This window comes from Silurus meridionalis, chromosome 22 (assembly GCF_014805685.1).
Source record: "Silurus meridionalis isolate SWU-2019-XX chromosome 22, ASM1480568v1, whole genome shotgun sequence".
NCBI classification, from domain to species: Eukaryota; Metazoa; Chordata; class Actinopteri; order Siluriformes; family Siluridae; genus Silurus; species Silurus meridionalis.
This window is the reverse complement of record NC_060905.1, coordinates 15,273,846-15,562,203: the sequence shown is the minus strand read 5'-3', so window position 1 is coordinate 15,562,203 and position 288,358 is coordinate 15,273,846. Positions and strand designations below refer to the sequence as shown.

The 288,358-nt window shown below is 37.1% G+C and overlaps 7 protein-coding genes, 1 long non-coding RNA gene and 1 other non-coding gene across 14 annotated transcripts in view; 5 read left to right on the top strand and 4 right to left on the bottom strand.

Moving 5' to 3' along the window:
- The window catches only part of vps50 (VPS50 EARP/GARPII complex subunit), a 189,661-nt gene extending 104,173 nt beyond the window's left edge, over positions 1 to 85,488 (top strand). For 2 of the 3 annotated variants that reach the window (XM_046834965.1, XM_046834967.1), the window contains exons 17-29: positions 306 to 396; positions 3,763 to 3,939; positions 9,751 to 9,869; positions 17,664 to 17,770; positions 20,309 to 20,430; positions 23,219 to 23,284; positions 25,090 to 25,170; positions 52,756 to 52,904; positions 60,150 to 60,246; positions 66,104 to 66,262; positions 71,271 to 71,392; positions 79,419 to 79,608; positions 84,569 to 85,488. In XM_046834965.1, the coding sequence (XP_046690921.1) occupies positions 306 to 396; positions 3,763 to 3,939; positions 9,751 to 9,869; positions 17,664 to 17,770; positions 20,309 to 20,430; positions 23,219 to 23,284; positions 25,090 to 25,170; positions 52,756 to 52,904; positions 60,150 to 60,246; positions 66,104 to 66,262; positions 71,271 to 71,392; positions 79,419 to 79,608; positions 84,569 to 84,688 (1,600 nt within the window). In that variant the 3' untranslated portion in view covers positions 84,689 to 85,488. The remainder of the gene's footprint in view (positions 1 to 305; positions 397 to 3,762; positions 3,940 to 9,750; positions 9,870 to 17,663; positions 17,771 to 20,308; positions 20,431 to 23,218; positions 23,285 to 25,089; positions 25,171 to 52,755; positions 52,905 to 60,149; positions 60,247 to 66,103; positions 66,263 to 71,270; positions 71,393 to 79,418; positions 79,609 to 84,568) is intronic. The other variant, XM_046834968.1, reaches the window with a different exon arrangement.
- Positions 85,489 to 110,508: 25,020 nt separating this feature from the next.
- Positions 110,509 to 174,376, bottom strand: calcr (calcitonin receptor). The gene is made up of 16 exons (XM_046835326.1): positions 174,250 to 174,376; positions 144,625 to 144,688; positions 141,910 to 142,072; positions 140,644 to 140,751; positions 139,080 to 139,183; positions 138,763 to 138,925; positions 138,557 to 138,667; positions 138,263 to 138,375; positions 137,918 to 138,009; positions 131,802 to 131,928; positions 127,891 to 128,044; positions 119,484 to 119,544; positions 119,296 to 119,362; positions 118,878 to 119,096; positions 118,734 to 118,775; positions 110,509 to 113,162 (listed from the first exon to the last, which is right to left on the bottom strand). The coding sequence occupies exons 2-16, from the start codon at positions 144,667 to 144,669 to the stop codon at positions 112,974 to 112,976; spliced, it is 1,758 nt and encodes a 585-aa protein (XP_046691282.1). The 5' UTR covers positions 144,670 to 144,688; positions 174,250 to 174,376; the 3' UTR covers positions 110,509 to 112,973.
- Positions 164,993 to 165,065, bottom strand: trnae-uuc. The gene has a single exon. It is a non-coding gene; the product is annotated as a tRNA-Glu (tRNA).
- A 10,754-nt stretch (positions 174,377 to 185,130) lies between the features above and the next one.
- On the bottom strand, positions 185,131 to 189,086 carry tfpi2 (tissue factor pathway inhibitor 2). 2 transcript variants are annotated; one of them, XM_046834286.1, is made up of 6 exons: positions 188,511 to 189,086; positions 188,223 to 188,393; positions 186,956 to 187,135; positions 186,227 to 186,400; positions 186,035 to 186,122; positions 185,143 to 185,597 (listed from the first exon to the last, which is right to left on the bottom strand). In XM_046834286.1, the coding sequence occupies exons 1-5, from the start codon at positions 188,587 to 188,589 to the stop codon at positions 186,073 to 186,075; spliced, it is 654 nt and encodes a 217-aa protein (XP_046690242.1). In that variant the 5' UTR covers positions 188,590 to 189,086; the 3' UTR covers positions 185,143 to 185,597; positions 186,035 to 186,072. The 2 variants fall into 2 exon arrangements, with proteins under 2 accessions (XP_046690241.1, XP_046690242.1); XM_046834285.1 differs by having other exon boundaries at positions 185,131 to 186,122.
- A 2,598-nt stretch (positions 189,087 to 191,684) lies between these two features.
- gngt1 (guanine nucleotide binding protein (G protein), gamma transducing activity polypeptide 1) lies at positions 191,685 to 192,635 on the top strand. Its single transcript, XM_046834833.1, has 3 exons — positions 191,685 to 191,746; positions 191,874 to 191,972; positions 192,279 to 192,635. The coding sequence occupies exons 2-3, from the start codon at positions 191,877 to 191,879 to the stop codon at positions 192,402 to 192,404; spliced, it is 222 nt and encodes a 73-aa protein (XP_046690789.1). The 5' UTR covers positions 191,685 to 191,746; positions 191,874 to 191,876; the 3' UTR covers positions 192,405 to 192,635.
- Positions 192,636 to 193,837: 1,202 nt separating this feature from the next.
- Positions 193,838 to 210,533, top strand: zgc:85777 (uncharacterized protein LOC405871 homolog). The gene is made up of 9 exons (XM_046834830.1): positions 193,838 to 194,113; positions 200,954 to 201,074; positions 205,389 to 205,518; positions 205,918 to 206,024; positions 206,211 to 206,378; positions 206,533 to 206,706; positions 207,146 to 207,307; positions 208,818 to 208,968; positions 209,648 to 210,533. The coding sequence occupies exons 1-9, from the start codon at positions 193,925 to 193,927 to the stop codon at positions 209,736 to 209,738; spliced, it is 1,293 nt and encodes a 430-aa protein (XP_046690786.1). The 5' UTR covers positions 193,838 to 193,924; the 3' UTR covers positions 209,739 to 210,533.
- bet1 (Bet1 golgi vesicular membrane trafficking protein) lies at positions 210,249 to 215,183 on the bottom strand. 2 transcript variants are annotated; one of them, XM_046834832.1, is made up of 4 exons: positions 214,980 to 215,183; positions 212,605 to 212,714; positions 212,457 to 212,513; positions 210,249 to 211,191 (listed from the first exon to the last, which is right to left on the bottom strand). In XM_046834832.1, exons 1-4 carry the CDS (start codon positions 214,996 to 214,998, stop codon positions 211,036 to 211,038), a joined length of 342 nt encoding a protein of 113 aa, XP_046690788.1. In that variant the 5' UTR covers positions 214,999 to 215,183; the 3' UTR covers positions 210,249 to 211,035. The 2 variants fall into 2 exon arrangements, with proteins under 2 accessions (XP_046690788.1, XP_046690787.1); XM_046834831.1 differs by lacking the exon at positions 214,980 to 215,183 and adding an exon at positions 213,676 to 213,834.
- Positions 215,184 to 220,414: 5,231 nt separating this feature from the next.
- On the top strand, positions 220,415 to 249,658 carry LOC124375990. The gene is made up of 3 exons (XR_006923755.1): positions 220,415 to 220,539; positions 247,664 to 247,743; positions 248,554 to 249,658. It is a non-coding gene; the product is annotated as an uncharacterized LOC124375990 (long non-coding RNA).
- A 17,240-nt stretch (positions 249,659 to 266,898) lies between these two features.
- On the top strand, positions 266,899 to 283,460 carry col1a2 (collagen, type I, alpha 2). Of its 2 annotated transcripts, XM_046834510.1 has the most exons (51): positions 266,899 to 267,102; positions 268,763 to 268,764; positions 269,577 to 269,588; positions 269,887 to 269,922; positions 270,280 to 270,363; positions 270,714 to 270,770; positions 270,894 to 270,938; positions 271,034 to 271,087; positions 271,181 to 271,234; positions 271,335 to 271,388; positions 271,650 to 271,703; positions 271,827 to 271,880; positions 272,242 to 272,286; positions 272,401 to 272,499; positions 272,592 to 272,645; positions 272,822 to 272,920; positions 273,004 to 273,048; positions 273,783 to 273,881; positions 273,979 to 274,032; positions 274,142 to 274,249; positions 274,358 to 274,411; positions 274,620 to 274,718; positions 275,165 to 275,218; positions 275,326 to 275,424; positions 275,513 to 275,566; positions 275,671 to 275,724; positions 275,855 to 275,908; positions 276,193 to 276,246; positions 276,468 to 276,512; positions 276,621 to 276,719; positions 276,907 to 277,014; positions 277,219 to 277,272; positions 277,400 to 277,453; positions 278,068 to 278,121; positions 278,271 to 278,324; positions 278,419 to 278,526; positions 278,922 to 278,975; positions 279,070 to 279,123; positions 279,261 to 279,422; positions 279,541 to 279,648; positions 279,797 to 279,904; positions 280,712 to 280,765; positions 280,894 to 281,001; positions 281,187 to 281,240; positions 281,340 to 281,447; positions 281,560 to 281,613; positions 281,703 to 281,810; positions 281,898 to 282,144; positions 282,261 to 282,445; positions 282,540 to 282,782; positions 283,032 to 283,460. In XM_046834510.1, the coding sequence occupies exons 1-51, from the start codon at positions 267,033 to 267,035 to the stop codon at positions 283,176 to 283,178; spliced, it is 4,071 nt and encodes a 1,356-aa protein (XP_046690466.1). In that variant the 5' UTR covers positions 266,899 to 267,032; the 3' UTR covers positions 283,179 to 283,460. The 2 variants fall into 2 exon arrangements, with proteins under 2 accessions (XP_046690466.1, XP_046690467.1); XM_046834511.1 differs by lacking the exon at positions 269,577 to 269,588.
- Positions 283,461 to 288,358: the final 4,898 nt, after the last annotated feature.

Here is a 288,358-nt window from a genome sequence, read left to right as displayed (position 1 = left end):
TGATGATGATGATGATGATGATGTGGTGGAGCTCCAAAGCCTTCTTTTCCTCTGGCTGTGATCTTCCATGCTTTGCGTTATTAACACTGATGTCTACTTTTTTGCTGCCATCATTCTGAGCCTTGCTGCTGAATATACAGGGAGGAAACATTGTGGTGGTGGTTTGAACAAAACCAAGGTGTTTTTCTTCCTCAGAAGCAATCATTGCATCGTTCACCAATTTCATCAGGTTTCTTGAAGTAAACTCCATCTCTGTGTCTCTCTCTCTCTCTCTCTCTCTCTCTCTCTCTCTCTCTTTTTGTTAGAACCCGCCTGGAGGAGTTGCGCATGTTCCTGGAGAATGAAACGTGGGAGTTGTGTCCTGTGAAGTCCAACTTTAGTATCACTCAACTTCACGTAAGTCTCAGCACTTCACCTGAGGCGGCTGTTTTGATCAGAAACAACAAAACCTCACATCGAGGTTCTTCAGTTCATCCTAAAACTGTCGGTTACTATATGTACATACATTGCTCTCCAAAAATATTGGCACCTTTGTTAAATATGAGCAATCTGTGATGAATGTCTAAAATTTGGCTTGTGGGTTACCTTATTTTTAGGCCCTTGTGAAGCAGGAAGTCATAGTTAAACACTTCATTTCCTAATCTCCCATGTGTAAAAAAAAAAAATCAATAGGAATAGACTTCAAATACATTTTATGCGTATGAATTTATAGTAACCAATAACTGTGGCGCATATATTTCAATAAAACGTGGACCATGTACACAAAGCATGTACTTGAGTTAATGTAGAGATACAGTAGCTAAAATATTACTTCAGTAAAAGTAAAAGTGCCCCTTTAAACTTTCACTTGAGTAAAAGGCCTTCGAATGTACTTAAGTATCCAAAGTACTATGGTTTATTATGGCCGTAATGTTCCTATTATCATATTTAACACAAGACTCTTTGCTTAATCAACTCAGTTTATGTGTAACGACTCTGTTACACTTAACACACCGATCTATTAATAGAATGATATTAGTGATAGAAGGGTATCTGCAAGAGTAAAAAAGAAGGTTTATAGAAATGTGGTGAGACCTGCGATGTTGTATGGTTTAGAGACAGTGGCATTGAGTAAAAGACAGGAGGTGGAGCTGGAGGTAGCAGAGCTGAAGATGTTGAGGTTTTCGTTGGGTGTGACGAGAATGGACAGAATTAGAAACAAGTTTATTAGAGGGACAGCGCATGTAGGACGTTTTGGAGACAAGGTGAGGGAGGTGAGATTGAGATGGTTTGAATATGTGCAGAGGAGGGACATGGGGTGTATCAGTAGGAGAATGCTGAGGATGGAGCCACCAGGAAGGAGGGAAAGAGGAAGACCAAGGAGGAGGTTCATGGATGTGGTGAAGGAAGACATGCAGGTAGTTGGTGTAACAGAGGCAGATGTAGAGGACAGGGGGGTGTGGAGACGGATGGTCCGCTGTGGCGACCCCTGATGGGAGAAGCCGAAAAAAGAAGAAGAATGAGTCAAAAACCTGGTTAATTTCTATTAAAATTATGAGGCAAAAACCTTCTTTAAAAAAAATTAAATCGCTTAAATAAGGTCACTGGTGTTGTGGCAAGTTTTAGTCCGCCATTTCCTCCATCATTTATTGCTTCCAAAATGCTTGGTGTTGAACTGACGCTGAACTGTATGTTGGTGATGAAGTAGATACATCAAACGGCAATCAAAACAAGTCCGAGCCAAATTTTGACCAGTTAAGTTTTTATCCGCTTATAAATTGAAAAAGAACGACTGATTTCGCAAAATGTAGTTGAGTAAAAAGTTAAATATTTGACTTTAAATTGTAGTAAAGTTAAAGTTTCTCCAAATAAAAATACTTAAAATAAATACTTCAGTGAAGTACAGATACCCAAAAAAGCGACTTAAATACAGTAACAAATTACATTTACTTCCTTACTGCAATTTTCACATGAGAGCAAAGTATTTTTGTGATTTCTTTCAAATAAAAAAAAGATCATCATCTTCGCTTCAGTTCATCAAGGGTGCCAGTATTATTGAAATGGCGCTGAACTTGCTGAGCATACTCGGTTATTATTTCCTGTTAGAAATTAGTTTTGTGTGGATTTTGGGGAAGTTTTTAGTCAGGACTTTAGAGAAAAAACTGCATTAGGACTATGGGATCGTAGCCAGACGCTGAATCCTGGCGTGGATTATCGCCTTCTCTCAGCTGTATCGAGAAACAGGAAAGACGTGCGTGTCAAATGTATTTGAACACGAGCCTTTGTGAGCCTCCCAGGGTCGCTATGATGTCAATCTGTGGGAAAAAAAACCCCACATTTGTTTTTCACTTTGTGCCGAGACACGCCGCAGCGAAATCACATTCTACAGAGAGAATCTTATGAATAAATCTACAAACATTTCTATTGCAAGCGGGTACAAAAATCTTTTCCGTCATTGATTTGGAGCATACAGTGGGGTTTAAGGTGGCCATTTTGATTTGTAAAATCGGGTTACGATGAGACGGAATGTATTAGCCCGAATCACATCTCATCATCACAAATCGATGAACAATTTGTTGTTTGAGGTCATTTTTTTGAGGTATAACATTAATTTTAAATCTTTTTGCTGTCTATTGCCTGTTCCACCTGCATTCATTTTACATTCTTTGTAATAAATTATTGCAGGACGTCAGTTGTTTTTAATTGACACTGCAATTGTATTCCTCAGGTTCACCATAAAAACCACTGAATGGGTATTTGATTAAAGTGATCGTTGCACAGATGAAACCAGGGTTTGTTCATGTCTAATGTATATAAAGCAGTGATTTGTATTACATACTAAACCTTCTATAAGTAGAATTGTACAGTAGTATGCAGAATGTGAACAGCACAAATAACATTTAGTGTAAGGTGCATTTTGTTTGGTGGTTTTATTGTTGGTATGTGTATGATGAGAGATCAGACCTTTTCTTATGTTCAATATTAATCGAATGTTTCAATAAAAAAAATAGTTTCCCCCCCCCCCAATGTAGACAGAAGATAATGGAAAATGAAGCAAAAAAAATGTAGAAATAAATCCAGATTTTGCTAGAAAATTAGGTGTCCCAATAATTTTGGAATGTGGATTTTTTTTCCACATATACATTAATTAATATAAAACCACATTTGAGACTTTCATCAGAAAACGTGTCCATATTTTTATGGTACTAACAAATGAATAGACTCACTAAACATACACTCTGCGAACAAATGTTTTGGGACACCTGATTTTTCCAGCTATATGAGGTTCTTTCCCAAACTGTTACCACAAAACATCTTGGATCTTCACTTGAACAAGGAGACACGAACCTTTTCCAGCATGATAATGGCTCTGTGCACAAAGCCAACTCTATGAAGTTCTGGTGTTCAAGGGCTGGAGTGGAAAATGTTAAGTGGTCTGCTATAGAGTTATAGATATCAACCCTTATTGGATTGCAATTAGAATTGGAACGCTGACTGCATCCCAGGCCTCGTCACCTCATCTACATCAGAACCTGACTTAACACCTTTGTGGCTGAATGAGCACAAATCTCCACAGGAACACATTATTATAAAAGTGGAAGCTTAACGTGGAATCGGATGTTTAAAAAGCACATACGACTCTTATAGTCAGGTGTCCACAAATGTTTGTCTATTGGATTGATATTTTATGGTTTTTTACTTTAAACTGTGTGACTGAACAAATGTGCAACCATTAAACCTGATGATTTCTGCAGTAATTGTTTGAACACCGTTGTGCTGCAGGAGTTTAAGTTCATGGGCCAGTGTCGCTCGCCGTCTGCGTCTCCAAGCAGACAGCCAACCTCCAGAGACCCTGACCAGCTGTTTCTCTTCGAGCAGTACATACAGGAAGGAAACCCTTTTGAGATGCAGATCGACAATAAGGAAGAGGAGAGTGAGGACGTTCTGGCATCCAATGGGGTAGGCTTATTATTATTATTATTACTCATTATTTAGTTATTACATGTTCGTTACCACCTTATTTTAGGTGTATTACAGCTTATTACTACTATTTCTTTAGAAAACACGTTATTTTTCCAGTTCATAGGTTTATATAGAAGTTATTACCGTATTTTCTGGACTATAAGTCGCTACTTTTTTTCCACTTTTTGAACCTCGCGGCTTAAACAACGAAGCAGCTAATTTATTAATTTTTCCTAGTTTTTTTCCGGTTTTACAAACTTTAAGCCAGAAAACTGAACCCCATAACATTAGACCAATGAAATTTCTGAACGGAAACGAAAAACACGCACCTCACCTGTGTTCTGAGCTGCACGACATCGGGAGAAAAAACTTCCGTCGGGTGATTTTTAAACGCACGACGATGCCAAAAGATAAACTCCCGAGAGAAATATTTGTGAAAGGAAGGAGGAAGACAGTGAACAATGACTTTCTTGGTCGGCTACTGTTTAGATACAAGCCGTTGTAACGCGTTGAGTCTGGGTGAAGGGAGAGCTCGCTAACTCCAGTTGCAACAGAAATCATATAAGCACAGACAGGTTTCCAAAACTCGTGCTTTTTTATTTTTCTTGGCAACAGCGTTACGGGTTAGTCAAAGAAACTTAGAAATGAGCATCAGAAAATAATAAGGACATATTCCTCGTCTTGCACACACGCAGTAATACCGGAAAAAAATGCAGTGGAAGGCTATTCCCAAAATACCGCTTTGCTCCTAAAGGAAGCGCAACATATTTCACCCGTTACACCGCGTGTAACGTGCCTTTCGTCAAAGCCTGTGTAAAGTTAATTAGTTTCAATGTAGGTGTGGCTTATTTATGTTAAAAATAAAAATATTTGTAAAATTCAGTGGGTGCGGCTTATATATGGGTGCCCTTTATAGTCAGGAAATGACGGTAATAGTAATAATAATAGTAAAGGATGTGTAAACAAGCTGATTTATTTATTTATTTTTTTGCTCCTAAATTCATAGATTTTTTATAATGGAATGGAATAGAATCACATCTTTAACTTTGATGCCGATGCGAATCACTGAATCATACCATTCATAATATACACGATATTGTGATAGAAAATGACAGAATACATGTTTTTGTTTTTTTGGGTTTTTTTTTATCCCCTCCAGAGTAGTTGTGTGCAGCAGATTGTTTGTGACCACTTTCTCTCAGGCCCGAGTGAACTTGAGTTCTCTCCCTTCATTTATTCTCGATAACATGACCGAACCCACAATGAGCTGTTGAAACAAATGGACATAATTAACTGTGTTAAGTGGTTTATCGTCTCTTTCTCTACCTGCCATGTTAGATCAGCTTTATGGGAGGGTGTAGTGTCTGCGTGGAGTTCTCTTCACTCCAAACCCACTTGACATTTCAAAACACGCAAGAAGGTTTTATTCTGTCGATGGCGTAGGCTGTGGAAAAAAGTGTTTTTACCTTGAGAATGCATAGAGTTAAATAAATAATCATTACAAAAACCAGACAGTTTTGATTACTGTCGTCTGGGGCTCACATGTTTATTTTCATGTATTATAAGAGCCTGTTGTTGATCCGGCAGCATGTGTTAACATATTTCACAAACCCCATGCAGTGCTCAGGATCTGGAGGGTCTCTCACATGGTGTGTTCAAAACAATATAGCACAGAAGGTTATTATCATGATCATCTCCCCGTGTAGCATGTCCTCAGTTCTTCTTTTTTTTTCATTCAGAGCTGATTTCATTTATGAATTAATTGAGTTGTATGAAAGTAAAAATGAACATGAAGGCCTGTTTATGCCTTTTTTTTTTCTTCTTTTTTTTTTGCACACACGAGCAACATCGGACCGAGAAGACATTTTTTTATTTTTTATTTTTTTGTTGTTGTTTTTACACTGCATCTGGAAAGTTTTCACAGCGCTTCACTTTTTTTCCCCCATATTTAATGTTAAAGCCTCATTCCAAAATGGATTCAATTCATTATTTTTCTCAGTTCTTCTGGTGTTGGGTCTGTGATGATCACAATTTTGAGCTTTTTTATGAGTTGCTCAGTAGCTCCTAGTTTTATAACCACAAACAAAAGACTGTAGAAAGAACATTTCTCATAATCTTACATTCCAGTGCTCATGTTAGTTCTCACTCTCCAGTGTTCTGTATAGTTTTAAGATTTATAATCACACTCTTGATGTCACCCAAATGAGGATGGGTTCCTCTCAAGGTTTTTTCCTCATAACATCTGAGGGAGTTTTTCCCTGCCACAGTCACCATGGCTGCTCATCAGGGATAAATACACACAGTTAAATTCTGTAATAAAAAAACTAATAGTCCGGAAATTACAGTATATACATGATTTTTTAAGTTTTTTATTAGTAATAAATTTGCACAGATTTCAAACAAACTTCTTTCATGTTGTCATTATGTGGTATTGTTTGTAAAATATTAAGGAAATTAATGAATTTAATCAATTTTGGAATAAGGCTGTAACATAAGATGTGGAGAAAGTGAAGCACTGTGAATACTTTCTGGATGCACTGTACATTTGTATCTTAATTTATTTTTCATTAAATATTTGATCAAAAAGAGATCCTTACCAATTGCCAAGCAGACAAAAACATGAACATGATGAATAGGAGGTGTGTCTTTGCATTGTTACATGACGTACAGCTGGTATTACTGAGGGTGTACTCACTTTTGTTGCCATTTATTTAGACAATAATGGCTGTATGTTGAGTTATTTTAAAAGATAGTAAATCTGTACTGCTATACATACTGCACATTGACTAAAATATACCCTAGTTTCATTTTACAGTAATGTCCCTTGAGAATATATATATATATATATATATATATATATATATATATATATATATATATATATATATATAATATACATCTGACCTCAACCTTATTGAATGAATGTGGATGTTGACTGCACCCCAGGCCTCCTTACCTTGATTACATCATTACATGACGTTACTGACACCCTTGTGGCTGAATGAGCACAAATCCCCACAAGCACATTTTTGGGGGCAAAATGATGAATACAAACCTTATGGTAGCTTAGTGTAACTGCAAATTGATTTATACCAAAAAAAATTTGGAACATATAGATTTTTATTTACATGGAATCTGACATCTTTAGTGTAAATCTCCCAGAATGATGGTCTTGTAGAAAACTGTTATTAGTCTCTGATATTGCACACAGAGAGTGTTGCTCCTTTGACGACATAATGACAGCACCCTGAGGTGAATTCGGCTTAGATAGATTCCTCAGGTCGCTTATGTTCTCCCTGAGATGAAATCCATCCCAAAAGGAAGGCTCTTTATTTGGAAGAAATTTGAACCAGAATCGCCTCTGCCCTTCTCAGGTTTTTGTGAAGGTTGCAATTTTTGCAAATAATATTGTGATAATATCGAAAAAGCCTGAAAGGTCATAGATTTCTCGTGACGGGAAAGTGTAATGTACACATACACACTGGCACACACAAACCCACCTGAGCAGCCACTGAGCTTTGTGTTGAGGTGGATTATAAGCAGTGTGTGAGTGGGGGGTGCAGTACTAAAAACGAGTTTCTAACTTTTGGTGTTTTTCAGGGATAAAGCAACACTTTCAGCACTGCAAATTCTCATCCAATTCTCACTGAGAAACCTGCAGTGGCTGATCTATGAATAGGTGTAGCTGCCTTATTTTATGTCCCAGAACTACAACTACATTTGGGTATTTTATTATTATTATTTTTTGGACACTTTGTTGCATCAAGTTGGATGTAAATGGGTCATAATTCCACAAGGAATGTATTCAATCATTTTCACACATACCACAGATACCACATATATAAATATCTTTCAAGTTTTTGCTCTTAAATGCATTACATGGATCAGATAGATGAGACTCTATGGGATTTTTGGAATAATTTATCAGTAAAATAAGTAATTTATATTTCATGTATTCTTCAAAAACATTTTGATGTAAGTCTCAGTAATATTGGTTCTTGGTCCTAGGTTCTGGACCTGTGGTGGACAAAGTACAGAAACCATGTAGCAAACTATTACTCCATTAAATGTGAAAGTGCTTCCTTTTAACCTTCACTTGTTAAAATGTACAACATTTATTTGCCTTCGAATGTACTTAAGTATCCAAGGAACTCATTTTGTCAAAAGGCTCTTTTTGCTTAATCAATTCAGAGTATGTAAAAAAGACTCTCAGCACACCAATCTATTAATAGAATGATAATAATGAGTCAAACACTGATTGATATCTATTCAAATTATCATTAAGCCAGAACCTTCTAATAAATCCACGGCTGTTGTGGCAGTTTAGAGTCAGGAGTTTCTTTCATTATTTATTCCTCTCGAAACGTTCTGCTTGCTGAACTGTATGTTCATGCTAAGTACCATATTTTTCGGACTATAAGCCGCTACTTTTCCCCACGCTTTGAACCCCTTAAACAATGAAGTGGCTAATTTATGGATTTTTCCTGGGTTTTTCCCGGTTTTACAAACTTCATGCCACCAAAAAAACTGAGCCCCGTAACATTAGACCAATGAAATTGCCGAACGGGTTCAGGTGAACCAATGAAATTCTTTATATTAAATCAGATGCGCTCCCACTGAATCGGGCCGCACCATATCATAAATATGGATGATGTTCCTCTGATGTTTGACCTGCCGCTCACTCGGACTGTCTACAGGAAATGCGAATCATTCGTCACGCTGAAAACAACCGGGCATAAAAAAACGCACTTCACCTGTGTTCTGAGCTGCACGGCATCCGGAGAAAAGCTTCACCGATGGTGATTTTTAAACGCACGACGATGCCAAAAGATAAACTCTCGAGAGAAATAGTTGTGAAAGGAAGGAGGAAAACAGTGAACTATGACTTTCTTGTTAGGCTACTGTTTAGATACAAGCCGTGTAACAGACACTGACTTTCATTAAAACCTGTGTAAAGTTCATTAGTTTTAATGTAGGAACCTGCGGCTTATTTATGTTCAAAATAAAAATCTTTGTAAAATTGAGTGGGTGCGGCTTATATTTAAATGCGCTTAATAGTCCAGAAATTACGGTAGATATCATCGCTTTTAAGTTTTATCCACTCAAATAAAAAGGAGCAAAATGTAGTTGAGTAAATAAGATCTTTGACTTTGAAATGTAGTGAAATTTAAGTCTCCCCAAATAATTCAGTGATATACAGATACATGAAAAAGCTACAGTATGCACTAAATACAGTAACATATATTACTTTTATAATATATTTACTTTGTTGCTGTTCACCACTGCTGAAAACATCTCTGTAAACATACACCTGCATAACATAAACCTGCTGTAGACTATGGGTCTTGACTGAACCCAGTTTTGTCTTCTGCTGTTGAAACCTATCCACCTCAAAGATTGGCTTGTTGTGCATTGTGAGATGCATTTCTGCTCCACATGGCTCTACCGAATGCTTATTTGAATTATTATGGTCTTTCAGGCAGCTTGAAACAGCCCTGAATTCTCACATCGAAATGCATGCAGAAGATTTTTTTCTTTTTCGCACCACTCTAGAGACTCTACTGAGTATTATATATAAGAAAATCCCAAGAGATCAGTAGGTTGTTTATGGGAAACAAATATATATGATTAAGAAATCTGCATTGTAGATGAAGGATAAAAAATAAACAGTTCAGTCCAGTTGATTTAAAAAAAAATTGTTTCATGCATTCTAGAGTTTACCAGCCCACTGCACAGTCTTGACATCCTGTTAGCCTTCCTGACCCCTCTCACTGCACTTTCCTCCTCTTTTCCCTCTTTCCATGTCAGTACGAGTCTGAAGAACTGGAAAAGAGCGTGTATCAGGACTATGACAGCGACAGTGATGTGGCCGATGAATTGAAGCAGGACTTTGTGGATGAGCAGACTGGAGACATACCCAACAAGAGGTCAGTATATTATTGGGTTTGAACTAATTACTGGGTATTTCAGCTAAGTTTATTAAAAGGTTTTTAGCACATGATTTATGAAGATTGAATGCTGCTGTAAATAATATGGTTTAATTATATATATATTTGTAAATCCATTACTGTATATATTTGGCTAAATAACATATGGAGTTCGAATCCTTAATTTTTGGCTAATATGCACAATTTAACAAGCTTTTTATAATAAATACATTTTGCGTATTGCACAGGTCGTGTCGCTTTTTTGTTTTATAAGCCATTGATACTGACTTGGCAGCTGGAAAACTTTATGGTACAGATTGGGGCAGCACTCTTGCTACCTGATCTGTGTCCTCTGCCTAAATTGCACTGCCTGAAGACACTGCACGCATGTTGCAAGTTTCTGCAGTTGTGTAAATAAAATTCTAACAGTGCTAAACGCAGTGCTCGAGCACTTGCACACGGATCGTGTCATCCTGCCACAACCAACACACACAAAAAAAAAAAAAAACGCTGTTAATTGTCCCGAGGCCTTCAGGGTGCGCGCTCACTTTCAGAGAAAACGCTCTGGCGAATATCAAATAAGCTGTTAGAGCCGAGCTAACTGGCGATTGCGCGAATAATTAAAAGATCGCCACGGACTTTTTAGACCCCGCAATTAGCGATCGCGCTAATGCCTCCTCATTTCCTTATTCGATTGCGTAAGCCTGAGAAGCAACAGCATAATCTAATTTGTGAACTCTGCAATCTGGCCCTCTAAGCAGGAATTAAATCTCACGCTGTGTGCTGCGAGCGCCTGTGAGCAAACATGCTATCGTTAGTCTCTTAGCACGGAAAAATAGGATTAATTATCTTATTTCAAACCTATTCAGCTGTGTTTTGAGGCGTTATCTTCATGAAACAGTTGGGAAATGATTCGCTGTGAATGGTAACAGACTACAGATATGATAGCTTGTTTGACTGATTCGAAAAACTAAACAGATTGCTTAAATATTTTAGTATGTTTGATGTTAAATAACTACACTGGATGTTAAAAGTCTCGACGTATCATATAATAAATATTGGAACACTTGATTGTGCATGCTGTTGTAAAAGATTTCTGTGCAACAGCGAACAAATCTAAGGGTGCCAATACTTTAACCACCAGGGCAAATAGACAAGCTGTTGGGTGCAAAGATTGCCAGAAGATTAGTTTAATTTAATTATGAACGAAATCACATTTTTCTGTGGCATTGTATCGTATCGCATAGTGCGCTAGGTAGAAGCCACTACTAGGTAAAACATTTATAACAAGTAATTCACAATTTTTGTTGAGTTTACACTACAGTACATGTACAATCTCCATCAAAAGAAGAGTCAAAACCTCGCCTTTTTTTTTTATTACATGCGAGGGGTCATAGAACGTAACACGTAACCCGAGTATCGAGGCTGCACTGTATATTCTAATTCTCACTTTATATACACAATCACTAGTATAATTAAAGGAGTCAGTGAGCGTTCAGTCTGCCGTTCTCCCACTGTGGAGACTGGCACTTCCTTTTCCAGCACATTCACACTTGACTTGTCACACTATGGGCTATTATACATGGGTTATTATATAACCCACATGGGCAATAACACTTGGGTTATTATATACGACTGACAGCTGCAGCGGCATTAGAATTTTAACCCTTGGTACGCTTGCAGCTCATTTATTTTCTCATATATACATATAAAATCTATGAATGATAGGGTACGATTTTTACGTAGATAAATCATGTTGACAGACGTCGGGTTGTCGATACAGGAAGGTAGGAAGGATAGATTTTGATCATCTGCCTCTCTGCTATCTCACCATCTTAAAATCGCTTGTCGATAATTTTTAATACATTATATTGGACAAAACTATGTGGACACCTGACCATAAAATTCTAATAACCTCCAGTCTTCTGGGAGGAAGTTCTGCTAGATTTGTGAGATTTGTGGAGATGTATACAGCTACTGTATTTATACATGGTCATGCTGGAACAGGTTAGTTCAAATGAAGGAAAATGTAATAGTTCTGCATCCAAAAGCATCTCATACAACTGTGTGCTTCCAAATTTGGGTTTGGGGAAGAACCACATATGGCTGGGAAAAGTCAAGTGTCCAAATACTTTTCTCTCTATAGTGTAGCACATTATTTCTGAGAAGACATTTTTTATTTATAGCAGCACTTCAGCATTCACTCAAGCATCAAAAGCTTTACACTGTATGACTTCCATTACTTTTTAGTGTAAACACGCCGTGTTTTTATAAAGTATTTGTATACCGTATGTCTGGTTATTGCAGACTAGACCCCCACTTAGCATCTTTTAGCCACTGACGCAAAGCCTCAAGAACAATTTCCTGTTCGAAAGTCTAGCCCGAATAGCACACTTTTGCGTTCGAACTCTCTGATTATGAGTGGGTAACATTTTTATCAAATGTCTGTGTGATTCCTAAATATAAATAGTTTAATTTTTAATTGAGATAAATGAGAAACTGGAGAGAAGAGTGTGAGTTTTTGGGTTAAACACCTTTTTTTCCCCTGCCTTTATTTTGACTTCTCTTTGCACAGCTTTTTTGACTTGTTTTTGTGGTTCACATCTGCATTTTATTGAATGCGCCACACAACCTGGAAGCAGTATGGTGAGTAAAACTCAATTAAACACGTAGCTGAACGCCAGGCATTTCATTTTAACGTCTTTTCAGAAAACATTCAAACATACAGAGGTGAAAAAAAAAAGATCGGAGTCGATGCCTGTGATGGTTTTCCCCCCACATTGTTTTGTCTATTAATGAATTCAAGTTTTATTTGTCGTATGTTCAGATGTCAGTGGCAGTTTGTACAATGAAATTCTTTAATAAGGCTTCCGGAAAACTAGAGCTATATTAAATAATATACATTAAACAGAATTAAAACAAAAATGAAAGAAGAAAAAGGAAAGAAAAGTAACAATGAGGCATATGAGTTTTTTTTATTAAATTTTTTTTCTACAAGTGTGTGCTGAAGTTTATATATATATATATATATATATATATATATATATATATATATATATATATATATATATATATATATATATATACACACACACACACACACACACACACACACACACACATACACTCACTGGCCACTTTATTAGGTACACCTTACTAGTACCGGGTTGGACCCCTTTTGCCTTCAGAACTGCCTTAATCCTTCCGTGGCATAGATTCAACAAGGTACTGTTAACATTCCTTAGAGATTTTGGTCCATATTGACATGATAGCATCACGCAGTTGCTGCAGATTCGTCGGCTGCACATCCAGGATGCGAATCTCCACCACATCCCAAAGGTGCTCTATTGGATTGAGATCTGGTGACTGTGGAGGCCATTTGATTACAGTGAACTCATTGTCATGTTCAAGAAACCACTCTGAGATGATTCATGCTTTATGACATGGCGCGTTATCCTGCTGGAAGTAGCCATCAGAAGATGGGTACACTGTGGTCATAAAGGGATGGACATGGTCAGCAACAATATTTACGTAGGTTGTGGTGTTCACACGATGCTCAATTGGTACTAATGGGCCCAAAGTGTGCCAAGAACATATCCCCCACACCATTACACCACCACCACTAGCCTGAACCGTTGATACAAGGCAGGATGGATCCATGCTTTCTTGTTGTTGATGCCAAATTCTGACCCTACCATCTGAATGTCGCAGCAGAAATCGAGACTCATAAGACCAGGCAACGCTTTTCCATCTTCTATTGTCCAAGTTTGGTGAGCCTGTGCGAATTGTAGCCTTAGTTTCCTGTTTTTAGCTGTCAGGAGTGGCACCCGGTGTGGTCTTCTGCTGCTGTAGCCCATCCGGCTCAAGGTTCGACGTGTTGTGTGTTCAGAGATGCTCTCGGTTGTAACGAGTGGTTATTTGAGTTACTGTTGCCTCTCTATCAGCTCGAACCAGTCTGGCCATTCTCCTCTGACCTCTGGCATCAACAAGGGATTTGCGCCCACAGAACTGCCGCTCACTGGATATTTTCTCTTTTTCAGACCATTCTCTGTAAACCCTAGAGATGGTTGTGCGTGAAAATCCCAGTAGATCAGCAGTTTCTGAAAGACCAGCCCGTCTGGCACCAACAACCATGCCACGTTCAAAGTCACTTAAATCACCTTTCTTAGTATTTACGTATATGCCATATTAGCATGAGGTATTCTTAAAAAAATAAAGGAAGACGGAGGATAACAAGGAGAATTTATATGTTTGATGTGCAAAAAATATGAAAAGATACGTAGTGTGCAACTGAGGTGCAATAGTACAGAGTCCAATTTTATTTAGAGTTCTGAGAATTAAGAATTGTGCCGTCCCAGTATGTTAAACTGATGCAACAGTGCAAATATGTATGAAATGTAACGAAGTCAGTTGGCAGTTGTGGTTTGCAGTGAGACTGTATTACAGTTCGTTGACGATTCTGATAGCCTTCAGGTAAAAACTATTCTTCAGCCTGTTGTTTCTGGAATGAACCAAACAGGCCTCAACAATGATGGAACTGTAATGAATGGACATTCGATGGTGACTCATGCCATCTCAGGGAGTTTTTATCTTCCCAGTCTCGCCACTGGCTAATTTATTTGGGATAAACTTACTTATTGTAGGTGCTAAAGTTGTGCATTCTTTTATAACCTCTTTATCTCTGTAAAGTTGCTCTGAGACAATTTCCATTGTTAAAAGCGCTCTACAAAAAGAAATGGTTTGTCATGATCAAACGTTAATGCAGCTACTACAAACAAAAGTCATGCAATGAAATGAAGATACTTGAGTGCACGTTAATACATGGAGCTGGGAGATTTTGGAACTAGGAGTTGGTGAATCTGGGATGTCTGTAGTTCTTTCGAACCTCTTGCCATTAGATATAATGGAGCAGTGGAGTGGTGCACAACAAACGTTTGCTGTAAAACCTTTTTTAAGAATTGTGATGATGTGAATGCTACACAAAGGGAATTTTGCAGTCATTACCAGTTGGGACATCCTTAACTACTGAATTGCATTTAAAAAAATCTACAAAATTGAATAAAGAAATGCACCTTGTGGACATGTGCAATACATCCAAAATTAACTTACTGATAAAATATAAATCTGTTAAACATCCAAATCAATCTGCAACAAATCTTTTTTTTTTTTGTGAAAAGCACACCACATTTACCTTTATGTTTACATTCACAGTGTAAACAAGCACTGCTCAGGATTGTAATACTGTTCATGCTGTTTCTCTTGACTGAAATCATCTGCTCTTTCCTACTGAGTAGCAAGAAATCAGATCCGTGCTGTGCGTCTGAACGACAAGAATGTTGTCAAAATGAAGCCTTATTGATAAAAGCTAAACTGTTTTTCCACTTCTTCATAACCGGATTCTGCATATTTATAAATGCTGCAGCTAGTATTTTCATCTGTTTGTTGAGGAACATTATTCTGAAATTGATGCACAATTTGTAGACACGGTCTTTCACACATTGATGAAGGCTTGCCAATCATAACTTCTGAGAGCCTTTTTAAGATACACCATTTATACTCAATCATCCTACTGACCAATTGACTATGTTATTTATAGACAGACAGACAGACAGACAGACAGATAGATAGATAGATCTGTAACATGCCCCTGTAACAATCAAAATATATTTAGAACACATACTGGTTGTGATTGGCCTACATGTCGTGTTTCTGCAATTGAAACCATAAGAGTTTGTTTTTTTGCAAGCGCTCAGCATGCACAGAGACGTTAGCAAGCATCCCAAACAACACGTAAAAAGCCCCATTCATTTTTATAATTGTTAATGAAGCAGCCGACACAGTGGGTATCGTTACGTCTCACAGCGTTCAGGGTTCTCGGTTCTGCCTGCATGAGCTCGGCTTACTGTCTTCTCCACATCTTCTCTATGCATCCATTTGGGTTTCATACGTGTTATTTTGTTTTCCTTCCATTGCTGATAGTGTAAATTGCCCCTCGGTGTGAACGTGTGCGATGGATCAGCATCTCATCTAGGAACCAGGATAAAGCTCTTTCTACAGATGAGTGAATCAGTGAATAATGAGAAAGCAGTTCTTGTTCAGTTCGAACTTTTCCATGATTAAATTGTTTCCTATATTTATAATAGGCTTGGAGGAGCCTGATTCGACTACAAATCTCGCAGTCGGATCTTCGCAGAGGTGCTATAAAATTAGGATTGTGCTATTTTGGTTAGATGGGGGTGCCCAAAGTCTGATTTCACATAGAATTACCGTTTTTCTTTCAAGAAGTTCATATGCAGCCCATTATAATAATTTTTTTATTCAAATGTGAAAAGGAAGCTTTTAATAAATATTTTGAACTTCAAAAAATCCACCCCCCCCCCACCACACACACACACACACACACACACACACACACACACACACACACACACACACACCCCTCCAAATACGTTTCCTTTTCCATGATCCATGACCGACACAGGAGCATCTTGGCGGCAGGGGTTTAAATATTTAGCAATGTCTGCGAGAGTCTAAACTTCATTCAGATTTCATTTCCGTTTGTTTTTCAGTGTTGCGCTGTACTTGGAGCCCGTTTGCACACGCAATGCATTTGATTTGCCAAAAAGCAAATCCTGTTTACAGTTGGCCTTTCTGCAGTTATAAATTTTTTTTTGTTTTATCTCAGTTTATCAATCCAAAGTTTTTATGTACACTTTTTTCTGTAATGTTTTGTACATCCTGGCTTTAAAATGTTATCAGGAATCGTTTTACGATTGTTTATGCACATTGCCTTTCATTTCAAATGAAATGAAATGAAAGTTGTCTTTCCCACCTGGTTACCTAGTGTTGCCATCCCTTTTACACACACATGATTCGACTATGTGAAAGACTTGATTCTAATTCGATGTAAATTGTATTGTATGTATTGTATCATATTTTTTCGACTATAAGCCGCTATTTTTTTCCCACGTTTTAAACCCTGCGGCTTAAACAACAAATTGGCTAATTTATGGATTTTTTCTGGGTTTTTCCCGGTTTCACAAACTTCAAGCCAAAAAACTGAACCCATAACATTAGACCAATGAACTTTCCGAACGGAAACGAAAAAACGCACCTCACCTGTGTTCTGAGCTGCATCGGCACGGCAATTTTTAAACGCACAACGATGCCAAAAGATAAACTCCTGAGAGAAATAGTTGTGAAAGGAAGGAGGAAGACAGTAAACAATGACTTTCTTGGTAGTCACTGTTTAGATACATGCCGTTGTAACCCGTTGAGTCTGGGTGAAGGGAGAGCTCGCTAACTCCAGTTGCAACAGAAATCATATAAGCACAGACAAGTTTCCAAAACTTGTGCTTTTTTATTTTTCTTGGCAACAGCGTTACAGGTTAGTCAAAGAAACTTAGAAATGAGCATTAGAAAATAATAAGGACATATTCCTCGGTCTTGCACACATGCAGTAATACCGGAAAAATGCGGCGACAGGCTATTCCCAAAATGCCGCTCTGCTCTTAAAGGAGCCACAACATATTTTACCCGTTACACCATGTAACAGACACTGTCTTTCGTTAAAGCGTGTGTAAAGTACATTAGTTTCGGTGTAGACACCTGCGGCTTATTTATGTTCAAAATAGTCTGTAATTTGTAAGTCTGGAAATTACAGTAAGTAAAACATTTTTTCTTATTTACAAAACTGTGGCCCAATACTCCCTAATTCTTCACATATAATTGTATATTGTATTTATTCCACATAGTAGTTAAGCTAGGTTTTTCTCTTTGTTCCTATGTGTTTAGCATGTCCAGAGAGACGCTACGAAGCAGAAAGAGATCTGACTACAACCTGAACAAAGTCAACGCCCCCATCCTGACCAACACCACACTTAACGTGATCCGTCTGGTGGGTAAGTGGTTGCCCTTTAACGTTTCCTTCATTCGAACGACACGGAACGGAACAGCGACCCCCGTGCGAGCGACCTCGATTTGCCAATCAATTAATAAGCTAATTGCAGAGGTGTGTTCATCGACTCCGCTCCATGTCATTAGATCCATTTTGCATTCGCCTCCTCGTCCCTTTCAGGTTATTCGAGGCATCAATAATTGGTTTAATGCATCAGCTGACGTGGCAGCTCAGACGTCTTTAGGTTTTAGCTCGGAATGGATTGAACTTATGACAAAAATGACTTTTTATTCTTTGTTGCGATGTGAGCTCATATTTTTTTTTTCTCCTCGAGGCTTTTCTTTTAGACTTGCGCTTTGTCGCACATTTTTGTAACCCTGAAATAAACTCGGAGAAAACAGTAATCAATTTCTGTAAAAAAAATAAAAATTAAAAAAAAGTTTCTGTAATCTGATGTAGTTTTCTCAGGTAATGTGAATTTTTTTTTCCCCCACTAATCCTTGTAAATTACATTTCAAATAATAAACAGGTTTTGCGCCAGATGCAAAATGCAGTGTACGGAAAAAATATCCGTGACATTTACCTCTTAACAATTGTCATATTTTGTTCTGCTGTTTACCAGATGAAAAAAGAAAAAAAATCTTTCCTCCACAAAAACATCAAGCGATTCTTTTTCGCTTCATCCGCCCTTATTCAATCCTAACCACATTACTATCTTGCATTTCGTATTTATGCGTTATTTCTTTTTTATTTCCCTTCTAAATGCAATTGCTGTGCCTCAGGGTGCATGGAAATATCAATGTCCAACCAGTAATAATTAATCCACCGTAAAACATTAGATCTCATTAAAACTGACTTGTGCAGATTTCTTGGATTAAAAAAATGTGAGCTTGATTGATGTTGGAGTGTATTTATAACCTGATAAAACTTGCATTTCTGATTTCCTATGGAATGGGCAGTTTTCACATCTGGAAAGGCACCATCAGTGCTGAGAGGTACAGTATGTACAGGTTATAGAGCAACACATGCTTCCATCCAGATGATGCATATTTCAGAAGGGCAAATACTAAACCACATCTATTACGACAGCATGGCATCATAGTGAGCTTTCACCACATTTGGTGCATGATGAAACAAAAAATACGACAAAGAAGACCCAGGACTGTTGAGTGGATAGAATCTTGTATCAAACACAAATAGAACAACATTTTTCTCCCAAAACTCCAGCAACTAGTTTCCTCATTTCCCAGATATATAAAATGAAATATGTAATATATGGACTGCTGTTTAAAATAAATAAATAAAAAGGTTACATAGAGGTCAACATGGCCCTGTACCAACTTTTTTAAGGCCATCTGATTTAAATTAACTTTATTTCTTCTCTTACAAAAATAATAAAAACTTCCATGATTTTAGCAGTTTTTAGTCCATGAATCAGACTTGTTTGTTCAAGACATCCCACATCTGCTTGTTCGGATTGACCTCTGGGGAATTTGGACGACGTTTTGAGCTCTTTGTCATGTTTCTTCAAACAATTCCTAAAAAATGTTTGCAGTGTGGCTTTGAGCAGTATCCTGATGAAAGAGAACACTGTGATTAGGAAATACTCTTTGTGTTGCTGGTCTGCTAGGTACTGTGGTTAGTACATTTCAAAGTGGCATCTAATTAAATGCCAGGACCCAAGGTTACCCCATAAGATTGTCTAGAGCTGCTTCTACCAGTCTGCCCTATTCCCATAGTGCATCCTTGGGCGATCTATACAGGCCCATACACATCGTGCTGTGTTTGTTGAGCTGGTATTTAATTTTTTCAGCAATCTATGCTACTTCAGCTCTTCTAGAATTGGACCAGATGGGTTTGCCTTTGCTCCCCAGTAAGCCTTGGCCTCTTATGGTCTTGTCACATTTAGATATTAACCACTGCACACTGAAATCACCTTACAAGATTGTCTTTTTTGGAGATTCTCCTATCCTATTCCACATTTAGTCACCCCCTCTTGCCGTTATAATCACCTCCAATATTCTGGGAAGATGTTCCACTAGATTTTGGAGTGTGCTTGTACAGATTTTTGCTCATTCAGCCACAAGGGTCATTAGTACTGATGTAGGTGGGGTGAGGCAGCCTGGGGTGCAGTCAGCAGTTATAATTGATTCCAAAGTGTTCAACAAGGTTGAATTTAGAGCTCTGTAGCATCACATTTTCCACTCCAACCCATGTAAAGTACATCTTCATGGAGCTTACTTTGTTGAACCGGGGCTTTTTTTATTTTTTTATTTTTTGATGTTGAAGCAGGTTTGAGTCTCTTAGTTCAAGTGAATGGAACATTTCATGTTTCTGCATCCAAAAGACACAAGTATACAATTAATATTATTATGTCAGGTGTCCCAATACTTTTGTCTCAGTTGTGTAGCTGTATGTTAAAGCACTTAATCATTTATTGAACTGGTTACTATTATTGTAGATAATTGATGAATTATTATTACAGTTTCCACCTTTCTTTAACAGACTCTGGCACTGAAAGTTGTCTTGTTGTCTTTGGCAGGCAAATACATGCAGATGATGAACATTTTAAAACCCATCGCCTTCGACGTCATCCACTGCGTGTCACAGCTGTTCGACTACTATCTGTACGCGGTGTACACCTTCTTCGGGCGGAACGACATGGTATGACCAGTTAAACCTACTCTATGCTAAGTATCATTGTTCTGCTCTGATTATTATTCAGTGTTTATGTTAAAGGCAAACTCCTTTTTTTTTTCTTCCATCCTATTCCACAGAACTGAAACTGCGCGTTTATGAATCTGTCACACCAGTAGACACGTTCCCGTGGGTGCATTCCCGAACATAATTAACTCTTATGCTCTATTATTATCAGAGCGAGCTACGCGTCATGTGCCATAGTAGGAAGATTGGAGGTGCGAGTGTCTGGACATGTGGGAAATGTTTCCCTTATATTCATTCATTTTGACATTACTGTTCAAAGAGATTCATTTCTACATGATTCCTGCTCACAAATTTCACTATTTATTTAGTATAATTCATAGAAAAATGGCGGGTTTTTTTTTACTTATTTAAATGACAGACTTTTCTGAGGAGCTCCATTTTCTTTGTCCAAAATGGTTAAATAAATTGGCATTAAAGAAAAAAAAACATCCTGAACTGCAGGAAATGTTTATATTAAAATGTTTGTGATAGTATATTTACTAATCTAAAGAAGTCCTAAGATGCCACCCATTATAATATTTATTTCCTATTGATTTTTCTCGTGATCTCGACATGACAAAAGTTTTCTCGTTATCACGGCATAATTTTGTCATGATCTCGGCATTAAACTCACCGCCCCGAATGGTTCTGGTTACTATCCATGATGCCGCCTCTAGAACGTGCCCTTATGCCGAATGCACAGAAAAATTAAGTCGAGAAACAAGAAAGTTAGGATTTCTGTACTCATCTCTTATTAAGGGCTGTTTTGTTGTTAGCAGGTTTGTGACCGGCGTTACGGAGGGCATTGCAAGCGCCGTTAAATAGTCAATTGATTTCAAATTTTATTTGTTTTCCTAGGACTGTTTCATGACTTTCAGTTAAAAGAGTAATAATGTAAATAGAGATGGTCCCCGAGTTACGATGGTCAACTTACGATTTTTCGATCTTACGATGACGATATGACAAAATTGTCAAATGCATTTTACGTATCTGGCAAAAGAAGCAGCATATGCTCCGCCTTCCACTTGAGAACCGGTGCTCGTCCGTGCGCCCGCTGCCACATGCATTTATACTGTATAGTTTATACAGTACGCTACTTTAAATTCGTCTGTTTTAGTCAATTATGTACTGTCATTTGTTCAGTTATTAACATTACAGTATACTACCCCATAGTGATCACCATTCTTTAATGCTCCTTGGTATGTATATATATTTTTTAAGTTATGATCGTGTCATCAGAACGCATCTCCATCGTAAGTCACAGTAGAATAAAATTTGAATAAAGGAATACAAAAGGATTTAGTATAAAGTAAAATACAATTTTCAAAATTTGAGATAAAAATCTTGGGCATGTACATACAGTATATCACAAACATGAGTACACCCCTCACGTTTCTGCCACTATTGTAGTATATCTTCACAGTGACAATACTATAGAAATGAAACTTGGATATATTTTATAGTAGTAAATGTGCAACTTGTATAGTAGTACTGATTTAAAGTGAGGACACCTTAAGTGAAAACAGCTGTACATCATGTAACCAGGCAAAGCCACACGTTTTATACATCCTGTTCATGATTTTGTCTTGTTTGATTGGACTATATAGATTTGTGTATCTTGTATTAGAGCAGTTCAAATTTGGCATAAACCGTAAGCATGCCGTGGTGCTAAACACCAATGTTTGAGATCTACAAGATTAAACAATCATTTTAAATGCTGATTGTTTAATCTGTATAAAGCAGATTGTATGGCTGAGGAGGTTAGACATTAAAGGATTAAAGCCCCGCTGCATCAGTTGCATCAATGACCTCCCATTGGCACCAGGTAGAACAGAAGTGTTTGTTGTGTAACCATCAGCACATAGTGGGAAGAAATTCATTTGCCAGTGAGGAGCATGACTGCAGCATATTTAACATGCATCTGAGACTGATCTCTCACACACACACTCCTGCTGTGACGCATAACTGATTTTAAACACAAAGAACTTTCCGAGAGTGAGCTTTTGTAATACTCGTACAACCCCACAACACCGGCTGCGCCGCACAACAACGCATCGAGCTCAGCACTGAGGAGTGCATGTTTAAAGTTAATAACTTGCCCCTAAGGCACTGAGTGGAAGGAACAGAGAAGAGAAAGATATGGAGGAACACTGACACGCTGGAGAAAATGAATCACCTCTGGGGCAATGAAGGGTCTTGCAGTCAGGCAGAATGCCAGGCTGAGCGTAGTCGGTCCAAAACTACTGCTAAAGCAGCTGTCTCGTTAATGAATAGCTCTTTTTCAGATTTGTTTAAACGTTAAGAAAAGGCTGTGCTTTAATTGACCACTAGAACATGGCGCTCTCCGTGCAGCACGCAGTGAAAAACAAACAGCACGTGGCGTCAGTGATTCGCCTCTAGAGGCCGCTCTCGTAATGACCGGAAACCTTCTCAGCCCGTCCAGCAGCGGACGAGAGCCGGAAAAACTATCGGTATGGATTTTTTGCCGATACAATAGTTCCAGCAATCAACTATTGGTGACGATTATTCGGCAAAACCGATAAATTTGTCGACCTCTTTAAATTTTCATGAAAATTTTCATGACAATACCCCTGTGCACAAAGCAGTGGAAGTAGAAGATCTCCTGCTATAGAGCTCTGACCTCAACACCTTCTGGATGAACCTTTATGGCTCAACATTGCTTTCAAATTGCTTTTGGTTTTTGAAATTTTTCAATCTTTTTTTATTCAATCTTTTTTTTTCCTTTAAGCACTCTCCATCTCCATCCACACCCAGCTCAGGCAGCCGTCTAGCCGCTCCAAGACAGGGCTGCTGGGTAAGAGTGCAGTGTGCCTCTCCTGTTAGTGTCTCCACCTTAAATCAAACACACTACCTGGTGTGGATATGTATGATTTCATTCTTCCCTTCTTTATTGGTTTGTCGAAATTTTTGTTATTATTTGAACCATTTATTTAATGTTTTATTTGTTTTATTCGTTACCGACTTGGTAAGACTGTATTTATTAATTGATTCATTTACATTTACGGTATTTGGCAAATGCCCTTATCCAGAGTGACTTACATTTATCTCATTCATACATACGGAGCCGCTATGGGGGTTAGGGCCTTGCTCAGGGGCCCAGCAGTGGCAGCTTGGTGTGGCTAGGATTTAAACTCAAGACCCTTGAGAGCCAAACTCCAATGCCTTAACCACAAAGCTAGCATCTCCCCACATTCTGCATTATTACTGTGTTTAGGTTTTGCCCTCACACACAAACCTTAATGATGAACTGGATCCAGGGATCTGCTGTTAAAAGCACTTTGTGTCATAATGCAGTTTTGTGGAAAAAAATCTAATAGCAATATACATTTTTAATCAATAGTTTTATCCCCAATGATGAAGCCAGAGGCAGCAGCTGATCATGAGTGATTTATTCATGGAACGTGAGCAGTCCTGGGATTCAGAGACTTCAGAAGTGATGTATACTAGCGAGGATGCCTTTGCACAGAGAAATCCTTACTAGCATATTTGTTTATTACATTTATTAATTAAATCCGCGTTTCCTATTTAATCCCACGTTTTTGCCGTTTATTTCAACTTGTTAAATGACAGCTATTACAGGCTTTAAGGCAGTCAGAGCCTCAGCGTTTGCTCAAGTGTTGCGCAGATGATCCGTCCGCTAGTATAAACGCGTGAGAAGCGAGAACGTTTTAGCAGCCAAAGATGATAGTTAAGTGAGATTTATGTCCCAATTTGTTTTGTCTGTCCTCTTTAAAGAGCGCTAATGTCTTCGGTCCGAGCAGTGAACACACAATTGAAAAGAATGGCTAGTCTGTAATGCAGAAACATTTCCATTTGGCAGGCAAGAGCAATAAATCGCCTTTTGATCCCGTCTGCGTGTTTTTTTTTTTTTTTTTTTTTTTTGTTCTCTGTGTTATGAAGATTTTTTTCTAACACCATGGTTTCGTGTGGCTCTCGTAAATTTCCAAATTTCCAGTTTTCCTCTTTCGATGTGCCTAATAATGGGCGTGATGTTTGCAATCAGGCTGTGGTCAGTTTTGGTTTGGCAGATCGTAACTTATACAGAAATACCAATAATAGTAATAATAATGCAAATGTTTATTTAGGATTAGAATCAATAAATATATAATACATGGTATTATTAGAATGGATAGATGGATGGATGGATAGATAAGGAAAATGGTAGCTCAGTGGATAATGTGTTGGACTACTGCTCTGGGGTTTGAATTCACAACCTTCCACGAAGAGTTGTGAATTCAAATCCCAGAGCCCACAAGCTACCAATTTATGGGCTCAGCTTTGAATATGAAAATCTGCCAAATGCTGTATGGATGGATGGATGGATGGATGGATGGATGGATGGATGATTTACACATCCATCCACACACACTGTCCATGAGCTGTTTGAAATGGTTTAAATGATTAGTCATGACAAAGATTTCATCAGATCTCCGTGTCCTTTTTTTGCCATGTGGGTGGGCCTCGGCGCTCTAATTGTCCTAATTGCGTTCGAAGGAAAGCGCGAAGGGCTTTCCACCGTGCGTGCGCGCTGTTGAAAAGTAACGAGTAAGCGTCCGCGTCTCTAACTGTGTGCGTGTTGTTCTTGTCTCTTTGCTGCAGTATGAATCATCCGGACTTGGGCTGATTAGCAGTAGACTGAGGACGACACTCAACCGCATCCAAGAGAGTCTCATAGACATGGTAAAAAAAGAAAAAAAGCACACAAATTCCTAAAAATAAGCCTCCGTTTTTCTGTCTATTCATTTCTCATTCAACCCTGGCATTCTACCTATTTGTGCCAGTAACCTGTCTGTTGTGATCCATCTTGTTTTTCCTCACTTCCATTTCTTTGTCTGAGTCTTGCCTTTCCTTCATCTCTGACTCGCTCTGCCTCGCTATCCATTTCATAAATACATATATAACGTCCCGGCTGTGAAACTGAGTGGAAATAGTAGTGTGCATTAAGCCCAGTCCTCCATAATCCATCATCATTCTCTATCATCTCATGACCCTTTAGCTGTCAGCCAGCAGCTCCAGGTGAGTTAATCACCCCTCATGCACACTTAAATAGACCTGCTCTTTTTTGTTTTTAATCAATGTCCTGTGCTTTCCATCGTGGCCCCCATTAGGGCTCTCTGGGAGCAATGACCTGTCACCTTTAATACAGCACACACACACACACACAGAGAAAGCTAACCTTCTCTACTGCTGCACAGCCAGTGTGTGTATAGGATTTGCCGTCATCTACCTCACACACACTCCACTCCTCACCCTGATTGGGGTTGAGTTCCATCGCAACACTGGGAATTTAAGGTGAACCTTCAGCTTGTTTCATGTTCTTTGAAGATGAAGCTCCGAGACTTGGGTTTTACAGTATTAGCCACTTTTTTTTTTCATCATTAGACTCGGTCATGTGGTGCTAAAAGATGGCGGCGATCACTATAGGTTTCAAACCATCACTTTAAAATAATCCTGAAATGAAAATGGATCAAAAATTTATCTTGGTAGCTCATAGCCCTTGTTTAATTTCATTCATAATAACTGAAAAACCACAAATAGTAATAAATATTAAATTGATGGTTATTGCTTTGAGAATGTTGATGGAGAAGTATAGAGAAGGTCAGAAGGAGATGCACTGTGTGTTTGTGGATTTAGAGAAAGCGTACGACAGGGTGGAGAGAGGAGTTGTGGTATTGTATGAGGAAGTCAGGTGTGTCAGAGAAGTATGTGAGGGTGGTGCAGGACATGTATGAGGACAGTGTGACTGCAGTGAAGTGTGCAGTAGGAACAACAGACTGGTTCAAGGTGAAGGTTGGACTGCATCAAGGATCGGCTCTGAGCCCTTTCCTGTATGCAGTGGTGATGGACAGATTGATGGACGAGGTCAGACAGGAGTCTCCGTGGACTATTATGTTTGCGGATGACATTGTTATTTGTGGTGAGAATAAGGAGCAGGTGGAGAAGAGCCTGGAAAGGTGGAGGTACACGCTGGAGAGAAGGGGAATGAAAGTCAGTAGGAGTAAGACAGAGTACATGTGTGTGAATGAGAGGGAGGGCAGTGGAGTGGTGTGGTTGCAGGGAGAAGAGGTGGAGAAGGTGGAGGAGTTCAGGTACCTGGGGTCAACAGTGCAAAGTAATGGAGAGTGTGTTAGAGAAGTGAAGAAAAGAGTGCAGGCAGGGTGGAGTGGGTGGAAAAGAGTGATAGCAGGAGTGATTTGTGATAGTAGAGTATCTGCAAGAGTGAAAGGAAAAGTTTATAGGACTGTGGTGAGACCTGCGATGTTGTATGGTTTAGAGACAGTGGCATTAAGTAAAAGACAGGAGGTGGAGCTGCAGGTAGCAGAGCTGAAGATGAAGAAAAGCAGCAAAAACTTTAACTAACACTTGCATTTGTTCTGGGATTAAAATGTTTTCATGGAAAAACCTTCTTTCCCTCTTTTCAGCTTGCAGGTTTGTCTAATGTGTGAGCTTTACAATACAGGCCAATCTCTGTGCATTAACAATAATTTTTTCCCTCATTTCAAATGCATCATTTTACAGAAGAAGAGTGTGTTAGTTTTCATTTTTGTGTCATGCCTCTTGAATGCCTTTTTAATTTGCACTGACTTTTGAGTACTAAAAAAGACATGCAATTTAATTTTGCTTTGCTTTTTCATTTTACGCTTTATTTTGTTTCAATTCGTTTGGTAAAAATCGATTATCATAGTTTTTTAAATGCATATTTTTTTGGGCGTTTTTTTTTTATGCAGTGAAAGAGCTCTTGTGCTCCCGCAGGCTTATTCCGGTTGTAAATAATGAATTGAATTTGAGAAGTGGGTGTAAGTTTAAGCACCACTAGTGAAATCGACACAAAGTGAGAAGTTTGCTGAAGTTTACAGCCTAGGAATCATCGAGGATCCATGACTAAGCCAGAAGCTTAAGGTGACCAGCTTGACATATTGGATTTGTTTCAGCAGAAGCGTTGAGAGTTGGAAGGCTTTCAACTGTAGGTTTTTATGGTTTCCACCTTATAAAACATGCTGCCACAGCAACTCGCCATAAACAGTGAAGTCATTCTTGCAGAGGGTTCTCCTCACCGCCTAGTCGTGTGTGGGAGTGTCTATGTTTATAGTGACTCGGATTGAGTTCCACTGCACTGCCCACACTGGTTTCCTTATTTCCACAAATGACCAGCCAGATAGCTTCTCATACTCTGCCTTTTTTTATAATGTTCTCTTGCGTTTAGACATTTGCATGGATTATACAGAATTGCTCCAATTCAAAGCTCGATACAGAAACATGTCTAACCTTAAAAAGCATGTTCAAAAGGCAAAGAAATGACATTTCTACTAATTAATGCAGTGTGGTAGACAGAATCCTCACTTTAATCCCTGTTCTGTGGTTACTGAAGACTAATAGATGAATAATGTAGCATGTTAGGCTTCAAGGATGCTTCTTTATTACCATAAGTTACCAAAGTGATACAAGTGTGTGTTGTGAGATTCAATGCATGATGGATATCAAAAATCAGTCTCCAAGTAAGAACATCCTCAAAAATGATGGAACAAAATGCACGAGCATTCGGTGCACCAACACAAGGGTTGGTTCTCTCAAGGTTTCTTTCAGTATACGGACAAACGTTTGCGGATACCCAACCATACAATTTTGACAATCAAGTTTCACATTTAGTTCCTGCTGTAATAACCTCCGCTCTTCTGAAAAGATGTTCCACAAGATTTTGGAGTGTGCTTGTATAGATTGGTGCTCATTCATCCACAAGGGTCACGCAAGATCTTCTACTGAAAATCATGTAAACCAAAGTTGGCTTTGTGCACAGGGGATGGAAGAGGATTGGGCCTCATAGTTCAAGTGAATGTATATTAGGGATGTGCATCTCCATAACTGAGGCCGATGTGATTCAAATCTCGATATATAGCCAACAATACAAGAAAGGTACATATAAATCAGCTACCAATGCGATACAATTCCGCCCCCTATTACGATGCAGTGGGATATGATTTCAAGCAACACAATGTGATTCAATGCAATACGATGCTATTCAATTCAGCATGGTACAAATAGTTAAATTTATTTCTTTGTTTCAGACAGACAGTAAATCATCAATTAACTTAAGTGCCTTCTTATTTCTAACACATGACCCTTTCACAATCAGGCCTTTGTAGTGCAAAAAAAAAGAGGGAAAAGATCAGGATCAGAATCAGGTTTATTGGCCAAGTGTGTTCACACACAAGGAATTTGGTTCCAGCTGTTAGTGACTCTAAAAAGTACAGACATAAATAACACTATACATTTAGCACGGATTATACGAGAGAAAACAGACTATATGAGACAATAAAGACAATATACAGTACGAGTATTAAATAGGAATACAAAGGACATGACAGATCAGTAATTTACATAAAGTGTGTGAGTGCATGGTAGTGCAAATAACAGTGTGCGTCAGGTACGATAAAGAGTTACTTTGGAACTTTGTACAATATTCAGCAGCAATAGTGTGAGTAACATATATGGATGATGTAATGACTGACAGTTCTGATAATGCAGTAGTTATAGATATGAAGCAGGCAATATAATTATGGTGAGTTTTAATGCCTGGAGAAAGAAACTGTTCCTGTGTCTGGCAGTTTTGGTAAACAGAGTTCTGTAGCACCTGCCAGAAGGTAGGAGGGAGCTAAAAAAGGGTTGTGTCCAGGGTGCAAAGGGTCAGTAGTGATTTTTCCTGCCCAGTTTCTGTTTCTTGTATGGTACAAGTCCTGGCGAGTGGGCAGAGGATCACCAGTGATTTTCTCTGCTGTTTTAACTGTGTGTTGCAGTCTGTTCCTGTTCTGTTTTGTTGCTGCTCCAAACCAGATTATTGATGGATGTGCACAGGACAGATTCATTGACTGCAGTGTGGAACTGCATCAACAGCTCCTGTGGCAGACCATACTTTTCTTTATTGGCGTAGAAATGGGCCTTTTTGAGAATGGAGTTTCTGTTGGACTACCATTTCAGGTCTTGGGAAATGGTAGTGCCCAGAAACTTGAAGGTCTCCACAGATGGCACAGGGCTGTTGGATATTATGAGGGGGATTATTGTTGAGGGGTATGTCCACTATCATCGCCACAGTTTTAGCTCTAGCCTGTAGCACCAGTCGCTTCACCTCCTGCCGATATGCAGACTCGTCGCCATCTTGGAGTCCGATGAGCGTAGTATCATTTGCAAATTTCAGGAGTTTAACAGTTGGGTCACTTTATGTGCAATCATTAGTGTTGAGGGAGAGTAGCAGTGGGGCGAGGACACATCCCTGAGGAGCGCCAGTGCTGACTGTCCGGAATACTGGAGGTAATACCTCCCAGTCTTACTTGTTGTTTCCTGTCTGTCAGGAAGCTGGTGACCCACTGACAGATAGCAGGGGGTATTGTGAGTTTTAGTAGTTTCGAGTGGAAAATTTATGGAATTATTGTATTAAAAGCTGAACTGAAGTCAACAAACAAAATCCGGGCATATGACCCTAGGCATTTAAGGTGTTGCAGAATGTAGTGAAGCCCAATGTTGACTGCATTATCCACCGATCTGTTTGCTCAGTAGGCAAACTGTAGGGGATCCAGCAGCTGTTCTGTTCGGATTTTAGGTGGGCCAATACCAGTTGCTCAAAGTTCTTTGTTACAACAGATGTCAGAGCGACAGGCCTGTAGTCATTCAGTCCAGTGATACTGGTTTTTTTTGAGGACTGGGATGATTGTGGATAGTTTAAAGCAGTAGGGGACCTCACACATCTCCAGTGATCTGTTGAAGATATGGGTGAAGATAGGAGCCAGTTGGTCAGCACGTGCTTCGAGAGATGAGGGGGAGACACCGTCTGGGCCAGGAGCTTCTTCTGTCTCTGAAAGAGACAATTCACCTCCTCTTCACAGATCGTGAGTGCTAGGAGGAGTTGTTGGAGGAGTTTGCAGAGGTGTGATGGGGCGGGCAGTGGGTTGGGTTGGATGAGAGGTGTAAAGATATTGTTCTTAAACCTGCAGTTGAGGGTGTTGAGGTCGTCAGCCAGGTCTGTTTGCTTCACAGGCCTTTCCACTGTTAATTACTTGTCATAAATGTTTTAAATATTGTAATTTCCAGACTATTAAGCGCACTCAGATATAAGCCGCACCCACTGAATTTTACAAAGATTTTTATTTTGAACATAAATAAGCCGCACCTGTCTACACTGAAACGAATGAACTTTACACAGGCTTTAATGAAAGAGAGTGTCTGTTACATGGTGTAACGGGTGAAATATTTTGTGGCTCCTTTAAGAGCAGAGCGGCATTTTGGGAATAGCCTGCCGCCTCATTTTTTCCGGTATTACTGCATGTGTGCAAGACCGAGGAATATGTCCTTATTATTTTCTGATGCTCATTTCTAAGTTTCTTTGACTAACCCGTAACGCTGTTGCCAAGAAAAATAAAAAACCCGAGTTTTGGAAACCTGTCTGTGCGTATATGATTTCTGTTGCAACTGGAGTTAGCGAGCTATCCCTTGACCCAGACTCAACGCGTTACAACGGCTTGTATCTAAACAGTGACTACCAAGAAAGTTATTGTTCACTGTCTTCCTCCTTCCTTTCACGACAATTATTCTCGAGAGTTTTTCTTTTGGCATCGTCGTGCGTTTAAAAATCACCATCGGTGAAGCTTTTCTCCCGATGCCGTGCAGCTCAGAACACAGGTGAAGTGTGTTTTTCCATGCCCGGTTGTTTTCAGCGTGACGAATGATTCGCATTTCCTGTTGACAGTCCGAGTGAGCGGCAGGTCAAACGTCAGAGGAACCTCCATCCATATGTATGAAGTGGTGCGGCCCGATTCAGTGGGAGCGCATTTGATATAATATAAAGAGTTTTAGTGGTTCACCTGAACCGGTTGGGAAATTTCATTGGTCTAATGTTTTGGTGCTCAGTTTTTTGGCTTGAAGTTTGTGAAACCGGGAAAAACCCAGGAAAAATCCATAAATAATCCGCTTCGTTGTTTAAGCCGCAGGGTTCGAAGCGTGGGGAAAAAAAGTAGCGGCTTATAGTCCAGAAAATACGGTACAACTTTAAATGAATAATACAATAATAAAATAGTTTTTCAAACATGTAATGTAATTTATTAGTACAAACTCTGTTTTGAAATGTTACTCCGAACCTTAAAGCCACTCATGGCTTCTCGCCAACTATTAGATTTTTTTGTGAGTTACTCTCAATCCGGTTCCAAATGAAAAGTCACGAACTTGCGAGGTCGCGGGTGTCAAAGTCGTGAGGATCAAGGTTTCACTGTATTGTAATACTGTGTTGTATATTGTGAATTTGTATTGGGATTTTTTTTCATTGAGTCTTTTCTCTAGCTTTCTCTATGCTGCTGTCCCAGTTTCTTATCTTAAACGATTTGACAAAAATACATGCCTCTTGCTTGAACAGCATCATTCATGAATAAATTCTTGACACTGACTCTCTTGGTGGAACATCAACATTGCACATAGATGAGTTTGAATGTGGATCCACCTCCAGGCTGATAAAGCAGCTGCTGAAGATGATTAAACGGTTTGTTGAGAGGTGAGCATTGATGGCGGGGCTCATTTGTTTCAAAACAGAAGCAAAAGAGCAACACGGCCTCATTTATTTTATGAGCAGCGCTCTTCGAGATCTGGTCCGGAAAGTTCCGATTCATCAAAAGTCAGGAGTGAGAATCAGAGCTGCAGTTGTTACCTTGAGCTTTGGTATGTGGGAATGTGACTTGAGGGCCATCACTCCATGATGAGAAAAGTAAAAAAAAAAGAACACAAGGGTTATAGGGTGATTTAGAATTTTTTGTTTGTTTGTTAATATGTGACAAACAGTAGGAATGTGATGAATTGAGATGCACTGCAACAAAGCCAAAAAAATATAGTAGTGACGGTAAGATTCAGCGATTCGCATTTGTGCGTCGACATAAAAGTTAATGTGATGTGATGCATCAATTTATCGTGCATTGGATACAAGTTGGGATTTGCATCATGATGCATTGTTTTTGACATAAAAAAACTGATTTATTTACATATCATTATTAGTAGATGCGCTATACTTTTATTAGTTAGAAAGTGACCAATTATTTGTGACCGATATTTGATATGTAGATCGATTTCTCGACGCTAAACCGTTTCTTGATCCCGTTCTCTCAGCGCCGCTGCTGTTACGTGAATGATGTATCACAACACTACAGAGACCGAGGCGTATCCTAAGAGTCACATAGAATACAGATTAACATGGCAGAGGTAGAGCTGTAACTTCCTGGAGACAGAACAGGAAAAGAACATCTGGCACATTGGTAGCTGCTTCATATGTATCTTTAATGTATTGCCTGCTATGCATGGAGATGCGAATAGCATCAACCTCGTTTATGGAGATGCACTTCCCTAATAGATACTGTGTTCATGATTTCCTTTCCCCCAAAAACTATTGATTAATCTGGGTGGAAAATACCAGAATGTAAAAGAAACCAGTTCATAATTGCTAACAGCTGGACACCACTTTGTATGGGGCCACATGGACAGCTAAAAACCTTTGATTACTGTGGATGCTACTGTACCACTTTTACTTCCACAATAACAGTGAAAGAACCACTGAAGAACTTTGTAGATCACTTTGGGCTGCAACTAATATAAACAGTTCTGCTACAATGGCTTAGGACTACCATTGCTACAAACAGTTTTGTATTTAAGATTCCATCAGTTGATAACCTTGACAATGAAGCTCTAATGAAGGAGTATTCTTTGTCACTTAGAGGAGGATGGGTTCTTATTTGAGTCTAGTTCCTCTCAAGTTTCCTCAGGGAATTTTCATCGTAGTGAGTTTATTATTCGATATTCTAAATGGCAGCATTTACCAACTGTAACAATTACATACTCCAGACATTGATGTAGAGCATTTTTCTGCAAGTTTGGACGTTTTTTTTTTTTTTTAAATGGTTACGTCTACATTAATCCGGATAAATTTGAAAAACTAAAAATGCTTAGTTTTAAATAGTTTCCCAAAAGTTCACACTAAATCTGCACCCATCCACACTAAAACGTTTAAAACTGCACATAAGTAAACTGTAGGATGCTTCGACCTGCATCAAAGGCACCAAGAGGTGACTAGAAAGGTGTCGTCATTTTCTAAAGCCTCCTTTTTTTTCCCCCCACAGTCCACACTGTGACATGAAAACGGTTTTCAAATGTATCTGAAGGCCAAAACGGAGAGAAAAAAATGCGTTTTCGAACGTATTAGTGTGGACATGGCCTATGTCTCTGAAGCAAAGGTCAAGTTTTTGTAAATTATGTTAAAACCTATCAGCTGAGTCAACTGTAGCAAGCCCAATGTGGCGGTATTGATATTTATGAAGCACATTCGAACCTCCTTGTGAGACTATGGTTTAACAAGCCTCAGGTCAGCTGTAGCAGGGCAGCTTTTGCAGCTCAGTTACAGCACGTCACCTTAAAAATAAATTCCCACTACACCTGCACTGTCTGCACACCCACAGCAGCATGCAATGCCAGACAGTATATCACCTTTAATTGTGTGGCGACGTTAAGATAAGAGCCGGCGAGCTTTTTTCCCATGCGAACACTCGTCCAAAACCACCGGGCCGCTACACTGGGCGTAATGATTGTAACTCGGTACTGGAGAACATACAGATCGGGTCTTTTACAGTCAAATGCGTTTTTAAAGCATTACTGCAATTACGACTGAACCTCCCAGTCGAACTCCTATGTGGTTTTCTAGACAATTCTGGAGCTTTTATTTGTAGTTTTTTTTTTTTTTTTTTTTCTTCCCTAGGACAGAGAGGGGAAAAATATTTCGGAGACGAAGCGTTTAGTCCTCCCCCACACACAGCTATTTCTGTTTAACTCCATAAATCATTCATCACCTAAGATAAAGTCTCCGTCCCTGGAATCTTTTCCCTTCACTCTTAATCATCCTGCTCCCCTCCGTCTGCATGTTTTTTATCTTAAGGAGATCATTGGGTTTAAATGACTAATCAAATCTGCAGAATTATTGGCACCCTTTGAACTACGATACCCTTATATACGTTATTCACAGTATGAATAGTCCAGTATTTTTCTGAAATATAATCCAGGTTATTAGCACTTTTTCTGTATATGTGGTGCAGAATCTTTACCTATTTACATGTCTTAGATTCTTCCTGAAAATGAAAGGTGGACAGGTGGTCTCTGAATTACGGAAGTTTGAGGTTTTTTTTTTTCTTCTTCTTTCTTTGATCTGACGATGTCGATACGACAAAATTGTAAAAAATATTTAAAGTTTATATACACCGATCAGGCATGACATTAGGATTTAATTTATTTTTATTTTTATTGTATTTTAACAATGGGCATTGTCTCAAATTAGCTGTACACAGATAATGTGTTAATAAAGAATGAATAAGATGTTCTTTAAAAGTGTAAGTTTGTCCCTAATGAGCGAGCCAGTGGTCACTGTGGGAAGGAAAAACTCCATGAGATGGCATAAGAAAGAAACCTTAAGGAGAACCCAGACTCAAGAGGGGACCACTGTTTTTTCCTTATACCACTTTTAATAAATACTGACCACTGCAGACCAGGAACACCCCACAAGAGCTGCAGTTTCGGAGATGCTCTGACCCAAACATCTAGCCGTCACAATTTGTAAAATCCTTACGCTCGCCCATTTTTCCTGCTTTTAACACCTTAAATTTGAGGAAAAAATGTTCACTTGCTACCTAATAAATAAATCCACCCGCTAACAGGAGCCATGACGAAGAGATAATCAGTGTCATTCACTTGTTAATGTTATAATGTTATGCCCGATCGGTGTATACATACCCCATATTGATCACTATTCTTTGAAACTCATGGATAGTTTATAGGCCATGTCTAGATATTTTCAAGTATTGATGGGATCATCAGAATACACCTCCATCTTAATTTTGAGACTACCTGTATAAAAAGGGATTTAAATAGATTTACTGAAATTTCCTGCCTTTTCATCAATTCACTAATGTATAAACACCTGCGCAATAAGAATAATCCATGTGGTGTGGGTATGTGTGTGTGTGTGTGAGTGAGAGACGCCTCATGCAACTTGTGATTTCAATCTGTTTAGGCTTAGGGAGCTCCTCTGGGGCGATGGCTGATTATTGATTAACTCGGTCGTGTTGCAGTGTAACATCTCAACCTGCTGTGCACTGAATCACTGTGCAAACAAGATGTCTGTGGTTTAGAGATGTGGATAATAAAACTCTACCACGCTCCGTGTGTGTTTGTAAGTTGATTAACGAGTCTTGTCGTCCTCAGTATTCGATAGCCAAAGGCTAAAACTCAGGAGGAAGATCCTTCACTCTGCAGTCAGTGAAAGCTGAGTGTTATTCAGGATACCCTTTTTTTTCTTTTCTTTTCTTTTTTTTTATTATTTTTTTTTACAAACCACTGCCTCATTTTTTTAAATACCGTCACAGATCGTTAGTGTTAGTACACAAATTTTTTAAGACTTATTATTTTAAGACGTAATAGTAATTCCTATAGAGTTTAAATGCAAACTTGGGCGAATACACAAAAATTTTGGGCGAATACACAAAAATTATATTTATACATTAAAATTGATAAGTCAAGCAGGAGTTTTAGTTGACTGGAAAATAAAATTAAATAAAAAAAATGGAAAAAATGAAATCATAAATAATACAGTGAAATCGATCAGTAAATAAACAACCTAAAATAAAAACAGAGCAAAATTAAATCAAATTAAATTAAAAAAAAATAAAAAATTTAAACCCAGCCAATACTGAGAGAACCCTTAAGAGAAATGGGCATCAGACGGACAATTTCTGTTCACATTTACTGCATGTGGAATTTTTTTTAAACATGTCTAAATTGATCCTTTTCCTATCTGTATTTATCTCGGTTTATCTTTACACAGTTGTTCGTATTTGTTTTTATTCTTAATTCAATGCCATGGTTACTATAGTGACCAGAATAGCGCAGGGAAGAAGTCCACACTGTGACTGCTAGATTGAGCTCCAAAAATGCCACAGCCATGCACAGTCAAGAGTCTCAGAGAGCAGGATGAACTCTAGGCATCTTGGTGAGCGAGATGGAGCAGAACTAGCCAATAACCCGAATCTATTTACTCTCGTACCTGCAAAGGGGCTCAGGTAGCTCTGTGATGGTGCAAGATTAGCAGTGGAAGAAGAGGAATCAGTGCTGTCTTCGGGTTTACCATGTGTAATTAGTCCATAGATAGAAATCTTGTATTGACTCATAATTAGGATTTTACAATATGCCCTGGATGTGAGCAGATATGCTGACAAATAGGGGCGTGAGAAAATATCGATACAAGTAAGCATCGCAATATCTGGATTGAATATTTTGTAACTGTATCGATTCAATAAAACACAATATATCGATATTTTGAATAAAAAGATTCATGCCAGTTGTTTCGACCGCATGACAAATAGCAGTCTTCTTATCTTTGAAGCTAAACAATGACAGGTCTTAGCATAAGGGTACGCTACTAATGTTAGCATTGATATCCACCTACACCCAAAGAGGCTTTGTGCAAACTCTAGGTTGCACTTGTAGTTCCAAAAGATTTTTTTTGAACATATGCACACATGGGATCGATGATGATTGTATTATATTATTGGTATTAGAGTTAGTATTAGGCTAATATTTGAAGCATGATCTGAGCTCTAACTAGTGTTTTACATCTAAAAGCTGCAATTGTAGGGGAAAAATAAAGAGTAAGAAAGTTATTAAAGTTATATAAAATGATTTATTCTACAAAGGTAGAGAATGCAGTCAGGCAAAGAAAGACTGTGTTCTGGTTATAGGATTTTTTATTTATTTATTTTTTTGCTAAGATTTGCACATGATGGCAACTTTCCTTAAATGATATCCTATTCCTAAATTGAGAAATATCTCAATATATATCGCTTTGCTCACAGTTTCGCAATGTATCGCGACATATCGTATGTATCGTGATGCGTATCATATCGCCAGATTCTTGCCGATATACTGCCCTGCTGGCAAAAAGGCAAACATAATAAAAACAATAGTAATTGTCAAATTTAGCTTTAATCGTGCTGAATTTCTTTTGGGACATTTGCAGAAATTTTTTGGATAAACATTAACATTAACATGGACTGTGGTGAAGCCACTGCATCTTTCCAAGTTCCATCGCAGGAAGCAAATGGAGCTTTTCGGTTTTCCTAGTAAACGCCTCCTGGAAGGGCAACTCGAACCGAAGCGCTCACACGTGGAACTCTAGCCGTCTCTGAGATCAGCTTACTGCTGATGGGAAAGCGCGGAGCACGGCTCCATCCAATCGCAGTTCACCGAGTCTGGTCTGAATCAAGCATCTTTCATTATTGGCCCTAAAGAGATTTATTCCCCCCCTCTCTCTAAAGTTACAGACTGGTTCTCCTTCGAGGAAGCGTAAACGTGAGCAGTGTTTGTTGAGATTGAAACCCGGGCTCCTTTGACATCTGGCTAAACGAATTCAAAGACTAACATCCAGGAAGCGGATGGAATTTCTAATTCGATTCGACACCCATTTAATAAAATAAAACACATTCCGACTAAAGGATAATGAAGCAAGTGGAGAATTTTACGCAGTGGTAATTGCCTGCTTTGGGTAAATCTCTAAAACGGCAAAATATAATAATAATAATAAGGTTAAAATTGCAATAAGAAGGACAGCAAGGAGAAGAGAAAAATGTCTATACTGTAATTTAAGATTAAATGTAGGCTTAAAGTTGTGCATAGAACAAGATTTAGTTTCTTTCAACTCGGCAGCAACTGACCCGGTCCTGGTCGTTCCGTGATCGTGAATCCAGCCGTGCCTGGAAGAGCTTCTCGGTGGGTGTAGGCGTTACAGGCATGTGCCGCCCTCCAGCTCTGCGCTGGATTGTCTGAGATCTCGGCAAAGGAATTTAGCAGGAGCCCCCCAAGCTCACAACAAATCAGCTGCTACTATTGACTTGAAAGCCAAAAGAAACAGTCATATTTCAGCAGCGCAGACCAGCACCGTCTGCCAAATGAATTCTGCATAACAGATGCTGTATTTTTCTTTTTTAAACATATGACACCATGATGAGGCTCAAGTCTACAAGCCTGGAGAAGTAGTTCTTTGTGGGCAATGTTTTTTCTTGGATGCCATCAAAGTAAAAATCCAACCTCCTCCTTAGGCTTTGGTATGATACAGAGCAGACTGTCTGTACAGTGTTCTAGAGATATAGGGATATTTTCTTGTAGGTTTAATTCCTAATACTGCTTAATAAGTATTTTTGGGAAGCAAAAGATTTGCTTCCCGAAAAGAAAAATCATAATATCTATTATTATTATTATTATTATCATTATTATTAATATTATCATCATTGATCTCACACACAAATAATTTCTTTGCATATACCAACAATGTAGGAAGCTGGGATCAAAGCAGAGGGTCAACAATGATAAAGTGCCCCTGGAGCACAGAGGGTTAAGGGCCTTGCTCAAGGGCCCTAAGAGTGCCAGCTTGTTGATACCTGAGCATGAACCCCTGAACTTCAAATCAGTTACCCAGAGCCTTAACCACTGAGTTTTCAATAAACTTAATTATATAATTAAGTTAAATAATTATAATTAATGCCATTGACGGCTGAACATTTCACACCTAGGCCTTCAGTGTGCGACAGATCCCGTTTGTGAGCTCTGACTATTGCGTTTTCAGATTATCCAATCAAAGGACATGAACATGACGAAGTTATCGTACGCCTGCTGGATGGCCCGGTGTCGCCAACCCGCAATCTGATCGGATAAAAACTGATTCGAGCAGCATGCGTTTTTAAGCTACAGGCACCCACACTGCTGATCCTGAGTTTGTAGTTTTATATATAGTATCTGATTATAGGATTACACAATTTACAACGTGAAATTAGAAATTTTTTCTAGGGACCTTTATGCATTTTCTTTCTTTTCTTATACAGTTACAATACTGCATTAAAAAAAAAGTCCACTCATATGAGGTATTTCTGTATTCCTTCATGTTTTATCAGCAGGATTGCTAAATGTTATATTATTGGTTTCTGAAAATGGCAAAATAAGCTCATGGAGCACAAAATAGGAAAGAAGAAAATGGAATTGAATAACTATATCATTCTGAGAAAATTCGAACGACCCTAACTCTAGCTATTTGCTTTTCTTATTTTCCAACTTTGCTATTACTTATAATAATATTAACAATAGTAATAGTAGCTAATGATTCCAATGACCTCTTTTTTTGTGCATTAGATAAATGTCAGAATGCAATTTGGTCCATTTTGTAAGCTTTTTTAGCCCTGCAATGGGTAATCTGGGAAGTTTTCCCAAAAACGAGATTATAAAAGCTAGTCATGCACACACCATCAGGATCGCCTCAGGCTTCCGGCTTCTCTTAGCTATAATATTTCTGTTGAATTTGAAGACCAAACCGCATTTGCAGTCATTAAGGGTCAGCAGATGATCCAAAAAGCCTTTGATGCAAATGCCTTGCTGCAACAAAGCACTAGAGTCTCTCTTGTTCCACTTTAGGAAATGGGAGTCTTTTTCTGGTGAAAATGAACTCACGTTTTTCTTCATCTCAGATCTCTTGTTTTTTTTTGTTTTCTGCGCCCGACAAAAAGACTTTTAACTTTATCCGACTTTATCATGTTTATAGAGTTTTTGAAAATCACTTTATCGTACTGCAAAACGGTTTTTGCTGATGCTACCGCTCACACACACAGCAGGAGGAACTTCAGCAGTTGAAGTAAGTAGCTTTGGAAGTAAGCATGGAACAAGAAGGACTTAAGGGTTTACTCAGGGGAATAAGGAGGAAGGCTGAAGAATAATTTGGACAGATTTAGAGGAACTGGATGGAGAGCGGACAAAGAAATTGGATTACGCTGCCGCTTTGACTCAAATATTGAAAGCGAATGTTTTCTAAAATTTTTGACTTTTGATTCTCACTGCTTAGTCCTTCAACTGGTTATATTAGAAATGCTGTTTTGCATTATAGTCTTCATTAATGCTTGTTGTTTTACAGTGCAGTGTGCTGTTATAGATAAATACTCAATGGCTGGATGTGTGATGTGGTCCGTTTGGCCACTTGGCCAAGGTTTAGTACTGAATTAATGAACAACATTGTGCACTTTTTTCCCCATTTTATTGGCATTTAATATTACGGATCGTCCACAATGTACAGGAAGATATCTCCTGTTATCATTTATGTTACTGCAGCTTTAAACAAGCATGAAGCTCCCCTTTTTATTTTCTCTTTTTTATGATTATTATAAGTTTTTTATTTGATTGAAAAAAACCTTAAAAAGTCCAAACTTTTTTGTCTTGAAGATGGTGAAAAAAAGTGCGGTTAGTGGAGGCTAGTGATCGGAAGATCGGATCATTTTGGTGACTTGGTTCTTTGAATCTCATTCATCAAAAGAGTCGTTTTTGATCATTTCGTTCCTCTGATCCGAAATAAAATAAAAATGGAACATCTCCAATAAGCAGGTCCACAAACACGTCTACATACCCAATCTTTGACTATATTTCCAATATATACTGTTATATATCTACCCCGATCAGGAATAACATCGACATAACATTGTGATCGGTGAAGTGAATGACACTGATTATCTCTTCATCATGGCACCTGTTAGTGGGTGGATATATTTATTAGGCAGCAAGTGAACATTTTGTCCTCAAAGTTGACGTGTTTGAAGCAGGAAAAATGGGCAAGTGTAAGGATTTGAGGGAGTGTAACAAGGGCCAAATTGTGACGTCTAGATGACTGGGTCAGAGCATCTTCAAAAGCTCTTGTGGGATGTTCCTGGTCTGCAGTGGTCAGTATCTATTGAAAGTAATCCAATGAACAGTGGTGAACCGGCAACAAAGTCATGGACGACCCATTGATGTACACGGGGCGTGAAGGCTGGTCCGTGTGGTCCGATCCAACAGATGAGCTCCTGTAGATCAAATTGTTAAAGAAGTTAATGCTGTTAATGTTCCATGGGTCAGGACTGTTTTGACAGCAAAAGGGTAATCAACACATTATTAGGCTTGTGGTTATAATGTTATGCCCGATCGGTGTACATAAGTACAGGATTTACAGGAGTCATGTGACAAAAGAATGAACGACTCGGACTAGAAGAGAGTAGAGAGGTAAACTACTCGATTCTGCTTCCTGTCCTCGTCCAGTACAAAATGAGCGAATTGCTCTATGAGACGACTCGTTCGAAATGACCGAATCGTTCATGATTGACTCATCACTATTGGAGACTGTCGGAACTCAGGCCTGTCTCTGAGCGGACACATTTGCAAGGTGGCGCTCACTCCTTTTTTTTGCATCTCAAATTGTACTATAAGTAGTAGAAACTTAATAGCAATTTAGTTTACTTAAAATTTTTATTATCTTTACTATTCCATTAATGCTATATAGTGGCCCATTACAATATAAAAATTCTGGGGGTTTTTTTGGTGCTGTTTTTAGCATTAGTCTTATATGGAACGTCTACTGTGAATGAAATGTTACCTCTAATAATAGTGTGTTACAGCCAAAATTTCTGTTCAGTCAAATCATCTGCTTTTTCTACATACTATTCCATATTTAGTCACTGTTTTAACAACCTCCAATCTTCTAGGAAGATATTCTACTAAAGGTTGTTGTGCTTGTGGAGATTCCTTTAGCCACAACGTTGTTAGTAAAGTCGGGTACCGATGTAGGTAAGATGTGGAGGCCTGTGGTGCAGTCAGCGTCCACATTCATCCCAAAGGGGTTCATTAAGGTTGAAGATCTATAGCAGGCCACTCAAGATCCTCCAAGGGGGGTCTCCTAGTTCAAGTGAAAGGAAAATATTCTCCAGCATCTAAATGCATCCTATACAGTACAATTGTGTGCCTCCAACTTTGTGGCTGAACAAATATGGTCTGGTGTCCCAATATTTTTATTCTTACCGTGTGCATGAAAATGGTTATTAGAGTATTTGGTGGACTGCATTGTTACATTTCTCCACAGGCCAATGAATTTCTGTTGATCAGTTATGAATTATTGCTCCGTAGAGTCGATTTTCTAATTAGTCAAACGATCCGCCTTCATTTTTAAAAGGTTAACGTTCTATCATCTAATGGTTCTATTAACTGCATCTGAGCTCTTTAAACTGTAATTATCCTCTTTGGTGACTGTAAGACTGTTTATTCTGATGCATGAGTTGAAACCAGATATTCTTGCAAAGTAATGAAAGACTCTTTACAATGCTGTTCTCTGATTACGGCCACTTGTTCTTAGACTCAAAAGCGAGCTATTCTGAGGTACTCCTAGGACTTTGCGTACTTATTTTTATTTATAGCTGAAAAATTAAAATTTTACGGTATAATACATTTAATCTAAAAAAAAAAATAGATCAGTAAAAGTAATGCTGATCATTCATTATTTCTTTCTTTCATCTTCAGAAAGCACTTTATCTTGGTTGATTGACTCCTAGGGTCAGTTGGTGGTAGGTCAGTGGTCACTGATTGGAAGGTCGGGGGTTCCAGCCCCGGTATCGCCAAGCTGCCGTTCTTAGGGCCCTTGAGCAAAGCCCCTAACCATTCACTCTGACCCCAGCTTCCTAACATCTCTGGGGTATGCGAAAGAAGAATTTCACTATGCTGTAATGTACATATGACAACTAAAAATCACCTTTCCCTTTTTCCTTTTTTGTCAGAAGCTAAATTGCCTGCTTGCATTTTTTTTTGGTAGGACACAGAAATCCTAATGTAAAATGTTCTCTCATATTAAGAGAGGCTTTTTTTGAACAAGATTCAACAGTAAATTCCATCAAGTTGGTATGTGATATATAGTATATCATTTCTAATGAAGACTGCTTTGCTTAAAACACATGACCACCATCAGCTTTCGCATTTAGCAGCCATTCTCTTTTGTAGCATATACAATAAGTATTAGAAGTGTAGTTATTTACTGTATGCTTATGGTCAATTTCTTACTAAGTGATATTTCAAATCAATTCATTTTTATTTGTGGAGCATTTTTAACAATGCACATTGTGTCCAAGCAGCTTTACAGAGATAAAGAAGTTATAAAGTTGTATAATTGTGTGAGTTTAGTGCCTGTGCTTGTTCTTTATAATTTTAAGTTTGTCCTTGATTAGCAAAGCAGTGGCAAGGAAAAACTCCCTGAATTTTTTTAAGAACCTTTGAGAGGAACCAGATATAAAATTTCAAATTTCATTTGTCCTCATTTAGACGCCACTTTCAGGTTTCATTTCGGATATTATTTTCTACATCTTTTTCCAATATATTTTATCACTTTTCTATACCCTGCATGTCTGGGTTTTTTTTTATTTTTTTTATTTTTTATTTTTTTTATTACTTTCCCTTTCCATCCATCCATCCAACCTGTTTGCAGATCTCTTCTTTATCATTTCATTTCCTAATTTTTCCTTTCCTTTCCTTTTCGTTACTTTCCTTTCTTATTTTTGTTCCTTTTATTTTATTTTCCCTTTCTTTTCTTTTCCTTTTATTTTCTTTCCCTTTTTTTTCTCTCTTCTCTTTCCCTTTTCTTCATTTGCTGAACCAGAAAATGAACCCCGTTTTCCTTCCAGACAGGAGCCATTTTTTACTATTATTAACTTTAACATCTCACAACGTTTGCTATATTTTCCGAAAGCCTACATTCGCTCATGTTACACTTCTTATAGCTTTTTTTCTGTTATAAAATGATAATTCTTTTTTCCGTTCGACCTTTTTGTGGTAATATGGTAAAAGAAGGGCACGTACACACTTGCTAAATAAAAGACAGAGGATTAGGTTATTCTGGCCTTTTCGCTGCAACTCTGCATGTCTTTTCCTCTGTGCATAATTTAATGATGAATGAAAAACAGCAAGGCGTCCTAACCTGGAATTTGAGTCTCTCTGAATGATGATTAAGGATGTGCTGAATATATTGACCTCGACTGATAAATCGGAGCTCGATGAACTTGGCAGATTTTCAGTAGACCTCAACACATTCATCTTAGCTCCTGTTTTTTTCATATATGAGATTTAACTGGGATTTTTACTTGCCTACAATATACAGTACTGATAGACAACACTTGTGTAATGTAATGTTACACATTATATTATATTGGTGTAGTATTTATTCTCTTTTCTTTTTTGTTCTTAATTTATTGATTATTTTATCTGCTTTGTGCAGTAGGGCATATACTGTATGAATTCAATGGTTTACTCTGGCAATCTGTGCACTCACGCTGCTTCTGTCTGCAGTAGTATTGTATCATTCAAAAGTAATCATTTTTCTTTGCATTTCTATCAGAGCTGATAATGAGATGGAGTGCAGGGGTTTTTTTTCACATTAAGGCTATTTGTGTAATAAATTTCACCCTCTGTAGTAAAGAAATTAATTCAGTCGGTATAAAAAATATATTTTGAAGATGAATAATCCACAATCGAGTAATTAGCCATTCCAAACAAATTCTAAATTTATGCTGCTTTTTGTCACTTAAAACAAGCTAAATGCTGGTATGTTTCAAAGACCACAATACAAAGCTCTTGGGGTTAAGCATGATTTAATCGTACTACAGATGGAAAAGGGAAAATAATGAGGGTCAGGGACACAAAGACTGCGCATATTGAATATTAATACATTTTTCTTTTCTGTTCGGCTTTGAGTTTATCGAGAAATAATTAAATGGCCATGTAGATCTTGAAAATAGATTAGAGCTGATCACAGAATTCCCTGGACCATCTTTTAATTGTTGGTGTTCCTTTCTATGATTATCCTATGGTTACAGTCAAGCTGCAATCATTTTCAGGCCTATTCTTTAGATCGGGCTTTTGAAGTTTGTATAACGTAGTTTACTACATTACTTATCAGTCCTCTGCTTTTATATTTTATATTGCAGGTTATTTTATATTTGAAGGGTTTTTCTACTTGTTTTTTGGTGCAGCATATAAAAGATACATGTACAGCTCCTCCATACGCAGGATGGGTCACCCCAAAAGTCTGCGTTGGGTTACTGTTTCTGAACGGCCACCATTCTCCTTGGAATTTGTACAACCACAGTATGGCCACCAGGCTTCTTCCTCACACGATAAATAGACTTCCCAAGCCTCTTCACTACATAACAGGGTCCCAACCAGGCACAGTTTAATTTAGGTGATGGGTCCTTCTGTATTTTTGGGCCTATAGACCTATACAAGCTCTCCCTCATTGAAATCACATCTCATGTAATGATGGTCATATGCTCGCTACTGGCAGAGGCCTGCCTGAAGTGCTTGAAAATAGGCAAACTCATGGACTAGTTGTAGCCGGTCCTGTAACTGGTGGGCAGACTCCAACCCAGAGGGTGCATCAGGTGCATCTGGAGGGTGAATCATTAACAAAGAAGTTCTCTGCCCAGCTTAAGAATTGCCGGTGTACATCCAGTTGTCTCCTGCACCACACTACAGGTAGCCATCAAAACCAGGGGTAGCTGCAGATCCCATTCATTTTGATCCTGGCTCACACACAGTGTCAGTTGGGTGGCAAGCATCTGATTATACCATTCCAACAATCCACCACTCTCAGGGTGCAGGGGAGTTGTCCTTGTCTTCCGGCTGCCCAGCTGTTGACAGAACTCAGAGAACAGTTGAGACTCAAAGTTCCTTCCTTGGTCGGTATGCACCTCGGTGCAGAACCTCCGCCACTCTCTTTGCTTCCTGATTTGGGACCCCATGGGCCTCCAGCCATTTTGTAAAATAATCCATTGCCACCACCACAAACCGATTTCCTCTGGGGGGGTTGTAGTAATAGTCTCAACACATTCACCACAACACGATTAATGGGTCTACTGACCAGCCGCTGTTGCAGTGGGGCATGGGACTGGCCCAGTGGCCCCTTTTTAGCAGTGCCGGCATCACATTGACGACGGTAGGACTCTATGTACCTACGACAGGTGTTCCAGTAGAGCTCCTGCCGCAGCCTTTTTAATATATTGTTCACACCAAAATGACCCCAGGTTACCTATGCATTGCCTCTAAGATTAAGTAATGACATGACTTGGGCACTACTGTTACTAAAGGTTGACCACAGAGGTAGAGCTTGAAATGGCAGACCAACTTAACCACAGCTAGCAGTTATCGTCGGGTTACACTGTAGTTGTGCTCTGCTCTGTTGAAGGCCCAACTGAAGGCCCCCTCCCAGGCCTACATTACTGGCATCTGTGTCCAGGATGAACGGCTGACTAGTGTATGGCAATGACTGGAATAAGACACAAGGCCTCCTTCAGACTGAAACCTAAGCTAACTTTTTGTTAGCTGATGAAATGGAGCAGCCACAGTGGTGAATCCACTTCATTGCGGCGGATTGTGAACCGCCGCAATCTTCTGATCATCAGTGTCCACTCCCTCTGCTCTCATATAGGGGCCCAGAAAGATCACTGCTTTCTGTTCTGCGACAGTTAGCATTTCTCCGGGTGCAGCCTCAGGCCAGCCTGAGCTGTCCTGACATGGACAAGGTCGAGGGCACTCAAGACTGACTCGAAATCTTTTCCATGCACCAAATTAGCATCTTAATAGACCAAGCATAACTTTTTTGGAATACCCTAAGCACCTGTTTTTTAGTCTTGCATCTGCTTGCATCTGCACTTAGGAGAACCTGCCAATAACCGCTTCATAGGTCTAGTGAGGAGAACCACTTGGAGCCAGCAATTTTATCCATTTAATGTTCCTCTTCTCTCCGGCCCAAACCAAACTTTTTTTTCTCCCCCTTCCCCACCCCTTTTTTCCCCCCACGTGCCCAGCCTTCAGACACGTTTGAACGTCTTTATGATGGAACACCTCAAACACTGCAATTAATCGCATTAAGTTCAACCTGAAGAAAGTGAGCAGCTGGTGACAGAGACTGTTTATATGTGATGACACAAGTGATAATAGAATCTGACTTTTCACAAATCACATAAAATGTAACTATAAATGGATAAGAAGTCACCCGTGTCGTTATACTACATCTCAAACTCGCACTTCTTCCTGCTCCTCAAGGTATTTCGGGGAACGCAGGCATTTTTCCGTGCTACATCATCAGCATTTACCTGCAAATCATTTATTATGTAATAACACAATCATAGATATGAGTCACCATTTCTCCTTATTGATTTGCTGAATTTCACTTTTTTTTTTATTCTCAGCCTCAACTGAGAATATTGTATACGATCTGTTATTCATTATTCTGCATCATTTCCAAATAAAATGTTTTCCTTTCCAGTTATAATGCTGCTAGCCCTGTTAATAAAACGCTGCAGAATTAGGTCTGGGAAAGAATAAAAAAGAAAAGAGGAAGTAACAGTATAAGGAGAAGATATTTGCTTTTATGTACAAGATAATCCCAGATATCAACTGATGATCATTTGAGCAATGTATTTTATTTTATTTTTGTTTTAGTTTTTCAGAAATATTTATAGTAGGATACAAGTCAAGCTGTTTTGAATATAATTTACAGGCTTAATTGTTGGATGGGGCTTTTAGGGTTTGTTAACTCTAGTTTATATTATTAATATTATTTATCAATTTTTATCAATTTATCAAGTTTTTTTTTATTCCTGCTTAATATAATTGTAATTAATTACAGTATTTTTTTACCACATTTTTTTATATTATTTATTTATTTATTTGTTTGTTTGTTTTTTATTATAATTTTTTTTTTTTACATCCATTTTACATCTTTGCATTTGCAAAATACTTTCTCTTGGATACTGACACAAAAAATAATTAGAAATTGTTATTCATAAAACTTTCATTTAAATAATTTATTACAAATTGTGAATGCACATAAATGTCATTATTTATTCCGCTTAGAGACATTCAGCATCTTTATGAGACTAATTATTGAGCAATGATTTAAGATTGTATTACAGAGAAAATGTTCGGCTTCACATACTAAATCGATGGAAGTTTGTGGACACATGATCATATGTGCTTTTTTGAATATTCCATTCCATATTTAGTCCCCATTTGCTGTTATAATAGCCTCCACTTTCTTGGGAAGATGTTCCACTAGATTTCTGCTTATTCCATGAGGAGGTCTGGGGTACAGTCAGTGTTTCAATTCATCTCAAAGGTGTTTAAATGGGTAGAGGTCAAAGCTCTATAGCAGGCCATTCAAGATCTTCAGCTTTATGAAGCTGGATATTGTCATGCTGGAACTGGTTTAGGTCTCCTTCCTCAAGTGAAACATCATATACAATTGTGTGCTTCCAAATTTGTGGCACCAGATTAGGGAAGAACCACATATGGCTGGAAAAGGCAGGTGTCTCAATAATTTGGTCCATGTAGTGTACCCTGTTCATAACCATTCCCTCGTTTATTAATTCAGTGGTCAGTGATTGTACTCTATTATATAGTAGATGCTATGGTGTTTTATGACATTTTGAGGCACAGTAGGAGATCTGATGGATTCTCTGGATGACCTCCTTAACACCAAATTCGCTTTGTGCTTACGAACCTCCCAAAGCAGGAAAGTCTAGAGTTGGTTACATTAGTTCTGAATCCATTTTCTTAATATATTGTGTGTCTCGCTCTTTACCTTCTATAAATTTATGCATTGTCTTCCATGGATCGAGTAGAAAAAAATGACCAAAGGTTTCTGACAAGTGATCCTATAATCCTTAACAGTATACTGCATCGCATGCAAGAACTACATCCCTGGATTTTTCAGTTCTTTCCCAATTTTGATGCAGACATGCAGTGAGACAAGAGCAAATTTTGTCCCCTACTGTTCAGCCTTGAATATATGAATATATTGTGATGTCACTTCAGTCGATGTTACTCTTTTCTATGATAAATGAATGGTATTGGCAGGAATACTCAAGTCTGCGTTCAAGACGTGTTTTGATTATGATTATTGTTGGAACATTTTCTAGCATAATTTATACCCTATAGCAAATCTGTACAAACAGTCTTTTCAGTTGTGCAATTCCATGTGCCACTTTTAACACACGAGTTTGGAAATTAGCCTAGTTTATTTATTTATTTATTTGTTTGTTTATTTTTTTATTCATGTACTTTGCTGCTGATGAAGTTAATGGTTTTCAGCTGCATGGCATGTCACTGTAATCTTTGTAACAAGGGGATTTCCTTGCAAGCCTATAGTCATTTGAAAATCAGTTCATTGGGTTTTCCTTACACACCACGCTAACACACACAGTGTCATCGAATGTGTGCTTTTGACTACAATTTCCAGACCTGTTTAAGCAGGGTCTAAATACACACGGTTACTGGTGCATTGTTGTGAGCGAAACTGCTGCCTCAAGAATGAACTATCCTTCAAAGTCACTTAGATCTTTCTCTTTCCACCTTGATACAAAATCGAGGTTTGCTGAGCTGAGATTTGAGGTATTTCCTTTATGGCATGGGAAGTGGTAAAGTGTTAATCGTGTTATCGCATCAGGCAGTGCACCTAGCCTGAAGCGTCTGCACTGTTTCCCCACTCGTTTATTCACTTTGTCATCCGTCAGTATATACAATAAAATCTTTGCCTTTTCCATTCCAAAAATACAACTGTAAAAATCGGGGTATATAATAATCACATGGTCAATTGCACATTGTTCATGCATATAAAATAGACATTGTGTGCAGTTGTAATGTCTCCATTTCTTTCTAAATTTTTCTTTTGTTTTGTTTGATAAGGCCCTGTTTTGTGTTGAAAATTACAAAAGGTTTGCACAGGCAATAATAGGGGTTCCGTGAAATTCCGGAGTAAGAACGGGAGCTTTAAGGATGGATTTGTACTGTAGTTAATGTCAACAGTCTGCTACACCGATTTAGGACTACAGTTGTTTCTGCGGGGGGAATCACTGCACCCCACAACATCATTTATCTCTAATAAATGGACATTCGGTGCAACCCAGATGAGGATAATTTCCCTCTTGAGTCTGGTTCATCTCAGGGTTTCTTCCTTATGCCGTCTTTGGGAATTTTTCCTCGCCGCAGTCGCCACCGGCTCGCTCATCAAGAACATCTTATTCATTTTAATCACCACATTATCTGTGTAAAGCTGCTTTGAGACAATGTTCGTTGTTAAAAGCGCTATACAAATAAAAATGAATTGAATTAATACTTCAACGAAACCTGTACGCATGAGGTGCAGGCAGTTTTGCTTTTTTTCTTGTTGTTTGAACTGCACAGTTCACTTGATTTTTGTTGTTCTTAATTAAATGCATCAGTCTTAAATTATAAATACCCTGTCCTTCAATTAGAGATGTATGATATATGTATATCGTGTACAATAACATCGTAATTGTTGTTTTAATGACATGCGATTTTATATTATTGAGTAAATCGCAAAACCCTAACAAAACACACCTACAGGGTGAGCGCATACATCACGTGATGAAGTCTAGACGGTTAGACTTGAGTGCATTCTTTCCCTGCATGATTGAGACTATGAAAACGCATTTAGAGTTAGAAATCAAGAAAATTCAAGAGATATGCCAGAAAATATGTATGATTTCCTATAGTTAATCAAAATCACATGCAAAGTGCAATTTGTTCTCTAAGAATCAGCACGATTACAAATGTGATATTGATTTTATTCAACAGTTCAATAAACAAGACATGAATGATTAAATGTAAGACTTTGTCTTCTCTGTCACTGCTGTGAACTGACCACCACCCAGAATATGAAAAATATAAAAAACAATGCGGAATCCACTGTTCACAGTAGTCCTTAATGTACCAGCATAATAACACACTCAAATATAGTTTAATTATTGTTATCGACAAAAAAAAAAATCAAATATCGAGAAGCAATTTTTTTTGTCAATTTTGCACAGCCTTACCTTCATTTTATTGTTTTAGTTAATCTCATTGACATTCTAAAGTAGTCATAAAATAATTTTTTTAACACATTTTCGAATCATGCAAAATTATCGGCAAAATTCCAGAAAATATCGACGTATGTATGTGTATATATATATATATATATATATATATATATATATATATATATATATATATATATATATATATATATATATATATATATATATATATATATATATATATATATATATATATATATATATATATATATATATATATATATATATATATATATATATATATATATATTTATTTATTTATTTATTTATTTATTTATCCCCTCCAATCTCGAATACCCCTAATGGAGACCATCTGAACTCTAGAATGTGTTTTTCCCAGATCACGCAGTCAGTCAAACATGACCACAGTTCACTTGGAAGAAAAGCCAGTTGAATGAAGGGGAAAGGACATGAGTTGTGTTAATCTTTTTTTTGTAAGCTTCCTGCTAGAATTTTTCTCTCAGCAGTGTTGGTACTCATGTATTTAATGATTTAACTCACTCAAAAAACTCAATTAAAGTTGCAGGTTTGTTTGAATGAAATAATAAAATTAAATGATTAATCTTTTCCATGAAACGATTTGCCCTTGAACGCATGTACGATCATGAACTAAAAGCCGTCTGACTCGTCAGTTTCAGCTCAACCATATTTCTGAACTTTTTTCTTGCCATTTTTGCAGCTTTGAAATAGAGGAGAAGGGGGAAAGACAGTTTCAATAGTGGCTTTTAAACTGCGTCATTAAGCATAATGACGTCAATGCAGCGCCCCCTAAGTGTCAGTGAATACGAGTTCATTTTTACTGATCAAACCAGCGAGGGGAAAAAACCCATGATGATTTAAATACTCCTGTTTATTTTCCCTTGCTAATGTGTCGTAATGTGCGATTTGGATTAAAGCCATGGCAGTAACGATAATCCTGGGAATTATGTTCAATCATGTTCAATTTTCTTCGAGTTTTGCACACAGCTATAACGACTTGGTTAGAGTAAGTTCTTGCAGCATGTTGGTGCATAAAATTCAAATTTGGCAGAAAAGCACTTGATTAGTGCCAAGAAAACAATGATATGTGGCCTAGTTTTATCTATCTATCTATCTATCTATCTATCTATCTATCTATCTATCTGTCTGTCTGTCTGTCTGTCTGTCTGTCTGTCTGTCTGTCTGTCTGTCTGTCTGTCTGTCTGTCTGTCTGTCTGTCTGTCTGTCCATCCGTCCATCTATCAATCTATACATTTATTTATTTATTTGTTTGTTTATTTAAACAATTTCTTGTTCTGCATTCATGCATTTATTCACTGTCTGTCTGTCTGTCTGTCTGTGTCTGTACATTTATTTATTTGTTTGTTTGTTTGTTTATTTGCATGCATTGCATTGCGAGTTGCTGTTGAAGCCTTTAGGAAAGCAAAATTTTCGGACTTCTCTAAACTTTGCTCTTTTTGTGTGCATGTAGGAAGCAGGAGGAGAGAACGCAACTACCCACGGACCCTCAGAGGACCGAAAGGAGAAGGTGCCCAGCCCTCACCTCAGCCAGCTGGTGGTTCTGACTGCCAGTAGCACTCTGTATGGGTTAGCAGAGCGTGTCGTCGCAACAGAGTCACTGTAAGAGCACCACTTTGTTTTAAAAATCCAAACATTTACTAGGCCAGGGGTCATCGTCTGGCAGTCTGCAATCCAGATGCAAACCCAGCAAAAAAATTATTTACCAGACTGAATTGTGTAACTGTGAATATCTCGTAGCAAAGACAATGAGCACATGGGGAAATAAAACTAGCTGCAGTTTATTAGCTCGAAACTTGATCCAGCTCAGGCCAGCTGGACCAGATCTTCTGTTGCAGTGTATCCAGTCACAAACATTTATTTAGCTGAAGGCAGCTCACCAGGTCAGTGGTAAATCATCTGGACACCAAACTGAACTTTTGTTATGTTTCCACACGGCTGGATTTAATTGCCGGATGTGTGCATCATGGTGGATTTTGGTGGTTGATTTGAGACCTGATTTGAGACATCAGTAAACAATATTTTTTTTATCAAACAATACAATTTTATATATCCGAGTAAAGAAAGGATGTCGTGAATAAACGTGTGTTGCATTAAAGGGTTTAATTTCACCTCTTTTATATTTATTTATGTAAATTTTTACTAAAAATGGTCAAACCGAAATGCGCACCGCATTAATCGCGCGTTAATAAAATTAGTGCCGTTAAAATGAATTTGCGTTAACTCGTTCTTAACTCGTTCAATTTGACAGCCCTAATTTAAATGGTTGGAAGAAAATTCCAGACAACATTCAAAAGGAATTGCAAATTGTATTCGCAATTGCGTTTTCCATATGTGGACGCATAAACTGACATAATCCAAAAGCAATTGCAAATCTCAAATTTCTGTCTGCGTTTTCCACTTCCAATCTGTCATTTAAGTGTCAGGGTATATTATTAAAATATATAAAATACATATTACATTATATGTCATTGGGAGTATATTATTGGGCGTCTTGGTATTGGGAAGTGACATCACTTAGAGTCGACGGCTAACATTTCGCGGAATGTTTGGAACAATGGTGGTAATGCAGGACATTATGATGCTCACGTAGTAAGTTAATGAACGTTCATACTTTACAGATTTCCTTTTACCCAGAAGTCATTAAGTTTTGTGTGTGCAGGGTGTTATAGAGGGCTTAAGTTGGGGGAGATCTGATCTAGTTGTATCTGAGGCAGCTACAGGAAGCCAGCAAGAGAAATATAGCAATGGGGTGGTATGGGTACAGCTTTGTCTCTGTCTGTCAGTACTCTCATCACACGCAGTAGGATAAAAATCACATGCACGTGCTTTGAATGGTTTTTACTGTAATGAGAGTGACTGTGATTCCTGTGAGGTGCTGTTTATATTCAGTTTCTCTTCTAGTTTGTCTCTCTGCAAAAGGCTCAGTAGGCATAAAAATCTGTAGGACAGACAATGTCTATCTTCTAGTTGTTTCATGTCATGTTCTTATTCAGCGCCAGTGAACATCTCCATTTTGTAATGTCTTCTAATGTTAAAATGCTGAAGTTCATATCTCCTTTCATTTAGCCAGTGACTTGACTTTACACATCAGCTGAACGGCTACTGTTTAGCATCCGGTCATTTTTAGTACCTTTTCCCAGTTCACTAATTTACTCTACCCCAGTACCCTGTCTAGGTAACCTATTTTGGTTGCCTGCCTCAGTACCCTTTTTTAATACCTTGGTACACTGCTTTTAGTACTCTGCATCAGCCACTTATTATTACACAGTTTTAGTACCCTGTCTAAGTATGCTATTTTAGTAGCCTGCCTCGGTACACTATTTTAGGGTCATGCCTCATTACCATTCCCAGAACCCTGTCTCAGTACCCTATTTTAGTACCCTGCTTTAGTACCCTATAGTACATCAGAATCTTATCTTGGTACCCTGCTTTAGGACCCTTTTATTTTTTTATTTTTTTATTTTATCTATGCTATGGTACCCTATGGTACATCAGATCCCTGTCTTGGTACCCTGTCTTAGTATACTATTTTAGGACCCAACCTCATTAACTCTCCTGAAAACTCTGTATCAGTACCCTATTTAAGTACCCTGCTTCAGTACCCTATAGTACTTTTGAACCCTGTCTCAGTGCCCTACCTCAGGATCCTGCCTCAGTACGGTGCCTTGGTGGAGGATTTATTTTTACCAGTTAGTTATATGAGTGAAAAAGCGATTCATAGAGGCGGGCACTTTTGTCATTTGTCTTCTAGCAGTTAGAGAAAGAAATAGAGGCAGGTCCTCTGAGGCCGACCCCACTCACATAGGTAACTATGGTCATATGTTCCTTGAGCGAAATCCCAGATTACTCGCCAAATTGCTGCGCTCTGGGTTTTTTTTTTTTCTTTCCAGGATCAGTTTTATCCATTAAACGCTACAGTGTTGTGGATTCTGATGACTTGCCTGCATCTTCACTAAACCAAATGAGGGCCAACCTCTGGATGACTTCTGGACTGTTAAATCACCTTTTGCTTTGAAATTCTTTTCTTGACATTCAGCTTTATTTCAGTTTTTTTTCTTTTTTGCATTTTTTTTTTCTTTTCTCAACTCTTATCTTCTCTGTCTCACATGCTCTATTTCTCTCCCACTTCCTGTCACACAAAAAAAAATCCCTGGATCTGAGTGACTGAAGAGCTGAAGAGCTGCATGCCCTAATCCAGAGTTTAGAGATACAGCCATCTAGGATGCCAGATGGCATTTGGTACACGCCAGGCTTAAAGCCTACAATCATACATCTGGCAGTTGATGGGAAAACTGTGAAGGAACTTCATTGTGGATTTCCTTACATTTGTAACGGGCCTGTTCTCGATCGCTTGGCGCTGAGTGCTAGTTGATATTCCTGGTAGCCCTCCATTTGAAGCATGCACATGCTCTGAATGTACGCCATTTAATAGTTCCATTACCACAGGGCACATTTCAGAAGAGGTGAGCTCCAGTACCACACTCTCTCATGCTTAATGGAATACTCAATGAAGTCCAGAAAAACCTGTGCAGGGATCATGATAAGAGGTGACAAAGATAAGGGCAGGAAACAGAGCTGCTCATTAATGTCTAAGCTGCATAGTTATACCAGCATGACCTGAATAAGTTCAGACGACAGGTTTCTAATCTCCACCTCATATCTCAGCTAAATTGTTTTCTACTTCTCGTTTCATATTGTTTTTGAATACACCATCAATAATTCATGTAGGTTCATGTGAGAAGGTATTTACAGTCCACTGAATTGCATCAGAATTTAGTTTCTACATGTAGTAGCTTGTAATGGATTCTTTTATTGTAGTGTCGTTATCACTCGTTTTCTGTTTATGAATGATAAATAGCTCACTGATTACATACTCAATTTTTCTATTATTAGTTAAAAATGTTGAAACCAGATACATTGTAACAAACATTATCTAATAGGCTGCTATAATATTTATCTAAAACAACTGACACCACATTTATAAATTTGATGTTATAAATGTGGAGGTTTTATCGCACTTGCTTCAAAAGAATGTTTTCATATCTCCGTTTTATTATTATTATTTTTTTAACATGTTTTCTTTCTGCACTTTGGTCTGAGTTTCTTCACTTCTTGAATGATTCTTTACTTGAAAATGTTTTTTTTTTTTTTTTTTTTCCCAAAAAGGTAAAACCTGAGTGAAGAGTCAATATTATCTTGTGGTAGCTGCTTTCCAGAATTCAAATACCTCTTCAAGTATGGACTTTGGCTGGATCACTCAAGGACATTTACAGAGTTGTCCTATAGCCACTCCTTTGTTATCTTGACTGTGCTTAGGGTTGTTCTCTTGTTTGGAAGATAAACTGTCACCCCAGTCTGAGGTCCAGAGTGTTCTAAAGCAGGTTTTCATTAGGGATGTCTCTGTACATTGCTGCATTCATCTCTCCCTCGATCCTGACTCATCTCCCAGTTCCTGCTGCTGAAAAACATCCCAACAGCATGATGCTGCCACCAACATGCTTTACTCTAAGGATGGTATTGGCCAGTTGATAAGCGGTGCCTGGTTTCCTCCAGACATGACGCTTGGCATTCAGACCAAAAAGTTCAATCTTTGTTTCTCATGGTCTGGGAGTCCTTCAGGTGCCTTTTGGCAAACTCTGGACAGGCTTCCTTTATTTCCTTCAATCTTTGTTTCTCATGGTCTGAGGGTCCTTCATGTGCATTTTTCTGAGGAGTGGCTTCTGTCAAGCCACTCTACTATACAGGCCTGATTGGTGGAGTGCTGGAGAGATAGTTGTTCTTCTGGAAGGTTCTCTTTCCACAGAGAAATGCTGGAGCTCTTTAATAGTGACCATCGGGTTCTTGATCACCTCCCTGACTAAGGCCCTTCTCCCCGGATCTCTTAATTTGTGCCTCAATATAATCCAGTCTCGAAGGTCTACAGACAGTTTCTTGGACTTCATGGCTTGGTTTGTGCTCTGACATGCACTGTTAACTGTAGGACCTCATATAGACAGGTGTTGTCCAATCAACTGAATTTACCACAGGTGAAATTCAATCAAGTTGTAGAAACATCTAAAGGATGATTAGTGGATACTGGATGCACCTGAGCTCAATTCTGAGTATCATGGCAAAGTCTGTGAATACTTATGTGATTTCAAACACACATAATAAATGTGTTGAACGTATTTGTGTTTATGTAAACAAGGCAATAATTGCATTTAAAAGTAATTGCAATCCAATTGTCCTGAAAGTCACCAACACGCTATATAAAATCTCTTCGATTTATCATTTAGTTCTTTATTATGTAATGATACAGTTGACATTTGCATTAAGTTCCTTTTAATTGATTCTATAATAAGTAAAATCTTCACTGTATGACTATTAATAATGAATAATGCGATAATCGCTTTGTAAATATTATTTCTCGGGGAACATGTCAGTCATGACATTTGAGAAACATGAGCCTCAGTGTTACATTCGACGGGAATGTGACTGTTCTTATGTTAGTGCTGAAACAATCACTGATAGATGTGTGTTTCCATTTTTTTAATTAGCATGAAAAATTTACTTTCTGCTCCGCCATCTGAGCGTGACAGATAATTCGACTGCGGTTATTTTGACCAAATCTATCAGTCCAGTTCATCATCTTTGGTCTAAGCACGACATTCATTATTTTATAAAGAGCTAGCAAATGAAAACATCGTCTTTATCCTGGCAGACTGTTTTTACAGCCGTGTTTATTCCTTATATACCTCACAGGATTTTTCCAGACAAAAGGCGTGGACAAGGTTATAATGTAATACAAATAAATACATTTCTGTGCCATCTAAAATATATTACAGCCAGAAAAGAAAGACTCATTTTGGTCATAACCTTTTTTTTTTCCATCTCTTTCACCTGAATTCAGGCACAGCGACATCTGACAGGTTTTCCCAGACTGCCACACAAATACAACTGTCTAGATCTTGTTGTTTGTTGCAGCTCTGTTACTCTGGAAACTTGTTAGCACTCCACAGGTACATGGTCATGCACAGTGCATGTGCGAGCAAAGATAAAGCTGATTTGCGGATCGATGTGGACATTTCCAGGCACAGCATGGTCACATTGGCGGACTTCTGAGGTGCAGTCCTTATTCCAGCTTGTCCAAAATAGTCCTAATAGAATGACGACAGTTTCAATGGCATTCTCAGATGTATAACACTGTCTGATTTGGATTATGCAAAAGATGCGATGAGGGTATTAATGTGTGCGTGGGTGTGTGTCCTCTACATCGTCTCTACGTGTATCCTTTTAGCTTGACAGCAGTTCATTTATTGCTGTTCCCGATGACAAGTTCGGGGCGTGCTCTAAATTATTGCTGACCCTCAGCCAAACACATTAGTGTTTACTGACCTTACACCAGGCAGTAGGAAATGCAATGTGGTCGTATATGTGTCTTTTTTAAAGTGCAGGGCCACAGCTGAATGTGAATCCTTATACAAAAAAGGATCAATCTGCATCAATCAGCTGCTTTACCAAGTGTAAAAACTGTAGTTTTTTTTTTTTTTTTTTTTTAAGCGTTTCTTTCCAGTGCACTTGACCTTGTATTTAAGTGTGCTCCTTTAGAACTGCTAAGTTGTTTTCCCTTGAACATCAACAGAAAGTGTTTACCGGGCTGAAGGTAATGTTAAATAGGACTGTAAGTGGAAACTGTATACACACACACACACACACAGAGGTGTGAAAAATCAATGTTCAGTGGAAACACCTTTTGCCTGCAAAACAGCATCAATTTTTCTATGTACACTTGCACACAGTTTTTGGGAAAAAAACTTAGCAGATAAGTTGTTTCAGACATCTTGGAGAACTGATGATGATGATGGTGATGTTGAGATCGGGACTCTTTGGGGCTAATACTATTACTTTTAGGCCATTTTTTCTTCTCTACGTTAAATATAGTTTTCAATGACGTTGGCTGTGTATTTGGGGTTGTTGTCTTGCTGTAGAATTAATTTGGGGCCAATCAGACGCCTTTCTGATGGTATTGCATGATAGATAAGTACAGTATCTTTCTGTATTTCTGTATGGACTGTATTTTATCGTCGTCACTCCCAACGAAAACCTCAACATCTTCAGCTCTGCTACCTCCAGCTCCACCTCCTGTCTTTTACTCAATGCCACTGTCTCTAATCCATAAAACATCGCAGGTCTCACCACAGTCCTATAAACTTTCCCTTTCACTCTTGCAGATACTCTTCTATCACAAATCCCTCCTGCTATCACTCTTCTCCACCCACTCCACTCTGCCTGCACTCTTTTCTTCACTTCTCTAACACACTCTCCATTACTTTGCACTGTTGACCCCAGGTACCTGAACTCCTCCACCTTCTCCACCTCTTCCCCCTGCGACTGCACCACTCCACTGCCCTCCCTCTCATTTACACACATGTACTCTGTCTTACTCCTACTGACTCTCATTCCCCTTCTCTCCAGCACCTACCTTTTAACTACCACTTTATTATCATCCAATATATTTTCTCATATTTTCTATTATATATATATATATATATATATATATATATATATATATATATATATATATATATATATATATATATATATAAGATAAGATGAACTTTTATTTGTCCCACAGGGGGAAAATGTACGTTACAGCAGCAAAAAGAAAACGTGCAAATATGAAGTGGAAACACAGTACAAAATATATGCAGTACAGTATATAAATACAAATGGTATATAAAAACAGCACTACTAGGAGTAGTTACACTATCAAACAAACAAATTGCACTACAGTCAGTAATGTGTTCAGCTTCTTAGTGACATGTTAAAAAGTCACTAGTGAAGTAACCCTCGTTCTTTCTGCAGTGTGTTTCTGGCCGAGCAGTTTGAGCTTCTCCAGCCTCATCTGGACACCATGATGCCTCCAGCCAAGAAGCCTTTTCTGCAACAGTTCTACTCCCAGGTCAGCATGCTTCAATTCTATTTCTGGATTTGCCCTTTTGTGTCTTCTTCATCAGTTCATTCTCTCCCTCTCTCCCTCTCTCTCTCTCTCTCTCTCTCTCTCTCTCTCTGTGTCTGGGTGATACGGGGCAGTGGTGATGTCACGTTCACGCTTGTTATCAGAGCTTTAAATTGCTGCTACTATGTCTTGATCTCATTCGTCCTCTCTACAGGAAGGATAAATATAGCCACGATTTTCTGGACACAGTTTTAGTCCAGTCCTCAACTAAATGACCTTCATAACTTCTCCGTATCGCATCAATGCACAGACCTTTTGCTGGAATTCAGGATTTTTTTGTGCTTAGTTACTTGTGTGTGTGTTTGAGTGTGTTGCGGTTTGTTCTGTATAAATGAGGTGTTCCCATATCGTTGACTGCAAAAGATCTCTATCTCTATATTAGGAATTAATAATTTAAACAAAATGACTTTTCCAAATATGAAGGTGCGTTCAATTCAAACCGGGACTTTTGAGTTTATAAAATAAAAGAACAAAGAGTGGAAACTGCATTTATTTTTGACACACTCCCCTGCTACATTTAGAACATTTTTCTGATGTCTATGTAACATGTTACTATGTAATGATTCAGCATAGAAAGATTTGTCAGTATACCTGAACCATCCTAGGACAGTCTGCTTTACTTCATCATCAGGGAACCCCCACGACCGGGATCGTCACTGACGGCCATCTTTGAAATGTTTACACCGTTCAAATGTTGGCCATCTTGATTACGATCTATGGACTATCAGTAACAGGACACACCCACCACTTACTCCTGTGTGTGGTACCGCAACACTAGCATCCATTTTTATACCTGTAAAATGAATAGTCCCAGTTTGACTCAAACGCCCCTAGTGTAATTGATGGTAAACAAAGAGGCAATGATGAGAATTAAAGGTGGGAATACAAATTATTCAGGAATATTTTCTAAGGTGCCACTATTTATGGTTTAGCTATAACGTAGCGTGAACCTTTTTTGTTGCTACGGCAAGAACAAAAGAAGAAACACCTGAAAATGAGTTTATGCTCTGTTAGCTAAAGTAGTGCTCAGTGTACAGTGACTATAAAAAGTCTACACACCTTTATGTACACCTTTATGTAATTGTAGTTTTTTTAAATATCAAGACAGAAGTAGCAAAACATAAATGTCAAACTGTGTGACATCTTTAATGTGAACTTCCAAAAATACTAAAAAAAATTAATTAATATTTAATAATTGGGAACATTAAAAAAAAAAACACACACCCCTCCCAACTTATATTTTGTGGAAGCACATTTTGCCTTTTACGGCATCAAGAGTCTGTTATTTTCACACAGTTTTTTCAAATTACAAGGGGATCTCCTGTGTATGGATTGGAGACCTCTTTGCAGTTGAGGATGGTTGCACATAAAAACCTAAACATCCATGAAGTTACTAAGCAGCTCAAGGACTTTAAAGATAGACCAACAGTCTGATACAGTGGCTCAGGACCACAGGTTGCATGAACAGTTTTGCATTTCAGCCCCAATCACTGCACACCTCAACAAAGATGAACTGCAATGAATGGACAATCTGTGATGAGGATGAGTTCCCATTTGAGTCTGGTTCCTCTCAAGGTTTCTTCCTTGTGCCATCTAAGGGAGTTGTTCCTTGCCACTGTTGCCACCGGCTCGCTCATTAGGGACAAACTTACAGTTATAAGAAACTTATAGGCACTAAACTTATACATTCTTCTATTTCCACTTTATCTCTATAAAGCTGCTTTAAAACAATGCCCCTTGTTAAACGCGCTCTACAAATAAAAATGAATTGAACTGAATTTCAGGTCATTCAATAGGTTTTCAGTGGGGTTCGATATCTGGGCTCTTGCTGGACCATTACAGGATTTAGATTATTCTTTTCAAATGTAACAAGTCTGACATTTATGTTGTTATTTCTGTCTTTTTCGGCTTCTCCCATTAGGGGTCGCCACAGCGGATCATCCGTCTCCATGCCCCCCTGTCCTCTACATCTGCCTCTTTCAAACCAACTACCTGCATGTCTTCCTTCACCACATCCATTAACCTCCCCCTTGGTCTTCCACTTTTCCTCCTTCCTGGTGGCTCCATCCTCAGCATTCCTCTGCCCTTCCTCTTATTCACACACATGTACTCTGTCTTACTTCATTCCCCTTCTCTCCAGCACGTACCTCCACCTCTCCAGGCTCTTCTCAACCTGCTCCCTACTCTCACCACAAATAACAATATCATCTGCAAACATTATAGTCCACTTCTTTCTGACCTCATTCTTTAACCTGTCCATCACCACTGCAAACAGCAAAGGGCTCAGAACCGATCCTTGATGCAGTCCAACCTCCACCTTGAACCAGTCTGTCATTTCTACTGCACACTTCACTGCTGTCACACTGTCCTCATGCATGTCCTGCACCACCCTCACATACTTCTGACACACTTGCCATCCTCATACAATACGTACCCTTTCTCTAAATACACAAACGCACAATGCAACTCCTTCTGACCTTCTCTATACTTCTCCAGCAACATTCTCAAAGCAAATAATGCGTCTGTGGTGCTTTTCCTCGGCATGAAACCATACTGTTGCTCACAGACGGTCACCTCTTCTCTCAGCCTGGCTTCCACTACTCTTTTGCATTACTTCATTGTGTAACTGATCACCTTAATTCCCCTGTAGTTACTGCAGGTCTGCACATCTCCCTTATTCTTAAAGATTGGTACCAGCACACTCCTTCTCCAATCCTCAGGCATCTTCTCACCTTCCAAAATCCTGTTAAACAGTCTTGTTAAAAACTCCACTGCCATCTCTTCTAAACATCCCCCTGCTTCCTGTACAATCAAATAAAATTAGCCTCACACGTCAGCTGCAGTTTAAAAGGACTTTCATCCTTTCAGCTCAGTGCAAAGTATTTACGCTCATGTGAGTTCTGTCGTTCATCAAATCTTGGTTTTGTATTTTGATTTATACGTTGTTGTTTTTTTAAATCTCATTTTGGTTCCACACCTACATTCTTGTTTTCCCAGTTTGTTTACTGATTGCTTGATTCACATTAATTTTAGATATATATAGGTTTGGATTATAAATTGAATTTGTCCGCTTGTTTGTTTAATTGAAATCTACTTAATCTAAATTTGCATCCGTTCCCACTTCATTACATGAAGGGGGAAAGGATGCAGTTAAAAATGAAGGAAAAAGAGTGTAGTTATGATTACCACTGGTTTTATCTAGTTGAACTTTGAGCTGTAAAATTAGGCAATAAAAAAAAGAAAAAAATTAAAAAAAGATTGAGAACGAGAATATGATTGGTCTCAATCAAAGAGTTGTACAATGACATTTTATGTCTCTGCTTGCTAGGATGGTTTGGGTTTTGGTAGGTACCTCTGGATTTCCATCAAATTCAGAAATGAATTACTGATTACCCGATTACTGCCACACCTGTTCTCATTAAAGAAATCTCCTAATTAGGACCTGCCTGACAAATTGAATTAGAGCAAAAGATGCCGAGATCCACAGAAATTCAGAAACAAATGAGAAAGAGTAATTGAGATCAATTAGTCTGGAAAAGGTTATAAAGCCATTTATAAAGCTTTGGGACTCCAGCGAACCACAGTGCCATTATTTACAAATGTAAAAACGTGGATCAGTGGAGAATCTTCCCAGGAGTGGCCGGCTGAACAAAATTACCCCACAACAACATCCAAAGAACTGCAGGCCTCACTTGCCTCAGTTAATGTCAGTGTTCATGACTCTACTATAAGAAATAGACTGGGCAAAAATTGTCTACATGAGTTCCAAGATGCAGAGTTCCAAGATGAAAACCACTGCTGTGCAAAAAGAACATAAAGGCTCGTCTCAGTTTTGTCAGAAAACTGCTTTATTATCCCCAAGACTTTTGGAAAAATACTCTGTGGACTGACGAAAAAAAAGTTGAACTTTTGAGATGGTGTGTGTCCCATTACGTCTGGGTATAAGTAACACCGCATTTCAAAAAAAGAACATCATACCGACAGTAAAATATGGTGGTGGTATTGTGATGGTCTGGGGCCGTTTTGCTGCTTCAGGACCTGGAAGACATCTGTTCGTGACCTCAAGCTGAAGCGAACTTGGGTTCTGCAGCAGGACAATGATCCAAAACACACCAGCAAGTCCACCTCTGAATGTCCCTGAATGTCCACCCTCCAATGTTGCTGAATTAGAACAATTCTGCATAGATGAGTGGACCAAAATTCCTCCACAGCGCTGTAACAGACTCATTGCAAGTTATCGCAAACGCTAGATTGCAGTTGTTGCTGCTAAGGGTGGCCCAACCATTTATTAGGTTTAGGGGCAAACACTTTTTCACACAGGGCCATGTCGTTTTTGGATTTTCTTTTCCCTTAATAATAAAAACTTTTATTAAAAAACTGCATGTTGTGTTCACTTGTGTTATCTTTTACTAATATTTAAATTATTTTGATGATCTGAAATATTAAAGTGTGACAAACATGCAAAGAAATAAAAAAATCACACCACTATGTGTGTGTGTGTGTGTGTGTGTGTGTGTGTGTGTGTGTGTGTGTGTGTGTGTGTGTGTGTGTGTTATTACAACAAAATACAACACAGGAGTAATCCAAGGTTAAATTGTGTTACCTTAAAAAAAATGTCAGGTGTAAGTTTTACCTCCTGCAGGGTGACAGAGGAAACAGTTATGAGGCTTCAAAAAGAGTCACAACGAAGCAACAGCTCTCTGTTTTTTAAGACCATTACAACTGTGCCACCTACATCATTTGGAGCAGTTCAGAATAAATATTTGTTTAATAACTTGTACAACCTACTCACCAGAGATGCAGACTCGTAATGCATACTCACATAATTTGCATCGCTCCTCAGAGGCTGTAAGCCAATGGTACCACTCGTATTTACTGGTCTGGAAGTGGCGAACAAACCATTTCCCAGGCTGAGACAAGCTAGCTAGCTTTGGGGTTGTCATCACAATGTCTTGCTTTTCTGGAAAAGTCCGTCTTGAAAATGTTTTTTTTAACTATGTTCGAGACCAAATAAATTTTTATTTCTCCTTCAGCCATTGTGGGCATTAAAAAAGTCTTAACTCAGATGTATTAATGTGTGCAGAGCTACAGACGTGTTTTGACAGTTGAACTTGGCTGTAACAGTGACCAACCAATCAGAGGACGGAAAAATGCTGACGTTATTCTGGGCCAGCTAGCTGTGAGGCGAATTTGAAATCTGCCCAGACCCATTTCTAATAGTGACTAGGGTAAAAAGGACAGCACTACTGATTGTGAAGGCCCTGGGCAGATTAGATAGACATGGCAGCACATAGAGGCTGAAATCTGATCGGACAAAGAATCTAACATACACGTGCTACATATATAAATGTAATATGAAACGAAGAAGAGAGAAGGCTTTGCTGGCCCTGAACGCCCACCATTGGTATTTACAGAATGTTTTTTTTTTTACAAATGTCAACCTTGGACCTTTGCTTCCTTTTTATTGAAATATTCGCAAAAGGTGTCATTATTAAGCCTTCAAAACCCCCACGTGTAAATCACTAACCTCAACAGTCTGTAATCCAGAAGTACAGAATAATTAAGGAAAGTTAAAATGTCCAAGATTCTGTCAAGAACTGATTGATCACCACCCACTTTATAATTACACCATGCTTTGGACCTCTGAAATGAACAGTTCAGTTTGCACTTTCAACATAAAAGTCGCATAAAATTTCACATTCACAGCTGATTTTTCCAGGAAGAATTGTGCTGCTTCTGTCTTAGTATTTGTGCATGACTTATTTGGAAATGTAGTTCTAAATCCTGTGCTCTCTTGCAGACGGTGTCCACAGCCAGCGAGCTACGCAAGCCCACTTACTGGATAGTGGCAGCTAAAGCCATTGATTATGAGCAGATGCTGCTGCTGATGGCGGGAGTGAAATGGGACATTAAAGAGATAATGTCACAGCACAACGTCTATGTGGATGTCCTTTTAAAGGTAATGTGTTGTGTGGTGCTGAATGGGCTTTTATGTGAGCTGATGAGTACATTGTCTTACTTTCTCCCAGCCAGACTCCATGTCTCTATTTTCAGATATAAGCAGAAGGGTCATGGACAGGTTACAGCCGCTCGGTTAAAGGTTAGGTTTAACCCAGTAGAAACCCGATTTCCTGTAATTATTTGTGATACACTTACTATGAATTATCACAATCGTGTAATGACTGAAAGATCTTAAGATCTTTCTGTCTTAAGATCTTTCTGTCTTAAGTTTCAAGACTTCTTTCGGCTTCCCTCATGTCGCCACAGCAGATCATTCGTCTTCATACCCTCGTGTCCTCTACATCTGCCTCTTTCAAACCAACTACCTGCATGTCTACCTCATCACATCTAAAAACCTCCTCCTTTGTCTCGCTCTTTTCCTCTTTCCTGGTGGCTCAATCCTCAGCATTTTCCTACCAACAATGGTGCACACACAAAATATTGACAATTGGACACAGTTGTGACGTTTACTTGGCGGGTTCCTAAGTTTTGTTGCCGGTTATTTTGACAATAATGACTGTATGTTGATTTATTTTCAGAGGACAGTAAATCTGTTGCTCTTCAAACCTTAAAAGTAGAAGCCTCTGTTTTGGAGTTTGAGTCAAAGAAACAAATACATTTAGGGGTTATTTTTTGCTCAAAATTAACATTCAACTGTCACGTTCAGAATACAGTTAAAAACTCGTCAAGATTACGCCCCGTTATCATCTTTTCTGGTTGCAGAAAAATAGATTAATACTTTAGTTTGTTTTTACCCATCGTTTACTTTCATGTTTGCTTGTTGGGGTTTTAAAATCTACTTCTACTACAAATTGCAGGTTGTTCAAAATGCAGCTGCTAGGATTTTCACAAAGACCAGGTCTGGTGAGCGTTTTTCTGTCGGTTTGGAGTCTTTGCATTGACTCCTTGTTAGGTTTCCAATTGATTTTTTTTTTTTTTCTGATGAACTACAAGTTTCTACACGGTAAGGCTTCTCTTTACTTATCACAACTTTTAACTGTCTACACTATAAGGCGTGCTCTTTTCTCCTCTGATTCTGGTCTTTTTAGTTGTTCCTCCTATCCGTTTACATTCGATGGGTGGCCAGGCTTCTTCCTGCGCACCAAAACTTTGGAATTCTCTACCCAATGAGATTAGACAGGCTCTTTGAGTGTTTTTTATTTATTTATTAACACTGAACGCAAGAGGCTGGAAGGATTTAATTAAAGTAATTGTTCTTTTTAATAATTCGCAAATAGACCACAGACTATCTCTACTATATATATATTTTGCACACATACATACACCCTTATACAAACGTGAATAAAAACATGGGCCCAATCTACATCAGCAGGACTTCCATCTTAACATTGCACACTGTACACGTTACAAATGCACAAACGTCTGTTTCTTGCATTTGCACTATAGTATGTAATGTTTTTCCTCTTTATGTCTGTATAATTTATGTCAAAGGCTGCTGGCAGCATTCACAGAGAAAGAATTTCATTGTCTCTACATAAGACAGTAAACTCTATGATGCAGTAAAGCAGATGACTATAATAGAAACAGATTTCAAATTTGGAGCTGTTTATACTTAGGTTGTTATATGTTGAGTCTTGATTTTTGTTTTGTCTGCAAATGCATGTTGGATGTCTTTTGAATTCTGGCCCACACCCCTGAACAAATGTAAGTTTTCCTGTTACTAACGTGCTTTAAAGTCTCCACATAAAGAAAACACTTAAAAATAATATTTAAAGGTTTTTTTATTTTGGTTGGCCGTGACCTTTACTTGTCTCTCTTTCTACAAACATCAGTCATTAAGCCTATTTAATTCAGATTCTTCTTCTTCTTCTTTTGGTTTCTTCCATTAGGGGTCGGCACAGTGGATCATCTGTTTTCATATTCCATTGTCCTCTACATCTCCCTCTATCAAAACAACTACCTGCATGTCTTCCTTCACCACATCCATACACCTCCTCTTTGGTCTTCCTCTTTTCCTCCTTCCTGGTGTCTCCATCCTCAGCATTTTCCTACTGATATACCCCATGTCCCTCCTCTGCACATGTCCAAACCATCTCAATCACACCTCCCTCACCTTGTCTCCAAAACGTCCTACATGCGCTGTCCCTTCTATCACAAGTCATATATAATTCAGATAGTTTTATAATAATAATAATGCCAAAATTGTATCTATAATGCACCCGCTTTGTTATACAATACAGATGATCGAGGGCAAAGATTTAAATTGTTGTAAATGACCTCCTAAAGTATTTCGAAGACATTTTGTCAACAAAGACTGAACTAAATGATTTCATCACAGATTATTTTCCCAAAAATGTTAACATGAACAGAGATTAGGAAATCAGGAAACAACAATGAAGTCCCTGTGAGTGACTTTTACCTCAGGTGGAAAAGGAAAATATTTCAATAACAAAAAAAACAATCAGTGGTAGAAATTATTACAAATTCACCACATGACTGATGAAGTTCCAGTCTTTCACATGTATTTATCTATTAAATGAATATTGTTTGCATGTGCTTTTTTTAAAGTAGGATACTGACTGCTGAATACATCTTTCTACTTGTTTTACTGCACAAAAGATGTAGAAATCAAATATTTATGAATCCAAATGTCCACTGCAGTACATTTCAGCATAAATAGATTTGACCTAAAAGGACAAGTACAGCATCTGCTCAAATTGGACCCCCACATAAATCAACTTTATGAATTATATGAAAACTATTTGCTTGGCTAAAATAAATTGGAGCATCTGACTGATCTGTCCTCCTTTACCCTCTTTCTGTTTTTTTTTTTTTTTTAAAGGCACACCATGATCCATGTAGCACATCAAGTACTAATGGCGATCTTTAAGCTCTTCTTCCTGCTACTAACCTTTTTACAATGTTAGGAAGAGAGCATCGAGTAAATTTACTCATTACAATGAGTTCAAATGCGTAGAAATAAAAAAATCTAAAAGGAAATTGTATCTGAGGTGAAGATTCTGTCTGCAGTTTTTTTTAATTTTTTTTTATCGTTTTTCTTTCTGGCCACGATTTTCTGTGTCTCTGAAGTTCATCCAGATTTAAAGGTCATGGATATCAGTTATGTGACAGATGCTAAATAACTGAATTGGCAATAATTTGGAAGGATTTCAAAAAGGTAAATAGAAGCATCTCTATGGAATATATAGTATGTATAATAACTCATTCATCTGGATTCTTTTTTTTTCTTTCATCAGCATGCCAGAGATCATTTGCGTATTGGTTATAATGTATTATTGGAGAAATCTACATAAAACAGATGGAGTTTGATTAATGAATATAAAGCTTATTTGCGGGTTATGGCATCTAACTCCCCGACTTACTGTCTACTGTAATAGGAACACCTGTACATCTGCTTACTGACTGTTATCTAATCAGCCGGTAATGTGGCAACAACACAATACGTAGAATCATGCAGATAAAAGACATTTAATGGAGAAAGCGTGATATCAATGTTTCACTGTTGCTAGATGGGTTGGAACCACAGTTCTAAGTGGTGCAGGCTACAATGTTCGATGTCTCTAGTATAATTACTACTTAACTACCATATGTTCCTGCTGGGATGAGCTTTGTTTTATTAGGTTATGGAACTGGTTTTGTTGTGTTTTAACAATGGAGACAAAACTTGCGGAGCTCACCAAGCTAATAACAGCAAGTATTATATTGAAGTCTGTCTTCCATAATACTCTCTTATTTCCTGACTAGATTTCAGATCATAAAAGCTGGCAAGGCACCAGGGTTATTCAGCTTAATCACCGAGTTTGTTTCTTGTCTAACAATGGCAGTGCAAATACTTAACAATGTACACAACCTTGCTGGATTATTTTCTGAAAATTATAAGTTCAAAAAATAATGTTGTTGTTTTTGCTTCATTTTTCTGGAGATTCAATGCATCATCGTTTTCTGTTTCTATCAGCATTTACATTTTTTTTTTATTATCCTGTAGAACTGTACCAAAGATTGTAACTGAATAATGGGATGGAATCTATAATCATCATCATCATTATCATCATCATTTAGAAAGTACATTTGGGTCTACTGGAGAAAGACAAGATGTTTTACTTCCTGATATCCTTTAAGGCAGGGGCACTCAACTGTTTTGTGGGAAACAAAGCCATTGTTTTTGACTCGGAATTTTCGGAAAAATATGTCTGTCATTATAATTATTACAGACAGACAAACAGACAGACAGACTAACAAAGTAATAGAAAGGCAGATAAATTCTAAGTATTGGGACATTTGGATATTTCAGACGTGTGTGGTTAGTCCCTAAACTGGTACTGCAAAGTTGAGGCACACAACTGTATAGGAGGCACAAATCCAACTCCATGGTTTACATGGTTATAGTGGAAGATCTTCTACTACAGAGCTCTGACATCAACCCTATTTGAACACCTTTGGGATGAATGTGAACTGACTACACCTCAGGCCTCCTCACCTACATCAGTACCTGACTTTACTGACTTTACCAGCACCCGTGTAGCTGAATAGTCACAAATCTCCACGAGCACACTGATTGGTCACAGGCACCTTAGTTATGTTTTTACTTTTAAATTTATAGCTTTAAAACATCCATGATATTAGTTTATATAATAAGAAACAGTTTTTGAAATGAAACTGAAGCTGAATCAAATGAGTGATGGGTCTGCCCTAAAGCTTTACTGCGTTATAGAGGAAACTGCTTGCTTGGTATGGCTAAACCTTACAACTGAAATGAAGAGGACATGCTTTTACAGACTCGGAGGAGGATTTCATTTTGTGTAGGAAATAGCAAAGTCATCGAATTGGCTTCTTTTGCTGACTCGATATAACACATCAGTGCATCATCATTAAAAAACGAAAAGAAAAAATCAACAAGTTCCAAACCACACGAGCACAGATGGAAGTTGTTAAACTGTGGATAAATGTTGCAGCAGTCGTCTGAACATTCTGTTTCTATGTTATAGGAATTCGAGGAGTTCAACAAACGGCTGGGTGACGTTTCCAAACAAGTGCGGATCCCCCTTCCTGTTTCGAATGTCCTCTGGGAGCACTGTATCCGTCTGGCTAACCGAACACTAGTTGAAGGGTGAGTGGTCACATCTGCCCTGAGCATCTAGACCAATGATGCAATCACTGAGACTTTTATAGCATCGTAATAATGTTAGAGCTTTCATTTTGATTTGTCAGATCAGTTTTGTCAGTAGTTTTGGCTGTATGTCAATGCTCTCATTCTAACTGCTGAATTGTTGACTATAGTAACGCAAGACTTGTATGACGTATACTCAGTTTGTGTGAAGACATAAATGACTCTTAGAGGAAAGCGCCGTCTATCCTTCAACAGTAGCGGACAAAGTCAAAAGTAGAGATACACTCAAAAACAAAAGTGCTCTGTTTAAACTCCATTTTTTGCTTTTAAATGTCTAAAGTACTATGATTTATTATGGCTATAATGTTCCTATTATCATTTCTGTCAAAAGACTCTTTACTTATTCAACTCAGGTCAGGTAAAAAGAGTTTTTTACTCTCAGCACACTGATCTTTTAATAGAATGATATTAAAGTCAAACACAATTTAATATCTATTAAAATGATCATGATCCCAAAACCTTTGTTTTTCAACTACTTCAGTAGTTTCTATTATCATTTATTCCTCTGAAAATGTTCTGCCTGATGTTGAACTGATGCTTAACTGAATGTTGGTGATAAGTAGATACATGAAGCGCCAATCATAACCAGCTCAAAACAGAGCGCGCGCTCGACCCCGATTGGTGGCTCGCTGCGTGTTTGACCAGCTTTAATCCACTGAGTTTTTATCCTCTCTTAAATAGAAAGTAAAAAGTACGATATTTGACTTTGAAATGTAGTAAAGTTAAAGTCTCTCCAAATGGAAAAACTTCAGTAAAGTACAGATACATAAAAAAAAAAAAAAAAAAATTACATTGACTTCGTTGCTGTCCACCGCTGCCCTCCTATGCATACTTAAGTTTATAAATTGTGATTGGTAATGTATGTGTGATTGACTGGAGTGAGTGAGTGAGGGAGAAAGAGAGAGAGAGAGAGAGAGAGGAGAGAGAGAGAGAGAGAGAGAGAGGGGTAACACAACAGGCTAATATTTTTTTATATATTTCCCTCAAAAGATCGAACACAGAAAGGCTAGTGATAAAATGATTGGTTGTCTGGTTGGCTGTTTATGGTGTTTATGTATATTTGTATATGGGAAAATATCTCTATATAAAGAAGAGACTTTTCGGCTACAGTATGCCTAATTTGTAAATAAGTGGGTTTGAGGCAGCATTTACAATTTCCCCCAATAATATAAATATATTTCTAGAAAGCTGGCTTTGAGTGATGGAGGTTTTCACTGCTGCATCCATCAAGATTTCGATTCAGCTTTCTCTTATCTGGTGTCACTGTGTATCTAGGAGAAGGTATGAGGCTTATACTTTGGGCTTATTTTTTATTTTTTTTTTTGCCAGTGTTTGTTCAGGTGTTGTCTGCCTCCACTGAGTTGCAGTGACGAATAAAAAACAGCAATTCCCCTTTTCTCCCAGACAGCTACTTTTTTTTTTTAGCGATATCTTTGGACATTTTTGTCATCCAGTTGTTTAAACATCTGCTTGTCAAAAGTTCAAACTCCCTTTTTCCCCCCTAAGCCTAGGGAGTGGCTATGTGAGCAGGGTAATAGGAATCTACATACTCCTCAGTCCTGTCAGACTTCTTTACACTTCTATCCTTTCCTCCTCACTTCCTTGAGATGTCTGGTCCATATATCCACAGCCAGGTTTCTGAGCCTCAGAGTGCTCAGTACTGTAGGTTGCTGTTTAAAGATTTATGATCACACTCTTAATGTCACCCAAATGAGGATGGGTTCCCGTTTTGAGTCTGGTTCCTCTAAAGGTTTCTTCCTCGTAACATCTAAGGGAGTTTTTCCTTGCCACAGTCTCCATGGCTGCTCATCAGGGATAAATACACACCATTCACCTTAACTGTTACATTCTGTAAAGCTGCTTTGAGACAATGTCTGTTGTGAAAAGCGCTATAGAAATGAACTTGACTTGACTCAGTACAGAAAAGACCACTTCTATTCTGTAAGTTAAACATACAGCAGGTTGGGTCACAACGTTTCCATTAAAATCTAAATGTAAATTGCTCAGGATTGTAGGTTGTCAAGAAACTGAACAGAAAGAATAAGGATCAGAGTAATGCATTTTCCGCATCAATTACTTCCATGTTATTGATGTGTACCGAAAAGTCGGCTGCATTTGTCAAGCAGCATATGAACTGATTTATATGTAAATTTGTATAAGCGTTTACACAACATATTTGGTATTCATGAGAAAATCCATTTCTTTTTTTGGAGTCTGTATAAATGTAAGCATGCAGAAATCAAAGTAACATACACCCCGGATTAATTATATAGTCCTAAGTATATTTACGTTTTTCTCAGTTGCTTTGGAGTGTTTCTCAAACCATTCTTAATATTTGCAAACCAGTAAGTGCATTTCTCAAAACAATTTGTACAAACAGCACCACACATTGGAATTTTTGTATCTTTTTTTTATTTTAATTTCTATGCCGAAGCCTGTACTTTTTCTCAGAATCCTTTGTTTATCTGTCAAAAGTAAGTGTTTGTGTCAATGAACATCTTATTGCCATCAGAATGACACTGTTGTGTCATTGTTTACAAATGAGAAGGTCAAAATGTTTGACAGTGATGATGGCGCATGGTTTCGAATTGATTTCTCACCTACACATTCATACAGAGTATGACATATAGTGAAATGATTTTTACGACTGTCCAACTGTCCAAACATGAAAGAAATACAATATAAAGATAAAAAAAAGTGTTGTGTAATGAAAAAATAAATAAAATAGTATAAAATTATATTAAAATATAATCTAAATATAAGTATAACTATGAATAATATATATATATATATACTCTAGCAAAAACGTATATAGATGTATATACATAGATGAATTAGCAGAAGGGATGGATGGATATGTATGGCAGAAGTACAGAATAAAGTGACTCCAGTCCAGTCCAGAGTCCAGTCCAGTTAGAGTTCCACTAGGTCAAGCAATGCAAATAGAAGTGAATATTTATAATCAGTATTAATGTGAATAATAGTGTGCAGCAAGGGATTTCAGTATTTCCTAATGTAAACCTGGGTTTGGATTACAATTTAAAATGGACAGTTTTTCTGTATGGCGTCTATGATTTCAACAGCACAAATGTACGTATTACTGTATGTGGAATATTAAATGCAAGAGACCAGACAGGATTCACACTTTTACTGTGCTGTACATACCAAGTATAATATATTATGATCGACATGACATAAAACATTAGATAATGCAGAAAACGGCAGACAATTGTACACAATCAATTAAATGAAAGTACCAAAGCAGTCACACTAGACTAGACAACTAGAAATAGCTTTTCTGATGTGCACAAGTGACTACATGATGTGGGCGAATAGTTTTGAGAATTTTGAGGAATGCTCCAAGCAACTAAGAAGAACTGTAATAATACGTACTGGCATATGAAAGAAGGATGACATGTGCAGACGATAGATATCAACTGCACATAGCAAAATTGCTATTCATGGAAGTAGAGTTAGCACACGATGCCCAGTGGATATTAAGGGGATGGTATGATCTTCAGTTACATGTGTACACATATTTTACAGACTTACATTTATGCATTTTTACAAGTTGAGGGTTAAGGGCATTGCTCAAGGGCTCAACAGTAGCAGCTTAGTGGTGCTGGGAATTGAGCTCTTGACCTTTGCAATAAGAAGTCCAGCATCTTGACCAACGAGTTACCAGTTTCTTTTTCTTTGCCCTTTTCTTGTACCAGAAAAAGTGTCAATTCTCAAACCTTTTTCTATTAATGCTACATATATTGTGCTGGATAAATGACAGCAAATTCACCTGTCATTTCTCTATATTTTGATGGATACGTTTACTTTTGGAAATTTGTATCGAAAAAAGCTCTAGTACTTAATGAAATGTCTTTTATAGTTCATGGTTTCTATCCATTTTGGAAAAATATGGAATTTGATTTAAGTGATTTCCAGGTCTGGATTAGTATTGTACAAAGAACCCTGAGTATTAAAAAAAGTTTGTTTTTTTAAAACTATTGCCCCTTTTTTTTTTTAAATATTAAATGAAAAACTTCTAAAATATTTATACAGTGCAACCTCGATACTCGCGGGGGTTACGTTCCATGACCCCTCGCGAATAACAAAAAATGCGAGGTTTTGACTCTCCTTTTGATGGTTCTTTTTTCAAGGGGAATTGTACATGTTTAGTCTAATTTTTCCACTTTGGAGGGCATTTCCAAAAAGCTACATTTTCGTTGACTGAAAACGCACTTAGTGTGAATGGAAGGCCCAAGGTATATTAGTAAGGACATAGCCAAAAGGTGTTTTTTTCCATGGAGTCAAAAGCAGACTCTCAGCGCTGCCCAAAGATCTGCGCAGGACTGGATCTGTTACGTTGTGAAGCAGCAGTAGCCATGACAGTACAGCGCCCCCGATCGTGCGAATAAACACATGGAAAAATCAGAGATTCATCAGGGATTGTAACGTAACTCATGTTATAGTTGGAATTTAAAATCATTATTTCAGATGTTAAATATGGGCTTTAGGGATGTCTGCATATTTAAGTGTTAGGGAATTCTGCATACTTGAATCTGGAATTATGGAATTTTGAAATAAAAAATGTGTAGGAACCCTGATTGGTTTAAATCAGGGCATGACCAAGTTGTCTACACCAGGTGCCGACCTGGCCGCTCAAGACTTACACATGGGTTTCTCCTCCCTTATGTCTCTCATTTCAGGTACCTTTGATATTGTCATTTTTTCAATGCTATGTTTTATATAGTAATAAAGATTTTATGGATTTACGGCAAACTTAAACTAAATACCATTTACATTGGCGATATTCAACAGCCCTTATCACAAGTAAGTTGATATGCTGCTAAATAATAAGCGATTCTTACAGATGTAAGTCAAAATGACTTCAGCATCTGTCTCGGTTCAGCAGTGCCATACAGGCACTCTGTAATTTACAGGTGATCGAGGTGTATTTTACTCGAACAAAAGAAAACCAGTGTTTATAAAACCAGGACAGTTTTTCTGTTTTTGTTTGGTTGGACTCATGTAAACAACTTTTAGACATAACTTTTTTATAACTTTTTTCCCAAAAACTGATGATTGAGGTCCAATGAAAGAGCATGGAGAGGAGAGGGGAGGAACTGCATAGTTTCCTGAGGAAATGAAAAGCATAAAAATGCACATTGGAAGCCCAGTGTGTGTCTTCCTGTGGTTTGTTATGGAGGAATGCTCTGGCCAAACTTTGCTTCAAGCTTCTTGAACTCAAATCTGATTTGCGCAAGCATAATTGCATGGCTCTGGTTCTAAATTCATTTAGTTTCATCTAACACTTTGCACACAATGCATTTCACAAAAAAGTGCTTGGTTTCATTCAGTTCTTTTAGTTATTTGTCTTCAGTAAGTACATTATCCTTATTACAGGCAAAGTTATACCCCTGTAGATGTCCAATCCAAGAATTAGTTAGAGGTATATAGATAATGTGACACTTATATAGTTATGGAGAGTCAGGGCTGGGGGTAGCAGTGGGCAGGAGTGGGCTATTTGCTTCTTGCTCCCTAAATCAAAGTTTGATTAGATTTTTTTAGCCAAATGTAAAAATAGCATGATTTCTAACTTCTGATTGGGTGGGCTGCAGCCTACAGCTAATGAACATTGGTAAGCAATGACCAGTGCTACCTGAATAAAGGTCTCTAATAAAGTGTGCATGTGTCTCTAGCGATGATGTTCTAGCACATCAGAGGCTACAGTTTACTCAGTTTACTCTCCACAAGCCCTGCTCCCACTACTGCTACTACTACTGCTCATCTACAATATTAGCTAATTGCACAAAGCGTGTGATCGGTAATGATTGCCACTCGTTTCATCCTTCTCGGTGCCCCACACGACAGTGGCTGAAGTACTCTGTTCTGGGGGATGCATTCTTCTGTTTCCCATGTTGGAAATATGCGACTGCCAACAAGAACTTTTTTGTCTTTATCTTGTGTGGTTTTAAAAATGTTCAAAATGTTCTTGTTCTTGCTGTTGGTTATAAAGCAGTCCAGCGATGAAGAAAAAAAAAGATTTTATTGTTTTATAAAAAGTGGCAACAAAGAAAAATGGTTAAATACTGTAATGTTCTGGTACTGTTTTTGGTTAAATGATGAATTGAGAAAAAGAAATAAAAGGAAGAAATTCAGTTTTTATTTAATATTCAGATTTTGTACTGAAGTTTGAAAATAGGCTTGTTACGTTGATTTAGGCGGTTGTGAGTTCAAGTCCTGGCCGTACCGGACTGCCACTTTTGGGCCGTTAAGCAAGGACCTTAACTTTCCATGGGTGCTTAGTTGTGGGAATGGGGATTAAGTACTTTGCTATGCATGGTCCCAATTGAGATTAGCCATGTGTGTTTGCCTATTGTGTAAAGGCTTGTGTTTAACCATTTGTCATAAACTCCCTTCATGGAAATAGGGGCAGATTTTGTCCATAATTAATGCAAATGTATCCTCAAAGTCTTTCCACATTGCAAGGAACCAATCCCCCATATACAGTTATTGTTCACATCTTAACTGTTTATGGTTCATATAAACGTATATATTGTCGGGTGTCTTTTGATTTAGCAATTTCCTTTAGGTCCGTATTTTGGACATTATGATGATGGTCAACATTAGTATTCACAGCTGCTTTTTAAGCTCAGACACGAGTTATTAACTGCTCAGTGACAGGCTAAGATCAAGTGAGCTACCAGAGGGAAGTGGTAGCAGAGTGGATAAGATGTTGGACTTCTGAACGGAAGGTCATGGGTTCAACTCCCAGTACCACCAAGCTGCTACTGCTGGGCCCTTGAACAAGGCCCCTTAACCCTCAGCTGTATAACTAATTTAACTGTAAGTCACTCTGGATAAGGGCATCTGACAAATGCCGTAAATGTAAGTGAACATTCTGTCTTTTGAATAACAATCCGTGTATTACTGGTTAATGAGGCTTTCACTGCTCCTGAGAACATAAGTAAAACTGGCTCTTAAAATGGTCCTAACATTGTTGTGGGTCTAAAAATATGATATATAAAATCATTTGAAGTCAATGGGGTTTATGTTCAATATGATAGGATTGGCGGTACTACACACAGTAGTAAGTGGTTAGTGTGTCCTATTACTGATAGGGAGCGCACATGTCGAGTGCCAGTCCAGAGATCGTAAATCAAGATGGCAGACAACAGTGTTAGTGGGTGCATAGAACAGCATGTGGTAATGAAGTTTCTTGTGAACGTTGACATAAAACCCGCAGATATCTACAGAAGACTTGATGCACAGTGCGGTGAAGCTGCACTAAATTACTCAGCTGCAGTAAGACTTTCGAATGGCGTAAACGTTTCAAAGATGCGTCCGTCAGTGACGATCCCGATCATGGGGTTCCCCGGTGATAAGGTGAAGCAGGCTGACCTAAGATGGACTGACAAATCTTTCTATGCCAAATCTTTCCAGGCATTCCTAAACACTGGTGTATAAATGTAGCAGGGGATTATGTAAAAAAATGCCGTTTCCACTCTTGGAAATGTTATTTTATTTGATAAACACAAAAGTCCTGGTTTGACTTGAACACCCCTAGTGTGTATTTATGTATACACACACACACACATAGACCAATTTCTTTATTTATTTAACTCCTTCCTCACTTATATACTTATTTGTTTTATTATATTCCTAATAATAGTATAATGCAATAATAAAAACTGCTTAAGTATTGTTCAAGGGTTTTCCTCTTTCCAGCTAAATTATTATTTTTTGTTTTTAAATGTGAAGTGATATGATTTTAGTTTTTTTTTAATCAGTCACATCTTTTGTATTCAGAACATTAAAGAATAACAAATAGAACTTTATTTTTAGCATGTTCTCTCTCTCTCGCGTATGTGTGTGTGTGACATACTTTGGAGATTATGTAAAAAATGAAAGTGACTGGTCAAATCTGTACATACGTGTAGAGCTCACAGTTCTCTGCTCTTTCATCTGCCAGCTACGCTAATGTGAAGAAGTGCAGTAACGAAGGACGAGCGCTGATGCAGCTAGACTTCCAGCAGTTCCTCATGAAGCTAGAGAAGCTCACCGACCTCAGACCTATCCCCGATAAGGAGTTTGTTGAGACCTACATTAAAGCCTACTATCTGACTGAGAACGACATGGAGCAGTTTATTAAGAACCACCGGGTGAGTGCAAGTCCTTTCTTCTTCTTCTTGTTTTTTTTCAGACTTTGCAATAAACATAGCAGGACGGCAGTGTATGATGTATGTGTTTGCTTTTCAAAATGGCCAGTGTGGATTCTCATCAGCATTGATCGATCGGTTGTCAGTCTGACTGCGCTATGAAATCATGCCGTAATAACAAAACCCTTCAACTCTTCAAGGTGAAGTCAAGGATTGATTTAAAAAAAGTAAGAAAATAAGAAAATAAACAAAACAAGAAATTGCAGTGAATTTGACCTTTTAAAGCTTTCGAAACCAATAGGGAAGGGAGATATTTTCATACATCTAAATAGCTATCTGAAAGCCTGCACTGGGAAGAAAAAACATTCATGAAATACAGAAATCATTTCAATCCGTCCGTAACACTGCGATTGACAGAAGTGAAAATAATCAAAAGTCTACTGGTTTCATAACTACACTGTACACTGTATTGCCAAAAGTTTGCGGACACCTGACATTTCCTGCCATATGTTTTTTTTTGAAAATGTTACCACAAAGCTGGAGGCACACAATTGTACAGGACGTCTTTGGATGCGGTATATAAATAAGCATTAATATAAAATAATACAGTGGAACCCACTTATCTCGACCTCGGTTAACTCACCAACCCTATTAAGTCGAAGTTTTTGAAGTGGAACCGCCAAATTCTCGCTTTGTCTTAGCATTTTTTAATCGGTTATGTCGATTCTTTTATGTCGCCGAACCCTAATATCTCAAGCACAAGGGGGGGCAAATTTGCCACTTAACGTCGGTTATCTCGATCAGCGCTGTGCAGTCCCAGAAGAACTCGCGGTAGTGGCGGAAAAATCAAGCCTTACAGATGCTACAGGTGTAGGATATTTTTCAGAGCTGTGTGTCAGAGTGAAATGACTCGAGAATTTAATGTTGACACTGGTTAGCTTTTTGTAAAAACGAACTACACCCCGCATGTTTTTAGTGATTTTGTAAGCGATCTTTGTGTTTATAATGTTGGAGAATATAATAAAGGTTTGTATCGAGAATCGACGGTGGTTTGTATTGTATATTGGTAAATCTCTACTGTTAGTTGGTGCACATATGCCTTTTGTTGTTAATGTTATGCGATGAACGGGAGGCGAAAGCTGAAGTGAAAGCAAAACAGTTTATTGCAACACAGGGCAAAGCCAAACACAAACACTCGCCTTGAAAGTGAATGTTCCGGTGGTGCGCTCTGGGAGCGCGGTCCACTAAGTGCCAAACTGAAAAGAGGCAGTCTGTATATATAATCCACAGGTGCGCTTGGTAGAAGCGCGGCGCTGAACAGCACACGGGAGAACGTGGGATGAGCAGCAAAAGAATCTAATTAACAACGGCAGGATCGGGGGAATCCGGGATGCGCTTTGAGAAGAAAAGCGCAGCCGGTGAGAGAGTGCGGAGTCTGAGTGGGAAGGCACGTACCGGGATACGCATGCGCGATAACAACTACCGCCGTGAACCAACATATACGAACAATAACGGACGGTGATAGTGTGGAAGGGAGGGGTTTAAATAGGAGCTGGTGATGAGTGCTAAATGTGCGCAATTGAAGCCGGGAGCTTCAGAGAAAGTGGAGGTTTGACAGCCGCCGAAGGGGGCGTGGCAGGTGATTTCCTGACAGTTAACAAACATGTATGTACATTTTTATAGCATGACTCCATCAAACAAATCGCTGTTGTGTAAAAAAAGAAAAAAAACACGTGCATGTACATTCTCATTCAATAACGCACATCATGTACATAAACAAATTTCAAGCACGTTAATATATTGCCGCCATATTGGTTTTTGTTTATCTCGATCATCGGTTATCTCGGCGCTTTTTGGCGTCCCCTAGGCCATCGACATAACCGGGTTCCACTGTATAATTAAAATTAAATAACAGAATTTTGAATTCAAATCCTGTTCCAGCATGGCAATACCCCTGTGCACAAAGCAAGCTCCTTGAAGATCTGGTTTACATGGTTTGGAGAGGAAGATCTTGAGTGGTCTGCTATAGAGCTCTGATCTCATCCCTGAACACCTTTGAGATAAATGTGAACACTGACTGCACCCCAGGCCTCCTCACCTCACCTACATCAGTACCTGACTTTACCAACACCCTTGTGGCTTCTTCTTCTTCTTTCGGCTGCTCCCATTAGGGGTCGCCACAGCACTGTTGACCCCAGGTACCTGAACTCCTCCACCTTCTCCACCTCTTCTCCCTGCAACCGCACCACTCCACTGCCCTCCCTCTCATTCACACACGTACTCTGTCTTACTACTACTGACTTTCATTCCCCTTCTCTCCAGCGCATATCTCCACCTCTCCAGGCTCTTCTCAACCTGCTCACTACTCTCACCACAAATCACAATATCATCCGCAAACATCATAGTCCAGGGAGACTCCTGCCTGACCTCGTCCGTCAACCTGTCCATCACCACTGCAAACAGGAAAGGGCTCAGGGCCGATCCTTGATGTAGTCCAACCCGCACCCTGAACCAGTCTGTCGTTCCTACTGCACACTTCACTGCTGTCACACTGTCCTCATACATGTCCTGCACCACTCTCACATACTTCTCTGACACACCAGACTTCCTCATACAGTACCACAGCTCCTCTCTCGGCACCCTGTCGACGCTTTCTAAATCCACAAATACACAATGCAATTCCTTCTGTCCTTCTCTATACTTCTCCATCAACATCCTCAAAGCAAATAAGGCATCTGTGGTGCTCTTCCTCGGCATGAAACCATACTGTTGCTCACAGATGGTCACCTCTTCCCTCAGCCTGGCTTCAACTACTCTTTCCCATAACTTAATGGTGTGACTGATCAACATAATTCCCCTGTAGTTACTGCAGGTCTGCACATCTCCCTTATGCTTAAAGATCGGTACCAGAACACTCCTTCTCCATTCCTCAGGCATCTTCCCACCTTCCAGAATCTTGTTAAACAATCTGGTTAAAAACCCCACTGCCATCTCTCCTAAACATCTCCACGCTTCTACCGGTATGTCATCTGGTCCAACCGACTTTCCACTCTTCATCCTCTTAATCGCTGCTCTCACTTCCTCCTTACTAATCCTATCTACATCCTGCTTCACCAACTCCACATCATCCAACCTTCTCTCTCTGATTTTCCTCATTCATCAGCTGCTCAAAATACTCCCTCCACCTTCTCAACACACTCTCCTCACTAGTCAACACATTTCCTCTCCATCCTTTATTGCTCTAACTTGCAGTACATCCTTCCCAGCTCGGTCCCTCTGCCTGGCCAATATAAATCCTTTTCTCCTTCCTTAGTGTCCAACCTCTCATACAGCTCCTCATATGCCTTTTCCTTGGCTTTCGCCACATCCTCTTTACCTGCCGCCGCATCTCCTTGTACTCCTGCCTACTTTTCTCATCACTCTGTCTATCCCACTTCTGTTTTGCCAACCTCTTTCTCCTTATGCTCTCCTGCACTTCCTCATTCCACCACCACGTCTCCTTGTCTAGCTTTCTATTTCCAGATGTCACACCAAGTACTTTTCTAGCTGCCTCCTCATCACTCCTGCAGTAGTTGCCCAATCATCCAACACCTCTTCACCACCACCGAGCCTCTGTCTGACCTCTTCCTGAACCTCACCCTACAATCTTCCTCCTTCAGTTTCCACCATCTTATTCTTCTTCAGTCCTCACTCTCCTCCTCTTCTTCGCCTCCAAAACCATCCTACAGACCACCATCCGATGCTGTCTAGCTACACTGTCCCCTGCCAACACCTTACAGTCTCCAATCTCCTTCAGGTTGCATCTCCTGCATAGCACATAGTCCACCTGTGTGCACCTTCCTCCACTCTTATACGTCACCCTATGATCCTCCTTCTTCTTAAAATAAGTGTTCACCACTGCCATTTCCATCCTTTTAGCAAAATCTACCACCATCTGCCCTTCCACATTCCTCTCCTTAAAACCATACCTACCCATCACCTCCTCATCACCTCTGTTCCTTCACCTACATGCCCATTAAAGTCTGCCCCAATCACCAATCGTTCTTTCCTAGGTACACCATCTACCACTTCATCTAATTCACTCCAGAATCTTTCCTTCTCCTCCATCTCACAGCCAACTTGTGGAGCATAGGCACTGATGACATTAATCATCATCCCTTCAACTTCCACCTTCACGATTATCACCCTATCAGAAACTCTCTTCACCTCCACTACACTCTTACTGTACTCTTCCTTCAGAATCACCCCTACACCATTTCTCTTTCCATCCACACCATGATAGAACAGTTTAAACCCACCCCCAATGTTCCTGGCCTTACTCCCTTTCCACTTGGTTTCCTGAACACACAACATATCTACCTTTCTCCTCTCCATCATATCAGCTATCTCTTTTCCTGTCCCCGTCATAGTACCAACATTTAAAGTACCAACCCGAACCTCCACTCTCCTACACTGCTCCTTTCCCTGCTGTCTCTGTAGACGCCTTCCTCCTCTCCTTCTCCTCCTTCGGCCAACAGTAGCCCAATTTCCACCGGTACCATGTCGGCTAACGATACCTGTGGCGGTCGTTGTTAACCCGGGCCTCGACCGATCCGGTATGAAATTCTCATTTGTGATCCACATATTTAATTTGGCACATGTTTTACGCTGGATGCCCTTCCCAACGCAACCCTCCCCATTTACCCGGGCTTGGGACCGGCACTAAGAGTGCACTGGCTTGTGCATCCATAATGGCTGGGTTTACCAACACCCTTGTGGCTAAGGAACACAAATATCTAGTGGAACATCTTCCCAGAAGAGTGGAGGGAATTATAAAAGCAAATTGGGACTAAATATGGAATTTGAGGTGTCTGCAAACTTTTGCCAATATAGTGTATGTTTGCCTTCACATTTTCTTTTTCCCATTTAGCATTTATGGGTATTTTTTTGTTGTTGTTTTAAACTCTGTATTGCGTTTGAGCAGGAATACTCCATGAAGCAGCTGGCCAACTTGGTGAACGTGTGCCTTGGCTCCCACATCAACAAAAAGGCCAGACAGAAGCTCCTCGCAGCTATCGATGATATTGACCGACCCAAAAGATAAACGACAGCATGGCACCCAGAGCTGAAAAACAGCAGTGATAATCTGCTTTTCAGTTATCAGTTCACAGTATTCCATCCTGACATACTGTTCGCTGCCTTTATGCATTTTTGTTTTATTTGTGAATGTAAGTAATTCATGTTCACACTGCTTATGAGTGTGCTTCAGGATCGGTTTGGTGAATCGGTGTTAGATCGACGTAAAAATGAAAGGGATCCGTCAGGCAATTCTATCGCAAACGAATGACTTTGTGAAGCTGCAAATATGCTCGAAACTGAAACACACAATTTATAGAGGTAGGTCTATTTCAAATACGCTATGAGTAGATTTTAGAACTAGTAATGAAGCGTTTTCACCTGCTTAAGGTTGGTCTTAATATCTGTTTCTTTAACACTGTTACATGAGTTGTATGTTCTTCGCTTGTACCTTTAAAAAAAAAAATCCTGATTTTATTATTTATACTATAATTCTAGGGATACGGCTGATTAATAGAGTAGGACATTTTGAATTTTTGCTGCATTGTGTATGTTTTTTTTTTGGTGAAAAAAAAATCGAAAACACTCGGTTAAAGGACGTGCAATTCGTGACGTGTAGTTTATACTGTATACATGAGTAGCTCCATTGTATTTATTCCAGCTGCTGGATGTTTTGGCGTTCATAAAAACGAGAGTGTAAAAAAAAAGAAAAGAAAAAAAGAACGAATGTGTAGTTGTCCAAACCTCCATGATTCTGTATGCGTATTATTACTTTACTGTAACAAGATGAAATCCAAAGCCCCAAAATAAATACACTAACATTCTGAATAATGTGCTTGTGTATTTTTTTTTTTTTTTTTTTAGTTCGTATTCCAATTTTTTAAATATTTTTGTAGGTTTGTTAAAGTAATTAAAATGTCAAATGTTGCTTCACCTTTGCTCTAGTGTGTCCTAGTGAGCTGTTTTTAACTCGAATCCTTTACCATAATCTTTTCCTATATTCACACTTGCAGGTTGGCTAGAAGGGGGAATGTGAAGTGATCAGTTACACCTGTGTGTCACTGTGTACCAAATGCAGTCAGGAAACCCTCCTGGATTATAACGTGCTGATAAATCTCCAGAGTACTAACGTCTCCCTGAAGACCCTCAGTCCTCAGCGGTACGATACAGAGCTATGGCTGTACAGCAAGTTGACTGCCTTTTAAGTGATGCAATATTTAAAATGTAATAATTATATGTAGGTGCAGTCAGCCTTCTGCACCTTCTGGGGTTTGGGAAATTTACAGAAGCCTTTACACATTTCTCTTTGTTCCTCCGAGCACTCAGAAGTAGGAAACTTCAGTAATTAGAGATGAAAAGAGTAGCAGCATTCAATCACTAGAGAAAAGAAAACCGTGAGTACTGTGACTTGCATTTAGAAGCCTGAAATAATAATGACATAATTTTCTACACTTGTATCTCATCAGCTGGTGCTTAACCAAAAACCTTATTTGAGGATCCAATCATCAGCATATACTATCGAGTCTGGGCATCACCCATGGTTGGGGAAAAAAAAAAATCACAAATAGTGACCAAATTTTCCTTACAAGCTATGATGTTTATGTAATAATTATGTAATAATTTAGAAGAAAAAAAAATATTATTCTCCATTTATTATTGCAAACATTTGACAGATAATGTGTCAGGAATCAGTTATTAGCATTCCAAGTAACAGCTGACCATGATATTACATGGAAGTTTCAGATTAAGTGTTAAATGGCATAATGATTTTAATAATGAGTTTCAAACAAGGTGAACAAACCCAAGAAAGAACAACAGAACACGTTAAATCCTGTTGTTCCATCAGCTGTCATTTTGTGTACATTTAACTCTCATTGGACAGATTCACGTGTGCGTCACTTAGCAGACACACTAAGTTATCCAGATACAGTCAATCAGTAACATCAACACTGGTTCACTAAAATGGAGACTTAGGAAAAAACATGGTCTTAAAACTTTGTTGGGAAAAATGATAACACTTTTTTAAAATACATAAATACAACAATAAATTAAACAAGTGCTAGTTTAGTAAGTGTTTCAGGAAGAGGCGGGTCTTCACCCATCGTATGAAGATGGCCAAGAACTTAGCTGTTCAGAAATTTAGGGGAAGTTCATTCCACCACCTCTGCCAGAAGAAAAAATACTCTTGATATAGACCAACTTTACCTCTGACCCTGATCTGAGGGAGCGTGGTGCAGTGTGAGGAGTGATAACAGCTTTGAGGTAAGTGAGTGCTGGTCTATTTGTTAACGAAGTAAATGTAGTTACTCTACTTAAGTAGCTTTTTCACATAACTTTACTGAAGTGTTTCCTTTTCAGGAGACTTTAACTTCACTACATTTCAAAGTCAAATAACCTTTTACTCAACTACATTTAGTAAAATCAATAGTTCTTTTTTATTTATGAGTAAATAAAAACTTAACTGGTCAATCACGCAGCGAGCCTCCAATCAGTGTCGAGCATGCGTTCTGTTTTAAACTTGTTTTGATTGCCACTTGGTGTATCTACTTATCACCAACAAACAGTCCAGTATATTAGTAGGAGAATGCTGGGACAGGGGTGTATGGAGACAGATGATCCGCTGTGGGGATCCACTGTGGGGCCCCCTAATGGAAGCAGTCGAAAGAAGAAGCAGAAGTTACACAAAAGATTGTATCTACCTGCCCCTTTGTCACCGATTACATGCGTTACTTGAATCTACAGTCTGGACTAGAAAGAAATCAACCCCAGTATCACTTTTTCCTCCTTAATGGTGCTCTAGTGTTACTTTCCATTAAAGTCTAGAATAATTGTTTATAAAACATTTATTTATCATGGCCTGAAGTCCGAGGGAGCAAAATTGGGCATGCACGCTCTCTCTCTCTTCCTGTCAATCACAACATTACGAATCCAGTCATTGGATGTGTGTTATGCAACACGGCAAAAGGAGAGGTTTGAAAAGTTGCTGGCTTGACGTGTCTTGAAAGTAGGATGTTTTAGACTTCCGCCTCCAGAGTTGCTTACTGTTCTATCACAGGGCCAAATGAACTGGTGAATAGGAACTGGCCTTGAATGAATTCGAGAGCAAATGAGTGGAAGAAAAGAGCATTGAACAATCTAACAGCAATGCACTTAGGCTTTTTTTTTCTTCTAAGAAACACACATCCCTGGTAGCCCATTTCTATCAGGTGTCCCTGAAGGTACATTTATTCCAATGGTTTGAGACAGGCCTCAGTAGCAGCATGCATCACAACTTTGCCAAGAGACTGATAGTCGAAGATAATAATAATAAAATATAAAAATAATGTGAACTGGAATAGTGTAGAAAACAAAAGAAGAGATATTCTGTGACTATGCACAAAAAGTGTATGCCAATAAACTGGAGCATCTCTGTGTTCTCTACAGAATTTAATGCTGTAGCATATTAAAGAATATTCTGCCTTCAACTCGGCAAGATGACTGCAATCTATACAAGCGTTCAATTTGGCTAAGTGCATTTAAATGCAGCCATTTTTTCTGCTTAGACATTTTTAAGTAACTAGCTTAGTTAGATCATTGTTAACTCACATCTGCTGCTTCAGTTTATAATTGGACTCGTGGCACACGTGTTTAATTGGCAGGATGTAAAGCAACACTTTGAAATCCTTTGCAAACTCCTCATATTGTTTTTTGGTAGCTACAGTAACTTCCGAGATGCCACTAGCAGTTGATGTAATAGCTCCACTAATGGCTAACATTTATATAGGAAAAATCTTCCTCATGTTAATAAGTTGTCTTGTGTAATTTTAGGAGCCCAGTAACAAAACACCGATGTCTAATTAAACCCTCCTGAGATGTATTTCGCTCACAAAGTCTTTTATTCTTGAATCCTCACTGACTGTGCATTGAATTGCCACTTGCGACTATTAGATTTAGCCTCCGGGAAGAAAGTTACAAAATCGTCTTGCACTTAGAAACGCTCTGAATCTTTAAAGATTATAATGCCTTGTATTTAATTGCCTTTTCCTCTTCATGTAGACCCGGAATAGAGTTCGTGCAGAGTTTTTTGCGTACTACGTGTAAAAGAGAGCGACTGTATTGATTTGATAATGAGTCACCGACAGCAGGAAGCATTTTTATGGCTTTTTAATGATCGTGTGGAGAAGTTGTCGAAGTGTCTAAATGCAAGACTAAGTGTCCAGACCAACCTTCAGCTCGCAAACCCACTTGGAAAACATAAATAGTAATAAGAACAATAAAATGAAGATTATTACTGCACTAAATATGAATCATTTACGTTTATAGAATTTGGTGGATGCCCTTATCCAGAGCGACTTACATCCCGAGGCATCCTGAGGTTGCTCCAGCTCCAGTCACGTCCCACCTCATAAAGATTATGGACCTTTAAAGAAGCAGATGCCGACCCCACAAACATCCCGAACTATCTAGAGACGTACCAGCATCATTTGGATCCCACCTTATGTGGAGTTTGGAGATGAGACCTCTTTGAGTGTTTAAAGGCTCTGGCATGGAGAAGCTGGTGTTGGATCTGTGATGATCACAAATGTTGAGCTATTTTATGAGTTGCTCAGTAGCTCCTGGTTCCACAACCTCAAATAACTGTATAAGACTGTAGAATGAACATTACTCTTAATCTTACACTCCAGTGCTCATGTTAGTTCTCACTCTCCAGTGTTCTGTATTGTTTAAAGACTATAATCACACTGTTGATGTCACCCAAATGAGGATGGGTTCCGCTTTTGAGTCTGGTTCCTCTCAAGGTTTCTTCCTCATAACATCTAAGGGAGTTTTTCCTTGCCACAGTCGCCACGGCTGCTCATCAGGGATAAATACACACCATTCACCTTAACTGTTAAGTTTTGTAAAGCTGCCTTGAGACAATGTCCGCTGTGAAAAGCGCTATAGAAATAAACTTGACAAATTCTTTCATGTATACAACTACGGAGCTAATGGGTTAAGGGTCTTGCTCAAGGGCCCAGGAGTGGCAGCGTGGTGTGGCTGGGATTTAAACTTACAACCTTCAGATCTAAAATTCAATGTCTTAACCAGTAAGATTCCACTGTGTGTATCTGTAATCTTTTGTGTGTGCGCACTCTGAAAGCATGCAGCTGGCTGCCTTGTCTTCAGAGTAGTGTGTTGTGTTTCCTGCCATGGCTGCTATAAAGTCTTTCCCTGCCAGAGCCTTATCTCTCCCCCCACTCAGCTGGACGCTCGTGATCAAAGGGACACCTTTTTCAGCCCTGTGTGTTTTGGACTTTGGTGTTTTAACACTTCGTTTACTCCTGTCATTGTTTTCGCACCATCTGTTTCTGTGTCGACTGAAACGGATCATTTCATTTATCTCAACCGCATGAACCACATGCTCTTTTTGGAACGTTTTGGTTCGTCTGCCAACTCGTAAGCAGATAACAGTATGATGATCATTGTCTGCTTGAGGCAATTAAAATATATCATATTTACCAATTCCTCCTTTTTTATTTTACATTTTCAAATCTGTAATATAGATGCGTGAGTTAAACATACTGAAGATCGAGGGAAGATTTTGGACTGAAGTGTTAGCATGGCTGTAGCTGACTATGACGATTCTGAGGTCCAAAGCTAAGTACTTCTTTTGTCCATCCCATATAGCATTCTGTTAATATAACAAAATATGCGACACTATGCGATATTGTAGACTATTAATAATCAAACACAATTATATTACGCAAAAAACCTCAACAGTCTGTCTTAAGAAATTTATTTTAGAACGGATGTATAACCACACAACAGTACACAGTACAGATGCAGTACACATCTGGCACTGATACTAACAAATACTAAATATGAAAAATACTCCCATTAGTGCCATCTTCAGTACAGACCAACCTTCTAAGAAAATATGTTGTGGAAGAGCTGTATTCATGGAATATCTATTAGATTTACATTAAATATCCTGCTCTTATATGGATATAAGATATATATATATATTATAATGAATATAAAGTCCACACACTTGTTAAATCGGCAGGTGTTTGTAAGTAAAAAAAGAAATGAAGATAAATCAAATCAAAACATCTGCAATGACAAACTACAGCAATGCCCCTGAAACCAAATGCACACACATTTGAGAAAAAAAAGATAAAACTACAGAAACTACTTGCTTGTGAATCGAGGCCATTCCCTATTCATTGTCATGTTTAAGGATTAGTTTGACAAAGTATAGTCCTGACTTTTCTTTTCCTGAACAGTTGTACCCTTGGGCCTGGGTACAGAGGGTATGTTGTGGTTCACTTCTCGGTCTCGTGAATAATTTATTGAGCAGCAGACTGGACAGCTTGAGGACAACATTTCCTTCATTCAGCGTCTGTTTGATAAATGTTCGCTGGTTTAAGTTGACACTCTGACACAAGAGTCTGTCAATCACTTGATCACTCGTCCAGTCATTCTCCTAAAGGTTCTAATCCTATTAAGGCAGAATGTGTAAACAAAAATAAAAATAAAATACAATATCACTTTAAAAGACTTGGTTGAAATTGAATTACGAGCAAAATAATGCTGGTAAATTTTGAATTAACAAAGACTAAGTGGGAGACTGAAGCGAGCTGGCGCAAGGGTTATTCGGTCCATTTCTTTCGATTGATTCCTTGTTGCTTTTAATTGCACTTTCAATTTCAGAAGTACGCGTTCAATAAGAAGGAAAAACAAGACAAAATTTGAACTTTTAAAGCAAAACTTTGTTCATCTGTAGTCAATACGTGGCTGTAGAAAAGCAATGCATTTCAGTAAGGAATCCTAGTACCAAGCCTTTTCTCTTCTTTTTCTTTATGTATTTCAAATTACAGATCAATAAGCACAAAACCATTAGTGTATTAAAAAGGACAAGTGCAACTAAAAAAAAAAAAAAATTGAGCACACAACTATTTTTCCCCTGAACACTATTCAATCAGTGGTCCCCAACCCCCAGGCCGTGGACCGGCACCGGTCCGTGGGTCAATTGGTACCGGGCCTCACAGAAAGAATACATAACTTACATTATTTGCGTTTTATTTATTATCTGATTCTGAACGATGTTTTATTTTGGAAAATGACCAGATTCTTTCCGCCACATCTGTCTATGACTCACTCTTGATGCATGTCATGATGCCTCGGTCACGTCTTACCTCCATCCACTACCTTCTTAAAGGGGCTCCGGCCGCTAACACATAATACATTACCGCTAAATTCAAACCCCCAAGCGAGCAAAATAAACAAAAAACAACACAGTGGATTCACGTTTATTATTAAATTTAGAAAATTCCAGTTTTTATGGTTGTATCATTTTATTTTGTTGTATTTATTCACCACACCTTAAAGGCCGGTCCGTGAAAATATTGTCTGACATTAAACCGCATAAAAGGTTGGGGTCTGCTGCTCTAGATAAATGCAAACTTTATAGCAATTTGTCAGCAGCATAGAGCTTTTCAACAGATTGCACTTGCAGAGAATTATGTGCGTAAATCAAACATATTTTCCATTTTACACACAGTTAAGAAGTCGCTATTCTAGTGTAGCGTTTAATTTTGAATATTTTAGCACCGTTTCCTGCCCGTACCCCTGTGTATCTACAATAAGCACACGGGCTGAGTGATTGAATTTTATGAGTCTCAGGTAATCGTGGATTTATCTACCGCTATGCTAAAAGTAGAATGGAAAATGTGATCTGTCTTTTGGCTAGGAGCCAACGTGTTTATTCGTGATCTCGAAACCGTTTAGATATAACCGGTGTTTGGTTTTGTTTTTGGTGTGATTCATATCCTCTAGTGACAGACACTTGGCAGGCGCAAGGACGGCTAATGATGTCCTTTTTTTCCTCTTGAGCTGCTTTAGTTGAGAGCTCTCAGTAACCAGGACTGGTACGAGGCCTGCAAAATTACTCGTTGTTGTTTTTTTTAGCAGATAAAATACCCACTTCTTGCATACAAACACATTTTGACTGTCAGACATGAACCATGAGTGAGCTGGAAAGCCATCAGCATCATTTTATGGAAAAAAGGCTCATGTTTTAAATGCCATCAGAAGTCATGAAATGGTATTTATTGCTGTGTGTCAAACTCTGTTATACTGGGTTTTATTTGACCCAGATGGTATTGCAACACTTGTGGAACAGACGGACATTTGCGATGGCTAATACAAATAATAAAGATCAGTAAAGAGACTGTTCTTCCAGCACACAATCTTGTAGAGTTTTGTAAATAGTAAAATGAATTTAGATGTGGCACTGTCTTATTAATTCAGTCTGTAGCAATCACAATTCACAAGGGAAAATGCATTGTCTTTCCAGGGTAATGCCATACATTTCTGACACTGATGTTTCTGCCTTAAAATTAACCTTAAGATTACACAATGGAGGAGATTTATAGAACTGGAATTGATTTTTTGCCTTTTAAAATGTGTTTTATGCTTTTGCTGGATGTATTGAGAGCATTCATAAAATGAATTTACGTGTATGCCAGAACAATATAATGAAACAAGATATTTTTCAGATTTGAAATAATAAAAATGCTTTGATTTTCTTAAATGTTCAAAGAGAAAAGCCACTTTATGCATTGCATTATTATTTATTAATAATTACTATTATATGCATTATTAATTGCATTATGAATTAATTTCTAGTGTACACGTGAAACACATTCTACAGCAAAAAGTATCACTGAATCTAAACCATTCTTTCCTTGATCCATTTTTGCTGAGGTCAGTCCAAACCTCTTTACCATCATAAAATTTTCATGTAGGTTTTTAAGACCCCCATTTTTTGATGACCCCTCTCTCATATCTGTTCACTAAGCATGGCCCAGAGAGAACATTAAACTTCCTGTGATATAACCCTGAGATTCAGAAAATCTTTTTCACACAGGTTTTTTTTTTCCATAATAAAATACCAATCTGTTTATAAAAATAAAACTAATCCTAAAACTGAAACTAAGAATAAACTTCATATTTTAAATATTTATAGATTAGGGTTTAAGATTAGGGTTAGGGTTAGTTTTGATAAAGAAGCCTGCCCCATTCTCACTCTATACTAGAGCTATAACACAACGACACTGTATCTGTTTAATGTTACAACACTTGAATCTGTATTCGGATTTCCATCTGAAGAGGACATGGTCTGATTCAAAAGAGATTTTTCCCCCCTTTAACACTTTGGAAACATTGGGGGGAAACTCCAGATGTAGAACTCCAGATGTGGAAATTCCAGCAGTGTCAGCATGGTCTGTGAATTCTTGCTCTGACAGTTACTTAGCCTCAACTGCTAACCTTCAACTATTTCTAATTTGCATTTCTAACTAAATTCTAGTTCTATTTTTGATACTATTTCATAACTACAGTAGTAACCTCTTTTACTCCATTGTAGCCCTGACCGGGCAGTTACTAAGGATAAATGCACGATGTCGTAAATGGATTGTTGCAATGTTGTTTTTGTGTGTCACATACTGTACATGTTTGGCTGCTTGTGAAAACATGAATAAAAGTGTAAACCTTTTGCTTCATATGGGAGCCTGATACTGATGTAGATCTCTGGTCTCAACCAGATGTCCTGTGACCTTTTTTGTCAAGCTTCCTATGAAAATATCTATTATAATGTGTTCGTTGTATATACCATCTCGTTTTATGTAGAAACTTGCCATCTTGTGTTGTGCTATTTAGAAATTAGAAATCATACATACATTTATTTTACCTGTCGTTTCCCTGATAAAAAAAATTATTCAATTTCCGGTCCAATCTGTTTAATGTCAATATTTGGGATAAATGAAGTGTTTTGTGAACTGTCACATATTTACCTCATGTCAACCTAGCCTCGGATGTGTGCTGGCACTAGGAAATGTAGCACGTGTTAATGAATTGGACCCATGAGATGCAGGAGTGAGTGATGTTCCAGCACAAATGGTCTTAGGAAAAGGGGACTTGGCATTGTTCTAGGGTCACAGCTGAATCATTTGGCAGCTCAGAGCTCTTTTTGCAGCTTCAGAGATCTGTTTGCCTTTTGTTTTCTGCTTAGTTACACAACTTTTACATGTTCTCTCCATGTTGTATATAAAATAGCCATGACCCTGTCTGTTCCTCTAGAGAGGACGAAAAGGTGAAGTGGAGAGAAAATTGAGGTTTTGCTGTTGGAGCACCTCTCAAAGGAAAGATGGGACTACTATTGTGTGTGTGTGTGTGTGTGTGTGTGTGTGTGTGTGTGTGTGTGTGTGTGTTGGGGGTATGTATGCGTTTAAGTGACTTTAATGGCTTGTTTTTAAGGTTTAAAGGAATTGAATGTACAAAAGAGGCCTTAAAAGGAACTAATAAAACTATACTATAAGCTATACAAATAATAGAGAGAGAGAGGAAAAGAGAGTGTACTAGTACTCTATAATAGCATGGCACAAATTTTGAAGTAAGGAACAACACTTCTCCCACACAAGTCTTCATCTGAGCTTTCCAGCCTAAATTAATATTGTATTCCTCAGAAAAAAAAACAAGCTTCAGATGTTTGCCGATGTAGATTGAAAACCGAGATTGGTAAACATTTTCAACTGATGATACAAATGATGCCAATAAGGTATTGATAAAATAGCTTCAGCTAATTATACATTAATAAATACAGATAACCAGTTTGCACTTTTCAAGCATTTCGTAGCAATTACTGTATAGACAAAGATTATACCAGTGTACATTTTTTTTTTTGACACAATTCAAATCAGATTTAACAGTACATTTTTAGTCTTAAAATAGTTTGCATGCTGTTCAACCACAAATATTTAATATTTTAAAAATTGCTCTAAGTTTTACAGAAAACCTCTACACACAGCACACACTCTGCACAAACATTTCCTTGATTTTTGGATGTTATGATTAATTGATTGGATTAAAATAAAATAAAAATTACATCATAAAAAACACCTTTTTTTTCTTTACGTTTTACTATCATTTGAACAGTTAATCAAAGTACACCAGATATTATCAATGTACAATTGAGTACAACTAACCAAATCAAACAGAATTTTTTGTATTTTTTTTTTTATTTCCATATTTTCAGGTGTCGATTCATTTAGGGAATCTCCTCACCTGGAAACCCGTGTTAACCTAAGGTAAGTGTGTTCATAACTCTGCTGGTAGAAATTCATTCTTTTGAAAATGTGTGCAGGAAAAAAAACAATATGATACAAGCTTATTTGTAAAATCTCAAATAAAACCAAAATATGTACAGATAACAATACAGATGTGGAATTGGCAGAGAAATACGGCACCACTGAAATGCCTGTAATTTTATAAATAAAAAAAATAAAAAAATGTATTACATTTTTGTTAAAGTAAATTAAAGCAATAAACCATTTTTCAAATAAAAACCTCGGAAGCAAAAGATTTGCAGGTGAACTACGAGACAATAAAACAACACAATGATTCAGTTCAGTTTCTTTCCAAGACGATAAACACCGTTCAGTTGCTGTGCATTTTCAGGCAACGGGGCTGTCGAACATGTGGCTCCTAAATCTCTCATACAGTAGTTTTTTTAGTGTGGGTTAGGATCTGGTGACTGTGAAGGCCAATGCATAGCATCATTTACATTCTTATCAAACTATTCAGTGAGTGCTTGTGCCCTGTAGATGAGCGCACCCTGGGTGAGCACTTGCATCAGGATGGAAATGATCCATAAGGAGTACTCTTGACTTTAAAGGAACAAATTGACCCAAAACATAACAGAGCTGCCATTTCTCTTCACTGTAGGGTTCAAGCGTTCAGTCCTGCACTGTTCTATCAGTGTATTCCACACATACAATCTCACCCACTGCTTTAGAAAACGGTAATTGCTGACTCGTTGTACCATATCACTTTTTCTTCACTCCCAACTTTGTATGCTAGTGCTGATTTTCTTTTCACCACTGCAATCTAAAATAAGCGTTTATTTTTTGTAATGATCTGCTATGCACTGCAGCCTTACAACAATAGCTATCTCTCTCTCTCTCTCTCTCTCTAATACATGAACACCATGTCCTTGATTGTGTGCTTTCGACCACAGGTTCAGCATTTGCTGAATAATCTCTTCCTACAGATCCAAAGAGAGATGGAAATTTGCTTAGATTAGCACTTTATGTATGCAGGTCTGCTTATTTCTTAGTTAGTGTTGTCTGGTGTAACTTTGTGTTGTAGCACCTTGGTCCAGGAGAAACTTTGCTCCGTTTCACTGTATACGGCAGAAATGACACGGAAAAAAATAAAGCTATGGGATAATTCATAACAAATGCAATGTCCTTAATCATCCCAGCAGAACTAAAATCGATACATCTTGTAATGACCTTTTTATTGTATCTTTGTCATATAATAAAGCACGTTGAGTTGTTTCTGGTTGTACTGGGGGGAAAAAAAAAAATAAAATGCTGATTTCACATTTACTGGCTATTCAAGGAAGAATGCTTTCGCTTTTATTTCTGCTCATTAATTATGTCATTTCGGTTGTCAGACTGTTTCGTGATTAATCATAAACACCACAAAAATCTGACTGATTTAAACAGAGGACAGAGGCCAAAAAAACACAAAATCGCAGTAAATATGGATAAAAAGAATCAGTCCAAGGCAGTGCAAAACACTGCTCAAGCTGTCCCCAATGCGATACATTATACTATAGTCAGATTTCTTTTTTGTGCTGTAAAAGCCTTTTATCCCAACCTGATGTCCATTTCTACATTTCTGAATCAGTGAGTTTCCCCTTCAGACTTCATTTGCACTGACTGCTGTTGGTGAGGAGCCAAGGTTATGGCTTAGGACAGCCACAGATTTTCCTCTGTACTATTATCAAATCCCAGGATGTGATTAATAATTCCTCAAATACGGACTCGCTGTCAATATCTGCACTTTAATGGATTTCCCAGCCCCCAGATTTGCACACGTTCATTACCATGAAGAACATTACACGTGAAATATTATTGTAGCACCATGACGCTAGAATAGTAATTTATAGTTGGTGCGCGTCATAGATATGTACTTTTTAAGCTGAGAAGATAAGTTCCAAACATCCCAAATATCCCCTTAAGAGGCTGAAGGACATCAGTGACTTGATGAATCTTAACTATTTAACCTTTTGCTTTTGAATTCCATTAGCATTATAAATATATAAGATTTTTGCCAAGGCATGTTACTGAATGCTTTGTTAAGCTCTGCCAGAAAGTATCAAAGTATAATAAATTCCCCCTTTTTTTTTCAAAGGTGGAGAACAAATCTGTCCCTGACATTTTCATTATTGTTCACTGAGAGCAGTCATCCATGTGGAATACTATCACGAATGTCAGCTCACGGCAATATAGCTGAGCTGTTCGGCCAGGCTGTAGCTATCTCATGGCTTTAATATTATATTTTACAATAATAATAGCAATTATAATAATTATAGCAAATTACATGAATCTATAAATTATATGACTATATATTTTTTCCTTCTTCTTCCTCTTCTCTTGGCTGCTCCTGTTAGGGGGTCGCCACAGCGGATCATCTGTCTCCATACCCCCCTGTCCTCTACATCTGCCTCTTTCAAACCAACTACCTGCATGTCTTCCCTCACCACATCCATAAACCTCCTCCTTGGTCTTCCTCTTTTCCTCCTTCCTGGTGGCTCCATCCTCAGCATTCTCCTACTGATATACCCCATGTCCCTCCTCTGCACATGTCCAAACTATCTCGATTACGCCTCTCTTAAAATGTCCTACATGTGCTGTCCCTCTAATAAACTAATATCTGATCCTGTCCATCCTCCCTTCTGATGAAAATCACAGCATCTTCAACTCACCTCCTGTCTTTTTATCAATGCCTATAATTTACACACACACACACACACACACACACACACACACACACACACACACACACACACACAGTATATATATATATATATATATATATATATATATATCTCTTAAAAAACAGAGAGCTGTTGCTTCGTTGTGACTCTTTTTGAAGCCTCATAACTGTTTCCCCGGTCACCCTGCAGGAGGTAAAACTTACACCTGCCGTTTTTTTTTTAAGGTAACACAATTTAACCTTGGATTACTCCTGTGTTGTATTTTGTTGTAATAACATACCTGTACTGTTTCCCACAAATCTAAAAAACTATTTGGTTTGATACCCCAAAAAAAGATTTAGTTCTAAAAAGCTGATCAATTTGCGAAATATAATTGACATTTTCGGTAATAAATCTTCACTGTTCTACTTCGTAATTGTCTGGTTTCTCTCAGGGTTTCTTCCTTATGCCATCTCGGGTAGTTTTTCCTTGCCACAGTCGCCACCGGCTCACTCATCAGGGACAAACACACACTTATAAAAACATCATTATTCACTTTTATCACCACATTATCTGTGTAAAGCTGGTTTGAGACAATGTTCTTTGTTAAAAGTGCAATACAAATAAAAATGAATTGAATTGAATTACTTGTTCAATCAATCAAAGAGCAAATGACAATGCACCTCCAGGCCTGAAGTTCTAACCCTTGTGACTGCAATCATGAAAGGGAACTTAATCTGTGACCTTTGCATTTCAGCCTGCATAATTCTTTGTATTATTTGTGCTAATTTACAGCATCTGTGCCACATACCTAAAGTAATCATTCCTTTTATCGATCGAGCTTTTTAGCTGACATGTTTTAGAGATCTACCTTATCGATTGAATTCAATTACTGCTGCAACGCGGTGTCACAACAGATCTGCCACAGAGGAGTTGAGCTCCCCTGATCCTGGGCTTAATAAAACGGAGCTGAGTTCCAAAACTATAATTAGATGTAAATTTAAAACACAGCTTGTCATTATGCTGATGATAGTGATTATGTAATGTAGTTTAACACCGCTTTATTTAAAATGCTCCATTTTGAAATAGCTATTTTCGACGTGCATGCACAATTGCTCATTGTATTCATTTCACAATTTAAAATGTCTTCAAGTAGACTACGTGAGCCAGAAACAGGTGTTAACAGCACAGTCGGCACCTTGTGACATTGACCATGACCCCACTATTCCATGCACGTACTACTTCCTGCTTTAGATATGAAGCTTACCTTCAACCTCAACCTCAACCTACATCAAAAGAGATCCACAGAGATTCATATCAGCCTGTTCGACTAGCGAGCCCACTGTGCCTGTAATAGAGATACTAAAGAGCTAAAACACGCTGAAGACTAAGCTGGTTACACCTTCAATATAAATTAGTAAACCCTGCACACGATTCACAGCTTAAGGGAGACTGAAACTACTTTTGAATAATCACCTGGGAGAATTAATAAGCATAGACCAACACTATAGAATCAAGACGGCTATACAATATAACAATGCAAATAACAACTCTAGAACCAATTGAATTAATCACATAAAACACCAAAGTCAGAATCTTGCGTTAAATAATAAATTGAAGAGAAAGAGCTAAAGCACACGGTAAATGTTTCTGCTTAGGGGAACAGAAGTGGCAACTTGGTGTGGCTGGGATTTGAACTCACAACCTTCTGAGCCGAAGTCGAATGCCACTAAGCTACCACCTCCTGTGGGTAGTTGACCAGCTGTGCTAAGTGTAACATTCAGCTTTAGGTTCAATAAGGCAGTCTTGAAACCCGTCTTTAGCGCACTGGGCTGAAGTTTAGACACTTAGATGCAGTATATCCGAACCTGGTCTTTCTCCAGCGGTGGACAGAAGGAAAGTAAATGTAATTTGTTACTGTACTTTAGTAGCGTTTTCGCATACTGTATCTGTACTGAAGTATTTCCATTTGGGGAGATTTTGACTTTAACTTCACTACATTTCAAACTCAAATATTTTACTTTTTACTCAACTACATTTAGCAAAATCTTGTTTTTATGATTTATGATTGGATAAAAAGTAACTGGTCAAACACAAATCAGGGAAGCGCATATCTGCTATCTCCTGGACATACAGTTCAGCGTCAGTTCATCAGCAAGCAGAACAAGTAATAAATGATGTAACAAAACTCCTGACTCTAACTTGCCACAACATCTGGCGATTTTTTTGAAGAAGGTTTTGGTTCATGATAATTTTAATAGATATCAATCAGTGTTTGACTCAGTAATATCATTCTAGATTGGTGTGCAGAGAGTAACATTAGAGTATTTTCAAATAAACTGAGTTGATTAAAAAAAGAGCAACATTATAGCCATGATAAATCGTAGTACTTTGGATACGTAAGTACATTTGAAGGCAAATACTTTTGTACTGTTTACTCATGGGAGCACTTTTACTTTTACTGAGGTAATATTTTACAGCGTGTATCTCTACTTTAACTCAAGTACATGGTTGGTGTACTTCATCCACCGCTGTCTATCTCTCTACATGTATCTGTGCGAAGCTCCTCCAAAATCTATGTGTCATTGTGCTATTGAATTGACACTAATAAGCATTTGTTAAATGGGTTCTGCTTTGTCTAATGCCTCTTTATCGCATTGTTGTAAAGGCATGTGGGAGGTGGTAGCTCAGTGGTTAGTGGAAGTTTAAATCCCACCCCCAACAAGCTGCCACTGCGGGGCCCTTGAGCAAGGCCCTTAAACCTCCACTGCTCAGTTGTAAGTCGCTCTGGATAAGGCCATAAATGTAAATGCATCCACTACTTTTATTCCAAGGGGAAGAGCAGCCGAGATCTCAGACTATTTCTGATCCTGCTATAACACGGTCTTCAGTTATAACATTGATCCATACTGAAAAAATTGTTAACATTCAGCGGTATTTAAAAAAGGACTAAGCGTCACAGATCATTATTGACTTTATAGTTCAGCTATGGTTTGCAGTCTGTATGTGCTGTTCCTTAAAAATATGGGCATTGACCATTGTCCTTCATCCAACTCTACTGAGCAGAAGGTTACAAATTTGCTGCATATGCACATTAACATTAGGTCACAAGTCTGTCCTAAAGAGTCAAGTCTAGTAAGAAACACTAGAATTATTATTAAAGTCTGTGCAGACTCTTAAGGTCTTATGTTAGTAGGAATAAGTATCAGAGGAAAGTCTGGCATATCACAAACCAGCTTTTAATGGTCTTAAGAATAAATCATTAGGCAGGAAATTATCAAAGATTATATAAATATAATAAGTATAATAGATCATTATGAGATAGCTTTAAATTTGATTTGTCAAACCCTGTGGATAAACATATTGGCATCTTACAGAAATAAGAGTCAGTAAGGTTGATGAGTTGATGAGGAGTTTGTGTATGCAAACATGCTGAATTTTACATCGAACATTATAATTTTTTTGCATGAGTTTACCTTTGCATACAATAGGACTAAATAATTGAATTTGCCTCTGTCTAACTTTTTCTCAAACTCTTTACTGCAGCAAAAAAATAGCAAGCAAACTGAGGCGCAGGAGCTCTGAGTAGAGCATCGGTCCTTTTTCTCATTTCTTATGACTTTAAATTCATGTTCATTTGTCGTAATGCTATTAAAAGCTTAACACTTTGACATTTCGGACTTTTTTCGCCCAGGGGTGCACAAAACCAGTATAGACTTTCACCTTAATAAACCATCAATATGAATATTAAACAACTCAGTATTGATCTGAAGGCATAATTTATTGTCAATACTGTACTATTCAATAATATGCTCTCTCTCTCTCTCTCTCTTTCTCTCTCTCTCTCTCACTCTAACTCTCATCATAATTTTTCTCAGCATAATTTTCACACCTAGCAAAGCCACACTCACTACTGTTTTCTCCATACAAATCCCCTGAGAGCTTAAGGCAGAGCACAGGGTAACCTTTGTTCCTCACCTGGCCAAGCACTACTTAAATTTTGAAAGCCGGGAAAGTCTGTCAGTGAGGTAATTTATATTTGTTACGCTGTGTGGCACAGATTTGTTGTGTAAGCACGAACAGGAGAAATTGTGGCACTTTTCTCAGGCCAGAAATAATACATCAATTTTTGGAACAATGTTCAAACTTCCCAAGTCAACATTAAAACGAAAAAATTAAGCCATTGAACCTTTTTCATGTAAACGTTCAAATCAGTCAAAACTCTAAGACGTTATATGATATAAATTAAAAAAATGGCCATGCACATCAATGCAACACAAATGTGTACCTCTTCAACTGGAAAGCATGAAATATTGTTATTAGTTAGATTCAGATTTTGAGGGTACGTTCCATAGTTAGCTCGCTTGGAGCTAATATATTGTATTGCCACTACCATGTTTGATGTTTCTGGAGTTTGCACAGTGGAAACCGCATTTGCAGCAAAATGCACAAGCTCAAATATGTCATGCTGACAGAGGAAAAGAAATTAAATTGGTCACGATACACCTACAAGGACATTTACAGGACAGATTTTCAAGAAAAAGCTGGACATCATGTGGAAAAATCAGCCAAAACAGTTCAAAACAATTGAGCTTTTTCATGGACCATGGTTTTCTTTTTTTGGAAAGTTTGCACAAAAACTTAATTTGCCTTTATTTTAAATTCCCAGAAAAACATTTATGCACAGAATAAATACACAAAAATGCACAGAAAACCTATGAGGTAATATCAGTGCTTCTGCTATACACAACGTATTATTTATTTATTTTTTTGTAGTTTATTTTGATACACTTAAAGTGAAGGTATTTGGTATTTTATTTTAAAATATATTTTAATGTATTTTCGCCCAACCCAGGATGCAGCGCTCTGTTAAACTGGGAGTTTCTCTATAATACTGATGCTTTCTATAGCCGTGGTGTCATAACGGTGGTATTATGAGGTAAATTGATTCAGGTGGGACACCACTGAAGGCCCACCACTAGTTTTTGCATCACGCTGTGCCTACTGGTTGTTTTAGATGAGTGTCAAAGCAGCGGTCACACTCTGAAACTTTAATAAGAAATCTCTAACCCTGCCAGAACTTTGTTGTTGGCAGTCTATCGGTTCGATAATATTTAACTGACCATCAATGAGCACGTCATGTTAATAATGTTAATAACCTATCCATAACATTCTCAATTGAATGCACAGTCTTCAGAAAAAATCACTGCCATAATTGCTGTTTTAATTTTACATCATATGTCTTTTTTTAAACTGTTCCTTTACTACACAAAATCCCATACAGCTGTTCTCTACAGCACCTACAGTACCACATCATAATCAGTGTGTCCTGGAGACTGACAGAATTAGCTCAGCTAATCTGCTTTTCCAATCATCCTAAAGCTTCCTGTTGTTATGACTATGAATTATATTGTGCCCTTTGAATATAAATGTTATCCAGTTATCACCGCTTCACATCTGGGTTCAAGACTAAATGGTTTTACAGTCATGACACATGAGCAGATCCTTCTCTCTCTCTCTCTCTCTCTCCCACCATCCTGCTGTCTGCATTCTTATTAAACTTGTTTTATGCTAAATTATGCATAAATGTAGCCATATTGAGACCGCATATGAAAGGATGGAGAAGAGACTAGGAGTAATGACGTAAGAGAGGCTTAGGTGGGCTACTTTAGTGCATCTGCCATACATAAGGGGTTTCTGAGAGTCCTCTATCCTTGATGTTTAGTGAATTTCTAAATGCTTATTTGCCTTGTAAATTTCAGAACATACCATACCAGTGTGTGTGAATGTAGCCTTGATTATATCAGATGAAAAAGGGTCTATAGGTGGATTTATGTGTAAGCAAAGCAGTGAGCAAAGGTTTTCCGGACATTCATATGGTGTATTGTGCTTTTTAAACATCCTATTCCACATTAAGTCCATATCTGCTGTTATAATAACCTAATACCTCTGGGAAGATGTTCCTCTAGATATTTAAGAGGGGGCTGTGAAGATTTGTGCTCAATCATCCCCAAGTGTGTCGGTAAAGTCAACTGGGTTGCAGTCAGTGTTCCAATTCATTCATGTTCTACAGGCAGTGTTGTGCTCGTTACTAAAAAATAGTAACCAGTTACAGTTACTCGTTACTTTATTCAAAAAGTAACTTAGTTACTTTGTTGATTACTTACACCAAAAAGTAATGTGTTACTGTTAAAAGTAACTTTTTTGTTACTTTTTAAAAGAACGTTCTTTAATGTTCCCATTAATGCCCTTTTATGTGTTATGGTCTACAAACACAAAACTGACTTAAACACAAAGTAATTTTTAAACGCTATTTTATTTAAGTCAGAGCAGCACACACTGAATATATCACAAGGATTTCTGAAATAAATAACAAAACAAGCTGAATAATAAATTCACAATCAAACACTAAAGTGGCTTTTGCATCTAAAAGCTGTTGTGTTGAGCTCTTAAAAATGTTCCTTTCACAGCTGAAGTATGAAAACTATCAACAATGTAGAACAGAACACTGGGTTAGCTTCTAGCTTCTAGCTTCTAGCATGGATCCTGGAGGAGCTTCAACAGATTGGAGTTGCTGTTTATCGCAGTAGATACGAGCTTCGAACCAGAAAGACACCGCTTACATTTGCCTTAAAAGTTTTTGTCTTGATACTCAACTAAAGTGAAATAATGATCATATTTCCACTTTGTGAAACTCGTCTTGCTCTCGCCCGACTCGCCATTACTGCCGCACAGACCTGAATAAACGGAGACACGCCCACAGTGTGTCTTCTTCATGTGTACAGAGGGTAATCCGGTAATCCACAAATCCTACAATGCGTCCTGCTGTAAACAGGTCAGACTGTAGGCTACACTTCAGCCGAAATTCATTAATTTAAAAAAGTAACAGGTAACGCACCATACGGTAACGGTAGCGAAGTTACTTTATTTTTAAAAGTAAATTACGCGTTACAGTATTAGTTACTTTTAAAAGTAACGCGTAACGCGTTACTGCCCAACACTGTCTACAGGGTTAGGGTCAGAACTCTACAATAGGAGATCTTCCACTCCAACTGATGTAAACCATATCTTACATTTATCAGAGAGTATTATTACCAGTATTCCTATGATCAGATTAGGACATTAATAATATTTAAAGAGGATGGTAAAAACTGAGTTTGGTTTAAAACATATTATTCATTATTCATTGCACTATTGGTGATTATAGCACTATGTACAAATAGCAGTGGCGGGCGGTCAGGGTCAGTAAAGCCTTCTCTGCTGGCCTAAACTCTATCAGAAGCAATGATCATCATTTACAACCTAAATTCTAATATTTGTTCCATGAAATTGTATGAATTTATTCCCAACAGTTTATTCTCTTTATTTCTAAGCTGCACTGCTTCCAGTACGTGTATGTGGATGTTTTTTGTCCAATCAGATTTCAGCCTCTATGTGCTGCCATGTCAATCTAATCTGCCCAGAGCCTGTAAAGTCTGTTCTGCTGCCTCTTTGGCCATAGACAGAATTAGCAACAGGTCTGTTTCTTTAACTAATCAGATTTGATATTCTCCTCACAGGGCAGCTAGCTGGCCCAGAATAGCGTCAGCATTTTTCCCTCCTCTGATTTCGAGTTCAACTGGCAAAACACGTGTTAAGCGCTGCACACATTAATACATCTGAGTTCAACTTTTTTATGACTACAGAGGAAGAGAAACTTATCTGATCTTTGACATATTTAAAAATTCATTTTGAAGAAAAGTTAGACATCATGAGGAGGTTGGACAACCCCTAAGCTAGCTAGCGTGTCTCAGCCCGGGAAAGGGTTTGTTAACTACTTCCAGACCAGTGAATACGAGCGGTACCACTGGATTACAGCCTCTGAGGAGCGGTGCACATTATGAGAATGAATCTCTGGTGAGTATAGTATATTTTATTTAGATTTTTAATGTTTTTGTCATGTTATTAGACAAATATTGATTCTGAACTGCTCCAGATGATGTAGGTGCACAGTTGCGGTTGTAATGTAGCGGTTTGGAGTCTTAACCAGGTTTCTTGCTTTAGTAAAATAGTATTCACCCTCCATATGTGAAATGTCTCTCTCTCTCTTTAATGCCACGTGTTGTTATACTGGGTTTTTGTACAGTATTGATGGTTTCTATAATTGCGATGTGATAGTGGTGGAATTAAGAGGTGAATTAATTTAGGTAAGTCCTCAATGAAGGCCCAGGTACCAAATGCACGGCCCGCCACTGACAAATGGCAACTAGATTACATATCACTTTCATTATTTTATTGTTGAAAAAACTGCATAGCATAAAAGTATTTTTGAACAAACTAATAGTACATTAAACAATACATAAATAAAATCCCCTAAATCTTGATTGAGTGAAGAATTTTCCACATCTGGCTGTTGCTCTCAGGAAGCCGAGTCTGAAACAGCTGATTTCATTAAATAGATTCAGTTACTGGTTTTATAAGAAAACAGGCGTAAAACAATCCTAGTCTACTATAAGCACATTAGCAGTATCGCATGGACTACTGCTTTTGCGCTTATTGTCTCTCTGGGTGCACTCTGTTTTATGTCAGTATGCAGTTTGTTGTTTTACATTTCCACAAAATAATGAAAGTATATAAATCCCAGTGGGTTTTGTTTGCAAAACTGTGTGGTTTGATTGTATCATTATTAATATAGTACACTGAAGATTTATTGATGATTCATATGCTGCAATGCTGAGGTGCACTCAGACTCACTGTCACTCTGATTGGTTTTCCACACTTTTTTGGCCGACCTTTCCTTATGATGTCTAGCTTTTCTTAAAAAACTTTTTTGTGAGTGTATCTGCAACCAAATCAATTAATTTTCCTCTGTCAGCCTCTAAGAAATGAAAGAAAAAAACAGCCATTAAATCCACATAAATATATTTGAGCTTGTGCAGTTTGCTACAGATGCGGTTTGCGAGCTCTGACAAGTGCGCTCTCTGAACATCCAATCAAAAGACGGGAAAATGGCAATGATTGGTTAAAGCAACATGTATTTTATGCTACAGGTGCCCACACTGCTGATTCTGAAGGCCTCATGGTAGATTTTTTGGATGCTGGCAACATGTGTTGTGATCGCTGAAATCTGATAAGACAGAAGCTTTTTTAATATAATTTCATACATATTTATAGAAAAAATAATTAAACGTAAGGTAGTGATCAGGTAGCTTCACATGTAGCATTTCATCTTTTATGGTGAAAATTTAAGAAAATGTATGTAAAATATCTGAATATCTGAAACAAATGATCAAATATTAAGTAAATATTTCTTTATCAAATATCAAATATTTATCAATATTAAGTAAATATTTCTTTATCAAATATTTATCAATATTAAGTAAATATTTTAACATATAAATAGGAAATAATCTAAAAATGAAAGAAATATAAGAAAAATTTAATTCGAATATTAGAAATAATTTTCCTGTGAATTTTTTACATTTTTACAATTGATTATTTATGCCTTTTTACATGTAATTAAATTTGGGATTATTTTAGATCGTCTAAATATAAAGATTTATACATGTCTTGCATTTAAATCATTATCTTTAGCACATTGTTAAAAGATCATTTTGCTGGTTTGATCAAAAAAATCATAAAGTAGCACACAACAGCACATCGTTTCCATGAGTCTATTTATAAGAATTGCTTTACAAACCACTGGCAAAGAATAGATATTTATCTGATTAACAGCAAATGAAAGAGGGCACGAAGAGGAAACATTTTCACAGTGTAACAGCGATCACATACAAAATATTGATGTCAGCTGACAAAACGCCATTTGCAGAATTATTAAATCAGGAATGAACAAGCATGTTGTGAAATGACAAGATTTTTCAATTAAATAGAAAATAGAAACATAATATAAGACATGTAATGGGTTAAACTGATTGTCACTTAATTCATGTTTCTTTTTTAATCCTTTTCCCCCCTCGTTTATTTTTTACTTTTTTGAGATGAGGTATGTAAAATTCCTAGCGCTACAGTTTTTATTTCTCAGATTCACATATACTACTTATAAAAGAAAACACGTTAAAGAACCATTGGACTTTTTTTAAAGAAAAATTACATTTCTGCTGTTATGTAGCTGTGTATATACAACTGGTTGGAATAAAACGGAGATATTTTTGTATTTATAAGCTTTGCATGCAGTTTATGATGCTGGCTTTGTCGAGTATTCTGCTTATATAGTGTGTGTGTGAGACAAGCACCTTTCATTGCTCTTTGGTGTATCCAGATCTTTACAGTCTATTCATAAATTTACATATACTTCTGCAAAAATGTATACACATATTTCTGTTGTTTTTAAGAAAAATATTCCAAAAAATGCTTCGAGCAATATGTAAACCAAACTATTCCTTTATGCAATTTTTATCCTCATTTTTTTAAACAATGAAAGCAGTATTCTCGTCAGACTTTCCTTTTCCAATTTTTCCAATCCATTTTTTTTTTTTCAAATTTTTCCAATCCAATTAATTTAAAGTTTATGAGTTTTTGTAAATGATGTGATGCAGCAGGACAACTAGCAAAAGTCCAAACGCTCCTTGTATTTTTATTTGGTTTCCCAATACCTTAAAATATATACTGCAGTGTACAGTGTGACAATGCAGTTAAATTTGTCTTATCGCAAGCAACTTGCAGTTATCTCATTATCTCATTATCTTAAAACATCTCATAAACCTGGGTATCAGTTACCTATTAAGGGCCTTGGTCAGGAGCCCAGCAGTAGCTATTTGGCGGTGCTGAGATTTTAAACTCACATTCAGAAGCCCAAAGCAACCAGTGAGCTATCAATTACGCAAGTTATATTTTTTATACCAAAACCTCCGAACTAATACTGAGGTTTCAAATAGTGTGTGGTTCTCTTCCACTAAAAAACACCAGCACCAGCTGAATAAAAATACTCTAAAACCTAATCGATGGAAAGTGGCTTGACGGGTGATGTTCTCTGCAAGCTTGGAATGTTCATTGTAACATGCTGGCATCAACAAGTGCATTCTATTTGGGATTTAAAAATACATACCAGCACCATGCATTACTGCTATAGTCAGGAATTTCACAAGTACTAAGCAACTGTTGATTACAACTGCACTGTGTTGGTTGCTGTGTTGGAAGTAAGTGATCATAGAGACAGACAATAATAAAAAAAATAAATCCCATGGTACCAATTTGACAAACACAAAAGTGTACAGTTTATATAGATATATGCAATAGTGGGATTTTTCATGAAAGCTAAATTATCTGTTGTTCAGTATGTGTGGCATAATTAATACGCAATCTGGGGCCTTTCTACCAACAAGTACAATCAAATAGTGAAAAGTTCCAGACGAGTCCATATGACTGAAAACCTTTTCAGTTGATTTGGTGAATATTTAAATCGGAAATCAAATCATCTTTCTGAGAAAAAAAACCCATTGTATTTTATATTATATTATATTAAGGAATACTTTACACACATTTTCCCAATACTAAGAGGTAAGTAAAGACTTAGTCAAGACTTTTGTCTCTCTGATGGAAAAAAGATTGTGCTAATTTAATACATGCTCCGCAGTTTATCACGCAATCTTAGATTTAAAAGTGAAATTTTAGACTGTGATAAATCGCATTGTGAGAGCAAATAAATTCCATTGAAACTTTATTCATTTATTTGTATCATATTTGAAGAAGTTTTAGGCCGGCTTCACCTGCTTTAGTTTCCATTGATTTGTTAAGAATGTGTTTCTTGTTGATATCTGAACTCATTGTGTCCATTAAAATAGATTTAAGGAATATAACACTTAAAACTATGATCTTATATGCCTAATTGTGTTTATTTTTTATTTACTAATGATCTGGAGCTATTTAAATGGATCGTATATGCTTTAATGTATGTTAACCTCTTCGGCATAACAGAGATGGGGTAAAGTGTACCAAAAATTTGAATGAATATTAATCGAATGATTAATAAGACTTCACAATCTCTGTTAGTCTGAACGTTTGATAGTTAGAAAGCTGGTTCATTTACTCAAAAAAACTGCCAAAAGCAAGAAGTACGAGTTAAATATCTGAGAAAACGTTAGCTTTATAATAATGTGCTTTAAACAAGCATCATGTTTTGCTGGCAGAATGTACACCATGATACACCAACATCATGTTAAGCAATGAACATTTACATGGTAAATATCAAGTCCAGTATACTGACAGAATTCACAAAGAAAATTGACCCGTCAAGAGTGTTTCAAACTCTCCAAACACAAGAACACAATGCACATATTCTGTACAAGCAAATTTTCACTCAAAAAAAAAAAAAAGAAGTACACTTCCAAGTCAGATGAAATCAACAACATTCATTTGTGATAAACTAAGTTAAACAGATTGTAGCTGGACTTATTTATTTTCCAACAGCGCATGTTCTATGTGGATCTTTTTTGTGAAACATACAAATAACATACTGTTTGTTATTAACTGAGCTTCGTTTTCAAAGCAGATGGAGCTTTTGGAAAAAAATTCGACTTGATCGAACAGAGTACATCCTTAAACATGAAAAACTCAAATAGCTTTCTTTGACCACATACTCATTTAGACTTTCAGTGTTGTGTGTTTTTTTAGAATGCATTTGCACTCTGTACATATACATACCATGTACATATCAACTTCAAAACACTACTAAAAGTAATTTCTTCTTTTTTCTCTCTTGACAGCAAAAAGCACAGCTGCTACAAACAGGAAAGTCAGAGATCTCACAACACAGACGTAAGAGCTGCAAATAACCCCATCAGAAAAATAAAACTCCTTGTCACATACTTTGACACTTTATAATTCAACCTGTTGTGTTTGTATACAGGAATCCAGAACATAGGCACAAAGGAATCTTTCTGTATTTGCTAAAAAGTCAGTCACCGAATGGCCCGTATCCTCTGGAGAATCATCTTATTCGTTCAGTTTCTTTTCACATCCAGCAAACCAGCACACCCTTTGGTTTTAATGAAGCAATGTTTGTGTTTGTGAGTGAAGGCAAAAAGAAAGTTCTTAGAGGGATTAGCAGCTGAAAATCTGTCACATTCTTCAGAAATGCCACCTCAGTTTTTGCCTGTTTTAAGCAGCAGAACTGTAGAGAAATCATACACACACTGTACAGTACTATTCAAAAATTTGGAATTAATACTTTCAGTAATATAAAAATCATCTGCTCTATAGTTTAATAAGTTTCAATGAATTTGTAGAGAAAAAAAGACATATTGAAATGTAGACATGCTCTAAGACATTCATCCAAATGGCATTGACAATGTTATAACAAAAATCTGCAGAATACATAGTAAAATAATAGAATATCAAAAATGATGGACATTCAACCAAGAAATAGCTTAATATTTAGAAAATCTGTGATATAGAACGCTCAGGGAGGAATGATCATGTAAGGAATAATAGCTGATAGGGCATTTCATTATAGGAAAATATTCAATGATCAGTGGGGTGGGGTGAAGTGGTCTGACATTGGCCTGACAAGTGTAACCCTGAAGTTGATTGTTTCCCGATAACTTCATGTCTAGATGAGTTTTATTCCTCATATATCACAGCGATCTTCTAACCATTACAATTGTTTTGTTTTGTACAGAATGACATATTTGTGGATGGTTATATTTAATGTTGTTGAATGTGTTTCTGTCCAACTTTCTGTTACGACTTACATAATAGCAGCAATAAACGCTAATTCCCTGACCAGCCTTTCTTCCTCTTTCTTTAAATTAACAACAAAAAAACACAGCTTTTCATGCTACAAAGTTTTACGTGACGAATTCAGGAAATACTCTGTGATGAAGGATCGGATCTGCTATGGCAGAAAACATACTGACAATTAGTCAATACTGTGCTGACATCGGAGAGTCCTTCTGTAAATATTAAAATAATTCTCTTATTATAGAAACCTTTTCTTTGTTAAATAGCAAGTTAATAATTATGAAACTACATCTTGTGGATGAGTTGATATTATAGAAATGATAGCTTGTTTGAATGGGTGAATTCATGGAATCCTGTGATTTGAATTAAGGCTTGCACTAACGTCGGATCTGCTGTTATAGAAAATGCATCAAAACCTTTTGACAGAACCAGTTTTGAGAATTTAGTGTACAAATACTTCTGTATATGATGTATCATGTTATAACACTGTTCCCCCCCAAAATATTTATTATTTAAAACCTCTTAAAATATTTCTGTGTCTAATATATTTTTTAAGTAAATAAAATAATGCATGTAATATGTAACAGTTGATTCCAAACTTTTGAACAATAGTGTACACTTCGGGAAGCGTCTCAACAAGAGATGTGCTGCCAACACACATGGTTGTACTTTGTGTCATGATTTTCGCCCTGAGATGGGAGAATCTGCGAGGACTGTACATGTGATCTCCTAATCATAGAGTCTCCAGTTTCCTTGGTTTCCTTCTTTCTTATGGCATTCTTTGAAAAAAATGTTTCTTATATAATTTCTCTGATATTTTGTGCCTCAGGTGTAGGTGGTTGGACCATGTTCATACTGAGTCATCGATATGCCTGCCATTCAAGTGTTCACTGTTGTTATCGTAGTGGAACATGAAAGCAGGCACCTCCGTGATAGACGTGGTGGTGTAGGAAGTAGACCGCATGGACCAATGCTCACGGCGTCGCTGACCCCATTGCACTTTGTACTGCATCCACTGCCTCTTCAGTGTAGCCTGGACCTGCAGGAGGAGGTCAGATATCACATTCTGCTTAGTGTACATTGATCATGATTCTAAATCATTATTTTTTTTCATCATGTGTCTAATTCCAATAATAACAATTATGGTATTGTTTGATCTTTCTTCCAACAAAAAAGAAAATCTGGAGGTTTGTTGAAGTATTTCATGTACATTTTAAGTTGCTTTACACTTTCTAGTTTTGTAAACATGGCCTGTACTTGATTTTAATGCATGTTTAGGTTCATTATCTTGTGAAAGAACCATCCATGGCAGATGTCCCAAAGCATCAGGTCGCAACCCAATACCGTGTGAAAGAAAACTAGTACGACTGATTTGGTACTGGGTTGAAAAATGGCTCTGGAGAAAATCTATAAGTCTATAAGATACTGTATTACTATTTGCCACTATATAAGTGTATATATAGGTTCCCTGGTGGTCTAGTGGTTAGGATGCGGAGCTCTCACCACCCGGTCAGGGAACCAACCCCAGCCATTAGGGTTGCACAAGCCAGTGCACTCTTAGTGCCGGTCCCAAGCCCGGATAAATGGTGAGGGTTGCGTTAGGAAGGGCATCCAGTGTAAAAACGTGCCAAATCGAACATGCGGATCATGAATACGGATGATCTGCTGTGGTGACCCCTAATGGGAGAAGCCGAAAGAAAGTTTTTATATAAGTGTATATATAATATATGCACCAATCTTGCTAAAAAATGTTACATATTGGAAACCTCTGACCTTAGGTCTAATATTAACCACCTGGCAGAGGCAAACAGTATTAAAAATTGCATTTTATTATAGGAAAATAAGCAATAATCAGTGGGGTGGGGTGATGTGGTCTGACATTAACCTGACAGGTGTAACCCTGAAGTTGATCGTTTTCCGATAACAGCATGTCTTGTTGAGTTTTATTGCTATAGTTGTTCCAGTTGTTTCTTTATTAAAGTACGACATTTGTATATGGTTATATTTATTGTTGTTGAATGTGAAGCAAGTTTCTGTATGAATTACATTATAGTAGCTATAAACACTCATCATGTGACAATTCCAAGAATAACAATTATACCTGGGTTAAGTAAGTAAGAGTATTAAAAATTGCTCACCGGTATATAAAACTGATTTTTGAAAGGCAGGGTAAATGTGTTAAATCAATATTCAATTACCAAAAAATTCTTGCTAATAATTTAGAGCTGACTAGTCATGCCAATAAATCATTTTGGCATCCATACATAACAAACACAACCATTTTAAGAGCTACAGTGGCTTCTTTTGTTACCTACAGGCCTATTCTGTATATAGATTACTTTTAACTGCATTTTTTTTCTAATGTAATTCCATTTCTATACATACTGTACATACATATGCATGTATATACATATAAACACACACACACACACACACACACACACACACACACATATATATATATATATATATATATATATATATATATATGTAATATTTCACCCTACTGCACACATGTACAGTATATACAAGGGATGTACTAATAGTTTGCTTCAATGCTTTAAGTTTTGAACATGTAAAACAAAGAACAATAGAGAGTTTTACTTCAGATGCACTAAAAACACCATTATGATGACCTAAAAAGTTTATTTGTGGTTGTGTCAAGATAATGGACAGGGACTATGCTTCCTACAGATCATTGCATTTCAACACACAATGTCACATATGCACCTGACACATTTACAGTAATTAGCACATGTATACAGTATATACTCCCAGCTCACTGCATTCAACTGTTTGTTGTTGTCTTGCCATGATTGTTATCTTCCATGTTGATTTTCAGTTCACGCTCATGTTTAAATATTCTAAAAGAAGTAACTCCTGATGCTATAAATCCTGATCTCTATATTATAGAGCTGTAGAAATAACACATGGTTTTGCAGCGATTCTTGTGGTGACAGGGTTCACACAGTAGAAAGGCCGAGACAAACAATCATTGTCACAAAAGCTCCATTATTCTGTGTCAGTGCACCCTTTCTCCTCTTGAAAGGAGATCCATTTTAAGGACATGTCCAAATAGTTTACATGCCCTCACTGATGTTGATGAGTGTTGGCTGCTTATGCTTGAGCTAATAATTGACCCATTTTCCATACCCAGAAATAATTCACCCAGTACACTATGAAACATGACTTTGATGAGGGCTGCTAATTCACTGCATTCTTCTTGCTGCCAGTAAACACATGCTGAGCATTTGAATGTCACCTCCATGATCACCATGCGATTTACATTGTCCTCGTTTCTGTATGTACACACTTAGCTCAATTTCTTTTGACTGGTCAGACAGTAACTTTATGGATTCAGCGCTCTGATCCTTCGAACTGCCACTGCACTGAGAAAATAGAATGCGCCTGACATTAATGGAAAATGTCTGCCCAATGAGTTAATGCCTAGTGAAAGGAGGGAACATTTTATGATGTAATTCTAACTCTTGACAGCTACATGGACCAGCCTGGGACACATTCAGTAGCTCATTGTGCAAAAAGAAATAACCAGGGTACCAACTTTACAGCTAATAATTAAAAAATTCATATACGCCACACAATAAAAAAAAAATAAATAGAAAAACATTTAAAAATAAAAACTTTGTAAATGCACATTAATAATTGCTTACAAATGTAAATGACATGATACTACTCAAAATATATAACAGACACCAGCTAGTGAACAACTTATTAACTTTTTATTAACAACAGTGGTTACGTTCCAAAACCTTCCGCGATAAACGGACACCACCCCAAAAATGCTATTTTATGTATACAGTACTGTACTGTATTAACATTTTACTTATATGTATATTTATTCTTATAATTTACATTAATTATATTTTTAATAAATTTCATTATTTTACCATAAAATGAAGGCTTTAACAAAAGACAGTGATTGTTACACGACTTGTATCCTACCAAGAAAGTCATTGTCTTCCTCCTTCCTTTCACAACAATTTCTCTCGAGAGTTTATCTTTTGGCATCGTCGTGCGTTTAAAAATCACCATCGGTGAAGCTTCAGGTAAATCAGGTAAAGTGTGTTTTTCCATGCCCGGTTGTTTTCAGCGTGACGAATGATTCGCATTTCCTGTAGACAGTCCAAATGAGTGGCAGGTCAAACATCAGAGGAACATCATCCATATTTATGTGGTGCGGCTCAATTCAGTGGGAGCGCATCTGATTTAATATAAAGAGTCTCATTGGTTCACCTGAACCCGTTCAGCAATTTCATTGGTCTAATGTTATGGGGCTCAGTTTTTTGTCTTGAAGTTTGTGAAACCGGAAAAAACCCAGGAAAATTCCATAAATTAGCCACTTCGTTGTTCAAGCCGCGGGGTTCAAAGCGTGGGAAAAATATTCCGGAAAATATGGTATATTATATTTATACTTATAATTAACATTTAATTATATTTGTAGAAAGAAATTTCATTATTTCAACATAAAACAATTCCCTTTAAGTTTTTTGGTCTATAAAACATGCATCTAAATCAGCACAGAAATGACCCTGAATACATTACATACACTGTGTATCTCTGAGAATCCATGAGCTTATTAGACAGATTCAGACTAAGTGTTATTATTATCTTCGGTTATATTATTATTCATAGATGAATAATCATTCCGTCTTGTTAGATGCTTATTAAGGGAAATTCAATTGGTGTTAAAAATAACTATCAACAAACATATGTTGAAATAAATCTCGAGTGTGTATGTGGACCAAATGTGCCCACATCAAAAAAAGAACCACTTTTTACTGCAAACCCTAAAAGAGCCATAAAGACTAGATGTAAACATAATATTAATTGGCTGCATTAATAATTATTTCAATGAAGGGTCCTCATAGAGTTATTAAGACTAACTTGCCTGTGTGTGTGTGTGTGTGTGTATAGGTGTTCCTCATGAAGGGCCCCAGTGAAGTAAAAATAACATCGGCTTGTAATTCTTTAAAGTTTAGACATTTCCCAGCGGTGCTTGCTTCACCCAAAACATTCTTTAGCTTCAGGCACTACTAAAACTGACTAAAGTGGTTGCTCTTGTCATTCGTCATTCTGTCAGTACTATAGGAAAAAGTGACCTCAGGGAGGCATGAGCCAGTGTGTTTGCTAAAACAAGGGTAAACTGAGGAATTCACCCAGAAACTTAATAAATGCTCGATTATTTAAAGAAAAACTCCATCAGTGACTCAATGTGCCAATTCTTCTTACGGTCCTTGCGCAAATTAAACTGCACTTGCTACCTTATGGATATTGTATATTCATTTACTAATACTATATATACACAGTGGACTTTCGGGATACGAGCGTCCCAGAATACATACAATTCAGAATACGAATCGTCAATCGCCAAAACTTTTGTATAGGTTTACGCAAAAACATTCAGGATACAAATCATTCGAAACTCGTGGCCGAAATTTAGAGAAGTCGGTTCTTCTGTCACACAACCCGTGTGCTTTCCCGCCTCAGAAAGTTTAGTTAGCGTCTTGAATTCATTGTGATAGCACCGTCTTAGCGATGTTTATCGCTGTGTCTTTGTTTCGTTAATACTACAGTACAGTAGTCATAACTGAACAGTATTGTATATAATATTATATTGTAGTGGAGATTCTCTTTCCAAACAATAACTCTCCTCCGAACGTCATCTCCATCACGCCAGCATTCGCTCTTCTCAAAGGTAAAGTACCAAGTTAAGATACTGTTTTACTTTTTGAGATGTTAAGGCACCATTAGTAAATGCTAAATACTAAACAATATTATCAAATATCTTATATATTATCTAAGCAGGCATTTTATTTCAAATTGTTTTTAAACAGTAAACAGTTCAAATGTTGATTGAAAATGTTAATATTAATAATAAATTGCGTTAATAAAAAATGACAAGCAATTTTATGTTTTACATTTCTTCACTTCTAATCGCACAGAATTTTGCACCTCAGTGAAGATTAAATGCTCTTAATATAATGAATCCACTTCAGAAAGTTGAGGTTAAAGCTAAACCTGTGTCTTATATTTATAAAGTCTCGTCCTGTTTAATATTTCTGTGTCAAGATCCTGTGCTTGAATCAAATATTTTGTCATATGGATATACAATAGTTTTAAACTTAGATAAATGACTCATTTTAAAATAACAAAAATGTCAAAAGATTGTACAAATCTTACCTGTAGCAGTGCTGTGCATTTTTTTCCATAGTATTAATTATTATATTACATTATGTATAGCTCACTATTCGTTCATTCGTGTTCGTTTATTTATTCTATATACAGTAGGATACAAATTCGACCCATAAAGTAACCTGAGATCAAAACTAAACTGTATGTATTATCTATATTTATTTCTTATATATTTTTTTTTTAATGTTTTTTTTTTTATTTTTTTTTTTTATTGCTTATAAACGCCAGAGTAATTCTGTATATAAGAGGGGGAAAAAAACACATTTGCAAGTAGTTCTTAACAATCAGAACATTTTCATATAACCTTTTGTAAATAACCAGCAGCTTTCTATGCAAAACCTAGGAATCCATTTTTTCAAGAGATACAACCAGAGTGGGATGTTTCCCTAATGCTTACCTCTCCATTGAAGAAACAGAATATTGTTGCCACCAGCAAGCCCTTAAGATTGGAAAAAGAACAAAGGCAAACAATTCATTGTCTTTGTCATGATTTACTCAATGTACTCAACCAGATTTGGGCAAGCATATTTAGCTCATTTACCTGGTAATGAAGTAATATATGCATGATATAGTCATATACTTCTCCAGCCAAGCGGTTTTCTGGCCTCCATGGAAATATGACAAATTGGATTCCTAACAAGGGCACGAGAATGAGAGTGGCTCGTACTGCTTTCATATACATGTTGGACTCCGCGCGATGGGTATCCTTTAGCTTCAGCACCAAAACCCGCACAATGTTGAGCAGAAAGAACAGGTTCACCTACAGATGAAGCAAGTATTCATTTATAATAATAGAAATAGCTGTCAATGAACAAGTATCACCCAATATGAATGTAATATAAAATGGTGGAAACAATATAACTTGTAAGATATTAGGATGACATGTTTTAAAGCATAGATTCAATACTAGAAAAGTAAAATGCGTAAATGGTAACAATGAATTAAAGGTGAAGACTCACTAATAAAGCTGCCACAATGGGCCCATGAACCACATACAGCAGATGGGTCTCCACGCTTATCCAGCAACTGGGTGAAAAGACACAGTAAACCTTGCATCATATAAAACTTACAGTTTGGGTGACAATGAGCCCCGGACCTACTTAGTATTTATAGCACCAATGCAAAAAAAAAAAAACTCATTACTCACTTGTCATCAAAATACTTTTTTCTTGCCACTGCATGGATGGAGGCAGGCACCAGGGGAAAGCCTTTAAAATAGCACAGAGGATATAATGTCTACATGGTAAGGGTATCAAAAAGGGCCATTTTTCAAGAACACAAAAAGCTTTTAATAAGGCATTATTCCTCTATTCTTTAGACAGTACATGCTGAAGTTTTAGTCTTTGGATTAGGAACAATAGAAGAAAAAAATCAACTCATCTACCAATAACAGCTGAATAAAATGACCAATTATCAGAATCAGCTCAGAAACAGAATATTTAATTGATTACACAGGGAAATGGTTAGGTTGCAGTTGCTCACAGTACAGTTGAAGTTACAAGTTAAAAACAAAGTGCAAGAAATATATAGGAGAAAGTCTTTTATATAAAATGTACAAATTACAACATATATAAAGTATATATGCTGTACAATCAATTAATTTCCAATCAGACTACAATGGTACATTTATACACAAGGTATTGCACATGTAACACTTATTGCACTGAAATTATTGTACACAAATTGCCTGATATTTTAGCATTAAATATATATATATATATATATATATATATATATATATATATATATATATATATACTAGGGCTGTCAAAACTAACAAGTTAAAAATGCCTTAACGCAAATTCATTTTAACAGCACTGATTTTATTAATGCACGATTATTGCAGCGCTCATTTCTGACCATTTTGATTATGAATATAAATAAGTAAATATAAAAGAAGCGAAATTAAAACCTTCAATGCGACACATTTAATCATGATATTCACCATAATTACTTGAAAACATTACAGGTACATTTTAAACAGATAAAAATGTGCGATTAAGTTACGATTAATCACGAGTTATCTGATGACAATCATGCGTTTATTTGCAATTAAATATTTTAATAAATTGACAGCCATATATATATATATATATATATATATATATATATATATATATATATATATATATATATATATATATATATATATATATAAGTATTACTACATGCACTAAACTATATTGTTTGCATACACACTATCAGCACAAAATGTAATTATTTTACTTTAAATATTGATTACATTTATGTTAAATTTACCAGCACATAAAATGATAACTTTAAATTATTAATGTCTTTTTAGCTTATTCTGTTAAATATTAAATGTTAATTATTACCAGTATTGATATACCAGTATTAATTTACAATATATACAGTCTAAATATTCGATTTATAAAGCAAGTTTGAGACCTTTTTTTAAATCTCCAATGAAACTAAACTAAAATCTGTACCTACATCGGTAGTCAAATTTGCTTTAAACTACACTGTGTACAAAGGAAAATAAATGTCACAAACGTAAATGATTATAAAAATAATTAATAGAACGAGCTGTTAATATGTAACTAGTATCATTAGCAATGACTAGTCATATATGACTCAAAAGCTATACTAATGCTTGTATTCATGTGTTATGAAAGCTTTAGGTAATTATTAATATATTACTTATTTGTGACATGTTACCAATGTTAACGCCGACACAAAACCTATAAATCCTTGAGAGTCTCTGACAACAAATAATCCAGATCTCTCATCTATTTGTGATATACAGTACAGTTAAATGATTTTGCACCATCTTATTTGGTTCATTTTTGCATAATCTCACCTATATTGTCCACTTTATCTTTGCTGCCACACTCTTTTAGCTTTTTTAACATCCAGAGATGCTGAAATGCACTGTATCTAGTAAATGGTCACAGTAACAATGCAAGTAGCAGTGAATTGGGTGAGCCAGGATGAATTAAACTGGAGACAGCACATTTAAAACCACACAAGGATCTGAGTCTTGGCTGCAGATTAACTCATTTATAAAAAAAATAGCATAAAGCATTTTGGCTTAACACTGCAGCAAGACAAAATGTGAAAATGACGGAATGTGTTCTGAATGCTCTGTGCTTAAGTGGATGGTTTAAAACTTTTGTCTACGTGAATGATGTGAGTTTAATGCTGCAGCTCAGGGATTGCCAACTGGAGGACTGCAGTACAGATAAAGACAGAATATTATTTTAGCAGACTGAACAAAGTGCTCAAAAGATACTGAATGATAGTCAATAAACGTATAAAAAAAATACTTTTTTTCAATGAACCAGCTTGTCTACTGTAGCAGATTCTCTATTGAGTCTTATTTTATCTATTAACATGCATTTATATCAATTATTTTAGTGAATATTGTTCAATCCTTGAGTTAGATATGGTTTAATTTTTATTTATTCTCTATTAGTGATAACAGGCTTGTTAAAAAAATATTAATTAGTAAAATGAGGAATGAGACCCTGCGTCACAATGTTTTGGGAACGCCTCCGCGTTGCTCATGCGATGAATCACGTGTGAAATCCGGCCAATGGCAAGTCGTGACATCACCGGCAGGGCGACGTCACAAACCAAGAAGCTACAAAATGCGCAAGCAGTGAAGCGACGCTAGCTTCTGATAAAGAGAAGGTAAGCGCCGCAGGGATGCAGGGATTGTGGCATGTCGACGCAGCATCTCGTTCCCTTATGGAACTAGGGTTACATATGTAACCTAGAGACGTTCCCCTCAAGTTTGTTTTTCAATGCTTTGGGAACGATTGTCCAATTACGCCATACTGACCAGTCTGACTGCCCTGGGGGCTGGGTACAATAAGCTGCGATAGCGGACACATAAACCTTCAGGGTTGAAGGAGAGATACCGAGTGTTCTGTAGTGTTTAAAGATTTATAATCACACACTTGATGTCACCCAAATGAGGATGGGTTCCCCTTTTGAGTCTGGTTTCTCTCAAGGTTTCTTCCTTATAACATCTAAGGGAGTTTTTCCTTCACCATGTCGCCATGGCTTGCTCATCAGGGATAAAAGCACACCATTCACCTTAACTGTTAAACTCTGCTTTGAGACAATGCCTGTTGTAAAAAGCGCTATAGAAAAAAGCTTGACTTGACTTAACTTGAATTGACTTGACCTGTGGCAAACTGTTCTTGCAGAAACTCCAGAACTGAACCAACCAGGCAGTTAACTCTAATTGGGTCAAAATCAGCATACGACCTCCTTGTAGAGGGAGCTCTGGAATGGAGGATGGTCCCCACTACCTCAGTAGAGAGACCAGCTGCTAGAACTGTGTCCCCACCATAGCCTCCATAACTCTGGGTGGGGGTGAACCAGGGTTCCCCCTGCCTGAGAGAGGAGATCCCTCCTGGGAGCTATTTGCCAAGGAGGTCCCTCAAGGAGGGACACTAGGTACGTGAACTATGGTCTGCCCAGCCACCGAGGTGCCCTTCATGTCCTTCCTGGTGAACTCTCTTCAGAACTCCCGGGAGCAGCCCGATTGGGGAAAGGGGCACAGGTGCAGCCTTGGCCACGTCTGCACCATGGCATCCAGCCCCAGTGGGGCTGGGTGAGAGAGAGAGAACCAGAGGGGACAGTGCGAAGTCTCCTGAGTCACAAACAGATCCACCTGGGCTCTGTAAAATCTCTGCCATATCTGCTCCACCACCTCAAGATGGGGGACAGGGCCTTGAGACAGGAACGTAGGTTCTTTCCACATATCAAGGCTCGAAGTGCTTACTGCGAGACCTTGCTACAGAGTGAACAGCCCTTCCAGGAGAACCCTCTGTCTCTGAGCTACCATTGGAGGGGACTCATATGGAGTAGGCGCCATGAGACCCAGCAGCCTCTGGAACTGCTTTACAGTGAGTGACCGGGTGGGAGACAGTTGTGCCCGCATCACAGTTGAGTTCACACTACGCCCCAGCTCCTTCATGCAAGCAAGAATGACATCTCGATGCCGGACCGCCTGATGCTCTGATCAAGCTAATATCAACCAATCGTCGATATAGATCAGAATGCAGATGCCCTGAAACCTTAGTGGGGCTAGAGCCACATTCGTACACTTTGTGAAGTGCGGTGTGAGAGTGCTAAGCCGAGGACCTAGTATTGGTAAGCTTTGAAAGCAAAACTCAGGTACCTCCTATAAGCGGGAAGGATGGCTATTTGAAAGTAGATCTTAGATCTTAGATCTATCGTGACAAACCAGTCTAGGGACTTGATCTAAGACATGACCGCTTTGAGGGTGAACATCCTGAACCTGAGCCTCGCAATCCCCTATCCTTCTTCGTAACAACAAAATACTGGCTGTGGGGCCTGACTCTCTGACTAAGGAAGGAACCACCTTGATGGCCCCTTTTCCTTAGAAAAAGAGCGCGTGCACTTCCTGTTCCAGGACCAGAGCCTGCATGGGTCCCAACAGAGTGGAACACACTCTAAAACGGGGGGACCAGAACTGAATCGGGGAAGCCCTTACCTACCGTGTGCGGCAAGCAGGCTGCCAGAAAGTCTCTTACGGGAACCAGCCTCTGGTCTCTGACCCTTCCAGAGTGGCTGAAGCAATGTGTCTCCTCCATCAGCAATCTTTCGGGCGGAGGTGGAGGGAGACACCCACTGGAGGGAGGCTGTGCCCTGAAGCACATCTTGTGGCAGGGCTAACAGTCTGGCCTCCTGTGCCAGGAAGTCTGTTAGGGGGCCAGCCTCTCAAGGCTGGTTTCTTACCCTTCCAGAATGGCTGGAGCAATGCCCTGCAGCTGTAGATGCTTTCTGAGAAGCAGTGGGTCTCCTCCATCGGCAGCGATCTTTCGGGCGGAGGTGGAAGGCGACACCCGCTGAAGGGAGGCTGCGCCCTGAAGCGCATCTTGTGGGAAAGCTAACAGGTGTAATAAGGTGTACACCGCCCTCATCGTTATAGAGTGCTCTGATTGTCAGGGCCTTGCACCACGGCCCGTTTATTCGAGGATAGGACGACCCCCAGGTCAGCCAGCTCTTTCGTTTGGGGCCTAGAGCATCTTCGTGATGCCCTGTGCCCGCCTAGCAGCCCCCATGAGACTGAGCATGCTCCACTACCAAGCAAACTACGCATCGGTCATGTGTGTCTCCCCCTGTAATGAAACAGGGGCAAGGAGAACTTTGCATTTCAAAAATTAAGAAATATTTTTAAAGCTACACAATTATTTAAAATAACTTAAACTTTAAGGTAATATAAAAGACATTTTACGTCCCTATAAAGCATAAACCCTTCATGTACTATAAAAAAAAGTTTTGTTGTAGACAAATAGGAATGACTAATCGAAATGTAGATAGTGTCAAATTGAGACGTCAACACATAAATATTATTAGGTTAACATAATTTGTACAGGTCATACAAGTTAATACTCACCATACAATTGTATAAACTGTATTAAAGTTAATAGACATGTACGTCCATAAAATATCTTATTCAACCTATGAATACATTATATTAAATTGGACCCTATCCATCTGATTTGTTGCATGGTGCACAGCAACATAATAAACAGGATGAGTGTCTGCATATGTATATTAGGTCTGCATATTGTATAGAGCAGCTGAGTAACACAATCCCTGGTGATGCCTTATCAGGGTGGTCAGTGAAACTCAGTGAGGCAGATGGTGAGCCAAATGTACATTGTTAACTGGATGAATCCAACTGCAGAGTCAATTCACTATATTCATTATCCTTTAAAGGTAATCAAAATGCAAATAAAATCCTTTGACTGTTGGATAGTGAAGTCCTTTTTGTCCTCTCTACTGCAGTTTGCACGTCACTATCCAGGCCCGCTTGGGCCACCTTTGAGGGAGATTGTCAAGCCAGTGTAGTTTTGGGTTTTTCAGACTTGATTCTGGAAACTATTGAGGCCAGAGTTTAATAATGCATTTTACCTACTGGGTCTTTATCAGCTAAAAACATCACAGACATTTAGGTAGACATTGCATCATACATTTGAACAAGGATGGACATTGTGAAAATGGGACAACACTGTGCTGATGAACATTAGCTTGCGCATTGCAAAAAGGTCAACATGAGTGTGTGGTTTTAAAAACTTGTACCGTCTTGAACACTGTAATATGAGATAGATAATCTATCTATCTGCCTGCCTGCCTGCCTGCCTGCCTGCCTGCCTGCCTGCCTGCCTGCCTGCCTGCCTGCCTGCCTGCCTGCCTGCCTGCCTGCCTGCCCGCCCGCCCGCCCGCCCGCCTGCCCGCCCGCCTGCCCGCCCGCCCGCCCGCCCGCCCGCCCGCCCGCCTGCCCGCCCGCCTGCCTGCCCGCCCGCCCGCCCGCCTGCCCGCCCGCCCGCCCGCCCGCCTGCCCGCCCGCCTGCCCGCCCGCCCGCCCGCCCGCCCGCCCGCCCGCCTGCCTGCCCGCCCGCCCGCCCGCCTGCCCGCCCGCCCGCCTGCCCGCCTGCCCGCCTGCCTGCCTGCCTGCCCGCCTGCCCGCCCGCCCGCCTGCCTGCCTGCCCGCCCGCCCGCCCGCCTGCCCGCCCGCCCGCCCGCCTGCCCGCCCGCCCGCCCGCCCGCCCGCCCGCCCGCCCGCCCGCCCGCCTGCCCGCCTGCCCGCCCGCCTGCCTGCCCGCCTGCCCGCCTGCCTGCCCGCCTGCCCGCCTGCCCGCCTGCCCGCCCGCCTGCCCGCCCGCCCGCCTGCCCGCCCGCCTGCCCGCCCGCCTGCCCGCCTGCCCGCCCGCCCGCCCGCCTGCCCGCCCGCCCGCCTGCCTGCCTGCCTGCCCGCCTGCCCGCCCGCCCGCCTGCCCGCCTGCCTGCCTGCCTGCCCGCCCGCCTGCCCGCCTGCCTGCCCGCCTGCCTGCCCGCCCGCCCGCCTGCCCGCCCGCCCGCCTGCCCGCCCGCCCGCCCGCCTGCCCGCCCGCCTGCCTGCCCGCCCGCCCGCCCGCCTGCCTGCCCGCCCGCCCGCCTGCCTGCCTGCCCGCCCGCCTGCCCGCCTGCCTGCCCGCCTGCCTGCCCGCCTGCCCGCCCGCCTGCCCGCCTGCCCGCCCGCCCGCCCGCCTGCCCGCCCGCCCGCCCGCCTGCCTGCCCGCCCGCCCGCCCGCCCGCCTGCCCGCCTGCCCGCCTGCCCGCCTGCCCGCCCGCCCGCCCGCCTGCCTGCCCGCCTGCCTGCCCGCCTGCCTGCCTGCCCGCCCGCCCGCCCGCCTGCCTGCCTGCCCGCCTGCCCGCCTGCCTGCCTGCCCGCCCGCCCGCCTGCCTGCCCGCCCGCCTGCCCGCCCGCCCGCCCGCCCGCCTGCCCGCCTGCCTGCCCGCCTGCCCGCCCGCCCGCCCGCCCGCCTGCCTGCCCGCCTGCCTGCCCGCCCGCCTGCCTGCCCGCCCGCCTGCCTGCCCGCCTGCCTGCCCGCCTGCCCGCCCGCCTGCCCGCCCGCCCGCCCGCCCGCCCGCCTGCCCGCCTGCCCGCCCGCCTGCCCGCCCGCCCGCCCGCCCGCCCGCCTGCCCGCCCGCCCGCCCGCCCGCCTGCCCGCCCGCCCGCCTGCCCGCCTGCCTGCCCGCCTGCCTGCCCGCCTGCCTGCCTGCCCGCCCGCCTGCCCGCCCGCCTGCCCGCCTGCCTGCCTGCCCGCCTGCCCGCCCGCCCGCCCGCCTGCCCGCCCGCCTGCCTGCCCGCCCGCCTGCCCGCCCGCCCGCCTGCCCGCCCGCCCGCCCGCCCGCCTGCCTGCCTGCCCGCCCGCCCGCCCGCCTGCCCGCCCGCCCGCCTGCCTGCCTGCCCGCCTGCCCGCCCGCCTGCCCGCCTGCCTGCCCGCCTGCCCGCCTGCCTGCCTGCCTGCCCGCCCGCCCGCCCGCCTGCCCGCCCGCCCGCCCGCCCGCCCGCCCGCCTGCCTGCCTGCCTGCCTGCCCGCCCGCCCGCCTGCCCGCCCGCCCGCCCGCCTGCCCGCCTGCCTGCCTGCCTGCCTGCCTGCCTGCCCGCCCGCCTGCCTGCCTGCCTGCCTGCCTGCCTGCCTGCCTGCCTGCCTGCCTGCCTGCCTGCCTGCCTGCCTGCCTGCCTGCCTGCCTGCCTGCAATTCGCATGTCGATGCATAGCCAATGATATTATATATTAAAAATACATATGAAGCAGCTACTAATGCGATCCAGTTTAACACGATTCAACGCAATATGATGCAATGGAATAAATTAGGATGCTATGCAATTAACAGAAAAATGTAAAAACAACAAGAAAAACAATGAAAAAACTTTCTTTTCCTGTACTGTCTACAGGAAGATACAGCTCTACCTCTGACATGTAAATTTGTATTCTATGTGACTTTTAGTACACTCCTCTGCCTTCATAGCGAGGAGAAATCTTAATCTATAGAAAATATGTATATACAATATATAATATGCATAGAAATGGGCTATGGAAAATACAACTACTTTTATAAATTATTAGCAAACATCGCCAGTGCATACATATGCCTCATCTTTGTCGTCTCTTAATTTTCCCTAATCGTTCCCTAATTCCCTAATTAACGGGTTTCCAGGTTAATGACACTCAGATTAGCAAGAAAGCTGTTGCAGGAGCATGTTTGGATTTTGAAACTCACCCCATCCTAAGAGGTAATACCAGTGAAGGTGCTGCTCCTCAGCAAAAACGGCCACCACGATAAGAGTGTGCAGATAGATGCCCTCACACAGCATCCAAAAATAGTTACAGCCAAGTATGTACATGTGGAAAAATTGTAACACCTTACACCCAACCTACAGAACAGAGATGAAAAGGAAGAAAGTGTCTTTATATGTGCAGGAAAGTGCGGGGGTATTATCTTGAGAGAAGCTCTCTGATTGTACAAAACAACTACAAACATTTCAGTTGAATAGTCTTCACACAAGCACCGTTGCCAAACATCTGCCTTATCACCAATATACTTATGCAGTCTAATTTACACCCTTTTTATTTAATTCGGTTGTCTTCATTTAAAACGCTTTTGAAGGACTAAAGCATGAGGAGATAAAAAAGGGTACTGATGAGCGAAAGCAGAAAAACACTACACTAAGGGCTAGTCGGTATTTGCAGAATGCAGTAGAATTTAAACCTTAACCTGGGATTAGTTCTGATTGTTGAGTACAATGGATTTGCCCAGCTTGAAAAGAAAACCGCAAACAGAAAACATTTTTGTCTTCCTTTCCGTAGTCCATCTGAGATAAGATCCGTGGATCATGATTTGTGTACATTCACAAATTTATATAACAGCTTCCTTGAACAATACAGTAAATGGAAAAAAAATGATACACGGGAATAAACAAAGTACCAAAAAGTTTGTTATTTTCTTGTCTTCGCTGTGGTGTTAGAAGCAGTAATTCTGTATATTTGCACAAGTCCAGCAGTTTGACTTGCTTTTTTGGCAGATATAATCAGACCAAGCCGAATTTTTCAGCAGGGTGGAGAGGGAGTAAATCACTATAGTTGGACCAGTAAACAAGAATACTGTAAAGTAAAAATGGAATGGAATGAACTGAGCAGTTCAACTAAATAAAACCCTTCTCGAAGCTGCAATATTGTTGAGATAAACATGATGATGATCATGAACTTGCTCAAGGCTGGACTGCTCAATAAAAAACCTGTTTATTTCTTGTGAATTTACACCACTTCAGAATAACTTTGAACAGCTTCATGTGTTATAAATAACACATCAGACCAAAGAAGGGAGTGCATAGCTCCGAATCAGCTGAACGGCCTGATTGAAACTCGTGTTTTTGGATTGGAGCTGAGAACTGTCAGTCTCAATGGTCTGCAATCAATGAGCAAACCGAAATGAAAGCTGGCTGCAGCGTTTACCACATGGATCTAATGAGAGGTCTTTTCCTCTGAAAGAACACAACAGGGTATGTAGCAGCAGATGCAAGATTAAATCCAGATTGAGGTTATTACATTCTGACCTCACAACTGATTTCTGCTTCACTTTACACCACAATACACATATAACATCAAAATACACCATGATACATTACAGTACACTACAATACAGATTAACACACTATGACATATCGAAATACACCACAATATGTTACAATACACTATAGTAAAGCATAAAACACCACAATACACTACAATAGACTATAATACATCATAACACACTATCACATCAAAATACACTACAATACACTATAATACATCATAACACACTATGACACATCCATCGAAATACACCACGATACACTACAATAGACTATAATACATCATAACACACTATGACATCAAAATACACTACAATAGACTATAATACATCATAACAGACTATGACATCAAAATACACCACGATACACTACAATAGACTATAATACATCATAACACACTATTACACATCAAAATACATCAAAATACACTACAATAGACTATAATACATCAGAACAAACTCTAACCCAACAAAATAGACCACAATACTCTACGATAGACTATAATGCTTCATAACACACTATTACACATCAAAATACACCACAATATGCTACAATACACTATAGTAAAGCATAACACCACAATACGCTACAATACACTATAATACATCATAACAAACAAAAACTCATCAAAATATACCACAATACTCTACAATATACTATGATACATTATAACACACTATGACACATCAGAATACATCACAATATGCTACAGTATACTATAGTAAAGAATAACACCTCAATACCCTACAATAGACTATAATAAATAATAACAAACTATAACTCATCAAAATGCACCACAATACTCTACAATATACTATGATACATCATAACACCTTATAACAGGGTAAGAATACATCACAAAATCCAACGATTAACTAAAATACACCCTAGTACAACATAATACACTATAATACACCATATGTACATCATAACACACTATACCACATAAGAATAACCACAATATGCTACTATACACTATAATACTCCATAATACCAGAGGTGGTATAATACTTTGTTACTGTACTTAAGTGGATTTTTCTTGTATCAGTACTTTACTTCACTATTTATTGTTTTTGGCAACATTTTACTATTACTTATAAAATCTTTTTTACACATTTTTTTTAAATATCTGTACTTTCTCCTTTTTAAAACAGGCTTGTTGATTTAGTTTTAATCTATTTGGAGACATGATCAATATTTTTTCTTTTTATTGCTCGCCGTTTTTCAGCCCATCTGGGGTTAACGTGGGGTCTGGGGTAACGTGGATGAGTCAGTGATGTAAACATGACTGAGACCACAGACTTCCTGATCACATGATCATCATCATCTTTTCTCTGCTTGTGTTTTATATGGTGGATGTTCAGACTGGATACATTCATTAAATTTTCATTAGATTAAAAAATTTAAATTATTTTGTAATAATATATTAATATGCTGTGAGGTCCAGTAAAACAGATACCATTAATAGCTACTTTTTACTTAAGTACATCAGAGCCCAGACGTTTTTACTCTAACTTGAGTGAAAAAGTGTAGTCAGTACTTCAACTTGTACCAGAGTCTGTTAAAACACGAGTATCTGTAATTTAACTTGTCATCTCTGCATTATACATCACATCACGCTATAACACATCAGAACACATAGCAATACGTTACAATGCTCTACATAATAATACAATACACCATAACATACTACATCACTTTAGAATACACCACAGTAAGCTGCAATACATTACAATACACCATAATACATAATAACACATCAGAATACGCCACATCACAATACATAAGTCCTCCAACCTGCTACCTAATCTACATTCAACACTACATCTACATACACTTACACACATCCCTTCTTTTCTTTACTTTTCTCCACAATATATGCTATAAAAATTTATTTATTTATTTGTTTGTAATAAATGAATTTAGAGAACACCGTCTTTAAAATACATGGATTTACATGGATTCAGAGACAGTTTGCTTCTATTCGGACTATGCCAATGACCTGTGTGTACTTCATGCCTCTAGCAAATATTTCTTGAGAAATTATATACGCGCTTGCTAACGATGTTATGCTGTGATACCAAATGTATCGCAAGTTCCTTTTTTACTCCGTATTCCCCCTTCTTTTGTTCATGTCCACCTTTCCTTTTATCCTTCCTCCCTTCCTTCCTTTTTTCTTTCTTGAGCACACAGTCACACACATCGCTGTTTTGCTCTGCATCACATGAAGCATGAAGTAGCTCAATGTGTCGTTTTGTTAAAAGCCCATCATGTGTATAAATAGAACAGCTTCCTAAATGAACTCGGCTCTGTGTTTAATCACCAGATTAATTTTTTGGATCAGTAAGACTCCATAGACACACACACACACACACACACACACACACACACACACACACACACACACACACAGAGAAACACAGAAACACATTGTTCAAACAGCTGGAGCCTTGTTCTATAAACATTTAACACCTCTTGGGTAAACAGTGTGTAAAATACTCCATCCAGCCATTACAGGTCATGTGTAAAAGTGCTGAGATCTGTGCTACAGGGTTCTTACCGGGTTCCTCTGCACCACTTTAGGGTTGTTGACCACACATGTGAGGTTGATTAGAGTGAAGGCTGAGTTGAGCACATAAGAGCAGAAGAGATTCTTGTGCAAGGTGATCCTTTGGCAGCTCAGACTCCTAGCAACACAAATCCACAAAACAATAACAACATAAATTGAAATTGATCATTTATATTTAAAAGGCACAAAAATGGCAACATAAAAATCGCAAGTGCACATACTAAATACACATTCCTAACAAAAAGCTACACTATGTTTGTCTTTACTGTCAAGTAGTGAATATTAGAGTATTATTTACATTTAAAATGAAAATGAAAAAAAAAAACATTGATACACTATATGACAAAAGTATTGGGACACTATTCCAGCCATATGTTCTTCTTTCCCAAACTGTTATCACAAACTTGGAGGCACACCATTGCATAAGTAACAATTTCTTTTCACTTGAACTGGAAGAGCCAAACCTGTTCCAGCATGGCAGTACACAAAATGAGCTCCATAATACTTTTTAAATCAAATCAAGATTTTCTCGTCCTCCCTTAATAATATTAATGCCCTAATCTATTCATAGAAATGCTAAGAATATTGGTAGTAACAGTATCAGTATAATGCTATACCTTTATTATTAGTAATAATATTTAATTGACATAATAATACTCATAGTGAAGCTCTGCCAAAAGTAACCCAATGTATCACTTCTCAGCTAATTTTATCAGTAGATAGAGTACTAGCTTTTATTTATTATTACAAATACTAAAGTATTACATTATATATTACACTTTTACCAAAAAGTTGGAGACACACAATAGTATAGGATGTAATACAGTTATATTTTCCCTTCAACTGATTTAGAATAACCAAATCTAACAATGTCCATGTGCATGGGTTGGAGTGGAAGATCTTCCTAAACTTACCTACATCAGTACCTGACTTGGCTAAATGATCTCCACAAGAACCCACCAAAATCTAGAAACATCTTCCCAGAAGAATGGAGGTCATGTATTGGTTGTGTATTTGGAATACAATAGATTCTAGAAATGTTCACATTTCAGTTTCCAAATCCAATGTGAAATCTTTGAAGCAGTAAGCAGAACAATAAATCACAAAAACCCTGGCGAGAATTTCCTGGCTGCTATTAGCATAATGTGATTGTCAGATGCTACCTGCACTCTCTTTTATACAAAGTGACATTAAATCATAGGAACGCAAACTTAAACGGTCTCATGTGAGTTCTTCTAGGATAAAGCTTCAACTGAACACCACCCTAATGTCTTCAGTTGTATGAAATATCATACGGATTTTATACTAATGCTAACAAGCTTTAGTCACTACCAAGCTCACGACAAAAAAGATAGTTCAGTAAGCAAAGTCTTGAAAATCTTTGTATAAATTTTCACATGGTTTCAGAGATTGGTTTTACACCTGCATTAGTTTTCTGCTATTTAGATTATACAAATGGATTAGGTGTACTTCTGCATTTAGAAAATATTTAAATAATAAGATTTCTTTTTTAAATCATGCCTTTTTTAACCCAAAAATGCAATGTGTCCAGATTTAAGGTATAAAGCATTACTGTTAATACTCTCGAAAATATTTTTTGTTGATTAATAACCACATGTTAAATGCTACAGCGTCACATTTTAATTATTAATTTTTTGCTCTTTCCTTCCCATCTTCTCTTTGTGCTATTTTCACTCATAGGCTGGATCATAGAGAATTGTTGTGCCAATCAGTAATGCAGATGTCCCAATAAAGGCAGGGTTTTCAGTATTAATGTGCTGTCATGTATGCATGAGAGTAGGTTTGAAACATATTTTGTATGATATTGTCATGGTTGTCGTTGTCAATGTTGTGATCATGATTATGGTCATTGTCTTGTTTATAGTCCTAGTCATTGGCGTGTGCAAACCTGTCTACGTGAGACTTTTGTTAGTTTAAACAGTGGTGTAAAGTATTACAGTAAATGTTATTGTACTTCACAGTAAATCACAGTAAAAAAAAGGAAAAAGTATTACTGGGTCATTTCCTTTCAGACACCATCACAAATCTACTGCATGTTACTCCCCCTTTTTACCCCTAGACTAAAAGAGGGGAAGGTAACTATCCCACAAAATAAGTTAATTCATTTTATTACTTTTTTAAAAAACATCTTTGACTATTGTCCTTGCTACTAAAAATATGTATATTTACACCTTCTCTTTTTCAAATGCAAACTGCCTTTATTTATTTATTAGCTTTGGATTGAGTGATACATCCTCAATACAAGACGTACAATTAAACAAGTTGTTACTATAGACATTTTACCATATTGTAAGAAGTGCATAATGATTGACCTGCCAAATTCTTTAAAGTTGGATAGCAATCTAAACATCTGCTTTTTTATTGTGCGTGAAATTTCAAAATTGTGATGGCGTGTACTGAATAATGCAAGTCTAAAAAATTATAAAAAGAAACAGTATTTTTTTCCAAATTAAAATGTAAGCCATTTTCTGCTAAGAGATTAGGCGTGTTGCTCTGTAATTATCCAGGCAGTGAAAAACACATTAACATAATTGTTAAGCAGATGCAACAACTATCTCAGGTTATACAAATGGTGGTTTGTCTCAGTACATTTCAGCAAGCCAACAAACAAAGAAAAAAATACATGGAGAAAATATATATATTTAAAAAAATAACAAATCTGCCCATTAGCAGAGTCATCCCATTCACATGACCGCACCCATATGGGCCCTAAACAGCTACAAAAATCAGCTGCCTTGTGTAACACTGTTCTTGGAAGACTGGCAAGACCTGAGGGAAAACTGCGCTCATTTTCCAAACTGAATCACACATTTCTAACCGATCTCTTCTGGCAGTGATCAGGGAGGGGCATTAATTAAAAAAAGCCTTGTGCTGTGGTGTAATGTCACATTCCTGTGTAAACATCACATCTGGATGCAATAAGGTAACATTAAAACGTTGAGAATTTCAAATAATACTATCACATTTAGCATTAAAATAAACACATAAAAAGCCGTGGCTATTCATCGTTGAATTCAACACCTCGCATTCTTTTAGACATTAAGATGTTTAAATGAGTTAGGCAAAAATAAATAAATAAATAAATTTAGAAAATTAATCTGTATATATATATATATATATATATATATATATATATATATATATATATATATATATATATATATATATATACCACTTCTCTTTCACTCCTACGTGTCTCTTTTGGAATTCCAAAATATTCCGTCCCTCCTACATTTCTCGTTCCTCATAACACACTCATCAATCAAATCATGTACACCACAGACTCAGATTACAACAGTAAACACAACCGAGCAACAATGAGAAATCCATTTCTCCTCCAAATAGCGTTTCATTATTTTCACTGCTTGTCCTTCACTTTTTTTTTTTTTTTTTTTACAAGCAATGAGATGCTGCAACTGAACAGAGGGGCAAAAAATAAATAAATACAGGTCCACTAACATTACCCTATTCATTTTGATGTGTGTTATGTTATGACTTTAAAAGTCCAGCTTAATGAGTTGAGTTAAAAAGCTCCTAAAAGTGGGCAAACACATTTCTCATATAAAATATGAAGTTTAAATTAAAAGCACACATTAACACCTGCTGCGTATCCTCCTGTAAAATACTGAGCCTATCATTTTTACTAATTGCCACCATAACCATTATTGGAGAGCTCATCAAATATAGTGACTTTTCCAATAAAAGCTTGAGAGGTCCTTCTGACTTATATGAAGACTATAAGGTTTTTGAGTGGCCTTGGTTCAATAATGCAATCATTATTTATACTGTAATAAAAAGCTTAGACATTTTTACTTAAAATTACTACTTTGTACACCCTGTGCTAGTTGGATAATTAGGAAAGTGATTAATAAATGTGAAAAATATAGAGTTATGTGCTTAAAATACATACATTATGTTCCAGGCAGAAAAACCCAATTTTATTCTTCATTAGAATGGGGTCAAGTGTGATTAAGTGTGAATTTAACTATGACAAGTGAGCAAGTCATACACTTGCTTGATTAGAGAGCTCAGAATAAGAAATATTTTTACTCTTTACAACCAATGTTGTAGAAAAATTTAAAGAATGTACAGAACATTTAGATAAATGGGCTGCAACCGCAGAAGTCCATATCAGGTTTCAGCAAAGAACTGCAGTCAGAGGCTATCATGGACACAGATATGAACACAAGACTGAAACATGTTGCCTGTAAAAACATTCTCATTTTCTTAGATACTGTTTTATGTTATTTTAGGTAGTGTCTTTTTAAAGAGATTTTGCAGCGAAACCACCATACAGATTGTATGAGAAGTCTATTTTTGGCCAAAATGCTCACAAAATCTAATGTGTACTTGGCATTTTCAGAAAGTGCAAAGGAATCTGAGTACCAGAAAAAAAATAAAAAAAATAAAAAAAGCTGATTGGTATAGCTATACTAAGTATAGTACACATTTGTCACTCAGACATGAAATACGTTTCTCTGTAGACTTATACCATGTAAGTCATCTAAGTCACAAATGTACGATAGTGGAGGCGGATGCAGGGAAGGGACATTTTATGAAAGAATAATTTTAAATCCAGAAGCAAAAACATAATCCAGCTGATTGGCAAGCAACAAAATAGGCAAGGCAGGAGCAAGAAACCAAATGTGATCAAAACGTGACTAAAATGTGAAAAAAGTGAAGCTGTGAATAAAAAAAAACCTGCTTGGTAATCAACAATGACTGAACGAATCTTATTCTGAACATGAATCAGACAAAGCGGTAAATAAACACGAGCTAATAAACACAGAAGTGAGTACACCTGTGAATGAAAAGACAAGTAAATACATAAACCTATGACAAAAAGGGCCAGGGACATTACATGAAGAAAAACAAACACATGTGACACAGAAGTACTGACAAGACGGGGAGGAGACATAACAAAAACAAAGGTTAGGGCAAACTTAGAAGTGAAGATAGGGGGAGGGGGGATAATCTCTGATGACGTGAAGTAAGCCACAAAATTGAGTTTGCTTGAATAACTATCTATCAAAGTTAAAAGCGAAACCAAGTCAGCATGAAATGATGCCATAAAAAACAGGCAAAGCACTGATGGTGTCATTTGGCTTAGACACCAGCCAGCAAACCTATTAGATATAAAGGATTAGCAGGCAATAAAGCCTGAAACTAAGAAATAAGGTTTTGAATGTAGAACCAAATGAGTTGGAAACGACTGAGGAACTTCTAATCCATTCAGCTGTTAGTCCTTTCCACTGGTTTTCATAAAGGTTTTTATTGGCACTTCAAATGTGATGTAAATTCAAATTTGTATTTTCAACCGTTTAGGCATAGTGTACAATTATATTTTTCATATAAAAAAGACAAAAATGGTAGTTGCATTGAGTTACTCTACTAGAGACCTTCCATTTGTTCGTGGTGGGTTTTGATAATCAGTGGTGTTAGAATGAGTTCTAGGTAAATTCGTATAATACATTATTTCAATAAATCATAGTGATTAGGACTAATTCTACTGCAATCTGACAAATAACAAATCTCTTACCCAACACTTACCATTGGTTAAACTCTTTTAAAGAACAATAAATAATAGGTTATACATAGGTAGGTGTATATACATACATATATATATATATATATATATATATATATATATATATATATATATATATATATATATATATATATATATCACCAAACATGATTAAAACAACATCCTAGAATTTAGAACCTATTTTACTTATACATTAGATCCCCCAGAAAAATAGAGGAACCCTATTTCTTTAACGCAGCTGGAAGCCAATAAAATCAAACGACAAAAAAAAAAAGCAGGAGAAACTTTGTTTGGTGATATTCTTTTATGAACATCATTACAGTGTAATTACTGCACATACTTTACTGCAGCATAGTTTATGACAGGTATTTAATCAAATGCACTTTATCTCTGCAATGTTATCCACTCGCAAATAATGATCTGACATGTGTTCAAACCCAAAATTGACTCCTTCACCATGAAACTGCCTGGCTAAAAAACCATGCTGTAGAAGACAGCTATGAACTAATGTATTCTGTAATACTGTGCCGATACTTACCTGAAGTAAAAGAATATTCCCAGAGAGATGAGGAGGGAGGCGATGGACAAAGCGTGACCCACGATTGCCATGTAGTACAAAATGTATGCGCTCTAAAAAATATATATAAACAACAGATTTAGAAAAAGTAAAACAGCTTTAGTCGACACAACACTGAACAACTTGCCATATTCCACTCCTTCATATTCACTGTCAAAGTCCTGCAGATGTACTCCTCACTATTAATAACCTGGAAATAAATGTGTTTTCTTCCATATGGTGTCTAAGTAAACTGTTCAGGCTGCTATTTTAATCTTCTTTGAATATTTCAATACTTACAAATAAGAGCAATGTCCTGATTTCTACCTTTAACTTGTCCTTAGTGTAGGCATTGCATATGGTGTAGTTGGACCATGTCCTGTTTGTCTCTGGGTGTAGAAACCAGTTCCCGGTCTCATCACAATATTTTAAGGCCTTTTCTAATAAAAAAAGAGAAATTGTTTGACATTTTTTTTGACCAAACTCAAAAACAGTTATTTTATGGTTTTATAATGTCCTTGAGAATTGACAAAAAAGAACCAGAATAGAAGTCATATAAAAACAAACAAAGATATTGTTTTTGGGAAACTGGGTATATATTATAACTGTACAGTCTTTTACCTGTGGGGTCAAAGTCAGGGAAGTAGTTAGGGCAGTTTTGAGATGTGTATATTCCTGCAGGTGTATCATCCCAACACAGCCACCCATCCCAAGTCCGGTTACAGTACAGACCTAAAGATGGAGCAGACTGTAAATGATGAGTAAATTGTCTGTCAATGTAAAAAACTCACATTATGGTTCTTCTAAAAGTAAGACTCGTCCACTACCTGACTTGTTATATGGTGGGTCTCTGTTCATTTTCTCAAAGCATTTATATTGACCATCAATGATTTTCTTCCTGGTCTCTGCTTTCTGAGCTTCCAGAGGACTGACCAGAGTTTCTGCTGTGGTATCAGCTTCTGGCTCCAGTTCACCATAAACAGACCCTTTCTGTAGAAATACCATTAGAAACAATCAACAGGATAGAATTGATTAAACTTCAGTTAGAGGAAACTGTAAGTAAATTGACTTCTTTTACTATGCAAGTGTTTTTTTTTAATGCAAAGTAAACGGTACTTGGCCAGACCAGAACTGCTGTAATTACCTTCAATTTGTCCTTTGAGATGCTGTGACACTGAGACCATGTATTATTTATTGGTGTGCCATGAGCCCAATTGGCAGATTCATCACAAAATTTGGTTATTTTTTCTGTGCAAGAGGAAAAAAACATAAAAAGCCATCACTTATGCTGCTGTAAGTGTGCCAGTGCTTTACCTTGAGATCAATCAGAGTATTAGCACAGTGTGGGACTGTAAATCACACTAAACCATGTACTGGTCTAGACTAGAACAGAAGACTGGCGCCATTTTAAATCACTTTAACAACCTCCTATTTTCATTCCAGTGTTCACATCTTGTTTGTTAATTCTTTATACAAAAGAATCCATTGCTACAAACATGTATCTGACTATGCATTGACATATTAACTGGAACTATGGTCTTTATGTAAATGACATACAAAGCAAAAAAGTGGTAGTAATAATTCATGGAAATATAAATACATTTTAAACAGTCATTCTAAAACCTAATTCACAATTTAATATTATAGACTTTCATATAACTGCTTAACAAACAGCACAATCCTGAGCTCCAATCAGGATATTTAACTGTTTATAATCTATAATTAGTTTCTTTACTCCTCTTGCTGGTATTTCAACTCGAATCATAAATGAGCTAAACACAGTGATAGTGAAATAAGTTTTATTTCTCTCTGTCATTTCTCTTACCCTGCTATAGCATCATCTAAAGTTACACTGTTACATAACTAGCTAGCTTGCTTAGTTTGACTAGCCACAAGACCTTGCTAATGTAAAATCAGACACGTGTTTGTACAGTGGCTCTATTTCATCTGAATAGATTATGTTTAATAGGTGTAATTATGACAGTTAAAATTCAGCAAATGCTCAAAAGATTTTTGCAACCAAGCTGTCTACTGGGATAAGAAACTTGTTAGCATGACCCTCAGTTTAACAAAATTAAGTGATGGACAAATGTGGATGTTCAGTGGAAAGATTATTAGCTGAATATTTTATGGCAATGCTATTTTCATGGTTTACACTTTTACACATTTTTGGCAAAGTTTGTTGCCAAATTTGATCAACTAAGAAATTCAAATAAAGGTAAAATAAACACCGGCAGGTCTTTTTAAAATATCAATTCTAAAAATAAATTGTGATTCTAGAAAAGTGTCCTACAAAATTAGTGGAGCTTTTATGGGATCTTCAAGGTCTTATTCCGCACAAGAACTGATACTCCCTGTCCCCAACACTCTGGAATGAGTGCTTTCAAATTGTCCTTCAGGTTTTTATTTGTGTGATTCTATTTAAAGAGAGAGATCAAGATGTTCTTGCACTGCTGTCTTCTATCCTCTAACAGCTAATAAATTGCTTTCTGGAGTTCCAAATAAAATCCAGAAAGCTTTCCCAGACACCTTTAGGGGGGAAAAAAACGTGACCTACAGATGTTTTGTTTTCAATTCATGTTAAAAGTGAAGGAAGAACATGCTGCAAATTAAATATCCGTTTGAGATATTTTTTGAGAGCTTTTTCCAATTACCTAAAGGTTCAAATAGCAAGGCAGGATGTGTGATAATAGCTTCCTGAGGCTTACCTGAGATGTCAAAGGTGGGGTAGTCTGGACAGTTCTGAGAAGCATAGGTCCCAGCAGGAGTTTCATCCCAGCACAGCCAGCCATCCCAAAAACGGCTACAATGGGAGGCTAGAAAGAAAGAAATGAGGAAAAAAAGATATAAAATAAAGCTGCTTTTCCTGAGGAGTAAATTTGAGCTTAAACCCAAGTTAATTCAAAATAAGAGATTTATTTGTCAGGTTGTACAAGCGTGGACAAATCACTTGATAGTGTGTCTGGAATATTAAAATTTAATTCATAGTTTACAGCAGTAGTTTGTTAAATAAGTAGCATAGCTGCTTCATGGCTCTAGGCTACTGTCTGTTTTGGAGTTTTGCATGGTCCATGGTCAACATGCAGGAGGTACTGGAGATGATTTATATATGGACATAACTGTAGGATTAAAAGTCATTCACCTGTATAAATCAATATATCTTTTAAAGTTCATATTTCAAAAATATACAATATTTTACAATGCTATATAAATGTTTTACAGCATGAAAATGTGCATTTTATTTCTAAAATTTCCAACCAATTGACTGTTTAATAGATAACTGAACTGACAATACAAATGTATTGTTTTCCTTTGGAGTGAATAATGCTTACAAATATTCCACATAAAACTTTTGACTGTAGCTTATATTGTCCTTATGCAAGAATAATAATCAGTAAAAAGATATTGAGTCAGGTTTTTCAATGCAAGGACAGAAAACTACAGTATAACATTGGTTCATAATGTTTTGAGTACAAGCACAAAATTATCATATACTTGTTATATACCTAGTTTGTATGTTAGTCTCTTATAAAGTTAATGGTTCACTAGTAATGTATTTTTTTTTTTTTTGCATAGAAATATCCAACTGATAAAGCTGTGAATGATTCTGTCAAACAAACAAAAAGAAAAGAAACACAGATGGTTTTTATTTACTTTTAATCTTACTTTCCTTTTGGTTAAACAACCAACACTGAGGTAAAAAAAATTCCTAAAGATGTCTAAAGTTAAAGATGTCTAAGTTAGGTTTGATTTCCTCGAACAGTAAACATTTTGGATAACCCTAGTGAAGCCTAATAATTTCAGTCTGCAATCGGAAGCCTTTATTGATGTAATTGCTGTTTCACTTTAGGAGAGTGTGTTGTTTCTGTACTATATATACTGGCTGGTTTTCCAATATTTCAGCATGTGAATGTGAAGGGTTTTCCAAGATACAAATGCAGTTAATTTAAGACATAAAATGTTTCCCATTCTACCTGTTTTATTGCGGATCCCATCCCTGCTCAACAGATCCAGACATTTATACTGAGATTCTGTCATGATCTGGCGCTCTACCTCCATCACCCCCATAGCAGGAGCGAGAGAAAAGTCTGTGGTTGGTTCAGCTTCAGGATCTGCTCCAGCCACAGTAGTTACCCACTGTAAAAAGAAATGCACTTTTAATAAACTTTATTAACATACAATGTCACACTGAATGCGCCCAACCATACCATGTCTTATTCTCTGCCCTAGAAAGAAACGATAACAAAAATAAATTATAGAATTGCTTCGGTATAATCAAAAATTCATTCCTTCACTTGTAATACTTTTAAATTTTCAATCTGCAGGCACTACCCATGAGCCAGTTCATACTTCAAAAGCATTTCAGACTGTGTAAAGCCTAGAGAAGTATGCTTGTGAAGATAGGAATGGCTTATAAATGCAGGAGCTCAGCTAGTGTCATCATTGTGTAGATTAAAGTGGTTTATATCAAGCCTGGGTTTTTTTTTTTAAAGCAAACAGATAATGTTCCTCCTGCAATACTTCAGATAGCATCTGAAGCGGTGGCATCTGGCATGAGTCATCACACTTGTAATTCTGAAGAATGATGAGAGGTAATTCAAAAGCAACCAGGTCGTATTCCTCATTACATGAAAATAAAAGTAAAAATATATAAAAATTAGAAAGAAAGTCCCCCTTTTCTCACAGCCCTTACGCCTGTAATGCTAAAAAAAAAAAAAAAAAAACACGTTTGAGAGTTCTGACATATGACGTACCATGTAGCAGTTTAGCAGCCGTACATATGATGTCACTCCAAACATTGAAGTAAATGACGTCATACATACGACCACCAGGCCACCACTCATGTTGGCTCAAAGAGCCACTTTTCCTCTCGTCAAAACTCGATTCCGAATACTAAATCACATCGCATCTACTCGATATGTTCCACTGCACACCTACACAGTGGAAAAACCAAGCTAAGCCTCAGCAACCAGACCACTTACCATTTTCTGTTTCTTTGACCAAAGAAAAAAAATCATTTTACCAACCATCCAAAATAACAATTATTTATAGTACACATTAACATTTCATCACATAATTCTTCATTATACACACCAGTTAATAAGTACAACCTTCATATGCAGTGGCTTTAAAGGTTCTAAAAGCAACAAGTTAACTGCCAAAACTCATAACTGAAATGTCATAACATTGCCAAGGCCACTTCTGAGCTAAACAGCAATTGGGCAGCTGTTCTTCTGTTAAATAATAACAAAATATTAAACCCGAAATACATTTGTGAAAAGCACAAGCGCACCATTTAGGGTGTTAATTTTTTGGGGGGAGGAATTGTGGGTGTTTCTATTTGTTTTTCCATTAGTCTGATTAAAACAAAGTTGAGGGGTATTTATGGCAGGTGAAGAGTGATGAGACCTGGGGTGCAGTCAACGTTCCAATTTATCCCAAAGGTGTTTGCTAGGGTTGAGGTCAAAACTCTATAGAAGGCTCAACATGATCTTCCAACTCAGCCCATATAAAGCATATCTTCAGTGAGTTGGCTTTGTGCACAGGGACATTGTCATGCTGGAACAGGTCTGGGTCTCCTAGTTCAAGTGAAGAGAATTGTTCCCAGCATTTAAAATGATCCTATACAATAGTGTTATTTCTTTGTTACTTTGGGGAACCACCAAACCAAACAAACCACATATTGGAGGAAAGGTCATGTCAAAATGCTTTTGTGCATATAATGTGTATGATGTGAGATAAAAAAAGATAGATAGATAGATAGATAGATAGATAGATAGATAGATAGATAGATAGATAGATAGATAGATAGATAGATAGATAGATAGATAGATAGATAGACAGATAGCAGTAAATAATGGTGACAGACCCATTAAGTGCACCTGACTAACACACAGGACTGTGTAAAAGGACTGTGAACAAGTATGAAAGAGGAGAAGTGGGTGAGGAAATGCACTTGACATTTTGGGCGAGTGCTTTTCCTCTTGCCAGACCACTCTATGCCACTGTCACACTGTAAAAGAACTGATTATATCTGGAGGGTTTTGCATGTTCCATAGGAAACGTGCCTGTTTTAGCACTGACACTGAGCAGCACACTGGAGAATTTGTACCATAAGTGATTTATCTTTATCATTTCTTAGGGGGAATCATATCATATTTCTGAACAAATTGAAGCAATTAGCATTTGATGGAGTACTGAAATACATCAAATTAATTTTTTTCTAGAGAGCTTTCAAGCTGAAAATGTCATTTTTCAACATTTTGCAACATTACAGCATTTTACTAGGAATTTCCTGCTATTATGGGACTCTTTTTGTATCAGTATTCTACCATATTATAGTATATTCCTAAAGTGTGATAGTTTATTTAGTTTATAATTGTTAACCATTATTTTTTTAATTGGTCCTATTTCTAAAATGCATCCTACTAATTTTAACAAATTTACTGTCATGAAAATTTGTTTATAAAAATAAAAAATGCATAACAATGCAATAACAATGCAATGCAATAACAAGTGCAATGTGGTTGGATTTCGTACAAAAAATGTTGCATAAAAAGCTATAGATTCGAATCCCAATCCTGAAGCCTAACCTCTGTTAGACACCTCTTTTGATGCAACCTAAGCCATGCAAATAGATATAAAAGTGCAATTCTAACAAACTATAAAAAATGTTCTTCTATACTTACCAACACAACCGACATTAATATCCAGTAGACACTTTTCCAACCCATGCTCTGAGATTTTATCTGTCTAAAAAGACAAAAAGAAAAATAAGAAAAGTGTTTGACAGATATTAGGTCCAGGCTTACATAAGATTCACTGTTTGATTTATTTTCAAGCAACTGTTTGTGTGGAATTGTGCATGTTCTTCTCATTTCCTCTGGGTTCTTCAGTTTTCACCCACCTTCCAAAACCATGCTGGTAGGTAGATTAGTTACACCAAATTGCCCCTAGGTGTAAATGAGTATGTAAATGTACTTATGATACCTGTCATTTGACTGCCACCACATTCATGTCTCATGCCCAGGGCTCACTAGGCTTTGAATACACCACCCTGACCAAGATAAAGTGGTTACTGAAGATGCATAAATAAATAAGACAATTAAACTATCAAGACTGTGTTAACAGCATGATGTATATTTGGCTTTTCTCAGGCACTTGGCTTCCTGTCAAACTGCCTTTCCCAATGGATCTTCTTAGTCACACCTTGTAAATCCACTTTTTTTTCGTGAGATAATTACTCTGCCGTGTAACCAGACTGCCTCAGTGCGTGTTTGCTTTCAGCACCTCAGCGGGTAGCCCTGCTGATGGACACCATCCAGAATGCTTCTGGATCCACTCTGCCATCTGATACTGCTTTTAATTCGACAACAGCCAGAGGTCTTACTCCCTTCCTTAGTTGGGCTGGGAAGAAATTTGTATTACTGTAATTCATCTTTACACTCACAACCTTTAGTATTGATACTTCTTATTAACTTTTGTGCTGAAACCCGCACTGCGGATGCAATTACGGCTACCATGTACCAATAATATTACAGTTTGACATAGTACAGATGCCATATGTACAGTGAAACTGGATTCTCTGCAGTCTACTCTCCGAAGTGCTTTCTGTAATTCATACAGCAAGATTTTACGCTTCAGTTTACTGACAAAGCAAATAATTGTGATAAAATGTTTGTTCAACTTAATAGATCAGGGATTGAGCATGTTGTGGGTCTTATAATATATACCATTGATGGGCCATGCATTTCACATCTAGGTCTTCAGTTGTGATCTTCCTACCTGAATAAATCCACCTCTTAATACATTTATGACACTTCAGCTGTAGAAAACATCGATATTATAGAGAAACGCAGTATAACAGAGAGCTGCATCACAGACAAGAATGCATTGAGAATGAATGTCATTACTAAAGCAAGAAACCCAATAAATACAATTTAAAAGTCTCCTTTCAATGTAGCCACAGCTGCACTGCCCAATAACATCATCTCTAGCAAAAGCATCAATATTAACCTCATAAAATGGCCACTGGTTTTCCATGTGCATTACAATTTTCCTGGGAATTTGAAATAAAGGCGAATCGTTAGTTTTTTCGTATAATATAGGAAAGAAAAGTATGAATGCTGAATGAAAAAGCATAAAAATTGTTTTTAACTGCTTTGGAATACTTTTCCTCATGACTTCAGTTTCCGTTTGTCTTGTAAATGCCCTCGTAAGTCTATCCACATCCAAATAAATTTTATCTCCACTGTTAGCCATTGTGGAATAAAAAAAAAACAGCTATTAATTGCACACAAATATATTTTAGCTTGTGTGGTTTGCTACATATGTGGGTTGCCAGCTCTGCCTAGGGCGCTCTCTGACCATCCAATCAAAAGACGTGAAAATGCTGAAATTATTGGATGCCTTCTAGAGGGTCTCAGAGTGGCCAAAATTGCAAGTTGATTGGTTAAAGCAACAATTTTAAGCAGTACTTACATCAAAATAGCCCGCACTGCTGACTCTACAGGGCTTACAGCAGATAGATACCTTTGACTTACATGTGATGTGACGGCTAAAAACGGATAGAAATGCTTTGAAATGAAGAGAAAAAACTATTGGGAATTTAAATACGTACAAGTTTAAGCCAGCAGGAAAGGACTTGCTGGAACTTTGTCAATTTCTTTGCAGGTTTTTACCCTGAAAATTGTTCAAATTCTAAACTAACTTTTAGCCATAATGAAGAATCCTCAGCAACTGCAGTAGGTCACTTTTTGATGAAGCAGTGAAGCTCTGTCAGTGACTGACTGATTCACCTGTGCTGCAGGTCATTTATACTTAAAGCTGTACCTAAAGGCACAAACAGCTACACTATATAATGAGTCGATTTCCTGCCAGGACAGCACCAACCTCTAACCAGCTGTACCATTGTAGCAATACTAATCAGCAATAGCATTGGGTAGGAAAAACGACTTTATTGTTTGGCATAACTTGGTGCAGACTCTCATGTGCATTTTCTGAACATTTGGGACTTGTATTATTGTATTATTTATTCATTGTGCCCATTCAAACCCAGTATTGGAAGCCAGTTCATTTCTGGGTATCACACAATCTGCTCTATGGAGGTGGGAGGTAAATGGGGAACCAGGAACAAATCCAGAAAGACATGTTAGAACAGCCAAAAAAGAAAACACACAGATGGTAACCTGAGCTCTTAGTCGACCCCAGTGCTCTGCAACTGTGAGGAGTAATGCTACCAACTTTACCACCATGACACACTATTTTCTTTTTTTTTTTTGTTCATCTTGGAATTAGTTTTTTGTAAGAATTTTTTTTTAAATAAAAACAAAGATTAGTTTTTTCAATCTCATTAGAATGCAAACCTTTTTGTGTAGCTGCTGAAGATAAATGAAGCACTGGGAAAGTAGAAGACCTTAATTGGCTCTAACTTTTTAATGTTTTCCTCTCTACCGTTCTGTATTCTTTAAAATACGCATTATACATTTTTCTAACAAAAAACTGCAGTCTAGGTCAGCACTGTAAACTGCATTGACTCTACAAACAAAGACATATAATCTGCTGATAAAAGATCCAGTCAGACAGTCTGATCTACTGAGTCTTTTGTGTTTAGTGCTGCAGCATTGCTATTGTTTTGCCAGCTGAGGACTTGCTGCTCCTTTTCATTTCTGAGATCGTAACTAAAGGAAGAGAAACGACAGCGCAGCTCACGTCGTTATCATCTCTCATTTGTGAAAATGTGGCGTAAGTGAATTGCCAGTCATTAAAGTCAACTGTAATGGAATGCCTAGGATGCACAATGGCACAAAGCAAAAACAGCAGACATTATTTAGAGATGAAGACATCCAGCTTAGTGTGATTCATCCCCTCAAAGGTCAAAGAAGCATGATGGAGATGACAATAAAAACAGCACACTCGTTACATTGAGTCGTGGTTTAAGCCCTGCAGTTTTTCTTTGTGGCCCAGCATTAAAGCTTGCTACAGTAGGTGATTCATCTGGCATATGCGTGTTTAGCTCGATATTTCAGTTTTCTCTTTTCCATTTTATACCCTGAGGCAATTGCCCCATCTGAAAAAAGCACCATTATGGTTGGTTAAGAGTGTTTGGGTGCACGAAAATTCTCCATCCATTAGAGCTGCTGTCAGCAATCCAAAAAAAGAAAGTATAGCACCTGTACAGCAAAGAGCCATTAACCAGCTTTAATAGGTATGACATGTATATGGCCCAAAAATGGACCAAAGCATTCTCAACAAGTAGATGGGAAAAATGCATTCAATAGACTGTCCATAATTTAGCATCCCAATTACAACGCGTTACTGACATATGCCGCACTCTCTCTTGCAGCAAAGCTATGTGTAAGGGCTTGCTGCTTGATGTTTTAACAGCATTTAGTGCCTTTCCAGCTCAGCATCAACATTTATAATGGGACTGCGAGTTGAGTTGTCACTTTTGGACAATCAAATATTTTTCTCAGATGACATAAAGTGATAAAGTTAATCAGAGATGAAAAGAACTGATGATTGACTGTTGAAGCCTTCGGATGGCAGCATGAAGAATCTGAAGATCCCACTCCTCGTACTATTTCGAGCCCAGAATATGACAAGTGATAGATGAGGTGTGACGTTTTTCCATTAAAAAAATGCTTGTTGGCTAGTCGTTGCTTCGTCCAAGATGTGTTCTGCCGAAACGAAGAAACCCGTCTGGAAGCAATACCACATAGATTAAGAATTGTATAGAATTGTCCAGATGAAATCTCTAGATCCATTGTTTAATGATGTGCTGTAATGATGTCTTGAGGCTGCCCCCACCACACACACACACACACACACACACACACACACACACACACACACACACACACACACACACACACACATTGCAATTGTGCACTTTCAGACCTCGCTCTATTAGAGCATGTCAGTTTCATTTAAAGTTATAAGGAATTCTAACACCAAGCTGCTCAGCATCCCATGTGATTCACTGTGGATTTTCTCAGCTTTATTATATGATGACAGATACTGTTTCACAAGAAGGTTCAGAGAGCCAGGGTGATGCTGAGAAGAAGCAATGCTGCATCATTGCTGTTGTCAGGAGAGCCTTCAAGTGAAGATGTTCACAGTCTGGCCGATGACATTTTGTGTTGGTTTGGCTCAGTTTTCTGCCACATTGTATCTAATGCTAAAATGTTAGGCTTGCCAGTGAAAATTAGAGTCCATGTACATCTAGATCAGATGCACATTTTGCACATTTTGTTTCCATTTTTAATGATGCTATGCATCATGAACAGCCATCTCTTCAAGGGTGGCAAGGCTCTGGCTCCACCACAGAACAACCACGTTAAGCATTTACTTTGTGCCACTAACAGAAATTTTTTTCAGACATCAAACTGGCATCTCAGTTATTTCACAAGGTTTATGTCGTCAAGGAATATTCATCATGTTGTTCAGGATTCAAGAAATGAAAACCTGATCGACCGCTCAGAAATTGTATTAAGTAAAGCTAAAAGAATGAAATATAAAAGAATATGGAAAAAAAAAGAATATGAGAAGATTCTAGTAAATAAATGAAAATATATATATATAAAGATATGGTGGGCGGACCGACCAGAATGGCATCCGAACGCAGCAGCGTCAACTTGGTAATATTGTCTCTCTGCCTGCAGTGTGTAGACCTTTCATTATTTGAAAACATTTAATACATCATGAAACGAAAAATACAACAAAGGACAATCAGAACTGTTGAGCAGCCAGAATCCTGTATCAGACATATGTGGCAACATTCCTCTCCTAAAACTTCAGCCACTGATCCCCTCAGTTCCTAGATGTATACGGACAGAAGACGTGATGCTACACAGTGGCAAACAGGGCCCTGTCCCAACTTTTTTGAGACGTGTTGTAGCTATCAAATATAGAATAACCTTATTTTTTCCTTTCAATTGTATATATTCTCAGTTTAAACATTTGAAATGTTTGAAATCATTGAATTCTGTTTTATTTACATTTTATAGTGTCCCAACTTTTTTGGAATTGGGGCTGTAGATACAGACATGTACAGCATTATGAGTGGTTTGGACCATAGAATTTATGCGTCACGAATGTGCTTTTTGTATATCCCATTCCACATTTTGTCTCCATTTGCTTTTATAATAAATTCCACTCTCCTGGGAAGATGTCCCACTAGATTTGGAGTGTGGCTTTAAAGATTTGTCCTCATTTAACCATAAGGGCGTTGGGGTGGAGGCCTGGGGTGCAGTCAGCATTCCAATTCACTTAAAATGTGTTCAAAATGGTTAGAGTCAAAGCTCAATAGCAGGATTAAGATCCTCCACTCTAACCCATGCAAACCATATCTTCATGGAGCTGGCTTTGTAAATAGATTATACTCTTATACTGGAACAGGTTTGAGTCTGCTAGTTAAAGTGAAGGGAAAATGTAATGCTACCAAATCCAAAAAAAAGAAACATCCTATGCAAATGTGTGCCTTCAATTTTATGGTAACAATTTTGGGAAGAACCACATATTGGCCCAACAAAAGTCAGGTGTCCCAATACTTTGTCTATAAAGTGGACATTAGCTCATGAGACTAATCAATACCAAACCTTTGCTAGATTTTATTGTTTGTGAATTCATCTGGTGTATGTTGCCGTTTGAAAAAATAAAAGCCACAACAGCTGCAATTAATTCAATATAATACCTTATTTTAATTTAGTTCATGTTAATTAAAATGTACTTTATATGCCAGGATTAAATGATGGTGATGAATGATTGAAAAAAAAAAAGTGCACTTCATGACAAATTCCTATTTCATCAAAAATGCACTGTTCAGTTGATAAAAAGCAAAACAAGAAATAGATATAAAGACCATAAAGCAAGACATACTCCTATATGATCTTAAAGAAGTCAGCACTGTTTGATACATTAAATATGGTGTCATAGGGGTCTGAGAGCAAAACTCTTCTCTACTGATGATGTGAAAAAGCATCAGAGTGACTTCTAAAATGATCACAGTCTGCTAAATGCCTGAAATTGTGTTTCACCCTGTGGTACTCTAAGAACTCAAAGCTAAAACAACTCTAAAACAACTCAGCAAATAAGTGTTACAAATTTGTATGTTTCTAACTGTCCCAGTTAATCATCATCCCAAATTCAGTGTGGAATGGAAAAGAATGGAATGATATAAAAAAAAAGTATGTTTTGATATTATTAAATGTAAAAACATTGAAAATATAATTTAAAAAACGTCTGCAAGCAACTGAATGTTATGATATTTTTTTTAATTATACTGTATTTATTGGATGATCATCTACCATACACATGAAATAACTGTGATACCAAGGTTAAAACATATTTATCACATTTTATACATTTAAAAATATATTTAATAATGTAATAATCCTAATTATATATTTAATGTAAATAAGTGAATTTGGTATTTTTCAATGTGGACTTATTTTACTTGTCTTTCCGAACGTTTCTTTGGGTTTTCTGCTCTTTGTTGTAGATATTGTCCTGTAGATTGTAGATTCTGTTGTAGATTCTTTCATTATTATATTTCTTGGTGTTTCTTTGGTTGTGCCTAAGCAATCATGGTCCTATTGTTTTAAATAATAAATAATTATATCTTTTTGTGCCATTCTCTAGGACAGGAAAGGGAATGATGTTTTCCCAGTTTCAGTGGGTTTACATTAACATATTTATCTTTAATTTCGTTGTTACATTTAAAAATTAACACATAAAAAATGTGTGAAAATAAAATTAATAAAAACGCCATATGGTGTAATATAATTCAAAACAGTATATCTAACAGTGATATCATTCAAAACACTGTCTGTGTATGAGCTAATCCCAAAATCACTGCATACCCCACTTTATTACATTACAGATCAAACTGCACAGCATTCAGAACCTTAAAGTTTATCTCAGCTGGATGGTACGAATTATCCTGGTGATTACCCGTCTGAGTCATTGCGTGCTTACCCTTGAGCGAACCTTTATACAAATGTGCGATTTCACTTAACCTGAAACTCTGCACCTCACCGCCATTCGCTTCTGTCTTAAGCATCTTCTCTCAATGTCTGATTCATTGACCCGTACTTCCGTTCTGAGCTGAGCCTTCTGTCGTGACGAGTCACATTTACACCTAATCCATCATCAGTCCAGCTCTGAGTCAGCCAAGTGCCACATGGGCTCGAGCTTTTCGGCTCAATTCATACAGACGCATGCAGTCCGCAGCAGATCAAGGACACTTATCCCAGGAATTAAAGCAACTGAATAAAGAGGGGGAAACGACACGTGTCAGTTGTTGAATAGGAAACGTCTTGATTATGATCGGTATTTAGTGCTTATGGGGCAGAATGATAACAGTTTATTAAATATAAAATAAAATACTTTAACAAGGACAATCACAGATACCTGTTCTTCATTGTTTTAGTAAAATAGTGAAGGTTTTATCATAATCAATCATCTATCGTCTATCAGGGGTCGCCACAGCAGATCATCCGTCTCCATACCCCCTCTGTTTTCTACATCTGCCTCTTTCAACCCAACTACTTGCATGTCTTCCCTCACCACATCCATAAACCTCTTTTTTGGCCATCCTTTTTTCCTCCTTCCTGGTGGCTCCATTCTCAGCATTCCCCTACTGATATACCCCATATCCCTCCTCTGCACATGTCCAAACCATCTCAATCTCGCCTCCCTCACCTTCTCTTCAAAACATCCTACATGTGCTGTCCCTCTAATAAACTCATTTCTAAATCAATCGTCTATCTATTTGTGTAAAAATGTATATATCAGGGCGCCGAATAAGCCCAAGATAACAAAAGCTTCTTTGTGCCAAAGATTTTCGATCACAGAATTATACCAGTTTACACCACACATTGTATATGATACATATTTTAAAGTGTTAATGTATCAATCCCCAATCAATTTAAAATAAATATAATAAGATATATAAGTATATATGACATGTATTTTAATAAATGTTCATAATTTAAGTAAACATAAATGCTACACTTGTGGCATTGTTAAGATCTAAACTCATGACCTGTCACATACACTTTGTATTTGGCAATGCAATTTGAACTGCTCTAATTTTCAGCTAGGTTACATAGTGAGATTTACAATAATGTTTGCTAACATTAGAGAGATTTGTTAGTTTACCATAGCAATGCTTTTCTCGCATTACTTGGTTTACTTGGTTTTCTACTTCAATTATTTTTACTATAGCAATTAAATAGATATTAAAAATCACAAGTATTATTTACTAGCCTTAAATATCCAGGCAAAATGATCTACATATAAACATGCAAATTTTACTTACAAATGCTCTGAATGTGCTTATTTGCACTTTAACTTTGACTTTTAGTCATATCAATAGCAAGATGTCTTGATGTCCTAATGATGTATTTTTACAATTTTGAAGAAGTAGAATCATAAAGACACTGTTCCTTCCTCACTTAACTTTCTATTCAGTGCTCTACTTTACATATTAAGATATTTTCTCAGTATAAACGGTATACACTGATACCAGTAGAAACTTCACAAACTGCCTTCCTATATTATATTTCTGTTCCTTTGGGAGAGAATAATGCTTGTAATAAGTCAATGTAATTGATCAAGTAAATCCAGGGTTTTACTGAGAGGAGCTTAAAATTGGATGCTTTTATTGCACTGTGCAATTTCAGCTATTAAATTTGTCTTCTGTATTTTCTAGTTTCAAATTCTTTTCATGAATAGTGCATTTTTGTCCAAGATTTAAATAGGCAAAGGTTTTAAAGATACATGGATTACAGATGATGCTCAAAGTTTACTGATCTTTGCCTTACATCATGAAAAATCAAGATATTTATATGGGTTTGTAGAGAAATTATACCACTTAGTAATCGCAGGCAACAACTCAAATGGTCAAAAAAGGCATGCAAATATTTAAGTAGATAAGTGAATATTTTTCAATGTGGACATATCCACTTTTCTCTGGGTTTTCTGTTATTTGTTGTAGATATTTTTCTCTATTATATTTGTATCTCTTTTCTATTATATCTTTTTTGTTGTGCTTTTGTATTCATGCTTCTCTTGTTGTAAATAATATCTTTGTCATTGTTGGTACATCTCTTTGTGCAATACCCTAGCACAGAAATGTGATTGATATTTTCCCAATTTCCCTGACTCATAATTGGATTTCTCACTAAAATTGCTTCTGAGTGTTCAAATTTTTTTCATGATCTTTTAGTGCCTTTGGGTGTTACACTCTGTCATCTATTTACAGATGCATTGTATTATTGCTATTGAGACTATAGTGCAAAACTTTCCAAAAAACCCTCTCTAAACCATCCAGAGCCAAAAAAATTAGCATGTTTTATTTTTCCACCAAAATAAGAGCACTGATGGTGTCAAGTATAGATTCCACCATTTTAAATCTTGAGTTCCTGTCAAATTAAGCCCACTCTCACACTGACACAATGGACTATTCAGCTGCAGTTCATATATATATATTGTTCAGTTGTTCCTTCTGCTGCTCTAAATAATACCAAGTTTGAGAAGATTTTGAGACCAGACAGAGTGTCAGAGTGTCAGAGTGCTCCATCAAGTTCACCAATCAGATCAGGTCCTGTGCACCTCCTGGTATGTAGCCAATTTGGTGTTATGAAGCACATGCACATAAAGCACAATCTAACCATTGATCTGTATTCATGTTACATGTACACAAACTTGAAAACAATGCAGCAGGTGGACGAACACACTTGTGGTACAATGGCAATTGTTAAATCTGTTTCTATATGTTTAGTGCTCCAAATATTTATATATGTATCAGGGGTTCGATTTGGATTTCTTAATTTACACATTACATTGTAAATAGAGATGTTCATCTATCGCTTTCTTGTTTGGTTTTTGTGTACTAGCCTGCAATATTTAATACATTAATTTAAAAGTGTTTTTTTACTTCTCGCATGTAATTTACAGCACAGCAAAAATCTCTCATATACCATCAATATTAAGAATTTGGGGATAAAACACAGGGTCAGCCACCACACAGAACCCCTCGAGTACAGTGTTAAGGGTCTTGCTCAAGGGCCCAAGTGTGACAGCTTGGCAATACTGGGGCTTGAACTCCTGATCTTCTGATTAGTATACAATATATATATATATATTCTAATATAAACCACTGCTGTTACACACTGATCACATTTATGGAATCCTTGAAGAATCATACTTGACCACTTGCTAGCATGAAAGCAAAAATATTATTTACATGTGTTTGTTTAACACATCAGTTCATACTGAATAATATATTGGCGTGGGGGCTTCAGTCATATATATGATGCTGCTTAAACTTTATGCTCTCTGCTCTATTCAAAAGCAGAAGCACTGTGTCCAGATTAATCTGCTCACTTCCTGCCAAATGCCCTCTATTTATATATATATGCCCTCTACTGTATATATATATATATATATATATATATATATATATATATATATATATATATATATATATATATATATATATACAGTATATAAAACCATCCAGCATTAAGAAATATCAGAAGGCTTGTTTAGAACCTTCAGTTTTGAGTCATACATGCTTTTAGAAAGTAATTTGGAAAAATAAACAGTTTTTCGACTCCACAGGCTTCTGTGACACAATGCATTAATGTTTCTCCGCACTGTGCTGCAAAAATATATTTCACTTTTGAAAGAACAAAGTTGTTCAAGAGGGTTGACGAGTTTTTCATTCAAGTTGATTGAACACGATTCTCATCAAAAGTGCTCATGCATACCGCATCTAAAAACAATTTTCATAAAGGCCATATCTGTAATGAACTCTCAACATTTTCATTAGGTGTGATAAAGGCGTATTACACATTTCTTGCTTACAAACATTACCTGTGAATATACAATTCACTGAATAGCAACCTTCGTTATGCGTAATTAATTCTTAATGTATAACATTATGTGTAATAGTTGTAATAAAAAAGCATATGCTTAATGCTTGCTATGATTCATGGATTATAATATAATAAATAATATAAAAATAATATTATTATTCATTAACTGCACACTGAAACTCACTGGTTTATCCCTCAATAATAGAAACTAGCAGCCTAAAAGTATGGAAGTCCTAAGAGGCCACGACTTAATTTGTTTGTGATCTCGACATAAAAGTAGTTTTCTTATTATCTCCCGATTTTAACGTTAAAGCGAGTTTTCTCTTATCATAATTGTAAATATTTTTGGTGTATATCATGGATTATGCATTGTTGTCTTATCATAAAACCTCTATCATAAAGTTGCTAATTTCCTGCAGAAAATATGTACTTTATTTTCTCCATCGAGAGAGAGGCGTGTCCCAGAGGAGAACCTGACAAAAATAAAGGAAGGTAAGGTAGACCTTATGTTAAGATTTATGTCATGGTAAAAAATGAAGTCATGATAACAGGACAAACACTTGTAAAATTAAGTCACGATCATTAAAAAACAAGGAAGAAAAAATATTATGGACTTAGGACTGTACAAAAGTACTACTTGTAAAATGTTATAATTAGGCTATACCTAGTATCATGTGTCTGTCAATAATCTGATCTCATATGACAATATGACAATTATTTATTGCCAATGCAGATTCAAATCAAAAGTGTGCTGCTGCTTTGTCCACTGACGGGAGTTTATACACAATGGCAGCTGAAACACGTCCATTGTTAATGGACTGAGATCTTGATATGATGCTTGAGGTAACACTTGACACAGCCCTTGACTTGATGCTTGAGGCATCCAGGTAAATTCAGGGTTAAGCGAATCCTGGCTACAGACAGGAAACTGCTACTACACTGTGTGCTGAATAGTGATAATATTATAAACTGCACATATGTAAAAACAGATAGAGCAGAATACATGTTATCGCGTATAAATGAGCTATTTAAATGTGATGTACATTTAATTCACATAAAGTTTGAAAATCCCTCTAATCAAATAAACCTATTTGTTCTATGTTTCACACACCAAGGATTAGCTAGCTGTCAGATATGTTCAGATAATATTTTTTGAAAAATGTTGTCATTTTTTTTAGCTTTGAAGTGAGTAAAAAGCTGATTAGATGCAAATGCTTCAGGAAAGGCCTTAGTTTCTTTGAAAGATGTGACCATTTGCCAGATTTCCGTTTTGATTTGGTGTTCGACAGTGATTTATCTTCGTAGTTTTCTCCCTATCTGCATCCAGTAGTATTTGCAAATGGATGATGTTGTTTTGCTAGCAAGTCACTATCCATTTTTCATTTGCAGCTGCTGATTTCTACATGTAATGATGAAAGTGGACTTTCATTTAAAACTAAACCTTCAGTCATGGTACCTGTTTTTAAAAATAGCTATAAGCGGAGAAAACGTAGTCCTATTTGCTACTGAATCATACTGATTCAGTAGCTCATACTGAGATGCAGCTATATGTAAGGTGAGTGGAGTATATATCATTCGATTATGTAGAGCAAGAATATCTTTCTGCAGAAAAAGAAAGGAATTTCTACAAATAGCCTCGTTTTTTATGAGACCAGACAGAAATCCAATGTAAGCCTGCTAATAAATTTTACATGGGCCTTGTTTTGGTAGTCCTTGGAGGCAAATACTAAATAAATGTGCCTTATAGAGGCATCTGAAAAGGTAAAATAGTGATGGCTTTGTGATTGATTAATGTAAAAAACTTGAGAATGATAAATCATACATGTGGGTAAATAATTTTCGGCACTCAAATAAGGGAAAACCATGCACTAGAAACTCATTTGAAAAAAGTTCTGCTAATATAACAATGCTTAATGCATAAGAAATTTAAATAATCGTTTTTTGTTTAATTCGCTTTTTACTATTAATTTTATTTTTTAAGATACATGACAGGTTTTTATTAGATAGAAAAAGTTTGTGGGTTTTTTGTTTGCCTAATATAACGCAGTTTGCACATTTCAAGTCAAGTCAAGTCAAGTGGCTTTTATTGTCATTTTTACTATACACAGTGGTACACAGTACACAGTAAAAACGAAACAACGTTCCTCCGGAACCCTGGTGCTACACTAAACAACAGAACAACATGAAGTGCATCGAGTGCAGCCTGGTGCAAACAGTGCAAACAAAAGAACAGTACAGACAGACAACACAAGACAAGACAAAAGACAAAAAACAAGTATAGCGCCGACTAGTAGACCTACTGTATACTTACATATACAGTACTGTGTGAGGTGAATGTAAAAACTCTGCACGACTAAATCCTGACTTAATGTTGTTTGTGACTTTCACTTTAATCTCACAAAAGAATAGCTGCATTAGTCCATTTGTTATGAAAACAGACAGACAGAGCTGTCAGACATGTGCAGCACAGCCAAGGGGACGTTTAGTTTGACAGTCACCATCTAGGCGGAATGAAGAATGTGCTGGCAGGGCTCTTGAGGAACAAAACAGTGTTCGGCTGCCTCTCATGCATCAGCTCACTTGCAGTGCATTTAATGCTTGGCTGAAGCTGTTCATTCCAGCTCAACCTCTCAGCTGGCCCATTCCACTCTTTCAACCCTTTACACACAATGAGTCTAATCACGCTATCACTGTACAGTACGTGAGGAAGGCTTGGAAGTACATTTTTCTGTATTGAATTTTCAAAAAGTGGAAGAATCCCTGAATAAAATCAGTCCAACAACAGCAGGGGATTCCAACTAACCTTTTATATCAGCGAGGTGCTGAGATACCTCGTATGTCATTCCTAAAACTTTTCTAACTAAATAAATGAATAGATCAATGTTTAAAGTAAGGGATAAAGCTAGCCTGGACATGTAATTGACATGTAACGGAAGTCTTAGTTTGATCTATTACAGTATCACAGTATGATCTATCACAATGTATAACAAGATTAAATTTTTTTGCCAAAGCCATGCTCTTTAATAATTAGTCAGCATCTCCGACCAATCAAAATTAAGCATTCGAGCATTGATTCGATTCGAGCATTAATATAATTGAATTAAAAGTTAAAACTTTTCATTATATATATATATATATATATATATATATATATATATATATATATATATATATATATGCTTTTATACACAAGTATTTACTACACTAGTTGCTAGTTGCAACAGAGTTAGAGAACTAGCTTTTTACATAACTGCATTATCAGCAGACACTGCTGCTGTTATTGAGCTTGGAGGAATTAATTTAGCAAAGTCAGCTAACAGTGAAGCAAAAAATGTCTGCATGAAACTGTGTGGTAGTCACAAGTCAAAATAAAACTCAATCTACTCGTTTAATTTTATAGTAATTTGCTACAAAAATATTACGGCAAAAATGTTTCTACGCAAGCATGATGTTGCAAAGTAAAAACAATAGCGATTTGTGATTCCAAATCTATTAAAAAGATTTTTAGACCTTTACTTCTGAACCAAGATGCTGATGTCCTTATCTGCTGTAAAAACAATCCAGCTAAAAATAACTGCACGCCAGGAAGTCATACAAAGAATATCTTTAACAGAGTCAGTCCATCATTATGGGAAAAACATAAATGTGCAAGAAGTACATTCTAAAGGTATTTTGGTCAGCAAAAGGCTTGATAGATACTTCCATATAATAGTTTTGTTTGTGTTTTTTTAATGCACAGTGTGCAAGTATTATTAAAAAAACATCCATAGGAGAAAAAAAAACATCTATAGAAATGATAGTATTGGTAGTAATACTGATTGTATCAGTGATGGTAGTAGCAGAAGTGGTAGTAGTTTGTTTGTTTGTTTGTTTGTTTGTTTGTTTGTATAGCACTTTTAACAATTGACAGGTTATAAAATATGAATTTAATTCAATTCAGTTCAATAAAAAAATTATTTTAGTAGTGATTTTAGTCATGATAGTAATAATGGTAGAAGTAGTTATTAGTAGTAGTGGTAGTATTTTGGTCAGCAAAAAGCTCCATAAATCTCATATACTAGTTTCATTTGTGTTTTTTTTTTTAATGCACAGACAGCCAGTATTACAATAAAATTAAAAAAATCCAGACTCTTGACATATTTTAACCTCAATGTTAAGGATTAACTGTGTACATAGTTAATAGTGTTATGTGTGTTTACAGGAAAGGAAGCACTGCAAAAACAGACAAAACTGATGATCTGTAAATCATCATATTTGTGTTGTATCACGGCAAAGTTGATGACATAATCAAGAAATCACAAGTAAATGCTGATTCTAGAAACAGCTTTGTTTACCCCAAAACCCACAGACAAAAACAAATACAAGCAGAAAAGCGTTCCGAAATAGTTTTCTGCTTAATGTTGTAAAAAAGAAATGCCTCCTGTATCCATTTCCAATGTTCTAGAATGGAGAGTCCAGCTGCGCTGGCATAAGGAAGAGTCACGCAACTGTTTAAGGGCTCTCATAAACCAAACAGCCCTCCTCATTAATTGCACTAATAAAATAATACATTCTTCTCTGTGTTCACTCACATTGTCCACACACATTGCATCTCTGAACTGCTTTCACGCTTGGCCTCGTTTGTAAGCAGCCGTGACCAAAAGAGGCAAACAGCTTCCTTCTTCAACTCTGTCTCAGAAACTCACATTCATCAAAACATGCAGCCTCATGTGAGTCCTCAAGACAACATCAGCACATGACCACGGTCACTATGTTGAGGAGTAAAACATGCTAAGTGCTCCAGAGGAGCTGCAGAACCATTAAGGAATGTGTCATTAAAAGTAAATAAAGTGGGTTTAATCTAAGGCCAAGGAGAACTTTCCAGTTTACTCTTCCAACAGCTTCTCTTTGGAGGGCAGCCAGAGACGTATGATTACACAGCCATGAGAGTATTCCCTTCATTACAACTTGGATAAAACTCACAGGCCAAACTAGTCACATAACATTCATTACATCATTTACTTTCATCTCGATGTTTTATTCACTGTGGGTCTAAAGGTCACCACACGGTTTTGCAGAGAGCTCCACTTATGTTTGATTGGTTTATAACATGCTAAACCAGTCCAAATTAAGAATTTATATACTATAATAAAGTGAATTTTTCTATTTATTTTTCAAGCGAAGAAAGTTTATTAGTGATAAACCAGTAACAATTGGAATTTTATGGCTCACAGACTTGTGCACCCACTCGGTGTCCTGAACTTTTTAGTGGTAGAAAAAGAATTAAAGGTTAAAATTGTGCTGTTTTCTGTACACCTAAACTGTGAAACAAATAACCTGATTTTCACACAGCATTTTCAAAATTTTACACTAAAATTATAGAACTGAAATTATTATTAATAGTAGTAGTATAGTGGTAGTCAGAGGTGGCAAAAGTACACACATCCTTTACTTAAGTAGAAGTACAGGTACTCGTGTTTTAAAATACTCGGGTAAAAGTTGAAGTACTGATTATACTTTTTTACTCAAGTGAAAGTAAAGAAGTCTTGGCTCTCACATGTACTTAAGTAAAAAGTAGTTATTACTTCTACCTGTTTTAGCTGTTAACTGGACCTCACATTATATTAGATTATATATATATATATATATATATATATATATATATATATATATATATATATATATATATATATAGATAGATAGATAGATACTGACACCCTAGTGGGTGTCAGTATCCCCACAAGGATGAGTTTGAGAGTTTGATTCCTGGTTGCTGTGTTGGTAAATAAAACTTCTGGACCTTGTCCCCTCTGAAAACATTTCAATTCTGTCCTTTCTGTGTTGGATTAATTTCTTGATTTCCTGGTCTTTAATGAAAGATAACTCCACCAAAAAAAAAAAAGCACTTCTGTGGTAGCTCAGTGGGTTAAGGCTTGTGCCTGAACATGGTCCTTAATATAGTCCACGCTGGTGATAAGGTTTCAAAGCCAGTCCTACATGCCTTCTTTCTTACTGCGCTGGCATGAAACAAAGTATGAACCCTCCAAAAAGCACACATGCTTTTCAGCAGTAGTCGCTCAGTGGTTTAAGGCTTGTGCCTCATGCTTCCCAGTCTGATCTCTTCCATGGCTTAGTGGGTTAAGGCTGGTACTTTGCTAATGTTGGTAGTCAGGGTTCAAACCTGGCTTTCTGTCTGCTAGTCATGAGGTAGGTTAAATTCCTGATTCCTACAGCTTCATATTTTTGTTTTGATGGGTTAAAAAGAAAGATAGACCTGCTCTAAACAAGCTTCCCAGCTTGTCATTCCTAGTCACAATATGGCTTTGCTTCCTACGTCTGTCTTCAGCATTATATTCTTGTGTTGATGGATTGAAAGAAAAGATAGACCTGCTCTAAACAATCGTTGCAGCTGGTCCTTCCCGATGGTTCAGTGGGTTAAGACTGGTATTTCGCTGTTGGTGGGGTTCAGGGTTCGAATCCTGCTTTCTGTGTTTCTGTCTGGTTGAATTTCTTGTTTTGAAGCATGAAACGAAGGATAAACCCCCAAAAAAAAAGAAGGTATGTTGTGGGACTTGATGGCTTTGTGATAAAAGCCTTGCCTCTGAGCTCAGAGGTTGCTGGTTCGAATCTGGCTTCTCCCTGCACTGGGTAAGCTGTGTAGAAAGTAGTCTGTGGTGAGCAATGGAGTGGTTGATGGTGAACAAAGGCTGTGAAGACCTGCTGCTTCACAGCCTCAGAAAAAGTGAGGGTGATAGGTTTTTGGCAGAATTTTTCCCTATATATGCAAAACTAAGTCGATACTTTTTTGGACATTTTTGCTTCATAACCCCCTATTTTCAGCTTCTCAGACACCGGGGGGGGGCAGATGCCCGGATATTGCCCCCCTGCTTCAGGATACGCCCTCCGAAACCGTCCACATCCAACCTTCCACGCAGCCATTCCTGACACCTTCCTTACTACGGCCACCGGAACCTTCCACACTCTTAACTTTGAGCCCTGGCCGGGGTTTGAACCGGCAACCTCTCAACCCAGAGGCAAAGCTCATCCAATTGAGCCACAGGATCTCCTGCAAGAACCTGATTTTTAGGATCTTTTATAGTTCTTTATTAAAACTTTTTGAACAATTTAAAGGAAAGCTAAGCGGTAGGAATCGAACCGGGTAAGTTAGACAGCAGAGACCACATCACTAACCACTACACTACCACAGGGGTGATAAACAAGCCTTTGCTTATTGGACTCTTGGCTTTTCTATAGTTAAGAGACCGCTGTTTTCTCTTAGATCATGATGGTAGAGGGTCAAAACTTCTCCTTCCTGTACATTTTCTCAGTAACTCGAAGTCTATGAGAAGTGACTCAGGTACAAGAACCACATCTCCAACACCTGCAGCACTGATATACCATGATTTACCAGCAACCAATTTTAATGACCTTTCATTGTTCTGTTTTTAAAAACTTCTTAATGTTCAATATGAAACTAGAGGTAAGAATCGAACCAGGAAAGTCTTTCATCATAGATCACTAATGGCATTACTTCAAAACTCAAAACTTTGTTAGACATGTAAATAAGCAGGAAAGACAGAGACAAAGACAAAGAGACACAGACACAGCTTTAGAAAGAGTGAGAAACAAATAGAGAGACAGCAAGAGAGAGACATATACAGTGAGACAGAGACATTTACTAAAAGAGACACAGAGACAATTAGATAGAGAAAATAGAGAGACAAAGATAGCGAGATATAGCCACTTCCTGTTGGAAGTGTTTATCCCGAGCGACTCTTAATGATCTCATTTACTAAATGAGCAGTAGTGAGTTAAGGGCTTGCTCAGGTGCCCAAAACTGGCAGCTTGGAGATGTTAAACATGTATCATATTTACAGCATGTGATATATATGTACTTATAAAGCACTAAATGGATTATCTCCATGTATCTCTCCAGTCTTTTAACACGCTACAATCCGTCACGCTCACTGAGATCTCAAAACTCTGGGCTTCTAGTAGTTCCTAGAATAGCAAAGTCCACTAAAGGCGGTAGATCATTTTCATATTTAGCTCCTAAACTCTAAAACAGTCTTCCTGACAGTGGTTCAGGGTTCAGACACACTCTCCCAGTTTAAGTGCAGATTAAAAACATATCTTTTTAGCAAAGCCTACACATAACATACGTCTTACATCATAACCTTGTGCTCCAGAACATCTGATCACATGCACATTATCAACTTGTGCTGTTAATATCATGAACAGCAGCTATGCTAATTCCTCTCCACTGCTTCTCTTTCCCTCCCCATCCTGAGGCATTCTGAGGTTTTGCCAGCTCCAGTCACGTCCCACCTCATGTAGAATATGGACCTTTGAAGAAGTAGATGCCGAACTCGCAAACATCCCGAACCATCTAGAGACGTACCAGTGCCAATTGGATCCCACTACATGTGTGGTTTTGACATTGGACCTCCTGGAGTGTTTAAAGGCTCTGGCATGGAGAAGCTGATGCTGGATCTGTGATGATCACAAATGTTGAGCTCATAAAACTACTAACTACTAACCATATAGACTGTATAAGACTGTAGGAAGAACATTACTTCTAATCTTATACTCCAGTACTCATGTTAGTTCTCACTCTCCAGTGTTCTGTATTGTTGAAAGATTTATGATCAAACTCTTGATGTCACCCAAATGAGGATGGGTTCCCCTTTTAAATCTGGTTCCTCTCAGGGTTTCTTCCTCGTTACATCTAAGGGAGTTTTTCCTTGCCACAGTCGCCACGGCTGCTCATCAGCAACAAATACACACCATTCACCTTAACTGTTGATTTCTGTAAAGCTGCTTTGAGACAATTTCTGTTGTGAAAAGTTCTACAGAAATAAACTTGACTTGACTTGATTTTATATGTAAGCATATGTACAGTGATTAAATATAAAGGCTATAACAGTGTAGAGATGTGTGGACATCATTAAAAGCCTTTGCTATGTTTCCACACGGACAGTTAATGAGGTGATACCGGAGAGACTGCACCTCTTCAAGTCAAGTCAAGTCAAGTTGCTTAAACTTTCTTTCGGCTTCTCCCGTTAGGGGTCGCCACAGCGGATCCTCTGCACGTTTTGATTTGGCACATGTTTTTACGCTGGATGCCCTTCCTAATGCAACCCTCCCCAATTTATCCAGGCTCGGGACCGGCACTGAGAGTGGCTGGGGATGGTTCCCTGACCGGGGATCGAACCCGGGTCGCAGCGGTGAAAGCGCTGCATCTTAACCACTAGATCACCAGGGGACCCAAGTTAGGAATCTATATAAAATTATAGACATTTTACAGATTTGAATGATGTATTGTTTTTATCTGTACGATCATTAAAGACAGTATTTTAAGTTTGTGTCACCATTATGAGGGAAAAACCCACAAAACGCCACCCAGAGGGTAAATTGTGTAAAACATGGCGGATTTGTTGTTTGATTTGAGACTTGGCGCTGAAATAAAACAAAAGTTTACTGATTAAAAATATTTTTATCTGGAGTTTATTTATTTATTTTATATCTAAGTAAAGAAAGGACGTCGTGGATAAATGTATTTATTAGGTTTTAATTTCGCCTCTTTTTTATTTAGTTATTTATTTATGTAATTACAGAAATGTGTGCTGCATTGATCGCGCGTTAATAAAATTTTGTGCCGTTTAAAATAATTTTCTTTTTGACAGCCAAATATACATATACATACATACATACACACACACACACACACACACACACACACACACACACACACACACCCACACACACACACACACACACACACACACACACACACACATATATATATATATATATATATATATATATATATATATATATATATATATATATATATATATATATATACAAAACGAATTAAAAATGTTGTTACCTAATGAATGTATCCAGGCTGAAGATCCACATAGTAGAACACAAGCAGAGAAAGGATGATGATGATCAGGAATGTGTCTGTTCTCAGTCATGTTCTCATCACTGACTCCCTCTGTCTCATCCACATTAACCCCAAAGTTCTTACTGCCTTCTGCCTGCTGAATCTTATCTTCGTAAACTAGTCTACATCTGTGATAAGTGAGAGTCAGGACTTTATACACCAGTGGATTGAAAAAGATGCGCAGTAACAGGAAATCGGTTGTTCGGCTGAAATCGGCGCGCAGTAAAAATAGTACAGAAGAAGTAAGAAGTAAAAAGTACAGATAGTTGTGTAAAAATGTAATGAGTAAAAGTAAAATGTTGTCTGAAAAATAAATGGTGGAGTAAAGTATTGATACCGAAAAAATCTACTTAAGTACAGTAACAAAGTATTTGTACTCCGTTACTTCCCTCCTCTGTGGTAGTTGTGGTAATAGTAGTAGTGCTGGTTGTGATAGTTGTGGTGGTAATAGTATTAATAGTAGTAGAAGTGATAGTATTGGTAGTAAAACTGATTGTATCAGTAGTGGTAGTAGCAGAAGTGACATTGTGTCAGAAATGAAGATGTTGTAAAAATGTTTATAAATTCAGTTCAGTTAAATTGATTTTTATTTGTAATAGTACTGGTAGTAGAAGTGGTAGCAGTAGTGACACTAATATCATAATATTGGTGGTGATAGTAGTGGAAGTGGCAGTAGTGGTAGTAATACTGGCAGTAGTGGTAGTAATAGTGGTTGTAATAGCAGTGGAAGCAATATAAATAGTGTTTGTAATAGTAATAGTATAAGTGGTAGTAATAATGGTTGTAATAGTAGTAGTAGTGGTAGTAGTAGTGAGAGTAATAGTGGTTGTAGTAGTAATGGTAGTAACAATAACTACTAATAGTAGTAGTAATAATAGTAGTAGTAGTCATAGAAGTGTAAAAATAAGTACAATAAACTAACCTCCAATGTACTGCAAAAAATAAAATGTGTTCAAGGGTATGAAGACATTTTAGTTTTATAAGAAATGTTATTCTCATACAACTCACTGAATACAATATGCACATTTTCCTCTTTTGATTGGATATTTCATTTTCTATTTTGGTAATTAATCATTTTGTAACCTATGGGCAGTAACATTATTATTCGCAGACAAAATATACACTTTTCCATTGATACATCAGAAGCCAGGAAAAGCTGAAAAAAAGAAAAGACAGCAACTTCCCCAAAAATGTGTCAGTGCTTTGGCATGCGAAAGTTACACAAAACTGAAAATGGTAGCCTCAGATTTTCAACCCGGGAAAACGTGCAATATAAGAATAAAAAGCACATTAACATGTTGTTCAAGCTTTATTTTTCTATGGTAACGGCACAAACCTTTTTTTGTAGGTAAAATTCAGACATGTGCGATGTTTCAGAAGGAAAAAAAAATCACAGTGAATGCATGTAAAGCGTATCGCTGAAAAGAAAGGCGGCAAGTAAAAGGGCAGATTTGGAGTTGACATATATATGACTCACTGAAAGCATCCCCATACGATATTAATCCTACAGTGGCGCATTATTCAACTCCTTTGAAAAGCTGCTTTCAAACTCCAGAAACAACATGCACACATTCTTTTTGTGTGTGCTTCCAATTACAGCAGGCAGATGCAGCGTATATCTATCTCTGTCTAACTCTTGCTTCCTCTCTTTTTTCGTTTTCAACGCTGCAATGTTCCACTCCGATGATTTCATTTAAAAGAAATAAAAGATAATATTAATATTTTGATAGATTGATATTAAGCACACAGTGAAGTTGATCTTCCCCTTTTGTAACTTTAAAACAATATTCTAAATAAATAGGTGAAAAAAAAAACACTGCAACAATACACAACTGAAAGCGACACTTTCACACGATTTTTAATTATTCACCCTTTTTCAATAATGATCACTTCAGTTCTTGGCTGCTATTCAGACACAGATGGTAATAAATCTTACACATAATGCACATCTATATCCACAGAGACCTAAAAAAAAAATAATAATAATTCGATGCAAAGCAACGCTCAAATTCCACAGATGTTCAATAGACAACATATCAAGCTGATGATACGCCTCATAACACAAACACTGAAAGAAATCAAAATATTCTTAATGAATAATGAATCCATAACCCTTTAACGCTGTGCACAGCTGTCCATAATGATGGCTTCACCATTTAAAATATATTTCTGATTAGAGGGCCATGTGTGCCTTTTGAATTTAATTCGAGCGAGAGAGCGACATAAGAGAGAAAGAGCAGAGGGAAGAAAAGCAAAGAACAAAAGATAAGGAAGAGAGAGAAGAGAGAGAGGAGGACGAGAAAGAAAGGGGGGAAAGGGAAGAAAGTAAAGGAGAAATTGATAGGACAGGCAGAGGGGCAGAAGAAATACAAGACAGAAAGTAAATGTTCCTGTCCTTCTCCTGTCCTCATATCTGACTCCAGCCAGGGGTTCTCTTCAATTAGAGGGCCACTCTGTGCAGCTGGGAATGGTTTCACATCAACGGCATAGGGATCCATGAAATCACGGAGCTTTTGAAGGTGGATTTGGATTCTACTTAATGATAAAGATAACAGTCTACTACAATGACTCAGGACTACAGGTTGCATTTGATCACCATCGCTGCACACCTCAACAATGTTTAGTTGTAATAAATGGACATTCAGTGCCACCCAGATGAGGATGGGTTTCCTCTTGAGTCTGGTTCATCTCAAGGTTTCTTCCTTATACCATTTCAGGGAGTTTTTCCTTCCCACATTTGGCAAACAAACTAAATTCTAAAGAACAATCTTATTCATTCGTATTCATGCATTATATGTGTGAAGCTGCTTTGAGACAACGTCCATTGTGCTATACAAATAAAAATAAATTAAATTAAATTGAAATAAAACAGAGAGAAAAAGCAGAGGGGTGAGAGAAATAGAGTAAGATAGTAAGAAAGATTGACACATTGAAAGACATAAGAAAGGATACAGAGAAAAAGAAAGAAAGAAAGAAAGAAAGAAAGAAAGAAAGAAAGAAAGAAAGAAAGAAAGAAAGAAAGAAAGAAAGAAAGAAAGAAAGAAAGAAAGAAAGAAAGAAAAAAGAGCAGGAGAGAGAGGGGGGAAAGGGAGATGTAACAGAGGAATTAGTAGGAAAAGCTTATGAAAGACATAAGAAGGGAGAGAGAGAGAGAGAGAGAGAGAGAGAGAAAATAATCTCTGGACACTGATTTTGATTGTCTCTGCACAGGAATGTCCAGTGAAGTAAAGATAAATGTAAAGGTGTTTACACTTCTCCAAAAGCTAACATGCCGTAAGCTAACATGGCGGTTTATGTCTACAGTACAAAAAAAAAGTGATTATACATTCCCATTTGTGGCATATGCCCTTATCCAGAGCAACTTACCACTGAGCAGTTGAGGGTTAAGGGCCTTGCACAAGGGCCCACCAGTGGTAGCTTGGTGGTGCTGGGATTTTAACTTGTGATTTTCCGATCTAAAGTCCAGTATATGTTTATACATCATATAACCACATATATTTAGAGAAGCACTTAAAGAGGAGATGATGTGAAGCATCATATCATACTTCATGCTTCTTACACATCAACAAGTTCCTGATTTTCTCCTGTAATGAAGGCCATTTCCAGCATTATGGATGAGACATTTGAACTTCTATTTACTTAGCCTGCACAGGCTCAGCCTCAGTGGCCTTTCAGGGAAAATGAGGATCAATATTCATAAATAAAGTGGTCATATTACAGATGAATGAATTGGATGAGATCACAGGATCAGGGTCTTTTGGAGAGATTTGTGATTTATAAAAGATGTTGATGTGTCTATCTGAACTCCACATGGTTAAGTAAATAATTTTTTATGAAATTATATATATAGACAGTGCATTCGGAAAGTTTTCAGACCCCCTTCACTTTTTTGATTTTGTTATGTTGCAGCCTGATACTAAAATCATTTAAATTGATCTACACCTACACTGATGTACACTTGAAAATAAGCTCAGGTGCCTCTCATTTATCTTGATCATTGCTGAGATTTTTCTACACCTTAACTAGAGACTACCAGTGGAAAGGTTTATTGATTGGACATGATTTGGAAAGGCACGCACCTTTCTATAGGAGGCCTCACAGCTGACAATGCATATCGGCGCAAAAACCAAGCCATGAGGTCAGCAGAACTGCCTGCAAAGCTCAGAGACAGGATTGTTGCAAAGCAAACACACACAAATAGATAGATAGATAGATAGATAGATAGATAGATAGATAGATAGATAGATAGATAGATAGATAGATAGATAGATAGATAGAGAGAGAGAGAGAGAGAGAGATAGATAGATAGATAGATAGATAGATAGATAGATAGATAGATAGATAGATAGATAGATAGATAGATAGATAGATAGATAGATAGATAGATAGATAGATAGATAGAGTGTTTTTCTTTTCTATTTTTTTTAAGGCAGCATTGGAATCATTCTCATGGCTTGATTGGGAAGCTGTCACAAGGTTGCAATGAACCTTAACAGGAAACATAGCAAGCACTTCACACACATCGCGTTTGCCAAACTAGAAGCCAAAAAAAATGTGGGTGTTTCAAAAAATGTAAATCCTGTAGGGTTTTCTAAATAATCTTGCTTTTTGCAATAAAAAAAGAAATAATTTAATTTCAAGTGGGTATAGATACTTTTAAAACACCCTGTATTTTTCGTGAAATTGTTTTAAAATATAATTAACTTTATTAAATCTTTTATTACCTAACCGTGCATACAATTTTAATATTTAATCAACAGCAGCAAAATCCCATTCATGACGCTTGATGGTGAAGCTTTCTGTGAGACATTTGTTTAACAGTTTTTTAAGGAGCTGCTAATGTCTAGTTTCCCACACTGGGAAATTCTTTACGACAAAAGGAGTTGCAATTTCTCAGTATCAGGGCAAATTTGCCTTATTACCTTGAAAAGAGAAAAAAAAGAGTGACTTGTGTGGGAGCAACTGTTTATAGCTGCTATAATGATGACGCGATTGATATGACTATGACTTATGATGACATAAACTAACTTTTTTTTGAAGACATTCAACTATATGGATACAATTATAAACAGATTTTATTCTTTCATAATTTAGATCTTTTTTTTTTCTTAAAAATGCACGTTTTGGCAAATTGAGAAAAAAAATGAGGAAAAAATGATTTCAAAACACGCTATTGTTATTAAATAATAGTTCTGCTATAAATAATATGATCATATAATACACTTTCAGCCATAATGCAATTGTTTGATATCCATAAAATGTTAAATATTAATTAGTTTTAATTATTTTATTAAGTTACAATTAACTTGGTAAATATAAAAACATTAATATTAGGAGATTCTGCAGTTTAAAAAATTAATATTAAAAAAACAAACTTTGTGAAATTTAAAAGGAAAAACCTTTTACTATTTTTCCTAAATTTTATAAAAAAAGATTTATTCAGTTCTAAGCAGTTCGAAAACTGTTAAATCTGTCATATTCCATGGACTCTGGTTATCTAAACATGTATCATCTATACTCCTCTGCCAGTCAAAGGTTTTAAATCAGTCTTCAAGCGATGAAAATCAATTCATTCCCCATCATGGACATTTAATAGAAGCTATTACACAATGCATAGAAAGCTGACAGCGAAAGTACAAAGGCTGCTACTATTTTGAAAGTCAATTTTCATGAATGCATGCTATCATGAATAAATGTGCCAAAGAAAAGAAAACATTAGGACAGAACATTATAATAGAGAGTCACCAAGTGTCTGTCATGGATATTATATTGAACTGCATCCACATTTATATCTCCCTCTTCTCTCCATCAAATTGACTGCGGACTTAAATACATTTCATAGTGTACCACAGATCAAAAAAAAAAAGCAACAGCAATCATTTCATCCTTATTACAAAAAGAAAAGCAATCTGTCCGTGAAAATGACACATGCAGTGCTAACTTGAATACACAAGCCCATGTGATGCCAAACGATATACAGTATCTTACACTGCGAGAAAGTATTAAAAACCAAAATCACACCTACATGCATGCGAGCTCACAGTGCCGATGTATCAACAGTCCCTAAAAGTCCAATCGGAACTAAGTTCTACAAAAAGTGTTAAATTAAATGCCTATCTAGTGACATCACCTAACAGCAAAGAATCCCATTAACATCATGCTTTTAGAGGTGATTCAACCTTGTACGTAACTAAGGGCTATAAAGTTACACTGATAATCATCTGGCTAATTTTTTCTTGCTCTCTTTTCATCATTAGATTACAAGGTAAAAAAAATTCAAGAGTGTAAATGTGCACACAAAAACACTCCTATTCACATTCGAGTTTTCTCATAGATAAAGCATTGCAGCTAGACAATCATTCCTAGAGCAGCAAATTAACTTCTGATTATAAAAAACAAACAAACAGAAAAAAAAAACCTGCATTAGGATCTAAGTGCTAATGGAGACGAGTGCTTTTATCAGAAAAGCGCAAGTGCGTCATTTGTAAAGCGAAATGAGGTTATGAATGAGGAGAATGAAAAATAAAAAACCTAGATAGATACAATAGACAGATAGATAGAAATATGTGCATGCATATGATATATAGATATATATATTTACAGATATATACAGATACAGAGTGAGAGAAGTGAATTTAAGAAGTACGAAACGCTAAACTGACTCTTCATCAAACGTAAAATGTTTGTTACACTTCACAGGAGATTATTCAAAGCATGAAAAACTACCAACAGCACAGTGCATCTCCCAGCATATGACTGTACCCTAGCTCCACCTATTGATACCTCATGTTCGGTATAGATGATACCAACAATCCAGCTCGTTTTAAATGATCAAAATTTCACATGAAAGTTCATTACATTACACTCAATACCGTCTAATTGTTTATTCTGACTAATAGTCAGCCTTTAAACTATACACAGGTAAACTATTTTAGGATATGAGTACAATTCAAATTAATTCAATTATCATGTACATCAAATATAATCATGTGTCATATTTTCTAACCAAATACAGATTGTATTGTATTTGTTGTGAGTAACACACATAATGTAAGCCCCTTCAAGTCTCAAGTTATTATTCAGTCATTCATTTTAAAGCACATTACTCAGTAACTGTATGAATTATTCAGTAACTACAGTGAAACTAATAGGAATGATATGTGGTTAAGAGAATGAGGAATGTGTTTCTGCAGCAATCTGGCTGATCATTTACAAAAAAAAAAGTCTTTAAGGTCCTGGGCGAGTATCATTCCTGGTAAATCACCGCGACAGCAAGAATTAAGTACTGCAAGCATGCTGAAATTGGGTAAGACATGGGAGCAAACTGCATACACCCCAATGAATAAAACATGGGTCATTACCGAAACATAGCAAGTGAATGACAGTTGCCCGAGCAGATTGAGGAATATCATGAAGCAATGTTATTACTATTCTTTTTTTTTTCCTCTAGTGCCCTGGATCTTTTAAAGTCTTGAGACTGGATTGGTACCTGCATTTTATACGCTCTCTATCTTATCTGTATAATGGTGTGGCAGGATGTAGTGGAAACAGACAAACCAGTGATTAATGTGTCTAAATCGCATTGTAAAAATGTTTTAAGAGCATGACAAGAATCTGCCCCAGGGGCAAAACAAGTCTTTTTTTCTGTGCATCACTCTCTCAGACCAAGCTTAAATCCATTTTGAAGGCTCCCTAAAAAATATAATAACCATCTTTGGATCACTAAACCATTATTGCACTCTTTGTATGTATATCATGATCCAGAGTAAAAAAAAGACATTTCTATACGATAGAAAGTTATAGTTATAAAATTTCCCTCCTTCTTTTGGTTGGACCTAAAGTCATGGTTCATAGTATTGAATCAATTTTTCATTAGTGCCAGTACAATTTTTTCGTCTGTATCTCTGACTTATGTGCGAATACAACACTTCCAAAGTAGAGATAGCAAAGCAGGGTCTGAAATATATATATATATATATATATATATATATATATATATATATATATATATATATATATATATGGCTGCTTCAGCTGATATTAAAAAAATATATTGTATGTTTTACAGTGGATTGCAATGCAGGATGTAGAACTACTGTAGATTAGCAAAATGCTGGTATATTATGTTCATTCAGACAAAAAGCCTGGAGAACATGGGGATTCATTCATATAGGCTCCTGAATGGGAAAATATATGTACAACAAATAAGAGGTTTTTTTAAGACAATTATCATAAATGCAGGAATAATTCAGGTGTTTACAAATAATTTAGAGAATATATTTGTTTCAGGTGGTGTAATATTTGGATGATCCTTTATGCATGGATTTGGACTTAATCAGTGTCTGATTTTTTGGAACTCAACAACTAAGTGAAACCAAAGATCAAGTCCGACAGAGTGATCCATGCCATTCTAAGATACAGTAACTGAACATCCAGTAGATCATCATGAGAAACCCATTGTGTGCCATGTACGTGTGCCATGTGATGTAAAGTCTTACCTTTGCAGGGTGTAAGCGTGAAGTCCTAGTATTGTTCAGTTCTGAAGTCTGGACGGTGAACTACTGAATCCCATCCTAAGGCGCACTGAGAAGTTGGTGAGGACGCACGGGTGATGCTTCACTCTCCTATCACATTTATCTCTAAAAATCACATCCACTTTCATTTGAGATGAGTAAAAACAACAACAAATGGCAGTATATCTAGTAATGTGTTCCTTGTTTTAATGAGCGTGGGAATGAAGAAGCAGAAGAGGCTCCTGTGGTTTCAGCTCTCGGTAGCCCAAAGCGCGTCTCAATGCCAGCCGTTTCCACTAGCGCTCCTTGCTTCTCTAGGACACACAGCTGATCAACCTGGGTTGCCAGAATCTGCTCTTTTACCCTCCCAATCACGGATTATAAAACGCCCATTCACTGTGATAGCCTCCTCAATAAATGTCTTATACCATATTTAATCAGGAATGCACAATTCAGGAAAACCAAACTATCCCAAATTATGTGACAGGTCACTGAGAAGCTGAATTTAAAAGAATATCTTACATTTAAGCACAATCTGGCAACGCAGGTGATCGCAAGACAGCACTTTAAGTAAAGGCGCAAAAAAAAAGCGCAATGAGACTCGCCTGTGCGCAATGGGGAGGTGTCAGGAGGCGGGGGGTCTGGAGCTGTCAAAGATCCAAACGTTTTTTGGGGGTTAAAAAATGTTAAATGAGCAGAAGAAACCAATCATGAGATCATTAATACACACGGGTGAAAAACAATAGCTGTTTTTTTAATAGATTAAAAAAAATGAAATGAAATATGAAAGATGTTGTTCAAGGAATACTGGTATTGATAGTGACTGGTAGTGATAGTTGTTTCAGGAGACAAACCTGCAGCCTTCATCATTTAGAATCAACAGAGCTACATTCTATTCAGTTCATTCATCTTCATCACAGTCAGGTGGTTCTACAGAACTTGGAACAGTGAAATAACCAATAGATGAAACCATGCACACACATTCACAACCACACACACACACACACACACACACACACACACACACACACACATATATATTATTTCACTGTTCCAAGTTCTATAGAACCACCTGACTGTGATGAAGATGAATATGTGACTGTGATGAAGATGAATATATATATATATATATATATATATATATATATATATATATATATATATATATATATGTGTGTGTGTGTGTGTGTGTGGTTGTGAATGTGTGCATGGTGCATGGTGGAAGGAAACCTGAGAACATGGAGGAATATGAAAAGGATAAAAGAATATGCAAAGGAACCCTACACAGACAATAAACCAAACTCAGGATTTAACCACTGAGCTTGAAGCAACCACTGCACTTGATGGAACCAAGGTGCTTTCAAGGTGGAAAAATGGGCAAAAATGTTCTTGACTGCTCACATAGCATTAAACTGAAAACATCTGTCTTTTTTACTTTTAATTTCAACATATTAAACATGTTACTCAAATTTTATTGTGGCTAGTGATGATGTAGGAACATCTGCAAACATAAATACTAGATGTCTTGGTATTAAAAAATATTTAAAATGTAAAAAGCAATACAATTGAATGATATAAAGCAAAATGTTCCATCAAACCTTAAAGCATAATTTAAGGAGTAGAATATACTTGTGTGTAATTATTTGAAGTTGAAAACCATTTTGTCAAAAGCAAATAAATTTCTAAACTGTCTTTGAATTTTTCACCTGAAATTATCTCAAGTCCATTATTACAACTCTGCATGCTTATACTCTTTCACACTTCACCAAAAACCTGTGTAAATGTCACAGCCGTAATGAGTGTAATACCTGTCATTCCATGCTTTATGAATAACCTAAAATACGGCATTTCATGCTAATACCCATTATACCATAGCATCCAGGTCTGCTAATTGTTTGGTGCACAGCATAACATTAACTAATGTGCTGGATAGGACATTTATTATTAGAGATATTATGAGTATTTCTGTTATTATCTCTGCTGAGTTCAAAACAAATATATGAAACATACCTCAACTGCAAATTAGCAGGAAATCCCAGTATTTTACACACATCAATTTGAGTTTTTTATAACACTGAGTGTGATAGGAAGGAAATGAATGCCAGCATTTCAATGGAGCTTCATAATGGATTATGAACGAATACATAAAGACATAAAGACTAAATGCCGCCGGCTTCGAGAGAAATCTGTTCTGATATGTGGCATTAATTTGGTTAAGATAACACTTAATCAATGCACATAAAAAGCTCTTCTGTTTAAAATTCCACACTTTAAAATCATAAAATATAGCAAATAATGGCTTAAATTGGTCAAGTTCTAGCAAGAGAATAGAAAATAATCATAACATGATTCAACTACTTTAGTTAAAATCACAATTTTTTAGATTTTTTATTAGTTTGGTATTTTACTGAGGATGGAGCCTCCAGGCAGGAGGAAAAAATGATCTCCAAGGAGGAGGTTATGGATATGGTGAGGGAAGGCATGCAGGTGGTTGATTTGAAGGAGCAGAGGGTGTAGAGTAGAGGGTGATATGGAGGCGGATGATCTGCTGTGGCGACCCCTAACGGGAGCAGCTGAAAGAAGAAGAACAAGAAGTAGAAAAAGAAGAAGGTCGGTAGATAAGTAGTATTGAAGAAGTTGCAAATTAGTAACATTTTCAGGAAAAAGCCATATATGTTTTTCTTTCAAACTGTTACCACAACTGTATAGAATGTCTTTGGATGTGGTGGGATATAATTTTCCATTCATTTAAACAAGGAGACTTAAACCTGTTCCCACATGACAAAGCCCATGTGCACAAAGCCAGCTTTATGAAGATATGGGTTGCATGTTTTGGAGTGGAAGATCTTGAGTGCCCTGCAATAAAATTCTTACCTCAACCCTACAGAGCATCTTTAAAATAAATCCTTAGGCCTCCTCACCCCAACTTTGACTGTACCTTTCTGGCTGAATGAACACCAATCACTACAAGCCCATTCCAAAATCTAGTGGAACACAAATAGCGAATAATGTGGATTTGGATGTTTCAAAAGCACGTATGAATCTTATGATGAAGTGTCCACAAACGTTTGTTTCATATAGTACATATTTGTCCTCCCTGATTCTACAATAAAATGTTTTTTGTGAATATAAATTATGTTTACTAAAGTAGCATTGCCAGAAAATGCTTCAGAGTAGAATTTAGCAAATGTTATTATGATTGTTTTACTATTTAAGAAATACCAGTAGCAGAGTTGCAACCAGTACAGTGTTTTGTATGTGTAATTGGGGTTGAGGGTTACACATTAGATTAATTACTGTATATCAATGTGCTTGTAAGCCAAGAATGTAATTTGTAAGGCAGACATTAATTACGTCATGTATTACATATGTGTGCGCTTTATGGTTATAATCAAAATAGCAAGTGACGAGATGAATTGTTGTAGCAAAATCATTTTTAGCCTCAGTACATTTAAAGGAAAACTACACATTTATCAAGGATAAATATGAAATTGAAGTTTAATAAAGGATTTGGAATAGTACAATTTTGGATTTTGGACCATAAATTGAATCATTTTCAATGTCCATTTGACTATTCTGAACCTACAACCTAAATACTACTTGTTGTAGTGAGGGGCCACATTCTGTACTGCCCCTATAAAAAGTTGGTTATTGTTCATTTCTATTAGCTGATGACTCATGAGTTTACAGATAAAAACAAACCCACACACCAAAAAAAAAACCCTCTCTTGCCCTCATCCATCCATCATGCATGTGCATGTGTATACGCACAGATTTACAGGTAGGTGATAGGTACCACGTTGCATATTTATGGCCCATTAAAATGACCTTGTTTTAACACACTCTCACCATCTGCTTGATAGCAAAATACAGCACAGCTGCAAGTATGGGGAGGGGGAACCTTGATTTTAGACATTTATCTTTCTTTTCATCTTAAAAAAAAAAAAAAATCACTTCACAAATGTTCTATCTGGGTTTATCTAACTTTTCTAATTCGAACAAATGTGTGGTGGTTTGTTTGCATCAGATAAGTGGTATAACCAGAACAATTGGATGCTAATCTGTCACACGGTCTTAACGTCATGTTTTTGAAAGGGCACATGCACACCTGAGCTAAAGGTTAGCCACAGCAGGCAACACAAAGCCAAGCTGCCCTTACCACATCATGACTGAACGTTGTTAGACCAATGCATCCGCCCTCTAAAGAAAGCAAATCAGGTTTTTTTTGTTTTTTTTACATAGCCTGCATGCTATCCAAAGTGCAGTGGAAAAGAGGTCACATCCTACCTGTTTCGTAAGCAAGCAAAGGCCTCTATTGAATGATGATAATGCCATTAGTATTGAGTGTCTCCCTCCATTACAAATTTGTCTGACAAACTCTCAGTGACCCGGCAGGAGATCATTCTCAACATATGACAAAAACGGGATGATGTGTGACTCTCATGAATATAAACTGAACACTAATTGTGTTGTATTTGTATATGGAATTGCAAAATAAAAAAACGCTCCTATTTCTTTAAAGGAGTAAATGTAATGAGTAATGGAAACTTAAGTGACTTAATTTCACTTAGACCCTTTGTATACTTAACGGTCTCACACCGCAGTATCTGAGTGAACTTCTGTACCAGTATGATCCTCCACGCCTACTTAGATCAAAAGGTGCTGGCTATCTGTTGGTTCCTCAAATAATGAAGACTACAGCAGGGGGCAGATCTTTCTCTTATAAAGCCCCACAGTTATGGAACAGCCTTCCAATCAGTGTTCGGGACTCGGACACAGTCTCAGTGTTCAAGTCGAGGTTGAAAACTTATTTATTTAGTCAAGCCTTTTATCAGTAGATTTTTCTTAGGTAAAGGCACAGATCTGGAGGGCGCATGGATATAGAGTGTTTGGTGAACTGGTATATTTGTATGCTGTCGTCCCCTCACATTCACACGTTCACTCAGGTTTGTTGACGGTGGTGTGGTGGGTCGTCTCTTATCCCAGAGATCCCTCATGTCTGTGTTACCTTCTGGTTCTCTCTTTTAGTTATGCTGCCATAGCGAGTCTTGCCGGAGTCCAAACTGCACAGTGACATTAACTTTCATACACCAATAGTTACACTTAATAATCCATATCCTTCTCTTCCCGTCACTCTCTCTCTCTCTCTCTCTCTCTCTCTCTCTCTCTCTTTCGGTCGAGTTAAACATGCTCCTGAGGCTCCAGTGACCACTGTTCCTGCCCCTCTCCCCTCCATGGATCTTCACACTTCTGTGCAGCTCGGGACGGTCTCTCATCAACACCTTGGGTGGTTCCATATAATTCCGGAGTAGAACGGGTGCTTTTGAGGACGGATTGGACTGTAGTTGGTGTCAGCGGTCTGCTGCACTGACTCGGGAGTGCAGTTTGCTTCTGATCATCATCACTGTACCCCGCAACTTTGCATATATGCTTCAAATGGACATTTGGTGCAACCCAGATGAGGATGGGTTCCCTCTTGAGTCTGGTTCCTCTCAAGGTTTCTTCCTTTGCCATCTCGGGGAGTTTTTCCTTGCCACAGTTGCTCATCAGGGACAAACATACTTACAAAGAACATATTTACATTTAATCACCACATTATCTGTGTAAAGCTGCTTTGAGACAATGTTCATTGTTAAAAGCGCTATACAAATAAAAATGAATTGAATTGAAATTGAATTGTATAGATTTTGTTCTTGTTTTCACTAAGTAAAGGACTACCAGTCAGTGAAAACACATAAATTACAAGACAAGGATGACTTAAAGGCTGAAATTTAGACAAGCAATGGTTTATATCTAAAATTAACAATGGGTCTGATGCTCATATGGAAATAATCAATGTATTTTACATATGTTGTTTTGTCATTTATACGTTTTTTTCTTGTTACTTTACATTACAGCACAGTGAAATTCTTTCCCAGCCGGCATCAGGGAAGAACATTGCGTCAGAGTGCAGGTTAAGCCATGATACAGTGCCCCTGGAGCCCAGGCTTTGCAAAGGGGCCCAAGAGTGACAGCCTGGTGATACTGGGTCATGACCACCTGATCTTCTAATCAGTAAACCAAAACCACATGTCATTCCATGTCATTATGTAATGTCAGTTATATGCCATATCATTATCTTATGTCATGTTATGCTGTACATCATGCCATGTTAATATGTTATTTAATTTTCTGTCATTATGCCATGTTCTATGTTATTGTCATGTCATGTTCTATATCTTGTTATTATATTATGGTATGTTATGTTCTATGTTATGTCATGTTAAGTCATGTAATATGTAACATTATATCTAATGTCATGTCAGTATGCTATGTTCTCTGATATGTTATGTTCTACACTTTTACACCTGGACATTTGATGTATTTCTGTTCAAGATTTTATTTTACAAATGATTCATCCATTTTTCACGTTTGTTTTTGTTTTTTCACGTGATCACATATTAACATTAGGTAACTTTTTAGGATTCTACCTGGTCTTCACAACCTATTTTTTAAATATTACTCTTATCTGAATATGTGTTTTCTACATTGTGCTGATTCGTGTATTTATTCAGCATAGTTCATATTTATTTCTATAACATCTAAAATGATTTTACAAACCATAAAAATCCATATTTCTATATTTTGGCAAGATACCTCATTGAATTTCTGAGCCACCAAGCAATGTTTTGTGCTGTTCCCTGGAACAGTCCCATTTATAAAGTTGCTTATCCTTAGTCAACACAATCAAGGTTGCGCATGGAAAAGCAGTGACCTTGAAACAAACTTGTGGTGATAAGCAGGTGGTTCAGACCAATCACCCATTGGATTTGTGTAATCTGTTTTGCAGAGGGCAAAACCGTTTTTTCAATTGTTTTATACTACAATTTTTCTTCAAACCAAAATGAGAAAAAGGTGATCATCATTTACATTCAGTCTGAAGCCAATCTGTCAGTTCCACTTGATTTAAAATTAATACATCAAACCAGGGTCTCCTGGTGCAAGATTACCTGATGGTGTATCCTATCTCCTCACACAAATCTATCCCATTTCCATGTCATAAAAGTTTAATCATAGATCACAGAAATAACGTCTGACAGCAGCACAAACTGTTATTGCATCGATAATTTATTAGAAGCTCATTGGCTTTCTGATGTCTGGATCTAAAAGTGCCATTGCAGGGAATATGCAGTCAGCAGTGTTGGTATCTCAGGGGAAGTGTACCGCCACCTACCAGCAGCCACATAAAAACATTATTTTCGCTGCAAATTAAATTGTGCCAATGTGTTTACCTGCCAAACCATTTGAGAGCTGCCAAACCGCTTTTTAATATAAAACCATTAACCTTTTGGAGACTTGCAGAATGCTGCAAAAGATTTCAGATAGATGTTTCTCTGTTTGTTATTTTGCGTATGGCTGGTTTCAAATAATAATAAAAATCTTTCAAAATAATCACAAAAGGGATTGTCAAGATTTTCTCTGGGGGGAGTTACAAATGGAAGACAAATTACACTAGAAATCATCTCTGCTTGTGCTGTGGGGGACATTTATATTTGCTGGAATGTTTTTGGGTCCAATTAATCCAACGTTCTTCTGTCTGATCGTTCTTATCCTACAATAACACTTTGCTGATGGGACTACTCTTTCTTTTCCAGGACGATGCTGCCCCCATTCATTTCCAAACAAACAAAGAGCTTCTGATTAAATGTGAGTTTGCACTGCTTACATTTCTGATTACATTTGGATCAAATGGAAATGCATGGGTTTAGGCAAAGAGATTGAAAAATAGCTTTAAATGATCTTGATTCTAGCTACTAGGACACCCATGTTTAATTCAATCATCTTAAATCATTTATAATTCCACTATCTCGGGTCACCCAGTAGAGGACGTGTTCCCCTTTTGCTAATATGCTTTGTGACAGTGTCTACTGTTTGAAAAAATCCAATTGAGGGCTCACTGGATGGTTTAATGAGGATGAAAAGTGATGTAAATCATATGTTATGACCTTTTCTTCTGGTGAATTTAAAGCACTCTACCAAAACCATCAAAACACACTCATTAAGTAAAACTCATGTGTAAGGATGATGTTCATTGTGCACTGTTAAAGAGATCTTTTAGATGGATTTAGCCTCTAAGCATGAACTCAGAACTCCACCTTGTGGCTGCTTAAACCAACAAAATACAATGCAATGACTAAGAGCAAAAAAGTGGAAGAAAGTTTTCTCCAATGAAAGTCACCAGGTTTTATCTCCTCAAAGAACTCACAGGACCGTTTCATGGTGCAGATTTATGTTCCTCTCTTGCATATCTACACACCATTTGTATCACTGTACGTACTGAATCACATACTCTAGATCAGGGGTGTCCAATACATCGATAGGGAGTCACATAGGTAGTGTGGGTACATTAAAATATATATATATTTATTTATGCATTTTTATTGTAGGCAGATCATTTTGACTTGGTCCTTTTATAAGTAGTTCAAATGCTGAAAAGTGTGTGCACCCCTGGTCTAGATTTAGATATAAATATAGATATAGATATACTCAGTATAACAGACTCAGATTTTAGGGGTTAAATTCCCGATGGACAAGGCAATCCCGTTTGCATTTGTTTATTTAAAACATATTTATCCCATCAATTACATGACCAGTTCCATTGTCTTTAGCTGACCAATGGTCTCAGTAGACAAATGCACCAGGAGGTGCTACAGATGCACTTATTAAGCTGCATGCAGTAGAAGATGGATGGTTTATTGCAGTCCATAACATACACTTTTCTACATGTCTTTAAATGGCATTTATAGTCTCCAAAGGCCAGTTATGACAAGGTCTATTTTATTTTTGCATGTAGATTAGACTTGGACTCAGTGAACTAACAGGCACAATGAAATGTCCTTTTGTATGTGATATTTGGATAATGTAACTTGAGATCCATCAATTTAACTTATAGCTGTTTAAGTCTATAGATCAACAGACACATGCCTATGTTTAAATGTCCTAAGTGATCAGGATTTTAAAAAATCTTTTTTTTATTACCATGTAGTTAAATCAGCATCTGCATTAATTTACTACATGCTTTGTATCATTGGCTAGTAGTGTACAGTATATACTATACACAGCTGCATTGCTACGTGTGTATATACACTCGCATCATTCCCAGATTTGATTAATAGGCATGGACTAGATTTTTTTTTTATTTCTACTACTAACTAATACATTATTTGTTCTAATCCACATTGGATTTTCCCCATTAGTATTAGAACTGCTGAATACCGTATCACTAACTATATTCATATCCAAAAAATCTCAACTAATATCTAATTGCAACTCCACAAAAATAAAAATAAAATGTTTGGGCAAAGATCAGTCTGCATCTCATACATAGAAGGCTACATAGAATCAGACATCTGCAAGAAATACACACAAAATACAATAATGTATATGAACAAAAGTATTAAGACACCTGACTTTACCTGCCATGTCATTCTTACCCAAAATTTTGGCTTAGGAAGTTACCCAAATAGGAAGAGACCCAAATGTTCCAGCATGACAATGCCCCTGTGCATAAAGTGACTTCCAGAGAGAGGAAGATCTTCAGTGGCATTGGCTAGAGCACTGACCTGAAAGCTTGTGAACACCTTTGGGTTGCATTGGAACGCTGACTGCATCCCAGGCCTCCTCACCTCCCCCACATCAGTATGTGACTTTTGTCTGTATAGTGTACACCAAATGATTACATTTCATATGGGACTGAACACCAGTCAAGCACTTCTGGAAACAAATCAGTAAGGATATTTCAAATTTTTTAAATTGTTCCATCCTTCTTCACTATGCTACTTACTTCTTCACATACATACATTATCTCATAAACATCCCAAAGTAAAATGTAAACATTTTTCCTACAGCACTAGCCATTGCCAAGAAAAGCATACTAGCATACTAAGCAAATGGCAAAATATAATTACACCTAATAATCAACTACAATCAAAAAAAAAAAACTCTGCTTCAATTTAAAAATATTTGGACTACAGCAATACTTACAAGAGTATTTTCCACCCTTGGTAACAAGGTTGTAAACACAACTCATTAGATTTTCCCAAAATCCCAAAAGATTTCTAAATATTATATCATGATTAATTTATAAAAAGGTATATATAATTATGAGTGCTTTTGTTTAGTCTCACTGCACAGGGACATTTCGCTTAATGTATCACCCCCAAACAATTTCAATTTAGTCTCATTAAAACTCCTACTACTGAAGTGTAAACATCAGCAGACAATACATTTTTCACAAATATTTCTTATTAAATACAGTACAGACCAAAAGTTTGGACACACCTGCTCATTCAAAGAGTTTTCTTTATTTTCATGACTATGAAAATTGTAGATTCACACTGAAGGCATCAAAACTATGAATTAACACATGTGGAATTATATACATAACAAAAATGAACTGAAAATATGTCATATTGTAGGTTCTTCAAAGTAGGCATCAAGAGAATGCCAAGAGTGTGCAAAGCAGTAATCTAAGCAAAAGGTGGCTACTTTGATATTGGTCTGTACTGTATATTACAATATATAGGAAGAAGAGAAACCAAGAGGAATGTATAAATCCTTGAGATTGAAATCGCTAGCCAGGTCGTTGCCACGCTATCGAGTGGAGGGTTTTTAGAGGCTTGCTGCAATATATTTTTATTTCTATTCATGGAGCAAAAAAAAGATTTATGAAATAAAAAAATGTAAATTTCAAATGAATTGCGAATATTGCCAGTTATTCTGTATTAATTTCAGAATTTGTAATAATTCAAATTGTGACCTTTTTAAAATAAACCTTAGATCTAATTTTTATCAATATAAAATAATGAGTATGTGCAAAAGATTTTTTTTTAAAGACACTTTTATATATATATGCTTTAGAAATTTGGGTTTTATACAACACTACAGAGACTTGCACAATAAAAAAAAAAAAAAAAAAATGTACAAAACAAACATAAAATATACAAGCAGGCCACTTTTGTGAAATATCACATTTACAGTATAAAAGTAACACATAAAATTTCAGAAAACGATCATACAACTTGCAACATTATATTGTGTGAATATATATATAACGTGTGTTTAGAAAAATATGTCTAAGTTAGAAAATACTATATAATTTATAAATTTGGGTTTTTTTCATAAACTTAAGTAAACTGCCGTTTTCAATGTAGGAAATATGAACTCTGACATTGTTATTATTTCCACCGCAGCCTCCATAGGAGAACTCTTCACAATGCATGGAGGTCACGTCGAGAAAAAAAAAAAAGCGCCTGGAAATGCATCTATTGGAAGGCAACAGATTCTGAGAATGTCTGCAGAAATAAACAAAAAAATCACTGCATACATCTGTCCCATGTTAACAGGCATCAGGTATTACATTATAGTTGTGTGCAAAACTTTGGATATTCTTTACGAAAACAAGGAATTCTAGTTAAAACTAAACAACACAATGTGTTGCTTTTACATGTGATACTTCAAGATCACAAAATGGTCCAAATATGCATGTTAATATTAGTTATAATTTTTTTTTTTTTTACATTTTTTGTCTAATTGCTTTAGACACTTAAAAAACTACCTTTATAAAAAATATAAGGTCGTTTAAGTGGACCTTAAGGATCGCTACAATTAGATTGTATGACGTAAACATTATTAGCATAATCAAATATTTAAAAAAATATACATCTTGAAAACAAAATGTGAAGCACTCTGGATTCTCAGCATGCTGCGAATATAAAGCAAGTGTGCTTACACTAGCACATCCTGCTGAAGATATAAAGGCGCCAAGCATTACAATCTTTTTCGGAAAATTCGCCCACTTGGCTTCTGTGGTCTGCTTTCTGAAAAAGAGCCAAATGAAATATTTACTACAATAATCTTGTAACAATAATTTACAAAACACACAAAATTCATCAGTAATTAGACACTAAAACATTCCACTTACTTTTAGTGCAAACACTCATGCAGCTTTCCATGGAGACAAAATTGTTGTTGTTTCCGCCACTTCCTGTATACTCAAACTGCTTGCATGTTTTTTTGTTAGAGTCGTAGTAGAATCTTGGTATTGAGGCACTGCCTGTTCCTTTGTCTGAGTCACCTTGGCAGATCACAGGCATAGCTGCAAAAAAAAAAAAAAGAAAAAAAGTTAAAAAAAAAAAAAAACCATGCAGCCATTATACTGTATTTACACAGTGTGTGAAGGGGAGTCATGTTGTAAAGTGTTAAGAAGTCGTATTTTCTGGGATAATGGGTTAGACTTTAATACGTGCAATTTTCGATGTTAAAACTTAAAATTAATTTAACAGCCCTTACATGTTAGACAGGTTCAATCTGTTCAGAATCCCTGATTTATGTCGAACATTAACCTTTATTGACCTGCTTTCCTGTTCATTTTACTCTTCCGCCAAATATCCAGCCATCAAGCTATTAAGTCTCAAAACCCTAATGACAAAATAAAATTGATCAATATTCTTAAACCATAAACCAGTGCAACCCTTCTAATGATTTAAACCCTTCTCATGATTCTCTGTAAGTAAACCCAGACCATACCCTGAGAAACAAACAAATGCAACCTCAGCATGTTTTTTTGCACCAGCCAAACCGCCTTTACTACAGTTAAATGGTCATTGCTTAGAACGAGGGATAAGGAACTCAAAATCAGATGTTTGCATACACGTTTGAGGACTGCAGTATTCCATGCAGGAGCTGAACTCTTGAAAGTTGTTATTGTTTCCACCACAGCCTCCGTAGGAGAACACTTCACACTTCATGGAGGTCATGTTGAAAAAATAGCGCCTTGAAATGCCGAAGCAAAGACCTTCATTTTTTGGAAGGCGACAGATTCTGGGAATTTCTGCAGAAAGAAATCATGTTTCAGAATCACTGCATACATCAGTCCTGCTTTTACAGACATCATTTTAATTGCATTACATAACTTTACATATCCTTTCAGAAAACAAGGAATTCTAGATGTTAACTGGTTTCACAAATGGTCCAAATATATTTATGTTACGATATTGCTGTTGTCTTTGTTTTTTATAAATTTTGTTTAATAGGCCCACACTCTCAGAAAATAAATGAGCAAATGCACCTTTAGAAATGATGTAAGGTAATTTAAGTGGAACTGAAGGAATCTCACACTAAAAAAGTATGACACCTACACTTTTCAAGGAAAAAGTCAGTGATTAACGAAACAAAACATATACTCTTGATGGACACATGTTTTGAACCACACCCAACTTAGAACAGTTGCCATGGTTACTAAAACTCTGATTTCCTATACCACTGCAACTACTTTAGCACTGCCTCTGGTTTCCATTAACTATTTTTCATGTATCTAAAAAGTTTAGTTCATCAGCCAGGATTTGTTCTTCTAGAAAGTACAAGTAGGTGAATTTTTGTAGCTTGGAAACGTTTGCATTTTTACCAAAACTTTGCAGAATTTGTGAAGATTTATTTATTTATTTCGGGGGGGAACTTGGAAATTATTCAGAAATAACAGTTCCAACATTTTTCTATAAAATTAAGTCATGTTATAAAAAATAAATAAATCAGTAGATATATTTTTTTATTTATTTTACTTATTTTTACTTGAAAAGCTTGTTTTCTTGGAACGTTTCGAACTTTTTCAATCAAACTTTGCACAAAATCTTGAGTCACTTGTAAACTTTGCCACTTTTTTTTTTTTTTTTTGAATAAAGCATTTTTTTGCATGAAATCTTTTGCAACTTGAAAAAAAAACTTTTCCAATGGACCTCTTTGCACCTTGAAAACGATTGCAGCACACACAAAAAAAACCACAAAACACAAAAACATGTAGATTAAGGGTCTGCACCAGAGCTCAGTACCCCACCCAGGTGTTATCTAACTAACGAGATCTAGAACTCGTTTGGAACAAACTTAATCTGAAGCAGTAGATGTTGATCTCTCTGATCACTTACTCGGAATCTTGTAGCAGGTTTTATGGCATGCCACATTAGACTTGAAGTTATTGGCGTTTCCATCGCAGCCTCCGTAACTGAACGGCTCACACGCCTGGGTGAGGGTGTTGTAGTAAAACCGGGGCACGTCCTCCAAACACGGTCCTTCCTCCACTTGGAGAAGGCAGATGTCTGAAAACGATGGGGGAAAAAAAAAGTTTGTGAAAAGTTTACCTCGAGTCGTGGATGCGCAGAGCGCGTGCGAAAGCATGCAGCTTCCAGAGACAAAGAAAGCAGATGTGAACTTACCCATGGGTGATGGTTTGTAAAAGACTGCTCCATTGATGAAGCTTAGGAGCAAAATGCATGCGAGAAAGTGTCCCTCCATCGTTCTGCTTGCTGAATTCTGATCTTCAGAGATGGACGTGTGTGTGTGTGTGTGTGTGTATGTGTGGAAGCGCTTTCCTTTATTTATAGCGCACTCTGAGCGGTCCGGTGGGAAATAAAAAGGGGCGGTGACTAAACCCCTGAATCTGGTGAATCATATCTGTTGAGTATCCAACTGAGTCTCTGTCTGCTTTGTTTTCTTTAATATCTCTGTTTTACGTACTTGCGTTGACCAGATTTCGAGAAGATGAGGGTGTTTTCAGGATGACCATCTTGCTCTTCTGCTCTCTCAATTGTTACAAATATGAATGTGAATTCATATGTTCATGCAATGATTGTTAATCTCTATACAACCATCCCAAAAAAACATCAAGAAAAATCATCACAGGTGTCTACTGCAGATACCATTACAAACCATTAAAACCATTACCGAATGGTTTCTGTTATATATAGTATCTATAGCAGGGGTCACCAACTTTTTTTGAAACTGAGAGCTACTTCTTGGGTACCCATTAATGTGAAGGGCTACCAGTTTGATACACACTTCTGAAAGAACAAATTTGCTCAATTTACCTTAAATTATGTTATTATTAATAATTAATGATATTCATCTATATCTAGTGATCTGTATTTTAATATTGTCTTTTTCAAATTCACACCAATGCGAGTGTGGCTTAAAAAAGCAAAACAACAAAAACCATGTTGGTGACCCCTGATCTATAGTATTTCATGTACATCATGAAATCACTATTGTCTAACCAAAGACAACACTGTGAAAAAGTCCCAGGTTCTGGATGAGTTCATATGTTTACGCAATCATTGTTAAGCTCTCTATAGCAAACAGAAACCATTACAGGTTTCAAACCATTAAAACCATGGCCAAATGGTTTCCTTTATATAAAGCGTGTTCATGTATATCACCAAAATAAAGACCCCTGTGGAATCTGGATGCTGGAGTCTAGTAGAGTAGATACCGACATGTGACTTACAAGTTACCGAATGTGGTCTATTGGTTCTTGATGGTATCCACTAGACATATAATATATCGTTAAAATTCAACAAATTACCGGTAGAGACCCAGAGGGAGCAGGACATCTCCATTACAACTAAAACAACTTCTATTAGTTTTAAAAACATTATAAATTATTGAAGTATTTTTTTTTTTTTTTGAAGCTGTGCCGTTTATTGAAAAAAGGATATTGATAAAAAAAAAAAAAAAAAATCAGACAATAAAACAAAAAAAACCCCCAAAATTAAAAATCAAGGTTTCACATAAACGTGGCTTAGTGGCATTGATGGCTTAGTAGTTAACATGTTTGCTTCACACTGCTGGGGTTGTTGTTTACATCAAACCTCTGGCCCATTTGCATGTTTTCACCACAAGCTTCCTATGAGTACTTGCACTGACATTCAAGTTGTCCGGTTTGTGCACATTTATGCCCTATCAATGACCCTACAATACCTTCTGCCCCAAGTTACTTAGATTTTGTCCTTGCAACCCCGCATAGGATAAGTGTTATAAAACAATTAATAAAATGGCTCAAACATGCTGATGAAATAAAAGGTAATAAAAAAATACAGAGTCATAAAATCAATATAACCATAAAACACTTCAGTCTGATAATCGTTTTTCTTCAGTAAGTGCTTTTATCCAGGTCAGGCTTGTGATGAATTCAGACCTGGAGCCAATTTTTGTAGCACTGCATTTAAAGCTGGATAATTCAACTGAATTTTCTTCACTCCAATTCAAAGTACAATTTAAACAAATTATCAGTCATTCATAGCTTTTTCTTGAACTTTTATAATTTTAGCAACATCCTTCCCCTCTGCCATCTCATGCAAAAATATTACCAAAGTTTCAAACGGCTTTTGAGGTCATACTTTTCTTTTTTTTGCATGTTACGCATTTTTCTCGCATTTGACGGTTTTGTACGTGAACCTGCCCTGGAATATTTACAAAGCTTTCAATAATCTAAAAAAAAATATTTTATTTCTTGCGTAGTTTCAGCTCGATAAGCAGTGTACCAAACTTCTGGACCATTTCTGATTACTCATGCAGTTATGACATGACTTTTTTTAAGAACTCGAGAAACCATTACACAGCATAAAGGAATGCAATCTAGTCTTTACGCAACGTTTCCTCTAATGACTATGCCTTTGAGTTCCTTTTATTAATATTATCATTAAATCAGCTAACTGCTGCTCCTACCACACACAAATCTGACAAACACCCTAACCTTAAACTCACTAGCAGGAAACCAGTCCCAACCCTAGCCCCCATGTTTTCCTTGTGTGGATTTCCTCTGGGTTCTCTAGTTTCCTCCCAGACCAGGATAAAACATTTACTCTGAATAAATGAATAAGCATACAGTAAGGAGAATAATCGATGTTTAAGAGCTTGGTGCAGGTTTTTTTTTTATTCCCTGTATTATTTATTTTCTTTAATAGAAATTGTTGTTGTGAAAGAAATGTGACGTTTAAATAGGGAGTTATTTTTAATTTGTTAAAAAGTCTCTGTTGTCTGTTGAGGCAAAATCCCTCACCATAGCCATAAACCCGATGCAGGATCTTTGTAAGTGGCTCAATTGATGTAGTGAGAAAATATGGTCTTTTTGGACTTGAAAACAAGGGGTGATCGAGGCCAATGTGTTTAAAGTGTTTGTTAAGTAATAGTAATATGTTGAAATTCCCCAGATGTGATGTCAAAAGGATAGATTTCATCATGTATGTGGTCACTGATCCGAGTGCACTTCTTTCTCTAATGGCTCCTGTGGAAATACATTTGTCATTTAGAATGATGACGTGTAATCTAGCAGGACAGGTTGGGGGTAAACACAGATCAGCTTGCTTATCATTGTAATTTGTAATACAGTGTCCCCTTGACCTACATTTTATTCATAATAGTATCATGGCTGGGAGAACCTGGAAAAATTCAAGAAAACTATGTGCAGTAAAAAAAAAAATCATGTGACATGAGTTGTAACATAATAAGCAACTGTTTTCTATTCTATATATTGTAAAGCAATGATAAGAGTGTTTGCTTTAATAGGATTATGAGCTTGAAGTGTTTATACAGATTACTTTATAACCCGGATTGTGAGAGAGCTAAAGGATTCTCTGTCTGTCTTCAGGGGGAAGAGAGCTCACCATCAGCTGGAGTAAGTGTGAACTTTATTACTCACTTCATGTAGATGTAAATACTTTTGCAATTAATTTTGCTTTGACAGCAGTGGGATAGTGTGCAATGGAGTTATAAAAAGTTGTATTTAATTCCTTTTCTTTCAGAAAATGCCAGTTATAGATGTAGAGAACCTAACAGACTTGGATAAGGCTAAAATGGAAGTAGATCAGTTGAAGCAAGAGGTGAAGCTGGAAAGGGAAAAGGTGAGAACATTGTCTACTAATATGCTAGTTTAGACTCTTACTGGTATAGCTAATAAATAATAATAATAATAGTTAACAATACTATATATATATATATATATATATATATATATATATATATATATATATATATATACAATATAAACATTCTCACACTAATATCCTGCTTATTGAAAAAAAAAGTCTGAATGCTGTTTCTAGAACCCATTTAAAAATTGTTGTGAATGCAAGTCTGTGCCATTTAATTGTATCATTACAGACCAATAGCCTTTTCAGTCTTTTATCTCATCAATTTTATCATTGTAGGTGTCTAAATGTTGTGAAGAAGTCATGGAATACATACAGAGTGGTATGGATGAAGATCCTCTGGTCAAAGGCATCCCAGAAGAAAAGAATCCATTCAAGGAAAAGGGTGGATGTGTTATTTGCTAATGTGGACAGAATACTGCCCTTTTCCTTTTGACAATTTAGACTCTGATACCGCACACGGACACCTGCTCCTCTTTTATCTTACCCAGTATCTTCTCTGCTGCCTGAAACAGAGAAAAGACAGTTGAGAATATAGATGCTAAAATTACTCTAAATGACACGGATATGAACCGTCTCCCATCTTCCTGTGTGTTCCCCTTTGAAGTGGTATAATAAAACAAATCATTTTGTGCAGTGGTTGTCAGATTTATTGCATGACAGGATGGTTTGAACATCAAAATGATGGCCCCTTTAGAAATATTTATTGAAAAATGTCCTTAGTGTCATCATGCCATGTCCATTTATCTGCGTGGATGTGTAATATGTGTTGCATACATATATGTGTGCAAGATCTCTGGCCTGGATACTGTTTGCTTTATACTACAGTCCTATGAAATTTCGATTTCATTTGATATCGATTCATTTTCTATAATTTCAGCACCAAAGATTATGTCAGGTTTTTTATTAATATGCTTATTTTGATATGGTATAGTTTCTATGGTAGCAAATACACATAACAAATGCATCAGTAGTAAACAGTTCAAAATTGGTCATTATTTAACTAAGAAAAACAGAATTGTCGGAAGGGTACAGATTTTATTTAGGGATACATTTATTTTCTGTCTGTCGAATTATCTTCAAGCAAGAAAAAGTATTTGAGGTCTGTAGATCACAGTTTTAGCTGCAAGATATAAGAGAAACTACCTTTCAGATGTTACACAGCATTAAATAGAACTAAAAAGGTTTTAAAAGCATTTTGTAAAACACGTTATTAAAACAATTTATTGTAATTACAGTAAAATTTGTCTGCACACAATTTAACTGGGTGGTATCTATAACCCATACGTGTAATATTTTTTCGTTCTGTGTTTTTCCTTTATTTTTATTATTTTCAACATTGTAATTGAATACTGAAGACATCCAAAGTATGAAAGAACACATGGGATTATGTAGCAAACAAAAACGTGTTAATCAACCAAGAAAATGTTGTGTTTTAAATTGTCCAAAGTTTCTCTATACAAACTTGAGAAAGGATCTAAAACCTCTGAGCTTCTGGTTTCTGACAAGATGTTATAAGTGGAGAATTTCACAGTGTGTGTGTGTGTGTGATTCTTTATATGAATGCAGCCTGCCACAATAAATGATTTAGTAAAAAAAAAAAGTGCAAAAGAATATATTGAATCATTCTATACTTGGTCTGAAGATATTTACAGAGCAATCCACACTAACATTGACAGTGAAGATAGTTATCTTCCGACTGACGCAGGTTTCCAGTCTGCACACCCACACAGCTTTAGAGACACTCAGGATCTAATTGGTTTATTCAGATAAGTACCACAACTGGCATATTTAATAACAAATACATAATATATGTTTCCTGGGAGTCAAACGAAAAGCAGCGCTTTGAGCCACGTGTAGGCGATGGCTCACACTGGGACCTTTAGGGACGAAAGTGCGCATGCGCGCCGCACAGTGGCCCAGTAATGGCACTCTACAGAGGAGCACTGCGAATGCACTTCGGTGCAAGTCGCCACTTTTTTACCCCAGCTGCCCTTCATCAGACTCGGCAGTCATCGGAAAACGTGTCATCCAAATCTAAGGCCCGTGCCGAGCCCGTTGATCATGTTCTCTACACACAGGAGCATTTTGCACTGAAGGACTCTTTGAGAAAGGTACAGTTACTGTATGTCACACAATAGGGGAAATGTGATTCTATGTACAAACATGATGTTTTTGCGTATTTTCCCCGCAAAAAATTACAACATTTCCTTTGACCTCTGATGTTATTTTATTAGGTATAAACCTGAAGTCCCCTTTACCTTTCACAATGTAGGCAATAGGTCACTATACCCTTGCATACCACGCAAGACAAATCAGCGCCACGCCTCCTGCTTTATAAAGCAATTAGATATTATTTAATTTTAAAATAGATTGCTTCGGAATGGAAATATATCCGTGCACGAACTTCTTCTTTGACGTGTCGGAGTGTAAAACATCAACCCTGATTTTCTGCTGTTTTGGTATTGAGAATACAGGAAATACCTGCGGTCACATGATCTCCCACTTTGAATCTGGTGAGCTGAGTGGCTGCGTCGAAAATACGCAGAACCGCTGCGCATTGGCAGGGTAGCCAATTTCCTGTAGCTAATAATAATAATAATAATAATAATAATAATGATTATTGCATACATCATTGCAACAAAAATCATAAAGTTGCTTTAGTTCCATCACAGTACAAAAGCAAACATCTATGTAACTACATCTATGCCTTGAATTCATTTTATTTTACTGATAATTACAATAACTGTTTGATTATTTATCAAAAGTGTCTTTTCACAGTCCTTGTAATACATAAACATTTGTTTTTCAATGTTTGGTGTGTTGAAGGTATAAAAAAAAAAAGGAAAATAAAATTTATAAAAACTTTACAATTAGGGAAGGGTATGTAAATGTGAGGCAGTGCAACTGATAATATTTTCCAAATAAGTCACATCAGTGGTGGGCCGTGCATTTGGTACCTGGGCCTTCAGTTAGCACTTGCGCGACTTAATACCACCACTATCTTATCGCAATTATAGAAACCATCAATACTGTACAAAAACGCAATATAGCAACGCGTGGCATTACAGAGAGAGAGACATTTCACATATGGAGGGTGAAAACCATTTTACTAAAGCAAGCTCCAAACCTCTACACTACAACCGCAACTGTGCACCTACATCATCTGGAGCAGTTCAGAATCAATATTTGTCTAATAACATGAGAAAAACATTAAAAATGTAAATAAAATACAGCCTTCTCACCAGAGATGAAGACTCCGCTCCTCAGAGGCTGTAATCCAGTGGTACCGCTCGTATTCACTGGTCTGGAAGTGAAGAACAAAGCCTTTCCTGGGCTGAGACACGCTAGCTAGCTACATGGTTGGCCGACCTCCTCATGATGTCTAGCTTTTCTGGAAAATGTATTTTTAAGTATGTCCGACACCAAATCAATTTCTCTTCCTCCATAGGCATAAAAAAGTCTAACTCAGATGTATTAATGAGTGCAGAGCTACACACGTGTTTTGCCAGTCGAACTTAGCTGTAACAGTTTCCCTCTGACCATACAGATCGTAGGACGGAAAAATGTTAACACTATTTTGAAACAGACCTGCTGGTAATATTCTCAATGGTAAAAAGGAACAGCAGAACAGACTTTGCAGGCCCTGGGCAGATTAGATTGACATGGCAGCACATGGAGGCTGAAATCTGATTGGAAAAAAAAATCATACAAAACATATACACATACATCAAACATACACGTACTGGAAGCAGTGCAGCCAAGAAAAAGCTACGAAATGAAGAAAATAAACTGTTGGGAATAAATTATTACAACAAATATTAGAATTGAGGTTGTAAATGTAGGTCAGTGCTTTTGATAGTGTTTAGGCCAGCAGAGAAGGCTTAAACAGTATGAAATAATAGTGTGGCCTTTACATCAATATAATTATTCCTTCTAAATGATTCCTGCTCTAGTTACATTGACATTGCATTGACTTGAAATTAGTCCTTGAACAGAACATTGGCAGGAACCTCGAACATCAGTATTGTATAATTGAATAAAATGGCGCCCTGTTCGTTGTGACCTTGTTACATCATTATGTGTGGCCTCACATTTTGGTCTGTTACCACAAGACACAATTTCCAATAATAGCTCTACTGATACTTAATGGAGTTCAACCAATTTATTTTATGCTTTGCTCTTAGTAAGGACTCCTTTCATCCAAACAAGTGACTGCTGTATGCATGCTGGTTGGTATACCTAATCGTTGCTTTTGGAGCCTAAACAACTTGATTGTACAGTTAAGTCCTATAGCATATCATTGACTAAAATTACTTATAGGATTATAGTTTAGACCTTGAACAGTGTCTCACTTCCTTGTCTCGTGAGAGGAAAACACAGCGCATATGTTGAATCAAAGTGCTATTTCCCAAAATAGTGTTAGCTGGGAAAGGTAGTAACAAAGAGAAAGGATGTTGCTTTGTGTTATATTCCCAAGTGATTTTGACTGAGTTAAAATAGGATATTTTTATTTATTTATTTATTTTTTTACATGTTTTAAGAACCTTCCTTTGGGGGTCGGAGGGGCGGGGGGGTGACTGTAAGTCAGACATCTATATTTACTGTACTTGTCGATACATCGGAATAAATTCGCAAGTCTTTACTTCAGATATTTGTAAGATTATGTAATCAATGCTGAGCAACTTTCCTATAATATGAAATGGGCCAGAGGCACTTTACTTTTAAAAAGTTAAAGTGCCTCTGACCTGCCACTTGTGTCCTAGAATTATTCACTTCAACAATAAGCGTTTTTGAGATTTAGGTTCCCTGAAGTTTTTATTGCTTCTCAGAGTGGCTTTATGTGGTACCTCCCTTCCTTTAAAGTGAATAATCCTTGGCATTTGAATTAGGTGAATGGTGTTGTGTGGATTTATTGCTTGGAGGTGAAAGCTGTTGAATGCGCTCTTTCAGACATGTTTGTGTAGTAAAATTGTGAAACATCCTGATTGGCTGAAACTTAGTGTGAATTCCTCTTGTTTATACAACATTACATACTTCATCTACAGGAAGTAAAATAAGGATAGTTAGTACAAATCCATCAATACTAAGAAACTTTTATTAAACTTGGGTCAAATAAGCAGTCATGGTCGCTCCATTTATTCATTCTTTCTAAACTGTCTACCACTATATTGTCAAAGGTTTGTGGACACCTTGTCATGAGTATAGTATGTGCTTTTTGAGCATCGCATTCCACATTAAGTCACCATTTGCGCTTATAATTCCCTACACTCTTCCGGGAAAGATGTTCCGCTAGATTTTAGAGTGCGCTTGTGGAGATTTGCGCTCACAAGGGTGTTAGTAAAGTCAGGTACTGATATAGGTGAGGTGCGAAGGCCTGGTGTGGAGTCAGCGTTCACAATTATCCCAAAAATGTTCAGTAGGGTTGAGGTCAGAGTTCTATAGCAGGAGAATTTTCACTCCACCACAAGCAAAGCCTATCTTCATGGAGTTTGCTCAGTAAATGAGGGCATTGTCATGCTGGAACAGGTTTGGGTCTCCTAGATTAAGTAAATGGAAAATTTTGTGCTACCACATCCAAAGACATCCTGTACAAATGTGTGCCTTCAACCTTGAGAAAACAGTTTGGTAAAGAACCACATATGGCTGGGAAAATCAGGTGTCCCAATATTTTTGTCCATGTCGACTTGTGGAATGTCTAATACATGACTTTATCTTCATCCAACTACGACCATATTTGCTCTTTTTTTATGTTCACATATATTCTCTTATCTTTTAATTTTCTGAGCAGCTGATAAGGTTTACATTTCACTGCAAGTTTATTGCTCTATAAAGCTATGTTTGTGCCAAATAAAAATCCAGTCTATTAGTTCATCCATCTGAAATCCATTTTTTAAATTCACCTATACTTTCCACTTCCATTCTGCAGTCTATTTACTTTCTAATGAATTCACATCTAAATGATTAATACATTTTTACCATTCAGATGAATCTGTTTTTTTTTTAGATTCATGGGAACGAATGATTTTGGAGGAGACGTCTAGTCTAGTAGAACTTTTTCCCAGAAGAGTGGAGGTTATTATAACTGCAAATGGGGATTAAATGTGGAATGGGATGTTCAGAAAGGACATGATTGTTTAAGTCAGGTGTGCATATAGGTGGTAATTGTCCATATAGTGTCCTTGTCCTTTATATTGCTTTAAAGGTCTGAATATTCTGAAAATTATTATTTTATACAGGACTAGTGCATAAGTACAGTGGGACAAGACTCTGACCTTCTGTATAAAGGTGTCAGCATGGCCAACAATATTTTCTTACATTAGAAATGTGAATTTTTTTTTTTTTTTTTTTATACCGCTAAAAAAAAAAAAAAACCCTGATTTTCAATGTGGTCTGAGATTTTCACTCCACCCTTTATCACATATTGTGAGTAATTACTACCAGTAAACAATAAAATATTGCACCGCCATGGAAACGAATAAAGACGGCTAGACTGGTCTTGTGTACACTGTTGCATATAACAATAGTACGAAATATTTCCTGGTAGGAAATGATCTATTTTAAGGAACTGACATGGTAGAAGATAATTCATTTTCAATCTGTGCTAGCGAATTATAACACTTCTTGTGGCTTAATGATTCACAGTATAATTTCTGTACTTTGATTCTAAGAGCATCAGCAATCATATTATCAGTGTTCACATATTCATCTTTAAAAAATTGGGAAAAGCCCAGATCAAAACCTGATGTTGTCTTTTGCTGTTGTATTCATTCACCTCATGTGAATATGCTTTTCTGCTTACAACAGGTGTAAAGATGATTTATTTTATTTGCAGTAGCTATCCTGTCGACCCAGCCTAGCTCTTCTCTCTTAGCTCTTTTATCAATAAAGCATTTCATGACACTAACTGGATGATCCTAACCTGCACCTCTATGGACTCAGCTGTCACATGATTAGCTTTGGCTTTAGGCTAATACACATGAATGCTACAGTTCCTAAAAAGCATGCTAAGAATGAATTAGCCTATCTGGAATTGTTCAGGTTATATCTGTAAAACCATAAATGAGAATCAATAAACAACATGTATAGAACTGTAGTTTGTTCAGTGATAACTGATGATAACTACACTTGATCCTTGCTAACTGAGAACTAGGTTTTCTGCCGTTACTATGTATACATTTGTATATGCAATTAAATTAAATTTTGATTAACAACTTTCTTTCCATCAAACTGATATTCATTCTGTTTTCTGCTTCTAAATCTCCTGTACATTGTTTTTTGAATGGAATTTGAATGGTTAAAAACTTTTTAGGATTCCGAGGGAAACTTTAATATTCTTCCAAGAGGAACACATTAAGAAACATTTGTGTAAATGGTATAGAAGGAACTGTATATATTTTTTTATAATTAATGTTTAACATGAGAATACTAGAATGTTCTAATTTGGGTATAGTATATGTGCTGGGAGTCATAGCAGATACTCTACCAGTAAATACTAAAATTCTGCTCAGCCACTGGAGAGTTTGGTCTAAAATAATAATTTATGTCTAAAATGGCTTTTCCTACATCCTCATGCCTAACAATGGTAAGAAATAGTTTCTGGTAGGAAGTGATCTATTTCATTGTTGGATCCTGGTAGGAAATCATTCATCCGTTGGTAATCCATTATACAGAATTATAGTAACTTTCCTTAAGGCTTAGTGATTCACAGTGATTCAAGTATAATGTCTATAAAACTCCTTGTTTCCTGACATCACCAGTGGTTTTAAAAGAGTCATCTCTCGGTCAGTTGGGGCACTGGGTGATGTAATGTGAACTCATTAGTGATGTAATGGCCGCAGACAAGTGCTGTTGTGACGCAAATTGAGGTTGGGTAGTTGAAACACTTTTTTTTTTTTCTTCAATGAAGAGCAGGAAACACTAATAGTAGTAACATAAATGTGATCTAAATTTATTTAAACAAAAATGATTCAGAAAGGTGGAATACAAGTGTGTTGCAGTACTGAGATTTTAGGTATGAGTCACGTTCACATTCTGAGGAATGTCCAAAGGTCACAATACAAATTCTTGTAATAGAGTTCTCCTATTATGTCCTTGTATACAAAATCTGGTTTCAGCTTGTCTTTGTCATGATTAATAATATCAGTCATAGCTTATATAATAATACTCTCGTTTTAATGTTTCTATTATTAATCTCATTCAGAAATATGTCAAATGCTCTACAGAGTTTCAGCCTAATTATAATTTAAAAAACTGTAAGTGTATGTTGCCTAATGAATACAAATGTGTTGATTTACAGTGATTTTTAGAAAAACAGTGCTGGACAAAGTAAAGCACCATTCCAATTCCACCATTCAAACAAATCCCCTGCATAAATATTACTCCAGTAAAACTCCTCCTTTAACTTAAAATGTGTATTTATACTGAAAGTACTCACTTTTGAATTGATTTGTGTATCAAAAGGGAAAGTACATTATATGGTGCAGAAATTTTTCTGTACCCTTCCTTCTGTACAATTCCTTGGACGTCATGGCTTGGTTTGGGCTCTGACATGCACTGTTAAATGTGGGACCTCATATAGACTGGTGTGTTCCTTCAAATCATGTCCAATCAACTGAATTTACTACAGGTGGACTCCAATCAAGTTGTAGAAACATCTCAAGAAAGATCAGTGGAAACAGGATCATTGGCAAAGGCTGTGATTTCTTATGTACATGTTTTTTTTGTAATAAATCTGCAAAGATTTCAAACACACTTATTTCATGTTGTCATTATGTGGTTGTTTGTAGAATTTTGAGGTAAATAATGAATTTAATCCATTTTGGATTGAGGCTGTAACATAACTGTGAAAAAAGTGAAGCGCTGTGAATACTTTCCAGATGCACTGTACCTTAAGAATACATTTGTATTTCCTTTAGAAAAGCTGAACATTGTTTTGTTTTACACTCTTCCAGCTCATTGATCAGGAGATTAACCCTTACGTGGACAAATGGGAAGAGGAGGGTCAATTCCCTGCACACAAAATCTTTAAGATCCTTGGCAATGCTGGATTTTTGGGAGTCACCAAACCCGTGGGTGAGCTGACTGTTCGTCTATTTTATTTATTTTTTATTAAAATGTGATGTACGAGAGGAGAGGACAGTGTTTGATAATGACAATATTAACTAAAGAGAGACATTGAAAAAGAAAGAGATAGCGGTACGCTTCTTTAATGCATTTCTGAGGTAAAACCTTTTTAAATCTATTGTAAGCTCCGGACTGTTTAAAGATCTCAGTATTAATAAATGTATCCACAGAGAGTAGGTTTTAATTTGCCTGCTCTGTCAGTAAAATAGCTAGTCCTTATCAAAAATTTAATGAGCTAAATGATTAAATGTGTATTAAGTGGTATTACTTGTTAAAGGGAAAATTGAACATTGCAGTCCATGGGAAACATTATTTTTCTCAGTGCTCTTCATTTTGAGTCCTTCAAATAGATTAGAGAGAGCAGAGTGTTTGAAGTAACAAAGAATTTACTTTAATAACCAGCGGGTCAGAAGACAAAGGCTTTTGCATTAAGAAACGCTGACGCTGGGAATGTTTCTCATTAGCAGCCAGGATTAAACGGGAGCTTCAGAAGCCTAACCTGTACATAAGATTACCATTCAGGAACCCAACTTGACTCATCCAATATACAACCTTGTTTCTTGTGATTCATTGTTCATGCGTGAGGAAAACTATATTGTATTTTGTTTTACTGTATTCACATACTAATATGACCTGTGATATTTTTATCAGCAAAAATAGAGAGGATTATGTATTGGTTTTCATTTGAGCCTAGTTAAATATTTGCGCTGTCTTTTCTTTATTCCTAAGAATGAGTTATGATTGATTAATGATCATTTGTTAGAATTACAGTAAAAATTAACTGAGAGTTTAGAAGTTGTTTCAGGCTTTAGGGGTTTTTTTTTTGCTCAAGTTTTAGTCTTTCAGAACATTTTTTGTATTGTTTTTTTCAAAACATATGAATGCATATTAAAAGCACCAAACCACAACATTTAAATTCTTAGCACTGATTGGTCAGATGGCGTATATTAATTTTTAAATTATATAACAGCAGCTTTCAATCACATTAGAGACAGAGGACTTTGAACTTTCCAGTGACAAGCAGTGAAAGGTTTTTTCTTTTCTTTCTTAATCCATGATTCATGTTTTTTTTTCTTTTTCTGTTATTAACGTCAAGACAGGGGAACTTCGAACATTCATGCTGAGAATCCCCAATAGTACCACATCCAACAAGGTCACAAGGAGGCAAGACTTTCATGGTCATTTTGCTGGAACTAGTATTAGTTCTTTCACTTTCATTGTTGGATGGATACATTTTTGTCTAAAAATGATAAATGTGGTCAACAATTACAGTCCAACATGTTGTATGATATACTTTGTTTTGTTGGCACACACTAGGCCATTAGCCTTAATACCATTTTACATTTACATTTGCGGCATTTAGCGGACGCTCTTATCCAGAGCGACGTACAAAAGTGCTTTGACCTGTTCTGGCACCACCTCGGTGCCAGAACAGAGAAGAGCCTTGAAGTGTCCTTACCTCTCATTCTGAGAGAAGGTGGTACCAGTCGAGCAGTGCTGGAGGATCTCAGACAGCGTGGTGCAGTGCGAGAGAACATTGAGAACATTGATACCAATAGAGAACATTGTACCACCACCATTGACAGAAGCAGATTGGATTTATAGATTCATGTTGCTGATGCCTTGACCTTGCAAATTCTGCATGTAACATTAGAAATGCTAAAAATACATTAAACCAGGTTTTCAATCTTTACCTGTCCAGTTTCAGTTAACCTGTTCCTACTGTAACCTCAGATCCCTGCTTTTGGTCAGCAAAAATGTACTTAGTGTGGTCTTCTTCCTTGGTCTTGTGTGGTGTTGGTAGCTCAGACACAATCTACTTTGAGTTCTTATTAGATTTGTGTTTTCTGAGCTGCTTTTCTGCTCACCATGTTTATCAAGACTGGTTCCTTGAATTATTTTAGCTAGAGCCATGTTTGATTATTTCCTCTGACTTTTTAGATAAGCAAAATGTTTTCATCCACAGAACTTACACCAATAATCATATCACAGTCCAAAGAGATCCACTTTTGATATTTTGTTACATTAATGGAAGTTCTTGACCAGTACGTGCAAGAGTTTCTACATTGCAATGCTGCCAACTGATGTGTTTCCTAAGATTTCAAACTTCAATTATCAAATAAAACTTGCATTATTTTGTAAGTGATTCCTGCATTAGGTTTACCTCTTGAAAATTTATTCAAGTTAAAAAGACCAACCTTTGTAGTAAACCTGATGATACAGGCATGTAGGACACTTGGCCTTCCTGTTCATGGTTTATTGACGCAATTCTTTATTTTCGTTTTTTTTTTTTGGTGAGTAATATCCTGATTGGTGCTAATATGAAAAATCACTTTCCTTTAACTGCTCACGAAGAGGAAATAGTGTGAGCTGGATTTCTGAAAGGTTGGACACCACATCACTGACCTTTGTCCCTCCTGATACAAAATATGTTGTTTTAACTTATAAAATATTTGACGGTTGCTTCATTTGGCAGCGAACTAGGCTTTTTTAATTTTTATTTTTATTTTTTTTTACACTACATGCTTGTTCTTCTTCTAAGGTTTTTTTTATTTTATTTTTTTATTCTTTTCTTTTTTTAATCAATGCTTTTGTCCAATTGAGGGGTGTGTGTGCTTTCAACATTACTTACAGATAATACACATTTTATTTTAAAATTCTAAATTCAGTCGTTTTCTAAGCCTCATTTTTGTGCACTTCATTAATCCTTATCATCTACGAATTAATTTGAAGCTCTTTTTGAATAGTTTTACCAGCTTTTAAAACTGCTGTTTCTTTCACATTTCACATTTATTAGGATTATACATTTATTAGTGTTATTGTAAAATAGCTTGCAATTCATCTGAATTAGGGTTACAGTCATAAAGCACACAATAAATTCCATAACGGTTAACAATGATTGAACCATACCACATTGTTCACGGTCTGTGAAGCTGACCCCATGAGATTCAATGCTTTACGACTGTTTATGCCTCATCAAGAAACTGAATGTTATCCTTGTGGATTTAAACACGCCAAAGCCAATGTTCTTGTTCCCCTTTATCCGTCTGCTGTTTTAGGCTTATTCACTGCAATAAGCCTTATCTGTCTGCAGCTGTATCTGTTTCCTCTGCTTTCACTTTCCTCTGCCAGAGCCTGATACTCTTCTTTTGGGTGCACCAGGAGACTTATACTGCTAAAGGAAATATTTTGAACAGTTGTGTATAATGTGCTCATATAACACATTCCTGAGCCTGAATAATGGATAAATGTTCTCGTGAAATGTTTGTCAAAGTGTTTGTTGCAGTGTTGTATGTACTGTACGCAGTTCTCCATTTGTAATGTTGCATCATTAAAAAATTTGCTTTACTCCGAAATTAGTTTCAATCATCAATCTCAGTTATCATAGTGGGGCAGTCTGGGAAAAACCATCTGAACCATCACTGTGGAATCCTGGCACACAGGATAAAAACAAATCTTGTTTTAGGCAGATTATTAAAAATGTTTTTATTAACTTTTTTTTTTTAGATTGTTTGGGTTATTCTGCAAAGATGCATAAAGCAAAAGATTCCAATAGATTAACATTATTTGTGTTATACTGTTGCATACACACTTCAGTGTTACATACATACTCTTTCTATGTAAAATAAATGTCTTCTTACAGAAGCTTTAACCAAGTCCATGTGAATTAGCAGTTACTCTAGAAATGATTTGAACATATTTGAAACGGTGCATTAATATAAACCTGTGACGTACTTTATACATAAATTACATCATCTGACCAATCAGATTAGTGAATACATCATATATAGTGAATACATCATCTATATAGATGAGATCCATCACTTTTGTAGAACAAGTTTAAAAAGTGCCATTTTATTAAAGGAAATGTCAACTGTGTTTGCCAAACCAATATATAATGACCATCATCCAATAGCTGGCACATTTATTCATTTGACTACAGGCTAATCACGTTAAAGGTCTGTGGTAATTTAGGTACTACTGTAAATCTACTATATACTATAGATTTTCTGAACTAACACTTGTCCGACCCCCTCTGAAGCCTTTGGGTATCTGCTTGAAAGGAGCCATACATAACTTTATTCTAAAGTTTTTGAAATATGACATACTAGCATGAATAATATGTTTAATTAAAGTACTTTATAGTAAAGTAATCAGTAAGTTGTAATGATCTTTAGATTTAGTTACCAAGGTAAATGAAATATAAAATGCACTGAAACCAAGGATTATGAACTAACATTTGGAGGTGTTTGATATTGACAGAATATGGAGGTCTGGGATTGGACTTCAGCTACAGTGTGGCTGTGGCAGAGGAACTGGGCAACATCAACTGCGGAGGCATTCCCATGGCCATCGGTGTTCAGTCTGACATGGCTACTCCTGCCCTGGCCAGGTAACTTTATGTAATTTTTTTTTTTTTAATAAATGAAATGCTTTACAACTGTCCAACATGTAAATAGAATATAAAATAAAATGAATATAAAATGTCCCAAAATAATTGTCACTTGAATAAATCCGTGATCAAGCCCATACAGTCATTTACATCTACACATCCCAGACTCACAGCCCTGATTCCAATTTTTATATTTGTTCACTCTTCTGTGTTCTGTGTTTGAGGCACAATATCTTTGTTAATGAATTCTCGTTTTTTAAAATATCAGTTTGTTATGCAGAGTTTCTCTCACCACCGCCTCATGAGGGTTTTGTTGGCACTAATGAGAGAAGCAAATTGTACCGAATAAAGTTTCATTATTGCTCTGAGGGATGCGACTGAACACGGTGCCGTTTGTAGATTCGGATCCGAAGAGCTGAAAAAGGAGTTTTTGCTTCCGTCCATAATGGGTGACAAAGTGGCGTGCCTGGGAGTGAGTGAAGTCGGTGCCGGCTCTGATGTTGCGAGTAAGTACAATTTTTCAACCCCTGAGGAAAAAAGGCAGCAAGGGATTAGCACGAATGTACATGAAATGGAAACTACACTAAAGTGAAGAGAAGTATTTTAGTCCAGAAAAGATGTTAAGCAGAGCTAATTGCTGCATAAGTAAAGGAATATGAATTGTGAAATAAACAATTTTGGTCGTGTTCCAGGCATAAAGACGAAGGCTGTACGTGAAGGAGACGATTTTGTCATTAACGGGGGAAAGATGTGGACCACCACCGGAACACAAGCTGACTGGATGTGCCTCTTGGCCAATACAAGTGATGGGCCACCACACAGAAACAAGTCCCTCATCTGCCTCCCCATGAACCTGCCAGGTAGGAGTATATCCAAAACCAGGAAATGATCATTTGGATGTTAGAATGTAAGGTTTTAATTAAATACGATGAATACTTGCTTATGCATGAGCAATAACTGATCTGATGTGTATTTGCTCCTTGGTGTCTGTACTCTGGGGCTGATCTGGCACAGGAATTCACATTGCGCGAAAGATTGATAAGCTGGGCATGAGGTCTTCGGATACAGCAGAGGTTTCCTTCGAAGACGTTCGGGTGCCATGTAAAAACGTCATCGGTCAAGAAGGAATGGGCTTCACATACCAGATGCTGCAGTTCCAGGAAGAGCGCCTCTGGGGAGTGGCCAATAGTAAGTGCTGTTGGCATTTCCCATGGATCCAGTACAGAGTCGTTTACTCCCGTGTACTGAGAGTGTATTTTGAATATGATTCACTTCCTGTCATACTGACATCACATGAATGACGGCAGTGCTGGTTATTAAATGTGAGATACAACAACTACACGTTGCTTCAATTTGTAAAATGACCCGAATGCCGATTTATAACTTTCAACTTCCTCCCTGACAGACTGTTTTCAAAATGACTGACTCTGTATGTGGGAACGGTCATTAGGATGAAGTGGAATGTCTGACTTTTATTTTCATTACTTTAACACTTGCCTCCCTTAAGGTCAGCAGTAATGTGTACTCCAGCCTGTGTGAGATCCAAACTATTTCAAACCCCGTCTTTTTCCACATTTTTATCACCATTGACACTTTTTTCTTTTCTATTTCCGTTCGTGATATAAAGTTCTAACGATGATGGAAAAAGTGGTGCAGGAAACAGTTAACTACACCCGGCAAAGAAAGATCTTCCAGCAGCCAGTGCTGTACCACCAAGTGGTGCACTTCAGGTTAGCAGAGCTTCAGACTGAGATCGAACTCCTGCGCTCTCTGCTGTACCGCTGCACAGGTGGGCCAACTCATCAACCTAACCATATAAAGCAACTTCTTCTCCCTGCAGTGGTGCACTCCATGTTTACTGTCTTTACTTGTTCTATAAGACAGGCTGTGTTTGTCTTTCACATTTTCTCCGTACGCTGTATTGCCAAAAGTTTGCGGACACCTGGACATAAGTATTGCTATGTGCTTTTTAAACATCGCATTCCACATTTAGCCCTAATTTCTTGGGATTTTTCTTCCCAACACCTGGGAAGAAAAATTTTGGAGTTTGCTTGTGGACGTTTGTGTTTATTAGCCACAAGGGTGTTAGTAAAGTCAGGTACTGATGTAGGTGAGGAGAGGAGACCTGGGGATGCTGGGGGTCAGTGTTTCAATTCATCCAGAAGGTGTTCAGTAGGGATGAGATCAGAGCTCTATAGCAGGCCACTCAAGATCTTTCTCTCCAATCCATGTAAATCTTCAAGGAGCTCACTTTGTACACAGGGGCATTCCCATGCTGAAACAGGTTTGGGTTTCCAAGTTCAACTGAATGTAAAATTGTATTATATTATCCAGAGGCATCCTGTACAATTGTGTGCCTCCAGCTTTGTAGTAACAGTTTGGAGAAGAACCAAATATGGCAGGAAAGGTCAGGTGTCCTAATACTTAAATTACATAATTACATAATTTGTACATGCTTTTTTGATTTAATACAATGCTAATGCATGTTTATAATCAATACCAGCCAATGAAGACAATTTGCATGTTATATTTATGTACTCCTCAGGAAAAAGCAAGTACATAAAGCTCTGCTGCTCTGAAGTAAAAAGTTTGATTTGCAAACTAATCAAAAGAATTTCCATTTTCCATTTAACTTCACTTATTGGCATTGAACCGTAGAGGACTTGAAATGTGCATGAAGGTGTTTGACTAACACAGTTGAGAAATCACAGGGGTTTAAGGCATGAAGAATGAATTTCGGTCGCCTTTATGGCTTTTTTTTTTCTACTGAGGTCGAAGTTCTCCCATGATTGTCTGCCCCATCATTATCTGACCTCTAAAACTATACAAGTATAAGCCCGGATTTTTAGTCTCTCAATACTGTTTGGTAGACGTGTATTTATTAATGATAGACCAGCAATAGCATTTTGACAATATAGGAAACATCATGCTGACATCACTGTTTTCATTCACATCTATAAGCAAACTTGTAACAAAACTTTTGTTAAAGGCCACAAATGAAGGGATGATCATGTTTCAGCTCTATATTTAATATAAACCTCCTGGAGTTGGCCTTTAAGACAGTTTTGCAGAACCGACATGCAAATATAGAGGCAGCAAAAGTACGTTTGCTGAGCCAACAATGTCTGAGCTTAAAGCAAATAGATCTAGTGAAGCTCAACTACACTGCTCCGAAATGTGTGTTTCTGTGATGTGGATAGAAAACCAACACCAGCTGACAGACAGGAGTCTGGATATTAAAGAATGTTTTGGTTTAATGGTTGGATTGTGAAATTTTTTTTCCCCTCTTTTGTCTATAGAGATGTACATTAAGGGAAACGATGTGACAAAGTTGGCAAGTATGGCAAAACTGAAGGCCGGTCGACTGGCACGCGAGCTTGGAGACAGCTGTTTGCAGTACTGGGGTGGGATGGGATTCACCAGCGATGTCCTCGTTAGCAGGTTCTACAGGTCAGTCCACTGCTGACTTTGAGGCTGTGCCCTGAGTCTCTCATTAATACATATTAAGCTACAGTGACATCTAGTGATGTGGATGATAAAAACAAAAGTACAAAAAAAAGTGGCATTTAAGTGCCACGTTAAAAATACAAATTCGAAGATTACGAGGTAGCAAAAAAAATTCGAGAATTAAGTCACATTTTTTCAAAATACGAAATGTTTTGTTTTTTTGCCGCATCAGCACAGTTATAGTTAGTAAACAGACACCTAATTTATTCAGAGTAAAACAAATTAGAGAGACATTGAGGAATTGCAGACTTTGGTGGAGTCTGAAGGATGTCTGTGGTTGCATCTGCATGCTATTCATAGAGGATATGATGTTTCTCAAGAGACTATGAGGATAAACAAAAATCGACCTCGAAGAAGTTGAACACTGGGACCTTTCGTCTTCTCTGACATTGCTCTAGTAATTCACGTGGGGTGCAGGGTTAAAATATTTTGACTTTATTCTCATATTACTGTGACTTTAATCTTGTAATCATGGATATCTATTTTTATTTTATTTTATTTTACGTGTCACTAAAAAGCAGTCGTCTTTTTTTTAGTAGTACATTTAAATAAAGTAACTAAATGGCTCAAAAATCTACTCAAGGTCACTAAGTAAATAACTTTTTTTTCTTTCTTTCTTCAGGGATTCCAGACTGATGTCGATAGGAGCAGGAGCAGATGAAGTCATGCTCTCAATTATTTGCAAGTACATGGACACCCTGCCTAGGAAGTAACCCTACTGAGGAAGGGTTTATCCCTTAGTTTGATCTCGTGTGTGACTTGTTTTCATGTGATTATTACTAGTTTAATACAGGATTATTAGTCACCTGCTGCCTTAACAGATAATGGAATACTGGTCTGTGTGAGAACCTTGCACTTATCTAAAGTGTGATTTAGTTGATAGCACTTTTAAGGAGAACCTGATCCCTGGGATGTTCTAACTAAGTTTTTCTGGGGGGTAGAAAATCTCTGGCATATGGTTTTATACAGAATCTTTAGGTATATAATATATATATATATATTTATGAATGAAAAAAAACCTTGAGTGATGGATCATCTTTTTCACGCTGTGTAATCCCAGTGTAATCCTATTCACGTTTCTTTTTAACAATACATTTTTTTTTTTATATCAAAATGACAGAAAACCAATTTGGTACAAATATACATATATTAAGAAATTAGTGCACAGGAAATTGGCAATGCTGAATAAGGATCAAACTGTATAATCTACATGAAACATTGAATGATTTTCTTCAACATTTTATTGCCTAATATTTTCTCTTACATACAAATTCATACTTGTGTAAGAAATCTAGTCCAGAGCTGTTAAGCTTAACATGTATTCTATATATTCGGAACTCAAATTCGACACAACATCAAGAGAAAAATGATTAAATTCTTCAAATTAGAACTGATGAACAATTTCTCCTAATCATTTAAAGCTTTCTGGTTTTCCCTCCTCGAAGAACATCATCATTGCACACTGAAATGTCCTGTCCTGCCTGTAATTAAAAGCTTTTGCGCATTCAGTACAGTCTTGTCATGATTATTCGGAAAGGACATGCTGACCAGAAGACCAGCTCGATAAGTTGTTTACACCAAGCACATCCAACAAGCGTGCTGAATAATTAGAAGGAACAAACAGACAATGTTTTTCTGTTCTCTGACCTGCACAATCATATCAAACGAAACATTGTTTGTTTTTCACCAGTTTTAAAGAAACCGTTTGATCACACTCTTACATGATCGATGCATGCAATGAACTGCAGGAAAAAAAGTTAATTAAATGTGAAATCACGGCTGCATATCGACTGACGTATCGGCATTACGTTAAAAGCCTTGTATAGCACAAAGAATACTGATAAAATGAATGTTACAACCTAAAAATCACTGGGGAGGAATTCTGGTGTCCCTGATTTTGCACAACTGTTGAGTAATAGAGTCTCTTATGTGTTCAACATTTATTTCAATCGTCATATGGACATTGCTGGCCTAAGGTCGTGAAAGCAAAGTCATTCATCAGTCCCTCCGTCACCTCAGTTTGATCACCCAGTAAAGAACAGTGAAGACAAAGAGAGCAAAAAGCAACATGTAGCAGTAGATTTTGGTCTGGCTTCCTCTGGACAACAGCTTCAGTCTGCCCATGGTAGCTCCCAGCAAACCACCAGTTGAGTCGAAGTCCGAGTCCTACAGCAAATAAACAGCAATTTTAAAATCTTATGCAGGGCTTGTTATGGGATAATTCAATTCATTCATTTGTTTTGTGTAGCGCTTTTAACAATGAACATTATCTCAAAGCAGCTTTAAAAAGAATGTGGTGATGAAAATGAATAGGATGTTCTTTATAAGTGTACATTTGTCCCCTGAAACCAATAAGACTGTCACAGCGCGTGTACTTTAGTATGTATGAAGTACACAACATAAGAAAATTATGGTTTTTGGCAGGTGTGGAAATAATTCTAATGTAATGTAATTCTCTATTTTATTTATATTATATATTACATACATATATATATATATACATATACACACACACACACACCCCTTTTGCTGCCATACCAGTCTTGACCTGTCGAGCATTAACTTCTTCAGAACACCACTGTTCTTTCCTTTGACCACTTTTGATAGATACTGACCACTGCAGACTGGGAAAATCCCACAAGAGCTGCAGTTTTGGAGACGCTCTGACCCAGTCATCTAGCTATCACAATTTGTCAAACTAACTCGCTCAAATCCTTACGCTCGCACATTTCTCCTGCTTCCAACACATCAACTTTGAGGACAAAATGTTCGCTTGCTGCCTAATATGTCCCACCCACTAACAGGTGCCATGAGGAAGAGATAATCAATGTTATACCGGTCATAAAGTTATGCCTGATTTGTTTGTGTGTGAGATTATTTATTTATATATCAGCCTCTGATTCTCTCTCTCTCTAGAGAGAGAGAATCAGAGTTCATGAATGTGACTGCTCAGTAGAAACTAATTAAAGCATTAGTCAGATCCAAATATATAGGCTGCATTGTATTTTGCATTGACCAATGAAGCTCATCAGTGCTGAGATAAACACCGTTCTGATGTCTAGATCACACTTTCACCTTTACAGTGTGAGCCTGATTTTATTCCATGTATTAAGTTGACAGTTAAATTCAGAATAAAACTCATTTTAGCACAAGTGAATAGATACATAACGTTTCATTATCATGTAGAATGAGGCTGATGGTTGAGATGACACATTGTATAAACGGATATTTACATTAAATTAATATATCAGACAGAACAGCAACTCCCAGAAATACTCATGGGAATACAGTAGCTGTATATGTGCTTCTGGTTCTAAGTTAACAGAAAGATCTTTATGACCTGCAGCAACACCACTATCTATGTTCATGTTTGTTTACTACAATTGTGGCCACCGGTTGTAGCATGTAAATATAAAAACATATAAACTCACCATATCTGCTAAAATTGTATTCTGGTGTTTGACTTCGGCCCCAATGTCGATTGAGAGCTGGTGAATTACAGGATGACAAATGAATTAAATACACCACACTGGCCATACTCTGATATATAACTGAACATATAGTACTCATAAAACCTACATGTTTCAATGCATTTACTTTGGCTCTAAGGCCTTCTTGTAAATGTTCGTTCTCCTCCTCGTACACGCTGTAACCGCTGGCCACATAGTTTCCCTGTGGAGCTCCTTCACCTGTGGACCATTAAACAAAAATGATTCAAATTAGTTTATTTCAAATTGTCATAACGCCATCAGTAATAACATTATCCTTAAATCACAACACTATAACAACTTAAAGCAGCCTGGTTGCTGCTTAACAAAAGAAACCAAAGTATCCAGACTTGTAGTATTTATCCGGTTGAGACCGAGTGCATCTACATGACTGACTTATCGTAGTCTGGATGTCTACATTTACTCCATTAGTAAAAAAGTCAACATTTGTTCATAAAATCTGGAGGATGTTTAGCTTGTTTGGTGAAATAGTCACGAAATGTAATCTATTGATCTGTGTTCAGACACGAAAGTCTCTGAAGACTTTTTATATGATGTATTTCAGTGGTAAGTATTTTCTGGTGCCTCTGCCAAAGTTTTCTTTCTGCCACTGGATACCACAGACGCTGTATTGTTTTTATTTTCGTTCGTTATTGTTTTTTTTTCTTTTCAATCTTCAAGCCTCATTATTCACCATTTAAGCAGGAGATTTTATGCTTGTTTTTATTGCTTTATATTCGGTAAGTAACTCGTTAATTAAAGTTTATAATAACGAGTTACTTACCGAATATAAAGCAATAAAAACAAGCAAATATGTCCTGCTTAAATGGTATAATTATAATATAATAATAACCATCATCAGTGGTTCTTTCAAGTTAAAATACAGTAAATATACTCTCCTGGTTAATAAGTGGAGACTGCATTAATTAGAGACACACATTTATTACAGGGGGGGGGTTTCCCCTTGGTATTTCTCTCAGCATCACCCCATGTCCTCTGTTTTCGCGTCATTAAACACGACTGCCTTCGTTTCCATAACAACGGAGCCAGTCGCGCTCGCGAACAGAGTGAACAGTGAAACAAGCGTACAACCACCACGCGCGTTACCAACTTAACTGTGTTCCATCATCATTTACTGCATACATAAATAAAGATTGTATACTTTTGACGAGGTTTGTTGTTAGATAAAGTGATTCCTGTTGGGGTAGAACCGTGTAGAGAGAGACAATAGTGTGGGAAGAACAGTTTTGACGCTTCATCCTTGATATCCGAACCCTGTGTGTGCTCACGAGTAAAGCGCTGTCGCAATATAACCGTGTATACAAAGTGACGTCACACCAGTCACATGACCAAAGACGTACACATACCGAACAGGTATGACATTTTGACAGGTTAAGTGAACAACACTCTCTCTGTTAGCGAGCACATTTTGTCCTCAAATTTGATGTGTTAGAAGCAGGAAAAATGGGGGCAAGAGGTCTAGATGACTGGGTCTGAGCATCTCCAAAACTGCAGCTCTTGTGGGGTTTCCCTGGTCTGCAGTGGTCAGTATCTATCAAAAGTAGTCCGATAATGAAACAGTGGTGAACCGACTCACTGATACACGTGGGGAGTGAAGGCTGGTCCATGTGGTCTGATCCAACAGATGAGCTTCTGAAGCTCATATTGATGAAGAAGTTAATGATGTTAATGCTCGACGGGTCACGACTGTTTTGGCAACAAAAGGAGGACCAACACTATATTAGGCAGGTGGTCATAATGTTATGCCTGAATACACATTTCTGGTGCGTTGTGTACAAAAAGTTGGAGACCACTGTTATGAGTTATGTTATATGAGTAACACATATCTGCTGAAACAACCTGCTGGTGTAAATATCACATTCTTACACGTGGCTTGAGCAAATATTTACCACGTCATGAAACCAGTATGAGATCTCTAAAATACTCTCAAAGTAAATAAATAATAATTCTGGCACATATGGGAAAAACACGTGCATCCAATGAACAATTTGGAAAGTGTGTGTGTGTGTGTGTGTGTGTGTGTGTTACATATCAGCAGCATGTGTTGGAAAATGAAAACAAACGTGCAGATTGTTCTTAAATGCACTTATTTCATGTACTTCTATTTACTTTCATTAATGTTTATTTCCAGTGAATGTCACTGGTTTGGCTGCTCATCTGAAGTAAAAAGAAAACAAATTAAGGAGAGAAGATTCCACGTATGAGGTTTCATCCCTCCAGATGAGCCCCCTAGTGAGTAGGCTCCCTAAGTAGTCTACACACAGCACATCTTTAAAAACCAACCCCAAAATAAATCTCTTAGTAACTGATTTGTCTCTTAAAATATCTCCACATCTCCTACACAGCTTTCACACATGGGAGATCAGCTCAGTAGAAATCCTCCTCAGTTCTCTAACCTGCTAGCATAAAACATTTGGATGATTAGCATGATAAACAAAAACTTACCCAAACCCGCACGCCTCATTTTACTGTCAGATCTACAGCTGTTTTGTGTTCCTCCAGGTAGCCTTCTTTTAATGCTGTTAACTTTTAAAAAAAGCAGTTTATTATGACAAATAAATATGAATCCTTCTATAGTTCCGACTTTCTGCTCTTAGCCTACGTTTTCACGCCACGACATCCTACGGAAGCCGGTATGGTCCATACGCCGGATCACGTGATGAAAAGGAACGTGGGATATGCAGTTCTTCTTCTTCTTCTTCTTCTTCTTCTTCTTCTTCTTCTTATTATTATTATTATTATTATTATTATTATTATTATTATTATTATTGCCAAGTTCTCATAATAGGGTTTGCATGCTCTTGTCCCCCCACCCTCACACGTTCACTCAGGTTTGTTTTTGGTGTTGTTGTGGGCCGTCTCTCATCCCTGAGATCCCTCATGCCTGTGTGATCTTCTGGCTCTCCCTTTGGTGTCATGATGCCATACCTAGTCTTGCCAGAGTGCCTGCTTGCACCCTGATCACACTATATTTGTCGTTAACTACAAGGATACTTAATTATTCAAATTTCTTTCTCCATTTCGCCACTTTACTCTCCTTCTCTCTCTCTCTCTCTCTCTCTCTCTCTCTCTCTCTCTCTTTTAAAAATCCATTAAAATTTGGTAAAGTTACCGAGCAACTCAAGAAAAGTTCAGCATTTAAGGGCCCATCTGTGAACAGTACACGTGAATATGTGATATGTGACTAATCATGAATAGATATTTGGTGTTGAGTGTTTGGTTTTGAGTCTGGTTTCTCTCGATGTTTCTTCCTTATATCACTTCCTCAGGGAGTATTTCTTTGCCGCTGTTGCCACTGTCCACTCATTAGGGATAAACCTATAAGGGTTTACCTTATAGGCAGTGACATATACATTCATATTTTGTAATTTTTTGTATTTCCTTTTTATGTCTGTAAAGCTGCGTTGGGACAATATACATTTTTAAAAGCACTATGCAAAAAAAGTCCTGATTTGAATTAAATAAAAATATAACAACTGTAACAACTGTAAATGTATAGACTTTGTATAGTACTTGATATAAAGTGCGAAAAGTTGCAGTTACCAAATAAATATTGAATAGTAACAAATAAATAATATTACATCTCAATCGAATATATTACATTAATTAAGAAAAATAATTAAAATGGACCCACAGTTTTTGTCTGTCATACAGGTGTTGCTATATAATAAGATTTTAAAGATTACAATTTTGCTCAAAAAATGATGACTGAGTTTACTATGATGAATGTGAAACTTGGCAAACAGCGATAAAAATTTTTAAATAAAATACAAAATTATTTTAGGTGGTTTTGACAACTTACAAAAATCAATTAATTGCAGATAATGTAAAAAAAAAAAAAGGTTCCTTCATTTACTTCTATGTTACATAGTGGTAACAAGTAGATGGTAGCAATAAATGAATAGATAGATAGATAGATAGATAGATAGATAGATAGATAGATAGATAGATAGATAGATAGATAGATAGATAGATAGATCGATCGATCGATCGATCGATCGATCGATCGATCGATCGATCTCTAGTGTGGCTCAAAAAGGACAGGTGGATATAAATCTCAAATTAGTTGTTTTTAATTAAAGGAGCCCAAATACAAAACAAAAAAAAGCACTACAGTGCATGACTGAGTTGCCTTTCGCAGCAAAAGAAAAAAATATTTATGATAACGATAATCACAAATGGCGATTCAGAATTCAAACAGTGATCAACCGCATTGAAAAACTACTTCCGTTTTCCGCAGTGACGAATCAGAATGCTTAGATTGGACACTGCATTCTCAACAAAAGTGTGTGATTGGCTATGCGGTAATGCTAAAATTTAATCTCAAATTCATTTCATATGAAAATTATATCTTGACACTGGTAATAGAGCTAGCTTATGGGTGCAATGACAATTCTGACCAGAGTCCTCGTTCATTTCCAAACCTGGTTCTAACCAGCATTAGCAATTATGTAATCTAAAGATATAAGTATTAATAACTTACCTCAACATACTTGCGCATGTTTGGTGTCGAGTTTTTATAAGCTGCCAGTTCAGTCACTTTGGGCAAACACAGCTTACACTGCATAATAAAGTTGCTGCCTTTCTTGCACTTGAAGTCAAAGTGGTCACTTAAATATGACCAGGGGTTTGTTTCAAAAGAATTTGATGGCATTTTACTTTCAGCTGGGTCTGCATTACTGGTGTCTGTCTTATCTCTCGATCTTTCTTTCTTGTGACTTTAGCAAGTTTTTTCTCTCGCCATCAATCATTCAATCAGCGCAGCAGTTTCCGTGTCACACGTTTTTCCACCTTGCATTATTTTTTATGTATTTCTTTTTTACTTAGTAACGAATATGATATGAAATGTAGTCAAGTACAATACAAAACATGCTTAAGTATAAGTAAAATTACAGATTTCAAAAACTACTTTAAAAAAACTACTTTATTACAGTAACAACAGTTAAATGTAATTCCTTACTTTCCACCTCTGGTTTTTAGACATGGTACTCTTAGTCTCTAACCTTCTAAACTAGCATGATATTTTGTTTTTGGCAGTGATAAATACTACACATGTAAATGAATCAATGTGGATATGGTGCTTTGTAATCAACTGACATCCCACCCAGGATTCATTCCTCCCAACTCCAATTTAGTGTTCCTGGGATCCACCATGACTCTGACCAGGATAAAGCAGTTGATATGAAATAATGAATAAATTATTGATCTCAACATTAAGATGAGGCAACATTCAGATTCACCCATAAAAAAAGACAAAAAGAAAAAGGATGTACTGCAAAGAAAACAACAAGTAAAACCAGCTAACAAGTCAGAGTTTTGTCAGGGCTTACAGAGTACTGAAAACAATATTAAATGCCTCAAAAAATATAACAGCATTGCTGAGCGCTAAGTGCAGTCTTCTGCTTATATGACTTCAAAGACACCCATGTTAGCTAGTGTACTTCTGATCCACAGCAGGGAGAGTACTGCTATCCGCCAACCCACTGCTAATTATGCTCTTGATCTTAGAGTTGAAAATCAGCTTGCGCCGAAAGCCTATTAATCTTCTTTTAGACAAGCTTGCCTCAGGCACATCACATCCCAGAGATGTCCAAAGTCACTTAATTACCACCTCATCACTCTGTGACTTATAACATAGAGCTATTAGAAACAGACATGGAAAAAAAAGAAACTTTCCAACAGAGCTCACTCAAAAAAATATATATTTTCAGAAAATATATCTAGTAATGAAGTAGCCTGCAAACAGAAACTTCAAAATGGTGACAATCAGGGTTTATTTGTTTCCTCACATCTCTGACAACAAGCTACTTGTAAAAGGGCCTCCTTTTTTCAAGCTCAAAAGATTCTGATCAGTGTAATAGTGGCTATATTGATACTTCTTCTCATTCCTAGCAAATTTACTGAAATTTACAAAAACTGAGATCAGATCCCAAATGGAGATCCAATCTAATGGACATTTCACACTGTAGACAGGATTGTCACAGAAATATACAGCCTAATAATAATAATAATTATAATTATAAAAATAAAAATAATAATAATAATAATAATAGATTCATTAGATTAGATTAGATTAGATTAGATTAGATTGGCAAATAGTGAATTTATGAGAAATCTATCAGTGAAGTTATGACTGTTTATATTGATAAAGAGACTATATTCTGGCCAAATATTCAACCATGACACATAAAGATATAGATTAAGATAATTTTATTCAATATATCACAGTTTATTGAAGGTTATTCAAACAGTTTTTAAAGATGCACACCAACACGACCAGAATTAAAGCTATTTAAAAATTTACACTGTTTATTCTGCTTCAAATTCCCCCAAAAAAAATCTTTCATAATATCAAATCAAATATCTTATAACATAATTAGCATCTGCTGTTGGGAAGGGAAATGAACAGCTCTTCTATGCTTTCACACCTGCAGAACAGTGTCCTGGAGATATTTAAAATGGAAGTAGATACTACTAAAATTGACATAGAAGTAGTTTAATTTTCTGAAGCACAGTAGGGCTCCTGAATGAGATTTATGCACATATTAGGGAAGACACTGAGTCTCTCACTGAGCAGAAATACTATTTTGAACATTCCTGACTACAAAACATGCACTAGAAGAATCAAAACATTGAAGGAAAAAAAAGACAAAAAACTATACACCTTTACTATTAAGTGTGGAATACATTCACATTTCTTAAATGCTAAATTTTGACAAGCTAGATGTGCAATTTTCTTTGTTATTTCATACCAATCCATACTGGTAATATAAGGACATTTCAGTTCATTTCCTGTTTCTATGGGATATGCTTCTTTTTCTGATATCACTTGTTTCTTCAGTACATTTCTATGACCACAACCTACATTCATGAACAAGAGAATATGTACGGATTGTATGCTTAGAAAAAACACATAATCCAACCTATGTATGTACGTATTCCTTTTACAGATTATTGATAGAAGCGCCCAGCGTCTAACTCACTTTACCAACCTGACTTACTGCAGCATGACAGGAGTAGTTTTATTTTCATGAGAAAAGCACAGAAAAAAACGGACTGTCAACTATCTTCTCCTTTTAGACATATGCTACTTCTTGAAAATACACAATGTTCCTTCCAACTCCTGCTTTTAGCGTTTGATCGACAGGACGACCTTGTTTGTAGTGCAAAAATCCAAAATTCAAACAATTTACATATGCTCTTACATTTTCACTACGGCAGAATCATAGCAGTTTTAGACATTGAACGCAAAATGCCAAAATGAACTAACATGCATCCGAATGGAATTTACATTTTCATTTTGGCAGCTATGATACTCGGCTATGCACGAAAATGCATATGAATTTGGATTATGCATCAAATTATGCACGCTCTTTAGGGAAATACATGACTGAATTAGCATTTTCTAATTAGCATTTGAGTTTGAATAAATCTTGAATACAATTTTTGTCATAACCCTTCAGGAGAAAATTGTACCAGACAAAAAAAAAAAACATTTGGTTTTCTCTCTCTCTCTCTCTCTGTCTCTCTCTCTTCTGTTTACAGAGCCTCTCTTTGGCCAACTTTTAACCATAGTCATAAAGTAAACATACTAGGCAAAAGCATGCAACATATGAGTGTGATGCTGAGACACACAGGACAACATAAGAACGCAACAACATTAACTTGCCAATAAGTTTCTGAAACACAGGGACTCGTTTGTGTGTGTGTGTGTGTGTGTGTGTGTGTGTGTGTGTGTGTGTGTGTGTGTGTGCTCAGGGGAAACCAGACACAAGTGTGAGACATTGAAAAACACGAAAGGCCAGGGCTAAGGGGAAATGTTCAGCACCCCTTTCATGACAAAGTCATTTAATTAAAAATTGGCAATTGGTTTGTTGAATCTTGACAACTCAAAATCCTGTTCCTCTGTGTGTATTAGAAAAAGTTCCATGAGTCTGATTAAATACATCAGTTAGTAAAAGTCAAGAATGCAGCAAGACTAAAAATCCAAAGGTCAAGATAAACTGTAAGTAACTATATGGTACTGATTTTAATTTCATGCTCAAGAAATGGCTTATGGCCAACAACAAATAAAAGTAAGCTATTGGCTACCTTTATCACTATTTCTTAGAAATAGAAGTTTAGTTTAGTTTTTTGTCCATCGCATGAACATGTTCGTGTTTCATGGAAAAATGTTTTGTGGGACAAATGGAAGTTGTTCAAACCAGAGTTTCATTGCCCAGGTAAAGCCTTCTCAGGGCATCATGCATGACATCTTTTGGTGTTTTCGGATGTTCAACATGACTGGCTTTGTGTTTTCATGTTCTTTTAATTATTTGCAAAACAATGCACATTTTGCTTTGCAAACAAATTTATATGCATACATTTTTCCTCAAAATTGAGAGAAAAACGTACTCTGAGTCTAGAGTGTACTGTATAGCCTATAACTTGTTCAAACCAGAAAAGAATCAATCCATTATTTTAATATGTGATTCACATTGGGGTACGCTTGCTTGTTGCCCCTACTTGTACATGTAAATTAATATACAATAAACAGATATTGTTTATTGACAAAAAAAACCTAAAAATGGTGTAAATTATTGACAAAAATATAAATTGGACCACGACTGAATTTGCTAGTTAAAAACCCTTAAAAACCCTAAAAATGGTGTAAATTATTGACAAAAATATAAATTGGACTATGATTGTATTTGCTAATACAAATGAAATATATACCAAATGTTATACATGCTACCTGTAGCTAGGAAAATTGCTAGAATTTTTTTTTTTTAAAACAATGTATGATTTTCTAATTGAATTTTTATATATTAAGTTTTGTAGAGGAAAATTATGTGTGGGGCCTTAAAAGGAACAGAGAACCATATAGTCATTAATTTACATAAATCTGCTGAATTTCTCAATCTCTCAATTTCTAAATCTGCTGAATCATGTACGAAAGTTTTGAAAAAAGATTTAAACCAGTAGTGTGGTTTCAGTGCTTGATTGTAACAGGATTAAGTATGAAGTGTGTGCTTATCTCTGGCCAAAACTTGGCTGCACATTAATTCAGTAAAATCCAATGAGATCATGTTTCAACTATTCAAGATATGCCTGTTGAACTACCAAAGCATAATCAGTTTTGGCTTTCGTACTAAATAAATATAAAGAATTTCACAATGAGAGAAAATAAATCTCATTTTCCTACCATGGTGCAAGGTGAGGAAATTATAGAACATTAAACATTTCAACAACAAGATATATTTATCTGGGTCACGAATATCATCATGAGCATTTACTCAAGAAATGTGGTATTCATGGAAATCCATTTGTTGTAAAACATTATTCTTACAACAGCTTGTACAGAGTTGTTAATATATTACAGTTTTCATGTAAGGTGACGTAAATGTGAACCACCTCTAATATAAGTGATAAAAAGTTACTGAAATTTTACATACAGTCATATAACAATACAATACATAATAATACAATAAAATAATAAAAAATAATACATTCAATGAGGAAGTGTTAGTTAGTCTACACATCGCAATAATTAGCTACTTTTGTATTCTTCTTGTACTTATTTGACAGTGTGGTTTGACAAAAGTCTACACTTGACTCTAAATGCTCAGTAAACAGCAGCAGTGTCTTAGAGAGTTCACACAGATAAGCATTTTCTAATGAATTAATGAGATATGCTTAAAAACATCATGATAATGATCTGCAATTTATGTAAAACAAAACCCACGGAAGATATCAGCATTTCAGAGGTTAACATCCAAACCTGAAGAAGAGTGCAAAATTGTTCAGCTAAGTGAGCTACATTAGCTAGCACTGGCAGGCCGTCACAATCAGAATCATTGGTTTACGTTTTAATAATTTTTCCATGAATGTATATTAAATTATTCCCAATAGTCTTTTCTTTTCATTTCATAGTGTTTCTCTAAGGATCAGCAGTGTGGGCACGTGCAGAGTAAAATACATGTTGATAAAAGCTTTATAGCAGAGCAACAGTATGGTTTTATGCCGAGAAAAAGCATCAAAGACGCATTATTTGCTTTTAGAATGTTGATGGAGAAGTATAGAGAAGGTCAGAAGGAGTTGCATTGTGTGTTTGTAGTCAGGTGTGTCTGAGAAGTATGTGAGAGTGGTGCAGGACATGTATGAGGACAGTGTGACAGCAGTGAAGTGTGCAGAAGGAACGACAGATTGAAGGTGGAGGATGGATTGCATCAAGGATCGGCTCTAAGCCTTTTCCTGTTTGCAGTGGTGATGGACAGGTTAACGGACGAGGTCAGACAGGAGTCTCTATCGACTATGATGTTTGCGGATGATATTGTGATTTGTGGTGAGAGTAGGTTAAGAAGAGTCTGGAGAGGTGGAGGTATGTGCTGGAGAGAAGGGGAATGAGAGTCAGTAGGAGTAAGACAGAGTACATGTGTGTAAATGAGAGGGAGGGCTGTGGAGTGGTGCGGTTGCAGGGAGAAGAGGTGGAGAAGGCGGAGGAGTTCAGGTACATGGGGTCAACAGTGCAAAGTAATGGAGAGTGTGTTAGAGAAGTGAAGAAAAGAGTGCAGGCAGGGTGGAGTGGGTGGAGAAGAGTGATAGCAGGAGTGATTTGTGATAGAAGAGTATCTGCAAGAGTGAAAGGGAAAGTTTATAGGTCTGTGGTGAGACCTGCGATGTTGTATGGTTTAGAGACAGTGGCATTGAGTAAAAGACAGGAGGTGGATCTGGAGGTAGCAGAGCTGAAGATGTTGAGGTTTTCGTTGGGAGTGATGACGATGGACAGGATTAGAAACGAGTTTATTAGAGGGACAGCGCATGTAGGACATTTTGGCGACACGGCCAGGGACGTGAGACTGAGATGGTTTGGACATGTGCAGAGGAGGGACATGGGGTATATTGGTAGGAGAATGTTGAGGATGGAGCCACCAGGAAGGAGGAAAAGAGGAAGACCAAGGAGGAGGTTTATGGATGTGGTGAGGGAAGACATGCAGGTATTTGGTTTGAACGAGGCAGATGTAGAGGACAGGGGGGTATGGAGACGGATGATCCACTGTGGCGACCCCTAATGTGAGAAGCCGAAAGAAGATGTTTATTTTATTTTATGCTTATTTTGTATTTCATTGTTTCCCCTTTCTTTAAGAGGGCAAATTCTTCTATTAAAGTAAAACGTGTGTGTGTGTGTGTGTGTGTGTGTGTGTGTGTGTGTGTGTGTGTGTGTGTGTGTGTGTGTGTGTGTACAGCTCTTTCTGCTTCAGGAAGTGACTGCTTTGTTTAAACCTACATAATAAATTGATGATCATTAGCACCTGCTTGGTGTAAATGGTTATTCATACACCTGACTCTGATCCTATAAAATCCCTGACTTTGTGCAAGTGTACAAAGTGTGCAAGTGTAAGAATTCTTAAGAATTGGTCACACCAAATATTTATTTGATTTAGATATTTCTTATAATCACTCATTTTGAACTTGCTAAAAAAATAAATAGTATATTGTTGAAAGCATTATAACTTTACAGTATTCCTTACTTTACATTTTACATTACATTAGTTCACATACTTCTGGGATTTGTAAGGTTATTAAACATCCTATTTCATTCTTTAGGGGTTTCCATAACCTCAAAAACATGGATTTGGAAAAAGACCCGTAGCAGTAGAAAGTGATGTGGTTTCACAGCTTGATTGTAACAGGTTTTACTCCTACTTTTGATTAACTATAAAGTGTGTGCTCATCACGTTAATCCAGGGAAATCCAATGAAATCATGTTCCAACTAATCAAGATATGGCTGTTGAACTACTGAAGCATAATTAGATTATGCTCATCTGTTTTTTTGTTCTAAGTTTTGCCTTTCTCACAAAAAAAAAAAAAAAAAATTTCACAATGTTGAAAAATCATATTTTTGTTCCATGGTGCAAGGTGAGGAAATTTAAGAACATTGTAAAATTGCACCACTGAGATATATTTATCTAACTATATATGAACAAATATATCAGCATGAGTGTTTACTCAAGAAATGTGGCATTTATGGAAATCCATTTGTGGTAAAACATTATTCTTATGGCAGCTTCTGAGTTTTAAATTGTAATTTTTTAAGTACATTTTAAATAAAACATTTTATTAATTAATACATTCAATTAAGACTAAAGAACGTGTTAGTCTGTGTCTAAAATAGTCCACACACTGCAGTGGCTCAATAATGAACTACATTTGTACTCAGTACAGTATTTCAGTATGTTTCACTGTAGTATTAACTTTAGAGTTTTTTATTATAATTCTTTAACATTAGCTTTGCATTTGCAAATTGCTCTATTTTGACATGTGGTTAGCTGACATGTGATTTGCAAAAATGATTTAAAAACATCATGATAATGATCTGCAAAATATGTCAACCAAAACCCACTGAAGATATCAGTATTTCAGAGGTTGTTGAAAGGTCAAAATAGTTCAAAACAGATGTTAAGGTTTTTACAATTTCTTTTTACAAAGATATATTTATAATGATAATAATTTATTAATGCAAACCTCTACTGATTGCACAATTGACAACAAGTTCCTGAAATTATATATACAGGTTAAGTTTAAATAAAGTTTATTTCAGTTGCATAATTATATTTAACTAAGTATAGTGTCAGTATGTGCCTAAAATAAAGTACTTTTACTTTCTTTAAAAAAAAAATTCACTGTCTATGATTATTTCTTGCTTATTTTTTTCTATTTCAAATGCCAAAAGTTTCCTGACAAAAATGTACACTTCAGGCACAAAATGCTCAGTAAGCAGTGTCAATGTCAGTGAAGTGAGATTCCTGACTTCAAAGAGTTTATGAAATATGCTTAAAAGAAAATATCACTATCAATATCTGCAAATTAAGTGAAATAAAATCCGGTAAAGATATCAACATTTCAAAACTCAGCATCCCAGCCTGCGGAAATACGTGCATTTAAGCCAATAGCTGAGTGAGCTAAACTATAGTAGCTAGCAATATGTTTTGACATTTTAGAGTACTGGGCTTACTTAGAAAATGTCAATTTAATGTTCTGTGATAGTCCAGATCATTTAAAACAGGTAGCTCAGTGATTAAGACATTAAGACACTTCTGATCAAAAGGTTGTGAGTTTGAATTCCAACAACCAAAAACCTACTACTCATAAGCCATGAGACCCCTTTAAATATATACATATACAAAACCCCACTTCCAAAAAAGTTGGCACACTGTGCTTATGTACCCAAAGCACCAAATTTTTAACTGCTCTAATACAAGAAACACAAATTTGTATGGTCTTGTCAAGCAGAACATGAACCCAAACATGATGAGTAGGAAATGTGTCTTTGCATCGTTACAAGACAAGTTGGTATCACTTACTCACTTTTGTTGCCAGTTATTTAGACAATAATGGCTGTATGTTGAGTTATTTTTAAAGGACAGTAAATCTGTACTGCTATATAAAGTACACACTGACTACTGTAAAATATATCCAAGTTTAATTTCTATAGTATTGAACCCTGAGAACATGTACTAAAATAGTTGCTGAAATATGTGGGGTGTACTCACTTTTGTGAGATACTGTATATCCAAGTATTTTTCACCAGACAAGTAATTTTCTTGATGTCTAATCTCACCTTTTTCAAGTATTTTTTTTGTGATGTACTTTTGCTCAAGTCAGATTGTTTTGGATTTTTTCTACCACTGGCTGCTTTACTGGAAGGCTTACAGCAAACTGTTTTTTTTTTTTTTTAATCAGAAATCAGCTCTCTGACGTGAACTATAATAATGCTGGAATTTACACAGATTTGTTCCTTTCCACTTTACTGGGTATTAAATTTACTTTGCTCTCCCACTCAGACAAATGAAATGGAAATGTAGTAAAATTGCCATTTGTCATGGTTACTTACTATTAACACATTATCACCTCAGACAATCCTTGCTTATTATATATTACACTTCATCTTAGTGTTTTTGTTGAAGTGTACTTATTATATTAGCACTGGCACAGCTTTAGCCATAGCTGAGATTTCATCAGCAGTTTACTTGTATTTGTAATTGCTTTCTGTTTGAATCTTCATTAAATCATTTCTTACACATTATATGTGTGAGTTACTTATTAAGTTTGACTTACTAAGTAACAAAACAATCACGACGTTTCTGTCTATTACATTGACAAAAACCATAAAATATAAAGGGGTCTGTTGTGTGCCAGCAAGCAATTTTTATCACCAAGCTTCTCTAAGCTATTGCCTTTCAATAATTCTTACTTTAAAAACATATATCAAGAATAGGACATAATATCACTTTCTACAATCATCTACTTATCATTATGTACCAGCGCATTTAATCTCTACCACGGAAATGAAGGATAAACATTTTGACCAGACAATGATGTGAAACATAAAGCCGAAAAAATCACAGAAGGCGATTCTCCTGATTTTTTTAAATCTTATGGATTTTTTAATTATTAGTCTGTCAAAGGGACCCCCAATATTTTGGGGAATTTATGTTGATTTGCCAAGAGGACCAAGGCAAAACTCAACCACAATGTTTGCAGTTCAGTTACCAGGCACAATTATTCTTACAATTACTTTTTACTGTACTTGTCTGTAGATGAAGCTGTAATTACCAACAACATCTTAGCAACAAATCACTTGTAGCGAATACCTTTCTGTATTGTAGTCTGAATATTTTTTCTATCTGTTATCACCATCCATTTAATTACATTTTTTAAAAGCATCTTTGGTTTTGGATTCTGAATAAATATTTTTTAATTTCATATTTATGAGTACAAATGCAATGTGAGCATTGAATATTCAAACTTCAAATTGTATTTTTATGTAGTCCCTTTTGTAACTGAAGCCCACGTCAGTACTGTTTAATTTCTCCACTCCATTCTTTCTACTTTTCTAACATCTTCTATTGTAATGGAATTCAGCAGCTTTCCATTTACTGAAGGTTCACAGGGTGACCATTTTTTCCCTGATGTAAATATTAGTTTGTTCAAATTATTTGCTTTGCCAACCATCATCTCTCCAACATTAAAAGGTATCTGGACCGTAGGGTCACACAGCATTACAAAAACAGGTGCATATCATTCCACAGCATCATTGCTTTATATGTTCGCATGCTGCTTTTAGCTAAGGCTCTTACAAAAAAATAGACTGGATCCTTACCCTTGGTCAAATTTCCCCTGGGCAGCCAGACTGCCGACTGACTGGGTGCTCTAGGGAAAGGACCATCTGCTAAACATAATCATGCCTGCTTCGAAAATGAAAGAAGGTTTTACTTTCGTGGAGATACTAAAAGAATTAAATACAGCTACACAACAATAGGATAGTAATAATGTCCGATATACAACATGTGATCTGGTATATTTGTTCAATCAGCATGTTCACTTATTGCATTACTCATACCTTATGTACACTTGAAGCATAATAATTAAATATATTGTTGTAATACAGCAATCCCCAGTTTCCCAGTGCGCCATGGAAGAATGGTATGCCTAATTAAAAACCTAATAAATGCAGACAAGTGCTAATGAGTTGTTAGTGCTTCAAGTCAACTTGCATCATACAAGACGCTTATCATCACAACATATTTGAGATAACAGAACATCGCATTTGATTGCTTCTATAATGCTTTACTACTTGTTTTATACATCATTGTGCATTTACATTTATGACATTTAGCAGATGCCCTTGTCCAGAGCGAGTACAAAAGTGCTATTCAATTACCTCTTTCTACCCCACTGTAAAGTAGAAAGAGGTAATTGAATAGCACTTTTGTACGTCGCTCTGGCCATGGGCATCTGCTAAATACTTTAATACTCTTTTAAATAATTTATATCCATTATTATTACTTATATCTCTTCAAAACCACCATTGGTTTTCACAAGACACCTTATACTGTATAAGGACAATGATTTTTACACAGAATTCTTTTTTAATTGTTAAGTTAAGTTATTATTGAACTGTTTCTTTTTCTCCAGCCAGTGCCATTACAAGGAAGCTATTGTGGTTGTGTGGGTTTCTGAAGCAAACTGTTTCTGCACAAAGCCTTTACAGTAGATGAAGAGAGGAAGAACAACAGTGCCATCTAGTATTGAAATGCTTCATGTTTCTCACTGCTTATACTTTAAATATATGACACTATTCAGGTGTTATTATAAAAAAAATGACAGTCACAGCACACTTAGTACTCACACTCAAATTTCAGAGCCAACATACCTACTGACTTGTTTGTTGGTGAATTGGAGGAAACCAGAAATGCCTGGGGAAACCCTTGTGAAAACAAGAAGGACATGCAGAAAACAGAGAGTTGTTGCTTGGAATCTGAACCAAAGGTTTTTAAATAAGTACTAGAAGGAAAGCGGAAAATGTATTGATTTTTTGAGAATTTGGTGATGATGATCATACCATTGGCTATACATTTATTTTGACGTATTTGGATAATCCACTTTTAAAGGATGGCAGAGGATTTTAATGCTTTGTAGCAGGATTACAAGCACTAAAGTGTGTGATTTTGTGCAATGTTTTAGCCCCGAAACCTGGTTTCTCTCAGTAGGTTAAAATGGCCATAAGTCTTATATGTTTTATTAAATTGTGAGGTAAGTACTATTTTTAAATAAAAAATGAGTGTCCTACAGGAAAAAAGCTTAATTAGAAAAACTGAGATTAAAATAATTTTCACAAACTTCTCCAATTATTTTGGAATTGACTGAATGTGCGAATAAAAACACAGCAAGACCTCTTCAGATTACAACAGCACAAGAAATTGTTGTCTCACCCCATTCAGAGACCTCAAAGAGATGCAATCAACAGTGTCATAGTATAATGTGATGTCTGTCACATATCATGAGTGCTGTATAACTGTATATGCATGCATCAATACGGAGTGACCACTGTCTGGTAGTCCATGTCCAGCTCACAGCATTCCTCAGGACCAAATGGATTGTCCTCATCTCAAGAGTTTTAACCTTACGCCGAATTGTCATAGCTCTTCAAAAGGGCACTACTCATAATCAGACTCCTTTTTCATTTGTAACTCTCTGTATCTCCAGCAGTCATTCCTTGCTGAATTAAGGACAAATAAGGCATTTGATTCACAGGCACTTCTGAAAGGCCCATGGCTTCAAGCCTGAGGGATCACTATTGATCACCACCAATTGAAACAGCTTGATAAGAAAAAAGAAAAAAAAGTCTTTTCATTACTGCCCACCTTTTATAACTACCAAAAATTATTTACCAAGTGGCAAGGGCAAGCGGTGGGTTTAGAAAGTCAACTATGAAGTATTGCAGAAAAATATGATAAAATATGACATTATTACAACCTCCGCCCACTTAAACAGATTTTGTTCTAGTGCCAGAGCGCAAAGAGTTGGAACAGCAGTTTTCAAAAACATCAAATCCCACTTGGAGATGTCTCACCATCCCAAAGGGCAATTTTCTAAGGTTTGCCAATTTTCAAACAGGATTTTTAGGTGATTTATTTTCATCCTGCTTGGGCTCACTGACTTCATAGAACACCATGTTGAGACTGTCCTCAGCATGGCTATATGGCCTCCCTGAATACAAAAGAAGTGTTTCAGATGAATGGATGAATCCTGGAGTTAGGCATAATAGAAGAGTCACAAAATGATTTAAACAACCCTGTTGTACTTCTACTCAGAGCGGATAAGGTTGTCACTTTCCGCAAGGTGAATCCAATTACAGGCTTCATATTACAAGCTCTTGTAGTGGCTATATGTGACCCATATTTTAGTCAGGGTTTGATCAAGAGTTTATTTGGTGAGTTATTTTATGCCCAATAAAACAGCTCTTTACATTTGGGTTCCATTTGTTACTCTTCATTTGTCAGAAAGAACCGACTATGACTAATGGATTGAGTGCTACAGCTCCATTGTGTATACAATATATGAATAATAACAATCTATAGTCAAGACTGTCAGTATTTAGGGAAGTCCATTAGCCAGCCTAATGATTAACCCTGCAAAATATGTGACTGGCCAAGTATGTAGGCTTCCTCTTGGGTCCCAATGTCAACAGAATGTGAAACAGTTTTTGGGACTTAGGATAGTTATTATACTAGTGGTATGGTTGATTATTTGAACTTCACCAGCCCACCATCACACTCAAGGTAGGGGCAAATCCAATCTTGTTGTCAGAGCAGTCTCACCTGGAAGTGTTAAAATTGTTAAATTTGGTGAGGTGTGAGTCCAGGGGGATGTAGCCTCATTTCCCTGGACTAATCTTTCTTTTGAGTTAGTCAAAGGGCTGTTCTGTCTCAGGTGGTGGATGAAGAGAAGTGCCAAGTAATGTAGATGGACTGCCAAGTAATCAATTGGAAGCTCTCTGTGTATGAGTGAAAGTACAACATCCAAAAAAAAAGAAGTGTCTGACAATCTTGTGGGCAGTGCTCATTAGCCTGAGGGGTGTATTGACTAAAGTGCCGAAGGCCATGTTAGGTGCTCTTTCTCTCTTTTTCTTTTTCTCGCTCGCTCCCCCTCTCTCTCAAAAGTTCACATATATACTGATATGTTTCCTGAACTGCATACTTTAAACATCACAAGCTTTATTATTTACATTACAAGCATTTTATTTAGCTTTTTTTTTTTATTATTTTCCGAAATCTAATCAGAATTAAAACTTATGGTTTCTTAGCATTGACTATGTTCTCTTTTTGCTTTTATGACTCATTGCATTTAAGTTAAAACAAACTCCACATGGCGTAAAACATGATGATCCATTTCAAATTATAGGATTTAATCTTCAAGATGTCATTTTGGTCAAGATCACAAATGTGCTTGCTTTGAAATAGTGAGCTTGAAATCCAGATGTTGCACATTTAGTCTTTTTCTCTTCAAATGTTGAAAACAAAATAAAATATATTTTCAGTATGGACAGAGTGCTGCAAATAATAACATTTTTCTTCTTTTTCTTCTTTCGGCTTCTCCCATTAGGGGTCACCACAGCAGATCATCCGTCTCCATACCCCCCTGTCCTCTACATCTGCCTCTTTCAAACCAACTACCTGCATGTCTTCCCTCACCACATCCATAAACCTCCTCCTTGGTCTTCCTCTTTTTCTCCTTCCTGGAGGCTCCATCCTCAGCAGTCTCCTACTGATATACCCCATGTCCCTCCTCTGCACATGTCCAAACCATCTCAATCTCACCTCCCTCAACTTGTCTCCAAAACGTCATACATGTGCTGTCCCTCTAATAAACTCATTTCTAATCCTGTCTATCCTCGTCACTCCCAACGAAAACCTCAACATCTTCAGCTCTGCTACCTCCAGCTCCACCTCCTGTCTTTTACTCAGTGCCACTGTCTCTAAACCATACAACATCGCAGGTCTCACCACAGTCCTATAAACTTTCCCTTTCACTCTTGCAGATACTCTTCTATCACAAATCACTCCTGCCATTCTTCTCCACCCACTCCACCCTGCCTGCACTCTTTTCTTCACTAACTTCTTTTCTTCTTCTTACTTCTCTAACACACTCTCCATTGAGTGTCTTCTGCACTGTTGACCCAGGTACCTGAACTCCTCCACCTTCTCCACCTCTTCTCCCTGCAACAGCACCACTCCACTACCCTCCCTCTCATTCACACACATGTACTCTGTCTTACTCCTACTGATTTTCATTCCCCTTCTCTCCAGGACATATCTCCACCTCTCCAGGCTCTTTTCAACCTGCTCACTACTCTCACCACAAATAACAATATCATCCGCAAACATCATGGTCCATGGAGACTCCTGTCTGACCTCGTCCGTCAACCTGTCCATCACCACTGCAAACAGGAAAGGGCTCAGGGCCGATCCTTAATGCAGTTCCACCTCCACTCTAAACCAGTCTGTCGTTCCTACTGCACACTTCACTGCTGTCACACTGTCCTCATACATGTCCTGCACCACCCTCACATACTTCTCTGACACACCAGACTTCCTCATACAATACCACAATTTCTCTCTCTGCACCACAAGAAGCGTAAACTCTGTTAATATTAATTTAGGTCTTGCTTTGATTCAATAAATATCCTTTTCCACATCATAATAATAAGATTAATAAAATAAAAATACTGTTAAGTGCAAAATTTGCATTCCTCATAGTTTCTACATGAGAATGCTCCCTCTATTTTCTGTCTGATTCTGTTTTTGCTTGATTCAATATTTTCCTGTGCACTGGACTGTATTGGTGCACATGCGAATATCATTGTGAAAGCGTAAACTCTGTTAATATCAATTTAGATCTTGCTTTGATTTAATAAATATCCTTTTCCACATCATAATATCAGAGCTAACATTTGTCAGTAACACAACAGATTAGCATAGACTGGATTGCTCTGTTTTTCTTTGGTCTTCTCTCACTGTCTTTAAATACTATTGATCTATGATTAATCTCCTTTGAATCCTCTTCGAGTGATAACACCGTATTTAACCTTTATTCATGAGCTCTGTTGAACACTCCTGCCACATTTGCAAGTCTGATGCATGCAGATGACTAAAACTTTCAATCCCCTGTGTGAAAAGTAATAATTCTGCCGTTAGTCCTACCGAATGAATTTTCTTACGACTTTAAACACAGGAATAGTGTTAGAGGGAGCATTAGCAACTCAAATCTAATAGATATTTTTTAATCAAAAGTTTAAAAAAAATGACTTAGGATTATTTAGGATTTATTTTGTTAAACATTTCTTGATAAATGGAAATTCTTAAGCATAATGAATATATTTTATTTATACTGTATGTGGTATGTATTGGTCTTTTTATGTGCTTTATCTTAAATCCTTAGATTAGTTTTACATTTTAATTTACATTTTAATTTTTATATATATATATATATATATATATATATATATATATATATATATATATATATATATATATATATATATATATATATTTGTCTATAAGGGATTCACATAATTGCTCATAGGTGTGTGTGTGTGTGTGTGTGTGTGTGTGTGTGTGTGTGTGTGTGTAATATATATATATATATATATATATATATATATATATATATATATATATATATATATATATATATATAATGCCATATAGACAAACGAGGCATATGCAGAATTGTATTATTAATAAGTCAGTTTACTGTCTCTTTGGGGTTCTGCATATGCCTCGTTTGTCTTTATGGGATTCACATAATTGCTTATAGGTGTGTGTGTGTATGTGTGTGTGTGTGTGTGTGTGTGTGTGTGTGTGTATACACAGTGGCCTGCAACGAATTGTCATCTCATCCACGTTGTGTGGATAATAGGAATAAATATATGAAACCACAAATCATTGCAATTCAGAGTATAATATTCATTATCAGAATAAAAAAATGGCCTGACCATCCTGGAAAAAAAATCATATATTGATTTTATGCGGTAAATAGTACAAATAAATTGAAAGACATAAAGTATTAAATTCAATGTACTTGAATAATCTTCCCCTGAATGTTCCAATGGGTTCCGATGTGTTATTGTGCGTTGAAACAATGAATAACTAAATATTTTCAATGTTGGTATAATAATTTTTATATTTTTATTTGGTATAAAAAAGTTTTTTTTTGTTTGTTTAGTTGTTTTATTTATTTATTTATTTATTTTTTACAAATTATGCACTTAAAAGAAATAGCCTTTTCCTGGGGTGTTCCTGTTTGTTTGTGTTTTTATTTTTTTATTTTTTAATCCAATCTATGAGTGCCACCAAGTGGTGGATTGTGATAACTGAATTTATACTTTTTTTTTTGTTTTTAAGTAATGGTGCTTTATAATTGTCATATGCACATTAAATTACACTCAAATTCTTTCTTCGCATATCCCAGCGATGTTAGGAAGCTGGGATCAGCCATGATACAACACAGAGGGTTACGGGCCTTGCTCTAAGAGTGTCAGCTTGGCAATACTGGGGGTTGAACACATAACCTTCTGATCAGTAACCCAGAGTTCCTAATGCTTTATAATCACCCCCCAGAATGACTTACCAACCATAAAACATAAAAAAAAAAAAAATAACATAAAAAAAAATGTATCCTCCAAAAACATAAAAAAATGTATCCTCTATTATGAAATTAAGAATAAAGAATTAAGAACAATTATAATGATAACAAATATTACAATGATATAATAAATACGAATAGCTCAGTTAGCTGTTTATTGTGTAGCAGGAAAGTTGTGTCCAAGAAAGTCAGTGACCCAGTAATATAGACTTCTCTTATACTTCTCCTATAGTCTTTCTTTTTTTCTTTTTATTTTTTTATGGGGGTTTTTTGTTTGTTTGGTTTTTTTTTTTTTTTTTTTTTTGGGGCGCCTGATATCTTTAAGGAGATGTCTATTGTAATTGAAGGAGCCTTTATTTCCGTCTACATAACAAGTAAATAGCTAAATACTTTTACTGATTATATTAACACCACAAAGGGAAGCCTCAGTTCTTGCACAATCGATTTGGCGCACACGCCTGGCCTTCACATTTCTCATCTGTTGAACATTCATCTCTGTTTCTAACCACAAGAGGAGGCTACTGCCTCACTCACACAGCATGCTACAGGGCAGAACATGGGTAGACAATGGGCAGAGATGCAGTGCTTTGGGTGTTTGCATAGAATACTTAACCACAGGTTTCTAAAAGGTAATGCAAAATGTAAGCAACTTATCAACAATGTAAAAAAAAAGATATTCATCATAACAATCTTGCAATTATTTTTTTACTTTACAGTATTGTAGTATTGTGTGCTGCGTTAAGCCGTCTGTTTCTCTTCTCCTTTCCTGTCTGGTGAAGTCATTATGAGAAAACTTTTTCTGAATAGGGGGATGATGTTTAATGCTTCTCATACCTTACCACCGAGCTACTAGGGATTTTTGACCTGTGTGCTTAAAGAACCAAACCGAAAAACAAAAAGGAAACAGGCCAAATAGTGCTGAAATCTTATTTAGTGTTGTTCTTTTAAACTGATCATAATCATATTGTTGAGAGTAAGATTTCAGTGCATATAGTTTGCTTCTGAGAATAAAATATACCCATGCAATAAACTAGGGGTAGAACAGGAGAACGGAGGTGCCCCTCCTTTAGTTCACGTGAGAGGCAATTGAAGCTCGACTGTGTGTACAGTACTGTGATTGAATAGAAAACATTCATATGTAAATATAAATTGATAAATTCTTAATAAAAAATGATTGAATTGTTTTAAAGGGTTTTACTGTATCACGTATATTTACTGTAAACTTTACTAAGTATTCCCAGGATTCTTTTTTCAGGCTGATCCTCACTTATTTAACTACAAACCATTCTGAATGTTTTCCCTGTAGTTACTAGAGAATGCATACTTTAGTAGGTAATTAATAATAATCTTTAAAATAAATCATTCATGATTAAAGGTTTTACATAAAACCCTACAACAGAATGATTCCTTATCAGGTTTCGATCTACTAGCTCTTTTTAATTTGGAGTTTAATTGGCTATACGTTTTTATGGGTTCTCTGTGCATGTTGGACCCTGTGTCTATGGGCTTCCCCAGGGTTCTCTGTTTTTCACACATCACAACAACATGCCTGTAGCATCAGCTACGATAAATTGTCCCCAAGTGTGAAAGAGATGAAGAGGTGAAGACATATCTTGCTGTGAATATATATGAGCAGATCATGTGTTTGAGTTGATCTTTTTTAATTAATTAATTTATTATATATTCCAAAGATGATGTACATTCTTTCAGGCAGTTTGTTAACATGATATAAGAAATAAAATCTTGTAGCTACCATGTACATGGTTATTGTAAGAGAGCATGAGCACGTTACATGTTCTTTTACATGCCAGGAATATTTTAACGAGGAGCTCATTTAACAGCTTACACCCGAGCCATCTTAGGATTCCTCAAACTTTCTTGACTAGTTCCTAGGGAAACACTCTCTTGTTTGGTTTTTCGAAATATATACTGTATAAAGGTTTCCACAGATGAACAAATTAAAGAACATTACAGGTTTAGAAAAAAAAGCTTTGTTATCACTCTGGACAAACACTTAAGGGCTCAGTATTTCCCTATCAGAAAAGGTTCCACACTAGAACCCTAAGTGTAGTTTTTAAGTGAACAGAAAATTATAGATGTCTTGCAGTGATTACAGGAAGCTTGTAATGTCTGCCTTTAATTACTTGGCTTTTTAATCTTTTGGAAAGACATAAAATAAAGTCTAAAATGGACCTTAAGACTATCCAGCATTGTATGAACCTTACTGAACTCTTACCTGTTATGATGTTACCTACTGCACAGACCTTTCTGCTACAGTCTTTTTTTAAACAAAAATTTAGTTTATTTATTTTTATATTCCAGCACTTCTTCCCTCAGAACCACCACTTCTTCAATTGTTCATCCATTACTGTTTTTCTATCTAGCCCTATTTTTCAATCTTATACCATTCTGCTTTTCTATCTAATACCATTCTTCCATCCAGTACTATTATTTCATACAGTACTGTTCTTCCTTCCAATATTGTTCCTCAATCTTCAATATTGCTCTTCAATACAAAACATTTATGTTCTTTCATCCAAATACTGTTCATCCTTCTAGTACCATTCATCCATTCAGTACCGCTTTTCCAACCAATACTGTTCTACAATCAAATACGTTTCTGTTCTTCCATCCAAATACTGTTCATCCATCCAATACCATTTTTCCATTCAGTACAGTTCTTCCATTCAAACCCATTCTTCTATCAAATACCGTTCATCCATCTAGTACTGTTCTTCCAGATGTTCCTTCGTTTCAATGTTCTGTTTTCCTAGTGCTCCTGAATATTTTTGAACCTATATAATTATCCTCCAGTTTTGCTCTCATCTCACTGTCACAGACGTATGTACCGTACTATTGCATTGATTTGTTGTGCACCAAAGACCTAAACCCATCACATGTCCTTCAAAATTACACAAGTAATATAGAACAATGATGATAAAAACCCATGTGTGTAGATTGGTATACAGAAGACACTGTTATGTCCCAACATTGAGACCTATTATCTGGAATTTTTAGATCATAGTTAAATGTAAGAAAGTCTGTTAATAACCATTTCAATAAGCTTAATTTTCCTCAAGTCAACATGGTTTTCATGACTTCTCTCAAGCCACCTTACATGAAAAATGGTGTTTAAGGGGTTCTTTCAGATGTTTATATACAACAAAATCTCTGCTTTATGTTAACATCCTGACCTGACACTCCAGGCAAAAAAACAAGGCTAAAAAACAAGGTTTGGTTTGAAAATGCTATTTAAAGTGTATAGGAAGCTACTCACTGACCCTGTCACTCCCTCTAACCCAACATCCACCACATCATATGCCTCAGTAATGAACAACTTAGAGGGCAAAGAGTAAGAGAGAAAGAAAGAGAGAGAGAGAAAGAGAGAGCCCAAGCGAGACAGATGCAGAGAGCAGGAAAAAATGCAGCTGAGGAGAGGAGGTATGAGAGACAGGGAGGGGAGAGAGAGAATGAAAAAGACAACGTGGCAAAGAAGACGCAATGTGGAGTAGTTTTTTGGAAATGGTAAAATGACTGAAGGTGAAGGTTCACCTGAGGTGGCACAGTGTGAACTAAAGGCTTGAATTAAACCAACTATAATGAAAATTAAAGCATTGATTATTATTATGAGTAGTTTAAAAAGTCCTATTTGTATTCTCGTATGTATAAGACAGAACTAACAAATTGTCTAGACTTTAATTGACACATTTGCTGCTGTGATCTCCCTGAATTTATCCTAAAAGAATTGTAAATAAATTGAAAATGTAATTTTTAATGCATTGCCCCAACCATACCTTTTTCTTCACTGTTGTATTTTTTAAATATTTGAGTTTTCAAAATTGTCTGACAATGAAGTGATTACAGTTGCATCAGTTATGATGTTGGCAAAGATAAAACTAAACATATATATATGGTTTCTGGTCTCTAGTTTTATAAACTCGTAAAGATTAGATAGAATCAGAAAGTGTGATTGCCTATGGTATTAAAAATTTAATATGTCCAATGTCACAGTGTCACAGCTCCAAGTTTGATCCTAAGCTCAGGTTGCTATTTGTGTAGAATTTCCTGTACGTCCTCATTCTCTGCATCAGTTTCCTTCTCCTGCAAACCATTTAAAATTATGATGTTGGTGGACTGGGGATTTTAATTATGAAACTGAAATCAAAGATACATTCCCAAATTGTGCCCAGGGTTTCCATGAAAGGCTCAGGATCCACCACAAGTCTGGCCAGGAAAAAGCAGCTGCTGTATATGAGTGAATAATTACATTTATTAATTTAAAGAATTACTTTACATTGCTCTAATATAGGAAATGTTCTATAAAAGGTTGTTTCCTGCAGCTGAAATGGCATCTCCTCTGGTTTCTCTGTAAAAAGCTATTGGTGATGGTAATAATGGTGCACAGTACAGTAAATAATATACAGTATTACTTAGTTGTACAGTAATATCTGAATGGAAAGCACATGGTTACTGTTTAATTGCAATGTACTTCAGCATTTACTTCAATTCAATTCAATTTGCATAAAATATTATTAAAATTATAATTCATTCAAATCATTTCATAATTGAAATGAAATTACATTTTAAGTTGTTGTTAAGCGTGATTTATTCGCTTAGTAAACTCATACTCAAACTCATTTTTTTGACTGGTAGATCTTATTTACTCCGCATTTTTTATTGAAATCTTTTATACTGGAAATGGTGTAGGTCTCTCTACATGCAATCACACTGCACATGCCTCTCAGGAAGGGAAGACTCTCTGAAGGAGTGTACAGTATGTACTGGACATTCTACCTGCCTCACTTCAAGAGACAAAAAAAAAATTCAACACATAGCCTAATTAAATATCAGATGTATTTAATAGTCATGAAATATTTAATAAAAAGTCTTATGACTTACAGAAATAAAATAAAAAATAAATGAATACTTTATGATTTTCCTTTATTAAGCCATTGCATACAAACATTGTCTTTGCTCTGTTTGCTAGAACAGACTTTAATATGAAAGTAAATTAGTTCACTTGTACTTACTCAGATGAATTGTTATAAAAAGTTAAGCTTTGGGTAGCCTATTTATTTGGTTTTTATTCAATAATTATTTAGTTAATTGTACAAATATTGAAGCAGAGGTCAAATTTGCTGTATAGCAGAAGGACAATATTTCTGTTTAAAGGTGTTACTTTGAAACTGAGCATAAATACTGCTTGTACATAATCTTTTAAGCCACTCAGCACTCTAATCCAATTACATTACTCAAAACATGCCTTTGGTGTAAACTTGTAAACTTGTAAACTAATGCAAAGTGACAGGGAAGCTCCCGTGTGGGGTGGGCAATGAGGACATGTTTCTCCTGTTTAAATGTAGGTAGGGAAAATACCAGAAAGTAGGAGTGTAGAGAACTTGATAACTTGATGAGCGAAGGCGTTCCGCTCAACTACAGTGAGAGTGATATACGCAAGCCCCACCTCCTAAATTATAGCCCCTTTTTTGATAAGAATTATTGCCACTCGGGATGTGGTATTCTCCCCGGAAGGGTCAGCAAGATGACCACAACATCTAATCAGGAGGAAGACAAGAATGTGATCATCTTTTCCTGTGATGCATGTACCTAAAAAACACTTAATTCCTTCCTTCAGTTGTGTATTTTTTCAAGGCAAATAGGCTGAGACACAGAGCAGGGAAAGAGAAATAGAGAGGCAGCGAGAGGGAGTATGGGAGGGAGGGGCAACAGCTTTTGTGCCTGTGGAAAATGAATCACAGGAGCTGAGGGGAGGAACAGAAAAGAAACACATCTGGCCAGAAAAGACAAAAGGAAAAATAGAAAACATTTGCATGCGTTATATCCCTTTTCCTTAAGTTCTTTTCATTCCTTCTCAGCTCTCTGGCTCTTGAATTTAGACCTTTGATTTAAACCCTACAACAAAAAATATCAGCAACAATTCACAATGACCTTGGCTTTGTTGATGTATGACTATTTTAGGTTGCTTTTGAAATACGCTTGAGTTATGAAGCATGGCATCCACTAGGACAGATCATATAAAAACTACTAGCTTAGGCCTTTTATAAATACTAACTCAGCCCTCACAGCTAATGTTATGTTTTTCTAGACTGGAGACTGTTGTCTTAAATTCTGACCTATCTTCCCCCTGAAGGAGGAGCTCAACAGCAACTCATACTGCAGCTGCAAGACTCCAAATCTTTTTGGCTCGGTTTGTATATCATTAGGATTTTTTCCTTCTCTTTCTGAAGATGTGTACAGCAAAGAGCAGGCCTTGAAATTCTTCCTTCGGACCTGCAGCCACGTCATCTACTGCTGAGACAAAAAGATTCATGCTTGAGAAAAGGGAAAAAAGGTTGAGTTGGCTCACCAACATCTGGCTTTCTTTCAACCATAACTGTCCACCTAAAACAAGAACATACTTTTGAAGTAGTTATTGAGAGAAAAACTAAATTATGAATTAAGATATTCAGAAGATAAAAAGAAGAAGCAAGCTAAATAGTCAAATAGAACCCTGAAATGATGAGGCGTGCTCCATCATTCAGATTCTCTTATTTGCTCTATGGTTATTTCAATTTAAATTTAGTCACCAGAGAGTGAATAGAATTAAATACATGGAACAAATGAGATAGAAAAAAAAGTGAAAAGGGGGGAAAGAGAGCATTCCAGACTTCTTGGAGTAAGCCCAGATGGATAAGAAGCTATGGATAGGATTTTTAAAGCACATCCAACTTCAACTATCCTGCCTCTTAAACCCATCTACCCCTTGTTGTTTTAGTGTTAGGTGAACTCTACCAACAAAAAAAGGCTATATTTATAATAGTTGAGAAATTATTAATATCAAATATTAATTCTATTAAAGTGAAGGAAATGTCCTGAAGCATCAAAACAAGAATTTAAAAAGTGTCCAACCTGCATAGAGAGTCGATAGAGTCAATAAAGGGTCAATGCATTATTGCATTATAAAGAATATTTCTGCATGTAATTACATTATACAAAGACTTTGCAATGATAAGAGGTGGATTTCAGACGCATCTGTGGTCACAGAGAAAGAATAATGCTCCCTTTGCGGCCTGCACCCAACCACATGTACACACACACTCACACACTGATCACCCCAGCTGAAGATCAGATGAGAGAAAACACAGCGGCCATGTTGTGAACTAGCAAAGGGGAGGTCTGGATCTCGCTTAACTATTGAGTGTGTTTGTCTAGCGGCCCCTGGGACAAGCAGAGGAAACAGCACTGCGTCCAACTCTGCAAGATTTCTCCTGCTGGATGCAGGCTAAGCAAATAACCACTCAGTACCTCACCACAGCTACTCAAACCTCACAACTTTACCTGAGAACAGCACAGAAAGTGTGAACGTGCTTCATCTTAAGGATTCGTCAGAATGGGAGGCAGAGAAAAGGAGAGGTAGAGGGGTGAAGACTAGAGTTCACAAGTAGATAAATTCCAGTGTAGCGTGTAGAAGCTAGCCAAGCCGTGCCAGTTTTTACCCTGCAGGCACATAGGCAATGTTTTACATCTGTCAATGTGAACATTTTATTCAGGAATGACGCCAAGGTTGATGACCAAATGCCCAGTAATAGACAGTCACAAAAAAACAGACACCAAGATTAATCATAGTAGCACACAGAAACCTTTAAATTCAGCAAATGATTATCTTAATTTCTATTCAGTCTGACTTTCTCCAAATACTCCACATTATATAAAATAAATAATTATATAATATAAATAAATGTGGTATAATCCAATTGAATTAAACTATATTAATATCTGAAATCCAGGATTATGAAAGCATTCACAGGTCAGATAAATTAATAATTGGTTTAATTTTATTTCACTGCAATTATATCCTTTTTTATAATATTGTAAATTATTTAATTTTATTTATTTTTATTTGTATTCCCTAGCTTTTGTACAGTACATGGTTATGTGTATGACAAATACAGTTTGAAGTTGAATTTGAAATATTAAGTGGTCATTTGATTTCTTGATTTGTTAAATACATTCAGGCATCAACTAGTCATGTTTTTCTAATTTCAGTTTTTTACCCAAGGCTTAGTTAGCCATAGTTCTGCTAATGGAGTACTAATAGCAGTAACAACACTGTATCCATTAACAGTACAATGTACATTAATGTATAATTCAACTATACATTAAATGTACATCAGTTTTCTAACATTAAAACTTTTTTTATATATAAAGAACAAGATGCCATAAGTTTTATTTGATCAAAAATTGTACAACACAATTTGCAATAATTGTATTATTAGGTGTGGGTTATATGGCATGCCCATTCAGTCCCATTTAATTATTATAGAATGCTGTGAATCAATAAATCAATAATTTCTTAAGGTGAATTAAAAAAATAAATAAATATAAATATAAATATATATATATATATATATATATATATATATATATATATATATATATATATATATATATATATACAGGGAGTGCAGAATTATTAGGCAAGTTGTATTTTTGAGGATTAATTTTATTTGAGGATTTAATTTGAACAACAACCATGTTCTCAATGAACACAAAAAACTCATTAATATCAAAGCTGAATATTTTTGGAAGTAGTTTTTAGTTTTAGCTATTTTAGGGGGATATCTGTGTGTGCAGGTGACTATTACTGTGCATAATTATTAGGCAACTTAACAAAAAACAAATTTATACCCATTTCAATTATTTATTTTTACCAGTGAAACCAATATAACATCTCAACATTCACAAATATACATTTCTGACATTCAAAACCAAACAAAAACAAATCAGTGACCAATATAGCCACCTTTCTTTGCAAGGACACTCAAAAGCCTGCCATCCATGGATTCTGTCAGTGTTTTGATCTGTTCACCATCAACATTGCGTGCAGCAGCAACCACAGCCTCCCAGACACTGTTCAGAGAGGTGTACTGTTTTCCCTCCTTGTAAATCGCACATTTGATGATGGACCACAGGTTCTCAATGGGGTTCAGATCAGGTGAACAAGGAGGCCATATCATTAGATTTTCTTCTTTTATACCCTTTCTTGCCAGCCACGCTGTGGAGTACTTGGACGTGTGTGATGGAGCATTGTCCTGCATGAAAATCATGTTTTTCTTGAAGGATGCAGACTTCTTCCTGTACCACTGCTTGAAGAAGGTGTCTTCCAGAAACTGGCAGTAGGACTGGGAGTTCAGCTTGACTCCATCCTCAACCCGAAAAGGCCCCACAAGCTCATCTTTGATGATACCAGCCCAAACCAGTACTCCACCTCCACCTTGCTGGCGTCTGAGTCGGACTGGAGCTCTCTGCCCTTTACCAATCCAGCCACGGGCCCATCCATCTGGCCCATCAAGACTCACTCTCATTTCATCAGTCCATAAAACCTTAGAAAAATCAGTCTTGAGATATTTCTTGGCCCAGTCTTGACGTTTCAGCTTGTGTGTCTTGTTCAGTGGTGGTCGACTTTCTGCCTTTCTTACCTTGGCCATGTCTCTGAGTATTGCACACCTTGTGCTTTTGGGCACTCAGTGATGTTGCAGCTCTGAAATATGGCCAAACTGGTGGCAAGTGGCATCTTGGCGGCTGCACGCTTGACTTTTCTCAGTTCACGGGCAGTTATTTTGCGCCTTGGTTTTCCACACGCTTCTTGCGACCCTGTTGACTATTTTGAATGAAACGCTTGATTGTTCGATGATCACGCTTCAGAAGCTTGGCTATTTTAAGACTGCTGCATCCCTCTGCAATATATCTCACTATTTTTGACTTTTCTGAGCCTGTCAAGTCCTTCTTTTGACCCATTTTGCCAAAGGAAAGGAAGTTGCCTAATAATTATGCACACCTGATATAGGGTGTTGATGTCATTAGACCACACCCCTTCTCATTACAGAGATGCACATCACCTAATATGCTTAATTGGTAGTAGGCTTTCCAGCCTATACAGCTTGGAGTAAGACAACATGCATAACGAGGATGATGTGGTCAAAATACTCATTTGCCTAATAATTCTGCACTCCCTGTATATATATATATATATATATATATACACACATGTACTACATGTACTGTAATACATGTATACCAGTGTTTTGTAGCCATTATTGGACTACTTTGATAAATTATATTAATAGTAAAACGCATTATGTTATTAATTTTGCTTAAAATAAAATGCACAGTCTAATATATCAATGAGCAGTAACCAATTTCTATTTCTAGTATAAACTGTTATTTCACCATTGCATTATCCTCACTCTCAAACTACCCATTAAGACCACTAGTTTGACTACTGACTATGACAATGCCGTTTAAAAATGATCCCCCAGACAGCTTTGATTCAGTCAAAGTTTAATAATTGTTTAACTATAGGCTTGGGTGTAGGAACTAAATGAATGCATCTGATTTACCTCAAGTCTGTAATAGAAACATTTATTATAGCAGACGGCTTTAATTCTATGTTTTTGCATTTCTGCTGCCTTGTATCTTAGGAGACATGATTAAGATATTTAACTGTGAGTAATTGCACATGATGAAGCGATCTGAAACTCATGCACAAAAACCAATCATCAGCGTGAAATGCCTCTGCTTAGAACACAGAACATTGAATGACCTTATATTTTCCATTATTTTTACCAGCTATGTATTGCATGCATTGTGATGTTCATTCATTTGCTATAATAGCACCTCTAGTAACAGCTCATTTAAACAGATTTTTATAACAAATTTTTATAATAAAAATTCCATGTTAGACGTTTTATGGATAAATACGTTTATTAAATAATTTCTTATAAAAGTAGATAGATCGTAAGACTTATTTAGTCACCATCACGAAGTACCAATACTGTGTAACTTTTCCACAAAATATACTGCACAACAGTTGCTTCCTGTCTGCAAGTTTGTTTAAATAAGCAGAGTTCCAAGAGGGTTAGTATTTAAAATCACAGCAATGGAAGATTTCATTGTTTGTATCACTCTGCTTGTCTGTGCTCACTACATACATTTCTAATTCTAGCAATAGTTCATTACATAGAAACCTTTGCTAACTAGCTGTCAATCAGTCAGTGCGTTGATTGGGAGTAAGCGATGCTCCAATACTCCAGGCAAAAAAAAAAAAAAACGCAAAAAAATATTTAGACATAATGTGTCTGAAATCTCAGTAAGACAATATTGATTTATGGTTTATAGAATTAGAATGCATATGAAAAGCATTATAACACTCACAATCATGCTGATGTAGAGATTATAGTCAAGGCAACTAAATCACAGCCATGTAGATATTTGGTACATTGGCAATCCTGCTAATGACAGCAAACATGATCTGTCTTGACCTCAAAATAAACAACTTCTTTTGATAATTCCTAGAAGAGGCAACATGACATTGCTATACAACAGGACTCATCATTGTGATGCTTGCTATGAGACACTAATGATATGTCAGTCACATGATGCAGAGTTGCAAAAAAGTGCCACCCAGTTCTTACTTTCTACTAGTCTAAGATGTTTTAAACAAGTGTCCTGTTCTCTGTAATTAGCCGAGGTGGAGGGAGAAAGTGGATATTAACATGATAACACTGTTCTTTTCATTCAGTTCAGCAATATTAGGTATTTGACAGTGATTTTAAATGCTAACATAGTTATAGTAGAGAATAAGTCAACCAATTACAAACAAAGTGCAAACTTTTTTTTTATAATATTAAAATTGTCTTGTATCTCATACTTTCTGCTTATAAGGAGACATTTTGCTTTGATTACTGTACATTATTTTCTTCAGTCTAAAATTCATAATGCACCAATTTGAACAATAACAATGATCAAATATAACCCTGACTTTTTGAGCACAGAGGAATGAAGCTAGAGAACCAGAGAATGGGTGTAATTTGAGTGAGACCAATCTGCCACAGCACCAGTTAGGGCTTGTCCTTACACACTTCATAACCTGAGGGTGTGTATTCTCCATTCTCTACTCTAAGTTCCTCTAAACTTGTCTTTACTTTTCATGAAAGAACACTGGCAATGGTGCAGTTCTTTTCATTGAGTTCAGTGCAGTAATGGAGTTCAGTGCAATTCTAAAAGCCACCTTGAATTTGATTCTACTGTAATATTTTATTATATTTTATGCATTAATTTAATTCACTTCTATTTTATTTCTTTAGCACTTTTAACAATGACCATTGCTACAAAGCAGCTTTATAGAATTGGCAAATGTGCAGAAGATGAAGTCAAGGATGTAATATTACAAAACAATGTTGAGACATTCACACTTTCTTTAAAGAAGAAAACAACCATAAATAGTCACTAAATCAATGTGTTTTGTACTCTGTATATAGTTATAAATCTCTCAATAAAAATATACTTGTATGTGAACTACATTAGCTAAACATAAATAGACAATGATGAACAGATCTCTTGACACATCAGCGCAATAGAAGGCATACTGGAAAAAAAATGTTATGGAAAAAAAAAATATGTGGACACACAATTCATAATTTTCTTTTTTTAAACATCCAATTACACATTTAGTCCCTGTTTGCTGTTTTAATAACCTCCACTCTTCTGAGAAGATGTTACACTACATTTCATGGATATTTGTGCTAATTCAATTAATCTACAAGGGTATTAGTGAAGTGAGGTACTGATGTAGATGAGGTGAGGAGGCCTGGGGTTTGGTCAGCATTTCAATTCATCCCAAAGATGTTCAATAGTGTGGAGATCAGAGCTCTACTGGACGAGATCTTCCACTTCAACTCACCAAAACCATATCTTCATGGAACTGGCTTTGTTCACAGGGGAATTACCATAGTTGAACTGGATTGCATCTCCTAGTTCAAGTTAAGGGAAAATTGTATATAACTCCAAATACTTCAACTTTGTAGAAACAGTTTGGGGAAGAACCACATATGGGTGGAAAAGTCAGGTGTTCCATTACATTTGTCCATATAGTGTAACTGTATTTGCCTTATGATTCTGAATGCCGAAAAACCACAGTTTACATGGTATAACAGCATGGTTAAATAGCATATCAGAAGTAAAGTGTGTTAACTATAGAACAGAAAGGAGTATATCTCTGTTATCAAATAAATGCTGGTTACTAATGATATATTGAAAATTAGTGTTGTGCCCGATCTCCCCCAAGCACGATGTAACATTCTTTCATCTTTAATTACAGTTCTCCCACTATATTTTTTGCTGAGGGCAGCTGTATTTTCTTGCCGTTTATTGAAGACTTCCAGTCACCCAGGACTGCAGGTGAGCACTGTGGGTGTCCTTATACACACAGGTCAGAGAATTAAGGATGAGACAAGGGGTTAAATAAAGATGAAATAAAGGCGTCTGTGATGTCTAGAGTGTGAATTGTTAACATTATGGCTGGCTCTCTGATCAGCAAGCTATCAGCAAGCACAGACCTTAAGTACACCCTGGAGGAAGACAATTGAAGGGTTAACGTTTGAAGTGTGCTGAAATGCACACGTGGAAAAAAATCTGATTTAAGATGGAATAGAAGGGAAATCATCTCCCATTCGACTCCTCCTCTTTTGTCTAACCTAGAGAAAAAAAGAGCTAAAGCTGTGTAGACACACCCAAGAGGTTTTTTTTCCCCCTTCAGATTGGAATGAGAGAAGCTTGAAGCGAGCTTGCGACTTTCTAAACCTATGACAAATCTGAAAATGGAGGTTTGTGTGGTGCAGAAACTCATCCAGTTGTTATATGGGACTGTGTAAAGGAATCATTGCATCAGATATATATGTATGCATTGATAATATTTGATTATAAAATCAAATAAAGTAAAAATAAATAGCAAAACACATATATCTCTTCATGGAAAGTATAATTTGAGATTTTTTTTTTTTTTTTTTAAGTAAGGAAGTAGTAGAAGATGGAGGGTTTGCGTTTTCAGACTGAAGTTATTCAAGTGCAAATCCTGCATTTCCCAACAGTTTTTAAGGAAAGATTTTACACTATTTTACGATCTATGTACAAAAAATGCAGAACTACAGCTGCATCATAAGTGAGATGCAAAGTACTAACTTGATGTAAATTTTACTGTGTTGATTACAGACCCATCACCTTGTCACTGTATGATTACAACCTCATCAAATGACCAGATACCTTCATTAGTACCATCACCTTGTCCTAGACATATAGTGAAATAATGAGCCTGAATTGTCAAAATGCTATTGTTTCTTGCTTATGGTTTGTCTGTCTCTGTTTAAAATAGGGATAGGCAGAGCGAATATGAGAGAGAAACACAGCGCTAGTGAGAGACTAGAAAAAGGCTAAAGATTTCAACCAGATGCTGTGGTTTGATGTTGGATAGCAGCCAGTAAGCATGTACTCATGCTGCAGCTATGTAGTGAGAGCAGCTCCCTCAACTCTTAACCCCCCCAACCCACCACCCACCCCAATAGGTTTCCACCCCTTCCCTTTATGTTATAACAACAGACCCTGAGACTTGTTTCTGCAGATAAAATTGACAACACAACACTTCACCCTTGAGTTAAAGCATTTGGAGCCATTACATGTGATGTGGCGTTTTTCCGCTTGCAGAGCTAAGATGTGATGTATGACTCCACTGTCTTTGTCAGCTCTGAATGTAACAAGAGCAACATGACCAAGATAAAATGCACTCTGCACATGAGCTAGCGGAGATCTGCGTCTTGAGAAATGTTTAGCTAAGAGATGTTTAAGAGCCAGGGCTGCTCCTCAACTTAGCAATGACCATGATTTTCCACTGTGTGAGCTTGCAGAGGAGAGAAGGGGAGGGACTAGACAAAGGAAGGTGGAAAAAAATACAGTCTACTGAAGTTCTCTACTGGAATTTCTGGCATCATCATCCAGACCTGCACATTTAACCAAAATGGTAGGAAAAATCAGAGGAAACTTCAGAAAAAACTGGAGCCCACGAGTGAAATATATGTAGACAATTACAAATCTGTAGTTATCTTCTGAGTACTAACTGTTGATAACATCCCAAACACAAATCAGTGCTGATGAATATTATTTAGAAGTTTTTGCTTAGAAATAATTATACAATTACAAACATACAGGAAGGGACTGATCCATTTTTAAGGTCCATGTGTCCTTGCATTCTTCCTCATAGATATAATATCTTCCAGGTGTCTTTGGGTTCATCTAACTGACCCAGGAACCTCACAAATGTCTGACCTTTACCCAAGCCTGAAATGTAAACGATTTAAAAGACATAAAAGCTTTTTTTTTTTATCTATGTAAAGTATTTTTGTATTATTGTATTGTATAGCTGTTAAAATTCATAAACTTTGGAATAAACAATTCTACATTGTAGTCATAAAAGTATAATGAGAGTGTGTATGTATATAAAAACAAATGTGTTGTGTTTTCAGTTTTACTACAATAGCTTAGCCTCCACAGCTTGCAATGCGAAGGCTTTACTACTGACTTGAACTTCACATAGCTTCTTACATGAAATGAGCAAGCTCTGCAAATGTTATCTTTCCATCTTTTGTACGAATTGTTTACGGAAATATGTCTGTTTAATCAGTATTATTGATTAGATACCCCAATACATCCAGGATAGTTTCAAGAAACCACACTTCACATTTGCCTCATTCTAATTGTAATGCTGAGAAATATCACAGTCTTGTGTTTACTTCAGTTATTAACCCAGGAATGCTAAAAATGTTGTGCACAATAATGTGCATCATTTATTTACATCTTGAAACACCAATCATGCACAGAAAAGCAACCAGTGCTCATAAGACAGATTTGCTGAGGCTAAATTAAAAACTCAAATATGTTTTCCCATTGCTTCACAATAATTGTAATCCAAAAATCTGAATTCTACATTTAATAAAGGTATGCTTTCTTAAATCTTTAGAAATATTAAATATAAGATTCCCATTCTTTTGGTATTAAACATTTTTGGGTTTAGATATTTTATGCCAAGCTGTGAATATTTCAAAGCCAGTGGAAGTGGAATTTTCAATCTTCTTGGTAACACATCTAAAGAAAATGGTGATATTCTTAGCAGTTGTTGCCACTATCGTTCAGCTTTCATTATATTTGCACATTAACTATACTTATACATTTTATAGCTGGCAAAATCATTAATAGTTACATGTAATGTTGTGGAGTAACATTTTACAATGGATATTTAAGCAGTTATTATCAGCTTCTCTAAAATTGCAGCTTGACTTTCCAGTTCAGGAAAATGTCCTGATTTAATACAGAACTGTGAGAATCTTGTTACAAAAATCTTTGGCATATCAATGATTAGACATTAGACATTTATTATTAGCATTAGATTATGTGAAGCGTTTACCTCTATAAAGTCCCTGCGCATGAGCTGTTAATATAGAAATGATAATGTACAGTATGATTGATTTGTATTACAAAGCATTTTTTACTGTTTCTACACAATAAATTTTAATGGAATTGTCACTACCAATCTTTAGTTCAGGTCTGTTCTTTAAACATTGCGAGCAGGAGTCACCTTGCCGGGTTTTATTTTTGGGAAAGCAGTACTTAGTGCACCATTTGTTTTCTATAAAGAAGTGAGGCAGTCATTAACTCGGCACAACTACCGGCTACAGTGTTTATCCTGCTTTCCGGGCTCTTTTTTCAGACAGTGCACGCCCCATCTTTCTGTCTCCAGAAAATATTGCAAAAACGCATGCCACATCATATAAGAAGAAGCACCAGGAGCATCTCAGAAATGTACTGTAATATTAATATCTGCTTAAGTTATTTCAACAAATAAAATGTTTTTCATATGCACACAGAAGATGGTTAATGGTAATTCATATGTCCTTTTGGAAAGCAATCCAAAAAAAAAACGACTGATCCAAGCTTTAGAAAAGATTGGAAAAAAATGGTCAGAGATGAGTGAAGTGCAAACAATTGTTACAAGTATAAATGACCACAAGTTAGCATTTGTTTAACTTAAAATGGAGTAAATTGTATTTAAAAAAGTCTGGCAGGATGACTCATTTATATTCATTGGATTTGACAGGTGCCCTTATTCAGAGCAACTTACGATTACACAACTCATTTACACAACTGAGCAGCTAGGAGGTTGTGAGCCCTGGGGACCAGGCAGCTGGGAATCGACCAGTAATTAGCAGCTTGATTGTTGAGGCTACATAAACCATAAACTTATTTACAATCAATCAACTTATAGTAAATATTGATTACTTGATATCAGTATCATACTGTGTAATATACTCTACTGTATGTCTACCTTAAGAAACAATGCAAAATTGCTCACAGAATAAAATTCTGTCTCTTTCCACCTGTGCCTTTTACAGAGAGTGGTGTGTGGAGCTTCGGGGTAGAAAATGGTGGCATCAGCACTGAATGTGTGAAGTTTAAAAGCAGACCATTAAAAGGAAATTGGTGAGGCAGGTGGGATAATCATTACAAACAGGTTGCAGACTCCCAGTCTTTTTCTCTCCACCAGTGATTTTTAACTCTAAGGTAAACTTTAGAGTCAACCAATGGGATGTAGGCTGTTTTTATATATTTCAGTCCCTGGCAAAATATTCTCATTATAATAGTTCAGAATGTAGAATTTCCAAAACCCTTAAAAAATTCTTAAGATTTTTTCAACTCCTAGTCCCTGAATAGGGGAACTATTTAATAATCTACATAAAACGTTACTATCTGATCAAAGGTGGTTCAAATAGAATCCTATTAGGAAATTAATAACCATTAACTACAAATGTATTATTTAAGGAAACATTTTAGTTTTTTCAGTCAAAGATCTTAAGAACAAGACCCTTCTGCATTTACCCAGTCACTGTATTATACTGTTACCGTGTAATTAGGTTAAGACATTTAGAAAAAGTAGTTAAAATGTGCACTCTTTCAAAACAGTGGTTGGGTTGTTCAGAAGGACAACACACAGTTGGCAAAGTTTTATTTGGAGCCTAAAGGAATCCCAAAATTCTCTGTGCTATATGTACTATATGAACATGACCCTTCCCTCTAAAACCATGTAAAACATATCTTCATGGAACTGGCATTGTCATGCTGGAACAGGTTTTGGTCTCCTAGTTAAAGTGAAGGGAAAATTTAAGATACCACATCCAAAGACATCCTATACAATTGTGTGCCTTCAACACTGGGAGAAGAACCACATATGGCTGGAAAAGTCAGGTGTCCCAATACTATAGTATTTAAGAACATAGTTAAAAAAACAATGAAAATATACAAAATTGTAATATAACTAGATAGCATTTTCAAATGCTTTCCAAAGACCTGTTAGTCCACACTTAAATGTTTTACATCACTGTATACATTTACATTTATTGCATTTGGAAGAAGCCCTTATACAAAGTGACTTAAATCTATCTTATACTGAGCAGTTGCAGATTAGGGGCCTTGCTCAAATGCCCAGTAGTGGCAGGTTGGCAGAGTTGCTTTATACTCATGGCATTCCCATTAGATGTCCAATTTCACGAACCATTAGCTACCACTCTCCATACTGTGAATGTCTAAAAATGTAAAAAAAAATCTTTGACCCGCGTCATTACTATCAGGCATTATTTACTTTCTGTGTCTTTAAATTTATGTAACTGCAAGTAAACATTTGGTCCATGTTGAAAACATTTTTGAAAATGTGACATTAATCTTTGAAAAACGGTAAAGAAGGCTCAACGACTGCAGTACATCATCCACCATCTTGCCTGTTTTGAGTTACATGGGTCACATGACTGAATCTATAATGACAAAAATATATACTTTTTTTGAATATCTTCGGAGATAATCAGATCTGGTCAAAGTGAAGGTTATGTCATATATTTTACATTACTTATATTCTACTTAAACCTCTCCAGCCCTGTGGATGAGGCAGGGGTGTATTAAAAGGTGATCTGTCAGTAAAACTTTGTATTTCAATTCAATTTAATAATTTTTTTTATTTGTAGAGTACTTTTTAACATTGTCTCAAAGTAGCTTTACATAGATTAATCAAGTATAAAGTTGTATAATAAAAGGTATACATTTTGTGCCCATAATTTCATCGTTATCATTTTAAGTGTATCCCTAATAAGCAAGCCAGCAGCGATTGTGACAAGGAAAAACTCCCTGAGATGGCATTAGCTTGAGATATATTCTTCCCCTAAATGGATTTTTAGGTATACAGTACAGTTATATTCATGTAGAAATTAACATTATCATAGCTTTCAAACAAATGTCATGTTTACAAGTACACAAAAACTAGTGTTTTTCACATATATTCTATTCACAATATGTCTTTGCTATATAAAGTATATTTTTCTGGGCCATGCTGTACAGAATAATTGAGAAATCATCAGCATTTTGAAGTAAAGTCAAGCACGAGTATCTCTTCCACTCTCTCTGTTGCTGTTTACCTCAGAGGTCAGGTCTGAGAGCGGTGGGGGTTGAATGGGGGATGGGCTAAAACACAACTCAAAATATTTCTCTTCTTCAGGTTTAGGCAGACCTTCAAAATAATAAGGCTGTGAGGATTCACGAATGTTTGGAGGAATGAGCAGAATTGCTTTTCCAATATATTGAATTGTGTGAAGAATTGAAAGTTTCAAATGAGGAACGTGAAGATTAGACACACAGACTTTTTCCATCACGGAAAAAAAAGCTGACCGGCCAGCGCTCTAAACCCAGTTTCCACATGTAATATAAAAGCATAGAAGTAGACATGTAATGTGGGAGGTCCACATCTCACATTTACATGACTGGGATTAATATTCATGATTATCATTCCTTTCTTTTCCCCTTTATATCACTGAGAAGGAGGGGCATTGTATCTAAAAGTCCAATGAGCTGATAGATGGGAGTCACTGTGCTTATGCCCTGCTAAAGTTTCATACTTCCCACACTGCTAGAGGCAACCATATACAAGCCATGTAATTTTAGGTCTTTACTGAAGGATTTAAGTTTGCCTTCTGATGCTGGCAAAAGAACACACTGTACACACACGATTGTACACTTCTGTATGTTGTTTTCTTTTACGTTCTTTTACCTTTTTTACCTTTATTTTTCATTAGACTTAAAATAAGCTGCACAACATTCCTAAACAAGCTTCAGTCAATGTGACGCTCGAAGTGAGTTTTCCAGATGTGTAATGATTTAGTGCACGGAATCTGTCCTTTGCCAGAGAAAGAGTGAGAGAAAATAAAAGAAGGGCTGGGAGTAAGAAAGAAAGAGGAAGAGAGACAAGAAACAGACAGAGGGTTGGACAGAGAAAGACAAAGAGTGAGGGAGGGAGAAAAGAAAGAGAGACAAATAGAATAAGAAAGAGAAAAAGTGTGTAAATTGTTTGTGTGTGTGTGTGTGTGTGTGTGTGTGTGTGTGTGTGTGTGTGAGAGAGAGAGAGAGAGAGAGAGAGAGAGAGAGAGGTCCCAGACAGCTGGACTCATTTAAACTTTTCCTCATGTGCTGCTCAATGGAAAAGATTTCTACATCCAGGGAGCCTTTAACCATTTAATGGCCAACTTCTACTCAGGCCTCAGGCTGTGAAATTTTTACCACAACAATAATGAAATTTCAATACAGGTTAAACTTCAGGGTACCAATTACAGGAAGGAGGGGTTAGTGTTTACCACCTAATGGAGAAATTAGCACCAAAGGTGTTATCAAGTGATGGTTTGAGGCATAAAAATTTGCACATAGAAAATTATTTTATAAGACAACACAATTTTTTTTCCTTCTTTGTCAGTTTATACACCCATAATACCTATAATATATAATAAATTTTACGTAATGTCATGTTGTAGGCTTTGCAGTCATTATGAACATTTAATGCATATAATGTATAATAATGTATGAACAAACATTAAAAAGAAAGTCCATCATGGAGAAGAAAATAAAAACTTCAGGATCATGGATTTATAATGGATGTTTTAGGACAGATGTTGGGGCTGTCAATTAACACACACACACACACACACACACACACACACACACACATATATATATATATATATATATATATATATATATATATATATATATATATATATATATATATATATACATATTAATACCTCAAGTATAAGTCAAACATTATTTTTGGAAATTGTCATTACACCTTGAGCATTTTTCTGTGGGTTCCCTGGTACCCTAATTCTGACCCAAAACAATCCGGTCACTATGTTAAATTGCTCATAGCTGTGATTTTTTTATTGCATTGTGTCCTTTGATTAACTACTGCCCCATCCATTGGTTAAAATCTCCTGCCCTGTGCCAGGATAACTCAGATTTTTTCTGCATCCATGCTATACCCTGGACAGAATATCATCACAGGGCAACAAACCTACACAGATAACCACTTACAGGAAATGTGTAGCAGTAACTGCATTCAGACTTCAAGCGCAATTCAAACAAATGGAACATCTGTTCTTTTTTTTTCATTTATTAAGAAATATAAAAAGAATTTAAAAGAAACAGATCAAATTTATCAGTAATAATGCTTTAACCTAAAAGAGTCAAGAATGTTATACATTCTTGATGATGCTTCAGCATAAAAAGAAATAAACCTAGGCTAGATGCCCAGTGTCATTACAATGTAGAAAAGTATAGAAAAAATCTATAGTATAATTTCAATATTAGAAAAGTTTCTGTATTATGAAACAGATGCAGAAGAAGGAGCAGGGGTTTAAAATGTCCAGTGAGATTCAGCAAATCATACAGCACAGGATCCAAATTTTTCCGGCATCCATCCAGCAAACATCCATTTTTGAGCTTTCACTAAATTCCTTCTAATGGAAAAGAAATGCCTTTATGCTTTGAGGGAGAACCTTTTGAGTTTTTAAGAGGCAATATGCACCTCTATAGCCAGCATTTCCAATTACATGACTAATCAGAAACCACTAACTATAACTGGCTGCATTGGCTGTGATTGTATCAAGTTACCAGTGGTATTAAGTATTAAGTAAATGCAATTCATTACTGTACTTAAGCAATTTTTGCCAGCTTTCTAGTTTTACTGAGTATCAAAGATATAAGCAAATTTTATTCCCTACTTAACTACATTTATGATTCAATATATGTACTTTTTACTCCACTATATTTTAATTGACAATAAATAACCATTACCAATTACATTTTGCACGACAGCTTTATCTGTCATAGCTTAATTATTCTGCAGAAGAGACTATATTTATTAGAATTGTATTTGTCCATTGAATACTAATTGTTATTTTCCTTGGTGACATGACACACATTTTATTTGTAAATTGTTTGATCTATGTTTTATTCTGGCATTTAAAAGAGGCTGTTGTGTTGATTTTGCAGTGATGCAAGTATTACAGCTTACACTGCTTACAGTGATGCAGTATTTTAGGAAAAGAAATATACACAATTCAACTGTTTTGGGCATGTGTCTTGGTGTTGAGAACAAGTGCATCTGTGAGCCTACGTTCAATATGAGTCAAATACTCAAACACTGTTAAAATCATATACTCTAAGACTTTTACTCGAAGCTAATTGGAATTTGTGACTTTTAACTTGTCATTAAGTAAGGGTTGCAGTAAGGTATATTTACTTTTACTCAAGAATGATACGTGTACGTTGTACACCTCTGCATGCTACCATCTTAATTCCTCAGTATGTATATGAACAATATCTCATTAAATCTCGCTAGCCTAGCAGTGCTGCTAAGAGATCAAGTTCCAGGGTAGCAGGCTAATGACAGAAGGATCTCAATTAAAAAAAAATCTCTACAGTGTATTTACTGAAAATGTCATGCTCAGTGACTTTGCTATAATTAAACGGCACCTTGTATAGATTATTCACTTGTTCAATAAAGACATAAAATTCGAATATTAAGGCGAGAGAGCTTTTTGTCTGCACATGATCCCTTTACTGATTCTACAGAAACCTGTTTTAAACTGTAGGCATTCTCTGGACTTCAGTTAAAATTTCATACACTGTGGTCAGAACTGGTCCTTTCTGCCAGGCAGCCCAGTAGCCATGAAAATGTATTATATGTTAGGTCTTTGCTCTAAAACCATGGCCAGAGGTATCCACTAATTTGTCGCACTGTGTACTCCAGTGACATTGTGTAGAGATATTTTTATGCCTTTTATTATGCGTTTGCTGACCAAGTCTTGAGTCATGTGGATGCTGAAAAAAAGAAGCTAACTATGTGTTAGGCAGAGCGATGGGTTCCTCCCTGCTCAGAGTTTCTTTCCTCTTGTGGGACACGACTGCATCCTTTGTTACAGGTTAAACAGTGCACAGTGATTTGTCTCATCTTAGTTTTAGCATTCAATGCATTTGGATTAGAGATTGAGTCTTTTGAATGTCGTCTCCAGATTCACCCATATTTGTTGAGTGATTTTTGTAAAGCCTGTTCCCCTCCTCCATCCTCAGAATAGAGGCTCTGAAAGCCCCACCTACACATTTTGCACGACTCTGGAAATGAAATGGCCGGCAGATGTGCAAGTCACACACTCCAGACTGAACGCTGGATCCTTTTCAGAATAAAGAGCTCTCCTTAAATCACTGATGTTACTAGTTTTACTAATAGTGCCTTTTCAAACAGACTTTGGAAGGAATTTCAATGACCATCGCATTCTGATATGTGTTGAGACCTGTTTATTTACAGAGCAGATTCAGGAACAGCTTGAAAGCAATACAAAATCATAGAGGTGCTCAACAATAGAGTATGGCATGCATTGGTGTAGAAAGGGAATAATAGATTTGTCTAAAAACATAGATCTAGTTTATTCAGGAATTTCATTGCAGAAATGTTCAGGCTAGATTTGGTTCCTTCTTTTCTCTCTGCCTGCATTATGGAAAGTTCATTACCACAGAGTCCAGAGTTAGGAAAAAAGGATATCTGGCCGGAGAATAGCCTGTAATTTAAAAAAAACCTCAGTCTGCGCTCTCTCTCTCTCTTTTTCTCTACCTTTTTGTGTGTCTGTGTATATACAGTGTGTGTGTGTGTGTGTATGTGTGTGTGTGTGTATGTGTGTGCGTGTGTTGCACATGTGTGTGTCCTCACCTCAGTCAGTGAAATGAGTATGTTATGGGGAGCCCCTCCTATGTAATGACCCTTTTTGTAGTTCTGCAGTTTTTCAGACAATATAACCCAAATGCCACGGCAGCGGACAACCCGCACACTTTCCCTTTCCTTCTCTCAGCTGCTGTTTTCTACTCGACCCTGTTTTCAAGTCCACCAGAGAGTAGCTGCACTGTCTTCATAATGTAACGTGTATGAGATTTGTATACGTGTATCAGAGCAATATAATAATGACCAACTTTCCATTATAAAAAAAGAAGACATTATAATGTTTGCCTTAAACTTTTAGCCTCATCTTAAAGCAGATTACTATTAGGAATGGTTTGTAGTGTTAAGGAAGGTCAATGTAATTTAAAGAAAGAAATTTGAAGAGGTAAAACTTAATTGAAATTGTATGTATTAAATTGTAAAATGCTTTAGGGTCTGTTATTCAATCCAGAACTCAAGTTAGAGAGCTCAAGGCTGCTTTTCTCCTGGTTCTGCTGTATTCTCCTATTTTTTTATTAAAGCATGCCTGAAGGTGGACTGGCTTTGGGTGTAAAGGAATATGTGAATGTGTGAACAAAATGTCCTGACATAGACTGCTATCATACCGGGGTGTATCGTGTCTTATATCCATGTTTTGTATTATGTTCATCACAACTCTGAGGATTGATGAACGAAGGTTCTTTTGGCAGGAATCTGACAGGAATTTTCAATGGGAAGTGACTTCTGATCAAGAAGGTCATAAGTTCATATCCCAACACTACTAAGCTGCCACTGCTGCATTAAGAGCCATTAACCCTTATTTGCTCAGTTGTAAAGATGAGATGATTGTAAGACGCTCTGAATAAGGGCACCAGCCAAGTGTCGTAACTGTAAATGTCACATGGAGAAGAACAATCCATTTGTTAGGAAAGAGGTAGCTTAGGGTTCAAGCTATTGGGCATCTAATCAGAAAGTTGTGAGTTCATATCCCAGCATCACCAAGCTACTAATGATGGACCACTGAGCATCACCATTAGGTGCTCAGTTGTTTAAATAAGATAAATCAATCAATCTGAATAATAGTTTCTGCCAAATGCCATGCATGTACAGTACATGTTTATAAATTAATCTTCTATAATCTGTGTGTTATCACTTTGAGTCTTTTATGGTTTGTATATTGTATTCTAGTTGTTCACTTTCTAAATATTTTAGACTGGCAAGTTGTGAGTTCAAATCCCCACCCAAGCTGCTTTTTTTATATAAATGGTATACAGCTAAAGGCCACAACACAATCAAACTGACTGTGGCTGATAACTTACATCTTGCACAATTGCACATTTTCCCATCACTATGAAAATGCAGTGAATATGCACTGATGATGTTGATGTTCCTCCAATGTTTTTAACATCTCTAGTATCTCCAGACCTGGTACTTTACCTTACTTTTATATCTACATACTTTATATAACTAATACTTTCACTGTAGTCATTTTAATGTGAATAATTGAATAATAATTAAATCATACGAAGTATTAAACTGATTGAACCTGGCCAATTTTAAAGATTTAAAACTTGACTACTCAAATACAGTTTTGGTCACTGGAGATGCTTTGCCTGGGTGTGTCTCTGGTGCTCTGAGGCTGTCAGGATGTTTTCCTTAGGATAAATGCCAATCCAACAAGCCCTGTGTGAGTTCAGCCACTTATAGTTTGCAGTCTTTGCTGAGCAGAAGTGAGGACTCCACTGATTCACATGGATATTAGTACAGCATCTGTTATAAAAAATAAAGCTAAAGCTTTGCTTTTGAAATTTGCTTAGTTTGCACACTATACAAGAGACAGTATAGCTCATGTAGCTTGGATATTGCAAATGTAGCAATATTGCTCATCTAGCATATAGTTTAACTTGAAACTGCAGCTTTTGGGGGTTTGTCTGTAGTTTTTATCCAGCAAAGAAAATGTGAGAAATAGTGCATAAATTCATCCAGAAATGTAAATACACATGATTTTATATATATATTTTATTAATAAATATTTAGAGTATCTTACATCAAAAAATGTCTCATTTGGATCAATAACATATTCCGATTCTGATTTCTGTCACTTTCATAACTAGTGTAGCAGGCTGCAATGTCAACCACTTGGCAACCAGTGTAATTCTGAGTTCGCAGTACTGTCTATGTGGAATTGTCCATGCATGTTTCCTCTGGGTTCTCCAGTTTCTTTATACCTTGGTATGTAAACTAGATATAGCAAATTGTGAATGTGTGCGAATGAGTGTGTGTTGGTGTGCATTATGGTGCTGTGTAATGGTGTCCCAGCAAGCCATCAGGATAATGTGCAGTCTGATGTTGAATGAATACACACAGCTTTATTATGATGCATTTGATTAAACCACAAAACTTGTACCAACACAAGCATAGACTATATATATATATATATAATTATTATTATTATTTAAAATTTTTTTACAAAATTAAGGGCAGCTGTTATGACTTTAATATCATATGCAACTTGTTTCTTGTGTAATTATTAAAATGGTCTTTGTACATTTGTGATCTTTTTTCAAAACATCTTAACAGCTGTCTCCTAACAGGGTGCTCCTAAAGCGTTCTGAGAAAGCTGTTGAGAGTTGTACAGTACCGTGTGTGTGTGAATCCATTAAAAGCATGTTGTGAAGCTAACACCTGTATGAGATTCCAGCAGTGATCCTGTAGAAGCTGGTTAGTAGGTGTAATGTACATAAACCCTGACACCATTTGCATGATCCTCTAGTTTAGGCTGTAAGTGTGAAGAAATCAGAGATATGCTACATGAAGTTGTTCCCCGGCGAGTAAGCAGTGTCAAGCACATCTGGAACACAGCAACATGCAGCCCTGGAAAAACACTGAAGGACTCTGAAGACCATAAAGAAAAAAAGACATGCAAATATGCCTGATAAAAGGGTAAAAGGATAAAAGAACCTCTGTTTTCCCTTTTTTTGTGTTTCAGTGGGGACATTTCCTGAAACATCAGGAGACTTTCCTTCAGACAATCTCCTATTGCTAAACTCCTATTGGCAACCCATGTCAAATTATCACTGTGTACATATTTACCCAAAACCTTTGAATATTAGGAACAATGTCAATGTCGGTATCACTTTCATTTTCCACCAATGAACAAATTTAATTAATTATTACCATACCATTTATTATATATATATATATATATTTGTATAATTTTTTAAATTTTTTTTTATCTGATATATTTGATGATATATGATTTTATGATATTTTAGAGTAGTCAACGTGCAGTTTGTATATCAGTACAGATTTACTGTCCTCTAAAAATAACTCAACATACAGCCATTTTTGTCAAAATAACTGGCAACAAAAGTGAGTACACCCTCAGTGATAACAGCTGTACGTCATGTAACCATGTAAAGCCACATGTCATATTCATCATGTTCATGTTTTTGGCTGCTTGACAGGACCATACAAATCTTGTATTAGAGCAGTTAAAATTTGATGCTTTGAGTCCAATTTTCTCGTAATAATTGTTGCTCGAAACAAAGATGTCCTAGGCTACAAGAAGAACGCCCTGAGTTACAGTACAGTGGCCAAAGTCATACAGAGGTTTTCCAAGATGGGTTCCACTCGGAACAGGTCTCGCAATGGCCGATCAAAGAAGTTGAGTCCTCGTGCTGTGCATCAGGTGCAGAAACTGGTGATATAACTGTGATGTCATTATGGAGGAGTGGAAAAGGATCTTAGCAACAACTTGTGCAGCTCTGGTGAATTCTATGCCCAGGAGAATTAAGGCAGTGCTGGATCACAATGATGCTTACCCAAAATATTGACACTTTATACATGTTCACTGAGGGTGTACTCACTTTTGTTACCAGTTATTTTGACAATAACGGCTGTATGTTGATTATTTGAAAGTAAATATGTACTGCTATACAAGTTGCACATTGTCAAAATGAATGCTTCACATAAATTCATTTTAGATAATTGTATTAATGCAGCACGCATTTTTGTTTTTCCATTTTTATAAAAAATATAAATAAATACATTTCTTTACTCAGATATGAAAAAAAAAAAAACACTCCACCAAAAAAATCATTTTTAATTAGTAAACATTTGTTTTACTGATGCGGCAAGTCTTAAATCAGCACCAAAAAAATTGCACACATCCGGCAATTAAAACCGTCCGTGTGGAAACATAGCAAAGATTCCATTTGGTTTCCTGATGATTTACTAATTTAAAACACCATAAGTACTTTAAAATATTTACAAGAATAGTTTGTCTTCATACTCAATGTTGAGTTGGGTTTCACTAATAATAAACATACATTTGAATAAAGCATCCATATTCGTCCATTCCCATATTGAAAACTTGAAAAGTATTCATTTACAATACATTTAGAACAGAATTAATCACGAATTAACCCATAGCAATCAAGCAATTAATCATGATTAAATATTTGAATCGATTGATAGCCCTAATAATTATATCAATAATTGCATGTTTACACAATCTGTGTATTTGACCATCCCGAATACAAATCCAACCTTACAATAAATTAACAATTTCCAATGAGCAAATTGTTTTAAATAATTTTTTATTTAATTAATTAAAAAAAACCCTCTGATTTATGACCTACTGTACTTAAGTAGATTTATCTGGTATCAGTACTTATTTTTACTAATTATTTACTTAATTAGTTAATTAATTACTATTTTTTTTTTTTTTAAATGTTTACGCTCACTCTACATTTTTTTACACAAGAATCTGTACTTTTTACTTCTTACATTTTTAAAACAGGCTTGTTAATTCAGTTTTTATAATTTTTTTCTTTGTGCAACGTTTTCAGCCCATCAACCTATTTCTTGTCATTGCGTGGCTTTTTTAACTTACCACTTGTGTATCATTTCCTGGCTCTCACACACCACAGACTTAAGCCAGCCTACAAAGCTAACAACGAGCAAGGCAGAAGGCAACAAAAAGTATGGGGGTAACGTGGATGAGACAGAGGGAGTCGGTGATGAAAACATGTCAGAGATCAGAGACATTCCTCATCACTTGATCATCATCTTTGCTCTGCCTGTTTTATATGGTGGTTGTTCAGCCTGGATACAATCATTAGAAAACGAAATTTGAAATTCTTCTGTATAATATATTAATATGATGTGAGGTCCAGTTACAGCGTGACACTAAAAAAAGTAATAGTTCTTCTTCTTCTGTCACCACAGCAAATCATCCGTCTCCACACTACTCTGTCCTCTACATCTGCCTCTTTCACACCAATATTACCTGCATGTCTTCCCTCACCACATCCATAAACCTCCTCTTTGGTCTTCCTCTTTTTCTCCTTCCTGGTGGCTCCATCCTCAGCATTCTCCTACCGATATACCCCATGTCCCTCCTCTGCACATGTCCAAACCATCTCACCTCCCTCACTTTGTCCTCAAAACGTCCTACATGCACTGTCCATCCTCATCACTCCCAATGAAAATCTCAACATCTTCAGCTCTGCTACCTCCAACTCCATCTCCTCTCTTTTACTCAATAAAACAGGTAATAGTAATGGTTACTTTTTACTTAAGTACGTGTCAGAGCCCAAACTTCTTTACTTTAACCTCGAGTGAAAAGGTGTAGTCAGTACTTTAACTTTTATGAGTCTTTTAAAACATGAGTATCTGTACTTCTACTTAAGTAAAGGATGTGTTTTTTTGCTATCTCTGGCTATGTCTATCATCAAACACAGTGTTTGATCTACCCAATGAGAGCTTAGCTGAGGCATATCCCAGCCTCGGTGTATCCCAGATTCACCTCTAAGACATGAAAATGATTTCCACTCTTAGGATCGTTGTTAAAAAGCTACTTAAAGCTACTAAAAAACCTTTGGTACATTACATTTAATTTCTCAACCCAAGCACTTAATTACCATTAAAACACACTAATTATTAAATGTTTATGAATATATTTTGGCCAAACTTTGTTTCTAACTGAATTCATTGTAACATTGAGTCTAATATTAGCATTTTATCCTATTTTTTAAGACTTTCATTCTTTAAATTAGTGATTTGCTGCATCTTGGATCAAGTCCTTGAAATGATGTTGTGCTTTATGTATTGGACATGTTCATCTTAAAAGCACAAGTATTCATGATATATTTTATTATCAAGTAATAATGTTCACTGGACAAACACAAGTGCTATACTTTTAACAGTAGTTAAATGCATTAAAGATCTTTACAATCACCTCAAGGTGATGAAGTAACTGTTACTAGTGGAAAAAGTGTGAAGGTGGTTTATGTCCAGTGTAACTCCAGTGTGATATGTGCAGATTTTAGTAGAACATGCTGCACAGCTCAGCTCCTTGGCCATCTTTGAAACACATTTCCTCTTACATGCTCCTCCCCTTCAATGCTTTACTTTCTTTGACTTTAGAACAGTTATTCCAGCAGTGACTAATATTTTACTGGCACAGCTCTCAAAAGTCCTGTGAAAAAATGCACAGCAGCAGACGCCATTTTGACAAAGCTTGTTTCGCACTGGGTTCATCGAATGAAGCCTAGAAAGCTATCAAACATGGACGGACATTAATATGTCAGAAAAGTGCAGACAAAAGACAAGATTTTATATATATATATATATATATATATATATATATATATATATATATATATATATATATATATATATATATATACCTCCAGGACAATTATTTTAATGCTCAGAACACACACCTAGGAGAAAAACAGTTTAATCAAAGCTCTTACCTAGCTCAAGTGTATTAAGAACTAAATGTTAAAAAAAAACAGTTCCCCAGGAATTACATTGTTGAGATAATTGAGAAGTCGAATTGTCAAAACCTGTGCAGGTTTCATAGAGAATGTGTTTAATTGCATGTGTGTGTGTGTGTGTGTGTGTGTGTGTGTGTGTGTGTGTGTGTGTGTGTGTGTGTGTGTGTGTGTGTGTTCCCCTGCACATGCTGGCTTTGTAAGGTGGTTAGAAATGCCTAGCCCATGAACCTTCCCATGCAATTAACTAATGAAACAGTTGGAGATGCAGTTACAGTATTCTGGAGTTCATTACAGCAGTTGAGAGTAAACATGGTTGTATTATTACTGCATAATAACTGCAGAGACGTGCTGTTTTTTCTGGAGGCCCTAAATAGAGTGAGCAGTAAACGTGTCTCTTGAAACAAGCTGGTGGTATATCTAAAACTTGCTCATGTAATGTTTTCTATATGAGAAATGTGTCCAGGTTTAATAGTCAAACAATTAGAAGGTGGGATCTGTACCAAACAATGTAGCATGTGGGGCATATAAATGTAGTTGATCGGTTTTATATATATAATATTCTGTTCTATATAAAAAAAGTTAATTAATTGTTAATTATATAATACAGAAGTTATAAAATGTCTGTTTTGGATTTGAAGAGTAGTTTCACTGATTACTGAGTGGCATTAAAGATGCAGTGGAAAGTGGAACAGATGTTCATAGTGAGTTCCTCCGGCTCCGCATTGTGTAGAGAGTATAGATTGGTGAAGCGTGGCAGTGGACATGTCTGGTCCTGTTGTCTGCTTGGAGCTGTATGTGTGCTTCAACTCTGAGAACTGAAACTGGATCTCTCTCACCTGCTTTTAACTGCATGATCTGAACCTATAGGCTAAATGACATATCCAGTTCAGTGCCATGCTTTGTGACAATGATTTTCAGCTCAGAATATACATGAGCTAAAAGGAAAAAAATGCAAAAATGCAAATGCAAAATTGTACCTGGATCAAGTGTATTAAGAAGTGACATTGAAATGGTCGAATTGTTAAAACCTGTGGAGGCTTCACAATAGAATGCGTGATTACAGAAGTGCGCACGGTTAAAATATAAAAAGCAAACGTACTCAGGAGTAATAAAGAAATACATTTCTAAAAAGAAAATGACTCAAAAAAGCTCCACACGATCGTCTTTGCACCGCATCTGCCTGACGCACCGGATCTGGTTTCTCCAAAACGCTGCGTAAAAGCGCGCATCTTCCTCCCGGGTGCCACCGTGTGCCACTGGGTACCACTGTGTGCACGAGCCTAAACCTGTCCTAAACACTAAAAGGTCTAAACTGCTAAACCCTGTGAAGTGACGTCTCACTGATATAGCTAGACCCCCAATATTCAGCCTGGGACCAAAGGAGGAAAAAAAAGGAAAGCGCACAAGGCTTTCGGATCTCGTCTGTGTCCACGTCCTCAAAAGAATGGATCTAATTAAATCGTTGCCCTCGTCATCACGAGGAGAAGTTTGCCAAAGTTTGCGGGGAGTGGGCAGGGACCGCGGGCGGTCACGTGACCAGCGCAGGGCCGTTCTCAACTCAGGAGCGCTCTGGAGATGCCCACATCCGATTGGTCCAACAGCGGCTCCTCGACGCGCAGTCAGAGGAACCTCCTGCCGTATAAATAGGGCTGATAGGACTTTGTTATTCCAGCATCACAGCAGCAGGTTCCCGCTAAGTTTGGAGTTTAACTTTGCGTCATCGCGTATGCCTGCTTGAAGAAAGTGGGAAAAAAACCAGGCACCGCGGCACAAGGAGTCTGCATGTCGGACTAGACATGCTCAGCTTTGTGGATACCCGGATTCTGTTGCTGCTTGCAGTGACATCGTACCTTGCGTCATGCCAATGTAAGTTGCAAATGTGCTTCTTCTGCTTTTTTCCCCCCCCTCTTTTTTTTCTTTCTTCCCAAGGACCATTAACACTCATTTTATTTCTGTGGTGACTGAGGATTGCTGCTTGTGCTGCCCCTGTATCTGGAGTTGACCTGAAGGACAGCTATTCACGTCACAAAAAAAAAAGAGAGAGAGAGAAAATTATGAAAATTAAGGATTCTCGTGCGTTTAAAGGATGCTTCGTGATTGATTTTTTTACCGTGGATATTTCACCTTTTCAAATTGCAAATGAAGACTTGATTGCAGTAGCTGAGTCACTCTGCAGTAAAATAAAATTTGCTTTAAAGAATGCACTTAGATTGATCTTACAGACTTTAGTTTGGGCGTCGCAAGTTTTTTCCTCCTGTATATGAACGTTTATTATAGGCATAGGAAACGAACTCATGCGCCCCCTGCTGGACAATTTACGTAGTAGCATATTATGGTATTCTGCATTCTGCCTAAAGGTTTCTTTGGCGATTAAGTCGCAGTTTAGTTCCAATAAATGATATTAAAACAGAAAAAAAGAATAGAGGGAAGTATAAAATAATCATTACTTTTAAACTGACATATAATATCTTATCATTTAAGATTTTTTACTGAAATTACTAAAATAAACTAAATAAAATAACAAATCTAAAAGCCCCCTCATAGACTTTTTTACGTCATTTTTATTTAAAAACGTATAAAAATTTCACACTTTATTAAAATTAATTTCCTTTTTTTCTAACTAGTTTGCGGCTAAATGTTTTTACTTGCGCCAGAGAAATGTAACGCACCCCTAGGCGCCATCTAGTGGAGATATAGTGACATAGCGGCGCCGCCCTAGAGTGCATGCTGCTGTTACACAGCGCCCCCTATGGTAGACTTTAGTACTAGGTAAGGGGTAGGGCGAAGCAGGGTTTAGGGGTGCATTAGCTCCGCCCACAAGGCCACTCATCAGTCAGGCTGACTGTATGACCCTGAAATAAGTGGACATAGTTTATCCGGAAGACATAAACACACCAACAGCAATTTGTGATGTTGTTTACATGGGCCTCTCAAATTATTTCTTTCCTATTTTTGATTGGAATATTTTTATTTTATTCATTATGTGCAATAATAGTCATAATAAAAATCATTAATAATAACAATAATATAATAATGCAGATGTTTGATGTATTTTCTGGCATGCATAATTTAAGACATAAGGCTGGCATTTTACCAGAATAAAAAAGTTATCTCAATTGATGATGATGATGATGATGATGATTATTACTCTCCAAATTCAACATTTTGCATTTTCAAGGTATTTTACCGAAGAAAAAAAACACCTGCTCGACAAAGAGGCTCTCAATTCTACAACAAAATAAAGATATAACAATATTCAAGAGTCCTCAAATGACAGCATACAGTAGCTTGAAAGTTTCAAAAACTTGGAAAGTTATTGTACAGTTTTAAGCAGCAATTATTGGACAAATACAATGAAATTCTACTCTTAAAATGTATTTACAAATGTTAGTATATTTAACATTTAATGCCAAAGCATTGAGTCTATAGATGATGTTTTCTAACTGGTCATTTCTCTTTTCTCCTCTCTCTCTCTCTTTCTCTCTTTCTGTCTCTTCTCCTGCTCTCCTGCTCCATCTCATCAAAGCGGTTAGTACATTTTCATGCAATGTTTCTTCAGTAGTTGTGCAATAGAAATTCTTACCTATTTCTCTTCCCATAAGGATATTCAGTGAACAGATCCATGTCTCAGACCCAGTCTCAGATATGCCACAGTATTCTGTGTTATCGAGAGATTTCAGCAGTGCAATTTTTTTCCTTCTTTCTGTCAAAAAGAGTCTGAAGGTCCGATTGGCTCAGGTGAATGTCAGTGAAATCAGAAACCACTCACTTCTCCTGGGCAGGCCGCTTGGGTACAATGGACCCCTTTTAGATGGCAGTCTGAAGGGGAGGCCTTTAAAGAATCAACATGGCTGAGAAATTTCTAACAGGAGTACTGCTGAATACAACACAGCCAACAAGTAGAAAATATATTGCTTATAATCATTTACTATTGGCCATATCTAGAATTTAAAACGAAGGAAGACTGTTCACTGAAATATCACACTTTTAATTAACAAAATATTTAACAGATACTTATTAAAGAAAAATCCAAACAAGTACTTCTTGTTCCATTAAGCATCTTTGCGCAATATATATTACGTGATGGTCACATGGTCTAATGACTATCACAAGGCATTGTGGAACGACTAATCACAAGGCTAATCACTACACATTTATTCTAACCAGCACGTAAATAGCATTTGAGCATGCATGCTTCATACAGAGAGCTTCAGTTAGTGAGCACTAACATGCATGTGCTAGTGAGATGAGATAATGCAGCCCTACAGTTAAACATCAGATAAAATAAGAAAAGATGGCATAAATAAATCTTGCATTTATTTATCTCTTTTTTTGTCTAGGCTTACGTGAAGGTGAGCATGAACCATTATGGTCATAGTTATATATGTAGCTTGGGGCATGTGTGAATTGAGTTCATGGTTCTACAAATTGGCTTAATACGGTCATGCATAACTCAAATGAAAGACATGAAACCAGCTCACATATCCCCGCAACTAGCGTTAAAGCTAGTACACTATGAACGCTATCTTCTGTGAAAACTCAACTGAGTTCTGCTTGTGCAACTGAATGAAGGCATGATAACAAATGTTTTAAGTAAAAGCATTTTCTTCCAGTTGGTGATTATCTTTTTTTCCCTCCAATATTAAACAGGGACCAAGGGGAGATAAAGGACCTAGAGGTGACAGGGTAAGTCAGGAACTATAATTCCTCAAGATGTGAGATCATTCATTTATTGTTTGAAGGGATGAATGAGGGATGAAAATCAAATCATATCTTCAGTCATAATACATCATAATAACCATCATGTGTCTATAGGTATAACATGAATCCTGTATATTGCTTTATTTGTGTTATTATTTTTTATCACAACAAAAGATCTTTTCAAACAACAGAACTATGGCACTTAGAAACACTATTATGTCACCTGTACTACATAATAAAAAACTTCAGAGCATGACCTGGTCAGAGTTAATAGTCTAGATGTAGGCTGGACAGTTATATATATTTTTACATTCAGAGTCTAATATCAGTTTTCTCTACTAGGGTCCTAAAGGACCTGATGGCAGACCTGGCAAACCTGGACTTCCTGGGCCTGCCGGCCCCCCTGGCCCCCCTGGTCTTAGTGGAGTAAGTTTTCAATACTTAACGGTTTTTATCTGTTTGTTTTAAAATGAACAGATGTTTGAGATGTACTGATCTTAAGAGTATTTGAATCCCAGCATCCTATTGACCCGTTTTGTCTGCAAAAAAAAGTGATTACCTTTTAACTCTTTGACCGATTGACCTTTGAACTTAAATACTTTCATTGTTTTTGTTTAAGCCAAGAGTTGTACTAGATTTTATCTGGCATACAGCACTGCAATATTTCTTTATACTTTATTATCATTTTAGAATAAGATATTTGATATATATTATTTTTTTGTAGCAATCTGAACTTGTCAGGGGGAAAAATGCTAATTTGCCTCACTTTTGAACAGAACTTTGCTGCTCAGTATGATGGCTCTAAAGGACCCGAACCTGGCCCTGGACCTATGGTGAGTGCTTGAGGTTCAGCCTGAACACAATTAACCATAGCTCATACAGACAATACATGAATGAATGAATATATTAATAATAAAGAATACTCATGTAACACTCATTCATCTTCCTCTGTAAAGGGTTTGATGGGACCTCGAGGCCCTTCTGGACCACCTGGTTCTCCTGTAAGTACCCCTTCTGACCAATTCTGTTCTATTTTTTTATTATAGCTTAATTGCAGCATTTCTGATGATTAAAGAATGTTTGTTTTAAAATATAGGGACCTCAGGGACTCCAGGGACATGCTGGTGAGCCTGGAGAGCCTGGACAGAGTGTAAGGAAACTGGTTTATACTCAGTTTATTAACACAGACAGAAACAAAACAGACTATGATCTTTAACAAATGGCTGCTTTTATTTAATATCAGGGACCAGTTGGACCTCGTGGACCCCCTGGACCTCCTGGCAAAGCTGGTGATGATGTAAGTGGAAAAAAACAACAAAAAAACAATATATATATAAATGAAATTCTGGTTTAACTAATGTGCACATCTGATAACATGTTCTGTAACTTTTATTCAGGGTAACAATGGCAGACCTGGACAACCTGGTGACAGGGGTACACCTGGCTCCCAGGTAAAACCAACATCAATTCACTGCACTTGTAGTATACTTGTAGGATGTATGCAGTATACATGATCAGTTAATGATTATCTCAGCCCTACAACATATATACTTATTTCCTAGTCAGTCATGACTCCATCATCAGGATGATAAACGATTAGTGTTATACAGTTTATTTTTAAACAGAACTGTAACACTATATCTGAAGAGATATAGCTGATAACAATAAAAATTGGGTTGAAAACACTAATGACCTATTCATTTGCTTAACAGGGTGCTCGTGGTTTCCCAGGAACTCCTGGACTTCCAGGCATGAAGGGACACAGAGTGAGTAACATGTGGATAAATACATATATAGTATTTTCTAAGGAAAAAATATTAATATTTATATATACATTTTGTGAGATGCCTGCTTCTATTAAATTATTATTTTTTTTATTTTTATTAAAGGGCTACAATGGTCTTGATGGACGTAAAGGAGAGCCTGGTGAAACTGGAGCTAAGGTAAAATTAGAGATGAACTGATTTATTTATCTCACACTCAAAAAGATTCAGTTTTAAACATTAAAACTACAGTTTTACTGTATAGGTAACACATCCCAAGCATGTCATTCAGTAATTCATCTGAAAGCACGTTATCTGCTGTAATTTTAGTGGAACCAAGAAGCAAGTAGCTAAAATCTGGACACTTGAGAGGTCCTGAATGTTAAGGGATCAATACATATTTCACATACAGCAAATTTTTCATTCTGGGGGGGCCTTAACACCACCAAACTTTCAGTTGCACCCATTTGTTTGTTTTTTTACAGATGACCTTTAATGCTTATAGAGTTTGTACCCATTTGTGCTATTTTTCCTCTTTTAGGGTGAGAACGGTGCTCATGGTGCAAATGGAACCCCTGGACAAAGAGTAGGTTATGATCTTATATGATCTCTTTATCTAATGGAAGCATATTATTCATTTTGCAATTTTGTCAGAAATAAAAAGTATAAATTGTCCTCATAATACACACGTTTTCTTTAGGGTGGACGTGGTCTGCCTGGCGAGAGAGGTCGTGCTGGTCCTGGTGGTCCAGCTGGTGCCCGTGGTGCTGATGGTAACACTGGCCCTTCTGGCCCTGCTGTGAGTATTTCACCTTCGACTTTTCCTGTGTCTGAATTTACAGTTCCTAAGGTCCAGTCTAACACTATTTTGTCTGTGATCTTCCTTATCAGGGTCCTCTTGGAGCTGCTGGCCCTCCAGGTTTCCCTGGTGCCCCTGGACCTAAAGTATGTATTTTTGTTCAAATCTTAGAAATAATGTCAACTATCAATTGCAAATTAATACGTTTGCATCCTAAATGTGTTATTTGCATGTCTGTATGATTGATCTTTAATTGCTTTAGCTGCATTATTGTAAAATCAATCCTGCAAGTTTTTTTTCTGATTCCATTATTGTTTGACAGGGAGAGATTGGAGGTGCTGGTCCCACAGGACCATCTGGACCTCAAGGACAAAGAGGAGAGCCTGGACCAAATGGTGTTGCTGGTCCAGTTGGTCCTCCTGTAAGCATGCTTACTAGTTAAATTAAAGCAATGTTTTCATCATGTTTATGTTCTGACTGACTTGTATTTTTTTCCTTCTTTAGGGTAACCCTGGTGCTAATGGTATCAACGGTGCTAAGGGAGCTGCCGTAAGTATTCAGCGAGACTTTATTTGAGTGAAAGAATGACAGTAATGAGTTTAATTGGATGTGAAATGCTATAACACCAGCCAAGACAGGGCAAGTTCATATAAACAGCACATTCGATATGCACAATCAAAAGCAACACAATGTAGTGTTTCCTACAGCAGGGCCTTTAAGATTATCCACAAGTCCATTTTTTTTTTTTTTCTCACTCTCAACACATATACCATATTTCCAGTGTTTAGCTTTGTTAAATCATGTTAGATGATGGGGAGAGTAAAATTGTAGATGCTCAAAGAAGTTCAAGATGATTGGTTTGGTAATGATGTCACAACAGATACATGCATTATATGGATCAGGCTGGATAAAATAGATTGAGATCAAATGAATCAGTGAACCAGGGGCACTCTAGAATATCAAAGACAATAAAAAACAAACTCGGAGATCATACAAATTACGTTAAAATGTTAATTAAATATTAAGTGTCTTGCATGCGTCTTAAATTCGTTGCTAGTATTGTGATTCTCCAAAATAAAAATAGACGCTGAAAACAGTAATTTTAGATATATAATATGCATATTCGTATCACCAAGATTTCTTGAGAAACCCATGTTCTTAAGTGCATATTTAGATAACATACAATTTAGTTTTTCCTTACCATGTTGAAAAGAAATGTTTGAAAAATGTATTTTGATACACTTTTTATTTACTTGATTTAAATTATATGGGTGATCTTGCAGGGCCCTGCTGGAGTTGCTGGTACCCCTGGATTCCCTGGACCAAGAGGAGGCCCTGGCCCCCAGGGACCTGCTGGAGCATCTGGCCCCAGAGGCCTTACTGTAAGTTCCAACTAACCAGACCAAATTCTGCTATGTACATTGTTTTTTATTATGCTAGACAGTTCTGATCGATCTATTCATTCCTTATGTTTATTAGGGTGACCCCGGCCTCGTCGGAGGAAAGGGAGATTCTGGTTCCAAGGGTGAGCCTGTAAGTATAATTATTCCTTGTAATTATGTTCCTCAGTATATGTTAAAGAACAGGTGTTTACTGGGTGGTTGTGCTTTCCTAATCTTCTTTTTGTGCTTGTTGTGTGCAGGGTAATGTTGGACCTCAAGGACTCACTGGTGCTCCTGGTGATGAGGGTAAGCGAGGCTCAACTGGTGAGCAGGGTGCAACTGGACCTCTTGGTCTGCGTGGACCCAGAGTGAGTAATGCTTTTTTTAACCAAATAGGTAAAATCCTAATTTCACATGTATTTGCTCATTTCTGTGATATCATATATGCTAATTTCTGTTATACTTTTTGCATATAGGGAGCTGCTGGAACTCGTGGTCTTCCAGGTCTGTCTGGTAGAGGAGGACCAATGGTTAGTTAATTATGCTTACATCATATACATACCTAATTAATGCATGTCTGTAAAGTTAGAACATTGGTCATAAAAATTACAGGACATATGACAAAGTGATTTGACCTATTTGCAATGAGTTCAGCCTGCTTTAGTATATGAAAGAGAAGAAGAACAGTAATTAATAAAGATATGTGGTAATATTGACTTATAAACCTTGTGCTTTTAGGGCATGCCCGGTGCAAGGGGTTCTGCTGGTGCTCCTGGTGGACGTGGATCTCCTGGTGATGCTGGCCGCCCTGGTGAGGCTGGTCTAGTTGGAGCCAGAGTAAGTATATTACCTACCTATACATTTAAAAAAAAAATAAAATGAGTTATTAATTGTCTCATAAATATAAAGTCTGGCAGTGCAAAATAGTATTCCCTTCTGTTTATAAATGATTTAGATATGATATATATATATATATATATATATATATATATATATATATATATATATATATGTGTGTGTGTGTTGTTGAGCCAAAAAAATGTACAACTATTGCAACACTGCAAATTAAATCTTGAAATATATTTGGAGAAATACATACAAAGGCTTTTCAATGTATTAAATACATAATAATCTTCCATTCATTTGCCTTTTAAGGACAGTCATAGCTAGGTGGCAGATTATCTGGCAAATGCTTGCGGTCATTATACATATTTTAAGTTGTTGAACTAGACAATAGAAAATAATGCATATTGTATATAATATCATTTGCTGTCTGCTTATAGGGTCTCCCTGGTAGCCCTGGAAGCAGTGGACCCCAAGGAAAGGAGGGACCTGCTGTAAGTGTTCTCCAATAATGCATCACAAACACTTTGTTAATAAGTCAATTCCTTTCAAGAACTGCTGAGGTATAAACAAAAGTGCTACTGTGGATCCCCATCTCCAGGGTCCCTCTGGTCAAGATGGCCGCAGTGGACCTCCTGGCCCAACTGGACCCAGAGGCCAGCCTGGTAACATTGGATTCCCCGGCCCTAAAGGACCTTCTGTACGTTCCATTTTGTACATTACAACATTAAGTAGCAGCAAAAATTTGACAACTGACTAATTCCATCATATTCTACATCTGTCTCTAGGGTGAGCCTGGCAAACCTGGAGAGAAGGGACCTGCTGGTGCTACCGGTCTAAGAGTAAGCATCTTAAAATTTCATGTCACTTCTATAAGCATCAATGCTGGACTATTTTTATATGTTAATATAACTGTCTACTCATCGAGTCATATTTGTTATTCTAGGGCCCTCCTGGTCCTGATGGCAACAATGGACCTGCTGGAGCTGTTGGAGCTACTGTAAGTAGGCATAACAAAAACAGGAAATTACCAGCCTAGCCTAGCCAATACCAGCCTAGCCTAGCCAATACTAGCCTAACATCAGTGTGGTAACATCTGATGGTAATAACAATTTGTCTTTGGTTCGCAGGGTGGTTCTGGTGAGAAGGGTGAGGCAGGACCCGCTGGTGCTCCTGGTTTCCAGGTGTGTATCTGAACAGTTTCTTTCCCATGGCACTCAGTTTGTAACAAATAAGTAAAATCTAGCAATTTACTATACTACGGTATATCCCACAGTATGTTAGGCCGATTGATTCCTAATTATTAGTTATGTAAATTCAACGTTTTAACAACCCTATTCTAAACATTGACCAATATTCAGATTCATAGTGGCATAGAGTTGAAATTGGTCTTTATAATAAATTGCACTGTAGAAGTGTTATTCCATTTGTCTGTGTGAGTTATGAGCTCCATCGTTTATCTTCACAGGGTCTTCCTGGACCTGCTGGACCAGTTGGTGAGACAGGCAAACCCGGAGACAGAGTAAGATCTTCATAAAATATCAATGATAATACAAATAATTCTTTTATTTTATTATATAAAAATTAGACCATTATATTTAAGAATATGTTGCATGCTCAATACCTCACTAAAAATAAAAGAATAAAGATGTACATAGTCATTTTCCAATACAGTAACCATCATATTTTTTTTGGGCATGAAACATGCATCAGTGCCATATATTCAGTTTAATTTCTTTTTAGGGTATTCCTGGAGACCAAGGTATTGCTGGAACTGCTGGTGGCAAGGTATTGTTTTCATCATTGTATTGAACATACACATAATTCACAGGTAAATGCCTAAATTTAAAGATCAGTTTCTGACCATCTTTTTGCACCTATGTTCATTTCCTGTAGGGAGAGCGTGGTAATCCTGGACCTGCCGGTGCTTCTGGTGCCCAGGGACCCATTGGTGCTCGTGGAGCTTCTGGTGCTCCTGGCCCTGATGGAAGCAAGGTAATCTAGTTTATCTACACCACTGATGTAATCACTCTTTATACTGATTTTGACACCAAATGTATTATTGATTAGAAGTATGATATATGCATACAAACTTTTAGCTCTGTGTTAAAGTGTCCTGATATTGTACTGATTCCATACTGCAACACACAATTTTCAGCCATTTCTATCTTTTTTTCTATAGGGTGAGCCTGGTGTTGCTGGTCTTCCTGGTGCTACAGGTCCTCAGGGAGCTGTTGGCATGCCCGGTGAGCGTGGTGGTGCTGGTACTCCTGGACCCAAGGGTGAGAAGGTCAGTTGTGGAGAAAGCCATCTCTCACACTTTTAAACACAATGCATCCTTAGAGCAAGAACTACCGTTTTAGCTCTGGGTTGTCAGTCAGGACTTTTCAAGGTGAATAATAATAATATTTAACATTATTCAAGCAATAATGTTAGATAGTGGTATATGTTTTGATAAAAAGATCTAATTTTTCTTTTCTTTTTTTTTAAATAGGGTGAGCCTGGATACAGAGGCCTAGAGGGCAACTCCGGAAGAGATGGTGCACGTGTAAGTTCCAACTCTGGTTTCTTAAAGAGAAATATCTTCTCAAAGACAAATATTTTTATTGTAAAGGAATTAGTTTGTTCCATATTCTAAATGCCTAAGTTAAAAATTACTTTTTTTTGTTCACCAGGGTGCTCCTGGACCCAGTGGACCTCCTGGACCTGCTGGTGCCAATGGTGATAAGGTAAAAACTATTTTCTCCTTGAATGATCAAACAGAAAAATATCTTTGGCAGTTATATTACAGTTTAATTATGAAACATTCAATAAAAAGTTAGCAAATCATCAGCATGGTCACTATAGTGTAGTATATCTAACCACTATTGCTCTCTCCTCTAGGGGCATCACTCACAGTGAATCTGTCATATTGCCTAAATTAGTTAAAAGTTAGACATGCAGTGAAAATATTACAAAACAAAACAATATTTCACTTTTTATATAATAGTTGGTTTTTTTTACATATGCACAGCAAAACCAAAAAATCACAAGTGAATTGTTACCTCACTGTTGACGAAGAATCAGTGAGGCTGCATGTCGAATAATTTTATCCCAAATAAAAGCATAGTCATCAGTTACCCACAACAATATGTATAAAAACTTGAGTTTATAAAATTGCTGTTGCATAGCAAATGAAATAGCTTTGGATCCTTCATCCACATTTAATTCAAAAAAATTTTATTATGTGATATATGGCTGGTACGTCGCTCTGGATAAGGGCGTCTGCTAAATGCCGCAAATGTAAATGTAAAAAATATTTTCCAACCTGCTGAAATAATTTTCATTCACTGTTCTCTTCCAGGGTGAGTCTGGTTCTGCTGGTCCTGCTGGTCCTGCTGGAGCTCGTGGTCCCTCTGTAAGTAATATTCCTTATAGCAAAATGTGAAAATGCATGTCAGTTTTACAAAGCACTCTGAATATATTTGCCAGAACCATGTTACTACCACTGTGTAGACAGTATATCTAATTTGTGCATCTAATTTCTGTGTAATTATCTGTTTATAGGGAGAGCGTGGTGAGGCTGGCCCTGCTGGACCTCCTGGATTTGCTGGGCCTCCTGTAAGTGCTCATGCATGCCAAAGTTTGTACTAATATGGAACACTTATTTTTCTTTCCAAATTCAACACTTATGGGATTTTCATGGCTCTTGCAGGGTGCTGATGGCCAGGCTGGTGCTAAAGGTGAGAGAGGTACCGCTGGTGGAAAGGGTGACACTGGACCTGCTGGCCCCGCTGGCCCTGCTGGTAACCCTGGACCTGCTGTAAGTTTAAAAGAATATATTAACACAAACACTGAGGACTACTGTCCTTGAGACTAGTTGGTAGCTAGATATTTCAAATGAATTTTATATATAAATCCAATATATACTATATTCTATATGTATACTTTTCTTAATTGAAATATTAAAAAGCTTAGTGTTTCTTATATGTCACTCACACCCTCCTGTCTGGGAGATCATTTAATATGCGGATTCTGAAATGCAGTTTATTTAGTAGGAATTAGAAATTAGGCTGTGATCTAAAGCTAAACCATGAAAGAGCATAAGATATAACAGTAGCATAATGCAATGTTTTATGGTTTCCAGAAAAACAATGATAAATAACAATACAGGCACCATTCCTCAATAACCTGTTGTGTGATATTGTGTTCTATCAGGGTCCCTCTGGTCCTGCTGGCCCCCCTGGTGGTCGTGGTGAGACCGGTCCCCCTGTAAGCTCTTTTACCATTACCATGATACCTTGTATATTTTTATTTTACAAAGTATTTTTCATCTGTAATGTTTAACCTTTGTCTTTTAACTCAGGGTTTGACTGGTTTCCCTGGTGCTGCTGGAAGAGTTGGTCCTCCCGGTCCTGCTGTGAGTTTATATATACATGAAAGCTTCAATTAATGATAAGAAGAGTAATAAGCACAGAAACTCTATGTGGTTTCCAATTTTATCTGTTAAACTGGTTTGATCAAAATGAATTAAACTTGCATCTTTTTAATCTACAGGGTATTGCTGGACCTCCTGGTCCCACTGGTCATGCTGGAAAAGATGGCCCTCGTGGTCCTCGTGGTGATGTTGGACCTGCTGGACCTCAGGGAGAGAATGGCCTGATTGGACCCCCTGGCCCACATGGTGAGAAGGGATCCTCTGGAGAGTCTGGTGCTAAGGTATTTTTCCTTAACATTCCAAATGCACTTTAAATTATACCAGCTCCAAATTACAATAAATATATACACAGATTACAATGGACTATTAAAGCAGAAATCACTGTTGTTATGACTACAGGGACCTCAAGGTATTTCTGGACCTAGTGGTCTGATTGGACCTCAGGGAATCACTGGTCTTCCTGGTGCCAGAGGTGAACGTGGTACTCCTGGTGGTGTTGGTGCTGTTGTAAGTGACTCCATCCTTTTGTAAAGACATTCTGAACTGTGATAATCTAGATTTTATTAGATATTTTAGGCACAGTTGTTGATTTCTGGATGTGTCACTTGTCTACCTTGGCTAACTTTTCCCTTGGGGTATCTGATGTGTTGCTCAGGGTGAGCCTGGTAGAGTTGGACCTGCTGGTTCCCCTGGACCCCGTGGTCCAGCTGGTAACATTGGTCTGCCTGGTATGACTGGTCCTCAGGGAGAGGCTGGACGTGAGGTAAGCTATGTTGTGCTAATTTGTTTACAATGCCAGAATCAGGTTTGGTTATTGTGCAATAGCAGTTATTTTCAAAGTGTATGTTAAAAATGTGTAAAGATTTATAACATCCTAAGAAAAGCCGAGCAAGCTGATTAACTAATAGGCTGTATGGAAAATCGCATATTTTAAATGACTTTCATTTTGGTCTTAATTTATATAATTTATATTTTTTTAATAATTTATACAATAATTTATACTATAGATATTATATATAATTCGACTTAGAGATGTAAATATATAAATGTTACATTGTAACAGTAATTCTCTGTGGAGATTAAAACATCTGGAGCACATCTAAAACATTTGTGGAAGTCTGTTTTTGCTAATCGAATGTATTTAGAGTGCGTGCTTATACTGTTATTTATCACATGATATTTTACATTTTTGCAAATTTCACTTCACCTCTCTGAAATAATAATTAAAAAAAAGCTGATATTTCCACCACAACTATAAAAGGCATGACTTATTTATTATGGTATTGTGCATTTTGTTCTTTATTTATTTATATGTCTTATGTTTATGTCCGTTTAGTTAATGCAAAAATCGTACAGAAAACCCTTGAACAAATTATCTGCAAAAATGCTATACCAATTCTTAGAAAACAGAACACATGACGTTTTGCTCTAAACTTTTTAAATCACACCAAAAATCGCATAGTATCATTTCAAGACGTTTTAATGGGACACTGATTAGAATTACAATGAAACCATCTTATTATATTTTAAAAGTAATTGCATATTGATCTTTCTTTATACTCCTCTATAGGGTAGCCCTGGTAATGATGGACCTCCTGGCCGTCCTGGTCTTGCTGGAGTCAAGGTAAAAGTTAAACAGTAGTAAAAAAAACACCCACGAGATAGGATTAACTATATATATTTATTTAAATGTTTGTTGCCTGAATTAGTAACAGAGTAGTTTAATTGAACTGGACTGTTCTGAAATTACAGGGTGACCGTGGAGAGCCTGGATCTCCAGGCCCAGTTGGAAGTGCTGGGGCTTCTGGACCCTTGGGACCAGCTGGTCCTGCTGGCAGACCTGGTAACCGTGGTGAGAGTGTAAGTGTCCAAACCAGAAACTCATACATGTTAATACAGGTTTATAAAAAGAATTTTGGATCTGTCAGAAAACACTATTTGTGTTTTTTTAGCAGTGTAGTAAAAAAACCTCTGAGCCATTATTGCCAACATGACTGTTTTATGATTGATATGTATTGCCTTCCAATTATGTCCCTTTTCTTTAGGGACCCTCTGGATCTGTTGGACCAGCTGGCCCTGCTGGTGCAAGAGGTGCCCCTGTAAGTAAATTGACTCTAAAATATCAAATGATATTTTAGCTGTTTATTAAAGATGCTGTAACCAATGATACATTTAACATTTCTGTGTGTTATCAACAGGGCTCTGCTGGACCCCGTGGTGAGAAGGGTGTGGCCGGAGACAAAGGAGATAGAGGCATGAAGGGACTGCGTGGACATCCTGGTCTTCAGGGAATGCCTGGCCCCAATGTGAGTTGCCTCATTCTAGCATGAGAGGTTGTCATTTTCCATATAGAAAAAGTATTTTAGGCTCAGCATCAATCTCTACTATAATGTCTGTAATAATTGTTTTACCTTACAGGGACCTAGTGGAGATAGTGGCACAGCTGGTCCTGCTGGGCCTTCTGGACCCAGAGTAAGTAATGTACCTTTTGTTACCAAGCCATTTTTAAATATGGACCTATGAGTTCTGTTCATATTTACATTACATTCTACCTTGTGTAGGGCCCTGCTGGTCCCAGTGGCCCAGCTGGTAAGGATGGTAGACCTGGATCTGCTGGTCCCGTTGGACTTGTTGGACACCGTGGTCCCCCTGGACATGTTGGACCAGTTGTAAGTAGTCATTGGGGATAAAGGGTCGTTAAGGAATGCACTAAACCAATCAAGCATGCAGCCTAAATAGAGTAACTTAATCTGCAGGGACCTCCCGGACCTCCTGGTATTCCCGGACCCCCTGGTGCCGCTGGTGGCGGATACGATATTTCTGGTGGCTATGATGAGTACAGAGCTGACCAGGCTGCTCTCAGGGCTAAGGACTACGAGGTGGATGCCACAATCAAGTCCCTAAACACTCAGATCGACAACTTGCTCTCACCTGAGGGCTCCAAGAAGAACCCTGCCCGCACTTGCCGTGACATCAGGCTGACCCACCCTGACTGGACCAGCGGTGAGTTGATATGCTGATATGTATCTCTTCCGCATCCTAATAAATATGTTCACTACACCTCGTACTTACCTTCAACTCCAACCAAGCTTATAATGTGTGTCTGTTCTCTTTTGCAGGTTTCTACTGGATTGACCCCAACCAGGGCTGCACCATGGATGCCATCAAGGCCTTCTGTGACTTCTCCACAGGTCATACCTGCATTTATGCTCACCCTGAGAGCATTGCTCAAAAGAACTGGTACAGAAGTACCCAGGAGAAGAAGCATGTCTGGTTTGGCGAGACCATCAATGGTGGCACCGAGGCGAGTTTTCTATACAGTTATAGTTCATAGATTTTCTCTTGTTGATTACTTGATTACATGATATTTACATTTGGTTTTTCTTTTCTCACCTCAGTTTGGCTATAATGATGAGACCCTGAGCCCACAATCCATGGCTACACAGCTGGCCTTCATGCGTCTGCTGGCCAATCAGGCTGTCCAGAACATCACCTACCACTGCAAGAACAGCGTTGCCTACATGGATGGTGAGAACGGCAACCTGAAGAAGGCTGTCCTGCTGCAGGGTTCCAATGATGTGGAACTCCGGGCAGAGGGCAACAGCCGCTTCACCTACACCGTTCTGGAGGATGGCTGCACTGTAAGTTCAGTGTTCAATATCAGTGTATCAGTGTACAACCTCTATGTGTGTAATCTCTAAAGACTATGGGTAACTAAAAAAAAAAGCATAATTTTCTGATTTAGATTTCTACCTCTTAAGTTATTTTATTAATTTAAATGCAAAAGTATATTTCAAGTAGTAACTTAAGATGGGATTATTATATAAGGTCAAATTTTAATTGTGCCTATTCAGTAATGTCTTTTACACCATTGTGATTTGATTTTACAGAAACACACTGGCCAGTGGAGCAAGACAGTCATTGAATACAGAACAAATAAACCATCTCGTCTGCCCATCCTCGACATTGCACCTTTGGACATTGGTGGCGCTGATCAAGAATTTGGTCTGGACATTGGCCCAGTCTGTTTCAAATGAATAGACTCAAGATAAGTTAAAAAAAAAAAGAGAGAAAGAAAGAAAATTGAAAAAATCTCTGCCCTTCTTCTCTGTGTTGTTTTTTATACTGAATGCTGATTTCCTCTGCACATCCACTTGCTTAAGCTGGGCTCTATCGGAGAGGACTAATGGACTGAACGGAGAATTGCACAATGCAAATTAATACAGCTGCCCAAAAAGAGATTCTGGGAAACACCATGGTGTGGGACATGCCATCATTTTGTAAAAAATGAAAGAAGTGTAATAAAAATGATGAAAGTATGCATCACTTTGTGGTCTTTATATATCTTCCAAAGAGGAGGTTTAAAACCACAATCTCCAAAAAGGTTTAAACTACCTCATGCCTGTATAAAGAAAATATTACCAGACCTGAACCACATCCTACTTATTGGTACTAAGGCTTCAAGTTCTTTCCTGTGTCAAAGGTGCTCAATCACTTGAAGTGCGGATATATGGTGCTACATTTACAGCTGTGGAGGAAACCACTTTTACTGTATTACTTTGTATTGTCTTTAAGGAGTATTGCACAGGTCCTACTGATAACCCCATTTTTTAAGCAGGTGGAAAATTCCTAAATCTGATGTTTGTCCGGATTACTTTTCATGTTTTGCGTTTGTTTTGTTTTTAGTTTTGTTCGTTTTTCTTTTTTGTTAAAGCATTTAGTTCAACCACAGCCCCCTCCAGTGTTCATACTGACAATCACAATTCATCCATTTGAAAGGGTATTGGAGTCCTCTCTCTCGCAAAATGAACCACAAAGTTTATTGTACCTATTTTGTATATGTGAGATGTTTAAATAAATTGTGAAAAGTTCTGAAATAAAGCATGTCCGATGTTCTAAAACACAACATTTCAAGAGTTAAGTGATTTAAAGTGTTTAGAACAACTGAAAAATCCAATCTCATGAATGTGATATCATGGCTTCAGAACTTTTAACTTGTAGAAGGATTAAGAAAACTGTTCAGTCAAAAATTCAAATATAGTTGACCCTTACCCCAAACTTTAATAATTATCCAAAATATTGTTTTAAATTTTAATTTCATGTGGGAGCTACAAGATTAAGACAAATCAAATATAGGTATCACATTGAAATTATATTAACATGTGAATTTAGTATGCTTTAATCTTTTTAAACCTTTCACCACATCTCTTTCATAGGTCTAATGCTGACTACACAGTGATACCAAACTGTACTGAGGAAGAAAGTGATTTCAGCTTCAAGATGGCCGCTACTACTGCTTTACTGAACATTCACCTTGAAGCTGAAAAAAAGAAAAATAAGAAGGAGCAGACACAAAACATTGGTGCAAATGGGAAAGTGTGTGCATTGAATTTTTGGACAATACATTATTTAAATATTTTAATTGCAAAACATGGAGAAAAAAAACTTATTTAGCCTATTTTAGAGAATTTATTATAGTAAAACTGTATATTCAGTATTCAACCACAATCAAAACTTTTCAACGGGTGCTAGTAGGCTAATGTAACAAATAAGAAACTATTGTAGCTGCCTTTTTAACATCAAAATTACTGCTTATGTAAATTATTACTCAGTTATATTGATAGTAGACTGAAGATTTTTTTATTCACCACAACGCAGTCATATTACTCACATAGCATTTTGGGTGTGTCATTGCTGAAAGGGAAAAAACTTAACATGAACCCACACTTGAAAGATTTAATGAATAGGTTGCACTCGCAAATTCAGTGTTCAGGAACAATACAGCTGGAACACACCCTTCATCTACACATATAATTCATCCTGTCTGTCACAGTTCAATGACTGTTTTAATGGTATCTGTTGTGTTCACTTGTGTCAAAGTTAAAAAAAAGGTTCCTGCATAGTACGTGCAGACCTCATTTCAGGTATTATCCCCAGGTACAGGCAAAAAGAGGACTAGCTTATGGTTCAATTGTTGTCAAATATTACTTTTTATCTGTTTTTTTTTGGTTCTGTTTCTGTATGCATATTAGCCATCTAGAGCAAAATGTAATGCTTATTTAGGTCAAGTGGAAAAAATGTAAGCAATCTCTAAGTTCATTTTATATAGCCTAAGTACTATGTTTGCACTAATAACCTTCTCACTTTACACTGCTAGCTGACTTGGTCATGCAGGTTCCACCTTTACAATGTCAGGAGAATCCAACCGTTTGCAGAATGGCTAGATCCTCAGTCTCTTATATCTTGTCATTTAAGACTGGACCACTGCAATGTTTTCCTGGCACCCTGCCCTCCATCCCCTGCAACTAATCCAGAATTCTGTTCTGTGTTAACCTCCCAAAGTTCTCTCGCACTACTCAACTTTCTCCACTCACTTCCTAGAGTTGTTTATAACAGAATTAAAATAATTGTGTTTGCCTACAGAGCTAACAATGGGCCAGCACCTGAGTACTTGTCACTTAATGGGGACTTGTTACATTCCAATGTGACACACTTACTCTAATTGACATGCACCAAAACCCTTCTCTGTCCTGGCATCCAGGTGGTGAAATGAACTCTCAAGTGACTACAAATATAAACTGAAGATCTGCCTCATAATGAAGCACTTTGCTATTTCTTTGTTAATCTTTGGGTTTTTTTGTGGTTTCATTTTATACAGTTCTAGCTTCCCCATCATGGGATGCTACAGGATTCTAAGTCCTTTCATAGTGAACTAGGATTTGCTTGTGAAGAAAAGTAGAAAGCACTTCTCTAAATTACTCTGGATAAGGGCTTCTGCTAAATGAATGTAAGTATATGCTAATTGGTCTTGTCTCTGCATTGCGTTTCTTTGTTAGTACAATCAGTGAGACTCTCAACACCTGCATTTCGAACATCTTGATTTTTTTTCTGATAAAATAAAAAAAAACTGCATTCTTATAAACTGTGGATTTGCCCTTTATGATGGCTCTTTCATTCAAAAACTACTTGGGAAATGGAAGGGTCGGGGCTAAGCAGGAAGCATACTGACTGGAAAAACAAACATACTGAATCTAAAATTTATGATCTAAAACATATTTCCATCAACCATCAACATTTGTATATATTTATAAACTGTCACCTGCACAGTTAATGGTTTACGGTTATGCTTAGGGCATTACATTCTGGTATTACATGCAAGAGAAAAGGCAATTCTTACACACTTATGATTAATATATATTGTTTCAACTTACAGTACCCTATCCGTTATTTTGTAAGAAAGTTTATAACGCTCAAAAGATATACATAGAAAAAGAAAGTAAGCGAAATTCTAATGAATTTCTGCCAAATAGTCAAGAGTTAATCTAGAAGAATTGTAATAGTGGTATAACTATTTTGTGTGTCTTGAGATCAACAGAAAACAAAAATATGTTATATTACCTTTTTGCCCCATCTTGTGGAACAAAATAATTATTTCACTCAAACTGTTTTTGCCTCAGTAAAACACAATACTCCATAACTTTCCACTTATATCATGCAGCTGATTTTATAGCTATAACTATAAATAACAGTGTCTAAATAGTGCAATCTTTTTGCATTGTCTGATTATTAGAAAGAAATTCATCTGAAACCTGTTTTAAGATAAAAAGCAGGATAAGCACACCCATAGGATGACAAAAGTCAAAACTTTGTGGAACTCAGTTCTGCATTCTTTTTGACATTTCTGCCTTTTGTTGCTGTTTAGCTGTTGTTTATGGAAGATAATTCCTATAATATCTATAGAATAAATATAGAATACTATATAATCAATTTTTTTTAACAAAATCTCACTCAAATAAATGTGAATGTAGCTAATTAAAATTACACTTAAATCGTGACTGCATTTAAAAAGTAAAAGATACAAATTTTTAATCAAAACCTTTTTTTGTTTAAATAATTGCAAATCAAAAATATTCACATTTATTTTATGAATGTTGATATTAGTGTTGTAGATGAGTTTGGTGTTTGTAACACCGACTCTAACCGCCACCCTTGTATATCTGAAACTGCACACTGTTAGGGGTGGCATTGCTGTCACCCAAGTCAATAGTCTGCAGTTCAGTACAGGTTAATATTTGTGTTTGTGTATCCTCTGTTTGTGTGGCTTTCTGTCTGGATCTCTGACCCCAGTAGGTGGTTGGAATATGCTACGTTCTGACTATGTATAAATGTGTGAATGTATGAGTGTGTAGGAAGTCACCTTCAGTACAGTGTTTCTCTATCAAGTAATCTTAAGATCCCAAGTGATTATTGAAAATAAGTTACATTTATTGATCAGTGGTGGACAGTAATGAAAAAAATGTGATTCATTACTGTACTCAAGTAGCCATTTTGCTATTTGCTTTTTCAAGTGTCTGTTTCGTTTATATTTATACATTTCAAATATCTTACTTTTTACTTAATTACATTTTGCAAAATCAATCGTTCCTTTGTATTTCATCAGGGTCAAGCATGCGCTTTATTTTAAACTGGTTTTGATTGGCACTTGGTGTTATCTACTTAGCACGAACATACAGTTCAGCATCAGTTCAACAGAAAGCAGAACATTTTAAGAGGAATAAATTATGACTCAAACTCGACACAACACCTGTGGCCTTATTTGCATGACTTTTCTAATGTTAAAAAAACAAGGTTTGGGGCTTTTTAAAAATCATTTAAATAGATATCAATCAGTGTTTGACTGATAAATACAATTCTATTAATATATTGGTGTGCTAAGAGTATCATTAGACTTTTTTCACATAAACTGAGTTGATCAAACAACAGACTTTTGACAAAAATGATAATAGAAACATTATATCCAGAATAAATCATAGTATACATTTGCACTTTTACTCAAGTAATATTTTACCTGTTGTATCTCCGTCCACCACTGGAATAGATACACCAGGTAAAATATTACTTGAGTAAAAGTGCAAATGTATACTATGATTTATTCTGGATAGTTATGTAATACATGTAATAGTTATGTATTACATAAATATTACATGTATTACATAACTATTACATGTTCATGCAGTTTTGCCCTAAAGTATTGTAATTGTTATTGTATTGCTTTTGATTGTGTGGCATCAATAGTTAATAAATAAAATTGCAATGTGAATGAATTTAAATTAATAGAAATACAATTTGGCAAAAAAAAAAAAAAAGACAGATTTGTAATGAGTACATGAATGGTTTAAATGAACACGTAGAAAGGGAAAATAAGTTTAAAACGAAA

Excerpts from the sequence above, each read along its gene's own strand:
- calcr (XM_046835326.1), bottom strand. The coding sequence starts at position 144,669 with ATGGGTTGGAAAAGTGTCTACTGGATATTAATGTCGGTTGTGTTG. Across the intron at positions 138,668-138,762 it reads CCCACCATATAACAAGTCAG|GTCTGTACTGTAACCGGACT; the intron begins GTAGTGGACGAG and ends CTCCATCTTTAG. Across the intron at positions 119,097-119,295 it reads CCATTGTGGCAGCTTTATTA|GTGAACCTGTTCTTTCTGCT; the intron begins GTGAGTCTTCAC and ends CTTCATCTGTAG.
- tfpi2 (XM_046834285.1), bottom strand. The coding sequence starts at position 188,589 with ATGGAGGGACACTTTCTCGCATGCATTTTGCTCCTAAGCTTCATCAAT. Across the intron at positions 188,394-188,510 it reads TTACAAACCATCACCCATGG|ACATCTGCCTTCTCCAAGTG; the intron begins GTAAGTTCACAT and ends CATCGTTTTCAG. Across the intron at positions 186,401-186,955 it reads ATACTGCAGTCCTCAAACGT|CTATGCCTGTGATCTGCCAA; the intron begins GTATGCAAACAT and ends TTTTTTTTGCAG.
- gngt1 (XM_046834833.1), top strand. The coding sequence starts at position 191,877 with ATGCCAGTTATAGATGTAGAGAACCTAACAGACTTGGATAAGGCTAAA. Across the intron at positions 191,973-192,278 it reads TGAAGCTGGAAAGGGAAAAG|GTGTCTAAATGTTGTGAAGA; the intron begins GTGAGAACATTG and ends TTATCATTGTAG.
- zgc:85777 (XM_046834830.1), top strand. The coding sequence starts at position 193,925 with ATGGCACTCTACAGAGGAGCACTGCGAATGCACTTCGGTGCAAGTCGC. Across the intron at positions 194,114-200,953 it reads TGAAGGACTCTTTGAGAAAG|CTCATTGATCAGGAGATTAA; the intron begins GTACAGTTACTG and ends ACACTCTTCCAG. Across the intron at positions 206,707-207,145 it reads CCTCTGGGGAGTGGCCAATA|TTCTAACGATGATGGAAAAA; the intron begins GTAAGTGCTGTT and ends CGTGATATAAAG.
- bet1 (XM_046834831.1), bottom strand. The coding sequence starts at position 213,772 with ATGAAGCGTCAAAACTGTTCTTCCCACACTATTGTCTCTCTCTACACG. Across the intron at positions 212,514-212,604 it reads AAGTAAATGCATTGAAACAT|CTCTCAATCGACATTGGGGC; the intron begins GTAGGTTTTATG and ends GTAATTCACCAG. Across the intron at positions 211,192-212,456 it reads ATACAATTTTAGCAGATATG|GACTCGGACTTCGACTCAAC; the intron begins GTGAGTTTATAT and ends TATTTGCTGTAG.
- col1a2 (XM_046834510.1), top strand. The coding sequence starts at position 267,033 with ATGCTCAGCTTTGTGGATACCCGGATTCTGTTGCTGCTTGCAGTGACA. Across the intron at positions 273,049-273,782 it reads ACGGTGCTAAGGGAGCTGCC|GGCCCTGCTGGAGTTGCTGG; the intron begins GTAAGTATTCAG and ends GTGATCTTGCAG. Across the intron at positions 278,325-278,418 it reads CTGGATTTGCTGGGCCTCCT|GGTGCTGATGGCCAGGCTGG; the intron begins GTAAGTGCTCAT and ends TGGCTCTTGCAG.